Below are 288358 nucleotides of genomic sequence, written 5' to 3'. Positions count from 1 at the left end.
TACAGTGAAGCATGTAATAGAATTTTGATAATGCTCTGAAATTATCATCTTCTTCCAACATATGTTAATCCAACTATACAAAAATGCCAAATCTGAGAGCATAATCAAGCATGTGTGTGTCAACATACAGATTATCTGAAGGCATGTTTAGGTATTTAATTTAATATTACATTAAACCCTAGATTTTAATCCAAACTCATAGGCATAGATAAGTCATTTAAGATACACAATTTTAAAATAAAATTAATTCAGATATGAAGCTATTTTATCATCTACATGTCAATCAATGGTGGCTCTTTTTATATAAGATTGCCTGAGAATTACATATATAGACAGAGTCCATTTTTTAAAAAAATCACATTCATGTTTATGAGTGATTATTTTTGTTGTGCTATTTTTAATACTGCATTTTTATTACGGTAGGAAAAAGGCGTGCCTTGGTTTATTTGTTTTGTTTTGGGGCAATGTGTTTTTTATTATTTATGAGCAGTTGTATGTCTTGCTCATTGGCTGTTTTCTGCTTTCTGAGCATAAGTATATTTATGAAAATGTTACTGGTTCAACTGCTTTTGTATTTCCTTTAATGAAACATTCTTTCCTATTTATGTTCTTCAATGTTTATCTGACGTCACATCCCATTATGCAAAAGAGGGAAGTATTTGGCTTATCTTCACAGAATTGTTTGACACTTAAAGGACAAAGATTATTTGATTTATGATCTGTAACACGAACCCAAAGAACAGAAATGAACAAATTTCTGAGATTTAGATTCAACTACTGATATAAGAACTCAATTGATTTCCTTTAGTGATTTGAAATTCCTCTTCATCAAAAACAATCTAAAACTATTCTTATTTGTGCGATTTATGGATTGTGACATTACTATTTAAAAGGTAAGTAATATGTGATATCTTCTGACAAATATATTTCAAATGTCAAATATGTCCCATTTACATGATATTTTAAATAATATTTTTAATTATTAACCTCCTATTTTGCTTATGAAAACCAGAGTAGTATTTCCAATATAAATAAATTAATAGAGATCCAAAGACTCTAAACTGCATTTTTGAAGAAAAAAAACAGGATGCATGAAAGACACTGAATATTTTCTTTAAAATAGATATAGAAATGTCTGATGCCAAAAAAATCTGAAAGCAAAGATTATGTATGCTTTTACTTGGTATGTTTATGATGATGACATAATGATATTTGGAAATAGTTCCAAGAGTAAATTATAAAATACTAATAGATAGGTGCCTTTTGGTGATGACATATTTACACCATTTAGAAAAAAAAAGTATAACACATTTTTTTCTCTTAAAAATATATTCATTCATTCTTTGGTCAATAAAAAAATTAGTACAAATAATGAGGTAACTAGTACTTATTGTTTACTTTGTGGAAAGTTTAAAGAGGTGCACTAACACCTCAATATGAAATGGGGCGCTACAATGGAACCCAGGCAGTCAGACTCCAGGGACAATATTTCTAATACCACTATATTTACTAGAACTATGAAGATTAACAGATTACCAAGAAACTGTTTCTTCCTTGAGGGGTCCTCAGGGAAGTAAGGAAGACAGACAAAAAAAGCAAATAATGCAGCAGCCTTGTAACTTGTAGGATAAAGGTGGGGGTGGGGGGGACGGGGCCACAGGAAAAAGCATATGCAGCCTGGGAAGGTAACACCTGAACAAAGTCAGATGGGTAGAAGTCACCAATTCATCATAATTTGGAAAGGAAGAACTAGGGAAGAGAAGGTCAGTCTAAGAAAACATAAAAGTATAGTCAGTGATATAAAGGAAATGCAAGCAACATATTCAGGGAACATAACCTGGCTGGAGTAAATATGTTTAGGGTGAGAATAGAGAGGGTAGACAGAGGCCCTGTGAGCCTTCTTACGGCTAAACTTTGGCAATGGAGCCAGAAGAAAATAACCAGACTTGCATTTTAGGGGAAAATTTCTGAAAACCGTGTATAGAGGAAATATAGGTTGGAAATAATAGAGAGGTTATTGTAACAATGGAGGCAAGATAAAATGAGAATCCTAACCAAAGCAACGAGATGCTAATGGACATGAGAAGATATATGAAAGAGATTATAGAGGCAGTCAACCAAATTTATGATAGGAAACGAGATAATGAAGACAAAAGAATCAATATGATACACTCCAGACTTGAGTGAATAGATGGATGGTGCCATCAGTAACAAAGACAGAAAACACCGGAGGTACAAGTTTTGCGGAGTCATTCATGATTCAACATGAGGACATGTTGAGTTGGAAGCATCTGTGGAATATCCTAGTGTCAGTGAGAAATTGGATTTTCAGGAATGTGGCTTTAAGGAATTTTGACCATCCCAGTTTATCCCAATAAGAAAATGTATGTGGAAAGTCAGTTTATAAAGAGGAAATCATTTGTAAGCAGGAAATCAAACAGCTCTATACATTATTATGGGCTGAATTGTGTCCACCCAAAATTTATGTTGAAGTCCTAACCTCTAGAACCTCTGAATATATTTGGAGATAGGGCCTCTAAAGAGGTGAGTAAGTTAAAACGAGGCCATTAGGGTAGATCCTAACCCAATCTGACTTGTGTCCTTATAAAGAAGAGGAACCTTTGGTGCAAAAAGAGACACCACCAATACACATGCACAGAGGAAAGACCATGTGAGGACACAGCAAGAAGGCAGCCATCTGCAAGCCAAAGAGAAAGGCCTTAGGAGAAATCAAATTTGACGACACCTTAATCTTGGACTTCCAGCCTCCAAAAACTGTGAGAAATGAATTTGTTGTTAAACCATTCAGTTTGTGGTATTTTGTTCTGGCAGCCCTAGCAAACTAATACAGACATTATTTTGTCATTGTGTGCCACCTCCATAGTATGGATAATGGTTGCCAGGCAGACCAACTCTTTTCCCTGGAACATGTTGGAAATACATATCACCATCTTGTTCTTTGGGTTTCATTTTCTTATTCTATTCTGTCTATCCTATAATTTCTACAGAGAACATCAACTGATAATTAGCTTTCTTAGTCACACTTACGTTCTATATTTCTTCCTGAAGACCCAAGATGCTTTTACTGGATTTGAGTGGTCATAAAATGGCTGAGACTCCTGTTTACTCTGAGCATGTATTATTCCTACACCTGATCAATCCCATTGCTATTTCATAACTCCCTTGTCAAAGGTAACCGTATCTTAACACATTCCATAAAATTGCCCATGCCATCACCCATATTTATATCTGTATTTCTGTAATGAGCTGGAGCACTGACTTTCCACTCAGAAAAGGCACATAGTTGTTCAAGCCATTGGTGAGAACAATTTTAGAAGCATACTTTAAGGCACTGAACTAAATCTACCTAAAATTATTCATTTTAATTTCTATAGCTTCAAACTTTATATCAAATGGTATCATTTAAACATGACTATATGGATAAGCTTAAAAAACAAAACTTTCTCCAATAGTCCATATTTGTAATAGCCTATTGGTCACTTTAAAGGTGATTTTATCCTTGTTTTAAGATTTATAATCACGTATTACTATACAAATTATTACTTTATTCATTCAATAAATAAATATTTATTAATTACCTATGCTGTGTCTGGCACTGTGCTAGGTACTGGAAATACAGACAAACATGGACCCCTTGAACCCTTACAGGCCAACTGGAGTGAAAGTAAAAGGAATCATTAAAAGATTTTAAGGATATACTTGACCTTATTTAACTTAGTTCCATTTACTACCTTGGCAAAAAATTATGCCTACTTACAGCATCTTTAACTTCAAACACACAATGCAGAAAAAGCAGCTATTGGAAGGGAAAAGTGCTCTTATAGCTTATGATGCTAGGAATATATTGGTGATTATATTTCTAAAAGCGATTTTATATTGCAGCTTTTATCACTAGAAATTGAAAATTTCAGTATTGATAAATAAACATCTCTAGTGTTATGGGTTGAATTGTGTTTCCCCAACGTTCACAGTTTGAAGCCCTAACCCCTAGTATCTCACAATGTGACTGTCTGAAGATAAGGCATCCAAAGCAGTGATTATGTTAAAATGAGGCCATTAGGTTGGGCCCTAATCCAATCTGACTGGTGTTCTTATAAGAAGAAATGTGGGCACACAGAGATACCATGCATTCACAGAAGGACAATCATGTGAAGTGATAGGAAAAGGGCAGCCACCTGTAAGCCAAGAAGACAGGCCTCAAAGGAAATCAATCCCACCAGCACCTTGATTTTGGACTTCCAGCCTCCAGAACTATGAGAAAATAGATGTCTGTTGTTTAAGCCACTCAGTCTATGTTATTTTGTTATGGCAGCCCAAGCTGAATAAAGAGAACACCTATCTAAAAAGGCAAGGCAGGGAAAGATCCACAAAATGAAAACCAATTGGATAGTCCAGCCATTATGTAATTAATTTGGGCATTGCCATATGTAAGAAATTCAGATAATTCAAACCAATCCATAGATTCTTTTCCCCACTGTTAAATACAAATGAGCACAGGCCACTTTCTTATAATTATGTCCTGCTGTTTAAACAATAATAACATGCAAAGAGTGTAAAAATGTTTTCACTAGATGAAACAGTACAAAATCTACAACATTAATATATCAGTTCCTTTCACTGTGGCCCTTCATTTCAATACTTAATAAAGGTTTATTCAGCAATCTTCCCTTCAGTCTTCTCAATGAACCATAGTCATTTCTGGCACATATGCAGAACATAGCAAACTTTCTTGAATTAATAAAATTAAGTCTGTCAGATTTAGGCCAGTTGGGTATTAAATTCAAACTAGACCAAATACTGGCTGAACATAGTTGCAGCTTGTATAGATCAGATTTGGCATAAAATTCAGTCTGTGATGTAATGTAAATTGTCAAAGTGATACTGTTTCAAATTTCATGTGGTTTATTTTAAAAGTGATATATATCATACAGAAAAATAAAGCTTAACTTAATGTGAAAATAACTACTTAGAAGAACAATAGAATGAGAATGTAAGTTGAGCATTCATTAAGAACTGGCATACAGTTATGCATAATAATCCAGGACTTCATTGTTTCCATTTGGATTGAACAGAGAGAGAGAGAGAGACAGAGAGGAGAGAGAGAGAAAGAGAGAGAGAGAGAGAGAGAGAGAGAGAGCTCAGTACAATGCTACCTTCACTTTTCTTTGATGTGAGAATTTAAAAAAAATTTTTTTTTCACTTTAGAAATAGGCAGGTTTTACTCTCTTAAGTATTAAATTCCCATTGCAGTTTTTGTAATGGAATAAAAAAAAAAGAGCCTGACACGACTGCCACAAGAGTGACTACGTCAAAATAATCTCAATTAACTTAATGTTGTTAAACTATATACGCCTTTTTGTGACAAATTCAATATTGGAGCTTTAAACATCAAATCCATGTCAGAGCCACCATTTCAATGAATTAAGATTCTTGTCAAAGTACCTTTTGCCAAAACCAGAAAATAAAATTCCAAATGTTCTATAGGATTATTTTAAGAGATATATTACAAAGGGACAACTGAATGAGTAAAATATTTTTGGTCCTAAACCTTTAAACTCAAAAGTATAGAGAAAATATAGACTAAAATGCAACACAAATGGCTATTTTTCTAATTGCATTAGAAAGCTTTTCCCATTTCTTCCATTTTTAATGTACAATTTCCAAGTAAATTTATTTTCATAGTTTCCTAAAGTTCCTTTATCATGAAATTAGACAACAAAAAGCACTAATTTTGAGGCCTAATTAAAATAATAAAAATTTTACATAGTCAAATATATTAAACTCTTTCAAATTACCATATTATTAGTTCATTCCTTTATTCATTCATTCAACAAATGATTTTGGCACGCCTAGTACCTGCTGGGAACAGTGGTACACAAACAGGTATAATGATTACCCCCACAGAGCTTGTAGTATAATGAGAAAGATAAAGAGTTCACAATTAAACATAAATATAGATAAAATTTTGATGTGCCAAAACAATATGCAAAATGCTTCAGTGTATGCACTCATTGAATCCTTGTAATACCCATGAGGTCATCACTACTTTTAGCTCCGTTTTACTCATGAAGAATCTGAGGCACAAAGAAGTGAAGTAATAACCTAAGGTCATATAGTTTGTACTTGGTGGAGCTGGGATTTGAACCCCTGCAGTCTGGCTCCAGAGCGTGCTTTCTTTACTACTACTATACGCACACACTTTTAGACATAATATTGTAAATCAAGATGAATGATGTTAAGAAAAGTATCATCTACAAAAAACAAAATGTATACACAAAGCCAAATTTAACTTGAGGATGGATGTCAAAGGAAGCCTCTCAAAAACATGGATTTTGAAGCTCAAACTGTAAGGACGACTGAAGATAGGGAGAAGACAGTGAGGGGGAGGGGCAGGGTAATGATTCAACAAGATAAATAACATGTCCCAAAGTCTTGGTATTAAAAAAAATAAATAATAGAGGTTCATTGGTTGAGCATTTTTCCCCAATCTTTGCATTTCAAGAGCCAAGATGAATTTTTATATGTTATATTTCACTCAGAAAATGAATTTTTATATGTTATATTTCACTCAGAAAATGAATTCAAATTTTATAAGCAAAGAAAAAAACCTGAAAAAAATTAAAAAGAACAATAAAAAATGCTTCAAAGCAGAAGAAATTGCAAAATTGCTTTGCAAGGTACTAAGATTTCTAATACATAAAAAAACTAGTGGCAATAACTATCAGTTTCAAATGCATTTCCACCAAAAAGTCACCTTGAACCAAATGTTATTCCCCCAGATTGTATGTTTTCAATTCTGTCTTTGCAGTTAGGGAAAGATGTCAGGCAGAGGGATCAGTGCAGGTAAAACTAAAGGTGTAAAACAGCATGGCTTGTTCTCAGAACCACAAAAAACTCTGATTTGGCTGAGGTGTACAGTGAGCTGTGGGGAGGAGAAGCTCACAGGGAGAAAGGTGAGGTTGGACAGGGAAGTAGAAACCAGATTGCAGAGGAAATTATAAATCATACTAACAGTTTTATTCTTTAGAAATGGAAAACTATCACAAAGTTTCAAGTGGAGATTTGCATTTTAGGAAACTCTTTTAAGAGAACTAGAAGCTGAGAGAAACATGAAAACCAGAAAAAATAAAACCAGACGGTTCAACATGCTAGCATTTACATTTCTCTGCTAATTGATAAAACAGTAAACTTATAATGTTACTAATGGCAAAATGAAATATGAGGAGAGGCAAATAAAAACATGTCTATTCTAGTCTTGACATCAAGTACATTTTATTTATTGTAACTTTTTGAAAGATAATCAACATAGAGTCTATATGGTGACATCAATGAACTTGATGAGCTAATATACTATACATAAAAGCACCTAGCACATGCCTGAAATATAACATATGCTCAATAAATGTTACATCATTTCCATTGATAAGTTTCATTACTAACCATGTCCCCAACTGGAGTTGGGGGACATGGAGACACCCTCTCTGTTTGGAGACACCCTCCATTACAAGAGGTCAAGGCAATAAGTTCAAGGGTAAAACATTTTCATTTATTTTGTAATTTGAAATTTACAAGTGGTCATGGCACTGATTATTTTTTAGTAATAACAAGGCAAGAATCACCATTTAAGGCCATTTCTTAACCATATCTCCTTTCAGACTCATTACCAACTCATCAAGACTCTGTTCTAGACCTCAAAATAATTACTCAGCGTCATTTTTGAGAAAATATTCCAACAATGGCATTCTCTAAATTCAACTCCCATGTTTAAAAAATTAACATCAAGTAAAAAGCTGGACTGGGAGGTAATGAAAACATATGTTATGTGTCAAGCATTCTGTTATGAATGCTCCTCACTTCGCTCTAGCAACATCCCTATAAATCATGCCTATTTATGTCCATGGGAAGCTAACACTCTAAAAGATTATGAAATACACTTCCCTCTGGAAGCAGGTGGAATAAAAGAGTTTAGGTTTTGGAATCAGACACCTCTGGGTTTCAATCCCATTGTTTATCTATATCATGTTTACAGGGAGAAGACCTTATCTTAGTCATCATTTTATCTCCAGCATCTAGCAGATAAAATAATTCAGGAAAAGGTTAATCAATATTGAAAAGAACGAGAGAAGAAAGCTTCAGAATGTAGCAACCCTGAGCTCATTTTCAGAAAAGAATTCAGTATACATTCACTTATAAATCCACAAATAATCAGGAATTCATTTCTAGATGTATCCTGGGATAGCTTTAAGGAGGGTTGATTACACTATCCAGAATGAAGTAAGTCAAATATACAATGACACCTGATCTTACACTTCCCAAGTTATCAAAAAATAAAAGGGGGGAAATATTTTTTTACAAAGATGTGACAGCAACTGCTAGATGTTCCCAAATACCTGTTTTCCCATTTTCTACTACAATAGAACTTCCCAAATGTAGCTAGCCATATGTCTACCCAAAGTAGCAATCATTTCCCTTTTTTCCTCTTATCTAAGTGTAGCCACGTGATTAAGTTCAGGTCAAGAGAATGTGAGGGAAAGTAATATGTGCAACTTCTAGGATATGTCTTTAAAGGAAAGGAGTGTGACCTCTCTCCCGCTTTTTCCACTCTGCTTCCTGAAGTGTAGATGTGATGGGGTGCCATCTTGGGCCATGAAGATGAGAGCAACAGCATGTGTGCTACAGATGGTAGAGCAATAAGGCAGAAGGAGCCTGGGTCCAGTTCTGGAGCTGAGCAGCCATGCCAGTCCTCTACAAATTACATTCACACCATGAGGTGAGAGAAAACTAAGCTTCTATCTTGCATTAAGCAACTGTTATTTGAGGTCCCTATTACATGCCACTGAATGCAAATGCTCATTAAAACTGATGGAGCCATTGTATAAATGTACCACAGCTTCTTAATCCAGTCATCTACCGATGGGAGTATTACGCAGCCATAAAGAAGAAAGAAATCTTATCATTTGCAACAACATGGATGGATCTAGAGAACATTATGTTAAGTGAAATAAGTCAGAAAGAGAAAGACAAGTACCATATGATCTCACTTATGTGCGGAATATGAAGAAAAGAATAAGTGAATGAACTAATCAGAAACAGTTTTGGGGACAAAAAGGAAAACCACGAGAGTTGTTAGATGGGCGGGGGGGGGTGAGGATAAGGGGAAAGATGAAGGGATAAGGAAGCAGCTGGTAACCACAAGATGGCCTCAGGGTTATTTTGAAAATTAATTTGGGGAACGTATTCAATAATGCTGTAAAGATTTTGTTGGGTATCCGATGGACATGCGTCCTATTTGGGAGACCACCTAAGGGATACTGTGGATGCCTGATCATGGCATTGTACACCAGAAGCTAAACGTTAATGAATGCCAACTATAATTTTATATATATAATGTGATGGCTCGGTGTGAGGTCGGAGGGATAATGGATGGGGGGAGGGGGGTCCACAGTGTGAGGGATATAAATGATGACCGTCTAAGTATTACCTTGTCTTGTACACCTGAAACTAATAAATTTTAAAAAAACCTGTTTTTGTTAAACTAATAAAAAATAATAAATATTTAAAACAAAACAAAAACAAACAAACAAACAAAAAAACAGATGGAGCCCATGATAGCAGGGTTCTTATGTGACTAGCTCATTCTCTCTTCCATTCCCAGGATTTTCTTCCTTCTAAGAAGATGGAAGCCAGGAAAGTATTTCCTGGAAATCAGAAATCAGTTTACATCTTAAACTGGGTAGGCTGACTGTTGGAAGTAATTTTAAGTTCACTGAACATTTATCTTCAAAAACTGACAAAACTGAAATATGCCAAAACATACACTACATCAGGTTCTTCTTATTTTGAAAAGAATAAGATCGAAAGGCATATCTACATCTGTATTCCTTCCTTCCTTCCTTCCTTCCAGTCATTCTTTCTTATTTTAAAACACTCATGACTTGGTGAACTAAGTTGGCTAATGTCAGAACAAATTTTAAGCCAGGAAAAAAAATGTTGAACAAGATACTTTGCAAATGCCCAGAGGTTAGAATTCACATCCAATGGCCTAGATCACGTAGGATTGTCATTATATATTTTTTGAATTCTACTCTAACTTCTGCTCTAGGCCCTGTGTAGTAGAAATAAAACTCAATTTCATGCTGACATTTCTAATTTTTGAGCATTTCACCTGCTATTAAAAAAAAAAAAAAAGAGCATGGATTTTGAAAACTTCAATAAAATAACTCCCAATCATGTCTCTTTATTATAATTTTGGAGTAGTCTATGCCCTGCAATCTATAAGCTATATGACTTTAAGCAATTCACTTACCCTCACTAAACCTTACTTTTTCCACCAATAAAGTGGGGATTGCAAATATATGGTGATGGAAGGAGAACTGACTCTAGGTAGTGAACACACAATGGGATTTATAGATGATGTAATACAAAATTGTACACCTGAAATCTATGTAATTTCATTAACAATTGTCACCCCAATAAGTTAAAAAAAAGTGGGGATTGTAACTATACTTGACTCAGGATTGTGACATGAAATACTGATGAAACACTTAGCAGAGTACCTGGCACAGTATAGGAGCTAAATATCAGCTGTTAACAAAATTATTATTATGTTTGACATTTGCCACCGTCATATACAGTTTCTGTTCTCTAAAAATTGACCTCTTTCCTATAGGCTAATGATATTCCTTGACTAATATCTGTATACCATTTGCTCTAGTTGTTTAGTAGAAATGAGTTAATATGAGCAATCTACATTTTGTAAAGTGGTTGAACAGAATCGAGGATGAGCTTACATCCATAAAATAGATTGCACTAATGGTGCAAAGTAAACTCCTTAATTGGCTCTTTAATTTTAGTTATTTGAAATTCACACCAAATCCATGTGGGCCTTTTAGATGAATAAAATATAATGACTACTCTATTAACATTTCATGATTCTAAAAGACCATACAGGGAATCCTTTAATTCCTTGTGAGTTTTTCATAATATAGGGTAAATGTGTGTGTGTGTGTAATGTGTGTGTGTGTGTGTGTGTGTGTGTGTGTGTAATGTGTGTATACCACGTAGTAAATTAAAATTTTCTAAAAGTTACTAGTGAATACTATGACTTGGGAAGAGATACAAAGTCATCCTTTGTATCACTAACAGCTATGAGTCCAAAATAAAATTAACAAACGACATAATGGTAAAATTGGAACTGCACTTTTTAAAGGCATGTGTCAAATAAGAATGAGAAGATAATGTAAGGCAGAAATACTCATTTGTGAGACAGATATTGTCACACAGCATGTTTAACAATTGCACACTCTGGGGTTAAGAAGATCTCAAATGTAATTCAAGGGTTAGAAATTGTTTTCAACTAGATGATAATCCTCCCTTCATCTTTATTTCGTACCTATAAAATGTATATTATATAATATTTACTCTGCCGGTTATCCACATCCATTTAACACTCTCCAGTTCCCCTCACCCAACTTTTACATGCTTCCCACCTTATCCAAGGCAAACTAAGAAAAGAATAAATTTTCTTAATTGACAAAAAATAAAAAATAAAAATCGTATGTCTTGGTTGTTTCTTTATAAAGTACTGAACTACAGCCATTTTGCTTAATTTCCTTTCAAATCATTTGTATTTGAGTGAGGCTAACACATGATAGTTAACAATATAAAAAGGCTTAAGATACCAAGTTTCAATAATTCTTAGGTGGCTCTATGCAAAGCAGATGTTCTATTATATTTTCCAGATGCTAGCTGTAAGCATAATTAATTAAAGACAGTGCTTACATATCATTTTAGTACATTTCAGTACATAGTTAAAACTATGTTAAGAGAAAAGGGAGAATGAGTGAAAGCCAGGACTACTTAACTGCAAAGACAATTGCCAAGAAAGATTAAGTTCACATGTGTTATGCCAACAATAGGCAGAACTAAAAAGCAACTGTAACCAAATTTAGAAGTGCTTTCTTAGTGTACTGTGACAACACTAAGAATTATTAAATACCAACTTTGTTCACAACTTTGCACTCTGCAGGCCTTTGATGAGGTTTCAATAGTTATTAGTTATTCCAGAAATCTTCAGACAACCTAAGATGTCAATCTACCCTTTAGGATACAATAACCTGATAAAATTCAGATTGAATAGTTTTATCCAATTTTCTAGAGAAAATCATTATATGTGAAACAATACTATTTTTTTTTTTTTTGCCTATGGTCACTTTACTCTTTCAATATATTGCGTGCTAATCAGCCTCTTTTATTGAGTGTTGCCTTGTCTTTTGTTTACTGTATAAAGTATCTCTAATATTTAGTTAAACTAAATAAGTACTGACTACCTATTATGTTCAAAGGACTGTCTTCGGTGAGACTGGGATAAACCAGCCAGGGTTCTCTGCTCAGAGGTCTAGCTTTCTTTTAGAGACTACCAAAGTGCTATCATGAAATTCTGGTCCCAACTTACCAACAACACTGCTTATATTACCTAAGCAAATGCTATCTTGAATCTGTCACACTGAGTTTACCTTAATTGTCACAACCCCTATTACACTCAGTATCTGGTAGCATTTTCTCAAGCAAGAGACAGGAAGATGAAAAATAACACATAAAACATAAGGAGGTTATACTTTCTTTTAAAATAAAAATAAACCCATGTGATACATTCAAAAAAGTGTCCTCTTTCTCAGATACTGGCCAATATCCCTGATGAATTTAGATGAAATATTTCTCAGTAAAATATTAGCAAACTAAATTCAGCAGCAGCACATTGAAAGAATTATTTACCATGATAAAATGGGATTTATCCCTGGGATGCAAAGATGGTTCAACATAGGGAAATCAATCAGTGTGATACATCACATTAATAGGATGAAAGAAAAGAATCATATGATCATCTCAATAGACGCAAAAAAAATTGATAAAATTCAACATCAATTCATGATATAACCTCTTAACAAATTAGGCACAGAAGGAACACATTTCAACATAATAAAGGCCGTATATGACAAGCCCACAGCTAACATCATACTGAATGGTGAAAGGTTGTAAGATTTTCCTCTAAGATCAGGAACAAGACAAGAGTGCCCACTCTTACCACGCATATTAAACATATTATTGGAAGTTCTAGCTAGAGTAATCAGGCAACAAAAAGAAATAAAAGGTATCAGAATTGGAAAGGAAGAAGTGAAATTCTCTCTATTTGCAGATAATATAATTTTACATATATAGAAAATCCTAAAGACACAACCAAAACCCTTAGATCTAATCAATGAATTTAGTGAAGTTGCAGGACAAAATATTAACACACAAATATCAGCAGCATTTCTTCAGACTAACAACAAATTTTCTGGAAAACAAAATAAAGAAATTGATACCACTTATAACAGCATCCAAAACAATAAAATACTTAGGCATAAATTTAATGAAGTGAAAGAGCTCTACTCTGAAAACTACAAGGTATTAGATAAATCAAATAAGACACAAATAAATGGAAAAGTACCCTGTATTCATGGATTGAAAGAACTAATATTGTTAAAATATCAATAGTATCAAGAGCCATCTTTAGATTCAGTACAATCCCTATCAAGATTCCAATGGCATTTTTTTACAGAAGTAGAAAAAAATATTTCTAAAATGTATATGGAATCACAAAACACCCCCAAACAACCAAAGAAATCCTGAGAAAGAAGAACAAAGCAGAAGGTATCACTTTCTGATTTCAAGGTATATTGTAAAACTATAGTCATCAAAACAGTATGACACTGCCATAAAGAGACAAATGGGCCAATGGAATAGAATTAAGAGCCCAGAAATAAACCCAAGCATATATGGTAAACTAATATTTGACAAGGAGCCAAGAATACCCAATGGAGAAAGGACAGTCTCTTCAATAAATGGTGTTGGGAAATTGTATATCCATATGTAAAAGAATAAAACTGGACCCATATACCACTTGTCACAGTATATGTAAATCAAACCATAGAAGAAAACATAGAAATAAAGCTCTTTGCCATGGATCTTGGTAATGAATTTGTGGATATGACACCTAAAGCACAAAAAACAAAATAAAAAATAAACAAGTGGGACTACATCAAACTAAAAACTTCTGCACAGCAAATGAAACCATCAACATGGTGAAAAGAGAACTTAGGAAATGGGAAAAAAATATTTGCAAACCATATATCTGAGGGGTTAATATCCAAAACATATAAAGAACTTATATAACTCAATATTTAAAACAACAAATGACCCAATTAAAAAGTGTGCAAAAGAGCTCAATAGACATTTCTCCAAAGAAGATATACAAAAGCCCCACAGGTACATGAAAAAAGTTCAACATCACTAGTCATAAGGCAAATGCAAATTTAAACCACAATGAGATACCACCTCACATCTGTTAGAATGGCCATTACGTATCAAGAAGACAAGACCAAATGCTGCAGTGGATGAGGAGAAATGCTTGTGCACTGCTGGTGGGATTGTAAATTGGAGCGACCATTTGGAAAACAATGTGGAGTTAAACAAATTAAAAAGTAGAACTACTCAACAAATTAAAAGTAGAACTACCATGTGATTCAACAATTCCACTTCTGGGAACATATCCAAAGGAAATGAAAACAGTAACTTGAAAAGATATCTGCAGCCCCATGTTCATAGCAGCATTATTTACAAGAGCCAAGACAGGAAAACAACCTAAGTGTCTTTCAGTGGATGAATCGACAAATAAATGATGGTATATGTATACATGGAATATTATTCGGCCATAAAAAAACATGAGGAAATCCTTCCATTTTTGACAACATGGATGGACCTTGAAGGCATTATGCTAAGTGAAATAAATCAGATAGAGAAAGACAGATACTGTATGAACTCACTTATAAATGGAATCTAAAACAACAAAAAAAGCCACCAACTTAATGAAAGAGATCAAATTTGTGGTTACCAGATGTAGGGGGATGGGAAGAGGGAAAACTGGAGGAATGCAGTCAAAAGGTACAAACTTCTAGTTATAAGATAAATAAATGTTAGGGATGTAATGTACAACATGATAACTAGAGTTAACACTGCTGTCTGATAGGAAAATTGTTAAGAGTTCTCATCACAAGGAGAATTTCTTTTTCCTTTTTTTCTTTTATTTTTATCATATATATATATGAGAAGATGGATGTTGGCAGAAACTACTGCGGTAATCGTGCCACAATATATAAATCAGACCATCATCTGTAGATCAAACCATCACTTATACAGTGATGTATGCCAATTATTTCTCAATAAAACCAGAAAAAAAGTGAATATAAATACACAATTCCAATAAAATCTAAGTTAACATTAAATTGATGTAACACATGATGTCGAATATTTTACTGAATATTAAATTGTCTTTTGCAATATGAATTAGTATCTGTTTGCTATGGTGAGGTTCTTATGAGTTCAACCTACATAGACTGAGGCATGTTATATCTGTTATTACGTTTCTCTTTTTCAAACTCCTGTGAAACTGTCACAAAAAACAAACAAACAAACAAACAAAAACTTACTTCAAGATTCTCTACTACAATACAGCAGACATTTTTGTAGCAAGATCAATAGTTTGCAAGTGTTGGAGTTGTCTTTTAGGATCAGCAAAAAGAATTCTGAGGGCTGGTTTTAATCCCATCCTAAACCAAATCCTTTCAGTGAACCCATTAGCACTCATCATCACAGGTTTTCTCTAGTTAATTAGTTTATTTTACTTGTTTTTTCTCTTTCTCTTCTCTTCTCCTAAAAGGTAAACTCCATGGTGGACTTAGTCTATCTCATTCATGCTGGTTCTATCTCTAACGCCTAAATAATACCAGAAATTTAGGAAAGCAATAGTAAGCATTGCTGAATTAATTAATGAAATTATAAAAGTAAGCTAATAATACTATCTATTCCCATGAAAACATTAAATAAGAATTTCTTTGTACTTATTCTCAATACTATTTCCACAAACTTTACAAATTTTGCAGATATTTGGCCCAACTTCATAACAGCTGGGTTATGAGTAATAAGAAAACATTTATAAAGCACTTTGAATTGTTGCCATAAAGTATTAGATGTAAATAAGAGGACCTGTATGATTGGCAAAATGTGCACTCTGTATTCATTCACTTATAAAGAAACATTTACTGGGTCTCTACAGGGTAATACACACTTTCACACAAATTATCATTATTAATCCTCATTAGATCTTGTAGGGGATCTAATTTGTAAACCTAATTTGCCTCTAGGTTTACAAATTAGGAACAATGCTCATATTAAGTAGCTAGAATGGGCACCTACTCTAATCCAGGGTTTTGCCATAATCTTGTTTTTTTTTTTTTTTATTTTCCCCATTTTAGCAACACATCACTGCTGTGTTATTTCCCCATCTGCACAGGGAACGTGCCTTGGCAATGGGGAAGGTTCATTCATATAAAGATTTACTCACTGGAGGCAGCAAAATGTGATGGTTAAGCACTCAGGCTCTGAATCCAGACTGTTCACAACTGGCTTCGTCACTCACGGACAGAGTGACCTTAGGCTTTATGTCTCCATGCCTCAGTTTCCTGTAAAATAAGGATAATAAAAAATGTTAACCCTTGTTAAGAAAAGAGTAGACCATTATGGTTGCTAGTAATAAATACACTGTGATCTCTCCATTTTTTTTTTCTGCAAAAAGCTATATTGTTTCCATTTGATATATGACTTGGGAGAGGGTTCTAGGGTGGTTAAAAACTGCCTACTGGCTGCAGGGAGAGCTTCAGGCAGAAGCCCTAACACCAAGGGGATGCAGAGGGGCCCCTCAATGCTTCTGGGCTGCAGAGGCTCCCAGTACTGCTTGAGGGTGAGCCTTTTGAAGGCTCGCCCCGCGCTCCTGTGGGGCCTACCAGCCTTCAGAGGTTAGTCATGGGGTTGCCTCATCTAGGAAGTGGCTCTCCCGGAAGTCACACAGATGCAGGTCTGTATGGGCTGAACCCGGGGCATGCAGATCCCAAATGACCTGGTTCAAGTTCTTGTCTGGCAGTATGGTGGCTTCCATGGCATCCAGGCTTTACCTCTCTCATCGCTGGTAGGCTTCGGCAGGTCTGCAAGAGGGCATGGCAGCCACACTGATTTTGCATCTTCAAGAGACACTGGGTGTTCTCGTGCTTCTCCTCTGCCCACTCAGGGGAAAAATGGCCTGCGCTCTCCAGAGTCACCTCGGGGCTGTGGAAAAAGACGCCCAGAGAGGGGTAGGAGTAAGAGGCCCATGGACGTAGATTGACCAGGCTATTGACAGCGACCTCCACGTGGGTGGAATAATTCTGATGAATCTGAGAACTCGTAGTTGGTCTGCAATAAGGAGCCAAACTCAAAATGCGGTGTTGGCTGGTCTCTGAGGCAGAGAATGGCTGAGATGATTCCGGAGTTTGTGACTGGAAAGGACATCAGAGAATGGTGGGAGGCTGAAAGAAGGGGGATCCATGGGTCTGTTATGTTCAGTCATTCTTTTCTTTTTAATTAGTTTAAGGTGTATAAAACAATATAATACACATTTATACCTCTCACAAAGTGATAACCCCATCCCCCTGACATCGTATATAGCTGTTACATTTCCACTGACTCTATTCCTTATGCTGTACTCCACATTCTGTGACTATATATATATATATATATATATATATATATATATATATACACACACACATATACACATATATATATACATTAAATTATAGTTGACATTTATTATTATTCATTCTTGAAGCAAGAGACAGATCCTCAGGACCACCTAGCAGATATCTCCATTTCTTTAAAACCTGTCACCAAGACTTCCATCGGTTTTTGAAAAATCCCTTTCCTGGATATGAAAGTGGTTAGGAATTTAGACATAAAATCGTCCCAGCAATAGTGCAGCATTTAGCATACTTCACATACACCTATGAAAAAAGGAAATCAAGGAGAAAAAGGCTGAGTTTTTCAAAAAAATTTTCATGACTTCAAACTTCCCTTTATGTTCTCTAAGTCATAGAGACAAATCTACCAGTATCTAAGTGAAAATACTGAATGTTTCTTTTTTTTAATCAACTCTATTCCCTGTCTTGCTTTTCAGTTAATCCAGAATCCAGGCAGGGAAGAAGGAATGTGGTTACCAGTCCCTCTTGAAGATCCCAGTGAAGTTCAGGAGCTAGCAGAGAAGAGGGATCTACATGGAAGTTTAAAACAGTGTAAATCTCACAGTCTTAACACAATTACCATTTCTAAAGAACCTGTCTGTCTCGTTGCAATATAAAAAGTTGTCTTTATGTTTCTTTCTGTATTTTTTCCATATTTACTTTTCTTGATCTCAGAAATAGTAACTTAATCCTTATAGAAAAATTAGACATTTTATGAAATAAAACAAGCTGTTCACACATCTTCTTTTACTTAAACAAATCCATTTCCTAGACTATTTTAAGAAAACTTAGAGAATGGGACCATTTAATGCTTGTTTAAATATATCATAAATTGATAACTCAGAATATTTTGGGTGACGTCTTTTGGAATTTTTGCATTGTGAAAAAAAGCACAGGCTTCATCTGTAGTTGAAATTTCTTGTATCTGTATCTTTATCTGTGTCTTTATCATGTAAGATTGTTTATAATAACTGCTTTGTTAAGATATATTTCACATGCACTACAATTCACTCATTTAAAATAATAGTTTTTAGTATAGTCACATAATTGTGCAACCACCACTACCACAATCAATTTTAGAATCTTTTCACCGCCCCCCCCCCAAAGAAACTCTAATATACATGAGTAGTCAGCCTCTCTGTTTCCCCAACTCCCCAATCCTAGGCAATCACCAATTTACTTTGTCTCTATGAGACTTTGAAAAAATGATGGATTCAAAAGTTAAATCAATGAATGTATTAAAATTACATAACTAAATTTTCATTTACAATGAAAATTCGATTCATTTCTTGAGTACTCAGAAATAAAAGTGTTAAAGATGCATGAGAAGTAAGTTATGATCAACACACATGTATGCAAACACCTACTGCAACGCTGAGAATATGAAGGAAGCTAACATGCTATCTAGTCACAATGAATTTGAGAAAATAGGATATGAATAATGGAGAACAGGGGAGTGTTAGGTAAGAACTCTTGGCCACTAATTCTATGGGCACCAGAAGAAGAAGGGGGTCCCTGGTGACTCAGACAAGCCAGGAAAAGAAATTCAAACCAGACAGTGAGGCATGGGTATTACTGAGATTAGCAAAGAGAAGTGGGGTGGGAATTTCAATAGGATGAAGGCAGCAACTGAGAAGTTCTTTCCTTCCCAGTTTTTTTTTTCTTTCAGTATAGCGGGTAAATTAATCTACTTGCCCAGGGACAGTGACTTCGATGTCAAACGTGCTCCCAACAGAATCACTTGCAGGGCTTGTTAAAACAGTTGGTGGGTGCCACAAACAGCTTTATTGATTTGCATTTCTGACAAATGCCCAGGTGAATCTGAGTTATCAATTTATGATATACTGCTGGTTTGGGTGAAGGGGATCACGCCACACTTTGAGAACCACTGGCACGGAAGGTGGTCAACAGCATCCCATTCCACCGAAATGAGCAAGAAGGGTCCCCTACAACAGCTTCTACAATGGCTTTTGCTTATCCTGGTCATATTCTGTTCCCTTTTGCCATCAGTGATGGGCACAGAGGCAATAAATTGTTCGCTGGATTGAATCAAATATTAATGTTACTTGATTTCTGTTTCAGCATGTGAAAACATTTTTTTTAATTTAAAATGTCAGTCTTGAACTTTCACCCATTTTTAAAACTATACTTCATTTCATCTTCATTTGAAGTTCTTGATTTTGATATTTATTTACTACTTCACGACGGGAGAGGGGATATGAATTAGGAGTGATCAGGCTACAGCACTGCAAACATGCCTATTTCTGTACAGTTTTCTTCGGAAAGTACCAGAACTCTCCCCCAAAAGGCTTTTCATCCCACTGTTTCTCAGGGGAATTTGGCAGTTTGAGTAATGGGAAATTAAAACCAAGAGTTTGACTTTTCTGATAGGGCTCTAAGCATTAGAAGGTTTACTTATCTTTCCTTATCTGGCAACCCCTTCTATTTTCTCCCTAAGACACTAGCTAAATCCCTCATTCAACATTTCTAAATTATATTCAGACTTTTCACAGATATAAATTTTATTCTGTTTTGCGGTGAGTCTTTTTAAAAAGCAATTTAGGCCACATTAAAGATGACAATTAGTTAACAATACTTCATCAATTTCAGATCCTGAATAACTTAAAGGAAATAAGCACTTTATACGGAGAAAATGGTTATAACTGTAACATTAATTCTGAACCAAGCAATGATATAATAAATGCACAAGATTTTATTGAGTTACAGAAGCTTACTTGAAGGAATTTTTCAAGAACTAGTATGTGAAAAGCCTGGACAAGTTGAATTCGAAATACTCACTCTTTGACTGCCCCCTACTGGCTAAATTACAGAGTGCCGATCAGGGTATAGTACTTGGTCTTAAGATTTTACCAAAAACACTTGCTGTGAGATTTTTATAGGTTTTCAGATTTTATAAAAGGCTTATGTGATTTTTATTTTCGATATCTCTATACAATGCAAAAGTGATTTATTTCATTTACCTTTAATCCTTGCTGATATATATCTTGATTTTTTCATTTGTACTAGTCACTTTCTCTAAGGAGTTTTTTGATAATGATAATAAAAGCATTGCACTCAGGAGTGACCACAAACAAGGAACTTAGTGCACTGCATCTTCAGTGAGAGAGACTGAATGCTGCGGCTATCGTGAGAGCTGTAGAGTTGAGTTTTGTAACTAATGCTTTGCATGTCATTATTCATTTTATACCTTCATTTTTCTGCACTTACTGGTAGCAACCAAATACAGACTTATGGAAATTTTGTATTGGAAACTGATTTGCTTTTTTGAAGGTTTCAAGGAATATCAGTGAGATGACAAGTCTTAAAAATTTGGGGAGCAGCTGTGGGAGTTAAGTTTACGTGGTTAATCTAAGTTTAATTTTTTTAAGTGGAAAACTGTAATCCTGGTATTCTGAGTTTCTCAGCCTGTGAACTGAGATTGTGGAGGGGTACAGTTTAGATATAAATAATGTCTTGCAAGCCAGGCTAATTTGTTGACCCTGTTCACTTGTCACACAAATTAAAGTATAAGGGCCGATGCCCCAAGGGCATGTGATGGCCAATAGGGGGTCCCTATTCCTTCAATGGCCACCCCAAGGAAGTGAACACCTGTCATGTGAAGGAGGGATGAAAGATATTTCTAGTTTTCATCAAGAGAGGAAGTTGCCAGGACAGGTGCAATCCTACCCATTGTAGGGCAAGGTCTTTCTGCAGACAAATAACCCAAGGTTGTACAAAGGATAAAGCTTGCCCTATAAACCTAAGGGTCTACAATAATGTCATTTCACTTTATTTTCTCAGAATCTAAATAAATCTTGAGACTGAGCTCACATCACATTGAGTTATCAAGACATCCAGCTTTAGTCCTTATTATCCCGGGGCTTCCTCTACTCTAGGTTCAGATGAAGAAGATCCTAGCAATCTTGCGCAGAACAAACTATTGGGAATGGCACCTCAAATTATCCATCCTCCCTGATTGCCCTGGCACCTATCCAACCCCCAAGTCCACCTTCACCCAGGCACACTATGAGGAGGAGATTGCAGGGCCCACTCCTCCTCCTGAGTCCTAGGGAATCAGCACTTTCTACACCTTCTAATCACCTCTCTCCTACCCTTTCTGGGTCACCCACCGTGATCTCCTTAATGAGTTTAGTCTTTCATTACAGCCAGGATAAAGGATTGCCAAACAACTTCTGCTGGAAGCCTTGCCAAAGGACCTCCCTGGAGGCAGACAAGCACTAAGGCAGGAAAAAAAAAACAGAACAAAAACAAAAACAAAAAACAGTGCAGAGAATAAATAAAATTTGGTTTCCATTCATTCTGATTTTTCCACAGCAGTCTAATTAAAACTCATTCAATTATTCTGCCATATTTGAAAAGTCAGGGAGAATGAGAAAGATTTGAGCCTGGGACACTAGAAGATTTATTTAGATAAAGGGCATAATTTCTCTGGATCTTTGTATTTCATTTTTTAACCTATTTATTTATTTCTGCTGCCACCTGCTGGTGCACAGGGATTCTTAGTGTGCTGAGCCACTGAGGGAGAAAACATACGCTTTAATTCATTGCAGCCTGTACAAATCTGTAAAGTTTGAATGTAAGGCCCATCAGGAAATCATAAAAGGTTAACAGTAGAATTCTGACAATACTTGAAATACAAATCGAAATGTAGTATACTGGGGAGAGGTCTACAGAAAGAGAAAAGTGATAAGGAAGTAGATACTATACAATACCTGAGGTCAGTAGTTTGGAGCTAGGGTGCTGCTAACATAAATATAGTTAATGCTGTGGATGCAGTTTTTCAATGTTTGTAATAGGGTCTTCTGGGCTCCTGGAGTTATTCAGACAGTTACAAAAGATAAAAAAGTAATCCCGGGTATATTTGAGCTGTTAAATACATATTCCTCTGAAGGCTTGCTCATCTCTTGTCCATTTTACTATTTCTCTAAAACAGCACTGTCATGCAGGGTGTCATGCGGGGTCTCTGGTCCCACTCCCCACATAGGAACGCAGGATATGGTGAGGCCAAAAAGGAATCCACAGGTAGGGGAGTCATACCGCTATATTCTCGCTGGCAGCTTGATTGGAGACACAGGAGGCAGGAGCCACATGATCCGCAACTCGCCGTACACTTGTCTCTGCCAACCAACCTCACTTGCTACCTGCAATCTGCCTCTCTGCAATCCGCAATCCACACTCTGCCACACCACTCCAGGATGCCAAACCACCATGCCACACCTTGCTAGCTTAGCCACCATCTTCTTGCTAGCCCCCCTTTGCTGCTAGTGTAGCCACGGCAGTTAAATTAGTGGTGAATGGCTCACTGGTTACAGCTGATGGCCAACTAGCCACAGCTGATGGCCATCCAATCACAGTTGATGGTCATTTACTATCTGTCGTGCCGGGCAACCTGCAGGGTCTCAGCTCCCGCTCCCCACACAAGAACGCAGGATATGGTGAGGCCAAAAAGGAACATCAACAGAGCCATGGATGGGGGTTCATACCACTATATTCTCGCTGGCGGCTGGGTTGGAGACATAGGAAGCAGGAGCCACACTGTTCGCAACCTTCACTGCACCGCTTGCTAGCTCAGCCACCATCTCCTTGCTAGCCCCCATTTGCTGCTAGCATAGCCACAGCAGTTATATTAGTGGCCAATGGCTCACTGGTTACAGCTGACGGCCAACTAGCCACAGCTGATGGCCATCTGATCACAGTTGATGGCCATGTACTACCTGAGCCAACACCTTTCTAGGTGAGGCCGAGAGCCTGAAAACTGTACTCCTGGTTCTGTCCCCATATTCCACCCCTACAGGGGCTCGCCTCACAATCTATATGACAAGTGTCTTCCATAAGGGGCCCTGTGCAAGGAGACTGGAGGTGAATGCAATATTCTGGACACAGCCAGGCTCTCTGGGCACAACCAGGGTTTCTCAGGGCACTACCAGTTCTTCTGGGCACTGCCAGACTTCCTGGGCTTCTTAGGGTACCACCTGTCTCCCCGGACACAGCCATGGTTTCTCAGAGCACTGCCACTCTCTCTGGGCACAGCCAGACTTCCTGGACACAGCCAGGGCCTCTCAGGACACTGCCACTCTCTCTGGGCACAGCCAGACTTCCTGGACTCAGCCAGGGCTTCTCAGGGCACTGCCGCTCTCTCTGGGCACAACCAGACTTCTTGGGCTCAGCCAGCGCTCTCAGGGCACTGCCACTCTCCTGGGCCTCTCAGGGTACCGTGCTGGAGCAGCAGTGACTCACAGTCAAGGTGCTTACATATTCTTGATGGTGGCCGGTGAAGGCACAAAAGCAAACATCCACCAGTTCCACTACATGGTGGTATGTTCCCAAGAAAACAGTCAAGCGGTCCATTAAATTAGGGATAGAAGACAATTCTCTATAGTCCATAGTCATTCTCCAGGGCTGCGCGGTAGCCTCACAATGTGTGCCGTCTCCGCAGGGCGAGGGCTCCAAGTCCTCCCCAACCTGGGGGTGAGGGCCTCAGCAAGCACTTCCCAGCCCACAGGGCCGCAATGACCTTCGCTTTTCCCGGCCTTTGCTGGTTGGGGAAACCGTCCAAGTCTTCCCACCCCTCCACGGGGGTCCAGCTCTCTGGCAGCTGCTCCTCCTGGTCTTCCTCAGACTGAGTGTTCATACGCACAAACTGCTCCACCGCCCTCCGGGGAGCTTTGGCCAGCACCGTATCCTGCTTGTTGCACCATGTGTCACAAACACTATCCAGAGTTGATGTTTGTGTTTGTTTGTTTGTTTGTTTTTCAGCGCTGGAAAAAAGTAGGCAGTGTAAAACCACTCTTAAATACCACCACGGAACAAATTCTACAGTCTGAAAATTAAGCAAACTCCATGCTACACACAGTAGCCTAATGCTCAAGGATTGGCTTGATGTCAACCAGTGTATGGTCTGGAATTAATAGACTAGGAGGTTTTCATTCAAATCAAAACAAAGAAGCAAAGGATTCCACATAGAAACATGTTGCATATGTTCTTGACCATTTATGGCATCAAAACTTAGCCTATAAAAAGACTTCTCATGATCCTGGATTCAGCAAGGACTAAATTATTTACTGACAGGATGGTATTATGGAAAGCTAACTGCCGATAGCACCAGCAGTCGCTCTTGAGAGATTTCAATTCTACAAGAGGAATTACCTACTACTGAAGAAACTGCTGCTTGTGTTACAAGTTTAGGCAACTGCCTCAACATCTCAAATTGAGAGACTTCTGAGATCATGTTGGAGTCGTAGATGTAGAGTTCATGATAGACTCATTTCACATTGCTACTTGAGTGAACTAATGACAGTCTTTAGAGAATATGGCCAGTTGACCATGGAGTAGTCAACACTTTTATTCACAATGACTCTCAACTTGAACTAGCTTAGACATATGGGAACTTGATGGTTCACAGAATTCAACTGAAGTTCATAGAGCCAAGTCACAGGAAGAGCAGGGATCTGGCTGGGTCTTAGAAAGACAAAATAAGGGTTGGGGTGCTTCTAGTGTTCTTCAGCTGTGCTTCTCAATTCACAACAGCTTTGTCTCTAGTGCAAAAAGTCCTCCTTCAAAAGGAGACATTACATCCTCTGACAGCTTCCTAGCTAGCTTCCCATCCTCACCACCCTTTCCATTTAAAATTCTTGGGGAAGATTATTAATTGGCTTGAGTCGGGCCCACGTTTGGATCAACCAGCTAAGGCCTCCAGAGGAACATGGGGTAACGGTTTCGGTTTCGAGCAGGAACTCTGAATCCTGACTGCTCGGCGGTGATTGTGACACTTATTAGCTCTATGACCTTGGACATTCTATTCCACTGCTCTGTGTATCAGTTTCTTTACCTGTCAAGTACGATTAGTACCTAGTTCAGAAGTTTATTGCGGGAATCAAAAGAAACACTACAAGCAAAGTGCTTAAAAACTATGCCTGACACAGAATCAGCACCATTTAAGTGGTTGTTATTCCACTGGAACAGCAGTTCTCAATCTTGGCCATACATTAAAATCACTAATGTATGTATTTTTTAATAGGAACTTTAAAAAATACTTGATGTCATGGTCTCATCCCCAAATAAATGGTTTCTGGATATAGCCCAGCATCAGGATTTTTAATGTGCTTCTCAGAAAATTCTATGTGCATCCGGGAATTAGGAACTACTGCACTAGATTATAAACTCCATAGGTGGGAGGATATTCTTTCTGTCTGCTAGTCAACCTTCAGTGCTTAAAACCATGCCTGGCACACAAAAGGTGCTGAAAAATATTTTTTGAATGAGACAATGAAGCAGGTATAGCAGCTGCTGTATCCAGTTGAATGAGGGCGGGTTTATGTGTTCGTACATGTGTGTGTGCGTGTATGTATGTGTGTGCACACGAGCGCACAAGCAATCCCATATTTGTGAGGCTAGGGTAAGAGTACAAATGAAGGCCCCCATAGCTTATTTATAAATACTTATTATAAACCAAGCTAATAAATGGCTAATAAAACATTTTTATCCTACCGTGAAAAGTACATCTCTGTAACTACTTAGAGATACAGATATAGATTTGGAATTTTAAGACTCCTCCAATTTCCTCTCCAGAACATGGAAGGCTGAGAAGAGCCATTCTCTGGTTTCTGGTCCCATCTGTGACCACTCCCTTTGCTTCCCAAGCCCAGCTCTGTCTCTCACTGCAGGAGACCTTGAGCATACATCCAGATTTCATATGGAACCTCTGTTTATACCTCCCTTGATACCCCTTAGGCTTGGGGTTAGCACTGCCAGCCTCTGGGTGGGTAGACCAAAAGAAGAGGTAGCAGGCTTGGGCCCATTTGGGGAATCTAGATGCTGCTGGCAGAGGTAGATGGGGTAACTGCATGGGCTACAGGTGGGTACATTTCCTTTGTCCCGAAGACTGGTAAGCCTTTCAAGAGGGGAACAGCTGAAGTAGGATCAGAGTGGGGATCTCTAAGCATGGGGCTCGTGGTTGGGTCCCTATTTTGTCCAGGTGTCAGAGTAGGCTGTACTCCGTGTAGGGGTGTGTTTGTGTGTGCATGCACACGCACAAACACACTACCATTAAAAAGAGTAATAGGCTGTCTAAAGATCGCAATACTCTACATAACAGAACTTGAAGGAGCAGCTCCTGATCTAAATGCTGTTCAAAACATGCAGGCAGATATCTCTTGCTTCATGTCATCAAAACAGTCACAGATATGCACATGCATGCTATGCATGTCTTCTGCTTTAAAACCTTTCAGTGATTTCCCATTGCATTTAGGGGGAAAAAAGTATAGGCAGTTCTGATTAGTCAGGGTAGTTATGTTAGTGAGTATGGAGCCATTCCTGCTGAGCAATACACAGGGTTAGGTTCTTATGAGCCTCCGGTCACATTTTCATCAACCGATCAATACATAGCCTGTACATGGCCTATTATATCTTTGATTCTGTTTTAAAACATCTTATTTATTATACACACATATATATCATTATTATATATACATATGTATAGTTGCTTCATTAACACTGAACTCAACAGTCAACAACACTGTACCTCATGATAGTACAAAGATTACCTAACATGTATTATCTCACATGTATTTTCTCCGTAAGGCCCACCACAACTTTTTTGCCTATAGAAACACTACATAGCATTTCAATGCTACCCTTGAGACCATTTTAAATAGTGAAATCACCAGCAAAAAGCACAAAAAGAAGAAAAACACGGCATTCAATATACTGTGAAGAGGCTATTCGTTTGCAGGGCGAGAGCTGAAACAAAAGGTAGAGCGATGCCTTCTTCAGTCTGGGCTGGGAGCATGCAACGTCAGATGATTCAAATTTTTCGTCCCTCTTACATGTCCCATGAGAAGAGCGGAAGCACTCTGACTATCGATTTTGGGGTTACAAATAAATTTTAGGTAGGATGCAGTTTGCAAATACTGAGCCCATGAATAATGAGGATCAACTGTATTTAATATGATAAAGTCTCAAATCCTTAACCTGAAATTCAAATCGCTTCGTGAGCTGGCTACATTTTGTCCAGGCTTAATCCCAATCCTCCCCATTTCTTCTCTCCTTGCTTTCCACTTCCCTGTCAGGCTGAAACAACGTTTCCTCCCTCCCCCGCACAGCCACGTGTTCTTCTGTCCCCAAGCTGAGATTTACAAGAAATGTGAGTATCTCAGAAACTGCATGAGGCAGAAGAGAAAGGTTCTTCTCAGTTTACGTATGCATTGGGATATTACATACTCCCAAACCTTTTAATATGAATTGTCTGCATTACAAGCACCTCACTTTGATGAATTCAGTTACAAATCAATCAAACTAAAGGGGTCTGCATGGATGGAGACAGTACAGAAAATGTAATCCCATGACAAAGTGGCCGAAGAGCATCAAGGGCTGTGACCAGGCCAAATTCAATGTGAATAAATTTACCATGGCTTTGGGAAGTTCATGGTCAAATATTTCTTCACTTCCCATGAGATAAGCTGATGGTTGAGAATAACACTTTAGAATTATTCCTTTTCTCTATGAAATAAACTGTAGGCTAGAATTACATAGAAGTTACGTGATAAAAATCAATTCCAAAGATTGGTTCCCAATTTTCTGAAAATCATTCAAAACATTGTGCTTTAAACGACAACATTAGTGCTCTGATGACTTGGTTATACTTCACATAACTTGGCTGTACACATTTGAGATATATATTATGTATATGTATATAAACATTAGCATATATATAAATAAGTTATATATAAATATAAGATATATATTATATTTATGTATATGTATATATTAGCGTATATATGTTATATATAAATATAAGTACATATATATATATATATTTTTTTTCAATATACACAAAGCACTTAGCCCATCTGGCACCTGGTAAATGCTGTGTATGATACCTGTAGTCATTCTCATCACCACCGTCACTATTATTTTACAGGCAATATCTTTTTCTTTTTCCCCCCATCCTTCCACAACCCTTACCTTTGGCAACCATCAGCTTGTTCTCTATGGGTCTGTTTTTGTTTTGCTTTGTTTATTCATTTGTTTTGTTTTGTTTTATATACCACTTGTAAGTGTAATCATGCAGTACTTGTTTTTCTCTAACTTATTTCACTTAGCATAATACCCTCTGTGTCCATACATGTTGAATCAGATGGTAAAAGTTCATTTTTTCATTGCTAAAAATATCCATATATATGAGCACATATATACATATACATATATACATATATATGAACATATATATATGTATATATATGTCACATCTTCTATATTCATTTATTAATTAATAGACCTAAGTTGCTTCCATTTTTTGGGTATTGTATGTAATGCCCTAATGAACATAGGGGCGCATTTTTTTTTTCAAATTAGTATTTTTGGTTGTTTTTTTTTTCAATAAATACCCAGAAGTGGAATTGCTGAATCACATGGCAGCTCTATTTTTAAGGAACTTCCATATGATTTCCATAGTGGCTATACCAATTTACAATCCCACCAACAGTGTACAAGGGTTCCCTTTTATCCACATTCTTGCCAGCACTTTTTATTTGTTAATTTTTTGATGATGGCCATTCTGACAGATGTGAGATGAAATCTCATTGTGGTTTTGATTTGCATTTCCCTAATGATTAGTGATACTGAGCATCTTTTCATATGTCTATTGGCCATCTGTATGTGCCAGGGACCCACAGGGCACCTACTACATAAGGCAATCCAACCAAGACTGGGAGACATACGAGATCTACCTGATACATAGAAACAAACATAGAGAGGAAGCCAAAATGAGGAAACAAGGAAATATGTGCCAAATAAAACAAGAGAAAACTCCAGAAAAAGAACTAAATGAAATGTAGGCAAACAGCCTACCAGATACAGAGTACAAAACAATGGTTATAAGTATGCTCAAGGAACTCAGTGAGAACTTTGACAGAGAGATAGCCAGCATAAAAAAGGACATAAAAATCATAAAAAAAGAACTAGTCAGAAGTGAAGAATACAATAACTGAAATGAAGAATGCACTAGAAGAAATCACCAGTAGCCTGGATGAAACAGAGAGTAGAATCAGTGATTTGGAAGATAAGGTAGCAGAAAACACCTAATTGGAACAGAAAAAAGAAAAAAAATTAAAAAAATACGATAGTTTAAGAGACCTCTGGTCTAACATCAAGCATAACAACATTCATATCATAGGTGTACCAGAAGGAGAAGAGAGAAAGCAAGGGATTGAGAACGTATGTGAAGAAATGTCTAACCACTGTGCTGTACACCCAAAATTAATACAAAATAACACTGAATTTCAACTGTAATTGAAATATTAAAAAGGTGGGAGAAAGGTGAAGGGGAATAAGAGGTCCAAATTTCCAGGTATAAAACAAATAAGTCAGGGGACATAATATGCTGCATAGGGAATATAGTCAATGGTATCATGATAGCATGGTCCAGTGTCAGATGGTTGCTGGACTTATCTTGGTGATCACTTATTTAGGTATAGAAATGTTGAATAACTATGGTGTATCCCTGAACCTAATATAATATTGTATGCTAGCTATATTTTAATAAAAATCTTTTTAAAAAGATCATTAGGAACAAGAAAGGAGACATAATTAGAGATATGAATGAGACATTTAGGAATCATAATTCAGTCATCAACAAATGCTTTCTGAGAGTCTTCTTTATGCCAAGACCTATTTTATGCACTAGGGATAGAGCAGAAAATATAACTGACCCCTGCACTTGTGGATCCTACATTCAAGAGAGAGGAGTCAGACAAACCAAAATATAGTCAGCTAATTTTAGCCAGTGAAAAGTGCACATAGATGATAAAATAGATTAATGTAAGGAGGGGATTCCATGGCTGCTTTAGTTAGGATGGGCAGTGAAAGCTTTTCTGAGGAGGTGGCATTTGAATTGAGATGTGAATAATAGGAGGTGACATTTGAATTGATAGACAGCTACCTGTAGGAAGAGCCTTCCGAGCAGAAGAAAGAGCAAGGACAAAGCCCCTAAGCCTGGAATAGGATTCTCATGTTTTAGGGACAAGGAAGCTAGTGTGTCCAGAGCATGTGAACAAGAGGGAGGGTGAAGGAAGATGACATTAGAGAGGAAGCAGTTGGCCAAAATCAGGTAGGGCTTTCTAGACCGAAGGAAGGAGTCGGAATATCATTGTAGATTTAGTGGAAAGCCACTGGAATTATATGATTTGACTTACCCTTTAGAGAGAGACCCTTCAGGTTGTTCTCTGGAGGTCAGTCTTTGGAGGCACAAGAGAGGGAATAAGATGTTTTCTTAAAACTATGGAGCAGTGGTCCTTCCAAGAGAGGGTGGTGGCTATTCTAGGGCAGTATTAGTGAACATGGAGAGAGAGGGACATGTGTAACTTCAGAGCAATTGGAGAGCTAGATAAGTCGAATAAGTTCTTGAGGAAGAAGTAGAGGATGAGGTGGGGGAGAGGGAGGGGAAGCAGGAGGAGAAGGGGAAGGAGGAGAGGGAGGGAAAGAAAGCATGTATTAGCACTAATTAGGTGCGCAGACTATATTAGGTTCTGGGAAAGATACAAAAAAAGAAAAAAAAAAGACAAGTTCCTGCCCCCCAAATGCGTATAGTCTGGTTGGGGTACAAACTAACTAATGCTTGTGTAATTAGGGTGATATGTGATGGTGAGGCCATCTTTCTTCTTCTCCAGGAATCAGCAACCAGAGCCACAACTCTGGGGAGAAGGGGAGAAGGGGAGTGGGAGAGAGAGAGAAAAAGGAAGTCTAGGCGAGGCGAGAGAAGGACATAAAACCCCACACTGCCCCCTATGGAAACATGGAGACTGACACTTACCCAGAGGGAAAGAGACTCTGGAACCCCACCTCCTTTACACTGCCTCCTAGTCTATATAAAAGTGGATTGTGGGGTATCATCAGCTGGATTCTTTGGAAGAAGATACTCAGATGAATTTGGGGAGCAAGATGTTTCGTAGGAAAAAGCACCTGCGAAAGCATGGGGGAGGAAGCAGGATCAAGCAGAGGAAGAAGCTGAACTGTGATGCGTGATGTACAGAGCCACAACCAACCTGACAGAGCACCCTAGAGCGAGCAGTGCTCAGCAGAATGCCTCACATGAGGCAGAAAGGACCAGACTTTATCCTTTCTTCCCTTAGTTACCAGAGCAGATACAAGTTGTCCTGAGAAGGGTGTGATCCCGGAAGGGGCAGCTCTCTGTTGCTGAGGCAGTCCCTGAAGGAGCTGAGCTGACTGCTGGAGCAGAGAGTACTGGATCTGGGCCATGTATCCTGTATCCCCATGTCTATTACAGGGACATGGTGGGTAAGAAGTTTCTGTTTTGGAGAAACCATTTTGGGGGAAGCAATCATCCCTTCTCTTCCATTTCCCCTCCCCAGTCTGTTTTCCTTTTCCTATAAGAATGGGAGCTATCTTCCTTCCACTAAGTTAGAGAAACTGGTGGTCTTCTCTTCTCTGAAATTTTCTGAGCTTTGAACAGGCCTGATGTTGCTGTACAGAGAGATGTCAGAGCCAAGCAAAAGAGTGTGTCAGGGGTCACCCAGTTCCCACTGTTTGGCTTTCCCTAATGGGTCAAGAAACAAATCCCCGTGGGTCAAGAAGCAGAGACTGGGAATTGGGCCTGAGCTCTAAGAATTCTAATCAGCCCATAGAAGACTATTTGCTTGGTGAAGGATCCTGACAACAGGAGTGTAAGGGGGCCCCAGGAGAAAGCCTCAGCTGGACTTTCTGTACCATGAAATTCTGTAGAGCCTGTAGGACTCTCCAGAGAATTGACAAATGTACCCACGCGAGTAAGCCAGTATCTGAATGACTTCCACAATGAAGCTCTCACATCCTATCAGCGCAATGATTGTGGTGCTGAGTGTGAGACAAGACGTTGAAGAAAGATGAATTGTTCCATGTTTACACTGTAAAATTTTGAATGTGACAAAACTAGAAAACAAATCATCGTTCACATTTTCCTGCATACTCTGTATAAAACTTGCATTATGTGGTCATCAATAAAGTAAAAAACTTTGGAAGATTCTTTGGAAGCTACTGTCCACAGGTTAATGCAGCCTTATGAATAATGGTATCACCAACATTAAGTAAATGGTAATAGGGAATTGCAAAGGCAAGCAGATCAATATTGTTTCAATGCAAACAAGTGTCAAGGAGCCACTGGCAATGTGAATTATAGCAGTATTGCTGCCTTCATCTCACAGTGGGAGATACGAAATTACTAGGAACAGCACATCTGACAATGAAGAACACAGAGATGGTTTATGGACCTCCACAGAAAGAGATGGGGCATGGACACGCTGAAGAATCTTGCACTGATTGGACAACAAACAAATATATGAATACCTCTTCTCTATCCATTATTCTAATCGCCATTGATAAATTGCTATACTTCATACTTTTATAGTACATTTTTAATCAAATTGTTTGTTCAGCAGGGACCCCACAAAAATATATTTGATCACAATCCTTTCACAATTACAGGCAGCCCTTAGTTTGATTTTTTTGACCAACAAATGAAGAAGGTCTCCATCTTTCCCCAAGTAGTCGCCCAAGGAAATAGAATTTATCTTCTGACTCCTCCCCAGTGCAGATCAATATTGTTTCAGTGCAAACGAGTTCCAAGAAGCCCTCGCATTGTGAATAATCACAGCTTTTCACCACAGGAGGAAACACATAGAAAGACAAGGAGAATATCGAGGGGAAGAAAAAGGGGCAGACCAGACTTGCATATACACCCCTGAAGTTCTGGATCTACAGATCTCAACTGAGAAGAGAATGAAAAATTGTGGAATCCAACTAGAATGAAATTAAGGGAGATTGCTACCTTGATGGAGAAAATGCTAGCAATTACTGGAAAATTAAATCACATAATAATACTTCAGTTCTAACATCTGCTGTCTCAGAGGGGGCTCCTTGAAATTGCAGATTCCTTTCTTTTTTTAATCCCGCTAACTAAGCACCTAATTTTATGACTAGCTAACAGCAGTTTGAATGATTTATCCAAATTAAATGGAGAGCATGTTTTGAACGTCCAAAAGTAATTCACTGTTAGTACTGACAAAAAATATTAAACAGATGTGTAGCTAGAGGGACACATCAGAGCTAAAAACACCTGTTGACAGACTGCAACTCTAAAAAAACAACTGAAACCATAAGGCAATAATGAGATAAACGATTAGTATAAACCTTGCTATGATTTATATCTTACTTATACTTGGCATAATTAAGGAAATTCTGAAGACTGTTGCACTCGGTGGCTTACAAACATGAATATTTAAAAGCATTTGATACCAATATGCCTCGTAACTTATGAGATCATTCTTTTAATGTGTAGAGTGCTGGGGATTCAGAATAAAATGTCAATTATAATAGACCTAAGTATTTCAGGTCTAAAAATATTTCTTCCACTCCATTGTGCTTACAAGTGAACTTACAAGAAATAATTCAGAAAAGCTACTGAAATAAAAATAGTTTTCTTCTGTAGAAAAGTGGCAACATTTTTATTAATTGCGACATGTTTACCAACCCAGACTTAAAATATGATGATTTTATTATTCATATCTAGGGCTAAAAAGAAGTGAGTCTAACTAAAAGCAGACTATAAATGCTGGATAGCTCTGTATCTATCATCTATCTATCTATCTATCTATCTATCTATCTATCTATCTATCTATCAATAATCTACCATCTGCCTACCTACCTATGTATCCATGCATTCACCCACCCACCTACCTACCTATCTCCATTAAAATCTCAGCTATTCTCATTTGTTGTAATATATGTTCAAACATCCTCTGACAAATTTGTAAACTTCCTGATATCTACCTAAGACAGTTTTTAACTCTCATTTTTCTAGTAATCACTGTGTGCTAAGGAAATTAGCTAATTGATCCCTTCTTTCATTTGACACATATTAATATGAGCAAAGCCTTGTGGTAGGTATGATGCATAAGACAGTTTCATAGAGCTTACTTTCTAAAGAAGAAACAGATTTCACACAAGTATTTACAAAAGGCCCTGTAAGTCTAGCAGCTAGAATATGTACTTAGAAATCCCTCTGCCAGGATCAAACCCTGGCACTCTATAAGCAACAAGCTTTGTAATAAAAGTGTGAGTCTTAACAGTGTCTCTTAGAGTTGTTACAAGGGATTTAGGGAACTGTGCTTACAAGAGTGCCTGCTACATGGTCAGATTCAATATATGTTGGCTATTATTGTATATTATTCAATACATGTTGGCTAAAAGTATGATATCTGCCATGAGAGGAGAAATACAGAATACAATATAATTTTAATATCAAGCCACATAAAATATGAAAAATTCCAAATTAAAAATAACATTCTATATGACATTCTATAGTGAAAATTGAGTGTGTCTGAATGACTTTTATTCATCTAAACTACTTATATTTCATTCATTCATTAAGTAAGTAAGTAAATAAGTGCTTACTGAGTTTCTGCCACGTGATTGGCCTGAGCTTGACAAGGGGTACAGGGTGAAAACATACCCTGCGATCATGGAGCTTACAGCCTATTTTGGGGCTTAACCAGAGGTGATTCACTGCCTCACAGACCCAGTGGACACCTGACTATGAGTGGTAAATCTGAGGAGAACTCAGAAACTTTATGAATAAATAAAACTAAGTTTCTCAGGATATATGAATCCCCCTCAAATTCACATGTCACTTAGAACTGGTCAGATTGCTTACTTTGAAATGCAGACTCTCATCTCACTTCTCCTCCTCCTTTGCTACTGATGAACTCACTATTAAATTTTTAAAAGATTTTAAATCTTGAAAGCTAGGTACCGTAGAGGTACCATTAAAAATTCATAAGTCTTGTACAGAATATGTCATCATCAGACAGCTTCCTTATCATCATGCAGAGCTAACACTATTTTAGGGTGGCCAAGTTCCAACTTCCTGTTCAGTAAAGGATGTTAGTATATAAACTATGGAATAAAGATAGAGGCAATGTAATGTCGTTGCAAGAGCCCTTTTTGAAGGCCTTGGTTTTTTGTTCATTTAAGCAAATATTTATTAAATACTTACAGGGTGGATCTCTCTCCTACTTCAGCCGATTCAGTATCTTTTTGCCTTCCTGGAAACATTACCTTCATTTTCCCTTAGGAAATGGAGAGCAGCTGACCCCACCCCCAACTTCTGTGTAGTCAGGGAACTTAAGCCAGTCAAATAAGCATATCCCTTTTCAGTGGCCACAGTGATTGGTTCAGGAACGTCATGCAAAACATGAGCATCAGTCCCAGGGCTCTGAGAGAGCTGTTGACAAAAAGGCTCTTTCTTTTCCCTTGAGTGGCCAATCCTCACATATATGCCTGAGGCTTCTTACACAGCCTGCACAGAGCCTGCCTGACAACAAAGCCAACCAGGAGGAAAACGGGGGTCATAGGTGGAGCCTGACTGTAAAGGAAAAGAGAGGGTGAGGGGAAGTCTGAGTGCTTGTGACTTGTTCTCTGAGGAGTGGGTACAAACTCAGGGAGAGGCAAAGTATATTCCACTTCCCAGAAATAAATGTAATTTCTGTCTTACTCTCTCATTGCACTTGGTGACAAAACAGTGAATATGAGACAGTATGTCAGTCAGTATGTCAATCAACTCATGGCCTGTCCTCTTGAGTTCAAAGGGCCACAGCATCAAGTGTGAGGATTCCATCAGCTACCCTCTGACTGGTGCCTCTGAGAAATCCACGACTCCACTGGGTCCCTCCTCACTCTCTACTCAGATCTCTCTCTGTCCTTGTCTCCACCATGTGGTCCCTCCAGATTGTGTAGCTATCTCTTGACACCCCCTAAGTCCTCTAGAAAAACTGTATATTTCTGACCTGACCCTCCAAACAACCTTTATTTACACACCATGGTATCAGTATGCCTCCTGGGGTTTAGATGGACATAATGTCAAAGGTATCCTTTCTTCTTCAGCACCCACACCCACAAATGTGGAATTTTCTAACATCACTCCACTCTAGGACTCACCCTGGGCCAGGGTGCAATCACCATTCTTGGGATTTCATGGACATCTATACTCACTTGTCTCCTCTCTGCCTCTCTCTTCTGAACCCTGGAATGGGAAAACGGACTTTTCCATTGTGACCTATTCTTCCCAGATCTATTCCTTTACATAAACTTTGTCTTTTGAAACTGAAATATCTTGTCTCTGGTGAGTTGGTAGTCGAGAAAGCCTACCTTTGAAGTTTAAAACCTAATAATTTCTCTTGGTCTCTGAATGTTCTGTTTCCTGGGGCAGTGAGTAGAGGCTACCTCAAGTCATCCCTGGAATCAAGGAAATGAAGAAAATCACTGATAAAGAAAAACAACAATCTCAGATTTGCTTTAAATCTGAGATTTGCTTTAAATTAGTCAAAGAAAGGGTACTTGGATGGGAGGAGTGGGGAAGTATAGATGAAACAAGATTAGCCATACGTGGATAATCGTTGAAGCTCTGTGATAGCCCACAAGGGTTCATCATAATATTCTTTTCACTATCTTACTACTATTTTCTGTATGTTTGAGTATTGGAACACTTTCATATTATAAAGTATTCCTTATATTAAGATAAAAGAAACTTTCAAGAGGTGAATAAGGCGGGTAGGCCACACAGGAGCAGGAGGCGGCAATATGGTGAAGCTGATGGTGGAGCTGATGGGGCAGGTGGGACAGGGCACTGAGCTAGACCTTCCTCCGGGAGTATAAAATTCCTATCATTGAAAATCTAAGTGCTACCTTAGACCAGTTTGATGTTATTGATTTTTCTGACAATGAAATTAGGATACTGGATGGTTTTCCTTTGTTAAGAAGACTGAAAATATTGTTAGTGAACAACAATAGAATATGTCATTATAAGCGAGGGACTTGATCAGACTCTGCCCTGTCTGACAGAACTCATCCTCACCAACCGTAGTGTTGGGAAGCTGTGTTATCTGGACCCTTAGGCATGCCCCAAATCACTGACTTACCTAAGTATTCTAAGAAATCCTATAACAAATACGAATCATTACAGACTGTATGTAATTTATAAAGTTCCACAAGTCAGAGTACTGGATTTCCAGAAGGTGAAACTAAAAGAGCATCAGGAAGCAGAGAAAACGTTTAAGGGCAAATAGGGTGCACAGCTCACAAAGGATATTGCCAGGAGAAGCCAAATTCTCAATCCAGGTGCTGGTTTGCCAAATGACAAAAAAAAAAGAAAAAGAGAAAGAAAAGAAAAGAGAAGAGAAGAGAAGAGAAGAGAAGAGAAGAGAAGAGAAGAGAAGAGAAGAGAAGAGAAGAAAAGTAAAGAAAAGGTGGGCCATTCCCAGGGAATGTAGAAGCAATCAAGAGTGCCACGGCAAATGCATCAATTCTAGTGGAAGGGGAGTGGCTGAAGAGCTTGTGGCAGTGCAGTCAGGTACCTGATGGAGAATGCAAATCAGTCCCCACTGAGATGGAAGATGATGTAGTCACACATGGGTCCTGAGCTGTGTGTCCTGAGTATCTACAGATGCATCATATGTCCACTTGGGACAAGTCCAGCTTTTGGAATATGGAATAGTAGCCTTAGTTGTGTCAGCAAAGAGGAGTTTGTAAGCATTGCTGAAGTGTTTAAAACTACTGCTGGTAATTTTGTTATAGTTTCTACAAATAGTAAAAATAAAGGACACTCCCTGTGCTGCCAAAAACAAACAACAAACAAACAAAAACAAAGGGGAATATGACTCTTTGGAAACTATAATCTGGTAAGGTTAAGAAAAACTTTCTCCCAAAAGTTCTGAAGCCACCTCAATAGATTTTGCTCTTTGTTCTTTTGTTTGAAATTCCACAAAGGCAAATCCCTTTGGATCTCCAGTACTCTTATAATGTGGTTATATGTATACTTACATTAACAACATTGCCACATTGACCAAATATTCTTTCAACCCGGCTGTGATGAACATTTTTGGAAAGTAAGTACTGTAATAAATTAGAAGCAGCATTAAATATTTAAAGATTCGTCGTCAGGAAGTCAGTACGTTTTTACTTGAATATTTTTAAAAATCATAATAAAAGAAAAGAAAATGAAAAAAATCAGTTAACTTCTAAATCTTCCTCCTGTTAAACAACAAAATTCAACTGAGTAAATTTGAGGTTGTAATTGGCTTTATTAAGTGATTGATGAATCAGACAGCGTCCTGTCTAGCAAATAGAATGGTGCTCCAAAGGGTGGTACCCAAATGGAAGGATTTTATAAGAAGGGCAGGGCCAGGGAGCTCTTAACAAAAGAAAAGAGAGCGTTATTTTTCGGACAGGACATCTATTTTGAGAGGAAGGGGCCAGCAAAGTTTTTACCATGTAGACTGCCTCTTCTTCCTATGAGGTAGGGGGTAAAGAGGGGGTATTGAGAAGGCCCACATAACAGATTACCACATTGTCGTTGAACAGGAAATTCCAGACTGATTGATTAAGATTGTATTTCTGGGAGAGGGTGAAACTGCAATTAAATCAGGTATTAGGTCTAGGTTTGGTATCATGGGCTTTAGAGCACAAGGGATGCCATTTGAGCGTGAGTCTTTTCCTTTACCATTCTGTTATGCAATGATGTTCAGGATTTAGGTAATTAGGGATTATTAAAGGAAATCAAGATGCAAAATAACTTGATTGGATTTGTAATTTTGAAAGGTTTCTCTAGCTGTTGTATAATGGAGAGTGCCTCTAGTCAGAAAAACTAGAGGAGATGAGTGCCTTCATCTGAAGAAATTGAGTCAGGAGGTGGTAGAGCTGGAACAAAGGTTCCAAGCAAAGACACGGTGTCTTGTACAGGGAGGATAACAGAAAAGTTAGCATCAGCATTCCTTCTAGGTTTCTGCTTGGGTTACAGGGACAATGGCAGAGTTCAGAAGTAGAATAAAGATTGAGGAGCCATACTTGGCTCATGTCTTGACTTTGCCATGAAATTTTTGAGAGGCCTTAGGAGAGCCAGCTAATTCTGTGTTTAGTTTTTGTGCATGTGAAATTATGAGAATAATATAAAATAATTCTAACTATTTTAAACTTTCAAGCATTATTGTAGATAATTATTGGTTTCCCAAAATATACGTATGATATGTTATATGACCCATGTAAATAACCAATGGTGAAATAAAGAATGTTTAACAGTCTTGGTCTCTAACCCCTCTTTTTGTGCAGATAGAGATCATAGTAACACACTTGAATGTGAATATTTGGAGAGAAAACAGTTCAAAATGCAATTAGTAGAAATCTTTGATTTAACTTAGCTCATCAAAGGAAGTACATGCATTTATTTTAGTAACGTGTCAACTTCAAACAGCTAGGAAGAAACAAGATGAGTGCTGAAATTTGAATGGACACAGGGCTATTCATTTCAGCCTAATAAGACAGCAAATAAAAAGTCTTCACTCAAGATATATAGTATTCATGCAGATACCAGCAAAGAAAACACTTCCACATCCATCTCCTTGCAAAAGAATGGGCAGAAACTAAGAAAATAATTTCCAAGTCAGGAAACATTTGGTGCATAATATTGAGAGCTGACTTTAACACCTGCATTTTTTTTTTTAATTTGCACTTCAGGGTTAAAAGCATTATTTTAAGATCATTCCATTTCCTTCGATAATTTTTTGGGTATCAGTCCCCAAACCTTTTCTTAAGACAAATTCTGTGACCCAACTTGAACATGTCATTATAAGAATTCCTTCTGTCTTCCCTTTGAGAAAGGCATGGCTATTTTTCACAGTGAAACATTGATAATTTATTCCTAGAATTACAAAGCATTTTCCGGCACTGCAAAGACGGGAGACTCATTTTGTTATACTCTGATGTGCTCACATTGATTTAAATTCCCAGCATTCTGTTTAAGTCTGACCTCTGTCTGATGCGGCCTTTATTTCTCTCATCTCAGGGGATCCTGCAGGGGTGTGGAATGCCACTACTGAGAGAGCATGTCAGCAGCATTTCTTAGCAAAACACTGCCAGAAATACAGAAAATAAACATCTTTGAAAAATAGCTGAGTTGAAGTGCTTACAGATTCAACTCCAAACAGCTAAACTCCCTTAAAGTCTGTTAAATATTATAAAAATCTGGTCATTAGCGGAAGTTCAGCCTGCAGATTGCAACATGACTTCGAAACACTGAGAGAACTAAAAGGCAAGTTTGATAGCAGCCCTGTTGATCCTCAGACAGGTCAATCTCCTACTGACTTTGGGGTTGAGGAACAGGGCAGAGGCTGAGAGCTCAGTACTGAGGAGCTCTCAGGGGGATGCGATGTCTAAATTTGGGTTGGCAAGGGCTGATACAGAGCTCAGCACCTAATTAAAGCTGCTTTGGAAACAGCTCCCCATGCAGAATAAATATCTCTATTTAGAATTAGAGCTCACCCTCTGGAGAGCCATCATTAGACAAAAATTAGAACGTGGCCCTTTGGAAAATCTTCACCCTAAAAGATGGTAACGCAAAGAGTAATGTTCCATATTGGAGTCCTGGAACAAGGTCACATTTGTCTTATCTGCACAAGGATATCTTGCTCAACTATCAGTGTAAGGATGAATAAAGCCTGGAAAATTCTCAAGCTGTAGGGAGAAAGTAATCAGGCTTTCACATGGATGTAAGAGTAGTTCATCCATGAAAACACGCGTCCTAAGCAATAATACTCCATCAATACAGACCTCTGTGAAGATCCATCCAAGGTCTTTGGTGCAAACAGGGAAAACATTCTGTGCCTCCTACAGGCATGTGATCACCACTTGGGAATATAAGGAATATCTCATTACTCCACCACCTTTAAATCATATTCAGACATGCAGCTCTTAGATTCCATGCAGCCTGAATGGCAGGGAATTAATACTCCATCTTTATTTATTCTCTCACTAGTTTACCTGCTGCCAAGTGATGCAAAAGTCCTGAGTTTATTTTGCAAAGCAGAGTCCAGTGAGGGCCATACTGGTTACAGCTGAGATGCCGAGTCCTAAAAGTCAGCAGATTCTGCAGCTTCAGGGCCACCCTGGGCACACAACACTTGGCAGGCAGTCTGTGTATAGCTGGGTCCACTAGCCTCCCAAGTACCACACAGCACGTCCCCAGAGGGCTTCTTCCAGGTGTGCACACTCAGTTCCCATACCTTTCCCTCTCTGGAGCTGCCCCTGCTCTCTGCTCCCCGTCTCCTTTCAGAGACAGTTAGAGTTAACTCTAAACAGACTGAGGCTTCCAGGAAAAAGAGGTTGTTTTTTAGAAGCTTCTAGTGTGGGCTCCCTAAGGATACGTAACACAATGGCCCCTATTACCATGTTTCCCCAAAAATAAGACCTAGCTGGACAATCAGCTCTATCTAATGCGTCTTTTGGAGCAAAAATTAATATAAGACCCAGTATTGTATTGTATTGTTATATTATATTATATTATATTATATTATATTATATTATATTATATTATATTATATTATATTATATTATATTATATTATATTACATATAAGACCCAGTCTTGTATTGTATTAAAATAAGATCAGGTTTTATAATTTTTGCTCCAAAAGACACATTAGAGCTGATGGTCCAGCTAGGTCTTATTTTTGGGGAAACATGACATGTTTCCCAAAACAGAAAGAGATCTCTCTCTTTCTGTGTCTCAGTCTTCCTCTCTTCCTCCGTTTCTCCCTTCCCCTTTCACATTCTCATACATGTGAGGTCTGACAATTAAGTCGCGAACTTGTTACACCGATGTTGCTAACCTTTTTTGATATCAGAGGGATTATTCATTATGAATTTGTACCAATTGGACAAACAGTTAACCAAGTTTACTATTTGGAAGCGCTAGAAAGGAAGTGAAAAAGTTAGACGACCTAGACTTTTCGTCAAAAATTCATGACTCTTGCATTACAACAATGCACCAGCTCACACGGCACTGTCTGTGAGGGAGTTTTTAGCCAGTAAACAAATAACTGTATTGGAACACCCTCCCTACTTACCTGATCTGACCCCCAATGACTTCTTTCTTTATTTGAAAATAAAGGAAATATTGAAAGGAAGACATTTTGATGACTTTCAGGACATCAAGGGTAGTACAACTACATCTCTGATGGCCATTCCAGAAAAAGAGTTCTAACATTGCTTTGAAGAGTGGACTAGGCACTGGCGTCAGTGCATAGCTTCCCAAGGGGAGTACTTCGAAGGTGACCATAGTGATATTCAGCAATGAGGGATGTAGTACGTTTTCTAGGATGAGTTTAGAAACTTAATTGTCAGACCTTCATACACACTTTAGTTTTAAAAAGTTAATATTAATGCTGTTATTCTACTTAGCAAATGAAGAAATTAAGGCTCAGAAATATTTAGTAACTTCCCTGGATGACAATGGAGTGTGACTGGTAAAGGAGACATCTAGACCCCAGTCTGTCTAAATTCAGAACCCATGCTTCTAAAACTTCTTTTGTCAGAAGCAGAAAAAAAGTCAATATTTGAGAAGATGACTCATAGGAATGTAATCATTATTTAATAAAAAAAGAAATTAGGTGCTTGGGAAAGTAATGTATTAACAGGCAGATGCTGGTGATGATGGTAAGATAAACTGGCTGTAGAGCTTTTGTTTTTTTGTCATTCTTCTTTCTCCAAAGTAAAGTATAGAGCACGCTTTAAGCCAAGAAGAAAGGAAGGGACTGGAATCTTAGTTTATTGACATGTTTTATTCATTATCTATTCCTATGTAACAATTGACTTAGTGATTTAAAACAACAAATATTGAGATCTCCCATCTTCTGTGGGTCCGGAATCTGGGTATAGTGTAGCTGGTGCTTCTTGCTTAGCGTCTCTCATAAGGAGGCAGTCATCTTGCGACTATGGTGGAAGCTTCTGCTGCCAAGTTGACTCTCATGCTTGCTGGCCAGATTCAGTTCCTCATGGATTGTTGGGCTGAGGGCCTCAGTTGCTCATCATGCCTTGTAAGCTTCTCCATAGTTCAGTTCACAACCAGGCATCTGGCTTCTGTCAAGTGAGCAAGAGATGGAGAGATAGAGAGCAGTCTTTTTTGTAACCTATGTTAATCTATTCAGGCTGCTACACCAAAATACCAGAGAGTGAGGAAACAGAAATACAAACAGAAATTTATTGCTCACAATTCTAGAGGCTGGAAGTCTGAGAGATCAAGGTGTCAGCATCATCGGGTGAGAGCCCTCTCAGGGTTGGAGACTTCACATTGTATCCTCATGTGGTAGAAGAGGCAAGGGACCTCTCTGGAGCCTTTTTTTATAAGATACTGATCCCACTCATGGGGTCTCCACTCTCATGATTTAAGCACCTCCCAGAAGACCTGCCTAGTCATACTATGCTCTTTGGCGGTTAAGATTTCAACGTATAAATTTAGGGGAACACAAAACCTCAGACCATAGCATTACCTAACCTGGGAATTAATCCCATTATTTTTGCTGTATGCTATTCATTAGAAGTGGGTCTCTAGGCCTAGCCCACAAGCAAAGGGAGGGAATTATACAAAGGTGTGAATACCAGGAGGAGGGGATTATTGGGGGCTTCTTAGAGGCTGCCTACCACACATGTAGATGGGGTTTATTACTGTCAAATAACTTGAGTTCAAATTCTAGACTTATTACTTGCTAGCTATGTGACTTCAATACATTACTTAACTACTTTGATCCTCAGTTCTCCCTTCTGTAAAATGAAACTAATAATGGTACCTACTGATCTCAAGGAGTCAACTTGGATTAAATGAATAATGAATCAAAACCTAGGTTAATGTCTGGCACATGGTGGGCATTCAGTAACTTTCAACTAACATTATGTTAATAATTATATCAGTTATAAAGCAGCTTTTTCTAGCTAATTATGTAGACGCAGTTGAGGAGGCTTTATTCTTAGCTTATGAAAATCATGTAACATAAATGAAATGGTCACAAAAGAAGCCAAAGCCACAACCATTCTTGGAAAACTTGAAAAACTTCGCTGGTGTTGGCCCTGAGCATTAATCTCAATGTAGTAAAATCTCAAACAACTAAAATATAATCTAAGGAAGTGGAATAATTTATTACTGTATCACCCATATAATCTACTTCTTATCCTGATTTCTTAAATATATTACTGCCCAAAGGAGAATATTAACTGCCTGCTGAGAAATGGAGTGGGCTTCTTTGGCTAGTGTTGCCTTCTCATTTGAATCTGCGGTATAAGCCCTTCCTCCCCCTTTCTTCATTGCAGACCTCACCAGCCCTACACACACAGACCCACCCGCAGACATGCAGACAATCAGACTCACACAGAGACATATACGTACTCAGACTCAATTCTTAGATATAAATACTAGCTACATTGAAAACCAACTGGAATTTCATAGAAATGCATACCAATAAATATGTTCAATTAGTGAGATTTTACCTAAAACTCCTTCTCTATTTCCCTGCTTGGTAAATGGCATCCATCATCTCCATCCACACACACTCTAATCCAAAATGGGAAACCACCTTGATCCTCTCTTTTTCTGGCTTTCCCCATCAGATCCCTCACCCTTCTCTATCCAGCCCTCCTTGGTCACATCTTTCTACCCCAAGTGCAGCTACTTTAACTTAAGCTACCTACCATCAACGCCTCAAAGCCAAGATGGCTTCCTTTCAGAAATGAGGACGGGCCCTCACTCCAGCTCCTTATCCCACTTTGCTGCCTGGGCTCAGCAACACCTTTGGGGAAACATCACCATAACTCACAACATTCTTCATGAAGATTGCCCACAGATCTCATCTCTGCTGGGTCATATCCGGTCCCTGGATAAATGCAGTGAGTACATTGACTCCCTCTTTCAGCATATGAGGTCGGACAATTGACTTTGTGAACTTGTTGCAATGATGTTGCTGACCTTTTTTGGGATATCAAAGAGATTATTAATTATGAATTTGTACCAACTGGACAGTTAACCAAATTTGCTATATGGAAGTGCTGAAAAGACTGCTTGAAAAGTTAGATGACCTGAACTTTTTGCCAACAATTCATGGCTTTTGCATCACGACAATGCACAGCTCACACTGCACTGCCTGTGAGGGAGTTTTTAGTCAGTAAACAAATAACTGTATTGGAACACCCTCCCTACTCACCTGATCTGGCCCCAATGACTTCTTTCTTTACCTGAAGATAAAGGAAATACTGAAACGAAGACATTTTGATGGCATTCAGGACATGAAGGATAACACAACGACAGCTCTGATGGCCATTCCAGGAAATGAGTTCCAACATTGCTTTGAAGGGTAGACTAGGCGCTGGCATCAGTGCATAGGTTCCCAAGGGGAATACTTGGAAGGTGACGGTAGTGATATTCAGCAGTGAGGTATGAGTTCCCGAACTTAATTGTCCGACATCGTGTACGATGTGAACACCTAGGACAGGTGGAGCGTTATGCAATGCCCAGAGAACGCAGTGAGAGGCAACACAGTTTGATGTGGTCGTGGAGTTTCCACAGTTGTGGGACAGAGCCATTCTGTGAGCATTCCTAGTTGCATTATTCCTTGTATATGTCAAAGGCACAGCCACAGTGTACAATGATTTGCCTCCGAAGGCTACATTACTCCCTACAGATGTGGACCATACAGTGTTCCATGATGTGGTCCAAGTTCAGCTAGCTGGGACCATGGTAGCACAAGCACTCTGATCTGCCTTTTGGTGGTTCAGGTGGTCTCAAACACACCCAGGGAAGGTCTCATCTCCTGCACCGTGTGGAGGGGAGCGTCTTTATTCCTATCGGCCATCTGGCCCTTATTACTTTTGAGTCCCTATTCCTGCTCAAAGTTCCACAAGTACTGAAAACACATTTTTAAGGATTTAGACATGGATTTCCTCCCTTCCTCCTACACAACTCTGGCGACAGAGCCTTTCCTTTGGCATAGCCAGGGCCTGTGGTGCTGGAATGAATGAGGCCTATGCCTTTGGACTCTTCCTCTCTTGTTTGAAGTAAAATATCTTTGACCACCATATGCAAATCATTCCTCAGCCTACAATGCTTAGAGTGGAGGCTGTCCCAAAGAGGATCTTGCAGGTACAGTAGAGTAAATCAAAAGTGTACAGTATAAAAGGTTATTTAGGCAGAATTAGAAATTTATGGCAAAACATGGATTATCTGCCAGCCGTTATCAACTTTATCATCATAACAATTTCTGCTTATTGAAGATATACTACGTACCAAACACAGTGCGAAGAACTACTCATGAGCTATCTGTGAAATATTTTATTTAATCTTTGTAGTTTTCTCATTTGACAGATAAAGGAACTGAAACTTAAAGAGGTTAACTAACGCACCACAGCTAGTATCAAAACTGGAACAGTTCCTTCCAAAGCATGCTTTTAACCAGTAAACCAAATTCCTGTGCCTTCAACATTTTCTCCAAACGTGGTTTTGAAGTACGCTGTGTGCTCTTCTCAGACCACCACATAAACCGTTCATCACAATGGCTTTCTTTCATTTGTTTGACCATCAGCCGAATGCGAATTGTTCTTTACACATTCCCTGCCGAACAAACATTGCATTAAACAGTCCTAAGGGGATTTCATGCTGGATAGAACAAAGAATTCAAGTTTTTAGAATATTGTGTTTACATTATAAGCTAATTTAATAATAATTAGCATCACGTCTTGCCTGAGGCAACAAGAAGTTGAACTGTAGATTGTTTCTAATAATGCAAAGATGTCAAGTGATATCTCCTTCACAAACAAGGGACACAAAGAGAAATAAAAGCTGGAAAAATTATGGGGGAAATGATCTATGCCATTGGACATAATTAAATGAGAGTTAGATTGATTTTAGCATACAATAATAAAATGAACCAACCAAAAAAACTCAGTTGGAGAAGCCTATTGGATTTCAATTTATATAAACTTTGAATGGGAGAAAAATAGCAAGAAAAGTGGTTTTTTTAATGCTAAGAAAAATAGTGAGTGAAAATGTATTTATAATTTTGTTTGATTTTATGTTCTCAAACTTGCTCAGCCCTTTCATGACCTGAAATTTCAACTCCAAAGCATCCCCACCATGTATTCTCTTTGGAGCAAGACAGCATGTAAATAAAACAAATAGACTCCCCAGCGTTTTGCAAAGTTAAATTCCGCAAGTTTTTCAACAAAACATACAGAAATACTATTCAGTTTGGGTTTGAGTGGGTTTTGCCTTATACCATAATTTGCCACTAGATGGCGAAATATGACATGAAATGGAGGCTGCGGACCAAGTTGAAAGTCTGACGAGTGAAGTTTGAGCTAATGAAAACCTGTAATCGTACTACAGTCATTCTTAAGGTGTGTACATTACTTCTAATTAAAAACACTTACCGATTCATTTAAATTCTTGTCTAGAAATCCTCTGGCTAAGACCTAGTTAACTGCAAGGCCTGTTCCAGAGCCCCACTTCTAATGACCTGTCTCTGCCAGTTTCTCTCCCAGGGACTCTTGCTTAATTTAACAATATTTCTCTGAGCTAACCACCAGTTTGCCAGAGTCCTGATTCAATTGTCTTCTGTCACATTCTCCATCATTCTTCTTGACCTTGCTTCAGCAGCCTTCACCTCATCCTTGCATATTTACTTGGATGTGGTCACTCTTTTTTACCTTTTTGACTCTTTTCTTTTTGACTCTTTGGGGGCCTCATGAGTCCATTTCTCAACAGTGTGCCTATCTGGATGCTATATTCCAGTTCCTAGCCTGAACCAAAATGAGCCCCAAGATGCAAGAGGAATGTTTATTTAAAAAACAGGTTACATATATGTGATAGGAAGGCTGATGGAGTGAAAAAAAGAGATGAAACTCAGAGCAGTTAAGCAGCTTATTCAAAGTTTCTTATCAGTAATTGCTAAAAATAGAACCAGATACTCCTGACACCTGATTTGGCACTTCATTTGGCCAATATTATCTTTCTTTGATCATTCAATGAAAGAACAGAGTAGCAATTTGGGGAAAAAGCCTGCCAAGTAGACTTAATAATCTTTTCCAAGTGCTATCAGTGAAACCAGTAATAGGAAAAAAGTTTTCTGCTAGCCTTTCCACTGTTCTGGACTTAATAATTTCTATAATACTCAACGCCCTGAAATTGAATCATGTTACTAGACTTTCTTGTTGGAGATTAACAAAGTAAAAGTGAGACTGAAATTTCCCAAAGTAAGTGCTCTTTGTGAAAAACCTCCTGTGTGATCCATACCATATGTCATTTTATATACAGATATCTTATAAAATGTTGAAATAGCCAAGCAACATTCTCTATGAAATCTTCCCTAATCAAATGTACCTAACTTAAACCAATGCCATTTCCTCCGTGCCTGTCATAGAACAGATGCTCAATTTGCACAAAGAAGGAAGGGAGGAAGGAAGAAATGGAAAGGAAGAAGAAAGGAGATGAGAGAATGATGTATCTATTGAAAAGATGTAAACAAAATCACCAAGAAGCATGCTTTCTTTGTCCAGTAGAGATGAAGAAATGTCAGCTCTCTTCTCAGTATAACCTAATGTTTTCACATTGTCATTACAAAAAAATATTCCCCAATCATCTGTTTTCTAAACTAAACAATCCCAGCTCCTAAAACTTTCCCTCAAGGCTTTCATTAATTGTTTTCATGCTTATCTATACCAATTTTGATTTCTTTCTAAAAAGTCAAAGTTATTTGAGATTATATTCCATAGCTTTTCATGATCCTTTAAAATGTTATCCTCATTTGAGGAGATATTTCATATAGCTAAAAGAGAAACCAGAAGAAATTTGTAATTTTTTAAGGAGAGAACATGTTTTCAAGCCCATGGCACAGTAGTTTATCAAAACTACTTTTTTTACATACAAGCCAATTTTATCAGAAATTTGCTTTTCTAAAGAATAAAACAGATTAATTTAAAGATTTTTACCTTGAATTCATAAACTATACAAAGAATTTGTTATATAAAAACTCAAAACCCCTGTTGGCAAATATTTTTGGGAACATACAGATAAATTTTCCAGTTTAAGCATTTTCCTGCTTTTAACCAAACTGTTGTCTATGAACCACCTTCATCAGAATCACCTTGCAGGAGTCTTGGTACTTGGGCAATTCTTCTCAAAAATGCTGATTCCTGGTCTCCATTCCAGCCCTACAGAATAAGGACCTCTAGAGTTGGATCTAGAAAATTGGCACACACCCCAGATAATTCTAATGAATATTTCAGTGTTAAGGGATACTTATATTAAGCTTTGGTCTTTTCACTTGGTGGAGCAGTCCTCCCCCTCCCCGCCCCCCCCCCAGAAATACAGAGACTTTTTTTTTTAAGTTGGTATTTAAACAATGGTGGTAAAAATGTGAGAGGTATGCTTCCTGCCCAGCAAATACCCTGGATCTGGTTAGCAACCTTATTACTGTGGAAAGAGAATTTAATTGTGTTACTAGGGATCTAAGGTGCTTTGATCTCCCAGGGACTAGATTTCTTTTTGGATGTTGATGTAAGATAAATCCCAGAATCTCTTTTATAATTCACTTACTTGGCCCAGTTGACACCTCACATTGCAGTGAGTTTGATTTCTTCCTTGTAGGGAGCATTAATGTAAGACATTGTCTTTTTAATAAGGAAATGGGAATATTTATTTTTTGGCTGGCCACTATCTGCCAGGTAGTTGAAAAGAAGGGAAAATAATGCTGAGTAATGATTGATAGGAGTCAGTAGTATGAGTCTAAGAAATGGGATCGCAAGATGGTATTCTTATTCTTCTAGTTTCTACCACTTAGGTCTCCTCAAGTTTATTTGCTTTAAAGGTGACCTATTGCAATTATGTGATACCTTAGAATTTATGTGATGGCAACTATGAGATTAGAATGTTGCCCATTTTTATACTAGAATCTATTAATAGAGTTTTTCTCTAAAATACATTTGCTTCACGGCTTTTTTTTCTTCGCCACTTTGTAACATATTTTTTCCTACAATGAATATATTTTGAAAGATCTTTGGTTGTGACTTACTAGATGTTTCTGTAGGATAGTTTTCCTTTTATTTTACTGATTTTCATTTTATATTCTACAAAAGTTTATTGATATTTGTTTTTTGTATAGGTGTGCACTTTATCAAAAACTTTCAGATCCAGTTGATTCTCACAACCACTCAAAATATGGCAGGGAATTTAATGTTTATATTTTAATTTAAATAAAACTTAATGAATGTTATAATCATCAACATGAATTTTATCCTTAGCAAAACATTAACAAGGATGTTTTGGAAATTAACTTTGAAATAAAGTTAAATTAACATGGAAAATATATTTTATCTTGTGTTAATGCCGAACGAGAGAGAAACTAAATGATGTAAATCTCTCTAAATTGCATGAACCAAATTGCTTTTCATTCAGTGTGATATAAGGACAAAGTTTCAGACTTCCCAGGCTTGTGATATTATCTGTGTCATTTACATGGCATGTTAGTCAAGTTTGATAATGAGGAGGGTATGTGTCTCAGTGTGCCCCATATTGCCTCATTTTACACCTGTAGCTCCAGCACTCCAAGAGTATTCATATTGAACAATCAATTAGATGATCACTCCAGTTATGATTTCCTTGGCCAAAGTTTGATCAAAAATAACCCAAAAGAATTTGACTACGTGACTTAAAGAGAACTTCCAATCCTAAGACTCAATGGAAGAAATCTCTGTGTTAATTCATGTCATTTTGTTTAATATCTACACTACTTGTCTTATAGGAGTATTATTCAGTCCATAAAGAAAATACAGAAAGTTAAGTGAAATAGGTTCAAGGGATACCAATCCACACAAATAAACTAAGTGGTAGAAATGACGTTTCAAGTTGCTTGCTTGGAAATTGGAACGTATTCTCCCCTATAAACAATGTTATAAATTGTTATTAAATTCCAAAGTTCATTCAAAATATATGTAGGAAGGCTACCCCAATACAAATGAGAAGTGGCTATAGTTAGTCAGCTTCAGCTTCCAGAGAAGGGCTGTGTAGTGATAACTGTACATTCAGGCAACTGCAAGCCAATCACAGGTGAAGGTAACTAAAAATGGACAAGTAAAGGCAAACCACAGTCTCTGATGCAGGAAGAGGCCTTTGATTTCTTGACAGGATAATGACACAGCATGGGCTAATTTCCCTTGGGAATGATAACCAGATGCTTTTCAGAGTGTTGGACCTAAACCCCTTGTGAGATATGATTGATAAGTTTATTCCAAACACCAAATGCTAATGAAGTGGGGTCACTTCCAGCCCTCTCCCCAACCCACTCCCCCAAACCACCTCCTTCTGACTTTGCCCAATCACAGTTCTTCTCATTTTGGACATCTGTATTTCTCCACCAGGAGATCTCAACAAACAGAAGATAAAGAAACAACTTCAAAAGTAGTCCCTTCTATCCGAGCTCTACAATAGGGAAAAAACTTGCTCTGAATCTTCTCACTTGTCCAAAAGGACCTGGAAGGTTTGTTGGTTCATGATCCTTGTTGCTTCTTCTAGTAAGCAGAGCTCCTCCTCTTTCCTCCTTCAAGGGTTTCCTCCAATCAGAATAAATCACAGTGACCCAGCCAAAGTTCCACCCTCTCCAAGGAACCACTCCTCTTTATTTGCAGTATATAAGGAACATTTATAAACCTCTCTTGTTTTAAATCAAGAGATACTTGAATTGTGCTAGTTCCAAAACATAGTAAGATTATTCTTGTGATGGTAGTGACACTATTGGTTTATGTGTGTGTTCACTTAACAGATCTCTGCTATGAATTTTTCTTATGATTTACCACACTTCTAGGAAAATTAAAATTCGAATGCAGAGATTCTGGTTGTACCTTTCCAATTCCTGGACTGTTTTATTTAATATTATACCAAACTTATGCCAAACCAATTAATCAAAGTTATACATTGAGAGATGAAGTTCCTGAAATATGATGTCACTCTTTTCTCAACCCTGTCACTGTCACTGTCCTTGTCCAGGAATACATTTCACGAATGTTGGATGAGCTGACCTGAGGGGAGTACTGAGTGGATTCGCAGTATGTCTTTTTAAGTAATTCCAGTATCTAGAACAATCGTGGAAGAAGGAATAATTAACATTTTTTCTCAGTGAATTATGCTGTGCATATTTCTCCATAATTATGAAAATAATGTACAGTGTTTGCTGCTCAGACTTATAAGATGAATTTAATTAAAGCAAAATAAATAAATAAATAAATTGAAATTCTCTCTAAGAGAGAGAAATCCAGGAGATTTCTATCCAGGAGATAGAAAACCATGCCAGTTTGATTTGGGAGTTCTTAGCACAGTTGAGAATAGGAAAACATCTTTTCTATTATGAGACCCCTGTTTAAAATAACCATTTCATCCGGAAACAAAGTGTCTCTGGCTCTAATCTGAAATTAAAGTGAGATGATGTCACTGCACTAGTTTCATTAGTAGGCAGGATACTGGCCTTTTATTCAAATGATTGCCCTTACTAATATTTCCACTTGAGCATCTCACATGCACCTCCAAATGGAATCCATTCTGTTCTTCCTGTGTACTCCTGAGACCTCAACACCTGTTCCTGCCAGTGTTCCTTATTTCAGTTAGTGACACTGCCATCCACCCAGGTGATCAAGCAAGAAACTTTGTAGTCACCTTCAACCTCGCTATCTTAATTAGAAAAGCTTAGTGAGCTGAAGAATCATGTTCCTTCTTTACCACAACAAATAAGACATTCTTGACACATGTTTTAATGATTTTGTGATTAACCCTCTGTACCTACCGTGTTTCCCTGAAAATAAGACCGGGTCTTATATTAACTTTTGCTCCAAAAGACGCATTAGGACTTATGTTCAGTGGATGTCATGCTGCAAAATCATGCTAGGGCTTATATCCCGGGTAGGTCTTATTTTCAGGGAAATGCGGTAGATTCCTAGGAAGACACTTAAACTTTCTAAGCTCCAGTTTCTTCAACGATACATGCATGGATATAGACTATAGACGTAATTCTGAGGTTCTTCAATACAATCTTGCAACTGCATTCATAAAAGGCTTTCTCAACAAAAAGCTTATAATCAATTAGTTGCCAATACTTTTTACATGTACTTTTCCTATGGGCTGGTTTCCTATTCCATATGCTTTCCACAGTGTCCAGTGTTGGATTCTATTACAGCATTCAACATTCTCAAGTACAACTTTCTTTTTATTATTTATCCATCTAGTAGACACTGGAATTCCTGAAAATTAAAATTGACACATACAGATTTATTACTTTATCTCCCCTCCCTAGCATAGCACTTAGCATATAGGACATTTAAAATAGCACATTAACCTTTTATTAAGCTAATCTATCAATAGTTGCTTTTCTAAAGAGGATAAAAAGTTAATATATTGCTCTTCAGGAGTATATTTGTCTGCAGTTAGCTAAGTGGAATATCAAAAATCTTTCAAGTCTAAAGCAAAATTATCATCTACTTGCATTCTGAAATGCAACTACTTCTGGGATAAAATATCACCCCACTTAAACATTCTGTTATAGTATGCATTAGGATTAGAATTATCGATGAACACCCAAAGGTTGTCACTTAAGTTAGTGCTATTCTTTGTGGAAATCATAAAATATCCTTCTTGCCCTTTATTCAGTTCATAAAATCATATTATACTTCTAACATCAAACTATATAGCAAACTATATAGAACTGTCTTGTTCTATACAAAGAGTTCACACCCCGTAAGACAGCGTGACACTCATGGGGAAATTTCCCAGTGATGATTTCAAATATTTCTGAGAAGATAATGTCTCAAGGAAAAGGATAAAGCCACTATAACCTTGTGCTTTCTAGATTTAAAGATTTCAAGAACATGAACGTCATATAGCTTCAATAAGTCCCTTTCCACGATCAGTAAAATCTTTTTTTTTTCTCCACTTACTTAGAAAACCTACAAATAGCATATGCAATACCGTCAGTTTATTTATACTTAAAATCAAGTCTCCTTTCATGAGACTTAATGCTATCTTTTACCGAAGCATTCTTGAATTTGAGAGACGTTATGTGAGTTAAAGGCTATTGGAGGCTTCTTTTCAGGCATTTGTACCCTGTGTTCGGTAAGCACTGAAGTTCTTTTAATCACTAAATAGTGGACACACTCACGTGTGTGCAAACAGAGGCCACTGCCCCAAAACACCAACTGTCAGAAGCTTCCAAACCTGATGTGAGTTGTTCCAAACCCATTATGTAGAAACTGAAACAGCAAAAACATTGACCCTTAAAGTACCTGGGAAAGTGGCACGCTCCCTACTGGTCACTCTGAGTCTCTACCTTACAAATTGTTTACATAAAGATTAGTTCTCCTGACAACTATCTGGATTTTGATTTAGAAACTGAATAGGACTCCACCACAAACAGCCACTGGATCACAGACAGTGTGTTCTTTTAATTTACTTTCATAAACAGGCAAAAATTGAAGTCAGCTGTCAGCAAAGACCAAATTAAAGAGCTGAGTGTCAGAACCACAGTTGAATCAAGATCAGTTTTTAAGGAGTGGGGGTAGGTTGGATTTTTAAGCTTCCAAAGAAGATACATTGTTAGGTACAGAGCATAGACTTTCACTTGAACTGTGGTTTAGATGTACTGTGTATTGTTTACTTTTCAAAAATTAAATTTAGACTGAAAGTAATATCATTCCTAAAAAAAAGAAAAAAAAAATTACTTTCCTTGCTTAAATGATGTACATGATCTCAAATATAACACAATAAATGTGCAAACCATAACCATCTCTCATATAATTAAAGCAAATATAGCTCAGGCTGCGAGGCTTGTGGACACTGAATCTCTTTGCTGTAGCTCATCAGGAACTCCTAATGCTTCTTTTAGTGATTTTAATGATGACTCTAATTCTGTCTTAGTGTTTTTTGCTTCTCTTGTTAGCGCACAGTGACTTTGCTTCTATGCCAGTTTGCTGTGAGAGAACACTGCAACTGGGATGGGGGAGGAAAGTAAGCAAAATGTCAAGCCTGGAACTCTTGATAATTCAATCAATATTACAGACATCTATCATGTCTATTAAGGTAAGTGCAGACATCTGTGGCTATGTGGGATGCCTTAAAACTTGGTTATAGATGTAATTGGGGGCAATGTGGCATAGTGGTTAAAGAATACTGGCTGTAGAGTCACATTTGGGTCTGATTTGCAACTTGGCCATTCAATAGCAAATTAGTTTATTTCTTTGCATTTTAATTTTCTCATTTGTAATATAAGGGTAATAATATTTCATAGGGTTGTTTTGAAATGAAATGTGATAATGTATACAGTATGGTTACATAAAGGAATGCACATAGAAGGCACTCGGTAAAATAGTTATGCTTATTATTTTATGAGTAGCTCAATTCAGTAAATAGATTGTTAGGCCTGCTCTGTGGGATAGACAAAAGAAGTATGAAACAGTGTTCCTATCCTGAAGAAGTTTATAATGTAGTTTTTTGTTTTAATAATGTAAATAATCTGTAGTGCCTGGAAAGAGTAATGTGTTGCTCGATGGGGAAGCATCGAAATGAGTGGGAGGTAAAAATAACTACAAGGGATTAGAGAAGGAAGAAGCCAGTGTGAGTTGGAAGAGTGGAGAAACACTGCATGGGATATGTCAGAATTATGATGAACCTTGAAAAGTGGGCTTTCCACACATGGAGTGATTGAAAGGTGATAGAAATGAACATGGCCTCTTTGAGGAAAAAGTAGTTTCACCAAAGCAGTGTTTGTGCTGGGAGTAAGGGAGGATCAGGTTGCAAGGGGTAGCATTTTCCAAAATGTGTTCTAAAAAAGGATAGGTTAGCAGGATAATCAACAGTGTCTCCTCTCTCTCTCTCTCTCTCTCTCTCTCTCTCTCTCTCTCTCTCTCTCTCTCTCTCTCTCTGTCTCTTTCTCTCTCTCTCTCTCTCTCTCTCTCTCTCTCTCTCTCTCACACACACACACACACTCACACACACACACACACACACAAATAGTTTATTTCTTGGTCAGATGATTGTAAATTTGGGGCAAACAAAGGGAAACACATATCTTCCTTATAGGATTGCTCAGAGATTTTAAAATGCTGTCCTGTATAATAGAAATGTAATTCACAGTAGGGTTGAAGTATACAGCATGTAATCATGCTCCAAGTGTCATGATCCCCATCAGGGATGGAATACATGGTACATGCTTCTCTCTTCCTCTTGCAGGAGCTTGTAGTGAGGGAGGGAAAGGTGAGACTCAGAATGGAAGAACAGAAGTTATCGAAATGCAGAAATGACTCTTGAAGTATGCAGAGGAAAGTCCAGGTTTGAATTTGGTGGCAAAGGTAGGAGGAGGCTGAATTAGTCTGAATTCAAAGATGTAAGGACTCTGAGGAAAAGGAAGGTTGGGGAATTGCCTCCTGAGAATGAGGAGCTGGTGGGGTTGGGGTGATGAACAAGCAGCATAGCAAGAAAAGGATATTCAGTGCTTCCTTTTAAGTTTGAGTTAATGTGATATATGTTATTCATCTCCCCTAAAAGCTGAATACAATCCGTGCTACACAAAGGCCTTATGCATGTCAGTTTTATCAGTTAACTTATGTATCAATCAGCTGCTAGGTTAGCTGGGTACTGGCTGGTCTAGGGTAGCTTCAGCTTGGATGGCTCATCTATACTGCCTGTGGCCGCTCATTCTCCAGCAGACTAGGCCAGGCTTGTGCATTCCCCTGATATTGGCAAGGCTCCTACCGTGTTTCCCCGAAAATAAGACCAGGTCTTATATTAATTTTTGCTCCAAAAGACACATTAGGGCTTATGTTCAGGGGATGTCATCCTGAAAAATCATGCTAAAGCTTATTTTCCAGTTAGGTCTTATTTTGGGGGAAACACAGTAAAGACACCAGAAGCACTCAGCATACCGTGAATTCTACCCTTGAACTGGCACACCATCATTTCCCAACTTTCTCTTGGCCAAAGCAAGTCACAGTGTAGCAAAAATCCACGTGGCGGGCAAATTGTCCCCATTTTTGATGGGAGGGGCTGCAAAATCACATTGAAAGGGAGTGAAGACAAAAGGAGGAAATAACTGTGACCATTTATACAATTTACAATATCTTGCTTGAATAATTTTCTCATGGAAATGTGAATGGATTTTGTTTAATACTCTGTAGAATAAAACAGCATGCTCAGAAAGGTGAACCAACTCAGAATAAGCACCTCTGAACCAAGAGTGACCATGAGAATGTCATTTGTGAGGTCATCAAAGACTTGGAGGGAGCACTAAACTTTCTATAAGTCATGAAATGGGGTGCTGAGCCAATATTACTTGGCTCTGAAGGGACACTCTGACACCAAGTCAGAGATGACTTAGAGATGGGTATTATGAATGTCCAAAAAGTTACTATAGGGATAGCGTGTTCCTGGTTTATGTGACCATAGGAAAATTCTCTCCTTCCCCTCCCCTCCTTTTCTTTCCTTTCCTCTCCTTTCCTGTCTTGTCTTCTCCTCTCCTCTCTTCCTATCTCTTCTCCTCACCTCCACTTCTTATAGAACTAAAAAGTGGAAATAGTGTGGGAAAGGGCTTGAAATATTAAAATGAAGCATTTGACCCAAGCTGGTGGGCAGAGGCCTATCTCTGGAAGATTTGGGACACAAAGTTTATGACTGAATTTGACTGAATCTTCGGACAGTGTTTTTGGTGGGTCAGAAGGAAGTCCTGTTATTGAAAGTAGGGAGCAAGTTACACTAATAGTTTCTAAAAGAATTAAGACAGATACAAAACAAAGGTACACCTGCCCTCTGGTACCCAGGCACCCAAGACATTCCACAAAAGTTTATTCCCAGTGCTCTGGGAGGATCCATGGACTTGCGTGATTTTCAAAGGGATTCAAGCAATAAGAAGCCTTGATCAAGCTTCATTTTGTAAGAGATGCTGCCTGTATGCTTTTTCCCCTTTAGACATCAGATACATGGATTCAAATGTCAGTTGTGTCCACTTAATTCAGGTATATTTTAAGGATAGATAAGACTCTCTTTTAATTCCAGACTTCATAAAGATTAAAAAAAAAAAGAAAAAAGAAAGAAAGGTAAGAATCAATGAACTCTCCGTATAGAACGAACTGTACACAGTTAAGTGAACAGTTAACATAAGCACACATAACACACATCGTAATAAACAGTTGTAACTACAGTATAATTCCATTACAAATTCCAGTCACCCTTTATTAGGATATCAATGGCTTTAAAAACTAGTCCTAGCCCTCTCCAAAGTAATTTACTTGATTGCTTTATTCTTGTGTCTTTCATTTGTCCCGATTGGCATATATCATTGGTAATTCTGTCTCTCATGATTACTCATACCGCTCCATAAAATAATCTTGCACTTTCTTATATGAGAGTTGTACGTAGGCAAGAATACTTGAAGGAATTCTTCGTATGCTTTGTATCTTCAAACACATAGAATCTACATCAACTTTTTTTAATCACTCCCCATTTCTGTTCCTACGTTTATTGCTATTATGCAGGTACACGCTCAAGCCCCATTGATTCCCAAATTATACCTGTTGTGTCTGACCAACTGCTCTGAACTGGCCTGCTACAAGATGCAGCACTTGAACAAGAGGGGATTATAGGCCTTTCTACACGTAGGCTGCAAACACCCCCCCCAAAAAAAGAATTCCATTGTGGGTGCTGACTTCAAAAATTCCTCTCACGTCATTTTCCCCTACATAATATTTATAAATCGGTTTCTTCATAGTTATTTCTTTAGTGGCACCCTAAAACCTACCCCTAATCTCTGCTTAAGAGCTTTTTGATACATTAGCTAATTTAATTTATACACCAGACCTAAAGTCTATCCTTCACTATCTAGAGTCATCTTTTAAAAGTGTAAATCTAACCATTCAACCTGCTTATAAAATCTTTTAAAGTAAAATTTAAGTCCTGTACCACGCCCTACAAAGTCCTCCAGAACCTCCCCTTGCCCCATTGCCCCAAGTTGATCCTCCCTTTCTCAACATCAGCTTTCTTTCCCTTCAACTCCCAACTGTCTTTGCATCTGGTTTTCCATCATCCTGCAACTCTCTTCCCCAGACTTTCTCAGAAGACTGCCTCCATTGCATCATTTAGGTTTTTAGCTCAAGTGTCATCTCTCTGGAAAGGCCTTTTTGGACCATCCTAAACTAAAGTATCATGTTGTCTCCCTCTATCACTCAGCCTGTATCCCATCACATAGCATTATCTGAATTTATCTTTCATATTCATTTGAGTACGTGCTTCTATATGTCTGCCCTCACTCAAATGTTAGTCCCCGTGAAGGCAGGATTCGTATCTGTCCTCTTCATAGGTCTGTCCTCTGCCCCTACAACAGGAATTTTTTTTTTTTAATTAAATGAACATTTAGTGAGGACAGTGCTATTGGTTTTCTCCCAAATCACAGTTATGCTGCGTAATATATCCACGGTCACACAGATGATGTGTTTGATTTTTTAACAAGTCGCTTAGCCCCAAGTTGAGCTCACGACTTCTCCAGTCCAACTCCCGTGCTTTTCACACTTAGGCTACCCCTGTATGAAGTTTCAATACTTCTATTCTGTATAAAAAAAACTGAAAAGTTCCACCCCACTCTGCTTTCAGTAATAATTGTCTGGATAAGTTCGTACAAAAGGGAGCTATTTGGTTTCCGTGTCTTATTCTGGGTCTATAGAGAAGAGGACCTAAATATTCTGGGTTGTCATAGAACTTTGCTTTTTTGTTTTGTTTTTTTCAGGAGAACCTGTCAAAGAAGGCAGGGAGAGGAGGAAAGAAAATGAACTGAGATAGTTTGAGCCCCTGCCATTTGTGAGGCCTGTTGTTAAGTATTATAATGACGAACACCTACACTATTTGTGACAAATGTTTGTGACAAACACAGCTGTGTAGATAAAGACATGCTGGCTCGGAGAGTTAAGAAACACACACCCCTTGGTAATGGTAGTATATGAATGTTGTTCTGTATAAATCCAAAGTCCATGAATTTTCCGTAGCATCACTGTCTCCGTGAGTGGTAGCAGTATTCTTAAGAGTAAAATGTGAAGATTTTTGCTGTTAACACCATCTCCATTTCTTCTTGTTCACTGACATTTTAATATTCCCAGAATATAATATGATATTTCTTTATCAAAACCCTGACTTCCCTCTTGTTCAGTAATAACAGAAAGTTATGCCAAATTAAATAAAGTCATATTACTTAAACAGGCTCACCAGAAACAAGCCAAAACGCTGGACAGTGCTCAGCAGTGGATGATTTTGAATCTCCCAGCAACTAAGGAATTTATTTTTCCCTGCAGTGATACAAAACATGAGCTGTCTTCCCTTTTATGAAATGAATCAAGCCAGATCTGTGTGGCGATTTTTACCTAGAATTCAACAACTGGTCCCAATCAGTCAAGTAGGAGGAGCTTTATACCTGGGCTACCCATGCGTGTCACATGATAGCCTAGAACCATCAGCCTAGAACCATGAAATTGACATGGAGGAAAATTCTATTTGCGGAAATAACCATTTTTGCTGGTTTCTCAGGATCCTCATTGAAGGTTTCCCTGCATTTGCAGATAACTGAGCACAGTTTCGCGTTAGCAGTGCTCGATCTGCCCGTAGAACCAGGACTTGCAGACAGTGGCAAGGTGAAAGTTATTTCAGTGCTCTCCTCATAATTGTTATCATTAAAAACAGAGTCATATGAAGGAATCTACTCGCATTTGACAGCAACTCTCCCTATCAGCAACTTCTCCTTTTTTGATGGGGCATCCGTTCTCCCACCGCTCATGGGAGCGAAGCTCTGACTTCATCCACAACGTCTATCTTTTGGCAAGCTGCTCACCCCAGACTTCAACTCTTCTGAAACTGTTTCCCTTCTTCCTCATATTTCCAGCTGAAACTACTTCCCTGGAAGTGCTCTCCTGGCAGCCTTTCTCCCTTACTTTAGAAGACACATTTAGACACTCTGTTCCAGCCAGAAGGTCACCCGTGACAATAAGCAGCAAACAAAACTCAGATTTGAAGGCACGGAGGAGTGATGACACATGACGTTGTTGGCTGCCTCCCTGCCAGAGACAGCTGTTCCCTCCATACCATCCACATCTATGCTGATAGCTAACGGGGAGCTCTCCAGAGCACACTGCCTAAAGCCAAGCTCGGGTTGTCCGCTGCCACACAGCACCCCACACACTCCCATTAACACAGGACTGCTGTAAAAACAAAAGGTACCGTATACTCTCTGTTCCTTTCAATACACTACTTTTCTTTCTGAGGTTCCTAAACAAACAAACAAAAAATACTATGGCTGAGCTCTTAAACGATCTCTCCTTGTTATACAGGGAGTCACGCGGGGTCTCCTGTCCTGCTCCCCACACAAGAACGCAGGATATGGTGAGGCTAAAAAGGAACACCAACGGAGCCATAGATAGGGGAGTCATACCACTATATTCTTGCTGCCGGCTGGGTTGGAGACACAGGAAGCAGGAGCCACAATGTCCGCAATCCGCCATCCTAACTGCAATCCATGCTTGCCAGCTCAGCCACTATCTTCTTGCTAGCCCCCATTTTCTGCTAGCGTAGCCACGACAGTTATATTAGTGGCCAGTGGCTCACTGGTTACAGCTGACGGCCAACTAGCCACAGCTGATGCCCATCCAATCACAGTTGATGGCCATTTACTACCTGTGCCAGCACCTTTCCACGTGAGGCCGAGAGCATGAAAACTGCACTCCTGGCTCTGTCCCCACACTCCTGATAGAAAAACTCAGGGTTTTAGTGTCTGGAGAAGTGATACTGCTTTGCTGGTGCATCTAAAACCTAGTCTTGACTTTTTTCTTCTAAATCGGGAGTGTCCAAACTTTTTTCAATGGTTTTCACCAAGGGCCATGTGCGGTAAAATACACAAATATCTGGGCCACTCACTCGAGGTGAAGTAAGTATTGCCTCACCTGGTTTATTTAAGTAAACTAAATATATTTTTGGAATTTGCTGCGGGTCAATAAAAAATGGATTGTGGGCCACTCTTGGACCGCGGGCCGCAGTTTGGACACCCCTGTTCTAAAGCATGGCATCATGTTGATCATGAATTAAAGGAAAATCCTACGATATTTAACTTCTTCGTTATCTTCCTTTCTTGGTTATGAACTGAAATCTGTCCTCTGGGAGGCCAGACTGTTCCTGATCTCCAAACCACTGGAAAAGAACCTGGATCCTTTCTTCATGAACAAACCACCATTTGAATCTATCACACTGCTCTCTCTGGTCTTTAATTCAAATGAATTCTCTTTCCTTGGCTTTATTAAAAGGTGTTGGCCCTTTCTTGAATCATTTTCTCAAACATTTGCTCTTCTAAATTTCAGGCCAACGGTGCAGGTTGAACCAGCCACTCTAGGCTTTGGCACAGCACATCTCCAGATAAGTTACGGTTTCTGTTTTCTTCTGTAGGTTTCTGAATTTAGAATCTAATGCATGTTGGTAAACTGGATTATCCAGATCATGGGATACTATGCAGTTGTTAAAAAGCATGTGTTTGGTCAACAGTATGGGTACTAATATAGAAAGGTGCCTGAGATAAATGAAGTTACAAAATAAAAGGAAGTTGCAGAGATAAAGAAGTGGCTTATATTATACTTTTATTGAATTTGTATTCAAAATATACACTTTTACTTATAAAAATAGTGCACGTTCATGGAAAATCTCAAAAAATCACACTTCTTGGGTGGCCATGGATGGGAGGGAAAATTTTACTTTTCACTTGATTCAGTTAGGTTTCCTTGAATTTGTACCACAAGCATGCATTTTTTAAAAGAATTAACAATAATAATAATAATAATAATAATAAAATTGGTGGGGGACTAGTGAGATATCATAGAGAGGTTATATATAGACTAAAGGACTTTTAGCTTTGTTTTTTTTTTTTTCCTCTAGATCAGTAGTTACATCCACTCTCAAAGCAGGCCCCTGGTTGATGAATGCCAACCTATGTGTCTCCTTAATCTACTGTGCATGTAAATAAACCCAACCCTTCTTTCCCCTTCAAATTCTGGGATGCGGCATTCCCCTGCACTGGTGGTGCTTCAATACCACCTCTTCCCCAGCTGGTTTGGGCAGTTTTTCCTCTCTCTGTGCCATAATAGTGCACCTTGCAAGTCAGTCTCTATCCACACCACACTCTTGATCCACGAGTCCATTTAGGGGGTGAGAAAGCAGGGGCCTTTTCTTCTTCTTGCCATAAAGATCACTCAGGGGCTAATAAAGATCACTCAGGGACCATCTGAAACCATGCGCCTCAGGGGCTAATGAGCCAGACCATCTGAAACCAGGTGCCTCGTCTCAGACATCAGGGAGAGGCTCCAGCTTGGGGACTGACCCAAGTAGCATGAAAGTAGGGACTGTAGATAGGAGTAAGCAAACAGAACGGGTTATTGAGAGGCTCTGGCGACAGTGGACAGTTTGGGACCTGACTAAATAAAGTAGGGTGAATCGTGCCAGGTGCCAGGAAGTCAGGGTCATGGAAGATTGGCAGTGAACGCTGTGCTGCAGCCATGAGATACAGAGGCAAAAAAAATAGGACTCTGGACCCAGAAGAGGTACCATCTTGGCTGATTAGTAAGAAAAAAATGGGGATGAGGGCTTGGTTATCAGAAGTAGAGCATGAGCTCAGAGAAGCACTAACAATTGGGCTGACTCATGCTGAGTCGCCTCATGGGCCAGACACAGGCGCTTTTTAATCCTTCCAACAGAGAAAGGATGGGGTCCCCTGCCTGCAGTGAGACTGAGTCTACAGGTCAAGTGGGCCAAATTGTGAGACAGCAGAAATTTGAAAGGCAACTTAGTTAAGACATGATGTCAACCAGAGTTGGGGATGAGGGCCAGTTCAGGGCCATTTACAGCAAGCCACAAGTGGGGGCCAGTGTCTGCCTGCTGCTGACATCAACTTAAAAATTTAGAAAAAGATAAAATCCTTTCATTTTGTGTGTCTTCTGCACATTCATTGGACATTGGGAACTAGAATCCAATAAATGTCCTGAAAGTCTCAAGCTGTGAAGCAAAACAAACAAACAAACACAACCAACTGAACAAATAATCAAAAACAGGGGGATGACACCCTGTAATCTTTGATGGGAAAAGTGATGACACGTGTGGAGCCCACCATGAGGCCCATCCACAGCATTTAACCCTGGTTGCAATTTTCTCTTTATGTCTAGATTAGAGGAACACACCCATTTTCCTTAAATCACATTTAATTTGATTCTTGGAAATTCTAACGTGTTCTAAGAGAGCAACTTCCCCATTGCCAAAATCTCCTCTTGGCCTGATATTACTCATCTCAGGTTTGGAGATGTTGTCCATTTCACATCTTACATAATGTTACTTACTTCTTGGTCAGATGGCCTGGATACATTGCAATATTTTTTTCCTGTTCCAGGACTGAACTGTTACAGCAGGCTGACTGTTGGAAAGGGTGAAAGAGTTGGGTGTGGGCATGAGGTACTTAGACCATTACATTCTTTCCTTTAGCTGCCAATAAAAAGTGTTGAACTATAGACCGGCCAACAGGGCCCTGTTAAAAGAGGACCACACCAAATGGAGCTCAAACTATTGGTAGTATTTATTTCAGTGATACAAATTGCAGGTGAAGAAACGAAACAAGCAGCTTTGGGCAAATTCAGCAAGCTGTTTCTAGAGGTATTTTAAATTGAACACCCAGTGAATCAAAATACCTCCTAATTTAGCCCATATTGGAATTTGAAATAAAACATCATTTAGCAAGAGCACCTAGTACTGAAAGGCAGTCTGCATTCCTGTTCAAAATCTGGCTAAGTACACTTAGGCCTCTCATTGTTAACGTGTTGTTGATCTAAATACTATTCTGACATTACTTCTCAAGGACTTTCTCCTGGTACATTTCCAAGGCTACAGATCTTCAAGAAAATTTCCTGGGATTTTTCTCCCAATCCTATTCTCATGAGTTACTACGGTTGATAAAGAGATGATGGACCCATATACTGCTTCATGAGTTGCTTCACTCCTTTTTGCTACTATCTAGTAAGCCATTTTCTAACATTCATTCCATAAACTTGTATTGACTGCTTTGCATGTATGTGCCATCATCGTGCTTGGAGAAGCAAAGATTAAAAAGGCAAGAGTATTTTTGTACAAAATAATCATAATAAATATCTGTTGAGTCAATAATTGTAATGTAGGGGAAATGAATATAGTGATTTCACTGGTAGGGCAAAATGAGAATGATCATCTATAATGGTTTTTAGAGATAAGTGCTTGAAAGTCTTCAAAGATGTGTATATTAGACCTGCTGGAAAGATATTAGTCTGTATTATCCCAAAATTCATATGTCGAAGTCCTAGCATTACCCCAATGTGACAGTATTTAGTGAAGGGGGGGCTGTGGGAAGTAATTAGGTTTAAATGAGGTCATGAGTGTGGGGCTTCCATGAGGGGAGTATTATCCCTAAAAGAAGAGAACAGAGTCTCCCTCTCCCTCTCCTTCTCCCTCTCCTCTCCCTCTTCCTCACACTCTCTGCCATGAGGACATAGTAAGAAGGTGGCCGGCTGCAAGCCAGCAACAGGACTCTCACCAGGAACTAAATCTGCCAACACCTTGATCTTGGACTCCCCAGCCTCCAGAACTGTAAGAAATAGGTTTCTGTTGTGCAAGCCACCCCATCTAAGGTATTTTGTTATGGCAGCTTGTGCTGACTGAGACAGAAGAAAAAGGGAAAGACACTCCCACAGAGGGAACAGTTCAGTGTTACAAGGTACAGTGATTTGCAGTGGTGCCACCACACTAACTGAAGTCCTTTCCTTTATGCTGTCGCATCATAGAGGGCTATGCGGATGTCAGGGGCCAGCCCCCACCAAGTTCAATGTCTGCTATCCCAGGAAAAGCAAAACCTTCTGCCTCTCCCAACCATAGGTAATTATGGGTACTTAAGGGAGTGTTGTCATAGCCTTCAAATATTTTAAGGTGATTAATACAAATAAAAGCACTGCTTTACACTTTAAAAGCAGTATGTATACATTAGCTCATTTGATTGGTTGCTGCCACTCTGTGGTAAAATGGATTATCTCCATTTTTACAAATGAGGAAACTGAATTGTTGAATAGTCTGCCCATGGCCACTGCAGAGCTAATCCTTCTTGTCTCCATGCAGTTGATAAGGAATCCTGCTGTATGCTTTCCATGGTGCTTTAGAATCCTTTCTTCATAAAGAAAAGATTCTGCCTCATCTGAAGGTGAGAACGCTTCATTTTTTATACCCCCTTTTATCGCCAGTACCGAATTCTGTGACGGGCTCATAAGAAGATGCTTAGTAAGCTGTTGAGAAGGGAAGACTGTCTTTTCATTCCAATCACATGGTTTTGCCACTGAGTCCCCACCGTGATCTCACACCTACGTCAAAGCCCCTGACTTGGCTTCTCCCTGTTCTACGCACACACTTACCTGTGCACCTCATGGAACCACTGTTTTCCATCACTGGTTTATCCATTTCCTCACACCTAGCACAGCAAGGCTTATTATAAAATTAAATTTACTTTTCATTATTTAATGACTGAAAGATAATAACCCAAGCCTAGAATGGTGACTTATGTAGATTTCAGGTGTGCTGCTGTGCTGTGTGACACCACCACTGGGAGAGACGCACTGGGACCCTAGATACCAACACAAAGTGATTTGCATGACTTGCTGTGTCCACACCCAGGAGAAATGTACAGGTCAGCAGTCCTGGTACTGAAATTCCACATGTGTTCCTTATTTCCATAATAATACTCACATGCCACTTAACACTTGATTGCCATCCCTCTTTCGGTGCTCTTGATAACCCAAATACATCTCACTCACTTTACATAGTAGGTGCATTTCTGAAAATGTGTGTAAATCTAATCTAAATTATTTTATTTTCTAGGAGAGAACACTTGATTTTAAATAATGATCCAGTAGGTGCAAGATCATTGCTGGATTTAATTTTTCTTACTTCTAACTTAATCACCACTTATGATAGTAATATATGTTATTTAAGTATTAAATATAATCAATATATTAAAATAAATTACGTATTTTGATTATTAAAATAAACATGTTAAAATAAATTTTAAAAGAGGAAGTTCAGTCATTTTTATCTTACATCTGGATAAAAAGTATACAGTTCTGACAGGGAAATAGGAAAATATCTTAAGGTGAAAAAGTCTATACTTCCTGGGGTGAATGTCTTAGAAACTTTTCCAAAAAGTGATTTCTTCCTACCCAGATTATGAAGCGAGGATAAAAAAGGCGCCACCACACATCATTAGCAGGCTTAAAATTTAACATACAGGCGACCAAAGTATGCAGAAAAATAACTTCTTTGTTTTTTTAAACTAATATCATTTTTCTGATGACAGAAAAAAAACTCAAATTTGCCCCTTAAACACCACTCTCCCTGCTTAAAACAGTCTCTTTTTCATTTAACTGTTTAGTTTTATAAGTACCGAGACAATTCAAATTTCAAACTTATAGGAAATGAACTAACATTCACAAGACTGGGGCCGATTCTAATTATGCATAAAAGATACAAACAGCACAGAGAAGAACGTTTGGGGTCATGCCATATGAAAGGGGCCCTACTGGCACTGAGACTCTCCCCTACACAGCCATACTCCCCTCGTCCCAAGTCAAATAGAAGTCACTTCTACCTCCATGCACTCCCTTGGCTCTAGGCTCTAGATTCAGACTTCCTGGGTTCAGGAAGTGATTTACAGATTTTACTAACAGGGCAATCTTAAACCAGTTCTCTCAATCTGCAGCTTCCTCAGTTGTAAAATGGTCAGCTGCTTCATAGGAATTAGTGGCGAGGTTTAAATTAGATCACACTCATAAGTGGCTTTGATGCTACTACCTTTCAACCCACCTATGGTAAAGTTTGGAGGGGATTTAAAAATTTCAGAACAGCTGTGAAAGATACTTTTAAAAAATGCAATAAAATGAATTATTAGAAATCACACACACACACACACACACACACACACACACACACACGAAGGTGTGACAATTAAGTTCATGAACTTGTTGCACGGATGTTGCTAACTTTTTTTGATATTAGAGGGATTATTCATTATGGATTTGTACCAACTGCACAAACAGTTAACCATGTTTACTATTTGGAAGTGCTGAAAAGGCTGCATGAAAAAGTTAGACGAAAACGACCTGAACTTTTTGCCAACAATTCATGGCTCTTGCATCACGACAATGCACCAGCTCATACGACACTGTCTGCGAGGGAGTTTTTAGCCAGTAAACAAATAACTGTATTCGAACACCCTCCCTACTCACCTGATCTGGCCCCAAATGACTTCTTTCTTTATGAAATATTGAAAGGAAGATATTTTGATGACATTCAAGACATCAAAGGTGATACGAAGAGAGCTCTGATGGTCATTCCAGAAAAAGAGTTCCAAAATTGCTTTGAAGAGTGGGCTAGGCATTGGCATCGGTGCATAGCATCCCAAGAAGACTACTTGGGAGGTGACCGTAGTGATATTCAGCAATGAGGCATCTAGCACTTTTTCTAGGATAAGTTCACAAACTTAATTGCCTGACCTTTGTGTGTGTGTGTGTACACACTCATATAAAGGCAATATACAATATTTTTCTCTTTTTCTATTTATATATAAGCTCAAATTACTACAAAATTTTCTAGCCACTTTATTTTTTGTGTGTATCTCATTGTCACTGGTAGCAGCTTGTGTGCTCTGATCTGTGGGCCACGCTTTGAATAACACTGTTTTACATGATACCCAGCACAAGCAAACACCCAGTAAATGTTAGCTATTATGTTTATTGAGTCCCAATAGAAAGATAGAGAAGATAGAGCATTGAGTAATGTACACAGTAACTCAAGCTCAGTGTCATCAGTTAATGAATAATAAACACTCATTAAAGATGGAATAAACATGAAAATTTCCAAACCACGACCAGACTTGTACCCTCTGTCTATTTAACTTAATAAATCAAAATGCTTTAGGAATCATTTTATTTTATAGATGCGAAAACTGAGACTTAGAATGGATAAAGGTGTGACTACACATTAAAATTATCTGCGAGTTTTTTTTTATTTCATTCATTTTTAAATTTATTGGGGTGATATTGGTTAGTAAATATTTTAAAACTATTGCCGCCTAGGTGACACTCCAGACTAGTTAAATTAGAGTCTCTGCTGCTGGGACAAGGGCATGAAGATTTTAAAAAGCTTCCCGTATAATTCTTGTGTGCAGGACTTAGTTAGATTTTCTTGTGGAACCTATTACTGGATGAGACAGGACTCTTGTGTTCATACCTACAATCCGCAACATGGCATAGCAGTTACATTGGAGACCTCACTGCATGAGAAGCATTTGTCTTTAAACAATTTAGATGGATAAAATTTGTGAAAATTAAATTTAGGGTAGAGGGGGATGTATATTAAACAGCTGACTAATAAACCTAACTCATGACCTACATACAAAGGCACATACTTGCTTCTTCTAAATGCCATCCTGGGTGTTTTGGGAAGCCCCAGGGGTATGCATTGACAAACCTGATCAGATAGATGGGTGATAGATAGGGTGTACTTTGCATAACCTTTTAGATTCAGCTGGGAATTCAAGGCACAATTTTTTTTTTAAATAAAATATCCTATTTCATTTGTATTTCCAGAATTGTAATCAGAACTCTGGCTTTCATAATGTATTATTTTTCTCATTTGGTTTCCCTTGGAAGAGAATGGAAACTTTGAGTCTTGGCCACTCTTCCATCACATTCTGATTTCCCCATTTAATGGGCCAGAGTGCTTCATGTATTTTCTTTAATATCAATGGAGTTAAAATGCATTCTGTGAAAAATGTACAATAGAGATTTATAGACTTCAGAAACATAATAAAAATTAAACTAAATGTTGAAGTTTTCTTAAAGGTAGTGCTTTGATGTGCTTGCCAATGTTTAGTTTGGGGAGAATGCCTTTAAACTTTCCAAGGCTTCCTTTATTTTGTTTGTATTCAAAATATTGGTGCCTAGACCTCCCCTGTAGTATAGAACTCACTCTGAGCTAGTTGAGAAGGTCTTAGGGAGACGCAATAATGAGTAGGACAGATAGAATCACATCATAAGTGTGGGGACACAGTCCCAGAGAGCAGTTTCCAGGCTCTCAGCCTCACATGGAAAGGTGCTGGCTCAGGTAGTAGATGGTGTCATACAGAGTGTCATGTGGGGTCTCTAGTTCCGCTCCCCACATAAGAACGCAGGACATAGTGAGGCCAAAAAGGAACACCCACGGAGCCATAAGTAGGGAAGTCATATCACTATATTCTCACCGGTGTCTCAGTTGGAGACAGGAAGCAGCAGCCACACTATCCACAACCTGCCATCCACTTCACTGCAATCCGCAACCCGCCGTCCATTTCTCTGCAATCTGCAACCTCCACTCCGCTGTGGTAACTGCAATCTGCACTTGCCAGCCACCATCTTCTGGCTAGCCCTCATTTTTTGCTAGCATAGCCACAGCAGTTATATTAGTGGCCAATGGCTGACGGCCAACTAACCACAGCTGATGGCCATCCAATCACAGTTGATGGCTGTTTACTACCTGAGCCAGCACCTTTCCACATGAGGCCGAGAGCCTGGAAACTGCACTCCTGGGTCTGTCCCCACAATGGTCATCAGCTGTGACTAGTTGACTGTCAACTGTTACCGGTTAGCCATTAGCCACTAGTATAACTGCTATAGCTAAGCTAGCAAGCTTAGAGTGTGGATTGCAGATTGCAGAGGCGGATTGTAGTTAGCAAGTGAGTTTAGTTGGCAGAGAGGTGGACGGCAGTTGCCGATCATGTGGCTCCTTCTTCCTGTGTCTCCAACCCAGCCGTCAGCAAGAATATAGTGGTGTGACTCCCCTATCTATAGCTCCGTGGGTGTTCCTTTTTGGCCTCACCATGTCCTGCATTCTTATGTGGGGAGCGGGACCAGAGACCCCACATGATAGCCTGCATGACAATAAGTTATTTGGGTAATCTGCTAGTACAGATGATAGCATGAGGGAGAAAGAATTCTCCCTCCAATTCTGCTGCCCATTTCTTGCTTTACCTACCTCCAGTTTCTCATTTAGTCCTACCTTAAATCTCACTATAGTTTGAGAGTTCTTCAGTAATTTCCCAAATTAGTTTGGATGTCTGTCTAATGTTATGCGTTTTAAAGAAACCTATTTTCCTGTATGGCCTCATCACAACTATATTCGCTTAATGTATTTTCTCTGCTATAGTGTAAGTTCCATGTCTATCTTGTTCTATTTCCAGGACCCCAGGACCTAACACAGTGCCTGCATATTAGCAGTCAATAAATGTTAGAATAAATTAATATGCCTCTCCCGTGCCAGGTGGTCTGCGGGGTCTCAGCTCCCACTCCCCACATAAGAATGCAGGACATGGTGAGGCCAAAAAGGAACACCAATGGAGCCATAGGTAGGGGAGTCATACCATTATAGTCTTGCTGGCAGCTGGGTTGGAGACACAGGAAGCAAGAGGCACACTGTCTGCAACCTGCTGTCCACTTCTCTGCAATCCGCAACCCTCATGCCGCCATGCTAACTTCAATCCATGCTTGCCAGCCCAGGCACCATCTTCTTGCTAGCCTCCATTTTCTTGCTAGCATAGCCACGGCAGTTATATTAGTGGCCAATGGCTCACTGGTTACAACTGACGGCCAACTAGCCACAGCTGATGGCCAGCCAATCAGTTGATGGCCATTTACTACCTGAGCCAGAACCTTTGTATGTGAGGCTGAGAGCCTGGAAACTGCACTCCTGCCTCTGTCCCCATACTCCACCCCTACGAGGTCTCGCCTCACAATCTATGCAACAAGTGTCTTCCGCGAGGGGCTCTGTGCGAGGAGCCTGGAGGTGAATGCAATATCCTAGACACAGCCAGGCTCTCTGGACACAGCCAGGGTTTCTCAGGGTACCACCAGTGCTTCTGGGCACAGCCAGACTTACTGGGCTTCTTAGGGTACCACCAGTCTCCCCGGGCACAGCCAGGGTTTCTCAGGGTACCACCAGTCCTTCTGGGCACAGCCAGACATCCTGGGCTTCTTAGGGTACCACCAGTCTCCCCGGGCACAGCCAGGGCTCTCAGGGCACCGTGCTGGAACAACAGTGGCTCACAGTCAAGGTGCTTACATATTCTTGATGGCGGCCAGTCAAGACACAAAGCAAACATCCGCTAGTTCTACTACATGGTGGTATGTTCCCAAGTAAACAGTCAAGCGGTCCGTTAAATCAGGGATGGAAGGCAATTCCCCACAGTCCATAGTCATTTGCCAGAGCTGTCTTGGGGTTGAGGGACGACCTTGACCTCACCTTCATCTCCCAAGGAGGACTCAGCAAGTGTTTCCTCCTGGGACTACAAGTCCTTCATCCGGGCTGCCTCAGCAAGAACTTCCCAGGTCACAGAGCCCAACCACCCTCACTTTCTCCAGCCTCTGCTGGTTGGCAAACCATCGTCTTCCCACCCCTCCACAGGGGTCCAGCTCTCCAGCAGCTGCTCCTCCTGGTCTTCCCGTGACTGAGTGTTCATATGCACAAACTGCTTCACCGCTCTTCGGAGAGCTTTGGCAGGCACTGTACCCTGCTCTCTGTACCATGTGTCATGCAGGATGGCCTGCGGGGTCTCATCTCCTCTCCCCACATAAGAATGCAGAACATGGTGAGGCCAAAAAGGAACATCCATGGAGCCATAGATAGGGGAGTCACACCACTATAGTCTCGCTGGTGGCTGGGTTGGAGACACAGAAAGCAGGAGCCACCCTATTCGCAACCCTCACTGCACCTTTGCGGGCTCAGCCACCATCTTCTTGCTAACCCCCATTTTTCTGCTAGCGTAGCCACAGCAGTTATATTAGTGGCCAATGGCTCACTGGTTACAGCTGACGGCCAACTAGCCACAGCTGCTAGTTGTTGGCCATTTACGACCTTAGCCAGCACCTTTCCACGTGAGGCCGAGCCTGGAAACTGCTCTTTGGGGCTCTGTTCCCACAGCCTCTTACCACCAGCCCTTCACACACACACACACACACACACACACACACACACACACACACACACACACTGTTTTAGAGACTATTTGTCGAAAGACTAGTGGAAAATATACTCATGTTAACCTTTGTGAAGCCCTCAAGTTCTGCTTTATAAAACCGGCAGAGTACTCAAACTTTATGCCATTGTTAACAAGACCAGAAACCACTTTTTAAGCTGGTTATAGATGGGCTGCAACCTTAAACTTGGAATCAGATGTGGGCCCAAATCTTGAGTCTGCCACTTGCTAGCAATTTCCCAGCCTCAGCTTTCACATACATAAAATAGCAAGCAGTAATAACAATAATGAATAACATAGAGCAACCATGGTTCTAAGTATGGAATCAGATAATATATGATTTAAAAGCTAGCCGAGTTTCTGGCTTTGTAGGTGCTCAGTTAATGCTTGTTGAATCTGAATTTCAAAACAAACAAAAAAATGGCAATTTTGGATGGAAGGTTTTCAGGTGGATCAGGCTCTTTAAAGGTGGAGAAGGCTCATACAGTCATTCATCGTGCATCTCTGTCTCCTGAGCCACAGTTCCCGCAGCTCTATCTTTTATTCCACCAGTGGTTTCTGCAGTTATACTGGAGGTCTCGCATTGTCTGAACACTAGTAATATCAGGTAATCCGAGACTTCTGTTATTTGTCCTGATTACTTTTTTAAAATTAGTTTCAAAATTATTCTACAAACTACCATATAAAATAATATATTGGTATACTGTTTATGAATTTGTCCTAAACCGTTTACCCAGTATTTCCCTTAGAAACTCACAGACTTTGTTTTACTTTGATCACACAGCAGTATGTTGACACACTTCAAGGCAAGAAGAAAAATAAAATCTCTCTGATGTGAAACCAAGGGTAACAGTGCCATATAAGCCACTCGTGCAATGTATCAGGACTCTGAACCACCAAAAAGCCAAGCATGCAGTTCTAGAGGGAGCCATGTTTATCCTAGAGAGTACGCCTAGGGTTTCCTGGGGCAGGGATGTTCCTGGGTAGGGGTTGTGAAGCTAGTGTGCCTAACATTATTCAGGGCTTCCTGCAACCTCTTATATTAAGACTATAGCCAACACCCAACAGTAAGTGGGAGGGAACTCGGCTCTAATGGAAATACCTCTCTTACCGATTCAAAACACTGACATTCCTCTGGAACCTGAGAGATGCTACTCAGGCCATGTTTACTCTGGTTCCTTACCAACTGATTCCTCCCAAAGTTCAACAAAGCTCTGAGTTAGTCAATCAGAGATTTGTCAAGGATATAAGAGGAGCTGCAAAAGAAAGCCATAACTAAAAGAATTAAAAAAAAGAAAAAAAGAAAAGAAAAGAAGAGAAAGGAAAGGAAAGGAAAGGAAAGGAAAGGAAAGGAAAGGAAAGGAAAGGAAAGGAAAGGAAAGGAAAGGAAAGGAAAGGAAAGGAAAGGAAAGGAAAGGAAAGGAAAAGAAAGGAAAAGAAAAGAGCAGGTCAGGTAGGTAACAATAGCCTGGAACAATAATTTTTCTTGCTAGGTTTTACAAGGAAATTATAAAATTTAAACTCAGCTAAATGCACACAAATAGTGAACAGCTAGACTTGACTAGTGAATTATTCCTGATATTTCACTTTTTCTCCTACCCCTTGTAAAAAGAAAAGATTTCTTATATTAAAATGTTTGTTCTTATCCGAATTAACTATAATTTTAGTTTAGATATTCAGAGGGGGATAAAAGTAGATAGAAAAAAAACAGAAGGCACACACTGAGCTTTCTTCATCTCCTGAAAGTCCTCTATATTTGAGTCAAAAAAACAACAACAAAAAAAATAAATAAACACGAGGAGACACATTTCATTTGCATTTTTCACCCCTAATTGAAGAACCAGTTTCTAATGGAAGAACATGAAACTGAAAAGACGCCAATGAAATAGCTGGGTTTCATAAGCCATGAGCCTGCTTGCTCAGTACAAATAGATTTGTGGTTTCAAACAGAAAGTCTTTGTGGCTGGGATAAGTGAACAGCAACTTAAATCAAACTTGGTGTAGCTGTTCTGACAAGCAGAAAATGTGTAAACATTTTCAAAACCACCAAAAACTGTCAGGTAAGGGGACTGTCATGCTCACCTGATCAGTTTCTTCAATTCAAAATGTAGTCATCTTTCATCCTCTTACCAACTTTCATTTGGCATTTTATGCAAATTGTAATAAATCACACACACACACACACACACACACACACACACACACACACTAGGCAGCCCCATTCCTAATCTGCCCTATTGTTTTGCCTTTGAGCTCATTGATAAGTTCTTTTTTAAAAAAGAGAGATGATCAAAAAGAAGAAAAGAAGGTAGGGAAAGAGAGGGGAAGGAAGGAAGGGAAAGAAAGAAAGAAAAGAAAGAAAGAAAGAAAGGAAGGAAGGAAGGAAGGAAGGAAGGAAGGAAGGAAGGAAGGAAGGAAGGAAGGAAGGAAGGAAGGAAGGAAGGAAGGAAAGAAGGAAGGAAGGGAGGAAAGAAAGAAAGAAAGAAAGAAAGAAAGAAAGAAAGAAAGAAAGAAAGAAAGAAAGAAAGAAAGAGAAAGAAAGAAAGAAAGAAAGAAAGAAAAGAAAGAGGGAAGAAGGAGGGAGGGAAGGAAGGAAGGAAGGAAGGAAGGAAGGAAGGAAGGAAGGAAGGAAAGAAGGAAGGAAGGAAAAAGGAAAGAGGGAAGGAAAGATAAGAAAAAAATGGGATCTTCAATGGGATGGAAAAGAGCAGCATTAGGCTTTTCCATAGAATAATACCTCTCTAAGTACCTCTAGTATTAAAGTATATTCATTGTATTAAAGACAGACCAATTTAGTGACTGAGACAAAACCAAACTGATTCCCAAGTCTCAGCTTTGGGACTCTTCTTGCTCCCAGCCTTCTCCCACTACGCCATATAGAAGAAGAGGAAAAGTGTTAATTTATTGCTCTATTATGACTGAAACCAGCATTATTTGGCAGTTACTCTCCAAAAAGTTTAATGTCAAAACTTCAATTTCGTGAAACAATAGGTTTGGTCAAGGCCAAATGCTTTGAGAGTAACTTTTTTTCCTCATGGCATTTTCATTGCTGGTGCTAGCCAAAACCAAAACTACATGCCCAGATGAAAATAAACATAAATCAAAAAAACCTCATAAATGGTCTGAGCTTAGTGTGAAGAGTAAATGAATGACGACTTAGGTTAGCTTGTATTAGGTTGGTGCAAAAGTTATTACGGTTTAAAAGGTTAAAAATAATTGCAAAAACTGCAATTTTGCACCAACCTAATATTTTATCTGAACTAGATCCTTGATTGATTGATTGATTGATTTTAAGCTGGTTAGATCAGGATTTCTTTTTCTTCCTTGTTGGTTTAGATCTTTGATTTTTATATGAATAAAATTGATAGTGTGCTGGTAAAATGAAATACCTGCCCCCTTACATGAGAAATATCCAGAAATTCACTCTACTCCATTAAGTGTTAGGCAAATTCCAGCAACTGATGACATATTACAGTTATTTCCTCAGTTATTCGTGGTTAGGAGTCCAACTGAGAATTGAGCTTTCTTCATAAAATATAACAAAAGGAAACCTTGAGTCTCTAACTCCTCCAATCACTCATCCTTGGTGGAAAAATAGTAACATCTTTTGTGAGTGGATCCTTAATGTTAGAAGTAACCTTAATGTTATTACCATTTTATTTCTTTATTTTTTTGTACACTCAGTGATCTTTGTTTTTTTCTAATATGGACAGGATGAAGCACATAAAAGCATTTATTAAAGGACATATTTTTGCCTGAAAACAAGCCCTGTTTCTGCCCCCACAGGATGTTGGTGCTTTCCACAGACCTCGTGTTGATTACCCTCTGTGGGAAGTAGCGGTCAACTTTAATTAGCTAATTTACTTTCAACAAGTGTTTAATTAGGGCCTTGGCCCATATGTCGTGCTCTTTTGAAGATTCTGCACAATGTAAGAATTTTATTAAAATACAAAGAATTAATCTGGTTCTCTGACATGAGAGGCCTTTGACCATGTAGAAAATAATCTGAATCAGTTGACAAGTCTTAAACTTAATAAATATATGTAGAACAACTTAGAAAGGGCATTGAGCCGGCCACCACAGGGATAAAATACTATGCCTTTGGAGACTAGCACTGAAGAGGAGTCCGTGAAAACCAGCGTGCAATATTCAAAGAGGTAAAAATATCATCACTGACAGTGGATTGAGAATAATAATAACTTTTTTGACTATTGACTCTGTGTCAGATATTTTCTGTACTCTATCTCATTTTAGTGCTCCCAAGAATTCTGCAATCTAAGTCATTCTCATTCAATCCAGGAAAGTCTTAGGGAATCACAGAGGTACCTTGAAGAGGCACTTCCCAAACTTTCATGTCCATAGGAATCCCTGGGGAATGTGGTTAAACTGCAGATTCTAATTCAGTGGGTCATGGGTGGTGTCTGAGATTCTGCATTTCTAACAAGCTCCAAGTAATGCTCATGTTACTGACGCTGCACCCACACTTTGAATAGCAAGGACTTAAAGGAACAGTGAAGATTTCAACAAACTAAAATGTGGTGGAGAATGTGCCAGAAGCTATTGAGAATCAGAGAGTGTGAGCGAATTAATCAATGCAGGAGCTAATAAAATTGTGAAGGTTGTTCTCACGCTCAGGTCCCAGACACAGGGACTCTAAATCCCTTATCCTTTACCCCTTGAGCACAAAGACTATGTAATTATAAAATGCAGGTATAGAGGAAGTAATGATTGCAACTGGAGTTTGACACTTAACTACCTCTTCTTGGAGTCATGGTCTTATTCTTGCTAAAACTGATGACATACCGTGTCAATTGCCATTCTGGAAGACTCGCTCATAGGAAGTGAAGTGCGACTTTTAAATCCTGCAGTTGTAAAAATGCTGCCATGTTAGTGGGTAAGAATGGCAGCATCACTGAGAGAGGCTGAAGTGCTCCTTCCCCAGAGGAGGCACCACAGGCACGAGTTAAGGGCAGAGTCCGACTCTCTGGTTTGAATCCCAGCACCACTCACTAGCTATCTGAGCCAGGTTGAATTATTTAACCGTTCTGTGCTTCTGGGTTTATCTGTAAAATGAGCACCATAATAGCAGTTAACTCTGAATATTTTTCCAAATACTAAATGTGATATCATTGAAAAAGTGCTGGAAATAGTTCCTAACATGTAATAAAGGCTATGTATTTCTATTAGCCCATGTAAATTTGTCCTGTCTGCTGTCCTGAATGTAGAATTAGCTCCAACACACCAGTGGAGAAGCAGCAATGGTAAGGTGAACCAAATTAACATAGAGAAAAGATTCATGAAAGCTCAGCTCTGCCACAAATGTGCTCATCTTGGACAATTTACTAGATTTCCCTGAGGCTCAGTTTCCTCACCTATAAGAGAAAGGATGTTGAGGGAACTGGAAAATGTCAAACATTTCTCCCTGACATAATAAAGTAGGAATCTATGATTCTATTGTTAATGGAACAGGCGGGGAGGGACATGGGAATAAGAATTATTTGCTGAGCTTTCAGTAATAAGCTGTTCAACCCCCCCCCCCCACTGCCAATTTAGTAAGTATAAGAAGAGACATAAAAATCTGTGTTTTAATAAGTGCCTCATCTGATTCTGGTGTATGTGGTCTCCACTCTTTGAGAAACATCGTCTTGGGTAATAGAGAGGGGAAAAAAAATCCAGTCTAGAATTGCAGGTTTTATAAATAGTCCTTATATGTGTTATCCAGATATGGATAAATAAAAGATAATATGCAAAGTAATGACAGCTCCTGTTTACTGAGTGCATACTTTATGCCACATGTGCAATAAACATTAGAAATTTTATGTGTGTGTATGTGTATAAAATACCTAGTTTTCACAAAATCCCTGCAGACGTTTTTGAACTGGACTTCAAGTTTGAGCCTATTAACTTCCTTTTCATTTAAGCTATGTCGAGTTAGAGTTTTGGTTCTTCATGGCCAAGGATACCCTAACTAGTTCACATACTCTATTCCAGACACAGTGGAATTAAAATGAATTTCCCCAAAAAGCTCAGTGACTTGTGGTAGGGAGAAAGATTGTCAGGCTAGTAAAGTTGTGATAAGTTTCAAAACGGATTTATTTAAGATGCTATGGAAACACTGGGGAGGGATAGCAAAGCTTTAGGAGAGGAGAACCTGAACTAATTCCTGAGAAATGAGCAAAGTGGGTGAGAAGGGCATTGCAGGCAAAGGGACAAGCTTGTGCAAAGGTACAGATATAGGAGAGAACATGGAATGCGGGACTCTTCTGGAAGCTGGTCTTATCTACCAGACTAAGTAGTATAGAGTACCAGCAAGTCTGTCCAGGCAGCAAATTTTATCTTCTCTGGGCACGGTATGGAAGAAGTGTAAGTGATGATATTACCTTGAACCTGACAGACGTGGGTTCAAATCTCACCTTTGCCCTTTATTTGCTGTGTGATCCTGTTTAATTTACTTAACCTCCCCAAGCCTCTGTCTCCTTCTCTGAAAAATGGAGTTAATGATGTCTAACTTGCAGCTAGTCTAAAATTGAAAGATGATGAGTATCTTTATTATTTTGGCACATTATTTTTATTATTACTTCAATTGTGATTACTACCTATGTGCTAAGCATGCAAAGAGAAAAAGACATTGTCCCTGCTCTTGAATAATAGTTGGCAAGAATAATATGCAAGGAAATAGTTTACTGAGAACAAGAATGCACTGGATAGTATGAGAAGCACACTTTTCTAAACTCAATTTAATAATAACAAATTATTAACGTGAAAGTAATATAAAATGATCAAAGTTTCATTTAAGATCATGTTTTCCATAGCTGCGTGGAGAACTGATACAATACGGTGGTTAAGAGACTGTTACAGTGGGAGGTGGTGAGAGAGGGTGAGCTGGGAAGTAGCAGCTGGGTAAAGAAACCAGAGAGACTTGTGAGATCTGACTGGATTTGAGTGCCATGCCTCAGCCATAAGTCTAGGGTGATGCTCACGTTTCTAGTTTAGGAATGTTTAATATTGATGTCATTCTCTGGAGTGTGAGAGATAGAGCTAGAATCATTGTAATTTTCTATTCATTTTCCTCACCTGATCCATCCAATACATGGCCAGTGGTTAATTATTCCTTCCCCTGCGATCAGTGCTGTGAATACAGGCATACCTCATTTTATCGAACTTGGTTTTATTGCTCATCACAAGTGTTGTATTTTTTACAAATTGAAAAGAAAACCTTCCACCCGCAAAAAGATCATGGCTGACTTTAGTGCAATACTCACTTTAGGAGGGTGGTCTGGAATAAAAACCATAGTATCTCCGAGGTGTCCATATGTAACTTTCAGCATGTGCTGCATTACCTCCTGCCACTTATATCTAAACTTTTCTCTGTTCAAGTGTTCCCAAAGGTCAATCCTTAAACTAGCAGCATCAGCATTATATGGGTACTTGTTAGAAATGCAAATCCTTGGGCCCCATTCCCGACCAACCGAACCAGAAACTCTGAGACTTGGCCCAGCCTTCTGTGATGGAACATCTCACCGGGCGATTCCAGTGCATGCTGGATTGTGTAGCATCACGAGTCTCAGTAACCTTAAGTACAAGATATGATTTGGAATATCCTGGCTTAAATAAGAGGGAACAGCTCCGGCAACATTTTGCTAGTAGTCCCCAGGAAGACAAACCATGCCTTTCCATGGAGGTGATGCGGCCCTGAGGATGGAGCAACCTAATGGCCCTCACCACAAATACAAGGAGAATTAGAGGGACTTTGGGCAGCTCTGTAGCTGATTTGGTACAACCTGGGTCTTCTTCCCAAGGCAAATTGCAACACTCAGAGTAGCCATGATATATCCTGCAAAACTGCCTTAAGATTAGTCCTGTATCAAAGCTACCAATCCCCCTAGGTGAAAAATTGGGGCCCAGTGGAATATGTGAAAGGTAATCAGAGGGAAAAATGTCCCTTAGACATGCTCCTCCTGAACACTGGGTCATTCCACTATTCTTAGAGACAAGGCTACTCAAACTCCAAGAGACAAATATAATAGCCCATCATGCCAGGTCAGTAGGTAGAATTTCAAGGGTCAATAAGCCATGGACTTAAGGGCTCCAATTACAACTAGGCCACTAGACAGATGCTCAATTGTCTACTGGCCTCTGTGGCACAATTCCATGCTTTTTGGGGAGAAGGGGGAGGGTTCCTTGGCTCTCTCTCAGGGAAAGGGAATTAATTCTATCATGACCCCTAGGTCTCAGCCCCCAAATGCCCATTAACTGTCTGACTACATGGCATTCCTGGGTGGGCTGCAAAGTTTGAGAATTGCTATGAAATCACTTCCTGACAATTTTCAGAATGAAGCCCTATGTATAGAAAGATTGTCTTTCTCTTTAAGTCATTTATTTCCTCATCCAATGAGCACTTTTGCTGAAATATTGTTGCAAATGTGTAATTTAAACTGTTTTATCCCTAATAATACAAAACCTAGAGTTCCAAGTCTTCTTTCTCTAATGACCAGAGGCTGTGTTGGACTATCTAGCTAAATATCTGCAGCTGCTGGCCATCAGGGCTGCTTAGTTTCTTACAGTTCATCTCCTCCCTGACCCTCCAAGCTAATTACACTCACAGCCCTGCTCATAGTTAGAAATCCACGGACAGAATCTAGACATGTAGGACTACCGAGGACAAATGGGAGACTTGTCATCTGTTCGTTTTCTCCACTCTTAAAAGGAATTGTTATGTGCGCATAGCCAGACAGAGCGGGACTGTAATGCAGGGCCTCTGGTCCCTCTCCCTGCACAAGAACACAGGATAGGGTGAAGCCCAAAAGGAACAACAGCGGAGCCGTAGATGGGGGAGTCATACCACTATATTCTCGATGGCAGCTGGTCGAGACACAAAAGCAACCACCGACAGTACCCCAAAGAAGCGTCTTCCTGCACCCCAGTCTCTCTGGCAGCCAGGGGAGACACAGGAAGTAGGATCAACATGACCCACAATCCACAATCCGCTTGCTAACCGCGCTTGCTAGTGTAGCCATGGCAGTTATATTAGTGGCCAATGGTCTACTGGCTACAGCTGATGGCCATCTGATCACAGCTGATGGCCATCTACTACCCGAGCCAGCACCTTTCCACGTGAGGTCGAAAGCCTGGAAACTGCTCTCTGGGACTCCATCCCCACAGGGACCCCCAACCTCAGCTAGTTCTGACCTAGTCCGTTGGGACACCGACAACATTTTCCTCTCTTCTGCTGCCTTCCATTCAGCACTATGGCCATCAGGACCTCTGGATACTCAGAATACACTAAGTTCTAACTGAGTGAGCGTGGGCAAGGTTTTAATCGATGTGTTCTTCACTTTCCTCATCTGTAAAATGGAGGTAGTTGTGAAGGTTAAATAAGAAAATGCATGTAAAGTTAGTGTTGGACCTAGTAATGGTGCTGAATAAATGTTAGCACGGACATGATGATGATTATAGTGGACATTTTAGTGCCCCGCCCCCCCACACCACCCACCGCAGATCCCCTGGAATCCCTTTATACCATTTATCTGTGCTTCTGTCAGAGGCTTTTAACAAATGACTGTTGGGCACAGGAATATGAGTCCCAGGAGCCATTTGGGACACAAGGATTCTCTGGAACTAAAAAAACAAAAGGTGTCACAAAAAGGAAAGAAAGGGTTCCTCCTTGCTTTAATAGAGTGGTGTTGGCATACTTTTATGTTGATATTTCTTGCCTCTCTGGTCAATAGCAGAGCCAGTGCTCACACCAAAGGTGCCAATACCACTTCGAGTGCCAGCTTCACCTAATGGAAGAAGTCAGAACCTCATGAATGGGCCAGTGGCTTCAGAAGCTGAGTGGGAGCAATACTAGTGGTAAATCCTTAGCAGCCACAAGTAGTAGTGTGGACAGTTGGTAGAACTTCAGAGGACTATATTTGAGAACTTTGTAGGTTCTCCCAGAATAATTGGGGTGTAGGGGTAAGGTAAGCTAAAAGTCCATTCATTGTAAATGAAAAACAGAACCAGAAAAAAGTAACATACTCCTGAATTAGTATGAATTTTGTCCATGGCTTTCAAGACACAAGAATGACCACTATAGAGCTTCCTATCTCCCCACATCTCACTCACCCCCACAGGACCCACATGAGGAAGCAGCAGGAAAGGTTGGTCAAAGGAGAATTGCAGATTCTTTGCCTGTCCCAAATTCTTCCTGCACAGTGTAACTTACCAGACCAAGAACGGTCAGCCTATGGTATGAAATCTGCCACTCGGCAGCCTGTCTTCATATCTGATGCTTTCATCTCTCTCCCCACCTTCTGTCCCCCTAGAATACTCCTGTGGGAATTACCAAGTCCACTGGTATATGAGAGAGTTTGCAATAAATTATTTATACAGATACTTTATTTTTCTAACTCAATTTCATTGAGTTCAGCCCTGCACAACTTGTGGAAAATCGAATTGCAAGGGTTTTTTGTTTTATTTTTTTTTCATGAGTACCCTTCCCTTCTTATTGTGATCTAAGAGTCCTGGCATTTCATGATAAAAGAAGTCTTCAAGCTGAGCTGCCACTGAACTCCCGATGGCTCAGTTGGTTGAGGCGCATCCTCTCTAACAGTAGGTTGCTGGTTCGACTCCCACAAGGGATGGTGGGCTGCGCCCCCTGCAACTAACAACGACAACTGGACCTGGAGCTGAACTGTGCCCTCCACAACTAAGACTGAAAGGACACAACTTGACTTGAAAAAAAGTCCTAGAAGTACACACTGTTCCCCAATAAAGTCCTGTTCCCTTTCCCCAATAAAATCTTTTTTAAAAAAGTAAAGAAGAGTACATCTAAAAAAAAAAAAAGTCTTCAATCCTAAGGATTTTATTCTGCCATTTCTTATTGACCAGACCCTTGTGGCTCACTTGAGGGCACTTTTCCTATAGCAAATCTCCCTTCCACAACCTTTGACCAGGCTCGCAAAGCCATACTAGTCCTTAATGCCACAGTTCTTAATATCAGTCCCCAAATACTCTCATGATCACCTCATCTGAATCCCTGTTATCATCAGGTACCGTGTAGTACCTATCCCCTTTTCCTCAAAATGTCAAGCAAATTCATTCACATCTCAAATAGAACCATTCTTCTGGTCAGCCCTCAAGGCCACCTCATTTAGAAAAATATAGCAACAACAGTTTACATTAATGCACATAATACTGTGGTAAACACTAAAATTAACAACAGTGTATATAACATTAAATAACATCTAAAAAAACGGAAAGGTATGTTGAGAACTATAATGATGCTAAGTTCTATGATGGTAAAATTGATACAACGAAAGAACAGTAGTGTCCATTTATTGAAAATTTACTGCTATGCATTGTGCCAAGCATATATGTTTATATAGTATATACCCTCTTTCATTTATTCCTTGTACAAACAGTTTTAGGCATATTGTTCCTCAACAAACCATTTTAGGTATACGAGGCACAGAGGTTAAGTAACTTGTACAACATCCCAGATAATAATTCACAGGGCTGACATTTGAATCCAGATCTAACAAAGCCTGCTTCATCTTATTCCCTTTCACACACCACCATGGGCACATAATGACGGATATTTTATTCAATATTGGGACCTACGGAGGCCTTCCTCATGGAAAGGATGGAAATTATATTTAAGAGGAGGCCAAAAGGATATCTAGGAGTTAGCCAGGCTAAATGACAATGTGTTTCTATGTGTGTGTGCACATTGGCAGTGGGGAGAGGAGATAAAGTTTCCCAGTAGGGGGAGCAGCAAATGCAAAAGCCCAGGAACAAATCACATCCCTCATTACTAGTGCTGTCTGGTACTTTGGAGATTAAAAGATAGGGAGGTTAAAAAGCTAAGGAGCTTAAACTTTGCCCTGAGGGTGATAAAGAGCCATTGATAAAGTTTTAAAGACGGAATTAACAAAATAAAACTTACATTTTAGAAATATTATATTGTCTACACTATGGGGAATGGACTGTAGCTGGGTACATATAGAAGTAGAGAAGTCTTTCTGAGTCTTGCCCCCAAATGTATACATGTCTTATATGTGTTTTAATGTATATCATATTGTTTGTATTCTACATTTTGTACTTATTTATTCAACAAATATTTATGGAGTACTCTCAGGCAAGAACATTATAAGAAATGTTAATTACAGACCAATATTCCTCATGATTATAGATGTAAGAATATTTAGCAATATATTAAAAAATCAAACTCAGTAATATGTAAAAGAATAATACATCATGACCAAAAATGTTTTATTCCAGGTACTTCACGTTAAGTTTGCATTAAAAAAAAAATCAATGAAACTAATTTACCACTTTATCAGAAAAAAAGGAGGAAATCATATGATCATCTCAACAGATGCAGTAAAATTTTTTGAAAGAATTCCATACTCAGTTAGAAAAAAGAAAAAATTAGCAAACTGGAAAGAAGAAAATTCCTCAACCTTCTGGGGACATCTATAAAAATCCTATGGCTAGCTGACATTTCACTTAAAAAGACTAAACACTTTTCCTCTAAAATAACAAGGCAATGCATATACACTCATCGCTTCTATTCATCATTGTAGTGGGTGTCTTAGCCAGCCCAATAAGGTTAAGAAAAATAAAAGGCACAAATAATAGAAAGATAAAGTGGGCAAGACCAGTTGTAACTGCTGGTTCAGTGTTTGGTTTTCTTTGTTTGTTTTTTTAAATTTATTGGGGGTGACAATGGTTAGTAAAATTGCATAGGTTTCAAATGTGCATTTCTGTAGTACATCATCTGTAATCACATTGTGTGCTCACCACCCAGTGTCAGTTCTCCTTCCATCACCATATATATGTATTTCTACTGGCACAAAACAGCACTACCTCTGGTATCTGGTATGGAACATAGAAAAAGCTTTCTTTCTAGCTCAATAAGTTGGAAACACCAAAAACAATTTGCTTTCGCTTGTCAGGGATAGCAGTAACCTTTCCTATTTTGTCTAGAATTAGGTTACCTCTCTAACTGTGATCCATAATTGAGTCCTCAGGAAATTTGATTGTCCCACAGAATACCCTATTGATCCTCCACATTTATGACTCTGTTTTGATGGAATCAAGGGAACAGGAAGTAGCAAATGACATAGACATTTTTGTAGGACAAAAGGTGGAAAGAAAGTCCCATAAAAAATATAGAGATTTGCTATCATGGTTAAGTTTCTGAGAATCCAGTGGTCTGGGGTATCAGAGATTTTCTTTCCAAAGTACATGACAAATTGCTGTACCTAGCACCCTATATGTCGAAAACTAGTGATATCATTTGTTGGAACTTCTTTGGAATTTTGAGAAAGCATATAACATATTTTGGTTTAGTGTTCTGACCAATGTATTAAGGATCCAAAAGGCTGCTAGTTTTCAGTAGAATCAGAGAAGGTCTTCCATCTTGCCAAGGTATATATCAGTGGAAATCAGTGGAATCAACTGGATTAAAGCATTTATGGAAGATCAGAATGTTGTTTGAAGTCTTTGGTGAGCCCCAATAAGAAAAATCACAAAGTTCTGAAGAAAAATTATGCTTTTCTACAACTATTCCCCTCTTTGAAAAATAGCTTCTGGCTCTCAATTGGGCCCTTGTAGAGAGGGACTGGGAAAAGCAAGGTGTCCATGCAACCTAAGCCACCCATCAAGAACTGGGTGTTATCTGTACACCAGCAGATAAAGTCGGTCATGTGCGCACCACTCCATTTTCAAATAGAAGTGTAACTGGGCAGGGCTTTGAAATCATAGACTGCTTGAATAAGTAGCTTGCATTTTCATTAAAATTCCCCTGTGCCATTGCTATCTCCATAAGGCCTTGTGGGGAATTCTTTATGACAGATGACCAAGAAGGGGAGAAAAAAGTTGAGCTTGTTTTAAAGATTTTTCTGCTTTATGTGCTGGCATCAGCTTGAAATTAGCAGGAGTATCACTAGATGAAACATAGGAATGGATATACTCCTTGTAGGCAGAATCTTCCTAATATACCTTGCTTTGCACAGTAGTTGGGGACTGTAAAAATGACCATGCAAGCTGTAACTTTAGAAAGCAATCTTTTTTAAAATTAAATTTATTAGGATAGCATTGGTTAATAACATCGTATAAGTTTCAGATGAACAACTTTATAATATATCATCTGTATATTCCATTGTGTGCTCACTACCCAAATTTTCGTCTCCTTTCATCACCATATGTTTGACCCCCTACACCCTCTTTATCCTCCCCAGCTCCTCTCCCTTCTGGTAGCCACCATACTATGTGTCAATGAGTTTCTTTTGTATGGTTCTTGTCATTTTTCATCTGACGTATTCACTTAGTGTGATACTCTCAAGGGCTATCCATGTTGTCACAAATAGCAACATTTTGTTGTTTTTATGACTGAGTAGTATTCCAATGTACATATGTACCACATCTTCTTTATACAGTCATCTGCCGAAGGACACTTTGGATGTTTCCATGTCTTGGCTTTTGTGAATAATGCTATAATGAACACAGGGGTACATATAATTGTAGGGGTCTGAAAAAGTGTTTTGAATTTGGGGGCATCGATACCCACAAGAGGGTTTTCTGGGTCATATGGTAGTTCTATTCTTAATTTTTTGAGGAGAAAGCAATCCTCAGAATCAGTGGGAAAAACTTTAGTTGTTCTGTGACCTTTAAAAATTGTCAAACATTAGCGGGGCCTTCGGTAGCTCAGTTGGTAGAGCGGAGGACTGTAGTGGGTAACAAAAAATTGTCAAACATTAACAAATCTCTTACTGTCAATTATAAATGTATAGGGAAATAAAAAGTAGTAAAACTATTTAATGTACCGCAATTTAAAACATTAGAAGCATTGAAAACTAAGGTGTTTTATTTATTTGTAAAAAAAAAAAAAAACAGTATCAAGAGTCGTTTAAATAGTGATTGTCTCCTTGTTGCACAACTTACAAAATGCAGAGAGCATCTTTTCCATATGTTGGTGAATTGCTGTATTCCTTTTTACCCTTCTAACATCCTGTCGTTTGCACTTAAACTGTCATGAAATATCTCAGTGTTCCTTTAACGTGGTGTGTGGGTTTTTTTGTTTGTTTTGTTTTGTTTAGTCAGCATCACTTCCTCTGGAATTTCTTCACCTCTTGTCACAACCACTTACATCATTTATAAGTTTGCCTACCGTAAGTTCTTCTAGCTACATATCTAGAGTCTCTTAAATGGCAAAAAATGTCAGCATTCCAAACTTATTGTCAGCCATTTCTTTTATAACCGAATTTCACTTAACTTACTAGAGTTACCAGTTTTTGTTTCTTTACTGTACATCCATCTTTGTGGGCCAATTCCCTTTTACAATTATCCATTTTATTAACTCTGTGGGTTTATCACTGGAACACAAGAATGCAGCAAAGGACACACTTTCCTATATATGAAAGGAATAACATGAACAGTGACCAATCACTGATAGATTTTGAAAGAAGTGACAGGCTTGGTCAGTGATCATTATGTACCTCCGTTGTTTACATAGTGATTTGTGGGCTGAAAGAGCTCACGATGAAGTTTGTACTTTATGCAATCTCTCATAGTTAATATACTATGGTAAATGAAATTTGAACTGTGTTGTTGAGGGCCTGTTATTTAACTAAAGTTTGATAACTGAAATTCTTGCATATCAGAACCATGCAAAGTGAGGGCTGCTGGTATGTTTGTTGTTTTCTTTGCCTTAAAGGACAGAAAGTCTAAGGTATGGGTCTATACTGAGCTTTAGGCATGGTTTAGCCATTTGGTCAGACACAGAAGGAAGCATTTTTGCAGATTAATGACAAGGGGTTTTGGGGAAGAGTTATGTTCAGAGTCCCTTCGGAATGGGCCCAGAGTGCGAAAATGATTCTACTGTGTTTCTCTGAAAATAAGACGATAACACCCTGTGTATCTCAAGTCAACCTCATTTTTACTCCCCCTAAAACTTAATCAGCAGACTCATGAACAATGTGCCATGATGACAGGATGTATTTTATGCAACATCAACAAAGTAGACTGCTCTCACCAAGCCTGGTCAGATTACCCCCACTTCTGGGTACTCAGTATACTAAATACACCAATACAGAGTCCCTGGGGATCCAGCTAGGTCCCTGGTGAAATGCTGATTATATGGCAGCCCTACTTTCATTGTCTTAGTCTGTTCAAGCTGCTTTACCAAAATGCCACAGGCTGGGTGGTTTGTAAACAACAGAAATGTATTTCTCATAGTTCTGGAGGCTGAAAGTCTGAGATCAGGGTGTCAGCGTGGTTGGGTAAGGGCCCTCTTCTGGGTCACAGATTTCTTGCTGTGTCTCCCCATGGTGGAAGTGTCTAGGGAACACTGTGTGATCTCTTTTATGAGACGCTTACCCATCTCTCCAAGTCCCACCTCCCAATACTATCACCTTGGGGATCAGGATTTCAACATAGGAATTTTAAGGGGATACAGTCATTCAGAGCACAGCAATCATAAAAGAGACAGTGATACGTCTTTATGAAATAGACACTTCTGGATTTGGATTTGCCTTTCCTACCCACCAGGCTTCTGCTAAAAATAACATCCACAACTTCTCTGTAGAGTTTTCCACATGGTGTAGCTTAACCAAGAAACCTGTTTTTCAGCCAAAAAAGTGAGCCAGTGGGTGGATCCTCATGGAGCTCACTAGTCTTACCATGTACCTCATTACCCATATTAAATAAGGTTTATCAAACATTTAATTACAAAACCAGTTGACAACACCTTGCAAAGTTGGGATACACTCTGAGCCAGTGACTGAGGTGAGGGTCTGTTTCTCCCAAAATTAGAATGCATGGGTCTGGAAATCCTGGTGTGGATGTCGGCAGGATTTGTCCCATTGTTGTACCTGATTGCTCACTTGCAAACATTTTTCTCCTTATCCCCCAAACCTGTGGGTTTTTCTGGTTAAAGAATTTAATACCCAAGAAAGAAATGCTTCCACAATGGGGCATAGCAACTGTTGCATTGAATTGGAAGCTGAAAGTGACCCTTTGCCATTTTGGGCTTCTTGACATACAGGAAGAAAAAGATACCCTTGTGCTGCCTAGGTGATTGTTCCAGATCAGTGGGTCAGCAAACGTCTTCCATAAAGGGACAGATAACATTTTTCTTGGCTTTGCAGGCCATATGTTTTCTGTCACAATTACTCAACTCAGCTGTTGTGTGAAAACAGCCACAGTCAGTACTTAAATGAATGGGCATGGCCGTATCCTCACCAGATACAGAAGTAAAAAAATGAAAGGGTCTCTTTCTCTTCCTGAGTTACCCCTATTCCATACATATAAGTGTAAGAGCAGATATCTTTGCAAATTCTCCATGCTCCTGCCTGGGCCAATAAAACAGGAATTCCTACCCTCTGAGAAGTATTGGGAAGAAACGTTCTGCCATTTCTTTATCCACTTTTCATTTTATACTTCTCTCAAGACTTGAATAACATGTGAATGTCAGCCTCTTCTGGGTCCTTTCCCTCTTTGGGGGAGTTTCATACTTACATATTCCTCAATGTGTAGTCTTTACTTCTCTGTTCTCCTCTCTGTAGTAAGTTTAGTGAGGAGGTCACACCTTGCCAGGGCAGGTAGTTGTGAAGATGGGGAAGTCTGAAGTTTTGCAGCAGCTTTCGCCTGTAACTGGTAAGCTTAGCTTCTCTAATAGCATTAGTTTTTGTTTAAGCATCGCTGTCTTATTTCACTGGTTTCCCTCTCTTAAACCCCTAGTGCATCCCAGGATATTCAAGAGCAAATTTAACACTTCTTTTCAAATGACAATTTTCTATAATACATACTTAAAGTGTCTTGCTGTTCTGAATCATAAGTGTTTCTGTAATCTCTCAATCTCAATATCATGAGCATCCCTTAAAGTAAGGATGGGAGAATATACATGTCCCATTTAATAGGAAGCACAGGGATTCTGGAAGGCCAGTAACCCAATAACAATTTTTAATATTGTTCTACCCCTTGAGTTAGGCACTTTAGATATAAACCTCACTTAACCCTTTAACAACCATTTAAAATTTGTAACACCCTAAATATTCCTACTTTAAATGAAAAATGGGTAACCAGAGTTTTAGCTAATTTAATATTGCTTACACAAACTGATAAGTAACAAAACCAGAATTTATATGCAGATCTCTTTGACTCCCAAATCCATGCTGTTAACCACTGTGCTATGTCAGCGATTAGTGGAGGAAAACTAAAACAATACGTCATGATCTTTGGTCGACCACGTCTCCCAAAACAGGAGATAATTCTGAGTAGCAGAAACTACCCAAGAAAGAGATATAGTTTATTTGTGGCCATACCTAAATGAGGATTGGGCATTCCATGAATCAGTCATCTTCCTTTTAGAAACTTGAACCTGGATGTATCCTAATTCATGATTTCTCACCAGAAATGCAGTTCCTGGCCTTATCTAGTACACTGATCCATTCAGGGTTAACACAACCCATTGATGAACCGACAGAATGAAAAACAGTAGTAGGATTCTGACATGAAGCTATCCAAGGAGGGAGAGTTTTTTATGGTCCAACAAGCCAGTGTTACATTTTATACCATCTCTACTTTGTCTGCTTAACTAAGCAATGTTCTCATTGTCCCCTTTCTCTAGAATTCCCATGACAGACTGTTTTTCTGGAAAAAATTACAGAACCACCCTAGTCCATTGAGAATCCATAATATGTACATGTTAGTTGATGTTCCAAAATCTTTTCATATATCTTTTAGTGGCTCTTAAGTACCCTCCTCCACAGCTACCATACAAAAGTTTGTTCCTCAAATATTTCCACTCAGAAAAAAATAATTCCACCTACTTTTATTGAGAAGGAAGCCATGTGCCATTTCTTCATTTATATTGTTCAAAATGTCTCTGTCTGGATATCACATAAGAGGACTTTCTTTGTGAATGCAGAATATTCACCATAGAAAATAAAAAATAAAAAAATAGGGGTACACAATAGACTATCATGATCACTTAAGTCACTATGGTTATCATCACTAAAAATTCACATAAATATTCAGCCATCTGGATTACACAATGGAAGACAGTAGACTTACTAAATTGGCTGAAAACACAAGAACCATCTGGTCATCCAACAAACATTGCTAGCGTGCCTACTCTGTTCCAGGAACTGTAACCAAGATGGAAGATAATAACTTGGTCATATGGGGCTCAACACAACAAAGGCTTTTTCTAGTTTGAATGTCCAAGAAATAGGTTATCTTGAAAACCTATAAATACTCAATTTTTCAACCAAATACACACTTACCACATCAGATATTGTAAAAAGATTATTTTCCCCGCTGCAGAAGAGATTAAAATAATTGAATTACTTTTAACTCAGTGCTTCTATGGAATGACAATTCTAAGTCCCTTTCCCCAGTATTCATTTTCTACCCAGCACTGTTTCTATTTCCACATTCCTTCAAAAATTTATCTACTCTCAGATTCATGTTTTTGCTATTGACTCATAAGTGGTTTCTTCTGATCCAGATGACTCCTGTAAGCATCAGCCATGCTTAGCCCTGCCTACTGGACATTCCTTGTTGGATGTCTTGCTGTGTGTCCAAAATGATTTAACCAAACTTATCCTTAACTCAAAACTAAGTACTTCTCCTTGAAATTTACATTTATACCAATAGCACTATTTTATTCCTTTAGTAATTTTGGCACAAAATCTTAATCACAGTAATGTAGTATGTCTCTCAGGCCTTAGAATTGATCGATCATCAATCATGTTGACTCACTATAATGTTCTCTCATCCAGTTTTTTGGAAAGTGTTTCATCTACCTTTCCTAGTTCATGATTCTATTCCTTAGAGTGTCTAAGGAGTAGAACACAGTATACCTAAATGTCTGTCTTCCTTGACATATCTCAAAATAAGCATGTGTACTCTCTTTTTATGTTAAGGTTTTGATGCCTATTAATCTTTATTCAAATGTAAATGGATTTGGAACATATTTCTCTACAGCTACACTGAGTGAGATTCATTCATTTCCTTGCATTTGAGGTAGCACAGAATATTCAGTAATTTATAAAATGAAAAAAAATAGAAGCACACCACAGTTACTCAAATTTGCAATACAGAAACAAATCTAGATAGGTGTGTTCTGTTTCATTGCTTCTTGTTTTTACACATGGCAAGTCAAATTAGACCAATCTCAACAACATTATTTCACCTGTGCAATGCCTTTAAGCTCTCTGGCTCTGCAAAGGATGGGCCACAGCCTTACCTAGATGTACAATTCCCACCTCTAGCATTTGTAGAAGATTGACAGATGGCTAGGAGTAATCCCATTTCCATGTATTGAGCAATTGTAGCTCTTCATTATACTAAAAAGTAACCATCCTGAGGGCAGAAACCTTGTTTTCAAGTAAACATCTGAATTCTTAGATCCTAGCAAAAGTGTTGCTTCAGTAAATTTGTTCAATAAAGAAAGCCTGACTTTTTTGCTCTTCAAAGTCATTGTTTAAACAATGAAAAGGCAAGTCACAGACTGGGGGAAAATCATGGCAAATGAAATAAATATCTCACTAGGTAATCGTATTCAGAAAACATAAAAACTCGTATAACTTACCAAAAAAACCCTAACAATCCATTTAAAAAATAGCTAAAATATTTGAAAAGACACTTTACCAAAAAAGATATGATAGCAAATAAGCACAAGAACATATGTCAACAGCATACCAATTAAAACAATGGTGTACCACTACATACCTATTACAATATCTACAATGAAAACAATGATCATATCAAGTATTGGTAAGGATATGAATCAACTGGATCTCATAACACTTTCATTGGGAATGTAAAATACTAATGTCACTTTGGAAAACAGTTGATCAGTGTTTTAAAATCTTAAACAAGCACCTACCATATAACCCAGCCATTTCACTCCTAGGAATCTACTCAAGGGAAAAAAAAGCATATGTCCTCACTGACTTGCACATGAACATTCATTGCAGCATTTTTGTGATAGTCCCAAACTGGAAATGACCAAAATGTCCATCAACTGGTGAATGGATAAACAAATTGTGGTATATTTATACAACAGAACAGTACTCAGCAATAAAAAGCGATGAACTAATACAGCAACATTATAAGTCTCTGAATAATTATGCTGAGTGAAAGAATCCAGGCATAAAAAGAGTACATATTGTATAATTCCACTTATATAAAATTCTAGAAAATTTAATCTATAGTGACAAAAAGCAGGTCATTGGTTACGCGAGAACAGATGGGTGCAAAGAGAGGTTACAAAGAGGCCAAGAAAACTTTTGGAGGTGATGGGTATGTACAGTATATTCATTATCTGGAATATAGCAATGACTTCATGGGTGATTGCATGTGTCAAACCTTACCAAGATGTACACTTTAAACATACACAGTTCTTTGTATGTTGATTATACTTCAATCTTTAAGAAAGAAAAACTAAAAAGAAAAGAAAAAGAAACTCTGTCCACTGTATTTAAAGGTGATAGATAGGTAAATATGTAGGTAGGTAGGTAGGTACTAGGTAGGTAGATAGATAGGTAGATAGGTAGATAGATAGATAGATAGATAGATAGATAGATAGATAGATAGATAGATAGACAGACAGATAGATCTGTAGACAGAGTTGCACAGGAAGACTAGCATTTTTTAAATGAAAATCTGGCTAAGGATTATTGCTGCAAATGTAAGATGGATTCATTCATTCATTCATTCATTCATTCATTTAAGTATGTTTAGAACTTATTATCTCCTAGGAGCTATTCCAGGCAGCAGGGGTGTATATCTGTGAAAAATGCAGGTGAAGTTCCTGCCTCTACCCAGATATTTTACAGGGTAGAGGAGACAAAATGCTTATCACACAAACAGATCCTATGCCATTGCCAGCATGAATAAAGCAGAGGAAGGAAATTGACAGGAATAATAGGAGAGAAGGGTGCTGTTTTGGATGAAAAGACGAGATCTGGCAGATGACATTTGAGCACAAACTCCTTTCCATATTAATGCTTTCAATTCATAATTTTTCATAATTTCATTTTTTTTGAGATTTTGGAAAGCAAAATAATGTTCAGGGTAGTAACTTGTAATTCTTTGTCCCTTTATGTGACTCAGCCCTTCGATCTTAAAGAATTTGGGGGGTTTGCTGGTGGTGGGGGGAGCTATAGAGAGTTAAACAAAATATATGTAAATTAAAGGCCTGTAAGGTTTCTAAAAGCCAAACACCAATTAGGAAACCAGTTTCAAATTAGAATCATCTCCCTTAATTACCACTTTGAAGGGAATTACCTTGCCCCCATAATAGAACATGCAGCTCCCTTTCATTTTGCAGCTGAGCCTACGTATTCTGTTTTTGATTTACCTTTTCTTGTCTGTGCTTTTACATGTTGAAATCAATGCATTCATAGCAATGAATGATGAGATTGTCTCTATATGAACCTATCTGTGTTATTATCTATCATTCAACCATCCATCCAGCATATACTAAGCTCCCTCTACGCACTGTACACTGATTACAGCAGAAACTATAGCAGTGAATCAGACATAGGCCTTGAATTTGAGTTGTTTATTGTCTACTAGAGATAGACACATAAATAAATGAGACAAGAAATTATCAGAGGTGTTGACTTACAAGATAAAGCAGAAGGAGGGAGGTGGCTTGTCAGCCCCACTGTTAAGGGGTACCCTCAGTGATCTTTCTGTAAGCTGGAGATTTCCCCCTCTTTCTGCAATGTCCTCTATCTAATTCTTGGAAGCCAACTAGATTTGGTCAAATCTTTGTTATATCCGTAAATATCTTTCAAGTACTTAAAACTTCTCCAGCAGTTTCCTTATAAAATGGGAGAGATAGCAAAAAGGATTAAAGGATATGACAAATATAAAGTGTCTGGCAGTTTAAATATCCAATTCTTGTTAGTTTCTTTTCCCCATGTTTTGCTCACCCTAAAAACCCGAGTTGATTTTATAGTTCAAAGATATTTTTAAATGTATTATGATATATTTCAGATACAGATGGTTTAAGGAATAAATTAATAAGCTTAGCTTCAGAAACAAAAGCATTATCAATACAGTTGACATCTCTTACGTGCCTGACGCTTTCATCTCCCTCCCAGCGATAGCCCCTTCCAAAAGAAGAAACTCCTATCCTAAATTTGCTATCAACCCCAGGCATTATTTACATCTTACTACATGTGTATACAATGTTGCTTTTTTTGTTTTTAAATTTTACATAAATGACGTCAGACGTGAGGTATTCTGAAAGCCAGTTTCCTGCACATGTGTTTGTAAGATGCATTCTTGTTGATATGCATAGAGCTCGTTCAGTCACTTCTCTGACCATACTCTTCCATGGAACTATTTCATGACTTATTTATTTCGGCTCTTGTTGAATGTCTATTTAACAACACTGCCATAAACATTCCTATACAAGGTGCCATTTGCAAATGTGTGAGAGTTTCTCAGGAGTATACTTGGAAGTGAAATTGTTAGATCATTGAATATACACACAGCTTTCATTTTATGGATGTTACCAAAAGGTCCCCAAAATGGAGTAATGCAAACTCCCACCAGCAGTATATGAATTCCTAATTTTCCACATTGTCACTAATTCCTGGCATAGTCATAATATAAAAAATGTTTCCAAATGAAGGAGTTTGAAATGATGCTTTAATATGGTTTCAACTTATGCTTTTATTTCTACCAATGGAGTTGAGCATCTTTTCACATGCTTAGTGGTCATTTGAGTTTACTCTTCTATGAATAATTTTCACCCATTTCCTCAAAGTGTCTTCACAGCAGAATAACTCACATTTTTATCTTCTATAATTTTAACTTTATTAAATTTTGGAATATCAAAAAAATATAAATAAGGTTATCTTTACCACCCTTATCCCCAACCACTGAGTTTTCCTCTTTGTAGTTAATTTTTCAAATGTAAAATCTAGAAGCAGTGTATAGAGACTATTGTTTCCTTAATTCTGTCTATGCATAGAGAAGAAATATATGAGTAGAGTAAAACTTAGGGTCCTGTGGCAATTCTTAAAAGACTAGAGAGACCAGAACCAGTCAACAGACTTTTATTACCCTTGAGCAGAGAGGCAGGGTAAAAATAAAGGAGAGACAATGATCATTGATGCTTGAAGGTCACAGAGAAAATTGAGAATGGAAGGTCTCAGAGAAAACTGAGAATGGAGGGCTCAGGCTAGAGCTGCCCTTCAATACAGCAGGCCCAGGAACCATTGGCTTGTGTGTGAACCTGTCTTCCCGCATACAGGATATTGAACACTGAGTTATATAGAGATGAGGGAGCCAGAATCTGCTAACCAAAATTTCTTTATGAAGCCTGTTGAGTCATGCATAATATTGGATGTTGCTTCAAAGTTCTATGACTTTATAATTAATAATATGCCCATGACTTGTATTTATTAAGTGTTTGCTATGTATTGTAAATACTTTATACACTAGCTCATTGGACTTCTCAGTACTCCTAAACAGGTTGTCAAACCATTTCACAGATAAGGAACCTGAAGTTAGTGGGGAATAGTTTACCCATAGTCAAAGCTGATATATTATAGGTCATAGATAGTGTTTGCCTCGTGATAGAATCTTTAGATTTACTGAAAAGTGATGAGAAGGAGAGTTTAGTTATGTATTCTCAAGTTCAAATCGTATAATCTCCCACCTGGAATTGAGAATTGCTAATTTACTGGGAAATGTCCAGGTTATTTCACACTTCACCTCACATGATATTTTTTTACAATGAAGGGATCACGTGTCCCAAGTATATAAATCTCTGAAAAGCAGATGCCAGGTCACCACTAAGAAAGACCTGACTGGAAGCATAAACAATTGGACATTTCTAAACACATAGCTCCTCTGCCCTATTGCTGTCATCCTCAACCATCTTCCCCTGGATATTGGTAGGAAGAATTAAGTCACTTTTATGTAGCAACCCTCTGAGTTTATCATAAAAATCATAAAGCCTCAGATTTAGGCAATTTCTGAGCAATATTTTTTTCTGCAGGGGAAAAAAAAAAACTAGCCCTAGAATCCCAGACTATCATATGCTAGCCAAAATGAATGCCTCCAGGATTTCCTTCCAGAGTTTCCTAAAACTCCCAACTCTCCCAAGTTCTCCATTCTCGAAGGCCATGAGAAGCAGTCCAGTATGAACTTGAGGGGTCTAACTGTTGGTACTAGAAGATAAATTGCTGCTTGAAGAAGTTTCCCAAATGAAAAACTCAATGTATTTTATAAAGAAATCAAACATTTGTTTTAAAAGGTGCTATGTCCCCCCCTGAAACTCTGCGCTTTCAACAGAATAAGTTCAAGCCAATTTTGGGGGTTTATTCAACCTTAAAACTCCATGGCCACTACTCCACAGAAGCTGTTTACTTCTTTGAAGTTTCTTTTCACTCTGAGCTGACAGGGTTTTAGCCAAGTTTGGCTTCAGGAGACCTTCAGAGATTGTTCTCTGCCCAGGTTGTGTCCTCTCTGTGTGGTGGTTGAGCCTTTGGCTTAAATTCTCGGGGAGGACCAAGTTGCTCAAGTACAAGGCCGAGTGAATAAATGTTTCCAGCCCAGGGAGAGGTTTGTGAGAGGAGTGCGTATGGGTGTGTGTGGAGTGGGTTTGGGTGTGGGTGGGTGTGGATAGGCTTGGTTTTGCTGAAATGAACGCATGAGATACATATTGAAAAGTTAAATTGTACTTAGTATGTTCTAAACATTTACATTTAATCAGATCTAGAAATAAGTTTGTTTCAAAAATGTCAATGACTGTACAATGGTTATTTTCTCTATATCATTATTTTCCCATGTAATTATTAGCTAAACTGAGATAATGATGAAATAATCTTGGTAAATGGTGTAATAAAAAATAGTGTCCTGCCAAAATGACGGTGAGCAGCAATGAAAAAGTAGCACATGAAAGTGGTTAAGTGTATTACCCGAAGTTCCCATTACTGTATTCAGCCATCTCGCCTTATGATGCACTAATATTTCACTTAAATAAGGTCATGGATCATTAATTCCCTGGCCTTGAAATCTCATTATTAAAAGTGTTACTTAGCAACTTTTTGACATTGAAGTTAATCCAAATAAGAAAAGCCAAAAGGTCTGTTGGTCTGTTCACTCTTATTGTAAAAAACGATTGATGTCTTGCGCTGGAATATTTTTCATTTGCTTTCTTAGAGTTATATTATCTTGACTGGGTTAGGAAAAAAAGAGTATAATGTGAGTTTTCTTGGCTCACATAAATCAGGGAACAAAATCACAAACATATTTGATGTTCATCTCACATGTCTGCCTCACTATTCTTCACACACGAAAATAACTCTCTTCTCCAAATGTTGGATTCAGTCTTGAAACAACAATACATGCTGTCTAATATAGAGTTAGTGTATGCAGCAGGCCCAAGTATGTCTATTTCTTTTTCTGTAGGTTTGATTCATTGCATTGTCTGTTTTTTTGTGTTTTTTTTTTTTGTGTGTGTGTGTGTGTTTTAGTTTTTGTTTTTGTTTTTGTGTGTGCTTTTTTGTTTTTGTTTTTGTTTTGTTTTTTGTGTTTTTTTTGCTAAAAGCAGACAGATTTATCTTGATTACTGCATGCTAATTGGTGGAGCCAAGAGAACTGTTTAGAACGAGAGCACCACTTCCATTGTGTTCCTGCTATACTATGATATGCACTTCCACTTAGGCACTTACCACCCTCTACTCTGCACAGCCGCTTACATCCAGGGCTGACCTCATGGTTGTGTGACCTATGTAGTCATGCAGGGCCCACACATAGCAGGGCTCCACTTATGGTTTAATGTTGGACTGTGGCTCTCCTGAAATTCTTAATTTCTGAAGAAAAGGCTCTGCATTTTCATTTTGTACTGGGCTACATACCTTATGTAGCTGATCCTGTTTGCATGTCTGTCTTCTCTACTGTATATGAGCTGTTTGAGGGCAGTGATTATATTTCCCGGTCCAGTTCAGTGCGTAGTGCCTGGCTTGATTAAGCTTCGTGGAAAGCATAAACCTTTGATTTCTCATACTACAACCTGATGATACAGTCTAACTTTGTTTCAAGCTTTCAACAGACACTTCTTTTAAAAGTTGAAGTTTCTAGCTGCATGATTCAGTGAGTGCATTTTAAGTATATCAGTTATGTCCCTAGAATGCTTTGGATGCCAAAGCATGAAAAATTAAGGATCAAAGACAGTTGTTCCCAAGAAGGAGCTTAGAGTTAAATGTGACAATAAAACTAACATCTGAGAGTAGGAAACATCATATTATTCAATTTTTAAAATCCCATATAGTTATTAAATTAACATAAGTCTTACTGGACTGATGGGGTCATCTAGTAAACAGTGTCTATTAGCTACCATTACTCTATTTTCTGTATTCTACCTATATAAGCACTCTTGTCTTTGTCGTATTTTTTCTTTTCAATTAGATCTCAAAATCTATTTGTGTAGAACATTTTCATGTACTACCGTTGGGAATAGAAATTACTATAAATCTATAGAATAATTTGGAGTCATAATCAAAAATCTTAAAAACATGCAAACCTATTGACCCAGCATTTCCATTCATTGTCTCATGAAGCATATTGAATCTATAATAGCGGAATTAATGTCTAATAATTTATTATAAAATGATACATTAAATATGTGTCTACATCATTTTAATGTAGAGAATGACTGATATAGGGTTTTTTAATAATTATAAAATCATACTGAAATCAGTATGATTCTATTTTTTAATATGTAAATGCATGAAGAACTAGAAATATAGTATATACTAAAACATTAAAAGAGATGCTGTTTTTGAAGGGGAAAATAGATCATTTTCAATTTCCTTTTTTACATTTCTATATCTTAAAATGATTTAAAAGTTTTAAAATATCAGTTTTGAACATTTGAGAACACTTCCATCTTTGTTAGAGATAATAACATAAAATTGTATGCATATATATCAAAGATTATGTTTAGATTATAAAAACCCTTATGTTGTATTTGAATTTTTCAAGAAGATATGCAAACTCCAATGAATCCTTAAGAGTGGCAATATTGAACATGAAAAGTGTTCCTTTATCCTAGTGTTTCAAAAACTATCACTTGGGAATCAACATTGTGGGCAGACACCAACCAGCCAACTTCACAGATCATACTGTACCAGCTTAAGGCGCAGGATTTAGGGGAGAACATTAGAGTGGTAAATCCCAAAGTAAATATGTAAGACTGGAACTATTGAATTGATAAGGACTCGTCTCAGTGGAAATGGTGGCAGAATCCTTCTATGGTTTACCAGAATATTTTGTTCATAGCTCAGCTGTAGCACTTTTTAATTCAAAGTGTCTGAGTGTATTTTTGCAGCTCTCTTTCCATTACTAAATTTCATACTGCTCGAGGGCACATGTGTCCTCCCTCCTAACTCGCAGTGCAGGACCTGGTATATAGTAAGATACCATAAGTGTTCTGAGAATGAATGAGGAATGTGCCAAGTCAAGCCTTAATTTATCTTAACGTGGGTCATAGTGCATGACATTTAATGTTAAATATGCTTTATAAATGCTTTGATAAAATTATTTCAATTAAACAAAACCAAGTTTGGTTATCAAAACTTTGACTAAGATGATGGAGACATGTCTTCAATTTTGTTATGACAGCCATTTAGTTCTAGAGGAAACACCTTTGTCACGCATTTTCATAGACCATTTGGCTGCCAATTGTAGATTCAATTATCACTGACCAAATGTCAGTTGAGCACTGGTATAAAAACTATGAGACTTGGATATATTTACTAGGCCTCTTTTTTGTGTTGGGTCAAATTGGAATATCACTACTCGCTTGTACCTCACTATTTTTGTAAGGGCCAAATTAAAAAAAAATATATATATATATATATATAGCACTGTAAATCTGCAGAAATATTAGTTATTATATGCAAAGCACTATGCTAAGTGACCTGAAAAGTCTATGACTTAAACTCAAGAGGCTTGTCTTCAGGGAATTTATCATCGACAAATTGTTTGATCTGGTGATAGGAGTAACCAATGGTTGTTTGGATCACAGAGCAGAAGCACAACCACGACAAATTCATCAAGACTTCCCTTTCCTATGGCAGACTTTATAAACCTACATTTTCTGCTGCTCAGACTTTCAGACAATTTGAAACCTTAATTTTGGTAAATTTTCATATTTGAAACAGTGACGAGAGACAAGGATTCATATTGTTCTTTTTGAGTTTGTTCTGCTTTGAATAACATGTAATTTCCAGCAAAAATCATGGACCATAATGTTCCCTGAATAGTGTTTTTTCAAGTTGAGACAGATTATGGGAAAACAGAGTGTGTGTGTGGGGGGGAGACAGAGAAAGAGAGAGAGAGAGAGAGAGAGAGAGAGAGAGAGAGAGAGAGATTGAGACAAAGAGAAAATATGAAAGTGCATGAAGGGAGGGAGAGAACCTGGGATGGAGACAGGATGGAATCAGGACACTCTGGGAGGGCTTCATTAGCATATATTCTTCCCCTGGTCTCCTAGGCTTGTGAAAATATTTGCCACTTAACATATTTCCTGGGTGAGGACACTTGTTAAAGATTTAATATCTTTGTGCAAAAGGCAAAACAAAGTTATAATAAACTTCCTCCAATTCATCATTATCATCACCACCACCGAACCAAAAGGAAGAAAGATTTAAGAAATAAATCCATATGATAATATAGAATTGGCACCACTATGAAATTCTGCCACTTAGGGTAAACTCAGGTATGTCCAAGACCTAAATCAAATCTGCCTTGAACTTGGACACTTTGAGTTTTACCTGGAAGAACACATCAGGAATTGCTCAGGTAATAATAGCCCAGAGATTTATGCAAAGTAGATGTGTGATGGGGGTGGGGAGTAGACCACTCCTATCCTTCTATTGTCTGGGCCCCTATCCTATAACTCGATAATCTAGGGAATCCAGACCAAATTCTGGACCTACTATATAAACTTTACCCAACCTTCAACTATACTCATTTTTATGTTGTTTTATATTAAATCATCCAAGGCCCTCACAGAATCACAGGGTGAGTTTGTGGTATCCTTTCCCCAAAATTATTCTGGGATGTGTTTGGATTGGCATTTGTGCACCAATTTTATTTGTCTCAGAGTGTAAATCAAAGAAATAATCATTTCTGGGTAGATTCAGACCCAAATATCACCAATACGGCCCAAGTATATATACAGCAGTAGAATGTTACATATTTTAGTTTAGTTTTATAAAATACTGTTTGTTTGTACATCAAGGAAATGTTTTTTTTTAATCATGTCAACCCTAAACTCCATCAGTACCATGAAATACAAAAAAAAAAAAAAAATCATATAATCTGAGAAAATATATTTAATAATTGGTCCCAATTTTTAGATGGTGGTCTTTTGAATTTTCTAAATTTCCTAATTAGAGTGTAGCAAATTTAATGACAAAGAACAGCACACAAGCAGCTAATTACAGTGGAGCGCCACAGATATTGAGGAGCTAAAGAAAGGGTAACTAACATACCATCCACTTTGCCTGTTGCCATTCCACAAAACACATCAGAGTTCAAAACTATAAGATGAAACACATTCAGCCAGCCTATTTTCAAAAAGCTCGACAGTCTGTGTTTTTGAAATGCACTAATTTAAATTTAAAGACACATATTTAATGTTTCCCCTTTGTAGGTTTTCAGCAGCAAACACACATGGAGTCACCATCTGTTTTTAGCTGGGTTCATTACCAATTCATCCCCTGCTCTGTATTATCAGATCAAGAGGGTGGACATAAATTTGGCCACCTGGGCACTGGTGTCATTAACGTGTACCCCAGCCACACACTCATAAAGTGGTTTTGCTTGGAGCTGTAACCTTGTGGTGCTTCCTTTTTCCATTTGATCAATGTTGAGTTTTGCTCAGTAAGCTCTTAATAATGTAATTTCAGAACAAACCAGAGAACACCAAGAACTTTCAGGAGTATTTTGCCTACAAATCCAGGAGAAAATGATTTGTTTTTTTTCAGGGACAGACACAGGCTGATGAAACCAAGCTGGCAGGAAGGAGTAGAGTCAGAGGAGAAAAGAAAGAGATACATCAAGACCCAGAAACAGAAACAGAGAAACACACACAAGGTCCTGTCCTTTTTGTTTTAATGAATACGTCCGTGTATGGTAGAGTTCAAACTGTTTCAATATTACTCTGAGGATGGCTCATCATGATTGAAAATGGGTGAGCCCACTTTTTTTCTTTGTTGTAAAGGAAACCCATAGCTATTCATCCCAAATCACTTAGTTCATCACAATGTAAAAGTGTCACATTTAAAACAGATGTTTTATTTCCCTGATTAAAACTTTAACCGAGTGTCACTTTGCAAACTACATTGAATTGAAAACTAATCTGATAAATAATAGAGTCAGTTAAAACAGATAAATTGCCTTGATTTCTTTTTCTACCCCTTTTAAACATTGAGCAAAATCACAGAAACACAATTATCTTAGAAATATGATAGGAAATAATTTATAATATAACAATAACATGTTTTACAGATTTTAATATTATAATTGAAAAATCTTGCAAATTATATTAAAATTCTCACCACTGACTCTCACAGAAGTTTCTTCTTGGGATTCTGGGCTGGTTCATATTTTAATTATCAAAAAGTCACAAAGAAAATATCAGACCATTAACAGAAGCTACTATACAAGTATAGGCACTTTTGAGAAATAAAAAGATGGAATGAAGAACATGGACGGTCATCTCAAGAGATTTACAATCTAGATGGTGTGATAAAAATAATTATTCAATTATTGAAAAAAGTAAAGTGTTTTATTTAAAAGTATGATGTCTCAAAGTATATTAACTGTAGAAATTCAGAGAAGGAGGGTATCCATGGTAAGTTAGGGAAGTAAAGATAACTGAAGGAGGTAATAGCCTTGTGAAGGATGGTACATTTGTCTTCTAGGGCTGCCATAACAAAATACCATAGACTGTGGCTTAAACCACAGAAATATTCCAATGTGTATACATGCCACATTTGCTGGATCCATTTATCCACTGATGGATACTTAGGTTGTTTCCATACCTTGGCTATTGTGAATAATGTTCCATTGAATGTGGAAGTACTGACATCTCTTTCAGATAATGGTTCCCCTTTCCTGTGGATAGTTACCCAGAAATGGGGTTGCTGGATCATATGGTAGTTCTATGTTTAATTTCTTGAGGAACTTTCAAAGTGTTTCCCATAGTGGCTGTATAAATTTACATTCCCACTAACATAAGAGTTCTATTTTCTCCACCTTCTCACCAATATTTGTTATCTTTTGTCTCTTTCAATAATAGACATCCAAACAGGTGTGAGGTGATGTGTCATTGTGGTTTTGATTTGCTTTTCTCTGATGATTAGAGATGTTGAACACCTTTTCTTGTATGATGTTTCAGAGTCTTTCATTGGCCATTTGTGTGTCAGTTATCCTTTGGAAAAATATCTTTTCAGGTTCATTGTCCATTTTTGAATCAGATTTTTTTTTGCTATTGAGTTGTCTGAGTTTTTTATACATTTTGGATAGTAACCCTTTATCAGATATGTGGTTTGCAAATATTTTCTCTCATTTCATAGGTTGCCTTTTCATTTTATTCATGGCTTCCTTTGGTGTGCAGAGCTTTTTAGTTTGATGTCGTACCAATTTTCTATTTTTGTTTTTGTTGTCTTTGCTTTTGATGTCAAATCCAAAAAATTATTGCAAACAATGTCTAGTTTACCCTATATGTTTTCTCTTTTGTTGTTGTTTTTTAAATTATTTTTTTTAATTTTTCAATTACAGTTGATGTTCAGTACTTTATTAGCTTCAGGTGTACAGTATGGACATTTATATAACTTACAAATTGATTCTCCTTGACAATTCTAGTATCTACTTGACACCATACATAGATATTGCAATATTATTAACTATATTCCCTATGCTGCACTTTACTTTCCTGTGACTATTTTACAACTGCCAATTTGTACTTCTTAATCCCTTCACCTTTTTTACCCAGCCCTCCAACCACCCTCCCAACCATCTGACAACCATCAGTTTGTTCTCTGTATCAGTTTCTTTCTATGGTGGTACCTCGGTTTTCGAACAGAATCCATTCTGGAAGACTGTTCGAGTTCTGAAACATTCGAAAACTGATGCACGGTTTTCTCATAGAAAGTAATGGAGTTTTGTTTCTCATTTGTTTGTCTTGTTCTTTTGTTATTTTTGATTTATATACTACTCATAGACACAGACAATAGTTTAGTGGTTACCAGAGGGTAAGGGGTGGGGGTGGAAGATGAGGGTAAGGGGGATCAAATATATGGTGATGGAAGGAGAACTGATTCTGTGTGGTGAACACACAATGGGATTTATAGATGATGTCATACAGAATTGTACACCTGAAATCTATGTAATTTTACTAACAAATGTCACTCCAAAAAATTTTTAAAAAAAGAAAGTAATGGAAAATGGATTAACATTCCAGACCTTTAAAATCAACCACCAAAACTGCAAATTTAGCATGAATTTTACTATCTAAAGATACCATAGATCCATAAAATTTATGACGTTTGTAAATCACAATGTTTGTTAACGGAGATGTTTGAAAACTGAGGTACTACTGTATTTTGTTGGATTACTTATTTTGTTTTATTGATTCCACATATAATTGATATCATATGGTATTTTCCTCTTACTCTTTCACTTAGCATAATACTCTCTAGGTCCATCCATGTTGTCTCAAATGGTAAGATTTCATTCTTTTTTATGGCCAAATATTCCATTGTATACATGTATGTGTGTACACATATACACACGTGTGTGTATAGTGTATATATGTGTGTGTATGTATGTATGTATGTATCTATATACATCTATATATGTATGAGATATAGATATATATGATATAGATATATAGAGAGATAGATGTAGATAGATAGATAGATAGATAAAAAGTGGTATGTGTATGTATATACAAAGGGTGCCAAAAAATGTATACACATTTTAAGAAAGAAAAAAACTATTAAAATTGTAATACTCAATATACTCGTATACTGATAACAAAAGATGAACACAAGTCACGTTTGACTTCTGCAATTACAAGAGGTGCTCCAAGTGGTTACCATCAGTGTCCAGACACTTCTGATCATGGAAAACTACTGCTTGAACAACATTGACCAAAGAGTCCACTTGTATACATTTTTTGGCACCCCTGATACATGTGTATATACATGCATACTGTGTAAGCGCACTGTGGAAAGTTCGCGAACTTAATTGTCCGACCTTATATACATATTCATACCACATCTTCTTTATTGATTTGTCTATCAATGGACACTTAGGTTTCTACCATATTTGGCTATTGTAAATACTGCTGCAATGAACATATGGATGCATATATCTTTTCAAATTAGTGTTTTGGATTTCTTTGGATAAAGACCCAGAAATGGGATCATATTGTAGTCCTATTTTTAATTTTTTGAAGAACTGCCAATCTATTTTCCACAGTGGCAGCACAAATTTGCAAACCCACCAACAGTGTACAGGGCTCCCTTTCCTCCATATCCTAGCCAACACTTGCTGTTTTTTAATTTATTGATGATAGCCATTCTGACAGGTGCGAAGTGATAATCTCTTTGTGGTTTTAATTTGCATTTTTCTCACGATTAGGATGTTGAGTATTTCATGTCTATTAGCCATCAGTATGTACTCTTTGAAAAAATGTCTATTCAGGTCCTCTTCCCATTTTTAAATTGAATTGTTTGTTTTGTTGGTGTGTGAATTCTTTATGTATTTTGAATATATATATAACCCCTTATTGGATGTATCATTGGTGAATATCTTTTCACTCTCAGTTAAGTTGTCTTCATTTTGTTGATGGTTTCCTTTACTGTGCAAAAACGTTTTAGTTTGATGTAGTCTCATTTGTTTATTATTTCTTTTGTTTCCCTTTCCCAAGAAGACATATCCAAAAAGAAATATTACTAAGAACAATATCGAAGAGTTTACTCTTCATACTGCGTATATTTTTTTAGGAATTTATGGTTTTGGGTCTTACATTTAAGTGTTTAATCTGTTTTGAGTTTATTCTTATATATGGTGTAAAAAAGTGGTCTAGTTTTATTTTGTTTTATTTTTTTGCATGTATCTGTCCAGTTGTCCCATCACCATTTATTGAAGAGTCTGTATTTATCCCATTGTATGTTCTTGCCTCCTTTGTCATAGATCAATTTATTGTATCAACATGGCTTTATCTCTGGGCTCTCTATTCTGTTCCATTGATCTACTCATATGTGTCTTTTTAATTTCAGTATTATGCTGTTTTGATTACTATAGACTAGTAGTATAGTTTGACATCAGGTAGCTTGATACTTCCAATTTTGTTCTTCATTCTCAAGATTACTATGGCTATTTGGGGGTCTATTGTGGTTCCATATAAATTTTAGGATTATTTGTTCTAGTTCTGTGAAAAATGTCATTGGTGTTTTGATAGAGATTGCATTGAGTCTGTAGATTATTTGAGGTACCATGGACATTTTAATGATGTTGATTCTTTCTATAATGAGCACGGTATATACTTCCATTTATTTGTATCTTCTTCAATTTCTTTCTTTATTTTTTTCCCTCCATGGTTAAATTAATTCCTAGGTATTTTTTGATGCAATTGTAAATGGGATTGTTTTCTTAATTTCTCTTTCTGATAGTTCATTATTGGAGTATAAAAATGAAATTGATCTCTGAATATTAATTTTGTAGCTTGCTACTTCACTGAATTTATTTATCAGTTCTAATAGTTTTTTGGTGGAATCTTTAGGGTTCTTTATTTATATTATCGTACCATCTGCTAATGACAATTTTACTTCTTCCTTTCCAATTTGAATGACTTTTATTTCTTTCTCTTTTTTGATTGCTGTAGCTAGGACTTTCAATATGTTGAATAAAAGTTGTGAAAGTGGACAGCATTGCCTTGTTCCTAATCTTAGGGAAGTGCTTTTAGTTTTTCACTTTTGAGTATGTAGTTAGCTGTGGGTTTGTCATATATGGCCTTTATTATGTTGAAGTATGCATGTTCCTACTAGTTCCATTTTGCTGAGAACTTTGATCATAAATGGATGTTGGATTTTGTTAAATGCTTTCTCTGCATCTATTGATGTGATCATATGATTTTTATCTTTCATTTTGTTTATTTGGTGCATTACATTACTTGATTTGTGGATATTGAACAGATCTTGCATCCCAGAAATAAATCCCACTTCATTGTGGTCTATAATCTTTTAAACATATTGCTGAATTCAGGCTGCTAATATTTTTTTGAGGATTTTTGCATCTATGTTCATTAAGGATATGGACCTATAATTTTCTTTTTTTGGAATGTCTTTGCCCAGTTTTAGAATCATGGTAATGGTGGTAAAAGTTTTGAGAATGAGATTGGGAGCCTTCCCTCCTCTTGAATTTTTTGGAATAGTGTGAGAAGAATAGGTCTTAATTCTTTTTTCAATATTTGGTGTGAAGAATTTACCTGTGAAGCCATGTGGACCAGGACTTTTGTTTCTTTGGAGTTTTATGATTACTGAATGGATTGTGTTAGTAGGGATCAGTCAGTTTAGATTTCCCATTTCTTCTTGATTCAGTCTCGGAAGATTGTATGTTTCTAGGAATATATCCATTTCTTCTAGATTGTCCAATTTGTTGGCATATAATTGCTTGTAGTATTTTTATATAACCCTGTGTATTTCTGTGGTATCAGTTGTCACTTCTCTTTCACTTCTGATTTTATTTATTTGGGTCTGCTCCCTTTTTGTTCTTGGTGAGTCTGGTTAAAAGTTTATCAATTTCGTTTGTCTTTTCAAAGAATGAGGTCTTGGTTTCATTGATCTTTTGTATTATTTTTTTGGACTCTATTTTGTTTATTTCTGCTCTGGTCTTTATTATTCCCCTCCTTCTACTCACTTTGAGTTTTGTTTGCTACTCTTTTTCTAGTTCCTTTAAGTATAAGGTTAGATTGTTTGAGGGTTTTTTTTTTGTTGTTTTTTGTTTTGTTTTGTTTTGGTTTGGTTTGTTTTTTGAGGTAGTTGTGCACTGTTATGAATTTCCCTCTTAAGACTGCTTTTGCTGTGCTCCATATTTTGGGTTATTGTGTTTTCTTTTTTATCTCAAGTATTTTTTATTTCTTCCTTGATCTCATTATTAACCCATTCATTGTTTAGTAGCGTATTATTTGGCAAAGAAGTCCCTTTAACATTTCTTGTAATACTGGTTTGGTGATGATGAAGCAGAGGATTGAAACAGCGATTTGAGAGACAAAGTATCTGAAAATACCCAATTGAAAATACCACCAAAGAACAAAAGAGGATCCAAAAAAGAAAAAAAGAAAATTAGGATAGTTTAATGGATCTCTGGTACAACATCAAACATAACAACATTTGCATCAGAGGCGTACCAGAAGGAGAAGAGAGTAAGTGATTGAAAACCTATTTGAAGAAATAATGATTGAAAACTGTCTTTACCAGGCAGAGGAAATAGAAATACAAGTTCAAGAAGCTCAGAGAGTCCCAAACAGGATGAACTCAAACAGGTCCACACCAAGACACATCATAATTAAAATGGCAAAGGTTACAGACAAAGAGAGAATCCTAAAAGAGCAAGAGCAAAGCAGTGAATTATGTACAAGACAGTTACCAAAGACTGATTTCTAAACAGAAACTTTGCACATCAGAAGTGAGTGGCATAAAATATTCAAAGTGGTGAAAAGGGCTTTCAACCAAGACTATTCTATTTGTCAAGGCTATCATTTAGAATTGAAGGACAGATAAAGAGTTTTCCAGACAAGGAAAAGCTAAAGGAGTTCATAGAGTTCTCACTGAGTTCATCTATTCCTCCCCTGAGTTCAATGAGCATCCTTATAATCAGTAGTTCTTTGCCTGTAGTTTTGCTGTGTTCTTTCATTTGGGACATTTTTTCTTTCTTCTGTCTCCTTGTTTTGGCTGCCTCCCTGTGTTTGTTTCTAAGTATTAGGTAGATCTACTATGTCTCCCAGTTTGGGCAGAGTGTGCTTATGTAGTAGGTGTCCTTTAGGGCCCAGTGGCTCATTCTCCCTGTTTACATGAGCTGGATGCTCCTGGAGTGTCCCTTGTGTGGGTTGTGTGTGCCCTCCTGTTGTACTTGAGCCTTGCTTACTGTTAGCACATTAGTGGGCAGATTTTACTCTGAGGCTGACTGGCTATGAGGATGGGCCACATGACTACAGATGACTAGTTGTTGTGCGGGGTTGACCCCATGTGTCAGGATTCACTTTAGCGAGGCCCTGGTGCCTGATGAGTTTACCCTTTGTGTGTATCATTTATGGAAGTTATTTGGTGGTGTTCTGTTGTAGTCTGAAGTCAGCCATCAGTATTGTTGGTTCTGGGGCCTCTTGGAAAGAGCTCTGATGCAGGTCAAGGTCAGCCACAGCCTATGCCCATCCTGCAGCCACCTGATAGGAGATACACAGTGATCTGTGATTGGTAGCTGCTTGTGGTAGACTTGGAGGTGCCTGAGAGAGGCTGTGCTGTGACCTGAGGACAGCTGCCACTAGTGCCAGGCTTAGGTTTCCTTAGCAAGAGGTACAGGGCACAACAAGGCCAACTGCTGTTTGTTTGAGGTTTGTGGACCTTTGAGAGATGTTAGAAAAGTCTGCAGTGCTGGCAGAGGATGGCCACTTGTGAGAAATAGTCACTGAAAGAGGTTTGGCCTGGTGACCAGTTATATGATGCTGGGTCTCAAGGAATCACCAGGGTGGGGTGAGCAGTGTGAGCCAGGTTGATGGAGACTCAGATTTGGTGCCTGCCTGCACCTGCTGGCTGTGTGTGGGGAAGTCTCAACAAAGGAACAATGGCTCCTGAGAGCCCATCTGTCCTGGAGAGAGCTACCCCCAGCCCATGCCCTGCAGCCAGACAATTCAGTTCCTCCCTGTATGTTCTTGTTACTTTTTGATCTACTGTCCCTTTGTTGCAGCTTAAGGAAAGTGTTTGTGAGTGAATGAGTCAGTGTTGGGTCCTTTAATAGGAACTTTGGGTTTCCAGCAGATTTCTGTCTCACCTGGATAGAGTCCCCAATGATTTTCACAGCCAGATGTTATGGGGACCTCTCTTCCCAGCACTGGTCCTCCAGGCTGGGGAGCCCAGTGTGGGACCCCTCACTCCTCAGAGTGTGACTCTACTGCTGAGATATCTCTCCTGATTCTCAACCACCACACAGTGGGTGTAGGATCAGCCCATTTTACATCTCCACTCCTCCTACCTGTCTCCATGTGACTGCTTCTTTATACCTTTAGTTATAGGAGTTCTGTTCAGCTAGTCTTTAGGTGGTTCTCAAGGGTAGTTGTATAATTTAGTTGTAATTTTGATGTGGTTATGTGAGGAGGCAAGCACAGCATTTACCTGCTCTGCCATCTTGACCCAAGGCACCCTGTATTTTTTTTTCTTCGAAGAATTTCATGTTTTCAGGTCTTACAGTCAAGTCTATAATCCATTTTGAGTTGATTTTGTAAATGGTATATGACAGAGGTCCAGTTTAGTTCTTTTGAATGTGGCAATACACTTTCCCAAAACCACTGTTAAAGAGATTGTCCTTTGCCCATTTCTTTGTTCCTTTGTCATAAATTAATTGACCATATATATCTGGGTGTATTTCTGAGCTCTACTCTGTTCCATTGATCTAGATATGTTTATGCCAATACCATATTCTTGATTACTGTAGCTTTATAATAACATTTGAAGTCAGGAAGTATGATTTTTCTCAAGATTGCTTTGGCTATTTGGGGTTTTTTTGTGGCTTCACAAAAATTTTAGGATTTTATTCTAGTTCTGTGAAAACTTCCATTGGAGTTTTGATTGGGATAGTATTGAATCAATAGATGGCTTTGGTTAGTATATATATATGAGAAATAGTGACTGAGAAATAGTATATATGAGATATATATATATGAGAAATAGTATACATATATATTATATATATATGAGAATATATATATGAGAAATAGTATACATATATATGTATATATGTACATATATATGTATATACATATGTATATACATATACATATATATATATACAATATTAATTATTTCAATCTATGAGTATAGGGTATCTTTCCATTTATTTGTATCTTCTTTCATTTCTTCCATCAATGTTTCAGAGTTTTTAATGTATAGATTTTTAACCTCCTTGGTTAAATTTATCAGTATTTTATTCTTTTTGGTTGCTATTTTAGATGAGATTTTCTTAATTTCTCTTTCTTATACTTTGTTATGAGTGTATAAAAATGCAACTGATTTTTGTATGTTGATTTTGTATCCTCCAACTTTACTGAACTTATTTTAGAACAAATTTTATTTATTTAATTTTTTAAAAATTTTATTTAGAACTTATAATATTTTAGAACCCAAAATTTTGGTGGAATCTTTAATGTTATATCATCTGTAAAGAGAGAATTTTACTTCTTCCTGTTCAATATGTATGCCTTTTTTTATTGTTGTTCTTGAGTAATTGTTCTGGCTAGGACTTTCAGTACTATGTGGAATAGCAGTCGTGACAGTGGACATGCTTGCCTTGGTCCTGATCTTAAAGGAAAACTTTCAGTTTTGCACCATTGAGTATGACATTAACTGTGAATTTATCATACATGGCCTTGGTTGTGTTGCAGTATGTTCCCTCTATACCCAGTTTGTTATCATGAATTGTTATCAAGAAAGGATATTGAATTTTGTCAAGTGCTTTTTCTGCATCTATTGAGATTATCAAGATTTTTGTCCTTCATTTTGTGAATGTAGTGTATCCCATTGATTGATTTGTGGATGTTAGACGCTCCTTGCATCCCTGGAATAAATCCCACTTGATCATGGTGCATGATCTTTTTAATGAGCTGTTGAAATCAGTTTGCTAATGTTTCATTGAGAATTTTTGCATCTATGTTCATCAGGAATATTGTCCTATAATTTTCTTTATTCATAGTGTCTTTTCCTTGTTTTATTATAAGGTAATGCTAGTCTTGTACAATGAGTTTAGAAGTGGTATCTCCACTTATAATTTTTAGAAGAGTTGGAGAAAAATTGTACTCTTCAGTTCTGTGATTTGTTTGGCACTTTATTTTCTCTTTGTTGAAATTCTCACTTTGTCACACATTTTTCTCCTGACCTCAGTGAGCATCTCTATGATCACTAGAACTCTCTATCAGGTAAATTATTTATCTCCATTTCATTAAAATCTGTTTCTGGAAATTATGTTCTTTTGTTTGGAATATATATATTTTTTTGTTTATTTTCCTTGACTGTGTTGGCTTCTGCACATTAGATAAAACAGCCACCTCTCCCAGTCTTGATAGAGTGCTCTTCTGTAGGAGATGAATCTCACCAATCTGCTTAGCCTGAGCTCTTGCTTGTCTCTCAAAACTTTTTGATTGCCCAAGCTACATTCTTGGTTCTTAGTGCGTCCCAGTTGTTGAGTGTGCACCAGGACCTATCAGTATACCTAAGGCATTCAGCACCTAGATGCAAGCTGATTGGAAGCCAGACCCTAAGGTGGCATCTGGAAAAGTCTATAAAGAGAAACTGAGAGATGGACATTTTTGCCTGCTGCTTCTGTGCTGGGTCAAGCGTATAGCTGCTGGGGGTTGCTACTGAGCTGGTTAAGAACTGCTTCTTTGTTGGCTACAGTCCTGTGTGACTTGTGAATGCAAGCCCTTTTGCTATCAGAGTCAGGCAATCAGAGATCCATCTCTCTGGCAGCAGTCATAGAAGCTGGGGTACCAGATATGTGTACAAGCTCCTTCCAGGAAGATACTTGTAGTGGGCTATAGGAAGAAGGTGGGAGAGGGGTCTTCCTATTTCCCCAGTTTCTGGGGAGGATCACAGGGAGGCCCTAAATTAGAAGCCTCACCCTCAGGCAGCAGTTTGGAAAGTATGCAGATGGCTGTTACAATTCCATTGACTATATCCCCTATGCTGTATTCCACATCTCCACATCCTGTGTATGTATGTGTGTGTGTGTGTGTGTGTGTGTGTGTGTGAATGTGTGTGTGTATATACATATACAATGTATACATACGCACACACACACACACACACACACATATATAATATACAGAGAGTGCCAAAAAATGTATACACATTTTAAGAAAGGAAAAAGCTATTCAAATTGTAACACTCTATACTCATATATACCAATAACAAAAAATGAATACAAATCACTTTTGACTTCTGCAATTATAAGAGGTGCTCAAAGTGGTTACCATCAGTATAATTTTAATACAGTGTTTTCCTTTCTTAAAATGTGTATACACTTTTTTTGGCACTCCGTGTGTGTGTGTGTGTGTGTGTGTGTATTTATATTTAATTATAGTTGACATTCAATATTCTTCAGCCTCAGCTTCAGGTGTACAGTGCAGTGGTCAGGCAGCTACACCGTCCATGACGTGGTCAGAGGAATAGTAGACTGGGGTGTGGGGTTATCACATAGTGAGGGGTGTAAATGTCTATTACATTGTTTTGTACACCTGAAACTAGTTAAAACAAAACTACTTTGATATTCTGATTGGAAAAGCATTATGGTTTTATATTGCATTTGAAAGAGTGACATCTTTATGCTGTTTGAGTCTTCCTATTCAGGAGTATGGTATGTTTTCCCATGTAATTGTGGCCTCATTTTATGTTTGTCAGTAAATTTGCATTGTTTTCTTTATATATTTATGCATGTTTTTCTTGTTGAATTTTTTAGGTGTCATTTTTGTGAATAAGATTTTATTTTTCACTTAATTTCTAACTAGGAAGCAAAGATACTCACAAATACTTATACTTTTAAAAATTGACATGTAATTGACATACAATGTTAGTTTCAGGTTTTTTTAAAGTTATATCACGTGGATTTTTCTATGTATAAAATCATATCTTCTATAAATAAAATTGCCTCTTCTTTACTCTTTTCCCTCAGGAATAAAAAATGTATGCAAGTGGACCTCCTTCAAGGAAAGACTGGCACGTGGGCAATTTTTGCCTGTTCTCTTTGCACTGTGCCCTGGGGGGAGAGCCATAGGAGTGTTCCCACCTGTTAACTACTGGTTCTTTTTTTTACTACAGTCTTCCGAATCTCCTAGACACAAGCCTTGTTGGCTTTCAAAACTAGGTATTTTGAGGGCCCTTCCCTCATGTGGGATTCTTAAAAGTTGGGGTACTAAATGTGGGGTCTAAATACTTAACCTCCCTAGGGAGAAGCTGGGAGTTGACACTGTTCCGGGGTAGGGTTTATTGTGAGAGTGTGTCTCAGCCTTTCCCACCCTTTCAATATGGGTATTTTCTCATTCACCCAATGTGTAGGTGTCGCTCAGCTAGTTTCTGGATCTTCTATAGTGGTAATTGCTCTCTTTGTAACTGTACATTCAGTGTGTCTGTGAGTACAGGGAAATTCAAGGGGCCTCAATCTTGGTTGGCCTCCCACTGATCACATTCTATAGGTTGCTTACACTTGTTCCGTAGGGTAAGTATGTGGAAAAAAACCTATGGAGATTACCTGTTCCCTTGGCCATCTAACAATACTATACGAATCTTTGAAAAAGGTTGAGAAATTATTTTTTCCCCATCAACAGAATGCCAATATCCTTCATTAAAATGAGGCTTCATTCAAAGTAGATGTCATTATTTTAATTCTAAACTTATGCAAGTGAATTTTTCTAGTCAGATATCTTTCTGACTTTTCTGCTTTTTTTTATCTATTGACCAGGTTTTAACTAATAAATAATATAGTTTCTTGATCCCAAGAAAAAGGAAACTGAAAAACACCATTGCAGAGTAATGTCATGTTGTACTAAGGTTAACAAAATCTTAGCCCAGAACCTCAGTGGCTTAATACAATAAAGTTTTATTTCTTGTTCATGCAAAGTCAGATTTAGATTAGGCAACCCCCCAAGGCAACTCTTGTCCATACAATGACTCAGATCCACTGGCAGCTCCACCTTTGTGGCCTCAGCCAAAGGTGAAAAGAAATTGTGCAGAATGTACACTTGCTCTTAAGTGCCTCAGCCCTGCACTTTCGCATAATTCCCAGCCAGATTCCTTTGGTTAAAATCAATCACGAGGCCTCACCCGACTACAAGAGAACTGAGAAATGATTGCTGCTTGGGGGTCCAAAAAAAAAGATCTAGTTATGAGTAAGCACTAGAAGTCTCTGCTACATTCAGTTTTTCCAGGTGATAGATAGATGTAGGAGAGACTAAACATGGGAGAAGCATGTATGATAGGGAAAAAGATTGAGAACATGTTTATGTAATTAAAAAATGTAATGCAAGTACCTAAAACTTTAGTTATCCTATTTTATACAGTGAACCCTGAAAAAATACTTTTAATACTTATCTTGCTTTTCAGTTAAATGTCATGATTGTGCATTTGTTTGTAATACCTCTGTTCAAACATGTATCCTCTTACATCAGAGAGCTGTTACCAAAGTCTCTCAATAATTACAAGTTTTAAAAATCCTCGTTGTTGAAAATTACAAACCCAAGGACCTATAATTCACAGAATGCTAGTTTTGTTGTTCACTTGATTTCGTTTATTAAATTTGAAAGAAATAAAGGAAAATTCTTTGTAGGGCTATTGAGATAATTATTTCATCATAAATGTAGGTGAAATTGGTAGGTGATATGGTAACCTGAAATTAAGTATCATTATCACATTTATGTGAAGAGTAGTTGCCAACGTTTTTAAGCATTGACTTATTTTAAATTCTTTTTACATGAAAACCATTTTCAAGGAGATTAGAAACCATTGGTAAGTTTCACTCTTGGAGTGTGCAACAAGGAAAAAAATTGAGAAGACCAAACCCCTTAATTATTACAAATTTTTCCTAATTGTCCCTTACATCTCCTGATATTTTCTAAAACAAGAGGAAGGACACTATGTCTGCTTTGAATTCCAGCTTTTGGTCACTCTCAGTGACTACTTGATCCTGGTTTTCCTCCCTGGACCTTCGTGATAGTCTCTTTACTGGTGTCTCCTCCTCTGGCCAGCATTGAAGGGTCAAGCGCCTCGAAGTCTCTTTTCTCCCCTTCTTGTACATTCTCTCTCTGGATCAGCCCATAAAGTTCCTTGGTACTAAATGTCATCTACACACTGATTTATCCCATAAATACTATATTTCTAGTCCTGATCTTTTCCCTAAACTCCAGATTTTTATCCAGTTGCCTACTTGATATTTCCACATAGATAGCTAATGGGCACCTCAAGCTTAGCATGTAAAAAATAGATATTTTTATTCTCCAGTTTTCCCCATCTTTATATGTCCTGTTGCTTAGGGTAAGAAACCTAGGAGACATATGGGTTTCCTTTTTTTCCCTTCACCATTACCCACTACATACAACTCATCAGGGAATCTTTGGGCTCTTCTGCCAAACTATGTTCAGAATCCAATCACTTCTCTTCTTTACTGCCACCCACCAGCCCTAGTCTCCTTAATCTATATTCGATTGTTGCAATAACCTGGTCTCTCTGCTTCATTCTGAAAATCCACCTTCCACATAGCAGCCCCAGTGAATAGGGCAAAGGAATTAGATCACATCACTCCCCTGCTTAAATCCTCCAAAGATTTTCCAAGCACTTAGACTAAAATCCAAGCTTTCTCCACAGCCTTCATGGCTCTTTATGACCTTGCCTTTGAATACTCCTGACCTCATATTGGTCCCATGGTCTTTCTGCCTACACTTGAGCAACTCTTCCCTTTTTTCTGTACTTTGATCATGCTGACCTTGTTTGTACCTTAGGACTTTTGCACTGGTTGTTTCCAGTGTCTGGCCTACTTCTTTCCCAGATCTTTATCTACCTATCATTAAAGTTTCATACCAAAGGCCACCTCCCCAGAGTGCCTTCCCTGACACTCCTGCCATTATCATATAACTTAGTTTGTCTCCATAGTAGAGGGCTCAAAATAATATAAAACATTGATCTAAAAATTGCCTAGCAGCCAAAATGAATGAGGCAGAAAACAGGGGCACTGCAATCAGTGTTTACAAGGTTTTACTCTTAGAAGGCATTCAGTGCATACTCAATTTTCATAGGCTAAAATAGGAAATGGAAGCCAAACTATAAAGGAAGGGAAAGGTACCAAGATAACAGAGTGCAAATTGAGGAACTATGGATCCCAGAAATATAATAAAGAAGCCAATAAGAGTAATCAAGTAATCATTTTAAAAGAATTTTCTTAGCTATGTTTAAAAAATAAGTCCACTGCATTAATTTCGTGGAGATTAGGACAAAGGAAGAGTCCACCACTGACACAAATTACAGCTAAAGGATAGCAAGGTCTTGATGTTGAAGAAATAGAAGGTAAATGGAAAGTATGAGATTCTCCGATTAGAATGCAGGGGCTCTGTTATGTTAGAAGATAGTGGTGCTACTTATTGCAGTGAAGAAGTTAGAAAGGAGAGAACTTACACAGAAATAAATAATTTTGTGTTTTGAGTTTTTACTATTTCAGCTTTAGCTTTGGGCCATAAATAAATATTTTTTTTCTTTTTTTAGCAAATAAGAGATAAAACTAGAATTGGAGTGAGATATTCAAAGTGGAAATATAAATTTAGGACTTCTCTCCCCATACAGGGTTGTTAAAATGGCAAAGGCATTTGGTACACTGATTGGATTCCTCCAGACGTGGCGTGTGAGAGCTAAGGCAGAGTTAGAGGCATTCTCTCACAGAGTTTGCAAAGATACTCAGAGAACCAACAAACTGTGTTCTGTATCAGGGGTCAGCAAGCCCTAACAGCTAAATCCAGACTGCCACCTGCTTTTATACAGATGGCAACCAAACACATTTTAAATGGTTGGGAAAAAATCCAAAGAATCATATATCATGACATGTGAAAACTATCAAATTCACATTCAAGTGTGTATATAAAGTTTTATTGCAATACAGTCACACCCATTTATTTACATGCTGTCTATGGCAACTTTTGTGCTATAATGACATGGTTGGGTAGTTGTGACTGAGATCATGTGGCCTGTAAAATCTAAAATATTTACTCTCTGGCCCTTTACAGAAGGAAATGTTTGTAACCTCTCTTCTCCAAAGCAGACGTAGGGAAGAAGGCCTGTGGCTGAGTCCTATAACTAAACTATCAAGAAGAGAAAAAGGAGCCTGTGGGAGAGACTCAAACAGAAGTTGGATGGGCACCAAGACCACATGCAGCCATGGAGATTATAAAGCCCAAGGAGGAGGCTAAGCCATTAGAGAATTTCAGAATACTACCAGGGGACTCATGTTGAGCTGCCTACACGGGGATATGCATTTCTTTACGCACCAGTGACTATGTGCCAAGGAGTATGTGAAGCCATAGGACCAAATAAACATGGAACATCTTCCTGAAACAAGATTTCACTCCAGGTTTTTGGGGGGATGCTGAAGATTGGGGGAAAAATTTTGTATCTAAAAAGAAACAGCCATTTTACTGAGTAGAATGCAAACTTTGCATGAAGTTTTACAGAAAATCAGGAGGATAAAGACATTTCAAATTTGAAATAAGGCTGCTTCCAGTTGTAATCCCAGAGTTATAAATTCATTTTTCTCTGTCTTTAAGGTTTTTTAGTGGAAAGGTGAGAGAAATACTGCATGGGACTTTCCAAAGACTGTTTCTGAGAGAAGACAGTTATCACCACCTAGGGCATGAAATTGACCTGGGAATCAAAAAGGTTATAACTCCTCTGTCCATGCCCATCAGTTGGTGGTGTTTCCTTGGAACACCTATATTGGGAAGGATTCTGAGACTTGTGTTTATTTCAGCGGTGATTAGCAATGTGTTCTAATGCTGGGGGAGGCGGTACATAGCAGTTTGCTGTAATTATTCATTATAGATTAATATGGGATCTAAATTTTTTTAAATTTGTTGGGTTAACATTAGTCAATAACATTATATGTTTCAGATGTACAACCTTATAATACATCATCTGTATATTCCTTTGTATGTTCACCACCCAAATTCTAGTCTTCCATCACCATATATTTGAACCCCCTTTACCCTCTTCATCCTCCCCTCCTTCTCTGGTAACCACCATACTGTTGTCTGTGTCTATGAGTTTGTTTCATTTGTTCAGTTGTTGCTTTTTGTTTAATATTCCACATGTGAGTAAAATCTGCTATGGTTTTTGTCCTTTCCTACCTTAGTGTGATACTTTCAAGATCATCCATGTTGTCGCAAATGGCAGTATTTCATCTTTTCTTATGGCTGAGGAATATTCCATTGTGTATATGTACCACAACTTTATCCAATCATCGGTTGAAGAACACGTTTGGTTGTTGTCTTGGCCACCGTGAATAATGCTGCAGTGGACACAGGGGTACATATGTCTTTACTGATAAGTCTTCAATTTTTTCAGCCAGATACCCAGGAGAGGGACTACTGGGTCTATTCTTAATTTTTAAAGGAAACTCCATACTGACTTTCACAGAGGCTGCACCAATTTACATTCCCACCAACTGTGTATGAGGGTTCCCTTTTCTCTACAGCCTCTCCAACATTTGTTATTTTTTGTCTTATTCATAATAGCCATTCTAACAGCTGGGAGGTGGTAGCTCCTTGTGAGTTTGATTTTCATTTCTTTATAGCTAGTGAAGTTGAGTACTTTTCATATATCTATTGACCATCTGTAGGTCTTCTTGGGAAATGTGTCTGTTCAGTTTCTCTGCCCATTTTTTAATTGGATTGTTTGTTTTTTTTGTTGTTGAGTTTCATGAGTTCTTTATATTATTTTGGATATTAGCCCCTTATTGGACATATCACTTGCAAATCTCCCATTCAGTCAGTTGCCTTTTTGTTTTGCTGATGATCTCTTTTGCTATGCAGAAGGTTTTTAGTTTTATGTAGTCTTATTCTTTCTCTTCTTTTCTTTTTTTTCGCTTTTAGTTCCCTTTCCTTTGGGGTCAAGTTCACAAAAATCGCTCTGAGACCAAGGTCCCTAAGTTTAGTACCTATGTTTTCTTCTATATATTTTATTATTTTAGGTCGTCTAGTTGTCTTTAATCCATTTTCTTCTTTTTTAAATATTGATTTAGTCCTTTCAAAATAATAAACCTATTCCATTTAACAGATAACACAAAAATAGAAAATAGCTATAGTTTCAAAAAATTTTTTTTTCAAGAAGAGTAGATTCTTTTACATTTTTTACAAATCTCTTTAATTGTTCTCTGACTTAATACACAGATAGATTCTCATTTTAATCCATTTTCAATAAATGGGAAAAATGGAAAGCCTCATGCAAAAAGAATGAAACTATACTCTCTGATACCATATATAAAAATTAACTCAAAATGTCTAAATCTTTTTTACCTTTTTCAGATTGTTCACCTCTCAATCAGATTTAATGTTTATCACCTATTTTCAAAGCCATAGTTTCCCTTATAGCTCTGCCTTCATGATTCAAGGTGTATCAACTAATATGTTTACCATAAAGGAAACCTTGATGATTCTACAATAATGATTATGCCAATCCATTTCATCTTTTCATGTTCTCCACAAGATATATAGGTAGAGAGGCACTGTATTCCATGTGAAAAGGTTTAATAATTTGTTTCACAAGGAGCAGGATGGTACTTAAACAAGAGAATAGCAGACTAAATATATTAACAGAAAAATAAATGGTAGAGATTTAAATGAAAAGTTGGAGTAAAACTGGGACAAGAATATTTAGGATAATATTGGAACAGTTTAGAAGAAGAGAGGACTAAACAGACTTAGGACAACGAAAGCGAAGAGCTGGGGAGAAATTCAACAGAGCTTTCTCAGACAGACTCACTAGAATCTAGTAATAGATTAGTTGTAGGGAACACTGAGAGTAAATGATGAATACTGGTGTCTTTGCTTAACAAACCTGGTAGGTAGAGATAGTAGCTATTAAATGGGAAAGGCAGGAAGAGGAACTGTTTGGGCGGCAGATATTGGTGATTATGCAGATCACTTGCTTCTTTGCTCTTGCCTTCCCCTGAGTTTCTCGGCATCAGATGCTGGTGGAAGACTGGAGGTTGAAAAATGGAGAGAAGTCAGGGTATTTCTTCCTCTCTCACTTTGCCTCAGGCAACATCTCTCATTGTGACCAGATCTTTTCCAAGATTTCAGCTCCCACCAGACAAGCTTTCTGTCTTTGATTCCAGTTTCTTCAGTGGTCATAGCTCTAACTTCAGCTCTAGTTCTAGGGGTGGCATGCCTTCTGGATTCTGGAAACTTCACCTCTTCCTGCTATCCCTCTTGTCCTATAGGTGATAGTGGCTTCCTGCTGTTGCTAGTCTCTTGCCATCCCCAGGCTAGCTTCTTGTCTCATTTATCACCTGTGAAACCAATTCTCAGTGTTAAATTCCCTAGATTAGTTTATGTCCTTCACTGGACCCTGACTGATTCAGTAATAAATTCAAGTTTAAATAGATTGTACTTGAGATAAGTGTGGGTCTCCTTGATCAAGATATTTGGAAGAAGCTTGGAAATAGTTACCAAAGACCTGGTGACAGGGATTGGTTTGGCAGGTAACAACATGCAAGTGGTATCTGAAGCCATAAGGTTAGATTTCCCAGGTGGGGTGAGGAAATGAAAAGATTAAACCAAAAAATTAAATAGTGGGCTAACCCCTGAAATGTCCATATTTTTAATTTGGGCCAAGAAAGAGAAGAGGACTGAAAAGAAATAGCCAGAAAATTAGGAAACCCAGGTTAGGAATGTCGCAGAAGCCAAATGAGAAACAAAATTCCTAAAGGAAAGAGAACAATAGAGTCAGACTCAGTGGAAATAGCAGCTAGGACACATACAAAAGGATTGAGGGAATAAGAAACTTTTACTTTGAATTTAGGAGAACATCATTGCTGTTTGTGTCAGAACAATTACAATACAGTGGTGGGGAAGAAACAAGATTATGGATGAGTTAAGATGAGAATGGGAGAAATTTGAAGCCATCAATGAATGTAAGTTACTTTTTCAGGATATTGGACAATAAAGACCTTGAAAGAAAGAATACCTTAAGTAGGAGGGAGAGGAAGGGTTGAAGAGACCAAAGGCACGAATACTGAAGATCCCAAAAAAGGAAGAAGGAATGGGATCAGATGTATAAGAAGAACAGTTATCCCTCTTGAAAGAAGAGGGAGGACAATGAGGTTGGTCGAGATACAGATGCATTTTTAGGGTTTCTAATCCTGCCTTTTCTAACATGGTGTTATCAAGTAGTATGCACTGTGTATAAACTTCTCTGAAATGAACAGAAGTATTATTTATTTTTATTCTCTCACCTACTCACAACTCCCCTTTAAAAAAAAGAAAAAAAAAGTTGGAGATGGAATCACATATCACCTTTATAGAAATCACATACTTAATGCTGCGTATTAGTTTTTCTCCACATGTCTCTAGCAAAACGTGAAAATTCCATTTACAGTGACTGATATTAGCATCTTGAAAAAGAACAAAGACATATTCATGAATGGGCTTTTCCTAAGTGCTGATCTGTCAAATTTTCATTTCTCATCATGAGGCCATGTAAAACTTATTCTTAGCAACTTTCAAATACCGTGTTTCCCCGAAAATAAGACCTAACTGGAAAATAAGCCCTAGCATGATTTTTCAAGCTGACATCCCCTGAACATAAGCCCTACTGCGTCTTTTGGAGCAAAAATTAATATAAGATCCAGTCTTATTTTGGGGGAAACATGGTATGTAATACACTCAACATGCTGTATACTATTAGATTCCCGTGAGTTATTTATAACTGGAAGTTTGTACCTTTTGATCATCTTCTCCCATTTCACCCATTCCCCACTCAAACTTCTTAATTGAGAAAGTCGATGCTAAGCTACTTGAAAATATTGGGAAGAAAACCAATTTCATATATCCTATTTATATACATTGTATCACGTACTGGAATGGTATAGCTACTTATGGAAAACCATCAGATCTTCTTTGCATAACTCTCCTGAAGCTGTCAATTACACTACAATATGTGTTGGCTATAGTTGTAAATCAATTCCCATAAGAATAGAAGTTTGAGCAAATAATGTCCAGGCATCAGGAATAGATTGAAGGGGACTGCTGTTTCCAGACATATATTCTATTTTGTTGATAAAGAGAAATGAATTTTTTTTTAAATAAAATAGCCAAGGACAGTGGTAATTAAAAGTAATAGGTAACAACCTGTGTAATGCTTAGTATATATCATGCTGTGTTGACCATATTTTATACATTTTACCTGGCTTAATCCTTAAAACATATTTTACTAATTTATACATGTTTTACTTAATTTAGTCCTTAAAACACAGCCCTCTATGTAGATAATAGTGTTACTTCCATTTTACAGATGAAAAAACTGAGACCTGGAGAGGTTAAGTAATTTGCCTCCAGGGTATTCTGAGTCTGGACCGGAACTCAGGTCGTCTTAACCACTCTACTATAGTGTAGTTTACAGCTAAACTGGTGAGTACCTCACTAGATGTAGTTATTAACATAGGTTTTAAAAAACTTTTGTCTGATTTTTTTTTTTTAAGACCATCATTTGGGGGTAGAACTTTAAAGTTGCTTTTTTCCCTAAATATATCTCTAAAGAAAAAATTTCCACAAATACTTTTGAAGTGTTTTAATGCATGAAAAGAACATCCCAGAAACAGAACAGGTATTGATGTATTACCGATAAAGAGCCTCCTCCCTGCTTAGTAAATAGATGTGAAAGGAAGGGAACACTTTAGGATTAAATGTGAACCCTAAAGTGGAATACATCATTTATATATGGCTTATCTCATAGCAATAATATTTTCAAAACAATGTATATGACATTTATAGTTATTGGTAAGATGCTTTTGACTCAAAAGTTAACCAAAATGCTAAAGAGGTAGTTTTGCCAATGCAAGGTGAAAAAAAAGGCTTTATACCTTGCTTTGGTTTCCCCTCCCCCCAAAAAATCTGCCACTATTTCTTTTTGTTCTAATTCTCTGGATCAGCCAGGAAGAGAATGATGGTTTTAGAAGTAGTCAATTGAAAACCCTTTAAGAACTGATTCCCCAAAGGGGACAATGATGGCTTTGAAACAGCTGCTCTGGAAGTCCCCTGGGTAGTTTCCACAGTGCTCCTGTCTGTCTTGGATATGAAGGAGACCTCACCAGCAGTTTAGCAATTCTCCTGTTGTCTCAAATTCTACGCATGGTCTCATGTAACTTCTACTGTGACCCAAGAATACGGGTAGGTACCGTGTCATTGTCACTCGGGGACTGCTTTCAATAGTACATATACGTATACTGAAGTTCGAAGTGAAAGTCTGAAAAATTCTCTAGCTGGCCTGTGAAATCGCATGATGAGCACTACAAGTGGCTGCATGTGATTCCTCATGTATTTTCAGTTGTGTTTCCTAAGTCATCACATCGTAGACTCAAAGGGAGTTGGGGCTTCTCACTGCCAGACGCCACATGCTGCTTTATCTGTGTGAGGAGACATGGCCTGGGGAAGGTCTACCGATATTCAAATTCTTTGACACCGGTCATTTGACCCTATGTACAAACTAGCTTATCCTATTGTTACAATGAGAAATAAGCCCACAAAGAAAAGCAAAGTTCTAAGGGGGCAACAAAACATTTGTCAATTCGCAAAACTAGAACAGTCATTTACCGGACAATGGTTAGGAACCACTAAAAACAAAGTGACATCATATTAATCAGGTATGACTTGATACACAGAAGAGAGCATAAATATACAGTAAATAAGAGGTTTATACGTCGCCCCAGCAGAATATGTACATAGTTGAGCCGCTGTGAAACGGAGCAGGAATTCCTGTAGAATCGCCCCAGCTAAAAGCAGTTTCATCACACAACAGTTTGAAGGTAACAGATGCTGAGAACAACATGTGGTAACACTAAGCAGATAACCACATACATTTCTCCTTGACAGTGCACAATGTGAGAAATAAAGGGCACAAGTGAAATAGCACTTTGCCTGCTGAGCATCTTCTTTCCCATAAATATGCACACGTCCTTTCTCCAATGGTGGTCTGCAGCCTCACACCTCTTGCCTCTCCGTGGTGGTGCCAGGATCTCTTGGCACATAGCAGCCAAGTCCCATGCTGTACACTAACTCCTGCTTCCATTGATTCAGGTCATAAGTTCCCCCCTTCACAGTCTCCAGATGCAAATCAAAGCATAAATAACAGAGACCACACTCGTGGTTCCTCCTTTCACAATGTTACTGGGAACAGATACTGGTCAGAGCAGCACAAATACCGCACACCAGTGTCCGGGAGTGGAGAGTAGCTTTGTGCACGTTTGCAAAAACAAAAACCCCCCAAATCCACCCGAGGTGTCTGATTTTACTGGTTAGCCCTGTCGGTAGCTAGGAAGACACTGTGTTGCTCCTGGGCTCTGTCTATCAGCTTTCTCTTCTTCTTCTTGTTCTTCCTCTCCTTGGGCTTTGGCGCTCTCTTCCCTACAATGGAGGAGAGAGAAAGAAATGAAGACATGTCAGAAAAGGCTCTTTCTCGAGGAAAGAAAACATAAAACATTAAGAGTTTTACACAAAGCCCATCTGGAAAACATCACCTATGGAAAAAGCAGCCTCAAAGAGAAAATTGTTCACATTAATTTTGATGGAATAATAATAATTTACTAAATTGGATATGCTGTCTAAAACAGAGACTGATCTTCCTGTTACAGGGAACTGGCATATTTAAAAACCTCCCAGCGGCCTGATCAGTCTTGCAAATATCATCCTGCCACAAAAATTCCATTTTTCCCCTCCTACCTTTAACAATGCTACCCTTCACTAGACATCTTTACATCTTTCTACTGCTCCACATGTCAGTGGGTCAAAAGAAAATAAGCATCTATCTACAGTAAATATACCAGAAGTTTCAAACTCCCCTCTCCCTGCCCTATGGGAGAAACAAATGTCTTGCTTTTAACATTATTCCCTCCATGTTCTCCAAAGCCCATTATATGAAATGACATATGTAGAACACTTCTTTATTTTCTATAAAAATTCATGAGGACATCATTCATTATGTGGCTTAGAGCTTCTTATAGAAATCCCCTAGACAAGTTGTTCTTATGATTAACTGAGAGCAAGAGAAAAGCTTGTTTTTGAAGAACTGGTGGTATGTGTCATACTACCAGAAAATCACACCATGTTATCCTATTTCTCCTCTTCGCTTTAGTCACTAGGAAGCTCAGACCACAAGCTAAATCGTTGAGGTTTTCTTCTATCAGGACCTTTACGAGACAGTTTTCCCTTTGCCTCTGCTGTATTTTACTTCTTACATCTTATGGTTATGGATTACAGGCTTTATAAGATAGAGGCACTTCTTTGCAAGTATGTATACATAAGATAGTAAGAAAAAAAATAAGGAACATAGACCTTTTGCTTTATGTCCACTGTTTTCTTTGGGTTCTAAACACATAGAATAAACACAAAGGAATCATTGGATTTTTAGAACAAAAAATAGCTTTCACGATCACCTGCATTTTACAGAAATGTACATGCACTGTACACCTTTAATACAGTATCTCACAGGAAGAGAAAATTGAACTTTTGTTGAACTATACAATAAAGTCAGAAGTACGGCAGGTAGGAGAAGAAGACAGTAGGGTGCTTACCTGTTGAGGAAAAACCTTTTATCACAAAAAAAAGATAAAGAATAATTTATTTTTAATAGGACACTACAGTAAAATAATCAGAATATGATCATGCCCTCATATTAAATTATAAAGGTCCTTGAAGTTAACTTCTGGTTCTCATTAAATTCTGGCATTAATGTTATAATGGCATTTTGCCATCTTTAAACATAGTTAATCCTACCCAATGAAACTTTAGTCCAAGCCATCATTAATCAAAAAAACTGTAAAGTTACAACTATTTTGTAACTCTATATCTAACGATGAGACACACCTAATGAAGGCAGAGAGATGAAATACTTAACACAAAAATAGCATATTTAAAAAGAAGCTTCAATTATAAAGTTTTACGATGGTTTTCTTAGTTCTGTATTTTCTCTAAACAAACAAAAATCCTTTAAAAAATCATTGCTGACTACATTGTAAAAATTAATTTGGTTTATGTTTCATTTCTTTAAAGGCTGGAGTTTCTTTTAAAAGCAAATTGAAATTAAGTGAATGGAAAATAATGCCAACATTCCTTGATTTTAAACTGTATTCTGTGAAGATAAAAATATACTGAATATGTTATTTAAAGAAAGCTTTTCACAGTCACCATTTCAATTCTTCATACAAATGATGTAGTTGAAAGTTAAATGTGTACTACTTTCACTAACAGCAAATCTAAGCTAAATTACTGGAAACTCATTTTAAGAAAGGGTCAATTTCATGTCGTGTACCTAATATATTATTCTGATGTAATTGTCAATATCAAATGGTCTTTGGCTTTACTGGCTGATATAATATTGTGTGATAGGGACGTTATTTAATATTTGCACAAAACCGTTCGTATTGCAGCCAAAAATTCAGCAATGTTTCTGAAAACTTATTTATATATAAAATAAATTTTCAAATTACATGATTATTCCATTGGCAATAAGTAATATGGTACTGGTTCCAACTAGAAATGTTTTGGGAGACCTAATTACAACCCTAAAAATTTTCCTCAGCAGTCTCTTTTGAATGGCAGCTCTGTGCTATTGGTTCATTGCTTGGTTTTGTTTCTGGTCAGCCCATTTCTCATGTAGGATGTATTGCAAATACCAAAGAATTAAGATGGTTAGCCAAGATGTGACCACAGATAGGCCTAAATTAACTGAAAATATTTTATGGTCCACAGTAGGTTGTTATGACTTTAAACCCAACTCAAAGTAATAAAAGACTATTAAAACATGTCCTACCATGAGGTATAAGAAGGGTCTTGCATATATTTTCTACTGAACTCTAAGATTTTCAAACATAAGAAATTAATCAGCAAGATTAAGTCTAACAAAAAATATATATCTCTCTTCTTATCTATATACTCAGGGTGCCAAAAAAATGTATACACCTGACTCGTATTCATCTTTTGTTATTCGTATATATTGAGTATTACAATTTTAATACAGTTTTTTCCTTTCTTAAAATGTGTATACATTTTTGGCACACCCTCTGTATTTGAAAATAAGTCATTAATGTTTACACTTAATTTCTTTACATCTGTGGATATAAGATTAGATTCAAAGAATGACTTCTAGACGTTCAGGTTGTTTCATATTTTCAAGAACATTCACCTTGTACAGGAAGCATTTAAAGGCACATACAATGCCAGTCACCCAAAGAGTAATTCATCTCATGATTTAACTCTCTTGCTTTTTAGTTCATGAGAGAAGACTTGGAAAACATCCTCCACAAAATTGGTAGAAATTGACAGAAAAGGTTTGAATTTTATGAGATTATCAGCCTGTAGGTATGTCCAATCATAGCGACAAATTTGGCATATCTTTGTCCTGAGTGCTTTAAGAATGGAGTGGGCTTGACAAATTCCTACTGAGTGAATGAATCTGCATGATCCGGCAGAATTTGATCTACAAAGGAAATCTTTTCAGCACTGTTGTGTGGATGCAAGAAAACAACTGGTCCAGGTACTGCAGTTTTTAAAGAAAGCAATGTGGTTTAATAGAGAAAGGCCTCCTGTGGGACGAAGGAAACCTGGTTGGTAGGCAGTATCTGGAAAGATACTATACTTGTGACTGTCCATTTCTACATTTATAGAATGAAGACGCTACATCATCTTCCACTAGAAAGTTATGAGACACCATGTGCAAAGATTGTGTTCCTAGGCTGAAAGGAAGATGTGTAAAACACCACTAGCAAGACAAGATTATCATCAAAATGAACAAAGTTAGAAAGGTATTATCAAAGCCACATTCTAACCAACATAATTACACTGACTTGCACACATGTGGAAATGGTCCAACAGGATAACCTATCAACTCTTCTACAGAGAAAGGTGAACAGTCCCTTATGGAAATACTCCTAACATCCAGCTGTAGATTACTGCTATTAGAATCAGAAATAGGATAGATTATTTTGAACCAAGATATCAGGCAGACTCACAAATTACATGAAGCTGTGAAAATACTGACTCCACTGCCAGTCAGACATGAGTTTCATTCTTTCATAAGCTCCCGAATGCTAGGACGTTCTTCAAATATTTTTTTTTTTCTCTTACCAGGTTTAGGTAAGAGTCTTTTTATCATTAGAATAATGATTCTTATACATCCCTTGGTAAGGCACGAAGATTGTCAAGATTTTGATAATGATGACTAAGTGTTTTGAGGAAGACTTTCTAATGGTAAATACAGCAAAAGAAAATTGAAGAAAAAATTCAGTAGCTGTGACTAAGAAAAAAGATAAAAGCATGTCTCTTTCTACACACACACACACACACACACACACACACACACACACACACTGAGGAAAATAAGACACATTGTGACAAATGTAACTGTAATTGCCATTATTATAGCCACAGCTGTTATGACAAAGGTAATCACCTGAAAAAAGGACCAATTTCTATTAAGTTTTCATGCTAAGTTTGTGATGCTAACTTGAAACCTGGGCTTCACTGTATTTATGAAATTCATCATGAAGACTCAGGGATCACCTCAAAAAAATTCAGTCATCCTTCAAAGCAGCTAAAACTGAGGGACAAGAAGCCTGTGTAACCACCGCCTGGTGTATCTTGTCATATGTTAGAGGACACGTGGGAGGCAGAGCAAAAAAGGTTGTTTCCACACCTAAAGTCACAAGGACTCAGTTATAGACAATGAATAGCAACTGGGCTATTACTTTCTCTCCTATGGGCAACTTGCGTTTGACCGAGACTGAGTAGCAACAGAAATTTATTTATTTAAGAGTGATTGATGATTCTCTGGAAAAACGCCAGCTGGTTCCTAAAATATTTTAAAAGCTCATAAAAATAGACAAAACACCTAAGTGCAATAAAGAAAATAAAAATCGCTAATAAATATATTTAAACAATCAAATCTCACAATTAAAAACACCAACAAAATGAGTTGCCCCTGCAAAGATTCTTAAAAGTGAAAATATCTAAAGCTAGTTAGAATGCGGTGTGACAGGCATCAGGATGCAGTTGGAGAATATAAAATTAATACGCATAGCCTTTCTGAAAAGCCATTTGGCAATGTGTAAAAAGAGCATTAAAATGTTCATAATTTGTAACAGGTCTAGGAATATATCTTAGGAAAATAATCTAAACTTGGACAGAGATTTATGCACAAAGACATTTACCATAACTCTGAAAAGTTTGTAAATTACCTAAATGTCCCACTACGATTTTTCATGACCTCTTCTTTTTTATCATTACTGAAGCAATGAAGTATGTTTTCAACTATGAAGAAGCATTTTTTTATTTGAAGGCCACATCAATTAAATTTATGTCCAAGAATAACTGCATGTCCCTAAAACATCATAAATAGGTATAAGAAAAACCCTATAAGACAAAAGCCTTCCCACTGTGGTGGTAAGCAGATTTTTTAGTAGAGGATCCGATCGTAATTGAATCTAAGATATAAAAGCTTAAGAACTACTGACCTAAACACTTCGGATGTTAAGAACACAAAAAGAGACTCATAGAAATGGAAACCAAAGGGATGGTTTCCAGGGGCATGGAGGGATGAGTGAAAAAAGTGAAGAGACGATAATAGTGTAGTAAGTTTGCATGGTGACAGATGAATACTAGAATTATTGCGATGATCACATTGTAAGGTATAAAAATGTCAAATCACTACATTGTTCACCTGAAACTAATTAATATAGTATACCAACTATAGTTAAATTAAAAAAAAATAGGTGTTAGTTCATGAAACTTACCTAGAAAGGAGTCCAAGTAGGAAGATATGATGAGCACGACTGGAATCTACCACAGTATATTCTATAGTCTAAGATAAAAATCATCCCACTGTCCATCATAGTGCAGAATAACATACATTGATGGTTATTTATTTACATCAATTGAGAGTCAGAGGAGAAAGTTAGGTAGAACGAGTAAAGCAAATGAATCCAATTTTGGCTCTTTATTTATAATACAAAGTTCCTTAATTAGCATTTTTAATAACACTTATTTTTTGGGGGGTGGGGAGAAAGAGAATAACACCCTTTTCACAAAGAAACATGTCACAGAGAGACAGATGTCTTTGGAAAACACAGACATATCCTTCAATGGTTGTTTGATAACTTCTAATTTTCTTTGAAGAAAAAATAATCTAGAGACAAAACATTTTAAAGTGTTAAAAAAAAGCAAGTTACCTACAAAGAGACTTTTCTGGGCATCTTGAATTATAAGTCATAACCTGAAAAAGTTTCAAAATGGTCACTTAGTCATTTCTTTATAAAAGTGTATGTGCTTTAAAAATCTACAGTCTGGAGATAACTTACAAGTAGTTTTTCATCTTAGAAGCCTATTGGTGGAGAGTGACAATCATCCAAAATCAAAAATAACAGACAAAATGCACTTCTCTAAACTAACAAATATTAAAATCATTCAAAATTCAGAATAATTACTAGTATACAGATTTATATTAACTTGTAAAAACTAATTCAATAAGTCAGTTCTGACTGTCTTACTGTTCTATCTGTAAAAGTTTGCCGTATTTTTATTGTAGAAAGAATAATATGAAATGACATACTTTGTCTTTAAGACCTCTCAACTTTTTTTACATACCATTTTATTAGGCGTGGCGTCTGTTACTGATTTTGTTAAAAGGCAGTCCGTTTGGCTTTAATATTTTGTTTCACATTTAAAATAACAAAGTCGGAAGCAAAGCTAATCTGAAGATAACTTGAACCTTTATAAATTAATTATACCAACACTAAGGTTTCCTGCACTTTTCAAAATTTCCTGATTTTATAGCCCTGAAGCAAATGTTCTTCAGGCATCTATAACACGACTTCTAAAGGAGCAATAAGATATTCTCCAAGCCCCTCTCAGCTCACTTGAAGTGATAAGGACTGTACAAAAGTAATTTGAATAAGATTTTGGGTTTGTTCCATATAATGTTGGTCACTCTAGTTGATTTATTTAACTTAAGCTCTTATATATCTGGTACCTCGCACAGAAAACATATAAAATCTGTCCAAAAATAAAATTCTACGGAGTTTAAGATACACGAGATAAATAAACTAGAAGAGGTGGTTTTAAAAATATCCAAAGTTCTCTTTATAAATATTTTAGGTTCATTTTAAAGGACAGTTTCAGGGTAGGGAAAACAAATAATACTGCCTGCAAGTTCCCATGTGTGAGAAAATAAATTCATTTTTCTACCGCAAGGGGGCAATAATTCACTTTTACTGTAAAAGGATCTGGTTTAAAAAAATGTACATGGGAGCTTTGGGGGCATTAACATCTTACATACTTTCTTTTAATCCCAATTGGAGGCCTTTTTTTTCTTTCTAGACAAGGTTAAGCTCTGTAGTAAACTAAAGAATAGGTAGAAAGACCTAAGTGCAGCACAAGGAAAAATATACGACTGCTGCAGTATATACTACAGCATACTACTGTTATAAAAAGACCTTTAAGGGTAAAGATGGGGGAGAAATGAAAGAAAAGATGAATCTGCTATTCAAACAGTAAGTTAGAGGGAAAAGTATTGTCATCAATCCAGGTTGCATTTTCTTATGGGGAAGTTAACACACACGACCTGCAAAGAACAGGTCTTTTTCTTGGTGTCTTATTTATAAGAATAGAGTTGTAAAATTAAAAATGATATTCCCTATTATTTGATCCAGGAAGTACACAGAAATTTGATATCAAGTATGAAAGCTGATTGCTAGGTGGTGCTTCCTGACAAAGGGATCTCATCAAGCTGCCTCCTCCCCGCCCCCCCAGCACTACAATCCATTGGCCATGTTGGGGAAGGTACAGAGATGGTGAGTACACCGGACATTTCCTGCGCCTGCTAATCCAACTCTGCTAAACGGTTTAGATATGAAGCAAGTGCAGCACAGAAAACCTAGAGTGACCTACCCAAGTTCCTACAGGTAATTAGCAACAGAGCTGGACTTGGAACCAGATTTCAACCAGGTCTCTTTCTTAGATGCTTTTATAGTTTTTAATGTCACTGGATAAGGACACAGTTATCGGGTTATTTTCAAGAAAGGCAGAAAATAAATAATATTACTCTGGGACCAAATTCCAGGAGAAAAGTCATTGGCCTCGTCATAACTATAAAGAAAAACCCTTTATGAACTGTTAAGTACTACAGAAATAACTTAGGTGGAACTTCGACATTCTGTAAACTTATACTGCATTGATTCACTGCTTATTCCTTTTTTTAACCTTTTAGCAAGATGTAATTTATAAAGTATCCTAGATGGGGTATATAGGGACCGACCATGGACTGTAAGTGCTCTATATACATTCTCATGTAATTGAATATCATGAAAAAATTTAAGTACTTCAACCATTGTGCCAGAATGTTGTCCAACTATGCACCCTAAAATTATTCAAAATAAATACAATTTGCAGAAAACCATCAGGCTCATTTGGCACTCCTAAGTTAAGTCAGAAGAACATCAGGTTTTACAGAGAAAAATGATACAACTTTTTTTCATTTGATTAGGAGCAATGATGGGAGAACCAGAGAAGAATTTCAAGTTCTTTTGTAGCTGACTTCATACTATAACAGAAGGTCCCTTTTAAGATAATTCCATTAGAATAAGAGGATTTAATACCTTCTGCTTAGTCTTCGATCAATAACCATTAACTAAATGAAAAAGAAAAAAAGAAGTCCAAGAAACGATATTTAGGACTATAATCATATGGTGAGCATTTATTTAATTTGGATTCAACACAATTTCTATAGAACTTGAAGACACACCTACAAGTAAAATGAAAAACAGAAATGTTTTTTCCATGGTAGCTATGTCAGGGCATGGGTTATCAGTCCAAGCTTACAGCTGACCTAAGTGGCAGGCCTTACATGAAGACAGTCAACATGCAATAATCTAAGGGGATGGGTGTTCCATGAAGGATCATAAATGTATTCCCTCTTCTATGCCCGTGCACCACTTGAACCTCCCTCATTAAAAAATTTACCACCTTCTGTTTTCATTTTATCTTTGCTTGTATACCATGGCTACCAGTTTGTGATTAATTACAAATAGTTACAATTAAGGCCATTACATGCCATAGAGTCCTGGTAAGGGTCTTTCCAAAAATCAGGTTATAAATATTCACTCAAATGTATCTCAATAAGGGGAGTTAGAGCAAAGATACATGAGCTAGATCGAGACACAGAATATGGTCACGAACCAAAGTCCCATGATCTTTGTCATCCATCATAAAATGAACTCTTTTGTTCTTCCTAGGTTCCACATGACTTCTGCCTTCAACTTTAGCTCATGAAGTCAACACTGGTCCTCAGTAAACTCCATGACCTTTCTGCTTACTTCCCTCTTCTAGCAGCCTCAGTCTCTTTTGCCTTAATCGCATATTTCCAAGAGAGGAATTCAACGTGCCTGGCTACCCCTATGAGTTAACTCATAGAGTCATGGTTGCCTGGCCAGCCCATGGATGGGTCACTCCCAGGTCTATCCTGGAGGAGTGCCGGAGTCACAAGACACTAGAATGGGCAGGCATGTCGGACACATGATTAAGAACATGGATTTGGAGGTCAGACAGCCCTAGATTCAAAGCAGAGCTCTGCCTCTTAGAAGCTAGTGATCTTGGACTAGTTACTTACTTTTCCTGAGGCTTAGTTTTCTCATTTTAAACTGATAATATCAGTGGTACCCAACTCACCATTGCTGCAAGGGATATAGACAATATGTATAAAGTTCCTTATACTACACCTGGCAGACAACTTCTAAATAAGCTTCCTCGCGTGTACTATTTCTAATCCTTACTGTTGTCTGCAAGGTAAGCATTATTTCCATTTTGCCAATGAGGAAATAGGTTTAGAGAAGTTAAGTAAATAGCTCAAAATCACATAGTCGGCGGTGATTCAACCAACATCTGGCAGATTCTAAAACGTGTACTTTTTGGATCCCTTGTGTCCAGCAAAACCTCTTTGATCTCATAATCATTTAAATGGCTGCTGAACAAACAAATTAATAATGCTAGGCTGAAGAAAGGCATCAATCTCCCCACCCAGTCCCTCAAGATATCAGGGTTCCCTTGGGCCAGGTTTCCCATTAGCTCCCCCAAGGGCCTGGGCAACAACCTATATTTTTCCTATTAATTATTCCCTGAGGTTAAGGCATTCAAAGCCTCAGTTTACTGAGGCCAAGCAATACATTTAGCATTTCCAACTCAGTTTCAACTGTGTGTTCTTGGCAAAACCCAAGGAGAGAAAACAGGATGCGTCTTTTTCAGCTGACAGTTAAAAAAATTTCATACCTGGGGTTCCAAAAGTCAGTTCATGGGCCAGAGATAGTAGAGTCCTCTAGGGAGCTTTTTCAAAATATAGGTTCCCTAGCAATTCACCAACTCGTGAATGAAACCCGCAAGAGGGAAAAATCCAGATTTTTTTTTTTTTAAGCTTCAGAGGTGATTCTGTGCAAAGTTAAGATGACGTCCAAGTCGAGAGCATAAAGCTCTGCTGAAAAAGTTATGGGCAAAAGAGAAAGGACTTTGGAACAGGATAAAGTAAGTGCTGGGTGAGAGCGCTTCAGAATAAATTACAACCTCCTTTCCAATCGTGCTGAGAAGTCGCTTCCAAATTGTGAAATGAAGCAAACCACTTTGTGCCTGGACTCGCTTCTCTAGGTTCTGGACTCCCTTCCCTAGGTTCTGTTTGTGTTGATGCACCAAGAAAGCAACAAGGATCAAGTTGTCCCTGGCTCCAGAGGAATCTGCACACCCAAGAAAAGGACTCATCATTATGCTCAAACTAAGGGCTTGGTGATCACTCATGTGACAGCAGATTCATTTCTCCGGTGGTTAGATTCCAAAACTTTGTTTCACTCTACAGACTCTCTTAGTTCATTCAGTTAACGAGTTCTGTTTTGGAAGACAATCTAGTTAGTTTGCAGAAATTCTAAAGCGATGGACAAAAAAAAATTGCAGTTGAAAAAATTAAAATGATTATCAAATTTGGGGCTTCTTCCTAACTAGGATATAGAGTTGGCACTTCAAAAATTGGAAAGACAAGGAAAGTAACCCTCAGACCAGGTGACACAAATACCAGAGGTATTAAAATATTACTAATTGTATTCCAGACAGAAAAGAGCACATTACAAGGCTTTTTTCTGCTTTCAGAAAAGTGCTATGAGTTTCTTCCAGATTATTAAATCATCATCATCCTTATCATCACCACCACCATGTGTTAGCTGTGTGTCAGGCACTAAGTTTTGTTTACATATTTTAACTAATTTCATACTCAAAATATCCCTATGAAATAGATATTCTCTTTAGTTCCACTTCACAGAACAGGAAACTAAAGACCACAGAAGTAAGGTGACCTAAGATGACACCATCAGTAAGTGGTGGAGTTCAAATTTGATCTCAGTACTGTGGTCGAAAAGCTTATTCTTACTCCCATTCTTATTGCAGTATAATATACGTGATCTGAGAGGGACGAGAAAAAGAAGGAGGTCAGTGTTACAATCTTCCCTTTAATTAGACTCCCAGAAGCCCTATGAGCAGGTCATTCAGTTTAATAGCTGGACCCTTAGATTCATAAAATGGAGGCTGGGACCATCATGGAATTGATACAAGACCAGGATGATCAAAGGCATATTTTCTTTGTTACTCTGGCAAGACAAGAAAAGTAAACAAATATTTGCCAAAAATAAATAGTCTCTAATAGTCTCTAAATATCACAAGTGAAGATCAGACAAATGTTTGGTCATTATAAATCTTTGTCAACTACCCAAATATCAGCAATAGATTTCAATTAGAGGAAACATATTTGACCAGGAACTCTAAATAACATACTCAGCACACCTAATGATTATCGGAGGCATCACATTTCTAATGTTTCAAAAAGTCGACAACCTAGCTGGGTTATCTTGAATCCTAATATCTTTGTCTGTGATCACCAGATATTAAAAGACCAGAAGATGGCTATGTTTTTTTTAAATAAACATCCTAATATTTAACAAAATTGGGTTTATTTCCCCTCACATTAATGATCTTTTACTCTCCAGAAAAAGGTATGACTGTTAAACATAATATAAACAAAAATCAAAGGAAGCTATAACACTGTGTGCACAAACACACAATAGGTATCTAATATTTTCCAAGCATTGCTTATTGTCATGTTTATATCACTATGTTCTAATTAGTTTTACGAGTATTTAACTTAGGTGTTAAAACACGAGAAACCAAACGTTTACAAATAATATGGAAATTTCTAAGACATACTGTGTTTCCCCGAAAATAAGACCGGGTCTTATATTAAGGTTTGCTCCAAAAGACGCATTAAGGCTTATGTTCAGGGGATGTCATCCTGAAAAATCATGCTAGGGGCTTATATCCAGGTTAGGTCTTATTTTCGGGGAAACACAGTAATGAAAGGACTTAAAATGAATTATCATTGAATTAAATCTCCAAGATGAAATTCTCATTCCAAAGTACTATAATTTCAGTAAAGATATCACCTGGAGGTTGACAAGAAACTATATAAAGAGCTTCCATGAGCTATTAGTAGGTTATAAAAAACAAATTTCTCACAATTTTAGCACAGCAGGCTCAGAGACCTATGCTAAAACTTAAACTAAATGGATCAGTGCAGAGGCTAAAAGGTAAAAATGCCTATTAACAGTGAATAGAAAGAGACACTGAAGGTGGGCAAAACACTGCAGATTTACTATACTTGAATGCTGCATCCTAGTTGGCTTTCAACCATTTAAGCCAGCATGTCCAAATGAGGGTACCAAAAATGAAAATGTTAACAAACAAACAAAAAAAGACTTTGAGGAAAGACTACAGCGAATGCTTTGCCAAGCAACAACAACAACAAAAAAAGAGGTCAATGCTCATTGGATATGTAAAAAATTATCTTTTAAAAACAGAACTACTTTGTACCTTTCTCTATGTCGCTAATCAAAAATAGATAAAATTACAGCTACAAAGCTGTAATACAGCCATAATAACTCCTTGCTCTACTAGGGAAGTTAGAGACTGAGTTACTGAGAACAGAAAAGTCTTTACCATTTTTAAAAACTAAGTAACCATTTTTTTGACAATAGCTTGAATAGAATGCTGTTAAAGACAAGGCATTAATTAAGAAACTTCTGGAAATCACTTCCATTCAGTTTGATTCTAATGCAAAACAGATAAATTGTGTGGGTGATAAATGTTAAAGTACAGTGATACTTATATTTTGATACTTTTTTATGAAGTGACACATGTATTTTTAAACTGCCTTAAATTAATGTATTTTCCAAGTCTTCCTATAGAAAAATTGAAAATTCCATCAAATAATGCACAGGGCTCACCATCTAAATGTTTTATTCAAAGCTAAATTGCTTCTGACATAAATCAAATCCTTCTCTGAAAGGCAAGTGCAGTTATATTTTAATGACCCTTCCTTTAATCTTAAATTCTGTATCATTGATATTTTCAGGAGCAATGACGCAGGATACCCTAAAAATGACTGTGCAGTTTCTCTGAGATGTGTATATTCATAAGTGCATGTGTATCTAAAATATATCCCTCCATAGACTATCTCTGGGCATAGCGGTTAAGGGGACAGTGTACTTCCATACAAATATGTGTGCGATTTTATCTCATAGTATAAAATTATATACTTTTTAAGGATTATCACCAATAAATTACAAGTTTCTTTAAAAATAAGACTACAAATTCTGGGGAATTAAAACTTGTAAATTCAATAAGAGTTGCAAAATTCCTATGGTAAAAGTTTATGGCTGGGAGTCACAATGAATCAATGCTGTTTTTCTGGCTCTGACAAAGAACATTTTGCACTGAACAGCAAAGTTTCTTTAACGGTCCAGTTTTTACACCATAAAATACAAGAAAATAATTCTTATTAACTAAGGGCAGAGCATGACTTAATATGCTTTCCCAGATCCTGTATTTATAAGTAAAATATGGACACAACCAAAAATCTAGTTGAGGGGAAGTTGTGTGATGAGATGGAGGGAGGAAGTAAAGGAAGAGGGTGGGGGGAGAAATGATTATTATGGCTACCACTCAACTCAAATGCAAATTGATCTAGGAAACCATTTTATAAATATCTCCTTATTTAGAAATCCACCACTGAGGTCACCTAAATGACAGGTAAACACTTTATTCATGATACAATATGATTTTCAAAGCCTTGCTGTAACACTACTAGTTAGATCTTATAAGCTGGTATAAAGATTGCTTTGTTACATATCCTATCCTAAGGATTTCCATTATAGAAACACCAGACTAAATCATAAAGTCCTGAAAACATAATCCTCTGGTGAAGTCTGCAATGGAGATGTTATAAAAACAAAATAGTAACACTGGGACCATATGCTATTTTGTCCTAAACATTAAGGTAAAAAGACAGTATGACTGTAATTAGCAATACTGTATCAAATACTAGAAATTAGCTAAGATAATAGATTTCAAGTGCTCTCATCACACACACACACACACACAGAAAAGGTGGCTATGTAAGAAAATGTTAATTAGCTTGACTAGTAATCATTTCATTGTGCATATGTATATCAAATCAGCATGTTGTACACCTTAAATACATACAATTTTTATTTAAAAACTAAAATGAAAGAAAACGTCCATTCAATTTGCTCAGTAAAATGTCATCAATGACCTTAAAGAGAAGAGTTCAGTAATGCTGAGAAGGCAGAAACCATACTACTGTGTTTCCCCGAAAATAAGACCTAGCTGGACAATCTGCTCTAATGCGTCTTTTGGAGCAAAAATTAACATAAGACCGGGTCTTATATCCTATATCCTTATATCCTATAAGACCCGGTCTTATTTTATTATAAGATGCATTTTTGCTCCAAAAGACACATTAGAGTGAATTGTCCAACTAGCTCTTATTGTCTGGGAAACACGGTAGCTGGAGTAAATCAGAGATGAGGGAGTGAAGATGACAGAGTGTCTCCACTAGAGACAGCTGTTCCGAGAGAGATGAAAGGGGACAGTAAGGGGTTATTTAGGATGGGGAAATTTGATATTAAAGGTTGAAGAAGAGAACCAAATAGAAAGTGGGAGATGATTTCTACTATGGCTAAACTGTGTCTGGCCATGTTCACATTACCAAAGGCATAGAGAAAAAAGCAAACAGAAGGGATTCTCTCAAGGCAAGAACGTATTAGCTATTTATCTGGTAATATTAGATTTGAGTGATATAAACTATTTAATTCCTGTTTGACTCATTGTCTGGAGTGCACGGAAATCCAGAAGCCACAGACAAGTTTAACACCCTTCTTTGATTTCCTAATTCCTTCCTCATACTATCTTTCCTAGATCTCTTTACGAGGAAAAGCAAAAAAAAAATTAATGCTCTTTCCAGTAGGAAAAATTGAATTAATGTATTTTCTATGCCAAACTGTGATAACATAAGTAAAGTTAAAATAAAAAAAAAAAGTAGGAGGTAACATAAGAAGCAGGATGGTGGTGTAAGAGGACCTCCAGGTCTCTTCCCTTAAAGTTACAAAAAGTTGGACAGCTGTAATTTAACAAAGGATTCCCTGAAAAACACACAAGCACGTGTGAGTGATCCGCACATTGAGACATCAGAAAGTGGGCATATTGGAATGAACTGGGGAGACTACCTGGGGGGATGGACAGGAAAGGGAGCCACAGACACAATCCAGTGCTTCCCTGGGCCCAGTGGATGTGACAGCAGTGAAGAGTCGGGGAGCAACCCCCACTGGGCAAACTGGAGGGGCAGAGACAGCAATCAGGCCTGAGAATCAGGCCTGGGTGGCTGGCACACATTGAAGCTGAGCCAAGGGTAAGGGGCAGAGAGGCAGTGCAAAGGGTGGCAGTGCTCCACAAACTGCCATCATTGGACAAAGAAATCTACAGACTGAGGAAATGGCCCACCTCCCATCCCCCTATGGCCTGTCCAGCAGTAAAATCCTCACTTGGTAGATTACAGGAAAAAAAAAAAACAAAAAAAACTTTCCAGCCAAAGGGGTCTGATTTCAGAAAAACCCGCTAGAAAGAACAACCTCAGATACATGAACCTGTGCTCCCCTACCTGCCGCTCCAATCCCATCGCGGGGGAGCCTGGCAGAAGCAGCTGGGTCAACTCAGACAGAACAGCTCTGCCAGTGGTTTCTGGCTACTAAGTGGCACCAGGAACACACAGGCCAGGAGTCACATTGCCTGCCACTTCCCACCAGAGATGGTGCCCTAAGACCTAGATGACTGGGTGTTAAAGGGTATGCCCACCTCCTCTGGGAACACGAGGCATTTTCCATGGACCGAGGCTACGCAGCACCACAGAAATCCCAGAAGTCCCAGTAGCTCAAGTAACAGAAAATAAAAATCTGTGCTTCAGCACCACATACTGGAAAACAAAAGAAAGACCTCTACTTATCAAACTGCTCAGCAGTGAAGAGTCAAATACTTAAAAAAAGAAAATAATTCCCACAAATGCCCAAGCAGTGAAATAATCCATCAAGCTCAGTTAATAATACTGTATTAAATACTGGAAATTTTATATAATGTTATCTACAGTCAGTATACACCTGTATAGTATAAATTCAAAATTTACAGCAATAAGTTAAAATATGAAGATGAAAAAATAATGAAGTAGTTACATATATGTCTGGTTTAAGTGGAAAGTCGTACATTTCTGAAAGGAGCTTTTTCCCTATGTTTTCTTCCAGGAATTTTACCATTTGAGGTCTTAGTTTCAGTCTTTAATTCATTTTGAGTTAATTTTTGGTGGTGTAAGATAGGGGCTTAAGTTCATTGTTTCGCATGTGGATATTCAGTTTTCCTAACACCATTTATTAAAGAGACTATCTTTGCCCCATTGAGTATTCTTGGTTCCCTTGTCAAATGTTAGTTGACCTGATATGTGTAGGTTTATTTCTGGGCTCCTGATTTTGTTTCATTGGTCTATGTGTCTGTTTTTATGCCAGTACAATACTGTTTGACTATCTGTAGCTTTGTAATGTAGATTGAAATCGGGAAATTTGATGCCTCCAGCTTTCTTTCCCAAGATTGATTTGTCTGAGGTCTTTTGTGGTTCCACAAAATTTTAGGATTGATTTTTGTTCTATTGCTGTGAAAAATGTCATTAAAATTTTGATAGAGATTGCACTGCCTCTATAGATGGCTTTGGATAATATGGATATTGTAGCAATGATAACTCTTCCAATCCCTGAACATATCTTTCCATTTCTTTGTGTTTTCCTCAATTTCTTTCATAAATATCTTATATTTTTTGTGTATAGATCACTCATTTCCTTGGTGAAATTTATTCCTATTTTATTATTTTTGATGCTATTATAAATGGGATTGTTTTCTTTACTTCTTTTTCCAATAGGCTGGTGGTAGGCATGCACTGGGCTGCAGGGAGCCAGTTGCAGGTGACTGGAGAGTGGGCCAATTGCAAATACGCATGTAGTGGTGGGAGCTAGGGCAAGCAGCAAGGGTAAGACCAATTACAGGTGACTGGTAGCAGCAGGGGCCCTAGCAGTCAGTGTGTACTATCCTTACTGCTGGTTTTCTGGTCACTGGGACACAGCAGTGGAGGCTGGTGTCAGGACGTAAGCTGGGGGTGGGGGGGGTTGTGGATATACAGCTAAAGGAGTGAGTTGCAGGTAAGCACAGCTCCCTGCTACAAAGCACAGGTCATTAATAGGAGACAGGGCCAGATCCAGGTCCACAAGCAGCTATGGCAGCCCTGGCTGTTGGCATGCCTTCCCCATGGTTGCATGATCTCTTTTTAGACATGCAGTGGAGGCCAGTGACAAGTTGGGCTGGAGGTATGCAGGTGTACAGCTGGAAGGGCTAGCTCCGAGAGCACATGCAGCAATGAGGGTCAGCTGGGGGTGGGTCTAGGCTTACATCCTGCATATGCATACAGCCACAGAGGCCTGGACTGGCCTCCAGTGTAGGTCCTGGGCTTCTGCAGGAAAAGGTGGGAGGAGGGCAGGAGTGGGAAGGGACTCAGGCGGTTAGCATCAACAAACACGAATACCAGTGGGACAAAACCAGTGAAATCTGCAGAGGGTCTGTAGTGACTAGTATGCTGCCCTTCGTTTCTTCAGTGGAGAAAGCTGCTGGTGTCATCTACAGAGAAGGTCACTGGGAACTCAGGTCGCTCCTGCTTTTCTTCCTTTGTCCCAGCCATTCTTATACATCTCAGCTTTGCTGGTCTCTGGGGTGGGTGACTGAAGTGGGTCCTTCATGCAGTGCTCTTCAAGATTGGGAAAGCTGGTCGCTCACCTTGCTCTTCTTTTCCAGATGAGTGAACTCTTTCTACCTGGAGAGTTCCGTCTTGGTTCTGAGCAATGCCAGATTAGGGGATGGGATGATGCAGGCAAAATGAAGCTATTCTTCTTCTTTTTTTGTGTGGTTATTCTCAAGTTGTTTGTTCCCTTGGGTTGCTGTGGACTGCAGAGCGTTTCCAGAGCTGTTTTTGCTTGTGGTTAGCTCTCTAATTATTGATCTTCATGGAGAGATGGAGGCTGGGGTCTCCTACCCTATTTTGGTGATATGTCCAATAATGGTCTCTTTTATAAACATAGTGATGGGTACAGGGATGATTATTTTATATTTTTCTTTAAAATACACATTTAAATTATAAGTACATTTTGGTATGATTTTTCTTTAAAAAGTTAATAAAAATCAGTATAAAATATTTAAAAAAAAAACAGAAAAAACCTGGAAATAACTATTGTTAACCAAAGATAGATAGATGATAGATAGATAGATAGATAGATAGATAGATAGATAGATAGATAGATAGAAATCTTTAAAACAAAAATGTTACCGTATCATAAATGCTAATCAACTACTTGGTTTCTTCTTTAAGATATTTTGCAAGGCTTTTTTTTCAAGGAATGACTACATTGGCATTACACTTTATAATTGTTGTATATTTAAATATCTTCCTGTCCTTTCATTGTAGAACCCCTCATTGTCTGAATCTAATTCATTCCTGAAAACATGTTTGATAGCTAATTTTTGGATAGTGAAGGCCTATTTTCTATTTTTGAAGTGGAAAAGTAATTTATTTCCAGTTTATGAAAATACCCCAACTAATTTCCCAGAATATCCCTGAAGCCCTAGAAAACATCTATGTAACAAGCCAACCAAGGATTTCTGATTAAAGATATTTAAGTAGCCTAATTACCTATTTAATAACATGTAACAAACTATATAATAGGTATGTTTGTGTTAACCAAGCAATGGCACTGTGTAGTACTGGAAACCTTCTATATTCGGAAGTGTACAGTGAGAAACACTGTAGTAGTGTGACACCTAGCATCACTTTCTTCCTTCCTTGTGCGCATATGCCATTCTTTCATCCAGAGGCCATCTGTTGTCTCCTTCCTCATCTCCCTTTGAATGTGGGCTGACCTTAGGAACTTGCATGACAGAGGTGATTCCTGGGACCTCTTTCATAAGAAGCTTTGCAGATTCATTCTAGGTTCCCCATACAGTGAGAAAACCCAAGCTAATCAAATGGAGACACTACGCGATAGAGATACTCAACCAACACCAACTGTTCCAGCCATGCCAGCCCAAGAGCCAAACACAGAAGTAAGAAGCCTTCCGATGGATTCATCTTCAGCAGTCAACTGACACAAAAGAATGAGTACCTCCAAGTGTAAAACACGCCTATCAAACAAAGTTCATGTTATGATTAAACAAGAAAACCAGGTAAAGTTTTAGCCCAGTTCATGGCCCCTCCGTATAAAGCACTAACTATATGTTGGCCATGGTGAGAGATATGGTGGTAATGGTGGTGGTGGTGATAATAATGATAAGAACAAAAAAGACTATCAAGGAGACCCAGGGAGCAGGAATAGATCTTCTCAGTCTTCCTTAAACCGACCACATGAAACAATCTAACTCAGAGCCAAATCACAGGGGACGTTTGACCACATGCCCTAACACTGTTGTCAGCCGTGTCATGGCTGTGCTGTCCCAGCTCAGTCACGCCACAGACTTTTCGTTTTCTGACTTGTATTAGAAGTTGCTCGTCCCACCTCTGATGGATGGTAACTGCTGGTTTGGGTAGGATTTACTTTACATCCTCTGACTTGAACAGCTTCGCAAAAGTAATTTTTCATTGTTTTGAAAGGATAAGTAACATTACAGAAGTACTCAAGTCCAACAAAGTAAGGATCACACAACAAAAGGAAAACACCCAAAGGAAAACAAATGTGTAGAGCAGATAAATTCACTTCAGGATGGATGTTTACCAAAAAAGAAATTGCATCCATAGTTCTCTCAGTTGGGGACCAATGGCAAGTTACATGCCCCCTGTTTAGCAGCTGAAAGTCAGCCAGAGCCTGTGGCTTGGCTCCCTCACAAGCTTTAAATACACGAACTTGCAAAACAGCACCCAAGTAAGCAAATAATGTGCAAACTGCTCTCGGCTAAGAAGAGGGAGAGAAGACAGAAAATTTTCAATAACTACAAGCTTGAAGAGATTATACAGATAAATGGGGTTCAGTATTGCTAAGGTAGAAAACATTCAATTAAGTCTTCAAAATCTCTCAAAGACACTTGAAACCCTTCTCTCTCTCTCTCTCTCTCTCTCTCTCTCTCTCTCTTTCTCTTACTCCCTAGCCCCCACGCTCCCACCCTTACAACTACCTAGGATAGGTTGTAGGAAACTTAGAACAGATAGAAATTTTAGCTTTTCTTCTCACAGTTTTCCACCTATCCAAATACGTTTCCCACTAGGAAGAGAAATGCAAAGCAATTCTGCCTATAACTCTGATTTCTTAAGAAGCTATAAGGCATATGCTGGAGAGGAAAAAGGTTGCTGGTAGGGATCAAAGCCCCAGTTCAGCTATATTATTCATAGCAATAATCTATATCTTTATATATTTTTCTACTAATGTTAAGCCTTCTGGGTGATTTTGACGTTCTCTTCGCTTTGGCAACCACTTGTCTGGATCAGCACCACTCAGATCGCCTTATCTGTATTCTGTAAGTGGACGGACAGTTTCCTCATCATTACTCGTTAACAATGACATGTGCCCAAGTACCATGCCAAGCATTTCGCATGTATTGACCCATCTAGCATTCATGGACATTTTTGAGGTGGGTATTTTCATTTTACAAATGCGGGTTGGTGAAGTTAAGTAACTGGACAAAGCTGCTAAGTAAAGGAGCTAAGATAGGAACTCCAAAGCTTTTACTCTTAAACGATATGTTGTACTGACTGGTTCTGTAAGAGCTTCAAGAGTTAGCTATAAAGTAGGAGTGGCGTATGGGAAACTAGGTTTGAAAAAAGAATGGAGATGAAAGAAGATTTAAACTTTACAGGCTCTGCTTGCCAGATCCCTATCGCTCTAACTGCAGTACTTACCCACTGCCCCCAGTTCTGAAGGAGCATTGGTCCTTCAACTGCTAAATTACTGCTGATGAGCAGTACAAGCCCACTATGACATCTGACCAAATAAACGTCCTACATGACACCATGTTGCCACCAGGATTTTTCGTGATACACAGATGCATTCCGAACCACAAAGCTGAATAACAGAAACCAGCACACTAAAATTATACAGTTTTATAATGATTTCAGTGTATGTTGCTTCATCCCTCAACAAGTCCTCTAACTCATGATGGGTACTCAATAAAGCCTTATTAAATGCACAACTCTGAGGTCACACTTGGAGAAACTGGACTGCTGTCAAAAGGGCACATACACCACCTCCTAGATCAACAGCAAAGCCAGGCGCTGAGCTTGGCTCTGTTACCAGACACTTGGCTTGACCACCGTGTGTTGTTTTTCATCCCACAACTGTATGATATGGTTCAAATCCTAACTTAACTAATTGACATCCTCAACTACCAAGTAGGATTTTATAATCCAATTTGTTTCTTATCATTTAGGCAGCTGTTATAACCAAACTGTGCTAATTTGTTTCAGGACATACATAAAATCTAGCATTCCTCTATCCAGGCTGGAAACATAATAGCGTTTTGCCAGTGAATAAAAAAAGGCTAGATGGCTCCCATAAAAACTTGTGACATGAAATTAAGCTAATTACAAGACACAAATTTAAGGTTTAAACTACTTAATAATTCTTATTAATCTTGCGCTAAAAACTGAAACCAACAATGGACAAGAGTTACTTTGTGTAACTAGCTCTCTTCAAATTAATGCTATTTCCTTTATAGTAAAAAGAAATGTTAATATAAAGTGGGTCTTTATTCTTCACATATCCTCCAAATCATAGCTTTGCAGTACTTATGGCTCCAAGATAGCCAAAGTCCAGTAATGCCCTTGGTAATTTGAGATCTGCAGTACACTTTTGACACAAGCCTCCTTTATTTCCCCCCTTAAATGCTGTCAAAACACATGAATGTTATCACTCCACATTACTTTATATTTGGATATTTGGCTCTCACAAAATTAACTGAATCATTTGTTTGTATCAAGTCACAGAAACAAATATTGTACTAAATATAGAAAAGTAAAATAGAATAAAATTTGTAGGAGTCCAGTTACACAAAACTAGGAACTAACAACTAACATGAAACAGGCAATCAGCTAAAAATTTAAAGTGAGGTGGTCACACTAATCGAATAAATGCAACATGTGTTAAATATATCACTAAATAATAGTTAACCTAGAAATTTCAGTAACATTTAATGAAAGTGCATATTTGTTGGTTTTAAGGTAATACCTACATGAAATAAAAGCGTTTACTCTTATATACTAATTAGGTACTCTTCTAGAGTTGGTCTCAAAAAAGTAAAAACAAAAAGGATCAGTCAAGAGACCACTCATGTAGCCAAGGTGGGCAAAAAGAACAATGAGTAGAGAGAGGGAACAGACAACAAGTTGGTAAGGTGGTAGAATCAAGTGGAATTTGTGACCAAATTGATTTGGGAAATAAGGAGTTTGGAGTGATTTCCAGGTTGTGGCTAAAATGAGTAAGGAGGTGATGCCAGCCTCTAAAAGAGGGCACGGAAGGTGAAAGAGCCTGCCTGAAAGGAAAATTAGAAGACATTTTAGAGATTTTTAATTTGAAGTACACGTGGGATAACCAGGTAGAAATGTGGGGGTCAGGGGCTGAGCTAATGAAGGTCCTATTATTTGCTGGTAGAGAAGAGTAGGAAAATATAAAGAAAAGGTCGTAACAGATAAATCAGGTCCTCTTGGAGAAAGGCTCTGGAAAAACAGGGTAGCCTTGAAAGAAAAAGGTTTGTCTCCTCCGGGAGAAAATACAAGCAGAGTAGGTAGTGTCTGAAAATAAGAAGAAAGGTGAGGTTGTTTATTTCAATTGCCTGCATAAGGAGAAGACATCATCTTCTGAGAAGAAGAGTCAACGTTAGGAATAACTACTGTGCCAAATGAGAAAGAACTGAGAGAGAAAGGAAAAGAGAGAAGAAGAGAGATGGAGAGAGAAAGGGAGACAGATAATAAACAGGATCCTCAAGCTGAGAAATTAGCCAAGATCGTGGGGACATCTGCCCACACGGTCTGTGATTTCTCAACCTTAGACTGAATCAGGTTTGAAGAATTGTGAAGTGCTAGAAGATTAGGATAAGTTCCAGCCTATCTTCCTGAGTCTGTGTATATTGTTCAATCGTGGAAAAACTAATAATAATCATGATACACCTTCCTTGTGAACACTACCTAATGGAGTCTTGATACACTTCTCTGAGCTGATGCTCAGTTTAAACGAACCATGTCACTATCAATATGAAAAATCAGACGGCAAAATTTTTCCAGTATTACAACCTACTCCATGTACCTGTTGGGCCTGCTATAAAAGTAAATGTGAGCTCACGTAAACAGTCAACTTTTGAAAAGAAATTGGCCAAAGAGATTGCATATGAGGTATGACAAGTTCGCAACCTTGTTGCACCAATGTTGCTAACCTTTTCCGATGTTAGAGGGATTATTCATTGTGAATTTGTACCAACTGGACAGTTAACCAAGTTTACTATTTGGAAGTGCTGAAAAGGCTGCATGAAAAAGTTAGACGAAAATGACCTGAACTTTTCACCAACAATCCATGGCTCTTGCACCACAACAATGCACCAGCTCACACGGCACTGTCTGTGAGGGAGTTTTTAGCCAGTAAACAAATAACTGTGTTGGAACACCCTCCCTGCTCACCCGATCTGGCCCCCAATGACTTTTTTCTTTACCCAAAGTTAAAGAAAATATTGAAAGGAAGACATTTTAATGACATTCAGGATATCAAGGGTAATACGACGACAGCTCTGATGGCCATTCCAGAAAAAGAGTTCCAAAATTGCTTTGAAGGGTGCACTAGGCACTGGCATCAGTGCATAGCTTCCCAAGCGGAGTACTTCGAAAGTGACCATAGTGATATTCAGCAATGAGGTATGTAGCACATTTTCTAGGATGAGTTCACGAACTTAACTGTCCGACCTCATATATACTCATGAAATATACATGTATTTAAATTACCCATTCTGTTTTGTTTACATCTATGCTCATAAAAATGCTTGTCTCAAATTATCATAAATATTTATATATAAATATATAATATTAAATATATGCATAGGGTACCATAAAATGTATACACATTTTAAGAAATAAAAAAATCTGTATTAAAATTGTATTATAATACTCAATATATACCGATAAGATGAATACAAGTTACATTTGACTTCTGCAATTACAAGAGGTGCTAAAAGTGGTTACCATCAGCATAATTTTAATAGTTTTCTTCCTTTCTTAAATTTTTTTGGCACCCTCTCTCTATACACACACACATACACACACACACACGTAAAAAATGTTTTAAGTACCACCACAATAACAATTCTAAAAAATGTTGAAACCCAATCTATCTCTTTGGTCAAGGGGAAAAAACAAAAAATAAACAAATGGGACTACATCAAAGTAAAATATTTTTGCTCGGCATAGGAAACCATCAACAAAATGAAGACAACTTACTGAGTGTGAGAAGATATTCACCAATGATACAACCAATTAGGGGTTAATATCCAAACTACATAAAGAACTCATACAAATTAACACGAACAACACAATCCAGTTTAAAAATGGGCAGAGGACCTGAATAGACATTTTTCCAAAGAGGACATATTGATGGCCAATAGACATTAAAAGATGCTCAACATCCTAATCATGAGAGAAATGCAAATTAAAACCACAATGAGATTATAACCTCACACCTGTCAGAGTGGTTATCATCAATAAATCAACAAACAACAAGTGTTGGGGAGAATGTGGAGAAAAGGGAACCCTCATTCACTGTCAGTGGGATTGCAAATTGGTGCAGCCACTATAAAAAACAGTTTAGAGGTTCCTCAAAAAATTAAAAATAAAACTACCTTATGACCCAGAAAATCCACCTCTGGGTATTTATCCAAAGAAATCCAAAACACTAATTCAAAAAGATATATGCACCCCTATGTTTACTGCAGCATTATTTGCAATTGTCAAGATACGGAAGTAACCCAAATTCCCATCAATGGATAGCTGGATAAAGAAGTGGTACATATATACAATGGAATATTACTAGGCCATAAAAAGAATGAAATCTTACCATTTGCAAGGACATGGACTGACCTGGAAGGTATTATGCTAACTGAAATAAGTCAGACAGAGAAAAACAAAGACTATATGATCTCACTTATATATGGAATCTAAAGAACAAAATAAATGAGCAGAAACCAGAAACAGACTCATAGATACAGAGAACAAATTGATGGTTGCCAGAGGGGAGGAGAGTTGGGGAGCTGGGTGAAAAAGATGAGGGGATTAAGAAACACATATTGGTAGTTACAAAATGGTCATGGGGATGTAAAGTACAGCATAGAGAATATAGTAAATAATATTGCAACAACTATGTATAGTGCCAGGTTGGTACTAGACTAATGGAATGAATGGTACAGGACATAAAAGTCAATCGGGCATGGACAGAAACTATCGGCATACAAACCAAGGTGAAGCTACAAGCGAGCCCTAATGGGGTGTAATTCAGTCAATGGGTTACAGGACATAATGATTTATACGCAACGCATACGCAATGCATACGCAACATGCACCCATTCCCATTAAGTAGATAGGCTCACCAAATCCCCCCCACCCCCGTTAAATCCCAGCATCGCATGCAACTATCAATATCTTGCCAAACCCCAAAAACAAGAACAAGTGCACAACTGACACAACTAGGGCCAAACCCTCATTGATAGTCAGACATCAACAAATTCACTGACCCCACGATCTAACTTAACCCCACCATTTGACACAAACCTACTACTTTAATGATTCAATTTTCCTTAGACAGCTATCCCTCTAGATTTGAAACCCACCCCCATCAATCCAAATGTAACTATAATTTTCAATGCCTACCTGAAACCAAATTTACTCCGTTAATGTAGCTTAATTAACCAAAGCAAGGCACTGAAAATGCCTAGATGAGTATTAATACTCCATAAACACATAGGCTTGGTCCTGGTCTTTCTGTTGGTTCTAGGTAAAACTACACATGCAAGTATCCGAGCTCCAGCGAGAATGCCTTCTAAATCACACCTGATTAAAAGGAGCGGGCATCAAGCACACTACAAAGTGGCTCATAACGTCTTGCTTAACCACACTCCCACGGGAAACAGCAGTGATAAAAATTAAGCCATGAACCAAAGTTTGACTAAGTTATACCTACTCCTTAGGGTTGGTAAATTTTGTGCCAGCCACTGCAGTCACACGATTAACCCAAATCAACAGAAACACGGCGTAAAGCATGTTTAAGAGTACAAAAATTAAGTTAAATTCTAGCTAAGCTGTAAAAAGCCATAGCTAAAATAAAAATAAACCACGAAAGTGACTTTATAAATTCTGAATACACGATAGCTAAAACCCAAACTGGGATTAGATACCCCCACTATGCTTAGCCCTAAACCTAAACAATCAACCCAACAACATTATTCGCCAGAGAACTACTAGCAACAGCTTAAAACTCAAAGGACTTGGCGGTGCTTTACACCCTTCTAGAGGAGCCTGTCCTATAATCGATAAACCCTAATAAATGTCACCAGCTCTTGCCAATTCAGCTTATATACCGCCATCTTCAGCAAACCCTAAAAAGGAACTGTAGTGAGCATAAACATAAGACATAAAAACATTAGGTCAAGGTGTAGCCTATGAGCTGGGAAGAGATGGGCTACATTTTCTTCTCAAAGAACACTTAAAATTATATACGGAAGCTCCCATAAAATAAAGAGCAGAAGGTGGATTTAGTAGTAAACCAAGAACAAAGAGCTTGATTGAACTAGGCCATGAAGCACGCACACACCGCCGGTCACCCTCCCCAAATATAAAGGTACTGCTTAAACCTATTTACCACATGCCTGTAGTATGAGAGGAGATAAGTCATAACAAGGTAAGCATACTGGAAAGTGCGCTTGGATATACCAAAGTGTAGCTTAAACCAAAGCACCTGGCTTACACCCGGGAGACTTTACGTAAATGAACACTTTGAACAAGCACTAGCCCAACCACAACTCAATTCAATCCACACAATCAAATAAATCAAAATATTTACTTCCGTGAAAGTATAGGCGATAGAAAACTCACTTGGCGCTATAGAGAGAGTACCGTAAGGGAACGATGAAAGATAGCTAAAAGTATAAAACAGCAAAGCTTACCCCTTTTACCTTTTGCATAATGATTTAACTAGAACAAATTAACAAAGAGATCTTAAGTTAATTATCCCGAAACCAGATGAGCTACCTACAAACAGCTTCACAGAGCAAACCCATCTATGTGGCAAAATAGTGGGAAGATTTGTAGTTAGAGGTGAAAAGCCTACCGAGCCTGGTGATAACTGGTTGTCCAGAACAGAATCTTAGTTCAAATTTAAATCTTGCCTGAAAAAACCATCAATTCCAATGCAAGTTTAAATAATAGTCTAAAGGGGTACAGCCCTCTAGACACAGGATACAACCTTTATTAGAGAGTAAGGCGCAACCAACCCCATAGTTGGCCTAAAAGCAGCCACCAATTAAGAAAGCATTAAAGCTCAACAAACCCACAACCTTAATCCCTAAAATAATAAACTAGCTCCTAATCTACACAACTGGACTATTCTATTACCAAATAGAAGCAACACTGTTAATATGAGTAACAAGAACTAGTTCTCCCAGCACAAGTCTATATAAGAACGGATGCCCCACTGATAGCTAACAACAGACACACGCACAGCCCAAAGCCAAGACCAAGCCATAAAACAAGTTGTTAACCCAACATAGGAGGGCAATAAGGAAAGATTAAAAGAAGTAAAAGGAACTCGGCAAATACAAATCCCGCCTGTTTACCAAAAACATCACCTCTAGCATCTTAAGTATTAGAGGCACTGCCTGCCCAGTGACATCTGTTCAATGGCCATGGTATCCTGACTGTGCAAAGGTAGCATAATCACTTGTTCCCTAAATAGGGCCTTGTATGAATTGCCACACAGGATTTTACTGTCTCTTACTTCCAATCAGTGAAATTGACCTTCCCGTGAAGAGGCGGGACTATTTTAACAAGACAAGAAGACCCTATAGAGCTTTAATTAACTAGCCCAATAAAAATGAACCATTGCCCATCGAGGGCCCAACCCCCCCGTTTATATGGGTTAGCAATTTAGGTTGGGATGACCTCGAAGCACAAAAAAACCCTCCGAGTGATTAAAATCTAGACTAACCAGTCAAAACATAACATCACTCATTGATCCAAAAATTTGATCAACGGAACAAGTTACCCTAGGAATAAGAGTCCATATCGACAATTAGGGTTTACAACCTCGATGTTGGATCAGGACATCCCAATGCAACAGCTATTAACGGTTCGTTTGTTCAACGATTAAAGTCCTAGGTGATCTGAGTTCAGACCGGAGTAATCCAGGTCGGTTTCTATCTGTTCCTAAGCCTCTCCCAGCACGAAAGGACAAGAGAAGCAAGGCCCACTTCACCATAAGCGCCTTCAAGCTAATAGATGATTTAATCTTAATCTAATAACTACAAATAACCCTGCCCAAGAAACAGGGCCCGTTAGAGTGACAGAGCCCTGTAATTGCATAAAACTTAAACTTTTATAGCCAGAGGTTCAACTCCTCTCTCTAACAATATATTTATAATTAACCTCCTACTACTAATTGTCCCCATCCTCTTAGCCATAGCATTTCTAACCCCCATTGAACGAAAAGTACTAGGCTATATACAATTCCGCAAAGGACCAAACGTTGTAGGCCCATATGGACTTCTCCAGCCAATCGCTGACGCCATCAAACTATTCACTAAGGAACCCCTATGCCCCCTAACATCCTCAATCTCCATATTCATCATTAAACCAGTCCTGGCCCTTACCCTAACCCTAACAATATGAACCCCTCTACCCATACCACACCCATTAATCAACCTCAACCTAGGGTTCTTATTTATACTAGCCATATCAAGCCTAGCCGTGTACTCTATCCTATGATCAGACTGAGCCTCAAACTCCAAATATGCCCTAATCGGAGCCCTACGACCAGTAGCGCAAACCATCTCCTACGAGGTAACCCTTGCAATTATCCTACTATCCATACTACTACCAAGCAGATCCTTCTCACTATCAACCCTAATCACCACACAAGAACATACATGATTAATTTTCCCATCATGACCCCTAGCCATATTATGATTTATCTCCACCCTGGCAGAAACTAACCGCGCTCCATTCGACCTGACAGAAGGTGAGCCCGAACTTGTTGCCGGGTTCAATGTAGAATATGCCAGCGGTCCATTCGCCCTCTTTTTTCCTAGCAGAATACGCCAATATTATTATAATAAGTATCTTCACAACCACCCTTTTCCTAGGAGCACTCCATAACCCACTAATACCAGAACTATATACCGCCAACTTTGTACTTAAATCTTTACTCCTCAAAATCTCTTTCCTAAGGATCCGAGCATCATACCCACGCTTCCGATACGATCAACTAATACATCTCCTATGAAAAAATTTCCTACCCTTAACCCTAGCCCTATGTATATGACATGTAGCAATACCCATAATCACAGCCGGTATTCCCCCACAAACATAAGATATATGTCTGACAAAAGAGTTACTTTGATAGAGTAAATCATAGGGGTTCAAGGCCCCTTGTTTCTAGAATTACACGAATTGAACCTGCTCCTAAGACTTCAAAAATCTCTGTGCTACCATATTACACCACACTGTACAGTAAGGTCAGCTAAGTAAGCTATCGGGCCCATACCCCGAAAATATTGGTTCACATTCTTCCCGTACTAATAAACCCGCTCAACTTCACTACAATCTCATTTGCCATCATCCTAGGAACCCTCATCGTGACAATAAGCTCACACTGACTGCTTGTATGAATTGGCTTCAAAATAAATATACTAGCCATCATCCCCATAATAAAAAAACGATCCAACCCTCCCCCACTAACTGTATAAATTATATAAATGTCTAACCACTGTGCTGTACACCTGAAACTAATATAAAATAATATTGAATGTCAACTGTAACTGAAAAATTAGAAATAAATAATGTAAAATAATATTGAAACCCAGAACAGATTTCTGGGGGAGAACATATGCCAAGCTTTACCTCTAAGGAATATTTTAAAATTTATTTTCATAAAATAATTTTTCAAAAAGAAGCTAATTCTATTTGTCTTAGTTGGTCCCCTTAATTTATTTGTCTTAGCCGGTGCCATTCAAGACTTAGAAAGCTTAGAAGAAAAGAACAGAAGCTAAAACTATCATTATACAACACAACAGGTTATAAATCCAGCATTTTTACTACAACTTTGTACTCATTTCAATCTATCTAAAAATTAAAGACCTTGTACTTGGACATGATAATCTAGTCATAAGTATCCAACTGTGGTGATTTCAAAATTCTCTGCCAACGTGTAAGTCTTGGACCCTCATCTTAAAAATATAGAATTACCACATAATTTTTTTATATTCCTTTTTTCTAAGTTTTTTAAGGGTTGCACATGCTCTTGGCCTATCATGGGTAGTGGTTACAAAGACAATTCACAAAAAAGGAAATGCAACTGGTAAACAAAGAAATGAAAGAGAGATCCTCTCATTAATAAACAAATATAATCCAAAACAGATGACATTTAAAAAAACATAATAAAATTATGTTTTAAAATATAAAACGCAGTTCTGGCAAGGTGTAGTAAGACTGATTCTCGCACTTTGCTGGTAGCACAATAATATATACAAGTCTTTGGAAAGCCGTCTGGCATTATGTTAGCCAAAAAACTTTATTTTCTTTTATACGGTAATTCTACCACTCAATCTATTCTAAGAAAATAATCTAAAATACAGAACATTATATTCATAATGATAATCACAAAAATATTTTCTTGTAAAATAACTTCAGGGCTTTTTCCTGATGATAATACTAAGACAATGCCAATTGTACAAAATTTTAAAATTGCAAAAAGTATAAAGGAAGAAAATTTTTCATATTTTCATTCAGATATTTACTGACTACCTATATGCAAGGAACTATTAAATACTGAAGACTGTAGGGGGTGTGACAGTCGTTCCCATTATAGACCATAATTCCACCACCAGGAAACAACCATTATTATTAATATCTTGGTGAGTTTCAATTTATTTTTCTGTCCAAATACATTTCTTACAGATTTTAATTAGCTGAGACTTATGACTAGTAATGCTATTGATATTTTTCATCCTGGTCTTCTTTTGTTCAGGAATCTTGCTGACAAAAAGAAAATTCTCTCCAAATGCAAAAAATCTTAAGCGCTCAACTTTATAATTTAGGAATGGTAAAAAAAAAAAATCGTAGGCTTATTACATGCAAAGCATCTTCTCATTTCTACAAAATGATTATAGATAATACATATTTATATATTATATATTTATAAATTATCTGTGATATATAATATATAAAAGCATTATGTATATATAACATACATTTTACCCATTATGCAAATTTGAATACACATTAAAATGTCCAGATACACAAAAATTATGTACTATTGTAAATCATTCAGCTATTGATTTTTAAACTTGTTTCAGAAAATATGTATGAATAATATAAAAGATACTAATTATGAGATAAGGCTCAAAATGGATAAATATTCACCTTTGAGTTTCCCAATATTATGGCTTCCTACTGGGTCCTGAATTTGTGAAACGTTATTATCCTCCTGGGAAGATTGTCAAAATTGAGGGAAACCATGACCAGGTCTCCAGATATGAAAATTACAGACAACTGCCCAAGCAAGTGGGGACAGTAACTCAAGCAGGTAGGAAAGATCAGAAGACACAAACGCATGGGACCAATGCACGAGGACCAAAAAATAGTGCTCTATTAAAGGGCAGACTGGTTCCCTTTGTACCTCAAGAATAAAGGACTTAGGTTTATCTCTTTAACAGAAGGAGCTAGGAATCTGGAACAATACTACTACTTTCTGGAACCTGAAGAGTCCTAGTGTCCTAGCGAGCCATTCAGGGTCATCTGAAGGAGTTGGCACACTCACACTAATATAAATAGCCGTAAGCACCCAGGAAATGTTTGCTATCTGCAGACACTGCGTGTTCTCTTTTGGGCCTCACAATCCTGCAAGGCAGATTCCATCATCTGTCTCCACTTTACAGACAAGGAAAACAGTATCAGAATGAGTACAAGATCAAACAGTTAATGGGCAGCAGCCCTAGGGAGACAATCTCAGGACTGTCCAACTGCAAAGCCTTTGCTTGCTTTACTCTTTTGCTCTCCTGCTTCTCATCATTTGAGGGCTGGGCGGGGGGAAAGAAAGGGAGGGAGGGAGGGAAGGAGGGAAGGAAAGAGACAAAGAGAGAGAGAGAGAGAGAGAGAGAGAGAGAGAGAGAGAGAGAGAGAGAGAGAGAGAGAGAGAGAGACAGAGAGAGACAGAGAGAGAGATAGACAGAGAGAGGAACAAAGAGGAAGGAAGGAAGGAAGGAAGGCAGGCAGGGAGGCAGGAAGGACAGAAGAGATGGAGCAGGTGGCCAGCAGTGTAGTCCAAGTGGTGGCATTGCAGTTGGAACAGGTTGACAAGGAGATGCCAGGTCATGAAGGAACTGAGGCAATTCACAGACAAGACACCAAAATTATTTACCCCTCGATGTCTAAACTTCAATTCTCCATTATGACTTTTCTTTAAAGTTATTCTCACCAAATTCTTTTAGTGACTGGGTATTTCACCAAATGGATTTGATCCATATTACAGGGAGAACTCCCCCTCACTCCGTATTTTCAGCAGACCAGTTAAGAAAATATACATTTTGGTCATGCTCACACACATACACAGAGAGAATATGAATGAATGAGGTAGGCAAGGACTGATATTGCTTGTATGTCTGCTTAACATCCTGAAGCTGTACACAACAGGAACCTGGAAATAAAACTACAGTATGCTAGTGCTGTATCCAACAGTATTCTCATAACATTAAAATGTAGTGTCCCTTAGAGTTTCAATTTGATGTTAGAAGAGATAAAGCATTTAACAGACTAAGGAGTTTTATTGCCACACATACCACTTTTAGCTTTGTTACATTTTTTGGCATGTTTATTAAATCAAAGATTTTGCTTCTGTGTACAGTAAAGTCTGTCTTTATGAATTGAGGGCTTGAAAATATTCACAAGAGTTTAAAATTAACCTAGAAATGTTCAAATAATTTGATCCTTGTGACAGTTTACAACTGCCCACCATTTTCCTAGACAAATGCTCCAGGAACCCTCCTTGAAATACATTATCTTAAACCTTTCATTTATGAATTCCTGCAGAATTACTTAACATATTGAAATGAAAGGTTTTCTTTTCAAAATACACAGTCTCTCTGCCCACAACGCTATCGGCACAAAAGGTCATTTATTAAAGCTATAATATCCCACCCACTTAGTGAAAATAAATAAATACAATAAACCAGACCATAACTCCTCAGCCCATCAACCAAACGAATTAAAAATTGGGTGGCTCACCTGATGGTGGCTAAAGAAACGTGAAAAGTATTTGGAAGCTAAACACAAAGCACAGGTTCAGGAAAAGGAGTCCCTCCCAAGAGGCGTATAACCTCTGAGGAGACAGGTTACAGATGTGCCTATGGACCAAAATAAAATAAAGATCTGGCCAACCAAGCTGGGAAGGAATTTAAACACAACAAAAGCTCATGTTAGCACATGTTGGTGCCAAATGGATCCTGCAATCTTTGGGAGTAAAGCGTTTTGATGAAGTGAAGCAGTAAACTGTGGAACTGAAATGAAAACCTTCTAAACATCTACCTCTGACCACCACAAATGCTATCCACATTTTGCCACAGCACAGGCTAACATCGTACCGTGGCAATGGATTTGAGATTTTGCTGTTATTATGTTTTTAACGAATGGTAGTAATCAAAACAAAGCCTTGAATAGGCACAAAATACATATTGAACATCTCTGCAAGAGTGAAGCCAGGTCTCAGGAAAGCCCAAAGTGTCTACAAAAGATGAGGGCAGGGATCATAGAGACAGAAAACATGTTTGTGAGCAAAAATAAGATTAAAAGTCTTGCTTATTATTAACTCTGGCCAAGCCTAAACAAACATTTTTTTTTCCCTTCCAGTTATTATTGAGTCATATGGCCACTGGCAGGAACTGTTATCACTTCATTTTCCGCAGAATGTTTCAGAAACTTGAAACCTCCCACACTTTCCCCCAGTGAATACTCTGAATTTTTAAACAACCATGAAGTGTTTGTTTCCAAAATTGAATACATTTGATGGCCTGGTAGTACAGCTGATCCATCACAAACTGTTTGGGAAGAATGGGGAGAAACTAAAAATGATACTAGACCAAAGGGCACAATGATTACAAAGGTATCATGGGACAATCTGTAGAACAGTAATTTAAATTAATTTAGCATTAGCATTAAAGCTGTCTCCATTGTGCTTTTGCGTGTTTTCCTGCCTAATCACTCAATACAGAGAACATTGGCAAGAGTACAGCTTGAAATGCTCACAAGTAAAGAAGTAACATTTCAAAAATTTGCTGTAATCTTCTTTGTGTTACTAACCTCCATGAAACACCTGCTCAACTGCACAGAAACTCAAGGCAAAAGATGCTAAGTAAGTTAACTGCCAAATATGTTCCCCATATTCTGTTAACATAACAACAACAACAACAAAGTCTAGAATCTCAAAGCCCAGTATGTGTTACCAGCTTGGTAGTAAAATCAATCCTTGATTTTTCTGTGGTTGTTTTACAAATAAAATGCCTATTTTTGGTAAGTGTTTTTCTCTGAACAGTATCTCTCATAAAACAACAACAACAACAAAAAACTACAATTTCTTAATATCATCTTTGAACCAGAGATAACTTAAAGGAATTCTGTAATACCAACAGGTTCAAATTGACGTATCAGTCAACATAATACAACATAGCTACCTTAACGTCATAAATTGTAGCCACCTTAGAACCTTCTGATTTTGCTATCCTAACATCGTCTTCAATTTTATCTACAAACAAATTGAAAGGCGTCCTGCCTTTTGCCACTGAACAGGCTAAAGAAAGAGCTTTGTCCTGAGTGGATTTCCTCTTATGCTATACTCATCTGCTCCTTCCTGCGCTTAGGACTCGTTCTTCAATTTTCACTGAGGTGGTCATTTCTGCTTAGCAGATAAAGTGTTGGATTTTGCCTGAAAGGAACTTGAAATGTAAAACACCAGGTTTCCTAACTCCAGCCAAGTTAAGTGTGTGTGTTTTATAACAGATGCTAGCCAGAAATGCAAATGATTTCTACAAAGTTCTAATCCTGTTATCAATCCCTTGAGACACGCCCCCTTACCCTTCATCTCTCCCTTGGCTATGGTTCTACATTTTTATTGCATGTTTTCAAAAAGAAAACACTAGTAAAGATACCCTAGATTCTGGTTTAGGAGTCCCAAGAGATGACACTGAGGTGTGGACTTGAGCGGTTTTCTAATTAAAAAGTCAGATGGTCTGTTTCTCTTAAAGCTCCAACTCCCAGTGTCTGCAGAGCGGATGCTTTTCTCCGAGTTTCTCGGCCTGAGGCCATTTAGAATCAGCCTCAAGAAACCCCTGCCCGAAGTAGGGTCTAGCAAGCAATGGAGAGTTAGGCGATCAAAAAAGAAAGGACTTGTGCACCTTCAATATGTATCATTTTACTAACAATAAATTTTAAAAAAATAAATTTTAAAAGGACTTGGAAATACGAAGAACGCAGCGCAGTTCTAAAAGAAAATTCATTATACAGAAAAGCAATTTGAAAAATTTTAACACTTCGATGAATGAAGAAGGCTCAAATACACCAAACTGTTTAGCCATTGATGTAAGCACCAATCACAGCTCCTTTCTGACAGTTTTTTGTGGGTGTTTTTTTTTTTTTAAAGCTTAATATATCTCCTTTATGAACTTCTCAAGCAGTTGGCATCAACATTTTTCTACGGCCTTTGTTCCCTGTTTTCAGCATTTGGTTCTTGCTTTCATTTCAATTGTGGCAGCTTTTAAACTTTTCAAATCTTGAATCACTTCATCATCACAGCCCATGGTTTGTAAAACACCTCTTATAGTGAAAAGCCACACATCTTACCAGAAAAAAAAAATGCATATTTGATCCAGTTCTTTCAAGCATGTGGGTCAGGGATTGATATCTCCAGCATAAGGGATATCAATTACCAAGAAGACAGGAATCATATCCAGACTCTGGAATAACTACCTGGGAATAACTACCTGGGATTCATCTGGGGCTGTGACATAAGACTACAGTTAGAATCCAAAAGGGAGACTGAGAACAGAGCTGGTAGAAGTCATCCTTCCACATTCTGCATCTAGAGATGATTTCCTGTGGTAACCTTACTCTGAATCAAACTGCATAAAAGTCTAGGAACTTGGGTAAATAAAAGTCTCACCAGATCCTCAGTCAAGATGATGATGATAATGATGATGATGATGACAGCTACAATAGCTTAATACCGTGTTTCCCCGAAAATAAGACCTACCTGGAAAATAAGCCCTAGCATGATTTTTCAGGATGATATTCCCTGAACATAAGACCTAATGTGTCTTTTGGAGCAAAAATTAATATAAGACCCAATCTTATTGTCGGGGAAACACAGTAAGTGAGTATAAAAACAAATCACTGTAGCAGCGAGTAAATTCTGAAGTCACTATGACATAGGGGCAATTTCTGAACACTATATATAATAAATGTGGACCATTTTTGTGTTTAGGTACTTTGTCTGTAAAATTAATTAAGATAGCCCTTGCCAGATATTTCACAGATCACTTAAAATATAAACTGCATAAGATACCACTCTCATCCTTAGTCACTTCAGTTGGACACCACTCAGACCACAAGTAAACTTAGCCAGTGAAGAGCTGGCGTTTTGCTGATCTCATTCTGTTCTCACATAGAAAGCTGCTTGGTTTCGCAATTAGCAGAACCCAGTCGTACTAGAACTCTAAAGTAGTCTTTGATGATTGAACACTCTATAAACAATGTATTAAAACTATGAAGTGAAATCTTTATAGTTAGTGATTAATGCATCTGGTACGTAATGCCCACTGAAAATTGACCAAGGCAAAAAACATGAAAAAGGAAAGGTATTTGACTTGGGTTATGCAAAGGCACAAAAACATAAAACTTTGAAGAAATGTAACATGTGTAACTTTCTGCCCGGGCCATAGACCCACCATCAGTGACTTGCTACCAATGTTCTGCCTTCAATTAAATAACCACCATCCATAAAGAGTATTAGAGTGGGAATGCTCTGTGCCAGCCTTTGGAGGTCAAAATTCTATAGTAACTTTGGGGAATCGACTCAAACCAGACAACTGACATACGTATAGAATAGTCTCTAAGTATCCACAGAATAGTCCCGGCTTCCCTGAGAACCTTTAAGGATGATGGGCTGCCCACAGTTGCTGACTAACAGCAGGATGGCTCTTCCAATTCCAGGTCCAGTATGCATTAGATGTAGGAGCCCTGAGGATAGAGGAAGGTTGCTGGCCTCTATTAAAAGGGAAAATGTACTAGCTGAACAGTTAAATGTCTTGTTTCAGCCTATGTGAACATTCAAAAAACCCAACAGCAGCACTCTGACCTAATGCCCAAGTGTCTTGAAATTCTGACATCGTCATGCTTTCCTAAGAGATACATCATTACAGAATTTAATTAATTATATGAGATTTCAGCAACTTTAATTTCCTCCATATCATAAGTATCAGAAATTAAGATCTAAATTTGGGAGTCTTTTGACTTCAAAATTCTTTGACTCCTTTACGGTATTGGCCTTGTAGCCTGAAATTACCAGTAGGGAGTTCAATTTAAAAACTCAGTTTTCCTCTGTTGATAAAAATGAAATAATATTTTGTATTTAAAACACTAAAATGTTTTGCCTCCCGCCCTCAGGAAAATCCAGATAATAGTACACCAAAGCTTTTTTCTGGCCAACAGGAATTATATATTTTCTTTTTCTAGTTTGTGGGTGAGAGTTTTTGGCTAACAGTTAATTTTGATTTTGTTGTTAAAAGGAACAGATGCTAAAACATAAAAAAAAAAAAAGTATGGATGTGTGGACAAGCTGGTTTTGAAACAAAGGTATAAAATGAACTTAAATTGTGGTTGCTTTTTGTATTCGAGCTATCTTTGTTTCTTGCTGGGTTTCTATCTCCAGCAGCGGACAAATGCACTAATTTTCTCAATATGGAAAATGCCAGCACTAAAGCCAAATAAAGTCGGGTTTAAGATAATTACGCTAGATTTCATCAAAGCAACTTGGCACTCATCAAAATTCAATCCCAGTTAGTTGATGAGATTTCATCAGGCTGCTTAAGAAGCAGGGAAATAAACAAAATAGAGAGACAATGAAAACAATGTGACAACTGTCAAACAAAATGCCGAGTACAACATTGAACATTTCCCTAAATGTAGTACTGAAACCACTAATTCTCAACCCCTCCAACACGCGCACACACACACACACACACAAAGGTATAATAAATGACCACATATTTTAAATTTTGAATCATCTTTAATTGTGCATTCATTGCATAATACTGACGGTGGAATCATTTGTTACTAAGTACTTAAAGTTGCATAAAAGATGAGCAATTTGAGGGCTGTATGGTTTTTAAAACACGGGTGCTTAAGAGGTCACCACCCTTGTTTGAACTCCTTTAAGCAAGTTCTTAATAAATGTAAGCTATTATAAAAGGAATGGTTCAAATTAGGCTACTACCAATGTTATAGTTTTGCAACTAGATATGCTCACATGTCATCCACCTGGTGGAAAATTTCACATAGTGGTTCTTGGGATATACAAGTCTTATGTTTCTGATAAAGTAGAAGCAAAGTGGTACCAGCAACACAGAATGTACTGCTTCAAACAGAGCTACAGAAGCTAGCCAAATAACTCTTAATGCAAAGCATATTTGATGACTGTATCAGGTCAATCTGTGCGCTTGGAGTTGACAATTATACAAAATAGAGGAAGATCTGAAATGCAACAGACACTTGAAATTTGAAGCAGAAATTACTTTAAATTACTCAAGTTAGCAATACTACTCTCAACATGAAAATATAAGAATACTACAAGAAATCTTTGCACACATGCGAGACATGCATGTGGTTTCCTTCTATAGGTTTTGACATAAGATGAAAAGAAGAGATGGAGAAAAGGATGGGAGTCTACACAATATACATCTTCCAGAGACTAGCATTCAGTTGCTTTTTATTATTTCGCTGCAGTTCATCAGAGGTTCATTTCATTTAGAATTTTCAAGAAAGGGGTAGTTTGGACAACATTCTTCTCTGCATAGGTATTTTGGAAAATAGTCTTCACATCAGCCAAAATCTATTGTGCATGTTCTATTTAAAAGTCCAAGATAATAATCGAAGACTTATTGCTAATTCAAGTTTCTAGTTTTTTGTTACAATCTTGAACTAGACATTCTAATAACTAAATTAAGACTATATCAATGACTAAAAATAACAATAGGACTGTATCACCCAAAAACCGAACAGAATAGACCTGCCAGAATTTTCTCCTAGGAACAAGGGAAGAGAATGCCTACCGAATAACATATTAAAGAGAAAGCTCAGGATGAAATAAAGTTGTTGGGAGTATATCATATGCTTGTCCACCTTATGCCATATTTAACTGTACATAATTTGTATATCTATATGAAAACCAGTAAACAAACTTGTTAAAGGGAAGTCCATCATAGAATCTTGCAGGGTCTACCATAAAAAATAGATACCATTGAATTCAGTCCATGCGAAGGTTCACACCACCATTTAGAGAGAAAACACAGCACAAATAAAGGGCTAATAACCATAGAAGATATATATGCAATAACATGAACAATCCTAGTGGTACTACCTCTGAGGAATTCCCAGGGATTACTATGGGTTGGAAGATAATGAGGTGATCTGGGAGAAAGAGCTTTAGGTTTGATGTCTACGCAAAAACCAAACTTTGCCTTTAGCATCTACTATTACTATGGGAAAGTGTCTCAGCCTCTCTGCGAAACAAGGGATGTACCAGAGTGCAACCTAAATATCTGTTTTATATATAGATGATGGATTACAGAATTGTACACCTGAAGCCTTTGTATCTTTACTAACAATTGTCACCCCAATAAACTTTAACCAAAAAAAAAGATCTGTTTATAGAAGGACATAATCTTTTTTCAAAGGAAAACTCATGCAGAATCCCCAAAATGTAAAAGAGGAAAAAGTAAAGCTACTTTTATTCAACCAAGGTGAGAGGCCAGACCTTACCTGCTGAGGCTTCCCCATGAGCTATGAGAAAACCCACACACCACGACATCCTGCATAGACAAGTTTGACCACTCCTAGAATCTAGGTCTAGAGCTTCCTTTCCTTCTATAAACCCTACCCTCTTGTCAGATTAAACTATGTAATAGATTTAAGAAACTGAATTTCCTTGCAAAAAAATGTTACTGAATTTGTTATACATCTGTACTCATATTCGTAACTTTAGGCATATTATTGTTATGCAGGTGGCTAGTTCACTTGCTATAAACTATGCATACATAAAATACCCATGCTTTAACTTGTTTTTAAATATTCACATACACAAGCTTGAGGTTTGTAAATGAATCACCACAAATGGACAGACTTCCTCTTCCCTGTGATAATTCTTCAGTCAGTCTCAAATTTTTCCAGCACTGGTCAATCCATAAGGCTCAATTTGATAACCAACTCTTACTGACTTTGAAGTATTTGCTGAGTTCATTCCTTCTCCTTATTTCTACTCCTTTTGCCCAGATGTTCCCCCTTCTGCTTCCTGAGACGTGTTGTTTCAAACAGATTCTCCACGTTTACATAAAGGATAGCCTATACATATTCCGTTCTTTCTTTATCACATTTTTGCTCATTCAATTTTTCCCTTCACCCTCTACTCATTTTCACTTATTCAAATCCTCCCATGAGTCCAACTCTATATTCTAAAGTCTAACCTCTTCAGCCACCATTAACCTGTCCTGCAACCTTCATCCCTTTTGACATGTGAGACTTGCTCTGCTAGACACGTGAGACTTGCTCTGCTCTGCCTAGAGCAGAGCAAGTCAGGATACTCAATGCTAATTAGGATACTCAATGATTGTCCCAGTTATTTCTCAAACTTAGCGTTTCAAATGTCCCATGTAGATTATACTGTAAGTGAGGTGAAATGAGTTCAACTCTGAATATGCTGACACATCTGTTAACTGGATTGCAAATTAACCTATACTCCCTCGGCCTACCAAAGGCTATTACAATCTTCTAGGTAAAGAGAGTAAAAAGGTTTCAAGTCAAGACAATAGAAATGAAGATAAATGGACAGTGGAGAAACAGGACTGGGTGGGTGGCTATTAAAAATAAAAATAACAACAACCTACATTTTCTGACCCTTGACTTTATGAATGGCAAGGTACGAATGATGCTATTTAATCCTCTAACAGTCCTGTGAATCAGGCATCTGTTATCCCCAGAACATACACAAAGATGCTGAAGCTTAAAAGAAATTAAGTAAACATCTCAAATTTGCATATGTTTAGGTGGTTGAACAAAGACCTGAGTCCTAAATGTCTGAATGTGAGGAACAGATTCCAAGGAAGGGCTGAGAGCCGGGGAAACTGGGAGATTAGTGATACCTTTAAGAAGGAGAGTCATTCCAGGAGAAATAAGGTTTTGAAAGGACATTTCAGCTATGCATGGTTTGACATGCTGGCTGGATATCTAGGAAGATGCCCATCAACAGCCAGATCTGTGGGATTGGGGCTGAAATGAAAGATGATTCATATCTGACTAACAGCTAAAGCCATCAGGTGGGCAAAAATCGAAGAAGAGCACAGAGACAAGAGTAAGCCAGCCATGGTAAGAATGGAACATATAGCAGACTTAATAACATAATTGCAACAAAGTTTAGCAGAATAATAAAAATGCACCTACTTACATACTCGTATATGTTCATTTACTCTTTACAACAATCCTATATTATCCTCATTTCATATATGACTAAGCTTTGGGAAATTAATTTGATCAATGTCATTCAACCAATAAGTGACCAAGACCAGAATGTACCAAATTTACAATCCTTTCCACTATTTTTCCAAACTGTTTTCCAATATACAATCATCCATCATCGCTGAAGGTATAAAATAGAAGCTAGATATTTGTCAAAGCCATCCAAGTGTGTGTTGGAGGGTTGTAGGAAAGGCAGGAGAAAGAGTCATGAGCAGAATGAGTTAAAGGATTAAAATTAGGGGGAACAAATACATGATACATTGCTGTCCATACCATGCTTCAAACACCACAAATTGATAACTATACAGTTTTCTCCTGAACCCAGCATTTAACTCAGAATCCTTCTCAACCCAATGTTCCAGGCAGCTTCTAGTATTAAAAAACATGCTAGATAAAAACCACCTTAGTTTACACAATTGAAATCAGGCCTGTAGGAAGATTTCCATCCTTGATCTGAATAATATTTAATTTGTGTGCTTTAAATTATCAGAGTACTCCAAGCTGGCTGATAAGGAAAACCCATTAGAAGGTTAACATCATAAGCTAGAAAATAGAGAATAATATATCCCAGAGTCTTGGTAAATGGCAAATGGAAGTAGTAGTTAGAAAAAAAATATAGTTCAGTTAGGGTGAATGCATAACATACCCAGATTTAAATAAAATAAGCTGCACTAATAAAACTGAAGAATGGCTTTGCTTAGGAATTTGGCAGAAAAAGACATGAGGGTCATAGTGGATTGCAAGTCAAGGAAAAATCCTGCATGCTTTAGATAAACAAGCATGACAGCAAAATGCATAAACATTAAAATGTGTAAGTCTTCCCTGATAATTCTCCCAAACTCAGACTCTGCTTAAAGCACTGCCCCAAATCTGGGATGTGCAGTTCGTCTTCTTATTTACACCTTACCAACACAACCTCAGTCACTTCCATCTTCAATCAGCATTCTACTAAAATACATCCATGCTCAAAAGTAACCTATGGCTCTCCACTGTGTACAAAATTCAAAATCTTTTCCTCTCCCTACAAGCACTTTATAATCAGCATGAAACTTATATTTTTGCTGTGAGCTTCTGTGACAGCCATTCACAAACTCTGAACTTCAGCTTGGCTCTTCTGCCTGCCCTCCCTTGGACACCAGGGGCACACTTTGGCATCTGCACCTTTCCTCACAATATTCTCTCTCTAAAAAAATTGTCTCCCTTGGTTAACATGTTTTCCACCCACCCCCATAATATAATTTAAGTTTTGCTCTTCAGGAAGCATTTCCGGGCCACAACAGCTAAAAATGATACTTTTGCTTATACCATCAGAGCCTGTAACCATACTTATTCACATTTACAAATTTAACTGCTTCTTCTATTGTACTGTAATGTGCATTTTGCTCTTCCCATAGACCATAAATTCTTTGTGTGTATCCTCCCCACCCCCAATTTGCCCATTTCTTTAGAGCACAGACATTAATAGATGTGTAACTAATTGATTTGATGAACCTACAGACATGGCAATGGAAAAATCATGTATTGTATTGGAAATTCAGCTCCAATATTTTCTACCTGAATTCTGCTACAGAAGTAGGTTCAAAGAGGAATTAGAAGGCACCTTGTAACATACTTTAATAAAATCAATTCAACTCAGTGAATATTTACTCAAAATCCATGTGGTTCCCATATCAAATAGTTTTGCCACATTAAAATAACTGAAGGCCAGTCTTGGAGAAGAAACAAAAAAAAATCACAAACGGTTATTTAAAATATTAACGCAGGATGTGAAACAATCACCAGAAATCACTCTGCATCTAAATATGCAACTCCTGAGCTTACTTAAGAACACAGGACTATGTAGAAACATACAATGTGATTTATAGACGATGTAATACAGAATTGTATACCTGAAATTTATGTAACTTTACTAACAATTGTCACCGCAATAAACTTTAATTTAAAAAAAAAGATTGATGAAAAAAAAAGGCACCATGCTTACTGACAAATTCAAAGGATACATGGCCCACAAGACAAATGCACATTTTCTAGATTTACTAGATACCTGAAAATTCTAAATGTATTTAATTTTCACTAAAAGAACCAAGTAGACAATTCCATTCAATTAGAACTGGTAAATCAAAAAGAACGGCTTCCATACCGCCCGTGCCTTTATCAAGTCACATTTCACAATTATACCTTCAGCTTTCACTGAGGGGTAAACAATCCCAAGCTGCCTTCTGCCTTCTGGAAACACATGTTTGTTGCATGGGATGTTGTTGAACACATTGTACACCATACTACTCATTGCTCTGGATGTGATTCCCCTTTTGAGAAATATGTTTAGTGTGTGTCTCCTCCCTATGGAACTAGGATGCTTTATTTACTATGAGAATTATTAATTTCCTCAATTCTGTGATGTAGGTCCCACCCCTCCTACACACATGCACACACTTAAATGTGTCTGAAATTGGAATGAGTATTCACATTTGTGTTGTATATATACATATGTACATATGTATATATACATATATGTGTATATATATTCTTATGCTTGTATATGTATGTTCTGTGTCTATATATATACACTCACATATGTTTGTGTATACATACTAGTATATGCAGTGATTTTCTCTCCCAATGCTGTTATGAAATTGATATTCCATTTTAGTATTAATCATTTATTTCAAATAAGGACAGAAAGAATTAAATATACTTTTCCCATTTGCCTAGTAGGAAGCCCAAGTCCAAATTTTCAACCAACATATATTCATATCCTCTATTTTCTTTGTCTGTCCTGAGCTCTTATTCTAAGTTTTTCCTAGTTCTGATCTTTTAAATTTGCTTTTTTTTAGCATGTTATCAAATGTCCTTTTACATTAAGTAATCTTCAAATCCTTTCAGCAATAGGCAAGATATAAGGGCATAACATCAATTATTAAATGTCTCTTGCCTATACAAGTTCAAATAGTTTACTCCTGGTTTCCAAAGCCTTCAAATTTAAGAAAATAATACTGCCACAGAAATATTAGGTCCAAGTATTATATAAACAGGTATATTGTAAAGTAAAATCTACTGCCTTTACATTTTTTGTTTAAATTAATTGTAGTAAGTTTTGGCACCTGAACCTTTTCCCCTCTCTGTGGCACAAATGATGTTATCATCTTAACCACTTCTGTATGATGACAACATGAATCACACTGAGATTTTTGTAAAACTGTCATTATTTCCGTTGAAATATTTTTTTTTTCGGTCTCCTGATTCTGGAGGATAGCCACAAGTACAGCTCTAGGTCAATCCAGTAGCTAGAGAAGTATTTACCAGAAATCTCAGTGAGCAAACCGCCTGCGCTTTTTATCAACACCAGTTAAAGGTCCCAGAGAGGTGTCTGAAGAGGAAAATAAGTTGTTCTAAGAAACCATTAGGGGATTTATACTTGAGACTCTCTTATCTCATTTTTTTTTTTTTTTTTAGAAAAGGTCCCCTGTAAGGGGGTGAAAAATCTACCACTGACACCATGTGTGTCCTATTAAAGTTGTTTTTATTTTAGAATGTTGTAAAAATTTTATATATTTTACATTAAGATCAGAGTAGCTTACTGCTGTGTAAAATTCATAAAAGAAAGGCCCCTTTGGAATTTTCCTGTCCTTGCCTTGCTGCACACATAATGTTGGACCTTCAGTGGCACTATAGTTGAGAAATCCTTTTAACAAGTACCCATAAAAGAGACGAGTACATGTTGCTCCAGACTATAATTAAATGGGGTAGTAGAGACTCCAGATGGGAAGCTGTACAGAATGGCACAAAGATGGGGCTTCTTTCACTTCCTCGCTCTCAGGCCACCCCCACCCCACTCCCTGACTAGCAAGGCTGGCACCAGGACATGCTCAAAATGAAACTGTTGTCTTACAGGCCCTCTTTCAGCCTCCCTGTGATGGGTGCTCTGCACGCCCTTAGAGTTCTATGTCTGAGCATAAGACTGTACCTTGTTTTGCTCTCTCTAGATTTTTCATGAGCTCCCATGCACACCACATTGGAGCCCACTTTTCTGCTCCTCCATTCACTCAGACCTTTTCCCTCTGAAATGTGACCATTTGTCCGTCTGAAAGAAGTCATTGCAAAAACAAAACAAAACAAAAAACAGAAAACAAAAACAGGTTCCAATAGTTATCACCTACCCCACTTTCTAGCAAAAAGTGAAAAAGTGGTGGGTGGGGGTTACAGAGAGAGTGGGCATACTTCCCAAGACACTACCTAAAGCTCATTAAGATTGCTAAAGCAGGAATTTCGGACCCGTTAGCTACTGACAGAAACATTTGGGGGCAGGTAGATCGATCTTTGTTAAACATAAATGTAAGATAATTATTATACATTAACACTTAAAATGTGTCTGCTTATAGGTGGCTGCCCCAGTTTATAATCACTATAAAATAAACATTACAATTAGTTTTCATGTGTGTAGGGCGCCTGGGAAACAGTAATTTGCTTAAAGTGACTAACACAAATCACTGATTTTTAAAAATCTAATAAAGTGTTTAGCATAGCAAACAGGGGCGACAAAAATTCCCTTTTAGATGTCATCTTCATATAAAGATTTCAATATCTACCTTCCTGACAACTATGAAAGTTTCAAAAGAAAGAGGTTTTATTCTTATCCTTTCTCTTCCAAACTACTCTTGAGGTTGGCATGTATAAAACAGACCACATAAATTACATCTCAAATGTAAACAAAATGTACAGAAATAAAGAACATATGTCTAAAGCATATTTTCTTGACCCTTATCCTACTGAAAATGTGCTTATTTCCTGCTCTCAGTTTAATCCATCACAATCTACAACCCTCTTTAGTTATATTATCTAATACCTAGTCCACATGTTGCTGTCAATTTATATACAGAAAACAAAGATTAGAGAGGTCTTATTACCAATGCCTTTTAAAAAGTAGATGTTTACAGAGATTAAGGGTCTAAATTGCTAAATAATATTTTCTTTTGTTTCCTACCAAGTGAAAAGCCACTTTTTAATAAAAGCAGATAATGGTTAAGTAAGGTCTCATAAGAGGAATAAGTTATTTTCAAGTTGAAATAGCACATAGTAGCGGATTTTATATTTAAATTTTAGCACAGTCCTGAGAAAATACGACTAGGGCTTAAAGAATTGCACTAAATTGTTACTAACAACTGAGGTATGGTGAATTGAGACAGCCCATGGACAAAAGGGACAAAAAGCTATTCTGAGCATATGTCAAAGCATCACCTAAATTACTTTAACAGTCTGACTGCTTAAGTGTGTCCAAAAGAGAAAAACCATGCTGGGCACAGAGCTACTAGATGTGGGGGTGGGGCTCGGCTCCCAGTCCTCTTTGCAGATCAGGGAGCAGAGATGACTCCAGGTGTGACTCAACACAAGGCAGCCTCACCTAGAGGGCAACTTTGAAAGGCTAAGGATGGAAAGCATAATCTTGAAGTCATACCGTTTCCCCCCCAACAAACTGAGAATTGATGACTGTGAAATTATAGAAGAAGACATCTTCGGAGGGACAGCTGAACCAAAGCAAAGCCAATGGCTCAGCACTTTGGCATTTATGAAATGACCTCTGGGGTATGTTTCACTAGATATTTCAAGATGGAAGATGTTGGGAGGGGGTGGTGGGTGGTGATGGCAGGATGCCACGTTTTACAAAAGTATTTCTAGAGCAAAAGTAAAATGATCTGTCTGTTGGAGAGAGAAATCGTTTAAAGTTGGCTACTTTGATATTGGACAACTATGGCTTCATCTTTGATTTTTATTATAAGTCACGAGGAAAAGGTACAGGAAAACTTGTGTTTCCTAGGCAGCAAAACATTGGTCCTTCTCTCTGCTCTACCACTAGAAACGTTCTATATATCACCTCTGATCGAGCAGTCAGAGCCTCCCTAGGTTTCAGTTCCCTCCTCTTCCCTAATTTACAGTGGGAGGATCAGGGATAGTCACATGATATAACCATTGAATCAATAGCTAAAACAATTTCCCTTAAGTCTTGAAAAGTTTTCCTTCATTCCGGTCTTGAACCAAATGGTACTCCCTCAATTTCCCTGAATAGCCTACATAAAACATATAGGCTGGTACTCCCACGCAACTTTCACTAGTTCATATGCTGCTTTATTTTTCTTCACAGCCCTTATCCCCCGATGAAATTATGCACTCATCCACTTTATTGCCATGATTCTCACTAGAAAAAGCTCTCTAAGGACTCTGAGCCATATTATCCCTAGACAAATGATTGGTACAGAGCAGTTCTCAGTAAATACCTAATGAATAAATTAAAATTAGTTTTCATGAGACCTTACAGAATAATGAGTCCCATACAGAAAGGACTCAGGTTGAGGTTATGTTGGTCAATCATGTGAAAGAATGAAAGATTACAGCCACCTCCAAATGTCAACATTTTCCCCTGTACATGAGCACCTTCTGACTTTGATTTTGTTCTACAACCATGATCTTGTTCTTCCATTTGTCATTTAAATATGTAATAGGACGTCTATATTTTCGATTAATATTTTGCTTAATATACAACATGGTTCAGACTTGAAATTCCTTCCATTTGAAAATGCAGGTTATATGTTAATAAAACAAATTTGTCCCAACAGGATAAAGTCTATTAATTAGTACACTCAGCGTAGAAGGAAGGGAAGACATATATGTGCAGTGAGTACAGCCTTCATTTTTAAGTAATCCATTCTTTTTCACCCTCGTTTCCTATACACATTGCACGATATAATTTTTCTTCCACTCACAGTTCATCTTTCCCTTATTTTTCCCCCATGGTATTTTATGCATCTCTCTTTTTGTCTCTTTCCTCTTTCTCTATCCTCCTGCTATCTTGGTAGCTAAAACAACAGGTCATATGTGGATTTAAAAAGAGTCTTGCTTATTCTTGAGGGTTGACTATCTGTGAGAAGGAAGGAGGAGAAAAAAGAAGGCTGAAAGCTGCCAGATATAAAAGGCTTGGCAAATGCCCAGTACAGCTGCTGAAAGAGTGTTCGGTTATTTGGTTGTAAAACAGTGCTCTTGGGCTTACAAGTCTCCTCCTCACCCTTCACATGACAACCACAGAACTTACCCGTATGTTTTGGCAATTAATCTTACAATCACTGGATTTTAGAACTGGACTGGATCTGAAGGCTCGCCTACCCCAATACCCTCAATTTTACAAACGAGGAAATAAAGGCCAAAAGAGGTTAAGTGACTTGCCAAGGGTCACAGAATTAATGACTTGACAGGGTACAGAGACTCAGATCTTCTGATCACCAGACCAGAATCCTGAAAAATGAGTGTCAAAAAATTCTACAGGTTATGTCATTAGAAATGAAAGAAAAGATAAGTAATCAAAAAGAAAAGTTTGGGAATGAACACTGAGTAACTGCAAATGTAACTTAATCCATGACTTAGGATATTTCCAGTTATTCATTTTTTTAAAGCAAATACGCACATGACAGTTAAGGGGAGAGCAAGCTAAAACGTTATATTTAATTTTTTAATCTTGCATCCATTTATTTTTACATTTGTAATAGTTTTTAGTGTAATATCTTATGTACTTAGTGACTACTCCATTATGCTGACCTCTAACTTATGCCTTCCAGTAATCAAAAGCAGCTGATTTTAATGTGCTGGTGCTTTGGTGTGAAGGAGGTTAAGGCTATGTTTGTGAGCAATCAGGTTAAGGCTGGCTCCAACAGGAGAAAAATCCATACATATGTTAAAAAGATCTGAAAAAAGGCCTGTATTCCCAACCTGATTACGACTTACATTTTTGCATGGTTTGTCAAAGCAGATCACTAAAATCAAATCAAGATGTAAAATGGGATAAAGTGGTTTTCTTCTCCATTCTTCCATTAATCACCGTGACCTACCAAAGAAAGAACTTTTTGCTCTCTCACCTGAGGCAAGGTGAGATACTCCACTGGAAGTTATGCCAATTTTTATCAATTGGTGCTCAGTTCCAAAATTAATTTTCTAGTTTTCATTTATTACATTTGTAAATAGAAGTTATTTTATTGCATAGTAATTTTCCATTGCTATCAACAATTCTATGGTAGTTACCTTTTTAGAAAACATAAGACAATAAAACAAATTCCCATGTAACCTTTTAGATCTACCCACTTTAAAGGTTACATAAATATTGAATGTGTTAAACTGAAAATTTCAATTCAGGGATCAGAACAATACTCAGTCTCTCCTAATAAATAATACTTGGTAAAATTTAAAGATGAATTAAATCAGCATTCATTACTGGTTTACTCGTCAAAAAAAGAATATTAGCAGAAGATACATAAGGATTTATTTTGGCATAATTTAAATTGCTGACAGTGTCAGGTTGTATTCTATTAAAGACAGCATACTGTTGTTGGTAGCACAGAATATACGAGTGCAATAAACATTATAGGTTAACAATCTAGCTGTTATCTACAAAAGTCCCAAGCAAGACTGGGGCGAGGGCAAAATAATTTGGGAAGGGAGGGGAATATGCTGGCTCTTGTTACACATAAGCATGTTTGTTATAGGAGCATTTTCAGGTTAATTTTTGCTATGAACGTAAACCACAATTGGGGGACCACGTTGCTGGGAGAGACGGGGGGGAGGGTTGTTATATAAACAATATACAACAAAGGATGTCTTTATTTCCAATACCTAAATACATCAGGTTTGTTTTTAGGCACAAGGTTGCAGGTTAAATGCTCTCAGCTATCCAAGAAGTGGCTTATTAGTTTTGTAAGAAAATATTTTCTCATATTTTGACTGAAAAATACCCAGTTTAAGTGAACAAAACCATCCTTGTTAGTGAAAAGCAAACCCAAAAAAACTTTGTTTCAAAGACCCAGCAAAGCAAAGCAAAACTAACTCAAGAGGAAAAGCTGCGTTCTTAATAGTAGCTTCTGAATCTGGATCTAATAGTTCTCAAAGGCCGACTGGAGTCCTCCAGTCTTAAAAGTTTGTCTTCCTCCATGGATCGTAGACATTCTCTATGAGGCAGCATAATACGGATATAAATCCATTTTGAGCAGACATATATTCTCTCTCTGGGCTATAACCACAAAGCTGCAAAATGAGGCACCAACAGCAAGAATACAGGCAAAAAAAGCTTTGATTATTTTGTAGGGCAAGTTTCCAAACGCAACTTCCTTTTTTGCTTTTCTATGTTGTCGACTAGCAAAACCCCAACTTCATCTCTGGTAATACAGCATCGGCTAGTGATAAATAAACAGTAACAAGCGATTACGCTTTAAGAATCACAGTGACAGCACTGAGAACTACATTTCAAACATACTGACTCAGCTTCAGCCAGCACCTGAGCTATGTACGCTTCTCCTAATTTGTAAATGGGCCTAATCCTGTTATTACAGAATAATTACTGCAAATCAGCACAATTACTACAAAGACATGAATAAACACACACATACCAGTAGCTGTTTTCTACAAATTATTATCAAAACAAAGAGAACCGGCTAATTGTGGTAACATTAAGACAATGTTTATTTCTCCCAGTGTTTGGGCAAGTTTATTTTAAGTTGTCATCTTCAACTAGCAATGATGCAGATGATTTTACAGATTCCATAAACCTTTCTAATCTAAACTCTTCTCAACTGAAAGTTGGCTGCTTCCCTCAGAGCAACATCTGCAAAGGCCTGATTTCATAAGAACTCGCTTTTATGGTACACTAGCAAAAAAAAAAAAAAAAAAAAAAAAAAAAGACACACACTTTTAGAAATCTCAATTTAGAAAGCTCATTTGTAGTGCACTCCTCTAAATTATTATCAAGTTATCATGAAAGTAAATGAAATATTCACTCTATATTCTTCACAATTTAACCATTCATTTCTAAGTAAGCATAATGTGGAATTTTACCCTCTCACCAATGTTATCAGCAGGTTTCCTTCATGGATAATTACTCTTTATTGGGAGGAAGGGTGGTTTAGGAAAGAAGAAAATTCAGAAAGCACACAGCCCAAACTCACCTCCTGGGCAGTGCCTCATGGCCATCTTACATCTCCTGGATTCAGCAATGGTTGGACATGGTATTGTGTCTTTTGCTGGTTTTTTAACAATTTGCCGTGTTCGGGTTTCCAGACCCCATTTAAATCCACATGTGCGATTATTTCTGCTACAAGTTCCCCATTCACTCCAATGACCAACTTCACATCCTTCTAATAAAGATTAAAAAAAAATACAAACACAAATAACAATTTGGTATCCATTTGCTCCACTGTCATTAAATTTATATAGCAGTGCTTCTCCACTACCCCTACTCCCCACCTTCAGACACCAAAAATTAAGTTGTAAAGCCCACAAAGACCTATATTTGCCTTTCAGGAACTTTAAGTCTTTGTGTTACTTTCATCTACAATATACAATTGCCACATAAGTAATTTAAAAACTATTATTTTCTATTTGTCTTAGTTCATTTTTTCAAGAGATGTTTATGGCCTAAATTTCAGTCTAAAGACACTGAAATACATGAAACCTGTAGTAGGAGATATTTTCATACTGTGACAGAAGACAAAATTTTACAGGTTAATTCTGAATGCCCCCACTGAAACATACGTGTGTTAGCTTTATTATGGAAGTAAGTATTTGGTGAAAAGGTTAGGGTGCTTGTTTTGCATTTTCTGATTATCTCAATTCTTTCAATAGGTGTTTGGAAACCACAGTATGTATTTCTTATCCCCTAAATTCGTGCTGTACATTTCTATAGTTTGAAAAGTAAACAAATATGATCAGATATTGAAAAATGTATGTTTTTCCTAGATATTTAAAAGCTTTTAGTATTCCCTTTTGTAAATTCATATAGTGGAAAAGTAGTCTCCCCTCGAACCCATTGGGATGGGGTGGGGGAATAAAAGGACAAAAATAGGCAAAGTTAAACTTCCTCATCAAATTCACCATTAAAAAGCCCCTTTACACTAGCAGATGAGGATTCAGGACCAAATCCTACACACAATATTTCAGCATTCAGGATCTCAGCAGGCATGGTTACTCTAAGATTTTTCAAAGCTAAGATTTGTATTCAGGGGAATGCATAGAACTCAATTTGTAATGTGTTTATATTTAAGGGTTTCATAAGAGTTTCCACTGAACGTTTGTAATGAGCATGGGTCTTGCCTCTCAAAAGCCAACTCAACATTCTGAATATGCTCTTCTAGTGACTTTCTTATTTTTTAATAGGGTGTTGCCTGTATGAATGTATTAACTCATATAAATAGGATCATAAGTACACATTTCTTAAAAAAATCTTTCATTTTAACTGTGTTTTCTGCAAGCTTTCAAATATATAATTATAGACTATTCTAGCAATATTTTTGCAGAAAAAAGTTCTCAATTTTCTTGTAAGTCTCCATTTTAAGGAGATGGAAAGCCTCACTTATAATACATAGCTCCATTATATATCATATCAGATGTGTAATATGTCAAATAAAATTCAGGGGTTAAGGGTTAAACGGATGGGAGTAGAAAGACGATTCCATTACACCTAAAAATAGATTCAGGCATTCATCAAAATGTAGGTACTGACAGGTCTTTAAATTTTAATCTGTAGTATCAGAACCAAAACTGTATAAAATCAGTAAAAAAAAAAAAAAAAAGTGGTATAAAATCCAAAAACCAAAGTGTTTTGCAAACACTCAAAAACTACAAAATTTATGAAATGTGTATTCCTAACTGATAGTATAAACAGTATATATGTTTATATATATCTAGATATCTAAATTTAGTAAAATTGTTTTAATATACTTTGCAACATGTAATCAATCATCAACGAAATGTATTTCACCCCAAAATTTTCTTTCCAGTTGATATTTTAAAAAACAAACAACTAAGCAAGAAACTCCATAAGTAATATACATAACAAAAGTGACAGAATAGTTAACCATATGGTACTGCTAGAAATTTGTTTTTCTCCAACAATTTATTAGATAATTAAGAATTTATTAGATAACTAAGTTACTAATAATTTATTAATTAAAAAATGGATGTATTACACATCCATTTATCACAGCTGATAAAAATGCTATTATCAGCATTTAAATAGTTTAACCTAGCAAATGTATAACTAGCAAATTGAGTAGCAAGATGTAATGTATGAGACTACCCAAAGTTATGATGCCTAAAGAATTCAGAAAGTCAGCAAAAAAACTTAAATAATTTTCAGTTCTAATTAACAAGATTTTGTTTTTAGGTTGAATATATTCAGAATGTATTTTTTTTCAAGAAACAGGTGTTAAAAGTTGAAGTTTGAAATTTATATATGAAAAGCTACTCACCCACACATTCCATGGTTTCATCTAATGGTGCAAAACCATCTGGACATTCATCAAAGCAACGGCCTCTATGCAAATAAAAGCCTACTTTGCACTTGGTACAAAAGTCTTTGCTAAAGCAAGAATCACAGTTTTCTATTCTGCATCCTAAAAACAATTTTAAAGAGAAAAAGAGAAAATTTCAGTCAAAGAAATACCCTTCTTTTGCAAATAAAACTTTCATAAATGCATCGGTCAGCTCAATCGAAATTATAGTGGTCAGAGAAATATGTGTTCAACTCATTTGTTTCCTAATGCCATCTCATTCTAAATCATTCCTACCTCTTCCAACAGCTTACCACATCAATAAACTAAGACAAAATTCTAGCCCAGGGCCCTAGGCAGCATGAGACCCTTTAGAAATTTTTGCAGCTCTAAAATGGAGTTAACAAAGGATTAAAAAGAAAAAGGAAACACCCCCACTACAAATTACATTGCTGCTGGGATTGAAATCTGTTCTGCTCTTCAAAAGAGCTACAATGAAAAACACAAAGGGAATACTCTAATCAGTATCTTCTGTTCCAGGACAGTAAATTAAAATTTTGTTTATGTTGGTCAATGCTGGCATTTTTTCTCAAACATACAATGTGCCAAAGGCTTTACATGCATTTCCATTTAGTCTTCATAATAATCCTACAAGGTGGGCAGTACTAGCCCTATTCTGCAAATAGGAACCTGAGACTAAAAGAGAGAAAGTCATATACTGTGTTTCCCCGAAAATAAGACCTAACCGGACCATCAGCTCTAATGCGTCTTTTGGAGCAAAAATTAATATAAGACCCGGTCTTACATTATATTATATAAGACCCGATCTTACATCATATGAGACCGGGTCTTATGGGTCTCAATTTTTGCTTATATAATGTAAGATCGGATCTTATATAATGTAAGACCAGGTCTTATATTAATTTTTGCTCCAAAAGACGCAGTAGAGCTGACGGTCCAGCTAGGTCTTATTTTCAGGGAAACACGGTAGCTAGCAGTAGCTGAGTTAGTTCTGAAAGCCTCCAAAACTGACTGCCTTCTGAATCTGTCCTCCTTTCTCTATGATGCACTGAGTTTCTCTAGGAGCAGTTTGTGAAACAGAAGTGCTTCTAGGTCTGCTGGGTTTGAATGCTAGCTGTGCCCTTAGCAGCTCTGTGACTCTGGACAACTACAGGCCTCTCTGAGCCTCCATTGCCTTTTGCATAAAATAGTGACATCACTGACTTTACAAGGCTGTTGTGAGAACTTGTAATAATATATGTAAATTGACCGGCTCATAATAGGTAATCTGTACCCCGAAGCAATAGTGGATTAGAAACACACACTTTTCCACTAAACAACACACTTCACAACAAAGTGTAAAAAGAAGCAATCGTTGTACTCGCTTAGGCAGCACATATACTAAAATAAAGAAGCAATCATTTATCTTGTACTCGAGGTCAGATTCCCTTGTAGGCCAGTAACATCTGGGCCAGACATAACTGACTTGCAGAAGTGAAAATAAATATACTCTATACTACTCTTCAAAGAGAGGAAAGGAGAGAAGATTGGAGGATTGCTTAATTGAAAGGTCAGGTTTTCGACAGATTATAGTACATTGTCACTCTCAACAGATTTAATTGACGGTAATTAACAGCACGTAAAGCTCTATGAAACTCTACCGCATCACTGTTATGCACTGAACAAGGCTCTCAGTACCAGTACTGTATGTGGAGCTTTAATGGTTCAGAAAAGCTCTAAAACATATAGTTCCTGCAAGCGAAGAAATATGGAATAGAAAATGTAACTAATATGTGAAATCACTGAATATTAAAATTTTGAAAATTGAGTAAGTAGAGCCAGAAAGTAGAATTTAAAGGCTATAAAAAATTTTAAAAATAAACATGGTCATCAAAATTACATTATAAAAAGTGACAGTTTCTAGTCCTATAAAAAGAAAACGGCAACTCTTCACTTTTCAATTTTGAGTCTAAATAGGTATTCATGTATTAAATGACCATCATGAAGCAGCTAATTCAACCTCTAAAGTGTTACCTAATTTACATTGGAAATCAGTGGGTGAAAGTCCATAGTCAAATTACAGTATTGCTCTTTTGGGGGGCACAGAACAGTTTATCACTCCATAAAAGGTTCATTTGTTGTCTAAAATGCTGCAACCTATATTTTAATAAGATGGTGGTCTATAGCTGGTCAGTAGCTTCTTAATCATGGTCAAAATACATGACCATCGTATCCACAAATTATTGGTTTTCTTGCTACATTTTTTTTTGCTGTTGTTAAAGCAGGGAACCCTTCCTATTAGCAGAATTATTTCCTAAGAAATAATAATAAACATCCCAAAGATAAAAAAAAAAAAGAACTAAAGGATGAAAGGAACAAAGCATTTATATTTTTAAAAAGAGGACTATACACTTCATAAATTAGCTGTTATCTACAAGGTCTGATTTTTCTTTAAAATAAGACCTTCACCAATAAGCTTTTGGGCCAAAAAGTCATAGCAATAAGCATTTGGAATTAATTTTACAAGGTCCTTTGCTGATCTTTATTGTTACCTGTAATTCCCTTTCCTCATTTCATTCTTTGCTCCTAATATCAGCTCATAGAATGTAGAATTTCTAAAATTCCTATCATTCTCTGTAAAGTCCCTTAGGACTTCTTCAGGCATGAATCCTGCTAGAAGAAAGCTTAATTGCTTGTCCTCATATTTAAGTAGAATAAAAATCTGATGAATTCAAATTGTAGAATACAATAACCAAGAAAAAGCATGAGATGAAATATAAGCAATGACTGAGAATAAGCTCTAAGACCTATAGTGAAGTAAAAAAAAAAAAAGCGAGTTGCAGGATATCTGGAGGATGATACAATAAAACCGTGTGTGCGTGTGTGTGTGTGTGTGTGTGTGTGTGTGTTATGAAGTAGCTTGGAGAAGTTAATTTGGGAAGAAGAGGATAGAATTTTGAAACATGTTAAAAATTATATACATATATATGAATCTTTTATAATTGTAATGCATTTATGTATTATAAGTAAAGCAGAAAAAGTTATTTCAATACACATTTGTGATCTACTTGAATTTACAGAAAATAAAACTATTAACATTCTAAAACACATTCTTTTTATTTTAACAGACTAGAATGAACAAAGGAATATTATCCCATCCCAAATTTTGCGTGCAGGAAATTACATCCCTTATTAGATAATGCTGAACCTGCTTTAGCCTGCAAAATACACACAGTCATTTGACCATCTCGACAGTATCCTTTGTTTTCATATGTTCAATGGCACTTTTCCCTCACTCAAATCATAAGAAAACTAATTTTTTTAATTTGATAAAGCATTTAAACAAAAGCTTTGATTGGTGCCAATCCTAACATCACTAGAAGCTCTGCTGACCTTCGTGGTCTCAGTCACTCTTAGCCACAACATAAAACCAGTGCCAGCAGCCCATACGTTCAGCCTAAACTGCCACAACTCATCTAATCACAGACACCTTTGAACTGAAAGCTTTTAAAAAGCTAGCAACTGCATAAACTACCTACTCTGGAAACCTGTATCTTGACATACTTTAGCACCTGAAAACCTTCCCTTACCAGCTTCGGTTCCATCACAACTCCCTGCCCTGTTTTGCTATTTCTCCCGGAACTAATTCTTCTGCTTTGGAGAAAGCCAGACTCCACTATTTGCGGGGCCTCATAGTCCTATACTTCCCCTCCCCACCCCAGTCGGTAGCTATTCTGCCCGAAATTTCTTAAGCTTCTTATCCTTAAATAATTTGGATTTACATCAACTCTATTAACTCATTTTTTAATATAAAAGTAAAACATTCTCATGATAAATAAAAATTCAAAGCAATGCAGAATGGTTTAAAAGAAAACACAAAAATATTCTTCCTTATTGGAATGTCATATCAGGCCTACTCCTCAGAAACAGCCACTGCATTAACAGTTCAGGAAAATCTCTATGTCAATTTTATACATAAATGGGTTTTAAAACACCAATGGGATCATTCAATAGACTGATAAACCTTAGAAAACTCTAGGCTGTGTAAGAAAACCGGTATCTTCAAGTTTGCTAAACATGGGTCTTTTCTATAAAAATCTGGGCTTTAAGTCCTTGCTCAGAAATATAAGACCTGAGTTTAGCCAACTTACATGCTTCTAAATTACATGCCTCCTCAAAAATGTAATCCGCAAAATGAGGACTGCCAATACTGGTTTAAGTAAACTCACTGTCCAAGTGAAACAGTGTCCAAATGCAGTCTGACGGCGCTGTCATTTGGCAAGTGGGGCTAACTCTGGCCAAGAGACAAAAAAACAGACTGGGTACCCCTTCTCCTGTCCTCCTGCAGTACCCGTACAGGCTCCATTAGAACATTTTTCAAATTATACTGTAGTTCATTTCAACAGTTCATTCCAAACATTCTCCAGAAACATCGTCTTGTGCCAGACCCTGAGAACATAAAATTATAATACCCATTCCCTGTGCTGGAGGTGCGAACGCCAAGGAGGGGGCCATGTGGCACTTCCAGGGCATTGCAACATAGCATAGGAGATACTAGAGGCATGTGCTGGGTACATTAAAGGCAGAGAAGACGGATCCATTTCTGTTCTGCCATTACACTTGATTATTTTTCAATCTGTGAATTCCTTGTTTCTAACACAGTGCCGGACACATGGTGGGGTTTTAATGCTTGCCAAGGGAACTCCCATGAATGCCACTTAGCAATTCAATGTCTTTATATTTAAAAACTCATTTGAATTCTTACTGTGAGACTGTTTGCACATGGACTCTAAATACTGTCAATATAGAAAGAAAAGTTGGTTGGTTGCTGTGAAGGACTACAAGTCTTATTGGAGGAACCAATAAACCCCTGAGAACAATTATAATAGAAAACGTAAATATTGAAGTGTGACTGGTACTATGGAAATCGGAACCTAGCTGAGCAGGTTTTAGAGAGACATAGGGAAGAGGAGAGTTCCTGCCAGGGCAACTCCATTCATAGTGAGGCAATGAAGAACTTTCACATGGCTTTCACATGAAGAGTGGTTTGAATGAACTGGAGGTTAGGTGGAAGGGATGGTTACCCAGGCTTAGATTTCTGTGGGTAGGGAATTTCACTTTGTATGTTACTTAGTTTCAGAAAAGGAGGTAAAATTATAAATATTTGCACTTTGTGTGGTTTTAAGTGTTTCAGTCACAATTAAAATTAAGTTAGGTTCAAGATGAGGGCTTGCTCTAACTATAAAGAGCTTCTAAGATAGTACCTAGTTAGTTCCCTCATTTCAACTGGTAAAAGCCATGAGGAGCCAGGCATCATGATGGACAGCTAAAGGCACAGATAGAAAAGCACTTCAGGATCTTCAGTCTACTAAAAGAAAAGGCACCAAGCAATGAAGAAATAATGTGACCTCTCTGAGGTATATACAGAGTGAGCTGGGGAGTGCATATTTTCAGGAAATTAAGCTTCCTGAAAGCAAGTAGAGAGTGGAGGTGCGGAAAACTGCTGAGACACCCAATACTCTAAGAGGTAACAATCATGGGAAAAGAAGCTATGATGATTCAATAGAACTGAAAAACTGAGTTGAGGGGACGAAGAACACAGAGAAGCCGAAGATTCACAGTTTATGCCCTCCTCCTTTGGTCCCTCAGCACTCTGAGGGCCTTGGCACACTGGGAGAGTTACTTTTGTTTATCTTACCAGCAAAATCTAGATGACAAGAACCATATCTTAATTAAATATCTTGGCATGGCCAATCATTATAAACAAAAAAATTAAACCCTTAAATTGAAAGCAGAAGAAAATCAACCTTTGTTAAACTCAACTGTGAAAAAAAATGTAATTTTATGTATTACAATCAATTATTGGAGAAAGGGAAGAAATCAATCAGTCACACACTGAGGACCCCATTTCTGTTATTTCTTGATCATTAGGTCTATGAGGTGCTTTTTAGCACACCCCAAAAATCTCACAGCTTATAGTTCCTCAGCTGCCCTTTATGGTCAAGCTACCAGCATCTCCAGGGAATGTGACAGATGCTGACCCCCATGACAGGCATTCAGTCTTCAGATTGCAGTTACAAGCATCAAAGAGCATCAAGCCAACCCCTGGAAAACTCTATAGGTTTCTTTACTCAGTGCATGCTAAAATTTGAACAGAAATTATGAGGACAGGTTGTTCCAAAAGACATTTGAAACTAAACGTTTAGCAATTTTTTTACATGGAAAGTACTAGACTGTACAACTTAATATGAGGTTTCTTAAAATTGTTTAAATAGTTTTAGCTTCTCTAACAACTTCAAATACTGCTGTTTATCATTCCTTCTCAAAACTTGCAATGCTTTATAAATATCCCTAAATAAAGTTTTTAAGTGTTATGTTACTAAAATCATGTATTTCTAATATGTGCTATTTCAGTCATCCCATTAGACTAGGGACTGATGAAAACTATGACCTAAAATCTAAAATTACATTCTTTGTAGTATGGTCTAGTTACACGCAGCTCCTTAGAAGCATCATTATATTTCAACCTAAAGAAAATAAAGATTCAGAGGTTTCAGGACTCAATGTTGCATACTTAACAACTGAACTATTTGAGTAATGACACAGAAAACCAGCATTACTAAGTTAACAGAAGATCCAGGGTAGAAGTCTTTTTAAAACCCATTGGAATGGGTTTAAGTCAAGATTGTCTTTATTAGCGAGCAGAGTTAGCACAGAACGAAATTCAACTATGTCAAGAGCAGAATATTACATTCAGAACAAGAGCCAAAGTCCAGAAATAAAAACAATGCTGAAAAACAGTGGCCTCTCAAATGGTATAGTGGTTAACAGATATGAGGTAGAATCTTGGTTCACTTACTGTTGTGTGAATGTGGGCAAATCAGTAAAGCTCTCGTTGCCTCAGTATCTTCAGCTCTAAAAAAGAGGTAACATCAGTCCCTATCTCCTATCCAGTTGCTGAGCAGATTCAAGGGCTTAATGGAGGCAAAGGTCTTGGCACAGTATCTGCTATGTAATTAGTGATCAAAAGATGTAAACTATTATGAGTGTAAAAATGTATCAACTAGGACGGTCCAAAATGGCAGATGGAAGGAAGTGCAAACAAGGTACCACGGTACTCCGTGTGGAGTGCATATGTATATGTAATAATTTTTATAAATTTTACTTTTATACATATTATATTATAGCAATATAATATATAATTATATAATATTATATATATGTATGCACACACACAAACACACACACACTCATATGTTACTCCAAAAATGGCATTATCCATAGTAAGTATAATGCATCTACGCTTGTTTGGGTCATGAAGCTAAACAAACTAAATACAGTCATTTGTTGAGTACCTACATGGAAAGTCATCTACTTCAAACATTAGAAACCAAGACTTGGGAAAACAGAAATCTACATGTAACTTTGACCTTGGGTGTGGGGGTGGGAATTACATCCTATCTCCCTTCACCGTCAGATAGGAAGGGAAAATATCTGACATACTTATATCAGACGATTGTTCAGAGTATCAAATTAAAGATGAGAACAAAAAGAATAGGTAAAAGTTACCACACATAGTATGTATAAGTCCCTAGAGCCAAATAAGCCTATCCTTCAACAGATACTATTTGAAATGTGCAGTACCCCTTTCCAAACACAATGAAACTGTTCAATTTATGAAGTGCACTAAAGATGGTCTATCACAGCCATTAGTGCAGTGACCGCAAGGATAGTAAAATCCTGGCCTTGGCAGTAATTTTAATACTCAAGTTGCAATTAGGCAGGGTGAATGGACTCCATCCAGAAAATTATATATTGTTTTTCAGATAGCTATAGAATTCTATCTTATATGCCAAAAGTGTCCTTTATTTTAACTTCTGAAGCTATATATATATATATATATATATATATATATATATGCTGTTAAAAATATTTTTTCCTCCTGACTCATTTGAACTTAATATTACAACAGTCCATTAAAATGAAAAACCGAAATTCAAATTTATAAAATATGTTGCTGGTAGCTTCACTGTAATATTTGAATGTTTAAAACTTATAGCTTGCCCACCCACACACACACACACACACAAAAAAAAAAAAATCTAAAGAAACATTGAGGCTTGTGTAAAATCATGTGGTCAAATAATGAGAACTATAAAAATGTTGGCTTCATTTCTCATATATTCAAGTGATGCATATTTGAAATCATTCTCAAAACAACCAAAATTAGAACTTGGACACATCTGCTGGGAATACAACGCTGGAAATACAAAGTTAGGTGTGTAAAGGGATTTTTTTTTCCAGTGAAAGGGGGTGAAAGAGGAGAGCACCTACCTCAAAATAAAGTAGAAAAGGAATGTGACAGCAATTTAAAATGTTTTAAAAATTATAAACCAAATTAATATCTCATATCAGATTTTAAATTTCTGCCAGTAGCAGATCTCTCATCTTGGTTACTGCCTATGCTTTTCCTTTTTTGGTAACTTGTTACCCCTTCATAGTAAGGTGGAACCAGAATAGTTTAATAAACTTCAGACCTGAGTCTTAGTTGAACTTTTTTCAAATGTTGGAAAAGGCAGATCTTTCCACCCAACTAAAGGAAAAGTATACGTAAACTAATCTATGTCTCCACTCAACCTCCAGCCAAGGAAAACAAGAAGAATCTCTTAGTCCCTTCACACTCCAAACAGACTAAAGCAGTACTCAGCAAACTTTTCCTGTAAAGGACCATATAGTAAATATTATAGGCTTTGTGGCCCATATGGTCTCTATCTAAACTACTCAGCTCTGTTGTAGAACAAAAGCAGCCATAGACAGTATGTAGATGATTACACATGGCTATTTTCCAATAAAACTTTATGAACAGTGAAATGTGAAGTTAATATCATTTTTATGTGTCACAAAATATTGTTCTTCTTTTGATTTTTTTCCAACCACTTAAAAACCTAAAGGCTATTATTCTTAACTTAAGGGCCCCACATAAAAGGTAGCAGGCCAGATTATAACCACTGGTCATCATTTGCTGACCCCTGGACTAGAGAATGCTTGAAATCCATGAGGTATATTGAAGGGAAAAGGAAAAAATGAAAAGGCGTTCATTTTTAAAACATAAAATGATAGCATTTAAGTTTTGGGAGGCTTGGTATTGTTTTATAAACACCATCTGGCTGTGTGCATGAGACAAATATCAAAAGAATATGAGGATGCTGCATTTAGTTATCTCAACATGGGAACACTTACTTCAAGACTCCTTATCAGTTGTCAATAGGTCAAAATCCCATCCTATCTTAATAAGCTTTTAATGTCTTCATTACAATATGGCATTGACTTGCCAGTGAGGGGGTGGGCAGAGGGAAAGAAGGGAGAATAATTTTAGAAAACAATGTGTTGTGGCTGAAATCTGTATAACATTGACACCTAGTGCCCTGGTCTGATATCTTTACCCAGCTCTGTTTGTGAAGGTAACTTTGTCATGTCTGCCCACCTAGTCTGATGACAAAAGTACACACAGCTGTGCCATGTCTGGCAGCCAACCCTCAGACTTGTCAGTGGACTTCTCAGAATGCTGTTACCTGTTCTGTAAGTGAGAATAATACTATGGGGCTGCCAGGAGCCAACAAAAGGATGTGCTTTAAAATGAAAGTACTTTAAAAACTAAAGTACAAAATAGATGCCTTACTAGCCCAAAGGAAAACAGAGCAAGGTAACATCTGCCTTTAAAACAGAATGACGCTGTCCAACGTGGGTCTCTACTGAAATAATAGGCTCACCCGAGAGAATCACCAAACCCACAAGAAAAACGTAAGCTTGAGAAATACGGTGTTCTCTATTAAACATGAGGGCAGGCTTTTAACTTTCCAACCATTAGCATCACAATTAAAAATAAATTTTTTTGTTAAAAGAGTATTGAAAACCATATAGCCATGTTTGCCACAAAGAAGAAAATGTTTAGTCTGGCTCTCAGGATATCTGTTTGATATAATTTGTCTTCCAGATCAAAGAGTGAGAAAGTCCCCTCTGAGTTTTCTATAGAGGGTTATGTAGCACAATTAAAACAGGATCTACCTCATAATAAGCAGTTACTGTGGACCAGCACATTAAACATCTGCAGTGTGAAGGTCAACAGCCATTACTGAACTTGTTCATAGTATCTCCAGTCTGGCCTACTTTTTAAGTCCTTGATGGTTTGGCTATACCAGTGTTACTGATCCCAATGACCAAACTGAGATCATTCTGCTGCAGCTACTTGAGGACCCCACAATCCTTCAAAGGCACAAATCAGTCCTGTCATTTTCCTCTTTGAAAATCCTTCAGTGGCTCCCTTCATGCCCAGAACCAGTTCTCAACCCTTGATTTTAAAAGGCATCTTTCTTGTTAGACTTACCCATCTACTTCCTTAGCCTCATCTCCATGTGTATCTTTCACCGAGCCATGCTGAAGTTTCGTAAACCTCCCCATGACCTCCCAGCTCCCAGATACTGTGGCATTCTTCTCTAACCATTGGTTCATCATAATGAACTATGTTCATCATAATCCTTCCACTAAATGGGGACCCCATGAAGGAAACATAGCATGTCTTAGTCTATACTGTATTTACAAGGCTTAGCATAGGTGTTGGACACGACAGATGATAGATTATCTGCCAAATGACTAACAAATTTAATAATTAAATTTCTATCTGTTTAGATTAAACACTGAAACGGAGTCCACCTTGTATATTTTAAGGCAATAGCATGATTCCGTTACAAACAAAAGTACTTTAGATTATAAAGTGCTTCATTTCCAAATTAGGTATCAATTTATCATCTACGACATTGGAGCTCTTATGTCTCATTTTTCATCTTTCTCTTGGAAACAAAAACTACACATATTCCTTAACTGTAAACCAAGTAGAGATGAGAGTAAGAGAGAGAGATAGAATACTGCAAAAACAAGACTTAAAGTACACAGAAAGCCACAAAGAGATCAATATTAAAAAGGTAACTGTCAACAGCAGATACTACGCTCTTGAGATATCTTTAAAGACAGACTCTAATGAGAGTTATTAGAACTAGAAGGCTATTATTCAACAGAGTGTTAGGCAATTTGTCTAAATTCACAAAGCTGGTTACTGTCAGAGCTCAGATCAGAGACCAAAGTTCCTTCCAACCAAGTGCTCTTTTAAAGATATGATTCACTATAAATTGATTTCTCTCTTTGAAGATAAAGTCTAATATCCTGAAATCCTTAACTGGATTTAAAACCCTTAACCTGACATTTATGAAAAAATAGTCAAAGAAACTTTGAGATTTGTCTAACACTCTGGTTTGTAATTATGCATAATAATTTTATTTATAATCATATGATTCCTTTTATAAGGACCAGTATAATGAAAAGAATATTCTATTGGAGTCAGTATCTCAGACATTGAGGTTACTCTGCTACTAAGTGTGTAACTGGGGAAGTACTTCCTTTATAAAACTAAACATGACATTTGTTGGTGGAGGAGGGGAAAAGAAGAGGAGAGAGAAAGAGAGGGAGAGAATAAAATCAATTAGGTCTCTTCCAGTCTATGTGAATAATTTTTTTTATTAAGGGAATTTCTACATGTCTGAGAGAGGGCTTGCAGGGTTGTGAACACACATACAGAGAGAGGGTGATCCATGAAAATGTTTATGAATTGAACTAAACATCCTCTCCTTTAAGAATTATTTGAAATATGTGATTATTACTTGTTTTCTTTGGCACAACACAAGAAGCTACTGCTTATCTTTACCTGAATTCTACCTACAGAATGATGAGATAGGAAATAGTTCATAATATACCCAATTAAATAACTGAACAGAATTACCCAATTATCTTCATCATCATCTATGCTAGCTCACTAAAATAATAAGAAAGACATTGGAACAGGTCGTCACATGGCAAATAGTGACCCATACGGTTGCACCATTATACCACTTACCTTCCTAGATATTTAATATTTAGCATCTCATCAATAAATTAATATATTTTTACATCATTTCAAATGCTCGAAGTAGTTAATAGGAATATCTCCATTAAATATAAAAATAGTTTCACTTTTTTAGCTCACCTGTTCCACAAATTTATAAAGTGATCCCTCTTTGGAACAAACTGAAAAGCACTCCAGGAAACATATGCCCAATAACGAAAATATGGGTCGTCATTAGTCAGACAGTTCAGTATAAACTCTGCTGTATACTAATTGGTGACTTTGAACAAGCTACCTAAATTCTCTAAGCCTCAGTTTACCTGTCTCTACTAGTTATGTATTTACTGCATAAGCTGTTGAAAGGATTTAGCCAAAAAGAAAGTGCTGAAGAAGTGTTAGTTTTTAGTATTAATAGGAAGCTCATGGTGTCTCACAATAGGAGAGAAGCTATTATTACACCCCTCCTCCTCTCAAAGGCCCCAGCCACCTGGGACATTTCATTCAATTCCTATGTACTGAGCATCTGTGAGATGTCAAGACTTCGACTGCCTTACCTCAGTCAATTAACCTTTATGCCTGGTGAGACCATCTCCTAAAACTGAAACCAGGTGACAATTTTTTTTATCCCCATACAGAGGCAGCAAAATTTTGCCAGCTTTCTTGCAGAGCTGGGTTTTCTTCAGAAGAAAGCATAAGAATCTAAAGACTCAGCATGTAGCGGTAATTCAATTATCTTCTGATAAGGTGACAACAGGGCCATCCTCATGACCCTCTAAGGAACTATTTCTTAACCTGATCAAGTGACGGCCAGGTTATTAACTGACTGGTAGCAACCAATGGGCTTTCTCCAGCTGGCAGGAGCCTGTTAACCAAGTGAGGGCCTTCTTCAGCATGGCCTGTGGAGCAAAGTCCCTTTTTAGAGAAGACACCAGCTTCAGAGAATGCCCTTTCAAAGTGTACCAATTAACAGTGAAGACCTACCTTGCCCCTCACCCACCCCCCACTACAAACACACACACACACACACCAAGGGCAGATTCTAAAACTCATACCAGATAATGTGCTTTGTGCTATTTTGTTTTCTCCAAGAGACTCAGCATGGCATGATTAAAGAAACAAAGGAATTAGAGTCAGAGAGAATCCTGGATCCCATTCTTAGCTCTGCTTCATACTGTGCACCCTCGGGTCAGTTTCTGAATCATTCTCAGCTTCTCTGTTCAATAGTAAAATATAAGTGTTTACCTATCATAGGGTTATTAAGAGAGTACTACGATACCATTCCCACCTGTAATTTCAGTTTGAAAAGAGAGGCTGCACTGGAATAGCAAAAGGCAGTTAATTTCTAAAGACATTCACAGAAATCATGGAATGTTAGAGCAATGAACTCGTAGCTTCCCCTAGTTTTTACAAATGAGGAAACTGGGGCTTAGAGAATATGAGATTCACCCATCATCAACGCGTCACATGGGATATACAACTAATCCCCAGTCCAGAGCCAGCTGTGAACAGAGCCCTTGGAAGGAGTCCCTCTCTTCATGAAAAGTCACCATGATCCCTCTCTCCTTCCCATAAACTCTCCCCTTTCTTTCAAAGTATGGCCCAAAATAAAGGTTTACAATGCTTCTACTCATGTGGAAGCTATATTTCAATCGGAATTTTTTGACAGAACCTTGATCAACAAAATCAGAAGAGAATTAATTAGATTCTAAGATATGAAGACAGTTATAAATTAGAATACTATATATTCCAGAATACATAAAGTAATGGGAATCTTAGAAAAGAAAGAAGAGCGAGTTATGAGAAAGTGGGGAAGGTAGAAAAGAGAGTCAGGGGCACTGGAAGCCTGGCCTGAAAGCCACTGTATTCCGTCATATTCTACAACGATGATCTCAAAGGAGTCCATGATCAGATATATAATTATTTATTAGGATATTAATGATTAATAGGGGACATGGGGAAAGACACACATTTCTCAAAACAATCTAGGGTGCTTAGGGCTACTAAAACTTGTCTTTTACTAAATACAAAGTCTTCTATTCCATAATCAATGACAGGTGGAGACAATGTAACTATTGTACTATAGCAGTGATTCTCAACGTGTAATCTTTAAACCAGCCATGGCAATGTGAGGGAACTTGATGAAAATGCCAGTTCTCGGGCACCATTTCAGATCTGCTAAATCAGAAACTCTGGGGGCGGGGGGAGAACCCAGCAATCAGTGTTTTAGCAGGTGTTAAACACGGAAATGCCCCCTAACTCTTCACTACCTAACCACCGAGGCTAGAAGATGAAGGAAGGAAAGAATATAGCTAAGTCCCACAATTTCCGTAGTCTTTCATAACTGCTCTTGCCTAACTACTAACTTCTCCCTTCTCTGACCTCTTTCATAATTACTATAATTACACTTACCCTATTTGTCTGTTGTGCGTTAGCAGCACTTTATGTAATGGTGCTATGTAATCGTGTTATTTAATTCTGTATCAGTTTAACATGCTACCCCGTTGTGTCTTCAGTCCATTTGTAAGTATCTTCTAAACATACATTCTTTACTTTAACTGCTTTATTTCTTCTATAATCCCACAACTACTAAGATTACATCAACATATTTGTTAGAATTCTGCATCTTTACGGATCTTTAAACACACATTATATAGACTTTATGGTAATTGTGTATGATCCTTCACAGTCCACAGTTGTCCAAATTCGATTGAAAACATTTAAAACATATTCCTACTAACTTTAAATAGATGTACCTTTTTTCAAATGCATCATTAAGCTCCATGTTGTAAGAATGGCAGGTGTGTCTAAAAGCACTCAGTCGTGACATGTAGAAATTCTTTAAAGACACCTAAACACTGGTCTTAGAGTTCACAAATTAAGGGATGGTTAAATTTAACTGAATTTTCTTAAATGTTCAAAATTACTAGTTTTTATACCGATGTCATTTCATTTCAAAAACATAACCTATAGCATTCCCGTAGCCTAAAACACATTTTTTCACAAAGTGCCAAAACAAGGGCTGAATAATAAAATACAGCAGAAAGAGTTAAAACTAAAGTAGAAAATTCACTGCATAAAGAATTACACAATATCTCATTTCTATATTTTTTTACAAATGATTTTTGAAAATATGTCCCCTCTAACAAGAAAAGTGTATTATTATTTTCTTATGCATGAAAAATTGACTAGTCTTTTTTTCCTTCATTCACTTCACCATTATTTCTGATACCCTTCCTAGTACATGAATAAAACAAAACCTTGACTGACATGAGGTAGATACTTTATAGATTGCTGATTAAACAAGTGTTCTGTCCAAAGCTAATTTCCTCATCTAGGTTCTGAATCCAATGTTCTTCTCTCTTTAGTGGTCTTGTATCGTAAATCAACCCATCTTTCTCGACCTCAAGTGATTCTTTCTAGCTCAGGTCTCCATCTCACTCACACACACACACACACACACACACACACACACACACACACACATTTTCTAATCCACAAGCCTCTAGCTATCAACACCTATTCAACAAGCTTAGCAGGGAAGGGAAAGAAGAGAAAGTGTCTACAATCACCATAGCTGCTTCCCTAAGACCACATGTGCTTCCTGAAATCATAGCAATCAGGATACTGCCTCAATAACAACAATGAAACAACTCCTGTGAAGGTCAACAGCTACCATTTATAGAGTATAACTTTGACATTGACCCCTCACTACTTCTCAAGATTTTCTGCTCCTGGGACATCTTTCTCTGATTTTCTTTCTATTTTCCTGGTGACACAGTCACAGCCTCCTTCAGAGGCTTTTCTTTGCTTGCTGTTAAATGTCAACATTCTTCAGGCTTTCATTCTCTAAACTCTTCCCCCGCTTTGCTCCCCAGCCCCAGTTGATATTCTCTTCTTCCTGCCAATGACTCAGTTCAGACCTCCCTGGAGGGCTCTGGACCCTTACATTTATCTGCTCATTGAGCACCATCCCCAGGATGTCTCATCCACCTCAAGCTCAACATGTCCCAAATCAATCATTCTCCACCATCATGACTTTTCTCCCCAGCAAATATGCTCCTCCTCCTATATTCTGTACCTTCATAAATTCCACTCTCCAACTCCCAAACCAATGTCATAAGAGTAATCTTAATTTCAGCTTCATTCAACAGGCTCCAATTAATTATCAAGTCCTATTGATTTTTCCTCAATATCTCTCTTCATTCTTCCATTTCCACTATAACTACTTTCATTAATTTATTCATTCAACAAACATTATTGAGCACCCACTATGTGCCAGACACTATTCTGCACATCAAGAGCCTGAACAAAACCGATCAAAATTCCTTCCCTTGGAACTTACATTCTAGTGGGAGAGGTGAATAAAACAGGTAAGTAAAATATACAGTATGTTAGTTACTCATAAGTACTAGGGAAAAAGAGGAGGGGAGGCATGAATGAGTGCAAAAAGGAAGAAAGGATGGAAGGAGGGAAGACTAAAGAAGAGAAGAACGAAAGGAAATATTGAGATAGGAAAGGTTAAAATTTTAGATAGATTGCCTAGGGATGGTCTAATGAGGAGACAACTGTTCTCTCTCTTTTTTTAACCTAGGTTATTGATCTTGCTACTTTCATTGTTGAATCCTATAGCTCAGCTTTCACACTGCCAAAAGAAAAATATTTCCTAAACTATAACCTTATCATTCTCTTACTTAAAATCCTTCATTGATTACTTGTGGCTTTCAGGTAGATGTTTATACTGCCTACATTTAGCACATAAAGCTTGTTATTATCTAGTCCCCACAAACCTAATTAGCATCATTTCTGTTTGTACAATGGAGTTGTACTCAACCACCTGAATTGTACTTCAAAATGGATGAGTTTTGTGTGTATGGCTCCATACCTTCACAGTTTTTCTTCTTCTTTTTTCTCCCTATAATGCTTAACCCTAGTAATTCTGAATATTCCCACAGTCTTCATCAGTGTCATCTCCAGCCTTGATGAAATCCACCCCAACCTTTTTTTTATTAAATTTATTGGGGTGACATTGGTTAGTAAAATTATATAGGTTTCAAATGTATAATTCTATAATACATCATCTATATATTGCATTATGTGTTTACCACCTAGAGTCAGTTCTCCTTCCATCACCATATATTTGATCTATTTTACCCTTATCTAGCACCCTTACCCTCTGGTAACCATGAAACTGTTGTCTATGTCTACAATAGTTTGTTTATTTGTCTTGTTCATTTGTTGCTTTCAGTTTTATATCTCACATATGAGTAGAAAGTATGTTTTACTTCATTTAGGTAACTTCATCCATAAAATAGAAATACCACAGCCTACTTTGCACACTTGTGAGAAAAATAAAATGAGAAAAAGTACCCCTAATAGAGTAGTTGGCACAGAATAGAAGCTAAATAATTAGCAGCCTTTACCACATAATACACTGAATTGTCTGTCTTTTCCATTAGTCCAGACTTTCTCAACCTCAACACTGCGGACATGTTGGGTCAGATAATTCTTCACTGCAGGGAGCTGTCCTGCACATTGTAGAATGTTCCCCACTATCAATGGCCACTATCAGTTAGATATCAGTAGCATCCCTCCAGTTGTAATAAGCAAAAATGTTTCTACACATTACTAACTAAGGGGCAAAATCACCCCTGATAGAGAGTCACTACACTATACCATAAGCAATTCAAGGACATAACTAATTATTACTCATTATTGTATCTCTACATATCCAGTACCAAAGCCTGCACATAGTGGGTATTCAATAAATACATATCAGTAAGAACCACAATCCTGCCTGCTCACACCATAGATTAATTTTACCTATTTTTAAATGTATGCAAATGTATATATTATTTTAATGGCTTTTTCCAGTCAACATATATTGTAAGATTAATTTATGTTGCAGTATTTCATTCATTTCTACTTCTGTATAATTCTTTTTTAAATATACTATAGTTTAGGTATTCTATTGTTTGTACATTGGGTTGTTTCCAATTTGTAACTAGTATGAAAAGTGTCATAAAAAATATTTTATATGTACTTTCGTTACAAGTCAGGATAGCAGTTTTGTTGAAGGAGGAGAGAGGAGAGTGATTGGATACAGTGAGGGTTCTTGGAATGCTACTAATTTACTTCCTGAGTGTGATTAGATGTGTGTCCATTTTTTGATAATTCATTTATGATCTGTGAGCACAGAATTCTGTGATACTTCATTTAAAGTTTTTGTTGGTGTTTTTTTTTTAATATTACTAAGAACAAGACAGTTGTATAAATAGAGAAAAAGGACAGGAGTTCAAGTAAATATTCTATTCATGTGAAAAATATTCATGTGAAAAATAAATGCTTATCTTCATTTGTATCAAAGAAAAGCATATTAAAATCAAAAAATGCATTTTTATACTTTTTGTCAATAATGCCCAGTATTCATGAGATGCAAGGGAAAATGTCTGCTATTAGTGAATATGTGAATAGGTATAAAATGCACTTGATGAAAGTCTTTAAAATATGCAGTATAACTTATATCAATTATATCTCAATAAAACGGGGGAAAATGCATTATGTTTAAAACTTTTCTTAAGAAATATAAATCAGACAAATTTATAAAACTATTTGTGGGTGACAGTAAGATTCTATATGTAAAGATATTCTTCTATATGTAAGGACAAGAATCTATATGTAAGGATAAGCAGTATATGCTTATAATAGTGAAAAACTAAAAGCAAACTTTCAATAGGTAATTAACTATATATGGTATATCTATTCAGGAGAATGCATGCAGCCATATTTAATGACACGAAAAAAATGTTCAGAATTCGTCAAATTAAAACAGGTTATAAAACAGAAAAATGATACATTTGTAAGGAGAGAAAGACATAAATATTCACAGAAACAAAATGTCAAGAATAGAAGCCAAACTGTTAACTTTTATTATCCTCAAGTAGTGTTTCTTTGTTTATTTTTGCTGGTGCTTTTTTCCTATGGTTTATTGCTTTCTAATCTTTCCACAAGGAATATGTATGACAATTTTCAAAATTAAGCTTTTTTATGTAAATTAGTTTATCAATGAATGAGAAAGAACATACGAGAGAAATATCAGTTAACAGCATCAGAGACAAGGGCAGCTCTTAGCATCTACCAGTGTATATTACTTTTTCACAGTATGCTTCAAATGATTATGGAATTGGTTTTTATAAGCATGTTTGAATTTCATAAGATCCATACTGTATGGAGCAAGAAGCTAACCTTAGCCAATATTTCATCAAGCTAGTCTTCCTTTGTAAGAAAGATATTGCTCTAAAATTGGAATCTTACTCTAGTGATTAGGAAGCAGATGAGAAAGCTTCACTTAAAGAATTTTTTTAAAGCTATTTTTGCTGAAAGTGTAATTTTCTTCTCTACTGTTGAGCAATAATCTCTTAACAAAAAAGTGGATACGATTTCAGATTCTCAGTGTATGACAGCTTTTCCACTTGAAATCTGTCTCATCCTCTGAACAGAATACAAATAACAATGCAATATACACAAACTATCTATGAAAAAAACATGAATCATTAGTATGAAAGAACCATGGTCATCCAAAGTCACATACTGAGAATTAAGAAATCATTTCCCACTTTCACTTTGCTTCACAGGAGTCCTATTAATAAGCACTTCCTGCTTGTACCAGATAAGTAATGATTTCCTCTTGATGAGTAAAACTACAACATTGATTACATTTCACTTACAATAAGTACAGTCATCACAAAACCATTCTCACATGGAGATTTTCTTTTCAAGGCTGATTTACTGTCACTGTTCTACTTCTGAGAAAAGGGATCTTTAGCCAAAATGTGCATGTTAACCCCTGCCTGGGAACATCTCTCTAAGACCCTGTTGATACACTATGTGGTATTGTTGAGTGACCATCCATACCAGCTTTTCTAGGACAGTCCTGGTTTATACCAAATGCCCCTACACAGTTATTAATAGCACGCCCTTTCACTCCCCAATGTCCCAGGTTGAGTGACACATCATATGGTCACACTATCGTCCATACACAGTATGTAAAATGCTGGGCCTAGAACTTGGAATCAATGCCTGGAACCATCTATATACTTACTTAATCTCTCTTGTGCACTGATAGCCTGAAATGGAAAACCACACAGAACATTCATGGACTCAAATCCTCCCATGGGTGGTCTAAAGCAATCTGAGTAGGAATCTGTTTCAAGATGGACCCATCCTTCTATTGAAGTTCAAAAACTATGAGAGACAAATTACTAGGTAGCCCAAATCATTTACCTTAAAGATAAGGTAGATATTTGCAAAAATTAGCCAGTCTATTGATACTTGTTGGGAGTTGTGCCCCTCTAGTTATTAATCTAAAAGTTTCCGTGAAATGGAAGTAGATCCAAATTTCCTCTGAGCCTAATATTTCTATCTTTGCTAATGGCAAAAATATTCACCCACTCACCTTAGCTAGAAATCTTAGGATCAAATTTGATTCCCTCTCTCTTCACTCTGTGAAATTAGTTACTAAGTCCCATTGGTTGTATTTTAAGAGTCTCTGGAATTCATTATCCACAGCCCTTTCATCAGAACACTATTTCTATTTTGCAATTGTTACAGTAGTATTTCTCTACTTTCCATTCCTCTCTAATTTATCTCCCTGACTTCTGCTAGAATCATTTTAAATAAAGCAATTTGTTTAGTCCACTCCTGCTCAAAACCCCCAGATAACATCCAGACTTTTTCACATGATACTCAAGACCTTCATCAATCGCACCCCAGCCTCCCTTTCCATTAAGCACGTACTACTCAATGGTTCTTATCCAGAGATGGTACTGCTTTCCTAGGAACTGTTTGGAAACATTCAGGGACATTTTTGCTTGTCACAGTGATTTGAGAGCAGAAAAGACATTTAACGAGCACAGATGAAAGACTATTAACTGTCCAACAATATAGAACAAGTTGCCTTGCCAAAATGTCAATAGCGCTTCAGATGAGACTTGTTCCCTGAACATATTTTTACACATGTGTAAAATCTATTCTAGATTCCTTCTTTCTAGAATCTATTTTAACCACCTTCCACTAGTTCTGCCTTCTTCCAAAATAATATTGTCATTGGATGATGCAATTCAGATTTTCTTCTTATCCAAAGACGTCAGCTGTTTTAATAGTCATATATACAGTGTATTAATGAGAGATAATTAAATCACTCCCATAATACTGCCTGCCTATTTATTAGCACTTAGTGTACTGAATTATGATTACACTTCTTACCCATCTGTCATTTCACCCCAGGTTCCCCTTTTCCTTATCCCCTCTATCTCCTAAAATTGGAACTCCTTAAATAAAGGGACAGACCTTTGGTAGCTCACTGATTTCTTTAAATTCCAATTTCTACTATTTACCTAGTATTCTATGAACAATATTTGGATTAAAAGATGAAAAATCGTACCTGCATTCCTATGTATATATGTAAGAATGCCATTCTTAAATAGGCTTTTTTTGTAGGTTACACTTAAAACTCAAAATACTTTGAAATAAACTAAATATTTTAGTTACATCTTTTATTGGTAACGGTGCTTTAGAGAACTCTAAAATGCATGAATTAAATTACAGATTAAACTATACAAGGTATTACAAACTCAGGTAAAAGAGGATAAAGAAGCTAAGACACTGTGGTAAACTGGAGAGACTATTCCCAGTTAAACAAGTATTTAAATTCTTTTCTTTTCTTACTTTTTTTTTTTTTGTAAGTGGTGAGTAAGTATGCCTTACAAAGATCTGCCTAACAAGCTTGTGTTTGAGATGTTTGTTATGAAAAGTACTTAGATAATTTAAGAAAAAAGAGTAAATGTGTGAATACAATATAATTCTCTACAAAGATAAACTAAAAGTGTTATCTCACCCCACTCAATGTTTTTAAGTTTAAGCTTAGATTATTTTCTGTGGCACATTAAAAATATGCCCCTTTTTTTTTCCAGTGAAAAATTTCGACCTAGCTCCCCCTAAGTTGAATAAACAATAAAACAGGGTAGACAAAAGTAAGACAGTTGCTCACTGGCACATCTGTTCATATCTGGGGCTCGGTGTCCGTAGTAACCTGATGGGCAGGAGTGCAGGCACTCTCCATACTGGCGCATGCCTTCTCTTCGAAGAAAGAAGAACAGCTTCTGTTGACATCGGCTGCACCCATTGTCCTTTGAACAAGACAAGCAACCTTTGCAAATAGGATTGGATACATAACTAGCTGTAAAAGAAAAGAAAAAACATGTTTAAATATGAATATGATCAGGCTTTGGTCAATATGACATGCTGAGAAGACAGGTATTTCTTGTTCTTTTATTTTAATCACGTAGAGAAGCTAAACGAAATATCTTCTGCCACCCCCGAGAAAAATGATTAATACACAACCAAACTTAGAAACAAACAGGCAACTCAGAGGCAGAGTTGAGGCCAGAAGCTCAAACTGAATAGGTCGTGGAGATGTTAGACCGGACAGAGCTAGACTTCATGGCAGAGTCCGAATCCAGACCAAGAAAAACTCACGTAAAGAGTTGACACTTGGCTCTCCTTATGTAGGCTGGACTCTTGAGGGCTGTTTGTCTATGAAATAAGTACTAGAAGTCCCCACTCCTACTGGCCGGAGAAGAGGATTCCAACCCTGGATTACCATCATTGAAGGGGTGAGTGAGCACAGGAGAGAGAAAATACAACCCATGAGAAATAAGTACTCCAAATCTGCAAGCCATCCAAGCATGGGATCCAAGTTTAAATTATCAGTGTAGTAAGGAGTCCCTGTGTCAAGAGGATAACATAAAAACTTGTCCAAATCCAGGAAAACCCACAAATTAAAAAATATGAAACTACCTTAAACTTTTTACAATCCAGAGACCTGGGACTTTCAAGGGAAACTACCTTAACATCAAAATGAACAAATCACCTCCATGAGGAACAGTCATCAGTCTCAGTGAGAGAGAGATTTCACATCTAAAGAATCAGAAACAAGAGAACAATCTGAAAGAGACTTTTAAATGACTATTTTTAGAATATTTAAAGCGATAAAATAAGGACTAGAAATCACATAGGAGGAAGCAGTATTACATAAGTAATGTGCAAAAATTAGAAAGAAATGAAAATTCTAAAATTGAAAAAATTCTATAACTGGAATACACATAGATTTGAAGACTGTAGCACAAAACAAGATAAAGATGAAAAGGTGAAAAAGGTAAGGATAGATAAGAAAAACATTAAAAAGTTCCAATACATGATTATTAGGTGTTGCAGAATCAAATAAAGAAAATGAGTAACATAATATTCAAAGTGATCATGGCTAGTTTCCAGAATTAAAGAAAGATAAGAGTTCTTAAATGAAAAATTCAGAGACCTGAGTAGATCAGAAAAAACAAGTCTGCATCTGAACACGGCATATTTATACTAAAGAAAGAAGTCAAACTAGAGATAAATAGCAGATTGTCTGGAAAGGAATAAAAAGTTGATTTCTAGCAGACTTCTCATCAGAAACACTAAGTGGTAGATGTGGAATATTATCTTCAACATGATGAGGAAAAATTATTAAACTATGATTCTATAAGCAATTAAATGACAGTTTAAGGATGAGGACAAAATAAAGATATTTTCAGCCAAAATAAAGCCAAAGGACTTATTAATCAGAAACACTCACTGAATGAAAAAACTGTATATATTGGGGAAAATAAAATGGAATCCAGTAGGAAGTAGAATGTAATAAGCAATAGTGATCAAACCACTTGAGAAATATGTTGGTATAGCTATAAAAGTACCAATTTAAAAAATAATGATTAATTCCCAGGGTTTAAAAACAATACATATTTTATATTCAACAGCAATAACAAAGGAAGATTCGAGGGAAGTCAAAGTTAAAGCATTCAAAATTTCTTCATTATGTGTAAGGAAGACCAATATAAATTAAATGTTGTTAAGTTAAACTTGCTAAACCTCTAGAATGCAACTATAAAAAAGTAATATATAACTTCTAAACCAGATGTAACATATAATTTCTAAGCCAGCTACAAACAGATGTAATAAATGTATAAAATATGAGTAGAAGGAAACAATCTAAATATCCATGAATAGAAGAATAGATAAATTGTGATATATTCATAGAATTTTAATGATAAAAATGAAACTCATACATTGTGTTCAGCAAAAGAAGACAGACCTCCCCGCCCCCCCCCCCAAAAAAAAGACTGTTCCAATAATTCTATTTATGTTGATGTCAGGGACATGTAAACCTAATCTATGGTGATAGAAATTAGAACACTAAATGCCTTTGAGGGTTGAGGACTGATTGGAAAGGGGCACAATGGAATTTTTGGCAGGTATATTAGTTCCTAAGACTATTAACAAATTACCACAACATGGTGGCTTAAACAACAGGAATTTATTGTCTCAGTCCTGTAGACTACCATGTTTCCCCAAAAATAAGACCTAGTGACACCATCAGCTTGTATGCGTCTTTTGGAGCAAAAATTAATGAGACCTGGTCTTATTTTAATATAAGACCGGGTATAATATAATATAATATAATATAATACCCAGTCTTATATAAGACCCGGTCTTATAATAATATATAATATAATATAATTATAATATAATATATTATATATATATATATAATATATTATATATAAATAATATAAGACCAGGTCTTATATTAATTTTTGCTCCAAAAGACGCATTAGAGCTGATGGTCCAGCTAGGTCTTGTTTTCGGGAAAACAGTAGAAGTCTGAAATCAAGGGGTCAGCAGGAACATGCTTCTTCTGAAGTCCCAAGGAAAGAATGCTTCCTTGCCTCTTCTAGTAGCCCCAGGTGTTCCTTGGCTTGTAGCATCATAACTCCAATCTTCTTTCTTTGTTGTTGTTTTGTTTTTCATTTATTAAAGTTTATTGGGGTGACAATGGTTAGTAAAGTTACATAGGTTTCAAGCATACAACCGTGTAATTCATCCTCTATATATCACATTGTGTGTTCACCACTGAGTCAGTTCCCTTTCCATAACTATATATTTGATCTCATTTACCCTTATCTATTACTCCCCTCCCCCCTTACCCTTGGTAACCACTAAACTATTGTCTATGTCTATAAGTTTTTGTTTCTTTGTTTGTCTTCTTCCTTTGTTGCTTTCAGTTTTATATCCCACATATCAGTGAAATCATATGCTTCTTGACTTTTTCTGACTTATTTTGCTTAGCATGATGATCTCAAGATCCATCCATGTTGTCGCAAATAGCACCATTTCATCTTTTCTTACGGCAGAGTAGTATTCCATTGTGTATATATACCAGATCTTCTTCACCCAATCATCTGTTGAAGGACACTTTGGTTGTTTCCAAGTGTTGGCCACTGCAAATAAAGCTCCAACCTTCTTCTCTATGTAACTCTGTGTCCTTTTCGGTTTCTGATAAAGACATTGTGATTGGACTCAGGGCCCACCTTAATCCAGTATTATCCCATATTCATCTTTACCTTAATTATATTTGCAAAACCACTATCTTCGAATAAGATCATATTCTGAGGTGCCAGATGGACACGAATTCGGGGGTGGGAGGTACTATTTAACGTTACTATAGGAGATGAGGGAAATGTTCTAATCTGAATTGGATATTGGGTACACAAATGTATACATTTGCAAAACTTAAACTGTGCATTTAAGGCCTGTGTATTTATTTTTATAAATAATGTATATAATTTAAAAGTAAATGATATCTCAATTTTCCAAAGAAAAAAATTGGATAGGAAGGCCATACAATAACTTCAGGATAATGTAGTCCCTTATAATCACATCTCTTTTGAAGATTTATAAACTATATTGGATGGTCAACTTTAAGACATTCTTTACTTTATGTTTAAAACTAAAAAACAGAAATGTCCTATTAGAGAGACAATGGGGGAATAGTACTAAGTAAATACTGAAATAGCATCTGAAAATGGATATATGAGCTTTATGAAATGCACCACACCTGGTAATAAAAAAAGGGTAACTTAAAAGAAAAAAAATACTGTTTCCAGTTCTAGTATAAAATTCATCAATTATACAATCTTAAATCCCACTATAATTTCCAACATGTGAAAAATTCATTTAATTTTTAGTTATCACTATACCAAGCAAAGTCATAAATATAACAAAAGCATGTAAGATCACACTGACTTCATTTTATTGGGTTAACCCACAAAAGAAAGAAATGAGAGAAAGAATAGAAAACTCATCAATTATTGAAACTTTTGGCTTTGAGACTATATCCTGTTTGCCCTATACCTAACCTTTATTGCATAAACAACTAGTATCAAGCAATGAGTATTCAGGCTAGCAGCTATACAACAAAGTACACTGTATATTACATCCTTCCTTTACTTATAATGCTTCAACATCCAATACATTTGCAGCTACATGTAGCAGGTCCATATAGATTTCAGTTCCACAAGATGCTCTCCCCACTTCGACCCTGATTTGGTCTTACAGTTTCTCTTCCAGAGAGATCCCAAAACCAGGACTTAGTCTACCTTTCAGAGAAGGGACCAAAGAAGAATCAAGGCACTTGGGACCAGGATCAGGGCCACTAAGATCTTGAATTGGCCATTAAGATTGATTTTTTCCCATCTATTCCAAGACTGTGTTCTATCAACTCTTCAACCGCTTCTATCTTCATATTGAATCTATTTCGTGGACATTCCCCTGCTTGTAAACCCATCTATGCTTCCTAAATGATTTCTCATTTACTACCTTATTTTCTTAAATCTGTAATAATGGAAAAAAAAAATTCAGATGAAAAATCACCTCCTCAGCTGTAATTCCTAATAAAATTTTGGACAACTTGCCAAATATTCCTTTATATATATGTAAATATGTATATATATATATATGTAAATATATGTAATATGTAATTTGTATAATTGTGATCATAATTTACATGCAATATCATAACTTGCTCAATTTCAGTTAAGTTGTGAACATCTTTTCATAGCAATGAACCAGACAAATATCACTCTCATATTTTTTTAAAGTATCAGTTGTATCCATTCCCCCTCTACTACCACCCATTCAATTATCCTCGACACTGATTTTACAAAGACTACAACCAGTTGTGTTTTTTTTTCTTACATTTTTTTTAATTTATTGGGGTAACAATTGTTAGTAAAATTACATAGATTTCAGGTGTACAATTCTGTATTATATCATCTATAAATCCCATTGTGTGTTTACCACCCAGAGTCAGTTCTCCTTCCATCACCATATATTTGATCACCAGTTTTCTAATCTTCAGCTCAAGACCTCATTCTCAATTTCTGGTCCTCACATCTCCTGGGTCAAAGTTTTCTTCTTCCTCCAACTTTCATGATAATATCCTCTGCTACAGACGTAATACCAGCCCTCACTCTTGTGAGTTCCATTAATATTTTCATAGCTCAGGCCCTTATTACTTTGTGCTTAGACAATTATGGCACCCCAAACCCACAACCACTTCTCTCTACTTCACTCTACATTCTAGCGTTCCATCAATTGTCCTGCTTTTATACGCATCGTAGGATTTCTGTTACACCTTACTCTGATGAGATCATTATGATTTAAAAGCATTCACACATAGCTGACTGACAATAAGCCTATACTACTTACAATTTCCCCAGCTGCCTTCTGAAGGGGTTTTATTCTGATATTGTTATCAGTGTCCTGAACAGGACGCAAGCACTGAGCATGTAAGTTTCAAAAACTGGGATACAATTCAGCTTCTCTGGGCAAGAAAGGGGTAAAAATTGGGGAGAGGAGTGGGTAGGGTGCAGAAAGCTAAGTGAGAGAAACAGAACAGGGAATATCCAGCAGCTGTAGGATGGATGAAATGGTTTTGGAAGTAGAGATGGTGACTGGGGAGAACCCAACTCATTTTAATTTTCAAGTTTACCTAAGAATAGAACCCACTTTAAAACTCCCTTGCTGCAATGTTCAGATATGTTTTCCTGTGGCGTGCACTATCAACTACAAAGATGTTTTATATGGCACACTGTAAGATTCTGCAATAAAATTTTTATGTCATCAATGCTATTAAATTCTAATGTATCTATACTTAAAAATACTTTTGAGTATTTTTTGCTAAACTTCAATATAATGGTAAATTTATTACTATATAACCAAGGTTTAAAATAAAAATAATATTACTTATGTACAAAGCAGCTCAAAATGTTATTTAATGCATAAAATAGTCAAAATATCAACCTTTTATTTTCTGTGGATTTTTGACACATTTTGCAAAAAAAAAAAAAAAAACACCTTGCAATCAATTAACGCAATGAAAGAGTTAAGCACAAAGACCCTATGGCATAATATTTGGAGAAGTAATTTATGACTCTTTTGTGAAAAAGGAAGCCCTTAAATATTAAGGAACAAGAAGGAGACTAAGCCAAGCACCGGGGTCGCTGGCTGGAGCTGCGTCAAAGGCCGCCCCACACGGCGGAGCCCTCAGCAACATGTCTAAGAGTAGTATGCTGACTGCCTTCTGCTCCTCAATTTAACTACAGATTTGAAAATGCAATATCAAGGTTATCTAAATCCCTAACTAAGCTTCATCAGTGAAAAAAGAATTTGGAAGATTTACATACATAGCAGCAGGGTTTAAGAAGGCTGTCTGTACCACAGTCATCACGAACTAAAGCTGAAGCAATACTTCCATTCAGTTCAAAAGTTAACTCGAGATCTCTTTATCATCATAAATCACACTCCCTAGTAAAAAGTAGGAAGAAAAGAGAATTACAGAACTAAGAGAATCAATGTAAAGTGAAGGCTTTCTGTTTTGTTTTGTTTTGTTTTGATGAATCAGATGCTAACTTTCATCTTGACCACAGTCAGCAAATTATTCTCTATATTTTTTAAAGGTATCCTTAAAGCATTAAAAGCATTGCTTTATTTACTTGAACCTCAACCGACTTAATGAAAATGAATTTAGGCAAGCATTACCTGAGTTCCTATCTTAGATATCTTGATAACCCTACACATGAGGAATTCTCTTAAACAAAAGTTATGTGAGCCACACCCAACCTAAGTGCTCTCTCTTCCTTCCCCCCATCTTCTTTAGTCATAAGAGTGCTCCTCAAGAGTACATATAATTTTTGCAATTTGAAGTTTCATGTCCCCAACCTCAAATATTGACTTTTCAGTTTCATTAACTATTGTCCAGTGTCTACTATGCTAGTAGCTTCTATGTTGGAAATCAACAGCTTAACAATTTAACAAAAATTTCTCCATCCGTTAGGTGGTGACTACACCAATCTCTGTATCTAAAGTCAGGCAAACATAGACCTTTAAACGTGACTAATTTATTTTGTCAGGATCTTAATAAGGCAAATGGCTCTGTCTACTGCTTTGAGATTTAATTCAAGTGTGCAGGTGAATAAACAGATCTTAATTCCCAGCTCTGATGACCACGTTTATTTGCTCTCTCTCTGTAAGCTTCAACTTTTCCTACCCTAAAGCCTGCTGAGATCCACAGCCTCATCATTCCAACCAAAATACTTTTCTACAACTAGACCCACCCAAAATTCTAAAGATGAAATATATCACATAAAAGATGAAAAATCCTCAAAAAGGTGTCAGTGGTATTAACACAAATATACACATATCTCCTTGACAGGGAAAGGAATATGTGGATATAAAAAACGAGAAAATCATGAGGGAGAAACCAGGTAACAATACCTATATCACAAACAAGTATATCAAGAGGAAAGAACAGTGTAAGTGGAACTCTTTATCTTGGAGTCTACTTATTTGATTTGTGTTTCTTTTAAATTGCAAATTAAGTTTTGTTTTCTAGGAATTCTGGTATTTTAAGTTTGATCTTTTGTTAAATCAAATTCAGTTATTCACACTTTATCCCATAAAGCATTTTGTGTAGGTGTTGAATGCCCATCTGTTTCTAATACACTCATAACACTTTTTTAAAGAGCTCCCCTGTTTCTGGAGTTAGCCCTTGCCAAGTAAGAAGAAATCTAAATTCCTTCTAGGTGAAGGCATTCATTTCTGACAAAAGGTACAGACTTCTAATTTTAAAAACAATGGGCTATTTGCATCTTAGCCTCACTCCATATTTGCTAATTAAATAATGTTCCAAGTTCAACAGAATTTTAATTGACAATAACTATTAAATATTTCATTGATCAAAAACCTATCACAAAATTGCTAATATTTATCTCTGCCCAATCCTAGATTTGATACACATATTTAAAAAACAGAAACCCTATCTCTGGTACCAATAACAGGAATTTGCATGTCGGATCCTATACAAATCAAGCTGGGCATAGATCCTTCCACTAGAGCTTGGCAATACTGGGATTTAAAAAATCCTGTCATCATGAGTACTACCAAGCTCAAACTCAACTGAGCAATCAAGATCATGAATTAAGAAGCCACAAAATTCATGACCTAAATGAAAAATGCCTATCTTAAGGTACTTTCCTTAGTTTTACATTACATTATAAGCATTTATACAAAATATCACCACAACACATGTAATCTGATCTTTGATACAAACACAACAAATTTTATGCTCTAGATATTCACCATTATACTCATCATGCCGTAGACAGAAATGTTAACATTAAAAATGTTAAAAAAACCCATATTTATTGGCTGCCTGAAAAAAGTTATTATTTGATCATTAATAACAACATTTATCCACCTAAAATATGTTAATTAGGAATGAAAAACTGGATATATCTATATCTCCAGATGTAGTCCTTGGGAAAATAATATTTCTAAAAATGTATAAGCTCCCAAAAATATGGAAATCACCTCTGGAGATGAATGTTCTTAATGACTTCAGGATTAAAGGTCTTTAATCAGATGATTTTGCTTCTCTTATCCGAGTATGTATCTCACTGTACAAAGCTCAAATAAAGCTACTAGGAGATAATAAAATATGAAGGAAGAGAACAGAGTCTCTGATTTATGTTTTCACCCAGAAAGTGCTAATATCTTCCACAACAAAACCATGAAGAATATTATTGTAATTGTAGGCTTCTAATTACTCTGCAGTGCCAGCACCATTTGAGCCCTAATCTTCATAGATTGGCACCTCAGAAGTACATTTACAATCACTTAAATTAATTATGGCCATAGTGTGGCTCCCTGGGTAGGGTGTATTTTACACAGCACAGGGAAGCAGAAAGCCTTCTATAAGGCATGTCATGTGTGCTCCAAGTCTGCCTTCACTGAGGTATCACAGGGAAGCCCAGAATACTCAATAACTGCAGGTCAAAGAAAGAAGATGCACCAAGATATGGCTGCAAAATAAATGTGTCTGGAGTCTCACAGGGGTGTGTTTGAGGGCACAACAGACCAATCTAGAACATGGTAAACACAGTCTCCTCACTTAAACAAGTCACAGACATCATTAACATTCAAGACAGTCTGCAAAATGGGAGGAGAATGAAAGCGTGTACCAAAGTGAACAATAACTAGTCATTGGAGAAAAAAATAACTTTGGTTCAACGCTTTTTACCATGAAACAAAACAGTATCCCTTCACCATATTTCACCCAAAATGTAAGCAGCTGAAGCAGATGTGGGTTGCACATCTGGTGGTGGGAGCCATAGATTTCCCAAGAGAGCTTCTGAATGCACATTGTCACAATGCAAGGTACCTAAGTACTTTTTTATCATCATCCATCAGGTCCAGAACCTCAGGGCTGAAGCACCACAGAGGGGGAAGCTCAAGGTATGCTAACGGTAGCACTCTGACATGCCAGTTCTATGCACTGACCAAGGGTCAGTCATATTCCAGCCTTTGCCAGAGTGAGAAGCTCAAGTAGAACATAAGAATTCACATGAATTAAATGGGATTTAGAAATTCTCTAGAAATGTGTTTCCAAAACTTCCATTAAGACATAAAGTCAAATAAAAAAACAAGACACACATTCAAAAAAGTATGTATAGACCCTGATAAAAAATTAAAACCATGAGCCCTCGGTTTAGCACATAAAATTCCCTAAATGACGACATGGTGAAATATCTCCCATAATTGACACTCACTTTGGAAGCCAAGCCCTATAAGAATTATTGCTTTTCCCCCCTCCTATAAACTGACACAAAAATCTTAATGAATATCCCTATGCTAGATGTTAATTCTGACAGGTTACGGAGGAAAAAAAAAAGTATATTTAATGGTCAGAACACACTCATCCCAAAACTAAGCTATTAAAGTGGGCATGATATGCCACTAGAATCAAAAGCTCTTCAGCTTCTACAAGTGCTACCACTAATAACACTAATTAGTTAATGAAGTCAGAAAAATAAAAGATGGTTTGGGACTACTCATTTTCCCAAAGATATACGATGTTTTGAAACAAGGGAAGAAACACATCTTATGTTGTATAAAATAAGCCACCTGTTTGAATCTGTGAGAGAGAAAACAATTCACTCCACAAAACTATTCTAATGCCAAAAGAACAGTAAGCTTATAGTTAGGATGCGTGCGACCCTATAAGTCATAGCTAGAATCTGCTGTGTCGTACATATTATTCATGCCAAGTGTTGACTTGGGCTGTTACAACATAGTTAAAAGATCCTGTGGAAATGTTGACAGACTGTTGGTGCTAACGGTAACTCCAACATGAACAGATCTAAATATATATATTTATGAAGATTGTGAAACCACCACTTTCACAGGGTTCCATGCTTACACAAGGAGATAATCCAATTAATTAAATCCAAAAAAAACTGCTCACAGAGCCAGATTTTTATTCCATAAAGTACTTAAATATTCCTTATACTAACAGTTTCAAAATACTTTCGCATACTTCCTAAATACTCTAACATTAGTGCCATCGTGTCTGACCTATCCAACTGCGTGTAGGAAAACATCTCCCCTTCCTCCCTACCCAAAAAGTAAATTGTTTTATTTGAAAAGGGAGGAGGCATAGGATGGAGTCTATTCAACATATATTCCCATCATGTACAAGTTATTTGACCATCCCTCATATACCACCTGCCTCCTAAAATAGAAATTAATTTGCCAACTTCTGCTTATTCCACTACTTCCATTTTACAACAGTAAGGGGAAAGCAAACTGGATGGCTTAGTTGGTGTCATAAACACAGCCCTGAAGAAAAATCAGTGTCAGAACTAACCAGATTAAAGACTCCATGTGTTTTAGATGTGGAAATTTCCATTGGTCAGACCACTGTGTTTTAAAATTGAGAATGAACACTGTTAGCTGCACTGTCCTAGACAAAGTTTTCTTCAAAGATAATAAAAAAATATTTTAAGTGGCTTTAATGAAAAACACACTGACAAACCCCTAGGGTTGACAAACATTATTATGCAACAATTATTCATGAATATACTGTGATGCAAAAAAAAGTGAAAGCTTTATTCTGCACATCATACTGTTGGTAAAATATCACATACATTAAAAATAAGAAAGATGCATTATTAAATCGCCATGGCTACACAGTATTATTTCTCAATATTGTTTTTAATTCAATCATCTACATTTAACATGTATAAACAGTTTGTTTTAACATTCTTTGTTGATTGGCTAACTTCATAGCGTTCCATACCTTAGACCCCATTTGAAATCTAGCTGCTTAGCCATTCTTATTCTAAGAAAGTTCAGTCTATTCAGAACAAGGAGAAATGAAAAAGAGGAAAGTCAAAATGGGGGGCAAAAGAAAAGAAAATGAACGTTGACGAATATGCTACATGACTAATTGCAGGCTACGTGCTTTCATACTTTTTGAAAGTAATGCTTATTAGTCATAATTTCTGTTTATCGAAGTGAATAAACAGAACAGAGAGTTTAAGAAACCTTTCCAAGGTCATACAGTTTGTTAGTGACAAATTTGAATCAAGGTCTGACCTCTGATTTCGAAAGCCATGCTTTCCATGTCTCCATTAAAAGCTCTATGTATAACACCTAGAGAAAAAAAAAATGAACTATACCATGACTAAAACTATGGGAACTTCTTTTCAAATTAGGCTGTACCCTTGTAATTTGCTCACTGCCCCTTTGTTCTGTTTTCAGCTACAGCAAAATAATCAAAGTTACTTGAGTACTAAGAGTACTATACTAATTCTTTCCTAACATAACTGGGACTATACGAAGTCTCATAAACAAAACCAAGATGTCATCCATAAACACACTTCAGAATAAAACAGCTGATAGATACAAAAAAGGATAAGAGGGGAAATTGAGTTACAGGTTACAGGAAACTAAGCAACTGGCAGAAGTTAAAGAGAAGTCTTCAGAATTATAAACGGAAAGCTTTTAACTGTTTGCGCATACAGCAAAAGGCCAGCACTTTTTAAATAGGGATCTCTACTTGACAAGTTCAAAGAAAAAAATCACCCCGAAACCATGCAATTTCCTGCAAATGGGCCACTCTCCTCACTGACTTTGAAGACAGATCCTGTCCTAGCCAAGCGGCCTTTGAAGTAACACAGCAAGCATACCTATATAATTAGAAAGGCAGGGTAAGCCATCCAAATGATCAAAACTAGACTTTAAAGATGCGTAAAGGGGGGCGGGGAGGGTATGGACTGACAGACTGACACAAAGAAGAGAAACCTCTTCTGGACTTATTTGGAGAGTAATTTGCCACTGCTCACTGACCACGATTCTCCTCCACTGCCTCCAAGCCTTAGAAGCCAAAAGCAAACTACATATATGTTAATGGAACACTGAATAGTGTTTGGTCACTTTCGAAAAGTGGCAAAACTATATGTATATGTGTATAGAGACACAAATGTGTATACAGACATGTGTGTGCAGAGACATAGATGTATGTGTATATATATATGTATATATGTATATGTATATATACACATACATATATTTGTGCATACAAATATATACATATATTTTTCTGAACCATTTGAGTGTAAGTTACAGACATCATGCTCTTTTATCTTTAAATTCGTCACTGTTCACTATGTTTTTCCCAAACACAAGGGCATTGTCTTGTATCAGCCATATTGATACAATACTACTTTCTAATCCACAGTCCATATTCAATTATTCCAATAACATCCTTTATGTCTATTTTTGTCCTAGACTAGAATGCCATCTAAGATTATGCACTGCATAGGTTGTGCTCTCTCTTTAGTATCCTTTAATCTGGAGACTAACAGATTAGTTCCTCTTTCATGAGCTTGACAGTTTGGAAGAAAACAGGTCAGTTATTCACAAAATGTCTATTTGGGTTTGTCTAATATTCTGTCATGATTGGTCATGTATTTTAGGGATAATGTATGAAGTGATGTTTTGTCCTTTTTGGGGGCACATCAAGTGGCAGATCAATTTAGCTGCAATATTGGTGATGTTAACTTTGATCTCTTTGTTAGGATAGTGTTCGCTAGGTTTCTACACTGTAAAGTCACGCTTTTCCTCTATAATGTGATTTTTGATTATATACAGTAAGACTGTATAAACATCTTGTTCTTCATCAAACTTCCACACACTCGTTTTGGCACCAATGATGAGTCTTACCTAAATTAACTATTATTCTGATGGTTACCAAGGTGATTTTCTAACGTCATTCTTTATTCATTAATTAGAGAGCATTCTAGTGTTAAGAAGACCTCGCACTTCTCCCTCATTTGTTATCTGCTTGTTTTTTTAGATCAGCAAGGAATGACGGATTTTGCCTAGTGGACTATAATCTGTTACTGTATTTAACACTCAACTTATCCTAGACTTGTTCAGTAAGAACACTTCAAGGTGCTGTGGTTTCGAAATTATATTTTATGTGCATGGTAGTAAGTGCTTAGAGAAGTGAGAGCGGGGATCTAAATTATTCTGGAAGATCTAATAGGTAGTAATATGAGCTGGTTCTCAAAGAGAAAGCAGGAGTTTGCCAGTTGGAGGAGGGTATCCCAAGGAGAAAGAGTAATATATGCACTGATGTACACACAGTGTTGAGGATAACAAAGACAAGAAATTCAGCATGTCTGATAAATCTTGGCCAGCTTATTGACAATTCATCTTTCAGACAACGGCAAAAACAACAAACGGAAGCCACTCAGTACTTAACTTGGATGGAGGAAGAATTTGTTGAGAATACGAAAATTATGATGTTACCATGGGATTTTTAAGAGTAGAACACATAAACTGTGACCCTAGAAGTATAATCTAAGACTTTAAGAATGTATATTTTTTTAAAGTTTGGAAAGAAACAGGTTTGGGTTTGCAGCCAATGTTTCTAAATTAGAATAGAAGAATGAGTCATATACAAACTAACCTCGTTATTTTTTTTTTAAATTGTAATTCCCCCTCCTTTCTCTATGTATCATTACCTATATCTTTATCTCTATCTATATACACATAGATATGTACATAGAGAAATATATGGAAATATACATACATACATACATACATACAGTTTTGGTAAACTATCTGAAAGTAAATTGCAGACATTACAATACTTCACGCTAAATTCTTCAACACGCATCTTCACAAAACAAGGACATTTTCAGACCTCCGAAATTTAACACAACTAAGATAATATTACTATTATTCTGTCTGTATTCATACTTTTTCAGCTATCCCCAAAATGTTCTATTTATCCATCTATTTAGAAACAATACAAGGACTGTGCATTGCATTTGGTTAGTTTCTTTAGTTCTTTTAATTTGGAATGCCTCCCCCACTATTTTTTTTTCTGTCTTTACATTGAGATTTTTAGAGTGCTGGCCAGTTGTCTTGTAGAACAGCCTACAATCTGTATTTGAATAACTGTAGTTGCATAATTAGACTCACCATTTTGCCATCATTAATATGATAATTTAATTCATGCAAGGTTCATCATCATCCTAACACCAAAAGGTGAAAGTATATTGGGAAAAAAGTATCACCTATGATATTACTTAATTATTTATAATTAAATTATTAATTAAATTATTAATTAAAAATAAAAGGGGAAGTTTGCCTTTATGATGAAGAAAGCTGGCCAAATTCCATTAACTAAATGATCAAAGTAAGCATCACCAAGAATGGGACAAACTGTACCATGTACCTCCTGATGTGATGAAATGCGAAGCACATACTTGTATAGCATTCTTCTCAATAAAAAGAGACAGTAGAGAGATTACGAGGTTTTTATTTCTGCTCAATATACGAGCCAATCATTAGCCTCTATACACAGGCTTGTATGTATGCACGCAACACACATACACTGCAAAGGAGTGGGGGAAATCAGCTATTTTCTGAGAAAAACAGTTCATCATTGAGGTATACACCGTATTTTGCTGTGTATAATGTGCTCCCGTGTATAATGCACACCGACGTTTTGGGCCCAAACTTTCAGGGGAAAAAATCTTTCATTTTAATTCAAATACTTATTTGTTTTTAGTATTATAAAGGAATTTTAGCATTTATTTTTTAACATATTATGGTACAAGAAATTTTATGTACTGGTAACAAATTTACGATATTTACGCAACTTAGAAGGCCAAGAACTCATCATTGCAAGTTCGTTGTAAATTCAACAAAAACAATTATCCTATTCTAGGGTATTATTTTTGCATACAGATATCATAATTGATTCCTAGAGTTACATTTAACTCATAAGCATAGATAAAAGAATTAAAAACATGTATATAGCTATGGAATTAGTCCTACCCATGTATGGTGAGCATCCTTATTTTTCCCTCACAAATTTGGGCAAAAAATTGTGCATTATACATAGCAAAATACAGTAAGCATTTCTAGGTCCATAAAATATGGTTATGTACTACATAGCCTGGGGGAAAGGGGGTACTATTCACATATGTAGAGCAGTTCTGCCTAGAAAGAATATAAAGCAGATGATCCAACTAATGACCATGAATCCTAATGTAGTCTGTAGAAGTATTTTGTTTCTTCAAACCCACACCATATGTTTCCCTCTAAAATTTTTTAATAGAAATCCAGATTCCTTGCTTTTTCTTTAATAATCAGATGGTATAGCCCACATTCCTGTTTGATAACCATTGACCGGAGCCGCCTCCATTACACAGACATGCGCTATTTCGGTTCATCACTCTCCATGGTCAAGCATGTGACCCACCTCACTCACAGAAGTAGCCACCTGGCCTCTGAGGATCACCTTCCACAAAGGAGACGAGACTAATAGAGTTCATGTTGTGATGAACTACATTTTTCTAACATCTAATTCACTTACTGAAAGGTTTATGTCATCTTACAAATCAATGCATCCTTTTCCACTGTGAATTAATAATTACAAGACGATAGATTTTTCACTGTAGCCCAGTACAGACCAGTTGTCACAAAGAAAAATAGATGTTATATAAGTAATGTCAATGAAAAACAAAATTAGATTCAAGTATTTAACCATATAAACATTTAAATGTACCCAGATTTCATGCATATATAATACAAAAAAATGGATAAGAAAACAAGACCACTTGTCAAATGGTTTATCCATTAAAGTCTAGACACACAAAAAATGCAAATTAAAATAAGGAGTCAATTTCACCATATACTGAGGTTTAGGAGATTGATAATTACGAACTATTAGTAAGCATTTAGGAAATGGGCATCTCATATACTGCTAGTGGTAATGTAAATTAGTACAAATCTTCTAGAGTATAATTTGGCAATTTGCACTTTTCCTTTGACTTATTAATGTCACTTTTAGGAATCATGCAGAAAGAGTTGGAAAAATACATTAAAAATATACAATTTACATCACAGCATTAATTTTAATACTGAAAAGATAGTAAACAGCCAAAAATGACCATCGATAGAATATCGAACAATTTATATTAGATTTAAAATATTGACTTTAAAGTTAATTTATTATACACAGCAATGTTAGTTAACATATAAGGAAGACTGTTTCCATATAAAACAATGTTGGAAAAGGCAGATTATAAAAACAATGTAGTACCCTATTTTTATATTTTTTAAAAAACATACATATTATGTGTAATGATATAATATTTTGGAGTTTTAACTAATTTTATATTTTAAATTCATTTTTATCACACATAAGAAAAAGCTACAGGAGGTTATCGCCACCAAACCAGTATTACAAGAAATGTTAGAGGAACTTCAAGAAGAAAAAAAATAAAAAATGTGAATAAAGTAGCAATAACTATATATTTATTAATAATTACCTGAAATGTAAATGGATTAAATATGCTAACCAAAAGATATATAGAAGCTGAATGGATAAGAAAACACGACCTTTACATATGCTGCCTACCAGAGACTCACTTCAGACCAAAAGACACACACAGACTGAAAGTACAGGGATGGAGAAAGGTATTTCATGAAAATGGGGGGAGGAGGGAGGAAGCTAGGGTAGCAATACTTACACCAGACAAAATGGACTTTAAAACAAAGGCTGTAACAAGAGACAAAGAAGGACCCAGTAATTTCACTTCTGGGTATTTTTATCTGAAGAAATTCAAAACACTAATTCGAAAAGATGGATGATGCATCCATATGTTCATTACAGCATTATTTACAATAGCCATGTTACAGAAGCAACCTAAGTGTCCATGTATAGATGAATGGATAAAGAATTCGTACATGTATACAAGGAAATATTATTCAGCCATCTGCAACAAGAAATCTTGCCATCTGCAACAACATAGATGGACATCTGCAACAACATATAGGGTATTATGCTAAGTGAAATAAGTCCGATAGAGAAAGACAAATACCATATGATTTCACTTAAATGTGGAATCCAAAAACGAACAAACAAAACAGAAACAAACTCATGCATACAAAGAACATTTTGATAGTTGCCAGATTGGGGGTGGAGGGATAAATGAAAAAGGGGAAGGGATTAAGAAGTACAAATTGGCAATTATAAAATAGTCACAGGGATGTAAAGTACAGCATAGGGAACATAGTCAATAATATTGTAACAATTATGTATGGTATCAGATGGGTACTAGTAGATTTATCAAGGCGATCACTTCATAAGTTATATAAATGTCTAATCACTATGTTGTACACATGAAACTAATGTAATGTATGTCAACTGCAATTGATAAATAAAAAATTATGTTTAAAAAATAAAAAATAAAAATTCATTTTTAGTCCTTAGCTTTTTCTTCAAACATTCAAGCAAAATTCACTGGCTCAGGGGAGTGTTTCTCAAAGAAGTACAAATGGCCACATTTTCCGTTTCCAAATGGAATTTTAAAACACTTGGAAGAGACAAAAACCTTCCCTTTCCTTTAACTTTATTGTGTTATAAGAAACTGAGTTTTGAGTTATCAGAAAGCAGAGACACAAAAGTCACAGAGCAAAACGTTTCGGTCATAAATAAGCATGAAGGAAATTATTTGCTTTGACAAGATAAAGACCCCATGAATTGGGAGGTAGGGAGAAGAGAACACTCAGGTTAGGTTGAGTACATCTCTACAAAGGGACCTGCGCCCTCACCTTAGGGGAATAATGGTGGGACAAAACAATATTCATATCCTGTCCTGTTAAGTTTGGGAATCAGACCAAAAGATATCTGCAAAAACCTAGCAGTGTGAAGGTGTGCCCCTCCAGACACTCACAGCAGCAGAAGGGGCTACAAGGGAGTGAAGCATTCTGCGAAAAAAGAGCTTGAGAAGTCCTCTCAAGTCCAAAGCAGTCTAGGAGACCATTCCCAAAACCTCACATTCTGAGAAGAGTTCAGATGTAGCTAAGAAAGATCACAGACCAGGGATGGCCTCACAGTCAGGACAGAAGATACATGGACAGACGAACAGAGCCCTCGTGAATTCATTTCATGGCAAGGGATATGCTGGGCTAGACATGGAAAATGAACAATCACAACACACAACTGTGGAAAGTGGCATCAGTCTGAAGGTCCTACATTGCTTCCCTTTTCCTGACAAACTTAATGCAAACCCTGCTGAGAGAGGGGTGGGGGAAGAAGAAGGGAAAGGCAGAGCACATCTGGGCATGAAAATGGAAAAACACTTAATTGACAAAGTATATGAATTTACCAGGATTAATTTTCCACTACGAAGAGGAACAAAGCCTCAAGATAGACACTAAATTCAAGTTTGGAAAATAAAGTGACTTTGTTGCACCCCCTGGGTATATATCTTAGGACATTTCCACCTTCTGTATACACACAAGAAAAATATCTTTAAGAAATAAATGCAAAAACGCTAGCAGTGGTTAATGCAAAGAAGTAGAATGAGTTGATCTTTTTCTTTACAGTCTTTAGCACTTATAAACATCTTGTAATGAACTTATATTACTTTTTAAATAGAAAACAAAGCTATTTCGGATATAAAAGATAAATGACAATTATTGTGCCTTAAAATGTTTTAAAGAAATTAAAGAATAATTTGATTTTTACAATAATTTTGATGCCAAAGAACAATGGACCATTTCTCTCCATTTCTTGGTTTTTACTTTAAGTTACTAGTTACCAGAGTTTCACATACGAAATTGAGAAAAAAACTTAACTTACATCAGTGATTTACCTGTAAGAACAAAGCAGGACATGTGCCGTTTGAACCATATACACTAAATGCACAAGCTCATCCATGCAGTCTAAAATAATTGGCCAGGGAAGAGTTACTGTCTCTTTAAAAAATACATAAAATCCTAATTTGCTTAAAATACACACAGGAACCCAAAGGCCTTAATAACCTTAATTATAATTTCCTCCAAGTAGAACATTCATAAACCTTAAATCCCTTTACTGAATTTTATTGCCAGTAATTAGGCAAAGTACACAGAACTGAAAGAGTGTGTGTACATGTGTAAGTGTGTGTTTAAATTTAATAGAATCAAGAAACATTTGTGTCACTTAGTCCCCATTTTTCAATACAGAATAGAAACATTTAAGAAGGAAAAAGAAGAGACATGGGAAGAATTCAGAATAGGTGGAAAAGAAGGAATTTCTACATTAGTTCAACATCCAAATATAGTATTCAGATCCTGTTCATATAAATGATTTTAATTATTCCTTAAACTTTCCAAAAATATATTTAGTGGGAAAGCTGAAACCAAGATTGGTTTATAAAACTACTGTGCTACATTAGCCAAGTGTGCAAATGTGCACTAGGCAAAATGAGGTCCATCCCTGCAGCTTCACCTGGAAGCAGAATCTCAGGCCTCAGCCCATACCTACCGAATCCAAATCCTTATTAAAACAAGATCTCCAAGCAATTCTTACACATTGTTTAAAGGCATTCAGATCAAAATTTTAAATGTAGTGCCACCTCCCCCCAAAAAAGTAATAAGGAAAATAGATCTCTGTACCAGAGAACACTAAAATTAAATTTATGCCTTCCTATACATAGATTAAAATCAAATCAAGAGGGAATTTTATACTCTTATTTCTACCATAAAAACCAAAAGTCATAATTGAAGTACATCTTTCCATTTTATTCTCTCAATCTTAAACTGCAAATTGAAAATGGGTAGATGTTCAAGAGAAATACCAAGGATAGATTAATTTCCTAAGGTTATTATTTGACCCTATTCAACCTACAGTATGGGAAACTACTAGGTCACAAAGCACTATCATAGTCAAGTACAGGCTACATGATAATGACATTCCCCAAAAGTTGAAAAATGAGCTTTAAGAGGATTCTATATAAAGGAGAATTAACAAAGATTAGGGAATATAAATTAAAGTTTTCAAGTTTTCATTCATTGCAATTTGCAACCCTCATATTGGAATTTACCCTAAATTGACAACCCACACAAATCTGGCATACATCAGAGTATAATGGGTCTTGCCACATTGGATTACACTCATGATTTTTCCTGTCCAGGATTCTGATGATGGCACCAAGGGACATGCTGTGGGAAGAATGGCTGTTCTTTGATGTCAACCTCAAAGGTTAGGAGTGTACCCAAAACATCCTAGTTCCCTATAATAACCCATTATGGATCTGTTACCCACAAATTTAGTTCAATCACTTTTGAGATTATTTATATTTTCCACCCCTATTTCCTCTTAGAGTAATCAGTTCCATAAGTTTATAATTAGTTGGACAAAAGGTGGCATTTTCTAGTCCCACTGCTTACCAAATCTGGGCATAAGGTAGTGTTGTTGCTATCAATACTATTCATCTCATCCATGATGTAAAAAAGAAAAAAAAAATGGCCATATAACCTCTCAACACTTGTGTCTATAGGTCTCACTGACTTTCTTTACACCCCATTGGCAGGCACCTCCTATTTTGACCATTTTAGTATGCTTCTTCTATCTTCTCCAATTTCACTATATATCTTCTTAGGCAATTATCAGTCTATCACAAGGAGTGGGTGTACTATTAATTTGTTCAAAGATAAGGGAACATGCTCCACTTTCAAAATTCATTTCCTGATGATTTAAGACCTCAGTCAAAATCCTTCAGGGTCCTGTTACCCCTCAATACTAGTAACTTAAATATAAACTAGAAACTTAACTTCCCACACTTAAAATTCACCTTATTTATGTCTTTGTTTGTTTTTTGAGGGGGGGGTTGTTTTGTTTGCCTTCACCTTTATACTTGTCTACCATTGTAAACATAAATTCATCTGCCTGTTTCTATTTCTGCACATAAGGTAAGCTCAAGAGTTTGCCCTAAAATTTCTCCTCATTGGCTGGCCTTCTACTACCTAGTTGAGATTAATATCAGTGACCAAAAGTAGAACCTATATACTCTTCCAAAATAGTAAATTAACTGAAAACTACATTGATTATCCATCTTTAAGATGCCCAGCCTGCTACGTATTTCTTTTGTTAAAAAAAGAAAGAAAGAAAAAAGAAAATGCCCCACATTACTCCTGTTATTCTTAGGCCTAAGTTAATTTGTTAACCATAGCAGAAGTACACTCTCCAAGTATATGGTGACAAAGTGTTTTTAGACATAAAGTTATATCGCTTTCTTCTGATATGTATACATATTTAAATTATGTAATGTGGCTAATAACAGAGCATGATTAGCCTTAAATATATATATACGTTTATTTAATACACACACACACACACATACTCACACACACAAACATTATTCTCCCAGATTATTTACATGGCTGTGGTATTACCTTTTATTTCACATCCTAATAATATGTTACACACACAAAAATAAGTGACACCACTCATGAGAAGTATTACAAGAATGACCTTGTGAATTTTTTTTCCCTCTCTAATGCCTGAACCCATGTGGTAAAGTCACAAGAACTTCAGCCATGAAAAAGATTCTCCCCTTGACCAAACTTTAGTCAGGCTCCTCTGAGCCCTCTTCTCAACAAGGCCTTGACTGGTTCTGCAAGAATCCTTCTAAGTCAGTTTAGAGAGATTCCTCACCCTTGATATCTGATCACCCTCACTATCCAATCACATTCCTCATCCCCCACCCTTGATATCTGATCACTCTGGCCTGCCTTCAGCAAGAATCCTTCAAGTCAGTTTAGCAAGAATTACCTTACCCTTAATATCTCCTTTTACTAATTTTGCATCTACCAACCCCCTCCCTCACCCTAATCCTTGACTATAAATCCCCATTTTTACTTGATGTATTTGGAATTGAGCCCAGTTCTATATCTAGGTCTCTTTTCTCCTATTTCACTAGTCCTGAATAAAATCTGTTTTTACTACTTTAACTATTGTCCAGTTCTAGTCCTTTCTGACAACGATAAAGAAAAATAAGATACCAACTAACAGTACTTATGATAACTTCTGAAGGTGAAGATGCAGAGAAAGGAGTTATACTCTTCTAAAAAAGTACATGCTCCTAATTTCCTGGAGAGGAAATTAAGAGAGTTAGATATAGTGAATGTTAAAGGAGGGCTCATCCTAGGGTTGAAACCTGGGAGGAGATGCTTATAGAAAATCTCCAGAAAGTATCCAAAACCACCCCAAAATAGTCAATTGTGAAGCAGAATATAAGTGGCATGTAGAGTCTCAAAAATATATATCCCATGTATCCTTTGGATAAGTTACTGAAGGATATGCTCCACAAAAAAAGGGGAGTAAATAAACAAACAAAAAAATAAAAGATGGGTATCAGGAAACAGGGTATCAAACACAAGGTAGAGGCAGAAAGCATCCCAAGATAACAGTGAAGGGAAATCTCAATATCTGTGAAGCAGCCTATAAAGCAGTCTAGATTGCAGCAGATCAGAGATCTTGAAAGAAGTTTCTTCAAAAGGATAAAATAAACTAGTTAATATATTTTAACATCCTGGGAACAGATTTAGGCAAGCTGAAGAAGATTCAGAGTTAAATAAGAGCTGCATCTAAAAACCATCCCCAGAGAAAACAAGTTATGCAGGATGTAATGTAATATACAAATGTAATATACAAATATATATTTTATCTATTTATTTAATACATTTCTTATCCTGTATAACTGTATATACATGTATATGTATGTATAACTATATGTATTTATTTTTACATGCATGATTATAAGACTATAAACACCAACTATTCATCCTTCCAAAATTATACTATAACTATACTAGAAAGATGGAGAAAAGTGGAATGCTTTTTTTGTAGGAAGGAAGGAAAGCAGTGGAAGAGCTAAATCCTTATCTCCCATCGTGGACATTCAATAAATAATACCCTGCAGTTAAAAAAAAAAACTAACAACAACAAAAATAAAACAGGAAGAAGAAGTAGAGCAGGAGCAATACAAGCATGGTATGAGGAATTATGAACATAAATACCCAAAGATTCTAAGGGAGTTTAAAGTAGTCAGGGGAGAGGTAGCAGGAGGGGCGTTGGGACAAGGAAAGTAGTTTTCCATAACAAACCTGGTAGAACTATTTGACTCTAAACTCTGTGTGTGTATAACTTTAATAATAACAAAATTTTAAAATAAAGAATGTGGTTACTTCCTTGTAATATCAGTATGGGATTTATCTATTCTTGGGAACATTTCAATTTTATGGGATTAAATCAGAAGACATTCCAAACTAAAGATTCAATTACACAGCACGTAAGTCAAATAGAAACATACAACTGAATGCTAACATTCAGTGGACAGTCAGTATTTATGATTACAATACTCAAATTTCCAGATTTTTAAAAATTTCTACTAATTAGAAAAGTAACAAAAAGCCTTTAGAATCTGGTCTCATCCTATAGTATCCTGCTTTATTCAGCAATTGAACAAAACTTATTTTGATGTAGAAAAAAACATTATTTGCCATAATTTTTCATTGACTTAATTGTAGATAAAATTATACCCTAAATTTATACTTATGCTTTACCTTACTAAAGGACAACTTCACTTAAATCTTGGCAGAAAGCAAAAGTTTTAAGACAGACACACAGCTCACCCATTCTATGATGAACCCTTTTAAGGGGATCTCTTATTTACTTTGGGGAGAATGAGGGAATTAATACAAGTTATCATCATGCATTCTTATATAAAGTATTAGGTTTACAAGGAAAGAATGCTTATACTAATGATACATGGCATTTGTAATAAATCCTTCTCACACTGTACTATATTAACCAATATTTCCCAAACCTCCCTTAGGTCAACACGCGAGACCTCAAGCGGCCAGCCAGATTAACGAAGGACCACATCAAGTAAAAAGAGGCCACACAGAAGTACTTTCCTACATAAGAGGCAAAACAATACATGTATGATTTCAATAGTTTCTCAAGCTGTTCCAGTGTTGGCTAAAACTTACATCTTTCCAGACTTAGCAAAAATACAGACATTATCCAGGCCTAAGGAGTTTCATATTCAATAAGAATTAAATCTATTTGTTCTTCTTTGCCAAGATGTCTCAAATTCTTAACTGGGAATAGAAAGGGGATAGGGATAGGACAGAAAATCCAGCTAAAGCATTAAAAATGAGTGCCTGTATCACCAAATGTGAAGATTTTTTTTTTTCTGTAAAACATGAAGAATCTAAAAGTGCCAGTAGTCTGAAGTCCATGACTTTATGATCTTTTAGTGTATTTGGCTTTTATATTTCATAATTCATACTTTCCAGAAAAAAAAAAAAAGGCTTCATGCCAGTCCAAGAATTGCACATATGTTATTGCATATATGTTTAAAATAGTTTTGAGAACTGACATATGATGGTATATTTAAGTGTAGCCAATACAGTGTAGATTTAAATATAAACACAAAAGAGATGTCTATAAAAGCAAACCTAATAGAGGATTATTTTATTTCTGTTCTGTGGACCTCCTAGTCTCTACTATTTTCAAGCCTAATAAATGAATATAACTCAAAATGTTGCAGTGAACTACTCAACATTGATTCTCCTTATTAAATAAAAAAAAAATACAGTTTTTCTGTTTATTTCTTTATCGTATCTTCTACAAAGCTGACCCCCACTCCATAGTAGCCTTTCTGTTTTGTGGGTTTTCCCCAGCCTTTTGGTCTGAACTACATTATAGTCACGTGTTTACATGCTGCTTTTAAACTTTCCTTTGATGGTTTCTATTTTTTCTTTTTCTTTTTTTTTTTTTTTACTTTTCATTCAAACCAACCTGGGTGAGGAAGGCCACAATCACCTCCTTTCTTTTTTGTTTATCTTTTTTTGTTATTCTCTGTGATTAGAACAATAACTAGTCTTAGAAAGTGCTAAAACACTTGCTGATTGAGTGCATGTGAAAGATGTGATAGCTACATTTTTCTTGCAGAGTAATCGCCCATTGGTATATGTTTTTCTCAAAATGTTCTTTAAAAAGAATAGACTTCATGTTCTTTGTTTAATACTAGTATAGGAACACTAACAGGTAACTTACCACACGTCAGACATTACTAGTTGTCTACCCCTCTTTCAGGATCCCAATTCTCTTCAGGGAGGCAGTATAATCTGATTGGCTAAAAATCTGATTTCCCGGGCCCTTTGGTGGTTAGGAGACATTCATTGCACGCACTCTAGGCAGAGACAGGGGTATATATGCCAGGTGTGTCTCTCGGTTTTTTGTAAGAAATCAATAGCTTTTCCAGAGCCCATCCAGGAGACCTCTGCTTAAATCTCAGAGACCAAAACCTTAACCTCCATCTTAGACTCTCTTCCCTCACAGTCAGTTACCAACTTCTACCAATATTCACTCTCCACCGTGTCCTTTACTCCAATCATTTCTCTGCATTTCTATAACCGTATGTCTCACTGCAGAACTTGGCCTGTTCCTCCAGCCTTCACATTTTCATGCTTCCAACACTCGGCTCCATCTAATCCTTTCCCCACTAAACTTCCAGAGGGATTTAAAAATTAAATAAAAATCCTATCATCCCCCTGTTTAAAAATCCACTATAGTCTCCACTATCTAAAGAATCGAGTCCAGTCTCATCTCCATGCTATGTCTCATCCCTACACAAAACACCAGCCCCAAACTCGTGAATTTCTGCTTCTGCTCTTCACTATATCTTCACCTCCAACTGCCCTTATTTTTCTAGTTACCTTATATTCATAATTCAAGGCTCATTTCAGGTTTCATTTCACTCATTCATCTATTCCCTCAACAGTTATTCCCTGTGTCCTCCTACACACTAGGGATACAAGGATAAGTAAAATGATACAGTTTCCTAACTTAAAAAGGAAAATGCAATCCCCTCCAGGAAGCCTTCTCTGATACTCTAACCACTTTTAAGGGCTTAAGGGCCACTACAGTATGTCCCTGACACATGCTGGACTGTCTTCTATTACTGTATTTGTCACACTATGATGAAATTATCCAGTTGTCTGTATGTCTTCCCCAGTAGACAATAAGCTCCTCGGAGGCAGGGATCACCTCCTATACATTTTGATGTGTCCACAATCCACTCCAGTGCTTCACATCTAGTATAGATGCTTGCTATTCTGAAAAAATAATTGTTAATATACAGTGTCTTTCAATCAACAAGTTTTAATGCACACATCGTTTACTTGTTAGAAAATAAAATAAGGCTCCTGGTTTTCAGGAACATATAGTCTCATTGAACAAGATATTTATGTATAAGATGCCCAATTTAGTGCAATAATACAAAATAAAAGGGAAAATTGCTAAGGTTTGGTCTCAACATTTTGAACAATATTACAATAATAGATCATAGATTTGAAAAATAAAAAAAAATTAAAAATAAATAAAAATAAAAATAAAAACCACATGAATTGTTAAAAAAAGAAAAAAAAGAAAAAAAGAAAACACAAATCAATTGTTATCTCTTTGCCAAGCAAGTCATTAACCATTTCCTGAGACAGTTCAACTTACTGGGATATGTAAATAAACTGATTTCCCCCCCCAAAACATCTCCCCTTTTGTGCTACCCTGTACTTCCACTTTCCACTTGGGTTTAAGTTCCTTAAATATACTGAGCATATTCCATAAATTAAAGCAAGCTGAAATTTATTACAGTAGTTCTTCTTGCAATTTAAGGCACATTCCTTTTTATTTTAAAACATCAATTTAAATTGAATTTCTTCCCCTCTCCACACACAGGCAGGAAAAGTCTAATTCCCCAACAGCTTGGAGTGCACAGCGGCTAGCTGCATTAACTCCCCAGTGTACTACAGAGGAAAAGGGTCCATGTCTTCCACTTAAGAGATAAGGTTTTATCCTTCTCCTTGGTTAGTGATAATGGTTTCATTGCCAATGGGCTCAGGAAGAAAAAGTGATGACTTCATCACCTTCATCATCAAAAGAAACCTGTTCGGGCAGAGGTAACAGCCATACCAACTTCCCTAGATTGTGGTAATCCCTTTACAAATCTCACCACATCTTCCTACTATCACCATGTTCACACCACAGCCCAATACAAGCTTTCACTATTCCTCTCCCCAGCATGCTTCAAAGGCGCTGTCAAGATCAAAATCCCTAATACCACCCACCCTGTAATTGAACATTTGGACTCCTTAGTGCCTTCTAGAGGTAGTTCCCATCTCATGGTCCCGTTTCTCTTCTGATAGCACAGAGAACATCAGCCTACAGCCTAAGCAGATTTCCAACAACGGAAGGAAAGGCTGTTCTCTTTCTGTCCGTAGTAACACAATTGAAGACTGATTTTCTTGAAGTCCCCACCCTTGCCTATGGAGAGGAGAAACACTTCCCCTTCATCCTCAAGCTCCCAAACATGTATGAGAGTTTATGTATGTGAGAGAATAAACAACATAGAAAGTATCAGAAATTGACATAAAATAACAGTGGTTGCATCTAGAGAAAGGTAATAAAAAGGGAGTAGGAGACATGCTTTTCACTTTTTGCTTTTACAATGAGATATACTTGTGTATAACAAGTATAACTAAAATGTGAATGAAAGGAAAGAGAGAGGGACAGAGGAAATGAAGGAGGTAGATTGATAAATTGATTTCTTATCATAAAAGAACTCAATCATCAAGTTTTCAAATTAAACTCCCTTAGTAGTCACATTGCAATTTATAATGTATTCTTCAGAAACAGCGAAAACAACTCCTTTTCATGGTTATAGCACAAAAATAAAATTCTATCATTTTAATCAAATGCAGCGGGTTCACAATTGAGAAAAACGTTACAGTACTTGAGCATCGCTGAAGAGCACACACACATTACTCCCAAGAGCCCATTTGAAAATGAAGCTTAGAAAGTACCAGCTTCTGGTTAAAGTCAGTCAATCCAGAAACAACAGAGTCTTTGTCAAGCAAACTCGAGTTCAAGAGCATGAGGATCAGATAAACACAACACATGGCATCTGAACTAAAATGATAGGCTTTGATTTTGGATGAAAACTGAAGAAACCAGCAGAATGTGAACAGTTCAGAGAGAGGATGTACAAATAAAATTAAGATTGGCTTCCTCTTAGGTGCTGACAGTTGAACAGAAAATGGGTAATATGAAACGCGTTGCAGAGCAGGTCTATAAACATTTTTACTTGTAAATCCACAATATATGTGGTTCTATTTAATAGGACATTGTGTTATGGTCACAGATAATAGATATTAGATAACCAAGTGTTTAGCAAATACATTGTTTAGGAGACTACTGATAATAAAAGAACAACTATTAATTCGGAAAAGCATGTGGCCTTCTTGTGGTCTTTAAGGCCTGTATCCTGTACAGGGAGGAGGAAGTGGTAGATGGAAGGAGTTATGCAGAGCTGTGTCTCAATTACGGCTATAAAACCAGTTACCCAAATTCTTTTAGAACCTCTCGTTAGAAGCTACTCAGATTACCTAAGATAATAAAAAGCCAGGAAGCATAAGGGCTCTTTTGACCACACATTAAACATGAATTAAATTACTGAAATTTCATGGTGTGTAGTCCCAATATGGTCTGTTTCTGTGTTTAAAAGGAGAAGAATTTAACAATTTTATACACTGAGGATACTTTCGAAGGAAGAAAAACAAGTTAACACATACATAACTCTAAAACTCTCTCCATAAAAGACAACTAGGGGAAAACTTGAATTAAGTCACTTCAATGAAATAAAATTATATTAATCTGAAAATGCATTTGCACAAGGTTATTCTTTGCAGCATTGTGTGTCCCTGTACAATACTGGGAGCAACCTAAATGCCCATACACAGGAGAGTAAGAGGATAATTCTTGTACAACCACACAACATGGTATAACGCTGCCATAAACAAGAATGAGGAAGAACTCTAAACTGGTCTAGAGTGAAAAAAAGAAAATAAAAAAAGCATAAAAAATACCTAATATATGTAACTTTTGATATTGGGGGGGAAAGGGGAAATAAAAAAAACATACATGTCTGCTCATTTGTGCAAAAAGATACATAACCAGAGATTAGTTGCTTGCAATATGCAGGTGAAATGCAGTACAAAACATAGGGAAATGTGAACAGGGCTGAAGGGATTGGATGTGGGAAGTACATATATATATTTTGCGTTGTTCTAACCTTCAGAATCATGGTAATATTTGACACATTTAAAAAATAAATAAGTGACAACAAGGATGGGGGGTAGGAAAACCAAAATAGAAAAAGAAAAAAGAAACCAATCAACCTAACTGAATTTCAAATGAATAACAGAACCACACTGAAGTGGGAGGGAAACTAACCTAAGTAACTTGTGAACACATTATTTTGACTATATATCCTTAAGGTAAAGACAGAAACTGTAAACAAATACTGATTAAAAAAAATACTGATTCACAGGTTTTTCACAGTGGTATGGGTATTTCTAAAAATATTGTACATATATTCTAGAATTGAAAAAATAGGCAAATATATTAGGGATGAGAGGTTTCTTATTGTTAGGAAATAGAGTTAAAAACGTGGAAAGAGAGAAGACTGCAATATTGGATTGGAATTGGAGATGCTAGCAGCATGAACTCATTATTTTTAATATGTACATACAGATGTGTCTTTTAGAGCAGAAATTAATATAAGATCCAGTATGATATTATTATATTATATTATTATGTTTATTATATTGTATTAATTATATTATATTATATTATGTTATTTTTATATTATATTATATTATGTTATTTTTATATTATATTATATTATGTTATATTATATTATATTATATTATATTATTATATTAAGACCGGGTATTATATTATAGTAAAATAAGACCAGGTCTTATACTAATTTTTGCTCCAAAAGATGCATTAGAGCTGATTGTCCAGCTAGGTCTTATTTTCGGGGAAACACGGTATGCGGTTACACATACAGACACAAACACACATGCATATATGTCTTAGCTTTGTTTGCTGAGAAGGTCTAGAAGTAATGACATTCCAGAAGCAATGAGCATACCTAGCATCCAGATTTTGATTTCTAAATATCATTCTCACCTAAAAGGAGTCAGGGCTCCATGGAGAAATGGCTGATTCAAAGGCTGGGTCAAGGAAAGTATAAAATGAGCTTGAGATATCTCATGCCAGAAAGCAGAGAAGAAGTCTTCAAAGAATTGTGGAAAATGTCAAAAAGACCAGGTTAAAAGAGCTCCCAGTGGCCAAGTCTGGGATAACTTAAGCAACAGAATAAATAATGACAGTAAGAGATTAAAATCTACAGAAGAAAATAACAAGCCATGATCTATACTGCTATGAGTGAATAAGGGAGAAGAGAACGCTCTTTGCAGTAGAATTCCAACTAACAAATATAGAATACATTAGCAATTATGAGATCCTCACTTGAAATCACCATAGTAAACATGGTTTCAGGCACTAGCTAAAACTATTGAGTAAATGTATGATGAGAAACAGGATTTTATATAGAATCAAAGTATTTCCCACAAAATACTTATTAATTTCAAGGGGAAATATAGTAACTTTACAGACAAGACAGATTAATTTAGTGATCAAAAGTGTTCTAGAAATGGAACACAGCAATATCATGTGCTTCCTGCTATGACACACTAAAAAAATAATAATAATTTCGCCAAATCCCTAACAAAAATGCAGAACTTCAATCTAATCACGAGGAAACATCAGACAGACTCAAATTTAGGAATATTATTCAGAATAACTGGCTAGTGCTCTTCAAAAAGGTAAAGGTCATGAAAGATGAAGTCTGAAGATCTGGACCAGGTTAAAGGAGAATAAAGAAACATGACAACTAAAACAATGTATGATCCTGGATTAGATCTAGAACAGACTATTTTTTTTTCTTTTACATTTTAACACATTATGGGGCAATTGAGAAAATCTGAATATGTTCTATAGACAACAGTATTTATCTCAGTGTTAGTTTCCTTATTTTAATAAATGTATTGTGGTTATAAATTAGAAGGCTTTTTGTTTTTCGGAAATACACACTGATGTTTCTAAGGAGCAACACTTAAAATTTTTCAGGAAAATAGACATAGATAATATGATATGAGAAATGAGAAGTGTGGTAAGATATTAACTCTTGAGGAATCTGGGTATTAGGTAGATAAGAATTGTTTGTACAAATTTTTAAACTTTTCTAGAAGTCTGAAATTATTTCAAAATAAAAAGTTAAACAATATAACCATCCAACTTTAGACAGAAGAAGCAGTAACGAATCTATCCATTTCAAAATAATTAACATAATAATCATCTATAGAAAACGATAGCAATTAATACAAAGTAGTTTTGTAAAACTATTCCTGGTTTTTCCAAAGAACCAGATCTCTAATACCACTTCTATATTTCCTGGAGCTTTTTGAGTAAATCATGAAAAAATATCTGATATTTCATAGATAGTAAGGCTCATTCCTTCAAAGACTAGCATGCCTAAACATACTGCATTTTCCTCTTAAATTTCTCAGTAGAGAAAATTATGTGATTAATTAATAAATTAACAAATAGTTATTGAATGAAAGACACTGCCTAGATGCTTAAACAGATAACATCTACATCTGGTTCATCCAGTTTTATTAGTTCAGTGCCAACAACAAACCATCACAGAAGCTTATCCAACTGCCAAATGAACTGTCAATCTGGTAGGATTACCACATGCAGGCAGAACATTGAATACAACCATGATAATGAAAACAGTTCTTGAATAATAATTTCAAGGAACTTACTGGAAATGCACCCTTCATTACAGAGGCACTTTTATATGGGAAAATACAAGAGTAGAGAACTTGTATTTTTTTAAAAATCAAACAATCCATGAGTTCAATTATAACAATTCATTCCAAATCACCATTATCCCTTAGATTCTTTTCTATTGAGATATTATTGACATAACATCGTGTACATTTAAAGTATACAACGTGTTGACTTGATACACTTATATACTGCAATATGATTACCACCATAGAATTAGGTAATACTTCCATCATATCACAAAAAAATCCATTAGAATGAACAGGTTAGAATGGATGTAGTTTTGGGGAGTGAATTCTAAGTAGCTCTTTGCAGAGCCTAATAGGAACAATAAAACGGAATTATATTTCTTTCTTTCAGGATTTCATCCTTCTCAAAAACAACCCCTCCCCACCCCCTCCTCGCCGCTAATTTTTTAATTTAGTCCACAATATATTCTCATCTGGTTTTATATTCAACGTATTTATACATATTTACATACTCTGAGAGTCAATGCATACTTTCAAAAATTCTTCAGTGGTTCCCAGTGGCCTCTAAGCCTTTATTTCCGGCCTAGTGGCTCATCTGAAGAAGTAATTGTATATGCCACGGTTCCAGCGACCTGCCCTACATGTAGCCATTCTATATATGTGTATTACACGGTTCCAGCGACCTGCCCTACATGTAGCCATTCTATATATGTGTATTATACTACTCAACAAACTAAAGCTGCAAGTTTTTAGCCTGATGCTCAGGAGACCAACCATCCAGTTTGTCGAGGACAGAGGGGTTTCCTGGGATGCGAGACTTCCAAGAGCTGAAACCCAGCGTTGCAGGCAAATCAAGGCAGTTGGTCATTCTAGCTCTGTGACCTAGCAACTGACCTCTTGACCTCCCAAATGCACCTTTGCATCTGACATTCACTTTATCTGGCTCTTCCTGCCCCCATTATCTTCACATATCCAAAAGAAAATTGTTCAAGGACTTGTCTAAATCCATGTCCTCTATGAAATGTTTCCTTTTCTCCAATCCTGGAAGTTAATTTCTCTTCACCATAAATTCCAAAGCAAATTAACTGTACCGCTTCTGTGTTGGGCAGAAAAAGGGGGGACACTTACTCCCTATTTCTGATGGTTTGGGGGGTGGCGGAGCACATTCTCCTCTATCTCACTAATTCCCAAGAAAAGGGAAGGGAGTTTTCTGTGTGAGGAACTTCGGATGAGGAACTACGCATTGCAGACAAGCACCCTCCTCCATCTTTTCCTTTTTGGAATTTGCTTGCATTTCCAAAGGGTTACAGAAGCAGGCCTCCGTATGCAGTCCTGTGGTTGTCCACACTGCCTGTGCCTAGCTGGATGGGTCTGGCTGAATCCAAGGTATAGGATCAAAGGCTCATTTTTGCTATACATAGCAGCCCTGTTCTCTAGTATCAACTTTACCAGTAACAAAAATACTTAATTTTTCAGCTGAAAACCTTGATTTGTTATCCCTCACAGCTTGACTTGAGCAGGTAACAGGGATGCTATTTATCGACTACCTTTCTCTCTAAACTGTAGAGCCCTGTAACTGAACCTGTATCGCTTCCATAGCACACAATAAGGTGCTTTGCAGGTAGTAATCACTCCTGTCTGAGTAAACAGACGCAAACATCTTACTATGGATATTCTTTTGAATCATGACAAAGTGGAGTCAGTTAAAACCCTGAGGCTGGCCCTTACTAGCAAGGTAATCTTAAGTAAGTCTCTTAACATCTGAATCCCGATTTTTTTTCCTAGTTGAGGAGTTGCTACAGAGACTTATGATCCACAAAGCCTCAAATATTTACTCTCTGGCCCTTTCCAGATAAAATTGCTGACCCGCTTTCTAAGGACTGTGGTGAAGATTTCAGATCAGATTTTATTTATTGCTAGGGCCTCGCATATTAGTGCCTATTAATTTAAATACCACAGTCATTTTAAAGTAATTTTTTTTAGAGAAAATTCCTATGGGCATACAAAATTAACAGCTAAAACACATTATATGCGAATATTCCACACCTAAAACAGAAGGGAGAAAAGTGCACAAGAATCATTATTCATTTGCCACAAATTTGAAGGCTCAGGAAGCATTACCTACCACAAAACTCTGACATTACAAAGCATCCATAAGACAACATTTATCAGTGATGACTCAAGGGAAATAAAAGATACACCCAACATTTTTTTTCCACTAAAAGGAATCTTGAAATAGAACTTGAGCAACAAATACATTTAAATATGTAATATTCTTTAATGGATGAGAAGCAGAGGGTACCGATGGGAGTTATTTCAGCTTAAAAATGAGTTGTGAAAACTATTAAGTCTGACCGAGACAGTGCACTAACTCTTCCTCCAATTAACTTTGTCTCCTTTAAATTTGTGTTAAGTGTCAGGGATCCATGATAAAGACAGAGCCTGTCCTTCTAGAGTTCAGTCCAGTAAGGAACACAGATGCATTTAACAGTGTTATCTGAATTCTGCTAGCTGGAGTTCAAACACTTTTAGAAGAAATGAACCTTCTCCCATTTTCTCAGCTCCATGTCAGTTCTGTTTGGTACTAGGGATGGAGGGAAGAGTTTGGCAAGGGAGAGTCCTGGAGCAGACAAAAAGTCATGACAGCGAAGCTTGTGATGTTGGCCAGCCCCCTAGCCAGAAATTAAAAGGGTGAGGGATCATAACTGGATGAGCTCGTTGAGGAGACTCTGAGGAGAGACCCAAGAAGTATTCATTCACACTACCAAAATACACCTTTAAGTTTGGGAGGGCGCTGGTGTCTCTGCCTAGAAGACAGCTTGGCTCCAAATCCTACAGGTTGGCAGCTTGAGAAGTTTCAGAATGAGAACCTGTCCTTCCTGGTACCTGCACTATCATGAGCAGTGGTCATGGGGGGCTCCCTCAGATGACTTCATGAGTCTCAGACACTGACTAGTGGCTGTGTAAGCAAGAGATGGATGCCATATGGTGACTGCATGAGATGCCCAGAAATAACTGGAGAAATTGACTGGGAGTGAAACCCACAGTTCTTTAATCATCCTTCTGCTGGCTTTCACATGCCCTACTCATTTAGGATACATATGAAAATAAAACCAATACAATATGGTAAGTGCTATGATAGAGGTACTAACAAGCTTCTATGGAGTCCAGAGAAGGGGCTCTAAATTCAGCCAGTCGAGGCACCTCAAAAAGAACTCTGAGGAAGATCAGTTACATTTGTTTTTAAGAATATAACAAGAAAATGGTACTTTTTTTTACATTACTGTCAACTGTTCAGTTTTCCTCCTCCTGAAGATACAGTACAACAACAGGATACATTTCATCCAATGTTTCTAACATTCACTGAAATCATTGTATGGTGTCCCCAAGAAACCAGCAAACATTTTGCTAGTGATGGTTATATACTCTTATGTTAATCATCTTTAAAGGTCAAGATGACTTTTTAGGCTACCAGAGAGAGAAGTAGTGTCTCCCATTTACTGAGTTCTTTCAGGCTCAACCAATTCTATTGTTAAATTATTCTTGTATCTCACAGGATATGCATCTAAGTTATATTTTCAAACTGGAACAAGCATAACTTGAACCAGCCTACTTATAAGTCATGGTATTATAGGCTTGAACCTACCACCAGATTAATCTTTCTTCAAATAATGGCTATAAAGAGGGTACTTAAAAGATCCCAAATATCTCGCATCACTAATGGATCACCATTACATGGTGCAGAAAACTTGACTCAGGAAGTTGTAAGCGTAAACATATGCAATCCATTATGAGCTTTCCTTTCTTGTGGTATAACTAAATGGCCTTATTATGCTACCAACTTTACAAAAATAAATTGTAACGTTTATTACTGATTATTAAAAACACTATACATCTATTGCACTTTGAAAAATATACAGAATAGACTGTCAACCTATTTTAAATGAAGAGACCAAAGCTTGTATGTCTGCAAAAGCCCTTTTAGAACAAGAGGAAGACAAGCATTAGGTGTCACCTGGATGAGAATAAGAAATGACATAAAAATCAGAAAAAAAGACAATAATTGTGTACATTGAAAATTCAACACGAACCATTGAATGAAAATGTAAAAACAGTATTTACTGACACTGGGAATGCTAAAGATTGATGTTTTGGTTAGTAGACTGTTTTAGTTTTTTCTTTCTTTCTTTTTTTCTTTCTTTCTTTTCCTTTCTTTTTTTTTTTCTTCTCCCTCTCTGTTGATGGAAGCAGGGAAAAAAAGTGACCTTGAACCAAAGGTACACCAAGCTATCAAAGTTATTTGCATCTCTTGGAGACAGTGACTAGCTTCCTCCATCTCTAGCATAAGTAGAAAAGAAGAAGGGTAATGAAATAAATTAGGATTGGTGCCCCAAACCTTGCTCATAACACAATTGGCCCAGTAGCTACAATGGTGGCTTAGATTGGCAGAGAACAGTGAGGAGGAAGGGACAGATGGGTTGTCGCCCCATACAGCTTGTTTAGGTTGTAGGCTTTGTCTAGGAATTATGACCGGATCACAGACATACAGAACAAACACAAGTTCTGACCCCAGTCCTGCCTCTTCAACTCAACAACGTCAGTAAATCATCTTGCAGGTTCTTATCCTAATTCTAATTTACACAATGAATGTTACTCAGCCATAAAAAAAAAAGTGAGGGGCAGATGGGTGGCTGGCTCAGTTAGTTAGAGAGTGAGCTCTGGGCAACAGGGTTGCCGGTTCAATTCCCACACGGGCCAGGGGGCTATGCCCTCCACAACTAGAATGAAGACAATGAGCTGCGGCTGAGCTGCCACTGAGCTCCCAGGTGGCCAGATGGCTCAGCTGGTTGGAGCACATGCTCTCAACAACAAGGTTTCTGGTTCAATTTCCGCATGGGATGGTGGGCTGCACCCCCTGCAACTGAGATTGAACAATGGCAACTGGACTTGTTGCTGAGCAGTGCCCTCCACAACTAAGATTGAAAGGACAACAATTTGACTTGGAGCTGATGGGTCCTGGGAAAAACACACTATTCCTCAATAAAGTTCTGTTCCCCTTCCCCAATAAAATCTTTTTTAAAAATGATGAAATACTGCCATTTGCACCAACATGGATGGATCTTGAGATTATCATGCTAAGTGAAATAAGTCTGACAGAAAAAGTCAAGAACCACATGACTTCACTAATACATGGGATATAAAACTGAAAGCAGCAAAGGAACAAGACAAACAAACAAAAACTCAGACATAGACAACAGTTTAGTAATGAAGGGGAAGGAGAGTTGTAGAAAAGGGTGAAGGGGATCAAATATATGGTGATGGAAGGAGAACTGACTCTGGGTGGTGACCATACAATATGATATATAGATGATGGACTATAGAATTGTATACCTGAAACCTACATAATTTTACTAACCAATGTCACCCCAATAAATATAATAAATTAAATTTTAAAACAAGGAAAACTAGAGTAGGAAAAGAAAGAAGAGAGGAAGTTACCGAAAAACACATTTATTAGTTCTATGAAATCTACATAATATTGTGGAAACTATACATAATCATACACTCCATCCCTGAAAACCTACTCATTCATCTTCATTCCCGCTAAATAATAAGCTCCTTGAGGACAGACACTTACATTTTTATCACTGGCACCATAATAGTTTCCAGCATATGATAATGTATTTTATATAGATTAATAAATGGCTTTATCTTCTGCCAAATTAATAATTCCCATTTCTAGTCTGTATCCTGGCCACATAAACTAGATATTTAGTGAACATTTCCCCTTAGCTGCCTGCAATTTCAAAGCCAAGATACTGAAAATTTAAAAAATAAAACTCCCCCTATCAAATTTCATGTCTCTTTACAAAAACATGAGTTTTTGTACAAAAACATGAGTATCTTTTATTGTGTATCGTGGTACAAATTCTTGATCACCACCTTCTTTCATTCCCCAGACCTAGTAAGTCACCCAGTTGTGAGGATATTTCTAAACGTTTCCAGCATCTCTTCTTCTTACCTAATGATGGGATCCTAATCCAGCTGCTAATCAAGTTGAGCCAAAGTCACTGCAAGAACTTTTACGTGGCCTCCCTGATTCCAGCTTCCTCGCCTCCAAACCACTAATTTTCTCCATGCCCTGCTTTCATCCCCTCTCAGAAGATAGGCCTGCCTCGAAGGTAAGTGCCATATCTTACTCAATTCAGAGTGTTCATTCACGTTTGCAATAAAAACATTCAATTACCTCACAGACTGAGGTGCCATATGAATATCAATTTATGTTCAAAATTAGACCTCTTTGGACTGTCTGGATTATTTTCTTTAAGTATAACCTATGAATCTTTGTAATCACAAGGGAATGGATAGCCTATTCTTATTAAGAAGTGCTTTCTATGGAGTTTTACAATTCACCTGTATACCATACATCCCAGACCCATTAATCTTAAAAAAAAAAAAAAATTAAGATAAAGAAAAGGCAGGGAGAGAGGTAGTAGATGAGGGTAAATGGGACCAACTATATGATGATGGAAGAACTGACTCTGGGTAGTAAATACACAATGGGATTTATAGATGATGTATTACAGAATTGTACACCTGAAACCTATGTAACTTTACTAACCATTGTCATCCCAATAACCTTTAATTTAAAAAAAGAGAAAAAGGAAAAAGAAAAGGAGGCTGGGTGTGCTTGGTGCTGGTGGTGGTATGTGATATGTGGAAAGAAAGGCCTGGGGGTGCAGAATAATGCAACACCAAGTTTTACATTCCTTATGCAATTCCATCATAATTGGAAAGCTAAAAACTACAACCCACTGGCAAAACTCTTCGCTGAGTCACTGTATTTTCTGTGTGCATTTTTCTAAGAGCAATCAAAATGGTAATTGCAGGACTAACTTTAGAACATGAAGTCACTGTATCTGCACTGACACGGAATGCAGTGTGAAAAGTAATCTCTCATTACACCAGAAACTGTGGTCGCCATTGTTTAAAAAGTGCATCGATGGCTCATTCTCAGGGGACAGATCACAGTACTCCTTAAGGACAGAAAATTGAGAAAAAGTATTAGTTCCTTCCACAAAATACTTAAGAAATCCCATGAGGTTTTGGATTTTTCCCTTACTTTTTCTAATTACATCAGGAATAAAGAGTTCTTTAAGTGTGTCTTTAGTACCACCCTTAAAAATGTCCTTTTCCCAAAGTAGGATCCCAACTTAAATAAGCAAATCATAAAAAGCCATTTTTTGAGGCAATTTGAGAAATTTGGTTGTGAAAGGTATTAAATGATGCTCAGGAATTACTGTTAATTTGGTTAAATGTGGCAATGGCTCTAAAACAACTACATTTTATAGGTAAATAATGAAGCTTTTTAGAGTAAAATACATGATATCTGAGATTTGCTTTAAAATACTTTAGCAGGGACAAAAGAAAAAGGACAGAAATAGCATATATAGCATATACATATAGACACTTAATAAATGTTGACTCTGAGCGATGGATATAAGGGGCTACCCTCTATTTGTGGTTTGATTAAAATTGTCCACAATAAAAATATTCTTACTCTGTACTTTGTCCCCTTTGTGTAGGACTCAGAACAGTAACTGCAGCGGCCCACAGAGGTTTGAGGCCACAGCCGCATCAAAGTAGAGGAAGACTTGTTGTGACCAGGCTATGGCCAATGCTATGTGAAGATCAGCCTGGGAAGCTCCTAAATATGAGGTCTGGAAAAGATATGCTTCTGTACACAGAACACTAAACAACCTCCTGATAACCTCACGTGACCAAGCAGACTCCCAGAAGAAGCGAAGTTTTATTTTCTTCATGTTTCGACTGAAATTACCAACTTTTCCTCCTAATGGTTGTTTTGACTCTCCCAACCATAAGACACAAGTGTTTTATATTAAATAATTGACACTTATTGAAATCTCCCTCCAGGTAACCACACCTTCCAAGTCTTGACTGTTACTAGGGAGAGAAAAATAATAATAAAAAGGAGTTAGGAACAGGGAGTTTGGACCGTTTACCAAGAAAACAATATTATGGAGACAAAAGACCCAATGATTGAGTTTCTAGCAGCAGCTGTAGAACTTGAGAAATCTAAATATCTTTACTGAATTACATTAACTTCAAATTATTGCCTCTCGTATCTGCTTCTGAGGATAAGTAAGTACGAGTCTAGATTTGATGCTATGCCTATTGAGTTTCAACTCACTTTTGTGTTTTCTTATGGGGTCTCATCTCACTTTTAAGTATGAATTAGTACCACAGACACAATTAGTAGCTTCCATGTCAAGAGCAGAAGCTTTTGCCCACAGTTCTTTAAACATCTGTGGTTCCTGGACACAGAGCCCCAGCTTCTCCTCAGAGAGTCTGTTTCAGTTTATCTGGATTAGGGCCTGGCTACCATGTCATTAAATGCTTCTCCAGGTTATTACCGAAGTTACCAGGTTTAGGAACCACAAAGCCGATCCACGTAATGGCTAATGTAAGCATTTTTCTTGATTTTATTAAATATATATCAACGATAATTACACAAAGGCTTCCTGTGAATCTGTGCATACTGTCCTCCAAGTATTAAAAAGCAACTTTATTAAAAGTTTATATTTAAAATCTAAAATATTTTATTAAAAATAAAACACTTGGTACAATCGGCATTCCCTTCATACCAAGTAAACCATCCTTGGCACTTGGCACTTTGCCGTCTTCACAGATCTTAGTAAAGCAACCAAAACAAAAGCCCACTTCACATTATTAAAATGGGCTAAAATCTATATAGCAAAATATGGGCTCTGTCCCCCTTGCAAAAGTCTGACCATCTTTAAAGATGCAGCTCCTATGACACCTCCTCTGGTCTTGGCAGCGAGGCCTCTGGCCCAATGCACGTGCCTGTGGTGATAGCACTTTTCAATGTTGGGCTGTCCAACTGGTAAAGTTTATCCCACAAGTCTGAGCATCCCTCAAACAAAGACCATGCGTTATTCATCTCAATATTACCAGCATCTAGGGAGTATTTGATAAATACTTTGCTCGGTGTCTACCAGGTATCACACAAGTAATCATCCATACTCTTAATGGTTTAAGTAAATTAACTCAGGTAGTACATATGACTACAAAACAAATATGAGGCTGGATTCCATAATTCTCCTTGACATTTCCATTCGTTCTTTTCAACTATGCTCCATATTGTAAGAGTTTCTCGATCTTAATTCTTGTTCTCACATATTAAAACCATAGCACTGTAGTAATCTGGGAAGTAAATTACAAAATACAAGTTCTAATATCGCCCCTTTTTCTTGCAGCAATTCCTCATTTCTTAATAATAGTAATACCGTGTTTCCCCGAAAATAAGACCTAGCCAGACAATCAGCTCTAATGCGTCTTTGGGGGCAAAAATTAATATAAGTCCATATTATATTATATTATATTATATTATATTATGTTATACTCGGTCTTATAGTAAAATAAGACCAGGTCTTATATTAATTTTTGCTCCTAAAGATGCATTAGAGCTGATGGTCTGGCTAGGTCTTATTTTTGGGAAAACACACTATTAATTGCCAACATTTATAGTATACACTATATGCCCTACTGTTTACTATATATATATATATATATATATATATGTATATATATATATATATATATATATATATATGTGTGTGTGTGTCTTAACTCATTTGATATTTACACAAACTTTATGAGTTACTGTTATTATTCTAATTATACAAAGGGTGAAAGTGAAGCACAGAGAGGTCATGTATCTTGCCCAAGTTCATTCAACTACTGAGTGACAAAGCCAGAATTCAAACCCAGGCAGTCTGACTTTAGTTCTTAGAACAAAAGAATGCTTCGAGTCTGCTTTCCTGTGTGTTTAAGAGCAAAAATATAAAGAACTGTTTGAAAGTTGGTTTATCATAAGGTTCCCTTCAAAAGGGAAAAAAGAGCTGGATACTGAAGAGTCATGAGTTCATCCATCCATTGTTCACATTAAGCCCCTCCCCCCACAAGCACACCCTTAAGAAGATCCCAGTGACTCCTGAGTTGCCAAGCACATGTACCCTTTCTCACTATTGACTAAATAATAAATAGTGTAAAAAAGGAACTAATCAAGAAAATAATACTGAGCTCCTGTTTCTAGAAGGCTCTGAGGAACAGGAACATAGAAGACATGATTAAAAGTCCTTGAAAAAGATCCAATTAGAAGCGTTATATGAACAGGCATTAAACCACCTACACTAACAGGCAAGGTAAGGATTGTAAATGTACATATTGAAATTTCCTGCTTTAATCCACTATCTTCTCAACTAAGGTGATAATTGAAGGCATTTGAACTGGGTATTATTGGCTAGACTTCAAAAAGAAGGAAGGTAAGAAGTAAAGGCATTTCAGACAGGAAAACAAATTTTTTAAAAACCCATGTGAGCAAATACTTGGGAGCAATAAGTGTTGAAGTTCAGCTAGAGCAGAGAGTACATGCTTGATGGTGTCAGAGGTGGCTGAAAAGGTACCGAACAGAGCAAAGCATATCATGCTAAGTAACAAAATTAACCTCGGCCAGGCTGAAATGTTCCTGAAATCTGAGAATGACATGACCAAAGAGTAACACTAGGAAGACTAACCTGATTTGATGTATAAAACTAATGAAAGGAGAAGAGTGATTAATAGAGAGAAAAATCAGTTCAGAGATTTTGCAATAATCATGACGAATATATTGCTCTGGGCCAAAGCATTGGCAAGGGGAAATTTGACAAAGGATGGATTTGATTCAGTCTGAACCAAAAACTAACAAGTGCTGATAATAGAGTGTGGGGATTTGAAAGAGATGATTTGAAGATGTAGTCAAAATTTCCAACCTGGTGGGTGGCCAGTTAGCTGGTCCGGTTAGAGCCTGGTGCTAGGCATGGGCCACTGTGAGCTGCACTCTCCTTAAAAAAAAAAAAAAAAAAAAAAAAAATTCCAACTTGGGAAAGTGAGATGAGGTATCACCAAACTCAATAGCAATGTCAATGTTGAACAAGACAATAGTTTGGAGCCGTAGGTTCCATTTTGTTTGTTTGCTTTGTTTTTTGTTTTAGTTGGGGGAAGGCATAAAGAGAATTCACTTTTAGGACAAATTAAGTTGGCCAAGAAAGTGGAGCTCTCCAGCATGCAAATGAATATATAGGATTTGTCAATAGCGTAAGATTTTAAAGTTATCAAACAATTTTGGAGAGGCCCACAGCATGAATTGAAATCAGGTTTCTTCTTGCAACATTTTAGAAATTAAAGAATGGACATTTGGCAAAAAAGAAGAATCCTAGGCAATTTCAAATGATTTTTTTCTTTCCAAGAATTTGGACAATGTAAACAATAGCAAGAGCAAAACTACTACATTTTAAAAGTTGCAGAGACAAAGGACACTTTTATACATAATATTCAAGATAACCTAAAAATTCTTCAAAGTAAAAGGGAACAGTGTTGGAATGAAAGGCAGAAGATACAAATGGAACAGATCACATCTGAGCAAGGCCCAGTAAAGGAGATAGGACCAAAAGTACAAGTAAACACCACAGGCCCATATCATTTGAAATAAGAAGAAAAAATAAATAAATTTAAAAGAATGGGTGACTACCTAAAGACGTTTTCAAGAGTAGGTTGTGGTAACAGGAAAATATAAGTGTGGTGAGAATGAGAAAAAAGTGGCAAGCATGTTATCTGAGTGGTAAGAGACAGTAAGGATTAAAGCCCAACAAAACCATTTGGAAAGTCACTGTGGGGGAAATGCAGTAAAGACTCCAAAACCAATGATGAAAAGGGTTTCCATGAGTATTAAGTCTCACTTGTGGACTAAGAACCCACCAAATACCCCTTAGCAGCATGAGATTTGCTTCACAAAAGATCAAAGGGGAAAGCATTTGGATAAAAAGATGGCGGCCAGTAAGATGATTGGTATAGAATGAACATTTGTGTCGACCCAAAATTCAAATGTTGAAACTCTAATCCCAGTGTGACAGCATTTGAAGCTGAGTGGGGCCTTCGGGAGGTAATCAGATCATGAGATGATGCTCTCATCAATAGGATTGGTCCTCTCCTAAGACGCCAGAAACCTAGCTAGCCCCTCCTCCACCATGTGAAGACACAAGAAAACAGCCATCTGCAATGCAGAAGATCCTCATAACCCCATCATGCAAGCAGGCACCTTGATCTTGGACTTCCAGCCTCCAGGACGAAAAGAAATAAATTTCTGTTATGTTTAAGCCACGGAGTCTATGACATGCTATTACAATAGCCCAAAAGAACTAAGGCAACGATCATAGGTCCGGTCAGAGACCTGTGGTTACCAAAAGGTCAAAGACCAAGTTTAATTAAGTGATGATAAGAAAAATTTGAGCCATATAAATTGCACACAAAAGAGGATACAAATTCGAAAACTGAAATTAGAAATGTCTCAAGACAACAGGTAATTGAGGAGAAAATGAGATCAAGGACATGTTCTTATGAGTCGCCAACATGGTACCAATTGGTACTGAGTTTAAAGAAACCTTATGACCCAAGGGTAAAGAAGCTAATGTAGGATGGTGAAGGAATGTCCTGAAGGTTTGTGGATATGTGACAATGTGGGCAAAGAGCAGAAATGAATACAGTGGTGGGAAATTACCATGGTGAGAAATAAGGCTAACATGGGGCCAGAAAATGAGAAGCAGTCCTTCCTTTTCCAAGGAAATCGGGAAAGGAGGGATCTCCACAAGAGGAAGATTTCAGAAATGAGGCATTATAGCCTGCAACCCAAATTTCATTACATCTCATACTGGCGCTCATTAAATGCTGAGTTAATAAATGGCAAGAAGATGGAAGAAGTTATCATATGAGGCCTGGCAATTAAGTTCTTATACTTGTTGCAATGATGCTGCTAAACTTTTTTGATGTCAGAGGGATTATTCATTATGAATTTGTACAACTAGACAGTCAACCAAGTTTACTATTTGAAAATGCTGAAAAGATTGCATGAAAAAGTTAGACGACCTGAACTTTTCGCCAATTCATGGCTCTTGCATCACGACAATGCACCAGCTCACACGGCACTCTGTGAGGGAGTTTATAGCCAGTAAACACATAACTGGATTGGAACACCCTCCCTACTCACCTGATCTGGCCCCCAATGACTTCTTTCTTTACCTGAAGATAAAGGAAATATTGAAAGGAAGACATGTTGATGACATTCAGACATCAATGGTAATACAATGACAGCTGTGATGGCCATTCCAGAAAAAGAGTTCCAAAATTGCTTTGAAGGGTGGACTAGGCACTGGTGTCAGTGCATAGCTTTCCAAAGGGGAGGACTTCAAAGGTGACCTGTAGTGATATTTATCAATGAGGTATGCAGCACTTTTTCTAGGATAAGTTCATGAACTTAATTGTCACACCTCTTACAGAAATAGAAGCAACTTCATCATTAACCTACCTTTCTCCTGACACCTGAGGAACCTAAGTGACAATGCGCAGAGTGTGGCAAAGTGAAGAGTTGAGTCCTGAAAGATGATTGCTAGATTAGCAGTAGGTGCAGGATAAATTTTGCATTTAGGGCTCCAATGACGCGGAACAGATGAAGGAAGTATGAGACTGGCCAACTGGAAGGCAGCACAAAGTGGGGAATTGGGGGATCAAAGGCTTTGTTTGGAGTCAGGCCCAGCTTTAAATCCTGGTTCCATCACATGTTAGCTTTAAGAGCTTCTTGCCTCACCTCTTTGCCCTCTTAAACTCCTTGCCTAGGAGCTTCCAAATCCATACCAACTGCGTGCGGCTGTTGCAAGGAATAAATTTAGTACTGAAAACATGTAAAGCACGGGCTGAAAAAGACTTGAGTATACAAAACAACAACAAAAATAAACGACAGGTATTGTTACTAAAAGGGAGGAGGTATTGAAAAGTCTTAGAGGTTGTGAAAAGTGAACACAGCCTTGGGCAGCCCGTGGGAGAGGGAGAGAGGAAGATAAGAGCAAATGTAGAACAGCAAGTGCCTTGATCAATGGGGCGTTTAAACCTTAAAAATAGTATGTTTTGATTAAAATACTTGCTCTATTTGCATGCAATATTAATGCTTTGTCACTTGAAGATTCTGCACTTTACAACCCTGCGTGGCTAAGCCTTAGAGATAGAGGCAGAGGATATATTGGAAAGCACTGGCCTGCCCATATGCAGACCTCCCTCATGATTGCTCTAACAAGGTAAGGGTGTTCTTCATAGGCTTTGTTTCTCTCCTGGTGCCAAATAAGACACAATATTTGGTTCCTCATAAGGAACAAAAGAAAACAAAGTATTTCTAAAGTTGTGTCTAAAACATTATTCATTTTGCTAAATCGGTACAGGAAAATGGTTATTTTAATTTGGTGATACTTTTTTACAAATATACTTTGAAAACAAAGTAGTACCTAGGGAAAAAACCAAGAGATAGTCTTAGCACCTCTTGTCCTGCAGCATGCCAACATTCTCTCATTCCACATTTAATTTGAAAGAAAATCAAAAAGATACCCATGACAACTTGGCTGAACTTTATAATTGTGATAGCCAATCAAGAAGTACCAGAATGTGAAAACACGGCAACCGGGTCAGGGCTGTCTGAGGAGGAATGACGAGTCTGAGGGGCAAAAACACTTCAGAGAAAAGTGAAATCAAAGAGCCACTTGTGCAAAGCATCATTTTAATGTCCTGGAATTTTAAGAGACATTGCATGGCTAGAACTGCATTTGAATTGTTATCAATAGCAACTTTAGAGGGGGGAAAAATGCTCAGTTTTCCACTAAAAACATTGTTTAATACAAAGGCAATGGTTTACTGTCTTACAAATCATAATCATTTCTAACACAATGCCTGACACCCAGTAGAAACTCAAGAAACTTTTGCTCAATGAATCCATGTCGTGCAAATAGCTGATATATCCCAATGATTAGGCCATAATTTTAAATTACAAACAGTCAGAAAATGCCACTGATCTGCGGTCAAGAAAAAAAGCTATGAATATTTAGGAAGTGATCAAGATGGGAGAAGTTCAGATTTTTCAGAGGCCAAGAAGTAAAACTAATATCTATGCTCCTAAAAAAAAAAAAAAAGCTCCTCAGTGCTCTTGAAAAACCCTAATACCTATGCTTCGTCAAAAAAAGCTCTTAAAGGTTTAATTTTAAAAACAAAAGTTTCTCTCTTGATCACAAAGCCCATGTTGCACACACCTGGATTCAAATCCAAATGCTCTCAGAACATTAATTCCTTTCTCCCTTTATTATCTTAACATGATAAATGCAAGATTATAAAGAAGTTCCATTCAGTATTTATTCACCAATACTTGTAAAACTCACAATTGTTAAGACTTTTGGGGGTGGTCACTGGGTAAAGGGAAGAAATGTCTGTTCCACATGTGGCTGCCACACAAGCTTAGCTGAATTACATTTACTTTTTCTAGACGTTAAAAGATAGCCATCTTGTCTGTATATGTTACACTGATATATAGGTATCTATAGATAGATATAGATAGACATAGACATAGATACATAGATGATATAGATATATAAAGATAGAGATAATCTTAAACAATAAAAGACTCTTTTCCTACATCTACCTAAGTGAGTTGTAGGAAAAAAACATGTGGACAAATTGCTAACTGCTTACTCTTCCATTCAGGCTGCCATAGAGTCAGCACTCCAGGATAAATATATATACAGAGAGTGCCAAAAAAAATGTATATACATTTTAAGAAAGGAAATAACTGTGTTAAGATATACCAATAACAAAAGATGAACACAAGTCACGTATGACTTCTGCAATTATCAGAGGTGCTCAAAGTGGTTACCATCACATCCAGACACTTCTGATTATGGCAAACTACTGCCTGAGCAACGTGGACCAAAGCGTTAACATCTCTTAAAATGTGTATACATTTTTTTGACATCCCCAGTGTGCATGTGTATGTATATGTATATGATGTGTATATATGTGTATATATGTGAATATATGTATATATGTATATATGTATGTACATATATATGTATATATTTACATTTGAAATTAAACTGTGTAATATAAAACATAGCTATGTTTAAAATCGCTCCCTGCCATCTTTATTCACTGAAGTAGAGAATCCCTTAATCTAAAGGTTTGCATAAGTAAATATTCAATAAAACATGAAACACTTCTTATCTTGGAAACACAAAACGCCAGAGCAGGTAGAGTTAAACGCTAAATGACCCCTGTTCCAGACAGTGCAGATGACAGCGGCTGCTGCCCGCACACATTTCACAAAGTATGGAAACCATTTGTTCATGAGCAGCCATAATTTAGGCCTAGGGCCTTATGAAAAGAAAATGTTTATACATTCTCAGAACATTATAGTAAGATTTCACAAATGCACACATAAAATGTGCTACCATTTATCACAGATTATAATATCTAGTGTTGGATTGCCTTGTGAAATGTCCCAATCAAGAACAATTATAGATTTTTCTCACACCACATATACCAGGAAATATTTAACAAGTACTTCTTTTAGACTATTCAAATGATGAGAAAGGAAGAAAATTGTCTATTCAGTGGTAGACAGAACCATTAAGATGTGAATACGACATGATGTATAGAGGAAAAACAAAGAGAACTAAGACTAACAATGAAAATGGTCATTGATCATTTTTTTGTAAACCCTTTAGTTTAGGGAAGGAACAATCTTATATCCGGCCATGTAAACTTTTCTTTTGGGTTAAAATTGGCACCTTGAGCCACAAGCATCATTTGCAAAATACGACATTATTTACTGCAGGAGAACATCAGGGATCTGAAACAGTGCGTGCTTCCAGTCCGTAACTGAAGTCTGGCCCAGTGTATGGATGCAATTCTGCCAAATTATACTTGAAACGGACAAGAATTTTAATATTCACCCAATGAATTCCTCCTCTCAATACAATTGTCAAGTGCAATCCACAGTATAGGTTTTCTAGATATAAAATAAACCATTTGGTGGGGGGCGGCTGGATGGCTCAGTTAGTTGGAGGTCAAGCGCTGAACAGGGTTGCCGGTTTGATTCCCACATGGGCCGGTGAGCCGCACCCTCCACAACTAGATTGAAGACAGCGAGCTGTCCTGACCTGACGGAGGGGTGGCTGGATGGCTCGGTTGGTTGGAGCACGGATTCTCAACAACAAGGTTGCTGGTTCAAGTCCCACATGGAATGGTGGGTTGCGCTCCCTGAAACTAAAGATTGAAAAGGGCAACTGGACTTGGAGCTGAGCTGCGCCCTCCACAACTAGATTGAAGGACAATGACTTGGAGCTGATGTTCCCCAATATTTCCCAATAAATCTTAAAAAAAAAAGAAAGGAAGAAAGAAAATGTAAGATGGAGACGGTTCACTATCAGCATATCACGCTTTAAAAAATAAATAAATAAAATAAAATAAACCATTTGGGTGTGCAGACAAAACACTAAGTTTTACCAACTCAGCAGACATAATTGAAAAATATATATATACTGGGAACAGCATGAGTCAGAATCAGAAAGTAGCACCTAGAGACAATGAGCATTTAGAACTCAGCAACCAGAAAGCCATCTCCTTGCCTGAGGTCACACAACAGATGCAGGGTTAGCAATTGGTAATATTTTTTTCTCACCTTCCTGCTCTTCAGTATTATTTAATATAGCCTATAGGCATCGTCTAGGATATGAAATATTATCAATGAATGTGAAATTTAGTCATGTACCAGAACACTATTTAAAGCTTGCAATCATTATAAATATTTAAATTGCAGTTTTTCATACTGCCCATGCCAGAGGCCACACCAAGTATATTAAGGGGAACTCTGGAGAATTTGTGACCTCATGTCTTGTCAGCAAATGTGCTATCTTATGATATCGAGGAAGAATTTGCACACTTCACCATACATGCTCTTCAAAACACCTTGGGAAAATTTTTGAAAGGCTGCTGCTGGGCAGTGTGCTTCTTCTCACCCAGTAAATAACTTAGTAAAGTAAAACAAAGAGGAAGCCTGCAGCCTACTGTGTTGATAATATTCACCCAGAGTAATGGAACAAGATATGAGATTGAGACCATGAAGATTTTTCTTTATTGTAAAGAGAAAATATCTCTGTACAAGGATCTGTTTCTGCATATTTGCTAAATAATTCTTCAGAAAATTAATGGCAGCTCCAACTTTTTTGTCCTTACTATGTGTTAGGTACTATGTTAGGCAAGGTTTAGGTATCACTATCTAATCCTCACAATTACCTTCAGGAAGCAGGTACTGTTAACATCCATTTAACAGATGGGAAAACCGAGGCCAAGGGAGACTGAACAATTTGCTGAAGACACACAGCATAAACCTAGGGTGCTACCCATTAAGTATCCTGCATCTGGTTATATTCCTCATGTAAAACTCTGAGAAAGAAAAATGTGAGAAAGCCAATTCCTGAGGGACTTTACAAAAGCCAATTAATTCCAGGGCCACTGAAAGGGGAGCAGAGCCAACCTGTCAACATCTATTGATCTCTGCATCCTACGTTAGGCTGCACGATAACTCAATAGTTAAAATTAGAAATAACAAAATCACAAATGAACAGTGAAATTACAGAAAATCTACTAAAGTCAGGAAAATAAACATATTTTAAAAAGAAATACATCAATTTTTCTAAGTCCAACACTTAAAATAATCATTTTCATTTACTTGGAATCTTGGCTTTCCAAAATGACTCATTCCCTAGAGTTACAAATAGCTTAAGCTTCACTATACCTTTAAAATCCTAACGTTTAGAAAAAAACACAAAAAAAACTCTTTCCATTCCATTTTTTTTTAACCCCAAGCTGAGAATTTCAAAACTTTAAAAAGAAAATTCTATCTTGTACATAGTTCCATAATCTTGGGGGCGGGGGGAGGGAAACACTAGACCACTCACTGCTCTACTTTTTCCACTAGATTTTCCACTTTGGGAAATCTTCATTACCCTCCAAATCACTTGCTTTTCTAGAATATATTTGTTTTATATTTATTGCATTTTCAAATAAAATTTCCACAGCCCAGAAAAAGTCATCCAATGGAAACAAATTGCTTTTTACTTATATGTATTTAAGGGCTGGAATGTTTACTTTCATAGGATGTTGGACTTCAGGTACAGATTAATTATAATAATTCTTAATTTTAAAAAGAGTACTCTTTTTACTCTTAATCATACAAGAGTAAAATTTATCCTTCTGGATAATTTGTCACTTCTTTCATAGGACCATACTAAGTAGCTATTGTTTACCTGTTAAAATGAGTAATAAAAGTACGTTTATAGGTTGATGAAGCAAATCTGGCAAAATGTTAACTTTTTACTCTAGTATGTGGGTAAGTGGATGTTTATTATACCATCCTTTTATGTTTCTGATTATTCCCCATTTATCAAAATGACAAATGAAAAATAGTTTTTAAAAAGTCACAAAGGTGGCATTAATAAAATTTCATTTGGGATGAACAAAGCGAAAAAATAAATTGCAAGAGTGAATAAATGAAACAGTCTCCAGGGAAAACTGCTGCCACTATCTGGTAAAGGTTGAACAGAATCTGAAACCAGGTTGGGCTAGATAAGCTGCTCCCATATCACCACTCTCTGCATTAAAAGAAAGAAAAAAGTAGCATAATATACTCTATGAGATCAGGTTGTTATCTACATTTCCAAGGACAGAAGAATCACCAGGGGAAAAAATATTGCTTTGCTGCTTCTTCTGGGTTCCATTTGACTGACTTGAACCTTCAGATTTCTTCCTGGGAGACTAATGACATCACGGCTACAGCAACATACCACAAATGAATCAAGGAGTCAAGAACCCTCTTACACCATAAAATCAAAACCACATGGAAGGATGTGTGCACGAGCTGAAGAATGCCACAAGGCTTGCAGGGCTTTCAGCAACGTGCAAAGTTTCTGTGGCCCCACAGCACCTCAACTCCACCAACACGTATGAAGAAGAAAAATTCATTGAAATGTTAAGGGACGGAATAACCACTGGTAGTCAATTTTTTTAAAAGCTTATCTAGATATTAAAATAGGATGCCTCCTACTATGCAATAATCAAGACACATGTCACTGGCAGTTACCAAGTTGAGAGTGAGCATGGCAGCAGCAGTTTACAGGGGGGTAAAAATCAAAATTCCAAATTTAGCACAGTTCAAGTTTGGGGCTGTGGGGCTTCATCAGCGGGGGGAAAGATGTGAAAAAGAAATTTAAGTTCACTTTTCAACTGGCTGCTGCTTGCACTGTACAGAAAATGTGGGGGCTAAGATGTCAAATGACTTAAATTTTAGAAACACTACCTATTGCCTAAAAAGCTTCATTAATGAAAAATAGAATGCCTAGAGAAAATGCATGAATGGTTTGAGAGAACAGAAGGGTCTGGGTCTTATCAGGGCTGTGATTTTGAAAGGACAAGTGGAGCAGCTGAACAAAATATTTTTGAATATCATCCCAGTAAACGAAGAAGAATGATAAGGAGTTAGTCTTTACAGGGGGGGAGTAACAATCATGTACTCAAATCCATTCTTTTAACATGAGCCCCAGAAAGATTCAAGGACTAAAGTCACAAAGAATACTGGTGCCACTTCCAGGAGAAATTCCAGTCCAGGCCTCCTGCCCCTTAAGTCAGCATTTTCTACTAAAATGAAGAAAAATTATTTTCTTCACCAAAGAGTTCAAATCACACATGCATAAAATAACTTCTAGAAATCTGGTATTGTTAGCATAGTGCCTATAATAACTGCATTACAGACTTAAAATTTGCTAAGAGGTTAGGTCTTATGTTAAGTGTTCTTACCACAGTAAATAAATAAACAAATAAATAAATAAATAAGAGCGAGCAGGAGGAGACTTTGGGAGGTGATGGATATGTCTCTGGCTTTGATGGTGATGATGGCTTCATGGCTGTATACTTACTCCCCAACTCATCAAATTGTATATATTAAATATGTACAGATCTTGATATATCGATCAAATCTCAATAAAATACTTTTTTTTAAATCGCATGCGCAACCAAGGTTAAATAAATTTAAGATTGTTTCTTTAAGTGTTTTACTTGGGCATTCCATCTTAGTTCTTTTGTAACTTATACCAAAATAAGTAATGTACATGTTAACATCTTGGTTTGCATACATACTTTTTAAAAAGTAAAAATTTTAAGAAATAGAAAAAGGAAAATGTTAGCCTTTTCAGCTGAGGGAATATTTCTAATGTGACTTGTTTTCACAGTGAGATAAACCTATCTATATAAAACTGGATTATGCAGGAACTGGCTAATACAGAAAGCCTGAAAATTCAACACATGTGACTTAGAGTTCTAGATTAACATTTTTCTATGAACTCATTACTTTTTGTAAGGTGTATTTTGCACTTTAGCTAGCAACATTTGGTATCTCTCAGCATGAACATCTTCTGTTCTTCACCAGAAGCAGCCATCAAAAAATAAACATTAAAGAAAGAAAATAAGAAAGAGAGAGAGAGAGAGAGAGAGAGAGAGAGAGAGAGAGAGAGAGAGAGAGAGAGAGAAATCTCCTTTCTTACCTATGATTTTGAACAAATTTCCAACAGGGATGAATTCCTCAGCACCATATTCAATAATGTCAGATTAACAAAACTGTCCCTTTTCTCTAATTCCTACATAGTGTAGAAGTACTTTATTGGTTTGTAAGAATTAGAATGAATTTTGAAAAGACACCACGTTGTAAAATTTTTCAAAACCATGACTGGAGAATTTATTAGACACCTGGTGTGGGAGCAAATATGAGTAAGAAGACATCCACAGAGGAAGCAAGTGGAAAAAGTAACCGGCAGCAGCTAACGGTCACTGCACACTCGCTCCGTGCCAGATGCTATGCCAAAGGTTTGACGTCCACCCTCAATTCAATTCTCACAACAAAAATCATGGTATGCAACTATTATTACCCCCTCTTAAATAGCAAAACTGAGTCACGAACATGTGAAATAATCTGATCAATGTTATAGAGATGGAAAAATTTTGGGTGTAAACATTTGGAACAAATAATGACTAGAAGTATGAATTTTATTATTGAATATCCCCTCTTTCTCTCCCCCCCTCCCTGCTCATGAGAGAAAGAGAGAGAGTTAGTTTGTGGCAGAGCTAGTGAAGAATTACTTACCAAGGCTAACTTAGATAGGGCAGAGAGTCACACACCTTACCAGTGACTTTGGAATACAAGGAGGAACAAAAAGCTGATTTCATACATTCTAGGTCAACAGTGCTGAGCCTGCATATATGGATCTTTTAACAGACCACAGCACCTGGGCCATCTGCTGCCACCAATCCCACCTGTTCTCAAGTGGCTGCAGGGTGGGCTTCCTGGTGCAAAGGGGACCACTGCCAACAGAGGCATACTTCTCCACCCCCATCACAGACAGCCTGAAAAGTTCATTAGCAGCAATAATCACTCTCCTCTTACCCATGCCCATCCAAGCCAGAATCTCAAGACTTTCAAGAAATTAAAAACAGCCTCCCCTCTTATAAGGGTTAAAAATCCTCCCCCATTGTCAACTGTACAATGATAGACAATACCCTCTTCTGATAGCCTGTAAACATTTCTAGAAGATTCTAACCCCAAAGTAATGTTCCTATCACTGGCAAAATGAATAATTAATTGAACTTTGAATATCAAGGAATTTCACTACATAAGCAACAAAAGCAGACATTCCTTCTCTGTTGCATAAATTAAGAAATTCTTAAAAGTTCAAATACATCTTGGGGGTAATCAGTAAGAAATAAAAGCAATACAATTTCAGTATTTTCCAGTGATACTACACATGTAACTATAAAAATGATTGGATATAACCTAATATGTAAAACTATTATTAAATTCTATACTTTTTAGTGTGAAATCACCGTGCTGTTCCTTAGGTATACGTTTTCAAAGTATCTGGAACTAAGACATATAAGGACCACTTTATAAACAGTGAATACCTTACATTTAAGAGTTAAGTCCCCATTTTCATGAAATCTTTTCCTAGAGCATCATCCACACCTTCCCCTCTGAACCCAGAAGACATTTCCTATCTGCCTTCTGTCTTGAATTGCTTATATACTGCTTTGACATTCTGCATTTATTTGTTCAAAAAATATATATTCCTTTGACACCCAGGACAGACTAAGCACTACATATACTGGACACTAGTGATGTGATGTGAATAAGGTCTCCACCCCTTTGGAGCCTTTGTTCCAAAGTTCTGGTAGGATATAAGAGTGTGCCTCAGTTAGGGCAAGCAATGATGTTTTTTCCTTCCCAGTTTTATTGAGGTACAGTTGACAAATAAATTTGCCATATATTTAAAGTGTACAATGTGATGATTTGACATATGTATATTGTGAAAGGATTACCCCCATGGAGTTGACACATTTATCACCTCACATATTTACCTTTGGGTTATGTTTTCGGAGGGGGGGGAGATTGCTTGGGGAGGTATAGCGAGAACATTTATGTTTTACTTTCTTAAATTTCTGTTACACAATGCACTGTTACTATAGTCACCATGGTATACGTTAGATCCAGATCTCACTCATAACTGAAAGTTTGTGCCCTTTTACCAACCTCTCCCTATTTCCCCAACTCCCAGCCCCTGGCAACCACTTTTCTACTCTCTTTCTATGAGTTTGACTGTTTTGGGTTTTTGGGGTTTTTTATTCCACATTTAAGTAATACCAGGCAGTATTTGTCTTTCACTTTCTGGCTTATTGCACTTAGCATAATGTCCTCCAGATTCATCCATGTTGCTGCAAACGATCCAGTGCAGATATGCAGCAGGGAGACTTCCCCAGGGTCATACGGGGACCTGAGCTCGGTTCACCTGATGGTCCTGTCATACCCCAGGGGCTCAGGGAATGGGGCTGGCTCCTCTGCACCAAGTTGACTGGCTCAACAAGAGTGAGAGACTCTTCCATAGATGGTTTCCTGGGGCCAGGTCTCAACGTAGTAAATATTATCACTTCCACACACTTTCCACTACGAAACTCAGGCCCATAGCCACACCTAACTCCAAGGGAGGCTGGGAAAAACAATCTAGCTACATGCCCAAGAGGCAAAAGAAATGTTTTTTGATGAATACACAGTGTTCTCTGCTACAGGAACAAAGAGAAAATTCTAGCATGTTTAAGAAATAAACAGTTGGTGTAACAGGGCAGAGCTGGAATAAGATGAGATGAGCGAGGCCCCTACAGTACAAAACGCAAGGAGTCACTCAGTCTCAGGCTTAGCAAGTACACTTCAGATTTGTGCCATAACCCACACCGCGGGTCTCACTCTATCCTAGACAATTTAATGGCAGAAAACAGAGAGAGAGAGAAAAATGTGCTGCCACAGATAGTTACTGGGGAAGGAACTTGTCATGAAAAGGCATGGGGAAAGATCTTTCTAGACAGAGTAAGCAGCAAATGCAAAGTTTCTAAGACAAATGAATTTAGTGTTTGAGAAACAGAAAAAGGCCAATAGGAGTGAGATAACAAAAACAGAGTTGGAGACGCTGGGTCACATAGTCTTCCAGACTGAGCAAGGAGTTTAGGTTTTATTTCGGGTATAATGGAAATCCACTGCAGCATGTAAGAGGCAGAATCAAATGCTCTGATTTTCACTTTATAAGCAGTCTCACTGGTTGTCCTGTGGAGAATGGATCCAGGAAGATCATGTGAAAAGCTACCGATATAGTTCGGGGTAGTGGGAGTGGGGTGGGGGTGATGATAACCTGGTCTACAAAATGGCAGTAAACTTAGAGAGACGAGTAATTCAAAATATATTGGAGAGGGGGGCAAAGAAATAACAGGTATTGCTAAGAAAACAAGGAATAAAGATTTAAGCAATTAAGTGGATATTAATATCATATGGAGCCAGGAAACAAAAAAAAAGGTGGGGGGAAGACAATGTTTTATCTTTCTATTTAAATAGTGAGCTTCTTGGGGGATAAAGGAGGTGCTTCTTTTGTATTCTCAACAGGAATAATCCAACAGGATATGTTCCGAAAGAAAAAAAATACATTATCAAGGCTCAAGGCAATATGCATACCATCTCCCACCTACAGAACAAAAATCAGTAAGATATTCTGGAGGACAATTGGCAGTAAGATCCAAAGTCTCACCTTTCCATCTTGGTGGGTAAGATTATGGCTGAGTCAAATGCCTAAACTGAAATTCTAGCTCTGCCACTGACTATTTCTGTGACCTTGGGCAAATTATTTACTGTGCCTCAGATTCTTCATCTATACAATGAGGGAAAAAAATAGAGCCTACCTCACAAGGTCATTTGAGGATTACATAACACCATATGTAGCCAAAAGAACTATGCTTGGCACATAGCAAGAGTTCAATAAATGCAATGATTAAAGTATATTAACTGTTATATCTAGTGCTGTGAATGATTTCTAAAGAAAAAAGATGTGGGAAAAGATGTACAAGGATATTCATAGCAGCATTATTAATAATACTGAAAAGTTAATACTGAAATGTTTAACTGCCCAACAATAAGAAAATGGATTTTAAAATTTCATGTTGAACAATAATTTATGATCCAGGCATTATAAATGATGTCATTAAAATAGTTAAGATTATATGCTTATGATGTATTGTTTTAAAACCTTATATTTATGTAGAAGGGAAGGAAACATCTGGAAAGATAAAAACCAAAATGTTAACAGTGGTTATCACTAAGTGGAAAGATTATTGCTAGTTTTGTTTTTTTCATTGTGTTGTTCTCTATTTTCCAAATTTCCAACAATGTATTCATTGTATTCACGTTTGGTTTATAGTCATGGAAAAAAACCCTCCTCAGTTAGTGACTTATTTTTAACCAACTACCTATATGAACACAGTGTAAAGTCTTCACCACTTGCTTCCAAGACAAAACACCTAAATGTGTCAATAATATGGGGATGTATTACCAAAATAACTTCCAAAATCAAATGAAAAAAAAAAAGGGGGTATGAAGGCTATGAACTCTTAGTCCTAATTAGTGGATATAGCTCAGTTGTTTTCTTACTTAAAAACATAAGGTTGAAGCGGGAAAAAATTAATTCTCCAGAATCTTCCATTAGTAAAAGAAGCAATGTGCATTCCCAGCTCTGTTCCCCAAGATTGCAAGGTAACCAGTTTCTTTTCTTCACAATACTGTTTGCTCTCAAAAACTCTAGGAAGGCACTTTCCTCGTAAGTATACCTACAGTGTTGTATTTCTCCAGCAACAGGTTTGTCTGTTGTCAGCCACGTATTAAATATGTTTATATTCAAATTTTCCAGCATGCTTTTTAATTTAATCCCCCTACAAACATCTGTGTAAATTAAATGTTCAATTGCACTAAATACTAAAATTATTAAATATACAAGATATCACAGTATCTTTCAGGGGGTAATACAAAAACTACACCAATCGTAACTTGACTAATACCAATGAGCTAAGTTTTTAAACAGGTAAAGAAAAGACGTCTGTAATTGAAAGAGCCAGCTGTAGCTAATGATTAGGAGGAATATTAATTTTTTTTTTTTCACAACTTCACTGTCACCCACTGAAAACACATAATATCTAGACCCTTTCTTCATAGGCCGGCAACTTAAAGACTGCACCTCAAAAAAAAAAAAAAATGAGCCACTGATGGGTTTAAAGAGCACATTCTAAATGGCTAGCTGCCATTCAGGTCAAGCTTTGTGGAAACTTGACTCCTCCTCAGGTGACGTTACTTGTATTCTATGACATCCAGTTGATCTCCTCAAATATTTTCCTTCCTCTCTTTTCTAAGCCTTCCAGAGAGTATTTAAGCAGCTGTGGGGACAAAACCCCAAAAAAGCAGTTTCCAGGCTCTCGGCCTCACATAGAAAGGTGCTGGCTCGGGTAGTAAATGGCCATCAACTGTGATCAGATGCCAGCAGCTGTGGCTAGTTGGCCGTCAGCTGTAACCCGTAGGCCATTGGCCACTAATATAACGGCTGTGGCTACGCTAGCAGGAATGGAATGGGGGCTAGCAAGAAGATGGTGGCTGGCAAGCGCAGACTGCTGTTAGGCAGATTATGTAGATCCTGCTTCCTGTGTCTCCAGTCCAGCCGCCAGCGAGAATATATTGGTTTGACTTCCCTATCTATGGCTCCATGGGTGTTCCTTTTTGGCCTTACCGTGTCCTGCGTTCTTGGGCGGGGAGTGGGAGCTGAGACCCTGCATGACAAATGGCGCAGCGAGCAGGGTCCCCTGCATGACACATGGTGCAGTCGGCAGGATACGGTGCTGGCCAAAGCTTTCCGAAGGGCAGTGGAGCAGTTTGTGCGTATGAAAGCTCAGTCTGAGGAAGACCAGGAGGAGCAGCTGCCGGAGAGCTCGATTCCCGTGGAGGGGTGGAAAGACGTGGATGGTTCCCCAACCAGCAGAGGCCGGAGAAAGCGGAGAAAGCGAAGGTTGTTGCCGCCCTGTGGGCTGGGAACTGCTTGCTGAGGCAGCCCGGATGCAGGACTTTTAGTCCCAGGAGGAAACGCTTGCTGAGTCCTCCGTGGGAGATGAGGGTGAGGTCAAGGTCATCCCTCACCCCCAGGACAGCCCTGGCGAATGACTATGGACTATGGGGAATTGCCTTCTATCCCTAATTTAATGGACGCTTGACTGTTTGGGAACATACCATCATGTAGTGGGACTGGTTGATGTTTGCTTTTGTGTCTTGACTGGCCGCCATTGATAAGATGTAAGCACCTTGATGTGAGCCACTGTTGTTCCAGCACAGTACCCCGAGAGGCCCAGAGAGTGGCAGTGCCCTGAGGCCCTGGCTGTGTCCAGGAAGTCTGGCTGTGTCCAGAGAGTGGCAGTGCCCTGAGAGCCCTGGCTGTGTCCAGGAAGTCTGGCTGTGTCCAGAGAGTGGCAGTGTCCTGAGAGGCCCTGGCTGTGTCCAGGAAGTCTGGCTGTGCCCAGAGAGAGTGGCAGTGCCCTGAGGCCCTGGCTGTGTCCAGGAAGTCTGGCTGTGTCCAGAGAGAGTGGCAGTGCCCTGAGAGGCCCTGGCTGTGTCCAGGAAGTCTGGCTGTGTCCAGAGAGAGTGGCAGTGCCCTGAGAAACTCTGGCTGTGCCCGGGGAGACAGGTGGTACCCTAAGAAGCCCAGGAAGTCTGGCTGTGACCAGAAGTACTGTGGTGGTCCCCTGAGATAACCTGGCTGTGCCCGGGGAGACAGGTGGTACCCTAAGAAGCCCAGGATGTCTGGCTGTGCCCAGAAGTACTGTGGTGGTGCCCTGAGAAACCCTGGCTGTGCCCAGAGAGCCTGGCTGTGTTCAGGATAGTGCATTCACCTCCAGGCTCCTTGCACAGGGACCCTCGCAGAAGACGCTTCTCGCGTAGATTGTGAGGCGAGACCCTGTAGGGGTGGAGTGTGGGGACAAAACCCCAAAAAAGCAGTTTCCAGGCTCTCGGCCTCACATAGAAAGGTGCTGGCTCGGGTAGTAAATGGCCATCAACTGTGATCAGATGCCAGCAGCTGTGGCTAGTTGGCCGTCAGCTGTAACCCGTAGGCCATTGGCCACTAATATAACGGCTGTGGCTACGCTAGCAGGAATGGAATGGGGGCTAGCAAGAAGATGGTGGCTGGCAAGCGCAGACTGCTGTTAGGCAGATTATGTAGATCCTGCTTCCTGTGTCTCCAGTCCAGCCGCAAGCGAGAATATATTGGTTTGACTTCCCTATCTATGGCTCCATGGGTGTTCCTTTTTGGCCTTACCGTGTCCTGCGTTCTTGGGCGGGGAGTGGGAGCTGAGACCCTGCATGACAAATGGCGCAGCGAGCAGGGTCCCCTGCGTGACAGCAGCACAAAGTATGGTTTTCCCACCCAATGAGCTTCAGATTATACTAGGCTGAAGCTACTGTATGTTCACTCAGTAGCTTCTCTGAAAGCTGTTAACAGAAAACATTATCAGAAGATGTCTAATAGAATTCAGGTTTTCAGAAGGTTTGCATTTCACTCTTGTTAGCAGAAGCCAAAAAGATTTTTTAATGTCATTCGACCACTAATGTTTCAATAAGCAGAAACTGTTGGAAAACTTTACCTCCTCCACCTGACAGGCAAAGGTTTGACACAAATCAAAGCATTTTATTCACTTACAGTAAAGTTGATTCACTGGCCAGCCAAACACACATCAACTCCTTGCTCTGCAAATTACCAATTTAAAGGAAGAATTAAATGTATTGCCTGCTTTTCTTATAAGAACTATGTTTCCTGCCTTATCTATGGTTGAAAAGAATGATTTTTAATACAAGCGTTTTAGCTATTAAAAGTGGAAGGAATAATAAAATTGGAAAAAAAGAACACTATTTTGCAACTCCTAATGAAACTGATGATTCAAAGATCATCAATGGAAGAAACCATTAGATGAAAGATTAAACAGAAACCTTAAAATGGAAGGATCAGACCGTTACCACATGAGCACATGGATTAATCTCAGCACCGCTAAGAATGGCACAACAGGACATTGTGTGCTTCCTGCTGTGGTATAAAATGGAGCCACAGCAGCACCTGTGAAGTGTTCCAGCCAAAAGAGTTGAACAATCTAATCCAACCTCCAAGAAGAGTTTCTCGTTTACAGAAAATATCGAGGATATAGAATAAAGCCAAATGACCCCCACAAGTGAACAAATGAAAAAATCCAGAATGAATATCATACATTCTGCAAAAAACTTTTTGTTTTTCCAATAAGCCAAATGTATGGAAAACATGGGTGGGGGAAAAAGTAACTGCTTTTGAATCAGTTACTTGAGGGGCATACCAACTAAGTGCAACAGGTGGATGTTACTTAAATGCTGAGTCATACATACCGGCTGCATAAAGTAATTTTTGAGGCAATTAATGTCATTTGATTATATACTGATTAAGAAGTGTTATCAAGGAATACTCATATTTGTAAGAAATGCATTCAGAAATCATAAGGTGAAATGACATAAAGGCTGCGATTTGCTTCATAATACATAACAATAAAAAGTAAAACAGAAGATAAAGAACAGATGGAGATCAAACTGGTGACGTGAGGTGAGCCTCTGTAACGCTCCCCTGGAATTTACAACTAACCGAACAACTATAACTCCACAAAGGACTCCCTGCACAGCAGACAGGCAACACGAAGAGGCCCACTACTGAATTCACCTAAAGGTGGGTGAATCGCGCAAGTAGGGGAGGAGGGAAGGGAGAAGTGCGGAGAACGAGCCGCTCGGGCACAGTACACAAACCTAGCTCAGTGCTCCCAGCTCACTGCATCCCAGAACTACTGCAGTTGCGGGAGAGGGAAGAACTAGGACTGCTAGGGCTCTGTTCATGGCCCACAGGGCTGAGGGGACAGCATATAACATGGCTGAACCCAACGCTCACAGCAGAGACCTCGGAGAAAAGACTGAGGGAAGAAGGCTGAAAATGGTGGTTTAAGCCCTCACTGCTGAGCAGAGAACAGAAGCCTTAGGCACTGAGACTAGCCGCCCCCTGCCTACCCTCCCAGGGCCCGCTCCCACCTGCCTGGTGCTAGAAGCAGAACAATAGCAGTGTCAGATCAAAAAAACAGAATATTTGCTATTCTGAGAACTGTGTACCACAGACACAGATTTGCAGCCCAACTAGATCCGGCAAAGGGGAGGGAGCTGTGGAAGCGAAAGCGGCTGTGGTGGTGGTCGCCACCATTGCTCTGGGCCACCTCTCACAACTCATCCCGATCCTGTCCCCACCTATCTGGGTGATCCTGCAGGAGTAAACAGAACTGTTGAAACAGAGAGGCTCTGAATCTGGTGCAGGAAGAGCTTTGGAAATTCAAAAGCTCTCCACATACCCACACGGACACTGCACCCTGTGACCCAGGCGAACTATTAACAGAGGAAAAATCCATCTCCCAGAGAATCCCCGCATTGTCTGAGAAGCTGGAATAGTGCAGAAAAAACATAGCACTACCGTATGAGAGAGGAAAAAAAGGCTGCAGTTGAAGACAAAAATAAAACATTCTACCAACAAGTAATGGAAAACAAAAGAAAGACCTCTTCCGATCAACCTGCTGCAGAAGCCACTCCTGTAGATGTTTAGGAAGAGAAATAATAAATCAGTAATTGCCATGAATAACCAAGGCAACAAGACAGCTCAGAAAGAAAATGAAAAGTCTCCAGAAAAGGAACTTAAAGATATGGAAATATTTATGTGACTTAAATGACAGAGAATTCAAGATTGCAGTTCTGAAAAAACTCAACGAGATGCAAGAAAACACAGAAAGGCAGTTTAATGAACTCAGAAACACAGTCAAAGAACAACATGAGCATTTTACAAAAGAGATTAAAATTTTAAAAAAAGAACCAAATAGAATTTCTGGAGATTAAGAACTCAATAGAAGAAATTAAAAATGAAATAGACAGCTTAGGTAGTAGAGTTAATTGACATAATTGACCAGATGGAGGAAAGAATCAATGACATCGAAGATAGAAACCTGGAAATTACACAGATGGAAAAAGAAAGAGACTTGAGACTTAAAAGAAATGAAAGAACTCTACAATAACTTTCTGACTCCATCAGAAACAGCCATATAAGAATAATCGGCATACCAGAAGCAAAAGAAAGACAGAAGAGAACAGAGAATATATTCAAACAAATTGTCGATGAGAACTTCGCAAACTTGTGGACAGAACTGGATCCTCGAATCCAAGAAGCAAACAGAACACCTAATTATCTCAATCCCAAAAGGCTTTCTGAAAGGCACATTGTATTGAAGCTGTCTAAAATCAACTACAAAGAAACAATGCTCAAGGCAGCCAGGGAAAAGAAGACCGTAACGTACGAAGGAAAGCCCATTCGATTATCATCAGATTTTTCAGCAGAAACTCTACAATCCAGGAGGGAGTGGAAACAAATATTCAAACTATTGAGAGAGAGAAATTATGAGCCAAGAATAATATACCCAGCAAAGCTATCATTTAGATATGAAGGAGAAATAAAGACCTTTCCAGACATACAGAAACTGAGGGAATTTTCTAATACACGACCTGCACTACAAGAAATACTAAAGGAGGCTATTCGACCACCATCAACAGGGACAATTTGTGGCAACCAAAACATAAAAAGAGGGAGAGTAAATGCCTGAAGCAGAATATGGGAATGGAGAAAGTAAGCATGCTGAAGAAAATGTAATACTCTAAATATCAAACTTTCTTTTACATAAACTTAAGGGTAACCACTCAAAAAAAATCCACAACTGAACTACATACTACATTAAAAGAAGAAACATAGGGAAACATCATAGAATACCACCACACAGAAATAACACACAACAACAAAAAGGAAAAGAAACAATGGACACACAGCCTTACCAGAAAACTAAAGATAGAATGACAGGAAATCCTCACAGATCAATAATCACCCTAAATGTAAAAGGACTGAACTCACCAATAAAAAGGCACAGAGTAGCAGACTGGATCAAAAAACTAAACCCAACCACATGCTGTCTCCAAGAGATACATCTCGGCTACAAGGACAAGCATAGACTCAAAGTGAAAGGGTGGAAATTGACACTCCAAGCAAATGGTATCCAGAGACAATCAGGTGTAGGCATACTGATATCTGATGAAACAGACTTCAGGGTGAAAAAGGTAACAAAAGACAAAGATGGACATTTCATAATGGTAAAGGGGACTATACAACAAGAAGACATAACAGTCATCAATATTTATGCCCCCAGTCAGGGAGCACCGAAATATACCAAGCAACTACTAACAGAACTAAAGGGAGAAATTGACCAAAACACAATTATACTAAGGGACTTAAACACATCATTGATAACTATGCATAGATCATCCCACAGAAAATAAATAATGAAATAGCAGCCCTAAATGACACATTAGATGAAATGAACATAATTGACATAGAGCACTTCACCCTAAAACATCAGACTATACATTTTTTTCTAGTGCACATGGAACATTCTCAAGGATACACCATATATTGGAACATAAAATCAGCCTCAACAAATTAAAGACTGAAATCAAACCAAGCATATTCTCTGATCACAAGGCTTTAAAATTGGATATCAAGTGCAAAAAGAAAGCAGGAAAAAACACAAATACATGGAGATTAAACAACATAATTTTAAAGAATGACTGGGTCAAAGAAGAAATTAGAGCAGAGATCAAAGGATACATAGAAACAATTGACAATGAAAATAAATCCTACCAAAATTTTCGGGATGCAGCGAAAGCAGTTTTAAGAGGGAAATTTATATCATTACAGGCCTATCTCAAGAAACAAGAAAAATCCCAAATAAATAACCTCAAATTACACCTTAAAGAACTAGAAAAAAAAAAGAACAAATAAAACCCAAGGTCAGCAGAAGAAAGGAAATAACGAAAATCAGAGCAGAACTAAATGAAATAGAAAACAAAAAGACAATAGAAAAAATTAATGACAAAGAGCTGGTTCTTTGAAAAGATTAACAAAATTGACAAATCCTTGGCTAGACTCACTAAGATAAAAAGAGAGAACACACTAATTAACAAAATCAGAAATGAAAAAGGGGAAGTTATCACGGACACCACAGAAATACAAAGGATCATCCAAGAACACTATGAAGGACTATATGCCGCCAAATTCAATAACCTAGAAGAAATGGACAAGTTCTTAGAAACATATAGCCTTCCAAGGCTGAATCATGAAGAACTGGAAAATCTAAAAGGATTACTGGACTGATCACCAGTAACAAAACTGAATCAGTCATCCAAAACCTTCCCAAAAGCAAAAGTCCTGGACTTTTGCTAGTGAAAACTTTTGCTAGTGAAAGCAAAAGCATTAGTGAAGATGGCTTTACTAGTGAATTCTACCAAACCTTCAAAGAGGATCTAATACCAATCCTACTCAAATTCTTCCAAATAATTGAAGAAGAGACAGTACTCCCTAACTCATTTTATGAGGCCAACATTACCCTGATACCAAAGCCTGTTAAGGACAACACAAAAAAAGAAAACTGCAGACCAATATCTCTGATGAATACAAATGCAAAAATCCTTGATGAATACAGATGCAAGGATCCAAAAATCCTAAACAAAATTCTAGCAAATTGAATACAACAATGCATCAGAAAGATTATTCATCACGACCAAGTGGGTTTCATCCCTGGGGCACAAGGATGGTTCAATATCCGCAAATCCATCAATGTGATACATCACATAAACAAAATAAAGGACAAAAATCATATGATTATATCAATTGATGCAGAAAAAGCATTTGACAAGATACAACATCCATTTATGATTAAAACACTTAAAAAATAGGTATAGAAGGAAAATACCTTAACATAATAATAAAGGCCATCTATGACAAGCCCTCAGCTAATCTCATAATTAATGGTGAAAAACTGAAGCCCTTTGCTCTACGTTCAGGAACACGACAGAGCTGTCCCCTATCACCTCTGCTTTTCAACATAGTGTTGGAAGTCCTTGCCAGAGCAATTAAACAAGAAAAAGAAATAAAAGACATCCAAATTGGGAATGAAGAAGTTAAATTATCACTCTTTGCAGATGACATGATGCTATATATAGAAAACCCTAAAGACTCCACCAAAAAGCTATTAGAAACAATCAACGAATACAGTAAAGTTGCTGGCTACAAAATCAACATACAAAAGTCCAATGCATTCCTATATACTAACAATGAAATCTCAGAAAAATAAATACAAAAAATAATTCCTTTAATTGCAGCAAAAAGAATAAAATACCTAGGAATAAACTTAACCAAGGATGTGAAGGACCTATATGCTGAAAACTATAAGACATTTTTGAAAGAAATTGAAGAAGACACAAAGAAATGGAAAGACCTTCTGTGCTCATGGATTGGAAGAATCAACATAGTTAAAATGGCCATATTACCCAAAGCAATATACAGATTTAATGCAATCCCCATCAAAATCCCAGTGGCATTTTTTAAAGAAATAGAACAAAAAATCATCAGATTTGTTTGGAACCACAAAAGACCCTGAATAGTCAAAGCAATCTTAGGAAAAAAGGACAATACTGGAGGTATCACACTCCCTGACTTTAGCTTGTACTACAGAGCTACAATAATCAAAATAGCATGGTACTGACAGAACATGGGACAGAAAAACAGACACATAGACTAATGGAATAGAATTGAGAACCCAGAAATAAAACCACATAAATATGGACAGATAATTTTTGACAAAGAAGCAAAAAACATACAATGGAGAAGAGACAGCCTCTTCAATAAATGGTGCTGGGAGAACTGGATAGCCATGTGCAAAAGAATGAAACTGGACTGCTATTTGTCACCATGTACCAAAATTAATTCAAAATGGATCAAAGACTTAAGCATAAGACCTGACGCAATAAACTGCATAGAAGAAAACATTGGTACTAAACTTATGGATCTTGGGTTCAAAGAGCATTTTATGAATTTGGCTCCAAAGGCAATGGAAGTAAAAGCTAAAATAAATGAATGGGACTATATGAAACTTAAAAGCTTCTGCACAGCAAAGAAACCATCGACAAAATAGAGAGGCAACCAACTGAATGGGAGAAGATTTTTGCACACAGCCCCTCCGATAAGGGGCTAATATCCAAAATATACAAGGAATTCATGAAACTCAACAACAAAAAAACAAACAACCCAATTGAAAAATGGGCAGACGACCTGAAGACACATTTCTCCAAAGAGGACATACAAATGGCAAATAGGCGTATGAAAAAATGCTCAACATCACTAATCATCAGAGAAATGCAAATAAAAACCACAATGAGATATCACCTCACCCCAGTCAGAATGGCTATCATCAACAAGACAAATAGTAACAAGTATTGAAAAGGAACCCTCATACACTGTTGGTAGGAATGCAGACTGGTACAGCTGTAATGGAAGGCAGTGTGGAGGTTCCTCAAAAAATTACAAATAAAAAAAAAATTTACAAATAGAATTACCATATGACCCAGCAATCCCTCTCCTGGGTATCTACCCAAAAAATCTGAAAACATTTATCCATAAAGACATGTGTACTCCAATGTTCATTGCACCTTTGTTTACCATGGCCAAGACATGGAAACAACCAAAATGTCCTTCGATAGATGAATGGATAAAGAAGTTGTGGTATATATACACAATGGAATACTATTCGGCAGTAAGAAAAGATGATATAGGAACATTTGTGACAACATGGATGGATCTTGAGAGTATAATGCTAAGCGAAATAAGTCAGACAGAAAAAGCAGAGAACCATATGATTTCACTGATATGTGGTATATAAACCAAAAACAACAAAAGAACAAGACAAACAAATGAGAAACAAAAACTCCTAGACACCGACAATAGTTTAGTGGTTACCAGAGGGTAAGGGGGGTGGGGGGAGGGAGATGAGGGTAAAAGGGATCAAATATATGGTGATGGAAGGAGAACTGACTCTGGGTGGTGAACACACAATGGAATTTATAGAAGATGTAATATAGAATTGTACACCTGAAATCTATGTAATTTTACTAACAATTGTCACCGCAATAAATTAAAAAAAAAAAAAAAAGAACAGATGGAGAAAATGCAGCAGAAATCTCAACATATCTTCCATCTGAGTGATGGGTATATGGGGCTCATGATGTTATCCTCTCTGCTTTTTTGTATGTCTGAAAATTTTTCTCATTTAAAACTTGAGAATATTTAGAAGAATATTCTTACTAGCCCTTTACATATAGCACACAAGTATAAATAGATCAAGCTCCTTGGCAATGCCAATAGTCAGTGCTACTCAAAAATGAGAGGAAACTAGTAAGACAACTCACACCAGAAGCAAGGTACAGGAGATCACACTAACATTGCAGTAACGTTCCATAGAGTATGCTAACAGCTCCCAGAGGACAGTACACTTCAATAGGAAACCAGCTAAACAGAATGTTCAGCTTCTGCTGAACAAGAAGCCAGTGTGATTCATGATTTGAAAAGGTAATAAACACGCCCAGGTGATTTTTTGGATTCACACAATTTCATGGAATGTCAGGAACAGAAAGGAATTTGAAGTCTCCTATTCCAAACCCTATAGTCTTACAAACCATACCTAAAGCATTCCCACCCAGGGCCACTGTGTGCATAAGTCCAGGGGGTGCTATTAATATGTTTTATGTCCAGTACACAGTCTGTGTGGCTATGTGCAAAGGCCCTACTTCTAATTATTTATCTTCTATTGCCATCATTACTGCTTCTTTTACTTCTACTACTACTACTACTACTACTACTACTAATTATTATTATTATTATTATTATTATTATTATTATTATTATAGTGCAATCAATAGTAAAAAAATGATACTTATTCCACAGGGTTGTGAAAATAAAATGAGGACTTAAAGAATCCACAGGGTCTGAAAAGGTTGGGACTTATGAGATGAATTGTGTCCCTCAAAAAAGACATGTTGAAGTCTTAACCCCCAGTACCTGAGAATATGACCTTATTTAAAAATAGGGCTTTTACAGATGTAATCAAGTTAACATAAGGTCATGAGTGGGCCCTAATTCAATATAACTGATATTCTTACAAGAAAAGAGAAGACACGGAGAGAAGACAGCCATGTAAAGACGGAGCAAAGACTGGAGTTAGGCTGCCACAAGTTAAGAAACACCTGGGTTACCAGCAACTGGAAGAGACAAGGAAGGATCCTCCTCTGCAGTCTTGGAGGCAGTATAGACCTACTGACACCTTGTCTTTGGATTTCTAGCCTCCAGAACTGTGAGAATATTAGCTTGTGTTGTTTTAAGCCACCCAGCTTGTGGTACTTGTTTACAGCAGCCCTAGGAAATTAATACAGTATTATAACGTGTGCTGCCAGTGCACTTCTGAAAGTACTGACATCTAGAGAAGAACAGAACACTGGTGTGGGCTGGGAACCTTCATCTGCCTCATTCTTGAATCTAGAGAAATATTTCTCTTAATGCAGCCCATATCTTTTTGCGACAACATCACCTCGTAAACTCAGGATGAGTAAAAAAGCAGTGAAAACCCGTTGTCTCCAACATCCTGCTCTTCAAGCTAACACAAGGCAATGGTTTGACACAAATCAAAGCATTTCATTCACTTGATGGTTTGAACTTCAGAGCTAAACCCTACATTTTTCCTGTTAAGATTTCATTCATCAATTCATCCTGTCATGCCCAGCTATCAAGATCTTTTTGTAACCAGTCAACCAACATTTTACATGTCCTGTTCAACTTCATGTTATGCAGATGTGTGATTGGCAGGCCATCTGTCTTCGACCGAGTCATTAAGAAAACAGTGTTCCAAACAAGGCTTAAGAGAGTGTCCTGTACTACACCAGACTCTTCCCTCAAAGTGGACATCAACCCATTCATTACTCACCACTCTCCGTCGAATGTAATTCAAGTAACATACGAAGATATAACTGCATTTCTCTACCTTTCCAAAAGGATTTTTTAGGCCTATTATGCTTTCATACATGCAAAGTATGATTAATGATGAATTTTTGTCAAATGCTTCTTTATCTACCAGGCTAGTAACCCCATTTTAAAAAGAAAAATAATTGTATGGCATAACCCATGGGGTTTATAGTTGCATAGAAATCTCAGGCTTATAATGAAATGTTCTAGAAATTAACATCATGATCATAATAAGAACTGGGAAATGTCTTTTTTTTTAGGAATTCAGATTAAATTTATATAATATCTATAGTACTATTTATTACTTAAGTTCAGAATAATGACTCAGAGGCGTATGATGCAGAATCTAAGCAATTTTGTTCAGTTTCCTCTATTTAGAAAGGCAAGAATCTTATAATTTGAGTCCAAATAGTTGTCAACAAGAATTTCTATTTAAATACCTATGAGATGCCAGATGTATTACAGATGTCTCACTGTGGCTCTTATGGTGTGAATGGTCCTTAGAGGTCCCTCTACACTCAACAGTCACTAGCTTTACAAAATTCTTAAAAGATACCCTCTGCTGTTGGAAAAAGGCAATTTCCAAAGATTCAGGGCATCAAGAAAGGGTCTCTCCCATTAATGGATAGTTTCCTAAATATAAGCTATAATCTTCCTATGAAGTTCCTTTATTTTGCCTTAACTCCAAAGGGTAGAATAAATCACATCTTTTCTCCACATAACAGGCTTCAAGTCCCAGGAAGGAGTGACCTTGTTCCCTCTCTTTCTTTCCCTCTCTAGGTCCAGCTTCTGCCATTTCTTCAAACCTTTCTCTGGAATTCAACACAAAGTTGACTACTTGAAGCTTGCCAAAGCCTTTAGAACAGTTACTAGTCACTTGAGTCACTTTCAAATCCAAATCATGTTAAGATCACCCATAACAGCTGCAAAGAACTAATTATTTTTACTTCTGAATAAGGGAATGATTAAATTGTATCAAATTCATAATTTTGGATGATAAATTTTCAAGGGGCAATTTCTAAGCCCTACATCAATTTTCAGGTAGTACTGTTTCTAAGCCCTACATCAATTTTCAGATAGTATTGTTTAAAGGAAGAACGAAGAAATCGCTCATAACTGACAGGATTCAGTCAAGAATCACATCAGCCACGGCATGACTTATTGACCACCAGGACTCGTATGAATGGCTTCCCTAACTCCACAACAAACTAACCTCAACCCACTAATTGTGCTTCTGGGAACTACCGCTGTCCATTATCAAACAACATTTGGTTTTTCAAATTACTTAGTCTCCTAACCCTAAACAAGTTTCTCCACTATACTAAGCTGGTAGAAGGAGGGTTTCCACAAGATATCTTTGACCAGTAGAAGTAATTCTGTGGACAAGACAGCTCTGATTTCTCTCAAAGTATTAAACAGATGTCCAGATCCTTGGATAAATAAAAAATTTAAGCTAGTGTACTCATTCCAATCACCCAACCCACAGCTGTTCTTGGCCACTTCCTCATAGCTACTTAGAAGAGCCCAGAACTAATACCCAAGAGTCCCTCAAAATTCCCCTACAAACCTGATCCTTAAACACACATATAGACACTTCCAAAGAAAGTGAACCTCTAGCACATCAAGAAGCAAGTGTCAAAAATTAGCATTAATTTTAACAAAGTAGTCTTCTATCTACAAGAACTACCCAGAGCACATGACAAGTCAAAGACTAGGACTGCCTTAACTTAATGTATATTTAGGAATGGTAACCTGGGAGTCCCAGGTGCAATGCTTCTCAATTCACTGGGCTGCAAGTGTCTCTCATTCAGTGGGGAGTCTTCAAAGACCAATTATGGCAGTGGAAGAGCTGAGGAAACAAATATCATTGTTATCCCAAAGGGCTATAAGGGGGATAGGGGTGATGGGCACTGAATACGTCACTTAGTCATAGCAATATAACCCCGCTATGATTCAACTAAACTGAAACCTGGTCTTAAAGTAGTGTGCTAAACTAAATATGCAGGTTAATGATGATATAGCACAAATCCCTCAACATTAAAAACCAGCTTTTAACTCGAAAAAGAGACTTCCAACATAGCATGGAAGGTGAACAACAACAAAGGGTCAGAGAATTTTTAAATCCTACCTCAGACTTTATTACATGAAAGGGAAATTTTTAAAAAAATTAAACTTTGGATTTTCAAAATAAAATCAGACAATTTTCACCATTCTCAAAAGGCTAAAATGCAAAAGTTTATTGAAAGAAATGGGTTTATCCATAAAGATTAAAGAATTTGGGAAACAATTAATTGGGAAGTATTAATTTGAAATCATTTGGGCAACTCCAAATTTTACCAGTTTCTTAAATTTTTAGGCATGCACTTTATAGAAAACATTTTTTAAAAAACAAACAAACAAACAAATGAATGTTTTCCAAGAGTATGTGGAACCTGGAATCCATCCATCTCCAGGTTAATGCAGTCTTTAGCTTTAACATCTGCCTCCCAGATACTAAAATTGTGAGGTTGGTTAAGTTTGCCTTTTGGTGAGAAGATCTTGTCAAATGGAGATTAGAGACCAGCAATGCTAAGACTGAAAGCTCTCTTTATTGGTTCCTTTTTCCCTCCCTCTCTGTGAAGACGTCAAGATGATGATGGCATCAATCTTTCTGGAGAAAGCAGAGCAGTTTTACCACCTGAACCTACGCTGCAAAGCAAAGCAAGCACAAATCCTACAGAACGCCAGAGAACAAAGCATAAGGAAAAGAATGCAAAGTGTGCCCTCTATCGGTCGGAGTGTTTTAATTGTGGAGTGGCTGCGTGGCAAGTCATATCCAGCAATGAGAGGTGACAGGCTAAGGCCATCACTGTAGAACAATTCTAAATGTGTTGACCCAGAAGCAAGAATCTAGCAGAAGCCTACTGGCCAGAAGTGAAGAGTGCTCAGCCTGGTTCTGACCAGTCTATGAACCAGCAGTGTGAGAGATACAAGTCACATCAATGCCAGCACCGTATGTCATCAGCTGGAAAACTGCGACAGCAATTTCTAAAATTCTGTATTATTGTTGTATTAATGAGATCAAAATTAGACCATATGAGAAGTTTTAACAGAACCCCTTATACTATTTATATTTTTGTAAACTTTTTAGGGAAATAGAGAGGAGAGTTGAACAACTATTTTTTGTGTGAGAGATTATTAGCCAAATAATTATTTACTGAAATAAATCTTGAGATAGTGCTTCAAATGTGTCCTCATACTGTGAATACACACATGGCAAATGGCTGGAAACCCATACATGGAAAATAAACTTCGGGAACAAATTTCTATATCAATTTGAAGCAGCCATTTGGCATCATGCTAATTAAGAAGGTGGACCTCCTATTTCTTTAACCAATGCTTTTTAACCTGTTGAAGACAAAAAATGAACCATGAGTCACTTTGAGAATTCAGTGAAAGCTCTAGATCTTCTCTCTATACCGTACCCCCACAACAGGAAAAGATTTTCCTTCTAATTTCAGTAGACAGAAAAACCCTGGCCCCACCTCTGGAAACTAAGTTGAGACACCCTACTCAAAAGAAATGTTCGGAGCAAGCCTAACTTTTTATGAGTGTTCTTAATATCCTTCAGCAGGTGATGAAAATTGGAAGGTTTTAAGTAAATTGTAAAAGTTTTCCCCAAACTATATAAGAGGGAAAGTTATCTATGTCTGTTTCTCAATGCTTTAGGGTAAAAACAATATTTAATAGCTTTTCTCTAATCCTGATTGGTTACTCCGTTTTTATTACGATGGTTATATGTATGTATACATAAAATACATAAATACATACAAACATGCAAACACATGTTGACACACACGCAAGCGTGCACCCACAAACACACATATTTATTCTGGTTACTGTTGTACCAGAAATATAAGAGGTTACTATAATTCATATACAAGAATAATGATTTTTTAAAAAAACAATAGTGATCAAAAAATTTACCAACACAGTATGCAAATTTTTATCAGATTATATAATACTTATGGTCCTACACCTCAGTTAATCTACCCCCTCAGCCTTCAGTTACTTAGTATCAGTTATGTTATTAGCATAATTATGAGTTCTAGGAAGTTCTGAGGCTCAACAAAAGTCTGTAAACCAAAGAACTTTTGAATGGGTTCAAAGGTGATTTATTCCCTTTTTAAATGAATATTTATGTTAAAGGTGTACTATGTACAAGAAAGGCCAGGGAATTCAGGAAGGCTGGATTCTTGTTCTCTTCCATTTAACTATTAGTTCTAAAAAATCATATTTATTTCAGTAAGCAGCTCAACCTTCTTGAAAAGTCAACCGAGTCTCACCTCCTCTGAAGGGTAGTAATATGTCAGGGCTCTCCTGGAAGGCACAATACTGAAAAACTATGTAAATCTATTCACTGCAACAGAAGAACTTGTTCGGAAATAGACACACACACACCCCTACCTATGTCTCTCACAGGTATGTCTACATAGCTATATTTATACTAAAGTCGTAACATAAAAATGCAGATTGAATGTTTTCCTGCACTAATTTATGTTATTAATATGATTGCCTTTAAGAATACAGACACCACTTTCTTTTATTTTCCCCTAAATGATTATTCGTACGGGCAAAGTATTTGGGGATGAAAATCCCTTATCGACCCTTTCTCTAGAAGTGTTTCTAACACATAGGTTCCTCCCAGAGTTTACCTTACCATGCCCCAAACTCACCTGTCATTTGAGATACTCTATCATTCAAATAATAAACAGATACACCAATAAAAGACTCCATAAGAGAAGCCACAGGCATGAATCTATGGGAGCTGGGCAGGGTTGTGGATGACAGGCCACTGTGAACGTCACTCATTCATTCACAAGGGTGTGGAATGTCAGGAATTGATCCAAAGGCACATAACACACATGTGGATACACAAACAGGCACTAGCACTCTGTAAAATGGCAAAGATTTTGAGCAAAGACTTCAGAATAAGGACTGGGCTGGGGATGGTTTTATACCTCAGTGGGTTTTTTTTGTTTGTCTTTAAACTCGTTACACCTATTATCTAACCATTCATTCAAACTGCAACTATGTGCAAAGACTTTCGAATTAAAAAAAGATAGAAAAGCCTTTCTCATTAAGTCACCACATGTGACAAAATAACCAGAATAAAGGTGAAAATAAGAGTTCTTTAAGAGTAGCACCAAAAGCTAAGAAAACTATGAGGGAATAATTCACTTTGGATTTAGAAGGTGGAAAATTCCAGGAAGACTTCGTAGAGGCAGTGCCCTTTTCCTGGGGTCTACCACATGCTCAACAACATAAAAACATGAAAACACATGGTATGCTTGGAAATGAAGTAATCTGGTATAGCTCAAGCGTATAGTTCTTTCAGGGTGATAGAGATTTGGAAACCGGCTGTGGTCAGATGGTGGGGAAGCCTTGAATACAATGCGGAAGAGACTGAAATTTATTGTACAGTCCATACGGAGACCTGGGATGTTTGGAGGTCTATTAGCAGAGATGGAACATGATTAGATCTGTGGATGAGAAAAATTCAGTGCGGCAACACTGTAAAGGATGGAGTGAGGAAGAAGTGGCTGCTGAGACATGAGGAGTCAGTGAGGGTCTGAACTAGAAAATAACCTTTGGTAAAGGAAAGGATTGGTGGATGTAAACAACATTTCTGAGGTAGACTCACTAAATCTGAATGAATTAATAAAACAGGCTTCCAGCCTTGACACATAGAAACCCCATGAATAGAAATAAGAACACAGGCAGAGGAACACATTTAGGAGAGGGCATAGAAGAGGAAAGAGCTGTCAAGTTTAAGTGTGCATGGAGTGGAATAGCTATCCATAAAGCAATAGATGAGAAATCAGAGGGTAACATAATCTGCAGCTCAAAAAAATCATTCATTCTAAAAAAAGTTGGGGCTTGAGTTGAAAGACTCTACATTGAAATTACAGTTTAAGATACAGGGATGGGTCAAATCCCCAATGAAAGGATAAAGGTAAAGAAATACTAGTCTATGCCTGCTCTCAATGAGGGAACCAAAGAGAAGTGGGAAGAATGTGGGAAGCACAACTAGAGTGTGGTGTCACTAGCCAAAGGAAGAGACTTTCTTTGGGAATGAGTGATATCTCCAGAGGAACAAGTAATAGAGGAATGTGATAATATTTGTGGAGTTGGCAATGAGGTGAGTATTGAATATGGATGAAGAAAACCCTCTCAGTACACTGATGGAGGTAGAAGCCAGATTGTGACAGATTGAAGAGTGAATGAAAGAGGATTGTTAAACAGGAGAAGGGGAGAAGTGAAAAAAAAAGGGAAAGAGATTGGAAAACAATGTGAGGAAGCAGGAAATTAAGAATTTTAAAATTGGGGAACAGCAGCATGCTTGAAAAGAGGGTGACTCATACAGAAATATTCTAGAGGAGATTAGGTGGGGGGTTGGCCTTGGAAAAACTAAAAATTTTGGAAAAACTGAAAAACTAAAAAAAAATTTAAAAGAAACTTGGAAAAACTAAGAAACTAAAAAACTAAAAATTCCTTACTCATCCATCTCTTCCTCCCTCCCTCCCCTTTCTCCTCCTCCCTTCCCCTGTCCTCTGTCCTGTTGTCATCCTGAGAGAAAGATGAAGAGAAAACAAGAACTGAGAAACATAAGTAAAAATCTAGTTTAGTCACAAAAACCCAATTCTCCAAAGTCACACAGTCCCCATCCCTTTTCAACATATACCTGCACACCTAAATATGCACACACATATACATACAGGTATATATACATTCCCTATCATAGTTATGTATGTAATATATGCACTTTAGTATTAATTAGCACCTTCCATATGTATCCCAGGCAAAACATGAAAATTTATAAATATGGACATGCCACACTGTCTTTACCTAAATGGTTAATCCTTGAATGCTGTAGATCATGGGAAAAAATAATGAACATCAGGATACTTTGGGGGGGGGAAAGGAAGTTTCAAACTTTATTTTCATCCCAGAACTTTCTACCTCCTTTTAGCAGTGTGGTTATCAGGTGCTATATCAAATGATTTGCCTGTCATCTATTCCCTGGCCTTGGGATAAGAATGTTTATTTCCAGAAGGAAAAAAAAAGGGATTAAAAGGCAGTTGGTTGGAAGGAAAGAAGTAAAAAGTAGCCTAGACAATAAATCAAGAGCTGGTTTTGCATTAAGGAATTAGAAGTGTCATTTCCAACTTGGGATTTCTGCAAATATTGGATTCTACCCAAGCTGGATTTTACAAGCAGATAAAGAAAGCCAGGATTAAATGGAGACCTGGAGGAATGTCACCTATTCTGAATCACTTCCAAATTTCAGTAGCTAAATAAGATGTTGGCTGGGGCACGGCAACTTTCTGACCTCCATGCACTAGTAAGATACTAGCTGGAAAAACTCAGAATTCTGCTGGAAGAAAAAGCAGCCCATTAACAAAAGAGAGAACAAAAGAAAAAAGAACATGCTTACGTTGCAAAGTTAAACATCACATCAGCTTTCCTGAAATACTCTGGAACTTAAAAAAGTAAGCATACAAAATGTATTTTGAAGCTTTTTCATTTAAGTGTAGGTTAATATGTTCCATGTGCCATTTTGTATTTTGAAAGAATACTGCAAGAAATATGCTGTTACTAAAAGTACTTGTAAAACCAGATATCTCCAAATCTCTTCATTAATCTTTTTATTATTAGTTTCAGGTGTACAAAATAATGTAATGGCTAGACATTTAATCTCTTCATTAAATTTTTAAAAATACAAATTGATTTAGCCCTATGAGGTTTAAGAGAAAATGTTTATGTTTTTTACCAACCTCGGTTGCCAGAAATACACCACACTGTTTGTGATAAATACTTCAGCTTCATGGAAGAAGCCAAATCTAATCTTAGGAAAATGAGATGTTTCCACACTTCAATATGGAAAAGGCTACAGCAGGAAACACTTGTCATACCACGCCCCCTACCACCAGACCACCAGAAATACGAATCACGTTTAGGGGCTTTGCTGCTTTTAAAGAGTTTTATCAAGAAGTTTTCATAAAGCCCTAGTTAAAATGTGACTGAGCGTATACACAGAATGAAAGAGATGTAAAAATAAATCACTATGCACCAAGCTCAAGAAATCCCAGGAGACTATAAGGAAGTTGTGATTTGTCTATCCACCTTTCAGTAATGCAACCTGAAATGTGGCTTACAGCCATTCCAAAAAATGAAACGAATCAAATAACCCAGTTTACAATACAAACAAATCATAAGAGGTCCCAAGACAGATACAGGCAGTACGGGTTAACAGTAGCTAATAATGACTATGCTTTTGAACTGGGAGGTGGGTGAGGGGGCCAATGAGTTACTGCCGCCATACACATGAGTTGTCAATTAGCTTTTCAAAACATTGGCAGTGTCTCCTCTCTACAAGATATTCATTCTCAGTATTGTGTTTGTGCCTAATTAATTTTTTTAACTTATTGCTGCCAGGCTCTATTAGTGTTTATTAAATGCATTTATATTTTATGAATTCATTTTCTAAATAAGGGGAACAAAGAGTAATTGGTATTGTTCATGATGGTCTCCCCCATACAAAGGTTTGTCTAAAAGTAGGGAAGGTCAAAATTCTATTCTCTCAATCCTCTGGCTGTATTTTGAAATAAAACACGGAGTTAAATGATATATTTGCTCTCTATTCCAGACTGGATGCAATTGATTTCAACTGACTAAATTATCTGATCTCTGCCAAGAATTTTATTTCATTAAGAAAATGATATTATAGCGCATCTGAGATCATAGAGTAGACTAAACATAATGCCAAAGAAGTTCTGAGAATGCTCCACAGTGAAGGTTTGATTATTTGCAGATGGAATATGGAAGAAAAAAAAAAAAAGAATCAGATCCCAGGCATTAGCCTAACCAATCCTGGTATCACTGCTGCCTACATCGTAGCACAAAGCCAAGAAAATAACTGATCTCTGAAGCCACAACACCTTCTTTTTGGAAGGTACTAATCACTTTTCTTCCTAGAAAGTAATATTTAACTGCCACCATCCAAAACAAAAAGAAAGGGGGGAAATGTTGGTACCACAATAGGCTCTAGCCTGTCAGCTGTCACTGCTGACATGATTTGGCTAGTCGTCAAGCATTCACCAAGGAACTCATTTAAACCAATCTCCTTTGGGAAAGCCGATTGTTTGGTATGTGCAACAATTGGTGTAGGATCAATCAGTGGACATGAGATCAATTAAAACCAGCTTAAGTTTGTGAAGAGGAACAACTCACACAACCTGAGTTAGATCTCTATTCATTTCAATACTCTCACAATACAATCCTTAAGCTTCCTTGCAAGGCAGCAAAGCTACTATCACCCTACACTGTCTAGCCAGCCCTTTAAGTAGTTCCACTTTTAATTAAAAACACAGTACACCCTTTGTTGGCACAGATAGTGTGGTCACTTTTAAGGACCGCAGTTATTTTAGCCAGAAACTTGGGAGTTGGGAAGGAACATCTGTTAAAAAAGGGGGGGGGAGGATACACTTTGATAGAATTTTTTTTTCTGTACAACCTTACCAATTTACATGTACTTGAAAGTATTTGAATTTTATTAAATGGAAAGGTTGGTTTGGCAAAGTTACCATCGTACACTTCAGAATTTAGTTTCTAAATGTCAGCATGTGGGGATGTGGAAGGTATGAGATTTTGCTAAAGCAGCTTTGAAATAAATAGGTTTTGCCTCAGATACCTAAGAAGGTATAGGCAGGACTTGAAGACCGCACTGAGGAGGAAAGCATGCAGTGTTCTCTTCTGGCCGCAGGAGTGCTATAATGTCATTCTCTACCAAATAGCATCTCCACGTTAAGTTCTACTAAAACAATATTTGTGATTCTTCCCTACTTAGCTACAATAGTCAGTTGGATCAGAAAGGCATCCCTGAATTAGTAAATCTGCTAACAATGTATATTTCTCAAACTTTAAGCCCTTGAGTTTCTTCAACCAAGGGGACTGCAACTTCTGCTTATAAGAGAGGGAAAAGTCTCTCCAAACGCTTTTGACCAGTGTAATAAAAAATTGCCAACTTTACTGAATAATACCTTGAAAGAAAACACTGGGGTGGAGAAGGAGCCATTGGGGGTGAGGGGAGGAGAGAGAGAGATGGAAAGGGACTTTTCCAAGACTAATATCAATATCAAACTTTCATAGCCTTTGGGAAGAAATTTCTCCCTAGTATTTTTATGCTGAATAATTTCTGAAAAGGAGCATTTTCCAAATGTCGAAAGTGAGAGAGAGAGTGAGAGAAAGGGGGATCCTTATAACCCACAGGTTTGCAGTGTCAGTTGAACAGGGCTAAAAAAGTTGCACGCCAGAGTTATCTCGAGCTCTGCCCTTGGGCGGGCCAACCTCAGCCCCACGGGTAGGTGAGAACAGCTTAACGACGTCCTAAAAAAAACTATGAAAAATTAGGACGCGAAAAGCTCTCTCCCAAATCTGGATGTAGGACCGGAGACTCCATAAAACGAGTTATAAACAAATCACATCACAGGTCGAGTGAGACATTTATATCCCAGAAAAATCAGATGTGTTAAACTCAAGACAAATTCTAACTGTGAAAAAGTCCAAATTACTAGATAGCTCTAAGGTGCTGCGGTGCACCTCCCAGGAGCGGGTAATATTAATACGTACAAGGTGGGGGAAAGGAAAAGGGGAGTAGTTTAAATCCCCCAGAAGACCTAATTGTGTTCAGCAGCTCTGTTCCTAAAATGCAGTTGGATTAGCTGCAGCCACAGCAGGACTCAGAGAGGAGCTTCGCGCACTAAATCTGCAGGAAAGCTAGCTTTCTGAAACCTTTCTGGAGACTTTCACTCGCCCTTCCGGCTGCGCACACAAGTGATGGAGTGGGAGGGAGCGGTTCAAAAGCCGCAAGTGAATTTCAGTGAGAACAGAAACCTCTCTCAGAAATAGCTGCTTTTGAGGGAAGTAAGTGGAGAGGGCAAAGTCGGGCCTGTCCCCAAAACATCACTCTGCAGGCGAGCGCTCCCCAGAAAACCTGCTCAAGAGTTACTGCTCAATACAGAAAGTACAGTGAATCATGCCTACTAGTCTTAGGATCCAGAAAAAGAGATCAATATTGCCCTTTTCCTGGAAACACAGGTTCTCCACCTCGATATGCTACCCCTCCACAACTCTCTCCGTCTGTCTCTCTCTGTCTCTCTCTGTCTCTGTCTCTCTCTCTCTCTCCTCTCTCTCTCTCTCACACACACACACACACACTCACACACACACACACACTATGCTAGGTTGTGTCCATAGCGATGTGGGATGAGGATTTCGGGCGTGTATGCGCGGGGGAAGGTAGAGATAGATGAGCCACAGGGGAGGTGGTAAAGAGCACTAAAAAGAGAGACAGAAAAGAATAAGAAAACTGGGTGCCAGATAAGAAATGAGACGGAAAGAGAAGAGTTTAGGCGTCGAGGCGCGGCACGAAACGTGGGCACCGACCGCACCACTTAGCCCGGAGCGCCCGGCTCTCCGCGCGTCTCGCTCCCTCGCCGCGCCTTCTGAGGACAGAAAAGACAGGGTTCTGTAGGTAGTGGGGAGCAGAAGCGTGCAAGAGCAGGGTAGAGGGCACCGTCTTGCCCCTGAGCCACGGGAGTCCGGGCGTGAGCTAGGCGACCCGCCCCCCCCCCACCCCGGCCCCACGCACCTCCGGCGGAGTAAGACCCACCTCGTTTACTGCGTCTCCATCGGTTGCCTTGGCAGTGGCTGTAATCCATACAGTTCAGGATGATGAGGGCAAAGGAGAAGAGGCGAAACTGCATCTGGGCGGTCGGACGGGGGAGAGACGCCTCTCAAAGTCGGGGAACTGGAGGGCTCATCGGAGGAGCCGGCGCAGACCTCGCTGCCGGAGAAGACGCAGAGTCGCTACTAGCCCCGGGGCCGCACTGCTCAGCTCGGCACCGTCAGCACCTTTCCGCCTCGAACCTGAGAGACGAGGAGGAGAAGCAGAGTGGGTGGGGGATGGAGAGAGCCCCGGGGAGGCAGCGGCCTCTCCGCGCGTCCCAACGGAAGAAGGGGAGGGAGGGGGGAAGCGAACTCATAGCCTGGCACACGCCGCGGAGCGGCTTCACCCAGAGCGCACAGCTGCCGGCGACTTGGAGAGGAAGGTGATTACAATCAGTGAATTAGCGAGCTCTGCTGAGCTGCAAGCTTCGACCGCGGGGAAAGGGCGTGTGCGGCTCTCCAGGGAAAGGAAAGTGCTCCCGAGGCACCGAGGGCGCAGGGTTAAAGAAGCGCTTTGCGGCGCTTTCGTTCCACCGTGGGGTACCCGACGTGGTCGCGGTGGCGGGGCGCGGGGCGCCTGCCGCGAGCACTTACGTCTCGGGCGCTGCGGCGTGCCTAGGAGCCGCGCTCCATCCCCGGCTCCGGAAGCCAGCCGCCTCCCTAGCACGTGGGCTGGGGAAAAGTTTGCCGAGACCCACCGGGAGCGCGTGGCAGCTCGGGGTGACGGCGGCCGCCGCGGGGTCCAAGTGCACGGAGGGTCCTCCGGCCCGGCGGCGCGTGGCAGGAGCGCGGCGAGGCGGGCGCGTCCGCAGCCTCTAGGATGCTGCGTCCCCGCCCGTGAGCGCGAGCCTCCGGCGAGGGGCACGCCCGCTCGCCCTCTCCGGGTCCCTATCCAATTGGGCGATTTCCTGAGCCCTCTCCAAAGCTACTGCACAGCTGAGGTTTCTCCCTTTTCAAGTTGGGGGGAGACGGAACGCTCCCGCGAGGCCGAAAGGATGTGGCGAGCGCACTTTCCGACGGAGATGCAGCGCGGCGGAGCCTCGGGGTGCTGGTATAAGTAGGTGGTGCTGTGGTCCAAGGCATCTCGGTTCCAGCGCCTCGGAGTTCCTGGGTCCTAAAGCCAGAAACTCTCGGGTTTCCCTGAGGTCCTAAAGGGAGCTGACAGCGTCCAGCGAGCCTAACCCCAGCGGAATCCCCTCCCGGCTTCCCCGGAGTGGGCGGCCGAACTGCCGCGCACCTGAGACGGAGGCGCCCCCAGACCGTGCGAGGCCCGGGAGCCCAGCTGGCTCCCCC

At 37.5% G+C, this 288358-nt stretch overlaps 1 protein-coding gene and 1 pseudogene across 2 annotated transcripts; one reads left to right on the top strand and one right to left on the bottom strand.

Moving 5' to 3' along the window:
* Positions 1-32525: 32525 nt before the first annotated feature.
* LOC308506535 (U2 small nuclear ribonucleoprotein A'-like) lies at positions 32526-37873 on the top strand (annotated as a pseudogene). The gene is made up of 2 exons: positions 32526-32543; positions 37372-37873. The product of its transcript is annotated as a U2 small nuclear ribonucleoprotein A'-like (transcript).
* An 87165-nt stretch (positions 37874-125038) lies between these two features.
* Positions 125039-288096, bottom strand: RSPO2 (R-spondin 2). Its single transcript, XM_081070225.1, has 6 exons — positions 287660-288096; positions 287010-287266; positions 204598-204786; positions 182600-182743; positions 180299-180487; positions 125039-128164 (listed from the first exon to the last, which is right to left on the bottom strand). Exons 2-6 carry the CDS (start codon positions 287101-287103, stop codon positions 128049-128051), a joined length of 732 nt encoding a protein of 243 aa, XP_080926351.1. The 5' UTR covers positions 287104-287266; positions 287660-288096; the 3' UTR covers positions 125039-128048.
* Between the last annotated feature and the right edge of the window lie 262 nt (positions 288097-288358).

The sequence above is a fragment of the Rhinolophus hipposideros genome, assembly GCF_964194185.1.
Source record: "Rhinolophus hipposideros genome assembly, chromosome: 13".
Lineage (NCBI taxonomy): Eukaryota > Metazoa > Chordata > Mammalia > Chiroptera > Rhinolophidae > Rhinolophus > Rhinolophus hipposideros.
The sequence above is the reverse complement of the archived record's forward strand: the minus strand, read 5'-3'. Positions and strand labels throughout refer to the sequence as shown.

Coding starts and splice junctions, on each gene's coding strand:
- RSPO2 (XM_081070225.1), bottom strand. CDS start 287,103: ATGCAGTTTCGCCTCTTCTCCTTTGCCCTCATCATCCTGAACTGTATG. Junction 180,488..182,599: donor TGAAACCATGGAATGTGTGG/GTGAGTAGCTTT, acceptor AATCTTTATTAG/AAGGATGTGAAGTTGGTCAT. Junction 128,165..180,298: donor CATGAGGCACTGCCCAGGAG/GTGAGTTTGGGC, acceptor CCTCCATTGTAG/GGAAGAGAGCGCCAAAGCCC.